Source organism: Watersipora subatra, chromosome 1 (assembly GCF_963576615.1).
Source record: "Watersipora subatra chromosome 1, tzWatSuba1.1, whole genome shotgun sequence".
In the NCBI taxonomy this organism is placed as follows: domain Eukaryota; kingdom Metazoa; phylum Bryozoa; class Gymnolaemata; order Cheilostomatida; family Watersiporidae; genus Watersipora; species Watersipora subatra.
In genome coordinates, this window is record NC_088708.1 from 12067487 (window position 1) to 12289265 (window position 221779).

General features: G+C 36.7%; 11 protein-coding genes and 1 pseudogene across 12 annotated transcripts; 9 read left to right on the forward strand and 3 right to left on the reverse strand.

Moving 5' to 3' along the window:
• The first annotated feature begins 1624 nt into the window (after positions 1 to 1624).
• On the forward strand, positions 1625 to 9560 carry LOC137400097 (dentin sialophosphoprotein-like; annotated as a pseudogene).
• A 23315-nt stretch (positions 9561 to 32875) lies between these two features.
• Positions 32876 to 51489, forward strand: LOC137400191 (dentin sialophosphoprotein-like). The gene is made up of 6 exons (XM_068086549.1): positions 32876 to 33078; positions 33388 to 35877; positions 35984 to 36147; positions 49317 to 49488; positions 49786 to 50988; positions 51095 to 51489. The coding sequence occupies exons 1-6, from the start codon at positions 32892 to 32894 to the stop codon at positions 51256 to 51258; spliced, it is 4380 nt and encodes a 1459-aa protein (XP_067942650.1). The 5' UTR covers positions 32876 to 32891; the 3' UTR covers positions 51259 to 51489.
• A 6869-nt stretch (positions 51490 to 58358) lies between these two features.
• LOC137400286 (dentin sialophosphoprotein-like) lies at positions 58359 to 66938 on the forward strand. Its single transcript, XM_068086650.1, has 6 exons — positions 58359 to 58519; positions 58774 to 59427; positions 59605 to 59764; positions 64349 to 64551; positions 64883 to 66277; positions 66393 to 66938. Exons 1-6 carry the CDS (start codon positions 58378 to 58380, stop codon positions 66557 to 66559), a joined length of 2721 nt encoding a protein of 906 aa, XP_067942751.1. The 5' UTR covers positions 58359 to 58377; the 3' UTR covers positions 66560 to 66938.
• On the reverse strand, positions 66928 to 113090 carry LOC137403393 (fanconi-associated nuclease 1-like). The gene is made up of 17 exons (XM_068092749.1): positions 113026 to 113090; positions 104825 to 105480; positions 101618 to 101762; positions 99972 to 100688; positions 99606 to 99743; positions 98581 to 98779; positions 94117 to 94260; positions 93632 to 93730; positions 91375 to 91509; positions 90424 to 90652; positions 90152 to 90319; positions 85671 to 85827; positions 80476 to 80675; positions 77020 to 77118; positions 75188 to 75316; positions 69426 to 69531; positions 66928 to 67168 (listed from the first exon to the last, which is right to left on the reverse strand). Exons 2-17 carry the CDS (start codon positions 105362 to 105364, stop codon positions 67137 to 67139), a joined length of 3237 nt encoding a protein of 1078 aa, XP_067948850.1. The 5' UTR covers positions 105365 to 105480; positions 113026 to 113090; the 3' UTR covers positions 66928 to 67136.
• Positions 106937 to 107731, forward strand: LOC137400378 (protein FAM200C-like). The gene has a single exon (XM_068086735.1). The coding sequence runs from the start codon at positions 106937 to 106939 to the stop codon at positions 107729 to 107731; it is 795 nt and encodes a 264-aa protein (XP_067942836.1).
• Positions 107887 to 108720, forward strand: LOC137400453 (protein FAM200A-like). Its single transcript, XM_068086805.1, has one exon. The coding sequence runs from the start codon at positions 107887 to 107889 to the stop codon at positions 108718 to 108720; it is 834 nt and encodes a 277-aa protein (XP_067942906.1).
• Positions 113091 to 117085: 3995 nt separating the features above from the next.
• LOC137396714 (zinc finger CCCH domain-containing protein 11A-like) lies at positions 117086 to 154088 on the forward strand. The gene is made up of 13 exons (XM_068083028.1): positions 117086 to 117750; positions 118101 to 118258; positions 124840 to 124959; positions 126012 to 126117; positions 126648 to 126728; positions 135654 to 135758; positions 140255 to 140329; positions 143595 to 143753; positions 144991 to 145146; positions 145978 to 146027; positions 148610 to 148835; positions 149791 to 149980; positions 153020 to 154088. The coding sequence occupies exons 2-13, from the start codon at positions 118205 to 118207 to the stop codon at positions 153153 to 153155; spliced, it is 1458 nt and encodes a 485-aa protein (XP_067939129.1). The 5' UTR covers positions 117086 to 117750; positions 118101 to 118204; the 3' UTR covers positions 153156 to 154088.
• Positions 154089 to 157438: 3350 nt separating this feature from the next.
• On the forward strand, positions 157439 to 161017 carry LOC137401671 (uncharacterized). 2 transcript variants are annotated; one of them, XM_068088132.1, is made up of 10 exons: positions 157439 to 157622; positions 157793 to 157920; positions 158058 to 158377; positions 158554 to 158607; positions 158899 to 159040; positions 159158 to 159252; positions 159484 to 159562; positions 159932 to 160199; positions 160308 to 160464; positions 160567 to 161017. In XM_068088132.1, the coding sequence occupies exons 1-10, from the start codon at positions 157570 to 157572 to the stop codon at positions 160585 to 160587; spliced, it is 1317 nt and encodes a 438-aa protein (XP_067944233.1). In that variant the 5' UTR covers positions 157439 to 157569; the 3' UTR covers positions 160588 to 161017. The 2 variants fall into 2 exon arrangements, with proteins under 2 accessions (XP_067944233.1, XP_067944240.1); XM_068088139.1 differs by lacking the exon at positions 160567 to 161017 and having other exon boundaries at positions 160308 to 160479.
• Positions 161018 to 174593: 13576 nt separating this feature from the next.
• LOC137408289 (uncharacterized) lies at positions 174594 to 180198 on the forward strand. The gene is made up of 10 exons (XM_068094752.1): positions 174594 to 174705; positions 175064 to 175194; positions 175626 to 176365; positions 176566 to 176619; positions 176863 to 177004; positions 177980 to 178074; positions 178636 to 178714; positions 178894 to 179125; positions 179278 to 179410; positions 180086 to 180198. Exons 1-10 carry the CDS (start codon positions 174632 to 174634, stop codon positions 180104 to 180106), a joined length of 1701 nt encoding a protein of 566 aa, XP_067950853.1. The 5' UTR covers positions 174594 to 174631; the 3' UTR covers positions 180107 to 180198.
• A 5697-nt stretch (positions 180199 to 185895) lies between these two features.
• LOC137404851 (krev interaction trapped protein 1-like) lies at positions 185896 to 198391 on the reverse strand. The gene is made up of 17 exons (XM_068091082.1): positions 198257 to 198391; positions 196688 to 196935; positions 196477 to 196578; positions 196173 to 196311; positions 195448 to 195621; positions 195020 to 195122; positions 194052 to 194146; positions 193806 to 193943; positions 193004 to 193163; positions 192807 to 192914; positions 191847 to 191957; positions 191649 to 191712; positions 190989 to 191146; positions 190277 to 190443; positions 189779 to 189995; positions 187630 to 187818; positions 185896 to 186276 (listed from the first exon to the last, which is right to left on the reverse strand). The coding sequence occupies exons 2-17, from the start codon at positions 196920 to 196922 to the stop codon at positions 186214 to 186216; spliced, it is 2223 nt and encodes a 740-aa protein (XP_067947183.1). The 5' UTR covers positions 196923 to 196935; positions 198257 to 198391; the 3' UTR covers positions 185896 to 186213.
• An 8498-nt stretch (positions 198392 to 206889) lies between these two features.
• On the forward strand, positions 206890 to 209241 carry LOC137400540 (TELO2-interacting protein 2-like). Its single transcript, XM_068086892.1, has 3 exons — positions 206890 to 207576; positions 208044 to 208249; positions 208914 to 209241. The coding sequence occupies exons 1-3, from the start codon at positions 206890 to 206892 to the stop codon at positions 209227 to 209229; spliced, it is 1209 nt and encodes a 402-aa protein (XP_067942993.1). The 3' UTR covers positions 209230 to 209241.
• Positions 209200 to 216743, reverse strand: LOC137393063 (sorting nexin-27-like). Its single transcript, XM_068079460.1, has 12 exons — positions 216485 to 216743; positions 215757 to 215839; positions 215502 to 215653; positions 213785 to 213977; positions 213461 to 213549; positions 212529 to 212727; positions 212280 to 212440; positions 211767 to 211871; positions 211348 to 211497; positions 210722 to 210850; positions 210464 to 210520; positions 209200 to 209645 (listed from the first exon to the last, which is right to left on the reverse strand). The coding sequence occupies exons 1-12, from the start codon at positions 216730 to 216732 to the stop codon at positions 209634 to 209636; spliced, it is 1578 nt and encodes a 525-aa protein (XP_067935561.1). The 5' UTR covers positions 216733 to 216743; the 3' UTR covers positions 209200 to 209633.
• Positions 216744 to 221779: the final 5036 nt, after the last annotated feature.

Consider the following 221779-nt stretch of genomic DNA (forward strand, 5'->3'; position numbering starts at 1 on the left):
TACCTTAACTTTTACTTTTTAATTACTGAAGGTCATACAGTTATAAAAACATATACAGAGTTCCGATGAGTTGAAATATTTCTATTCCATTGCACACACACTGTTCCTATGATCTAACCTGTCTCTATGAATCTCAACTACTGGAGACATGCCTGGTTGCAACAGAGCATTTTAGGATTGATGTCATTTATGCCACTACCAGTGACCCTTTTTGGGAATTGAGCCCTGATCTGCTGTTTGCAGGTCAGGTGTTCTAGGTCACGACTGCTCTAAGTATACTTACTGACCGTCACTTATTCATGACACAAATAAAATAATATTTGCAAAGTCAACCAATGCTCTCTTGGTTACTTGTTAAGCTATCGTTGTAAATTGTAATTTGTTTGGTTTTCACTTATAAATTGATTTTAAAAGCAGAAACAGATTTGACATCAGCTTTCTAAAAACTTATAATAATTTTTAGCAAGGTGGTAAGTTATAATAAATGTATCACATTTCTTTTTCTAGTTGCGATTGAGATGTCTCAATCAAGAAATTATATATATATGAAACCATGAGTTGTTGAGGCCCAGGCTATAATTTAGCCTCAGTCTTTTTTGAAAGGCACTTTTAGAGAACCAATAATGAGCATTTAAAATTTAAAAAGCTTTTTGTAAAATGTAGCCTAATTTGGAGTAAAAAATAAAACTATGCAATATATTTGGCCATATCATTAATAATTCCTGCCATAGCTGTGAGCTCACCAGTAGAGATGAAAATTAGCTTATTTGTATATAAATAGTTGATTGACAGTCTTCCACATTTCATCAGGTGCGTGCCCTTTTAGGAAGGTAACAAAGGCTTTTCAAAGCCCAGCCTACCAACCAAGTTAAAGCACCAGACCACAGTTGTCATAATACAGGAAGTCTACGGAATGTATTAGTTACCGGTATATTGGCTGGTATGGCTGATGTTTATTATCCGGACATGACATGTATAGTTAAAATTGGATAGCATGTCTCCCTATGGAGGACATGTTAAAAGTTTTGTGGAGAGTTTTAGGGAGATTTTGTGGGCAAGCACTATTAAAACTTTGTAGCGGGTATTATTAAAACTCTGTAGCGGGTATTATTAAAATTGCATTAATAAGCTAAAAAACTGTATCTGTACTGGCGGATTTGGTATTAATGTGAAGTTGTTTACAGGCAAAGAGAAGATTGCAAATCTGACAAGAGTTTGAGAGGTTGTCGGTTCATAACATTTGATGTGTTCTTACAACCTGAAAATAGACAGTTGTGTCTCTTTTCCGATTTTGTCAAACATTATGTCTTGTACAATCAGCAAATCATACAAAAATCTATGTCCAACTAGTATCTCTATCTTAATGCTGCTATTTTTAGGGAAAGTTACCTTATTTGTATCCACAAATCTTAGACAAGAGGAATTACAAGTAGACATGCGCTGGTATAGAGTAACAGGCTTTGACCTTTTATATTGTTACGTACATACATACGATGTGGAAGTGCTATCTATCATAAAGGTAATTGAAAAGCGGTCATGAATAATTATCTGTTAATTGCGTACCCTCGACCTTGTCAGAAAAGCGTCAGTCTATGACAAGAATTCGTCTTTTAGATTTCAGGAAGTGAGCAAGCGCTCGTGCATTGTGCCTTTGTCTCTCAACCGCTTTCACAACCCGATTGGTAAGGAGACGGAAAGGTGTTGATATGGAGATCTATACAGCAGCTCTGTTTGCTTCTTTTCTTTGCATGGCAATCGCTTATCCATACGGTGCACCAGAACAAGCTTGTGGCACTTTCAGACCGAGTCATATCAACCGTTCAACAGGACAGGAGTATAAAGCTCAAAATGAGAATGAACAGTTTGAAGAGGACGACTCCGAATGCCCCTACGATGTCTCATACAGCAGCAAATTTGTGCCAGGACAGACAATTACATGTAAGTGAATATGTTGTTATTATATGTCTTAGATGTCTATGGGACTGTCCTTAAACACTTGTGTGTTGTTATTATGTGTCTTAGATGTCTATGGGAATGTCTTTAAACCATTTGACAGATGCGTATATTCTATGTGTATTGTGTTTATCACATTGCAGTGACCATAACTGCTCGAGAACCAAATGACTACTTCAGAGGTTACCTCCTGACAGTTGTTCAAGATGATGTCGACAGCGTGGAGGCTCAAGGAGTGTTTGGCTCATCAATGAACACCATTTGTAGCGGTGCTGCCGTGACTCAATCAAATGGTTCCCGAGTGTCAGTTGCAGAAATTCCGTGGACAGCACCTGCTGACAGCTCAAAGAAAAAGTTTGAAGTTCGGTAAGCTCCTTTGTGTTGAATGACTCACACGTTTTATACATGAAGACGTGTAACGGACTGTTGCAGATCAATGCTTGGGCTTGAATTCCCTTATGGTGCCAGGAAGGGCACCCAACCTAAAAAGTGTTCTTTCACCAAATCAGTATTGCAAATTAGCCTATCACCTAGAATCCTAGATGGAGTCCTGTAAGACAAAAAGTAAATGTACAGCAGCGAGTTGTCTGGTTGCTAGATTGGGCACCTTAAAATCCTTAAATTCTGTTTCTTACATTGGGTCATTGTCATTACAATATAACAGATCTCTGCTCAAACCACAAATTTATAAAAAGAATATCTTGTGCAAACAGAGTTTTGTGAATGATAATACAACTGTCTAGGCTTGTTCTCATTGTCAATAAATGAAAATGTGGGCTGAGACTTCTTCAAGTGTTTATTGTCTAGATCAAGTAGTGTAACAAGTTTTACTGTTCTGATTGTAAGCAAAACTGCCTTTCATCACACCGAGTAAATGTGTCAGTCTCTCTCATTTGTAATTGGCCAACACCCTTTGTGGTTTCGGCTATTTTAGTGTGAACCAAATTGAAAAGCGAACTAACCTATGTATCATACTACATCTGTGATGTACGTCAGCATTACAATGAGCTCGTCAAGTGAAAATTAACATCAGCTATCAGCACAATACAGTGTCTAATCTATGTAGAGCAAATGATATTTTGAGCAGTGTTTACCCGCAATCTTTAGCTTAACAATAGCGAGCATTGCCTGTACCAGACCATGGTTATTGTTAACTAATACGCCGCTAGGAAAATGGTGAAATCTCCTCTACCAATTTATCTTACTTGATAGCGGAAAGTTTCTGACACAAGTATTTGCCAGTGCCTGTTTTAGTTGGTGTAACAATAGGCACTTTTAACCACAATTTTCTTATAGCAGATAGAAAAATTTTGACAATAATGAATTCAATAATAATAGTCCTCTGATTTAAGAAACTTACTAAAGTACTCAAAATTCGATGATAGGATAATCCCAAATGTTGATAGTAGTCTCATCAGTTCTGTCAGTACGCATAGTAAAACTAGAGACCAGACAAAAGAACCCTTGTTTCAGTTCTCCTGAATATATCAATTAATCCGATACTATCCAACCATATCCTGTTTTAGTCCGTCAGATTTCTTTACAGGATGACTGTCGTAAAGTCCTTCTCCAGATTCTGGGTGAGCTGCAACCCTATAGAGCTACCTGCTGCTGATGCCGATGATGACCTAGCAACCACCTCATCAATATTTGATATTCCAACCGGGAGCAAAGAGGATAAACACGACCATGATCATCACAATGACAACAGCACTAGCATATTTAAATCTGAAGAATTCAAAGACAGCCAAGACTCTGCCTGTAAGAATAATACTTTCGTGTGACTCACTTATAAGCATTCACTGCAATTAGATCTATAAGTTGTTTGCATCGCTTTATGCTTACACCCCTTTTGGTGTTTTTGGTGGATCTTAGCCTTAGACATAAGACCATGCACATTTTGATAAAGTTATGACACATGGTGTGAGGTGCTTCTCTTAGGCTGACACTGTAATAATCTTGTAGATGGAGAGGATGAGGTCTCTAGCAGCTCCATGATAATGAGTGAAGAAGACCTTGACAGTGAAGGGCAAGATGAAAGTGGAAACAGTGATGAAAATTCAATAGGTAAAACATATGACTATTTAATTTTATAAGACACTTGGAAATGACACAGGCAAGTGTGAACTATTAAAATTGCTCTGGTATGGCTATAGAATGCGGCAAAACATGACACTACAGGTTTAGTGTTTCAGGGTGTAATGACAAAATAGGAAACAACTGATTCCTCAAGTTTCTTGTTAGCCTTTAAAGTTTTTGGCGTAATTCAATGACTATAGTTTTCCACTGTAACATTTTATATGAGGAAGTTTAGATTGGCTGCAGGACTTAGAGCTGCTCAAGTAATCTTAGTCATAACTATTTGGCAAAACCCATTCATAAATGCAATAATGGACAAATACCTGTTCATAACTGCCAATGACTAACTGCCACATGTGTACAGATGTCTGAGTATAACCACTGGTGGTTAACTGCCACATGTATCAGATGTGTAACAGATGTAAACAGCATGTAAATAGATGTAAACACATGTAAATAGCATACCTAATCTGTTTCGAGATACCAAACTCACCTCTGACTCTTCAAAATGAAAAACCATGCTTAATTTTATAATTTGCTGGCTGTACATTCACTGTGGTATTATTGGTTTTATCAACAACTTTTTCCTTCTTTTATATTTGGTTTATGGTATGACTACACATGTTACGGTAATTTTTCATTAAGTTAAGAGTACAGTAAAAATCACATTTTTTCATCTTTTCCAAACAAAGTTTATGTTGCAAAGAAACAAATATTGTATACACGTAAATAAAGTTTAAAAAAAACAATATATCTTTATTGTAATAAGGGTTAGAGGTTAGGATAAAAGATTCGTTTTCTCTCTCAAGTGCGACAAAAGAAAAAGGATACGTTTAAGACTAGCTATGGGATCCTTTTTATCTAAATAAATGTGAGAACTTGCGCTGACTTCATGTTTTAGGTTTTACAAAATTTCTCATGTAGTACAATGCATAAACCTGACATAGATTATTTACTCTCAGTGGAATTTGCATAAAAGGAGTATCTACTGTACATACCTGTATGTCTGAGATATTATGCTAACAGTTGAGCCTAAAACCTAAATGGCACTAAGATAAGCAGTAGCGCGTTATTTTAATATAATAATGTGTGTATATACTATTCCATAGACAAATACAATAAGGGTGTAACTGGGATATGCTAACAATTGAGCCACAACACTCTAAGCCTATTGTACATGTACATGTTGTTGCAGATGTTTCTGACAACAGATCAGGCTCTAGTTTGAACAGTGACGAAAAGGAAGAGAAAAGGAAGCAATACTTTGCAGAAGGAATAGAGAACTTTGACAGTGACATCAAGAAGCTGCTGATAGCCGTTAACAAGGAAGGCGCTTACGAGCAGTTTAAAAGTGAAGCTCTTAGGAGTGGAGCAGATATCATCAGAGCGTTGACTGTACTGATGATAGCAGCTGTAGCTCTGCTAACCTTAGCCTAAGACAGATGCTGCTCAGATACAAAAATGGCTAACTTTCATTACTTATACAGCTTACACCATATATAATTATATAATATATGTATAATTAAAGTTTATAAGTTGGTCTTGAATATATGATTGTTGTTTTACAGAAAAATATCATCTGTTATATGTTATTACAGTTGTTTATTGTCATGCTACAAGCCTGTTCATGCTGATTGCTAGCATGACTATTGAAATACTAAAACTAGCTAGATATATCAGCATCCAACTTCGTTCTCGAAAATCTTTGCTACCTTTGACAACGCTTTAATTACATTAGTATATCAGTTAGTTCTTTGTTGTTGTTTTCTGTTTAAATACAAATTATTGCTTGCAATATAAGTGACTTGATTTTAGAAATGGTTCTTCTTTTAAAACATCTCACATTAATGACAGGAAGTCATTTATTCTCAAAAAGTGGCAAAACTTCTTTCAAATCTCTATCTTTCATCTAAACAACCCAAAATTTCAGTGTAAACAACAAAGATAATGCAACCATTACTTACATACCAACACATTTAACAGCTTGCGATGTATTAAGCTGTTAGTTTGTACAATAAAATTATGTCATATATGAGACTCATCGCCAATAAATACCTGCACGTCTTCAGGGTTGTATTAACCTATCAGCTCAAACAAAATACTTAAATAATATTTCTCTGAGTGGCAACTGCACTAGTTCTCTTTTGTAGTGAGACTTTAGTAAAACCTTCTGACTGAAGTAATGGAGATGCATTTGATATCAGTTGGGTGTTGGACCTGTGTTGACTTTTGCTCATGGCCATTTAGGCAAACCAGTAAATCTTGTGGGTGTCTTTCGGTCTTTGCTTTATTGTCAAATAAATAATTGCTTGGTAATGGTCAATTATCATACATACATAACTGGATACTATAGCAACTAAGACTGTCTAGAGCAAAGAGGTAAGAAACGTCAGTAAAAGTTGAAGAATTTGATTCTGAGACTATCATGCAAAGCCTATATGCTCATGCAATATGAACTTTTTGAGTTGTTTAAGATTATCAACATGCTCTGTCAGATTTAAAATCAAGATGTTTAAAACTATGGCATATGGTGAGCAGGAGGAGTTTGGTATGTGAGTCGCCTAAAGAGTTCAGATCCGCTGGACTCATACTCACTGATTTTAACAAGGTATGAGCTCAATGAAAAACATAGAACAGAAGAAAGTAGTTCTCATAATAAACTTGCTGACAGACAAGGAAGTTAATAAACTTGTTACTTGCTCAACCTTGCTAGAAATTTTGTCTTTTTAACCACTTTTACTTCCTAATGGTGGCACAAACATGACAAAGCTAATATCATTATGAAGACCTTCAATCAATCTTCTGAGGATGCTCTTAGACATTGAGTTACATGTGGATTCCCTTTTCTGAGGATGCTCTTAGACATCGAGTTACATGTGGATTCACTCTTCTGAGGATGCTGCTAGACATTGAGTTACATCTGGATTCACTTTTCTGAGGATGCTGCTAGACATTGAGTTACATGTGGATTCACTCTTCTGAGGATGCTGCTAGACATTGAGTTACATGTGGATTCACTTTTCTGAGGATGCTGCTAGACATTGAGTTACATGTGGATTCACATTTCTGAGGTTGCTGCTAGACATTGAGTTACATGTGGATTCACTTTTCTGAGGTTGCTGCTAGACATTGAGTTACATGTGGATTCACTCTTCTGAGGATGCTGCTAGACATTGAGTTACATGTGGGTTCACTCTTCTGAGGATGCTGCTAGACATTGAGTTACATGTGGATTCACATTTCTGAGGTTGCTGCTAGACATTGAGTTACATGTGGATTCACTTTTCTGACTTTTCTGCTGACAAACATTTATCGTTATATTATATAAAAACAGGGCTGCATATAGGCCTGAAATGGTGTATGTCTGTTATATTTCAGGCTTAAATGCCTTCCTATTTTTCATATGATATAACAACAGGGTGCATGTCTATTATAGGATGTTCTTCCATTTCACCATTCCCTAGTGATATGCTCAATATGACTGCTCTTACTCAATGTATCCATCAGCAAATCAAATAAAAAGAAAGGAAAATTAAGCATAATAATGACGCGAGGCGTACCCCAGATTTTTGTTAATGTGTGTATCTGCCAAGTAGCAATTGCCGTTAGCAACGTTATTACCATAATCGGAATAGGGAACACCCAGTTTACCGTAAGCAGTGAGCAAAATATAACCAAGCTATATATTAAGATCGCTGTGCCAGCTAACTGTGACAGTTGCCTTCTAACCATTCATTCCGACAACATGCATTCTTTCGTTTGTATTGTCGCTTGTCTCTTTACCTTAGCTATCGCTTTACCAGCCTACCACCACCACCACGACACTGATGAACACCATTCTCATGACTGGAACAACTATACAGAGGTTGAAGAAAGTGTTCTAGCTGACAATTCAACAAATCTCAATCTTGGAATTGAAGAGTTGGAAATAGAAGTACACAACTTTACACTTCCTGAGCGAATAGATGACCTGAATTCTTGGAGTCCAGAAACAATGGATGACCTCAATTCTACAACTTCGGACGCAACTGAAGCATTTAACGAAACGATCTTCAACACAACCGATACTCTTGTTTCTATCATTAGCGACATACCAGAGAGCAATGTTACTATACACACCCTGGAAGAAGAATACTGGAGCTCAAATGTCACACACCATAACCACAGTGTGCTGGCTAAGACCGGCAGCGAGCACTCTAGTAGTGAACATTCCAGCAGCAGCAGCGAAGAAAGCCAGAGTTCATCCGAGCACTCCAAAGACAAAGATAGTAAGTTTTATGTGATAATTTGGTATATAACTTTAGTTGCTCAAAAGGATATGTTGGTTAGAAATTGTCTATATAATGATGAGATAACTCATAATTGCTTGAATTTTAGGCTCTCATGATCATGGCAGTCACTCACATAGTGATGAAGATGCAAGTGATACTAAAAGCAACGACAGCAGCGACAGCAATGAAAGTAGCAAATCTAGCAGCAGTGACGAAGCAAAAGAAAAAGGTAGTGACAGTGATGAAAGTGGAGAGTACAGCAATGAGAGATCTGAAGGTGAATTTCGAAATAATAGAATATGCATTTTATGTTTTCATATCCTAAAAAGATGACCTGTTTATTTAGCTTATTATTCTATCAAATCTCATGTCTCTTCTTTCAGACATCTCTGACAACCGATCTGGTTCAAGCCTGACAAGCGCTGAAAAGGATGCCAAGAGAAAGGAATATCTAGACAATGGCATAGATAGCTTCGACTCAGACATTCATAAACTTTTGAAGTCTGTAGGCAAAAATATAAATTCAGCAGCGTGCGTTAATAGTATGTTTGCCTTAATTACAGCTGCATTATGCATATTAATTGCGTTATAACCAGCCCATGACCACTCCTAGAACAAGGCTTAATACTGCATTATGTACGTTATGTTGATACATAAAGGCTATAAGCTAGCAGGGTGGACACCTTTTACCATAATAACCTCATTAGTATTATTACCAACCCAATTCCATTATACGTTGTATTTAAATGCAGTTGTGAGCTCTTTATTGATCTGAAAGGAACAGCCCTCGTTTATGCTAATAGTAATACAGCCTTGAACGTTTTTTTTTAACTTTTTTATATTTTTATGTTGCAAGATTAAACAATTGTTTTTTGGAAAACACTATGATTGGCTGGCCAAAATATGTTTTCTGCAGTTCCAGTACATGAATTATATCTATATGTATTATAGCTATATGGACTATTGGAACATTTGTTAAAATATACTTTGTACTTGTTGATGTTATTATATAATGTCTTCATATTTTTTCTCTGTACATTGCATCATGATTTCAACGTTTCATTATTACGTTGAATAAAACAACTTTAGCCTTAATACCACAACTCAGATGACATAAAAACTCTGTTGAACTAAACTATTGCATAGAGTGCAATAACAAACTAAGCTAGCAGTTTATCAAAGCTCATATTGCTAGCAGCTTTCAGAGCTACGTTTTCTCTATCTCAACTCTACATTTGCCCATTTTATACAAACTAGTAAGTCTGGCAGTTCTGTCCACCGTGAGAGATCGTCATGAATAATCAGTATGTACATAACTGATGAAGTGGCCCAAAGTGGTGCAGTGGTTGTGAGCCAGTCTGCACATCAGAGTAGTTGAGTTATATTGCTGTGCGAGGTGTTTTTTCTCATGCTTTTAGCGTGGTTTTGGACAGACAGATAGACAAACAGACGGACAGACGTACACTGTTCTTATTATAGTAAAAATTGCTATAAATAAACCTCTCTGCCAGAAGATAACTCTGAGTACGCTGTTAACTGTGTGACTCTTTAATAATCAGCAATGATAGTAGCAAAACTTAAAACAATTTTTAGCATATAAATTAGGAAAAAGCATTCGAATGTGACAAATTTGGTTTTTGAGTGGTCTGTAACAAGCTTTGTCCTGTTTACCAACAAACAGCATAAACACTTAACAAGGCTGACATTGAGTCAAACAGTATAAGAACTTAGCAAGGCGTGACATTGAGTCATTCAATGTTAGTTTTTCACCAACCAGGATGCAAGACCTTACTGAACTGCTCTGTATAAATGATAATGAAATAATCACTGTAAAAATAGCTCCAAGTACCTTGAGCAGTTTTGTTGAATATATAAATATATAACATATGTTGCAGAAAGATGTTTACCCAAAACTGTAGACAAAAATTTGTTTATCCTAAATAATCTATTAAACTATGAGCTATGCAGCTATGTAGCTTTTCCATGAAATTAACTTGAGTAGTTTGAAAATGATTCACCAGTAGCACAATATTTCATTTGATGAAGAAAACACTTTTTTCGTCAGCATTAATATGTCAGCCTTCAATACTTCGCAGGATTCAATTTTTTGAAAAGTCGTTATCAAATAATTTATTATTTATTATTTATTCCTAGCTGTAGTGAAACTTTTGTTTTTTTGCTTTTACTTAGCTACCATTTATCCATGTGTGTATACATACCACTTGTTACCATGTGTGTGTACATACCACTTGTTACCATGTGTGTGTACATACCACTCGTTACCATGTGTGTGTACATACCACTCGTTACCATGTGTGTGTACATACCACTTGTTACCATGTGTGTGTACATACCACTTGTTACCATATGTGTGTACATACCACTCGTTACCATGTGTGTGTACATACCACTCGTTACCATGTGTGTGTACATACCACTTGTTACCATGTGTGTATACATACCACTTGTTACCATGTGTGTGTACATACCACTTGTTACCATGTGTGTATACATACCACTTGTTACCATGTGTGTGTATATACCCCTTGTTACCATGTGTGTGTGTGCGTGCGTGCGTGCATGCGTGTGTGTGTGTGTGTACATATCAGTTGTTACCATGTGTGTGTACATACAACTTATTACCATGTTTGTATTAAGTGTATAACACATTACTTTTTCTGGCTATCCGCTCATAGAGTGTTAGTTGTATTGACTTTTGTCAGTTCAATGTGTAACGTGCATAAGATTGAGTAAGTACATAAAAAATTACATATAGTTAATTGGAAGATCTATAGTGAAGTATATTTATAATATACAATTGTTCAATTAGTCTGCTGTTTAGCCCAAAACACTGCTCGTGTATTAGGGTTAACTCATACATATAGGCCAATAATAGAACTCAAGTCATTTGTTTAATGCACCCATCGTCCAGTACTGTTTACAGTCACTCTTACTTGGAACAATTTCATATAGCGAGGCTGTAATATTTAGAAGTTGTCTCCTCTATAGGCTAATAACATGTGATTGTTTAACAGCCATTTTACTATTAACAATAATAAAACACCTCACAAACTAATCTTTGTCAGTTGTTGAAAAAATTTTACTGAGCACAAGAAACTAATAAACATTAACTGATAAGATAGAACACTGGTAATAGTTCATCATGGTTGTGGATATGATAGTCATTCTACTGGTATGCCACGACCAAACAGACAAATCTCATAAAAACCTTTTAATTGATTTAAATTTTGTACGCTGTAAAATTATTTTTCATCATACATGCTTTTTTATGCAAGCAAACAAATTATGAATGTAAATTAAATTTGAGTAAAATTTCTGGCCCTTATCGTAAAGCTACACCCTATTATATATACTGCTATAAAGAAACAAGTTAATAGCAAGGAACTTGAGTCTCAAAATTAAAAATTTGCTGCTCTTTTTAAAGATACATGTATGTTCTATTGCTACAGTCAGCATTGTACTAGCTGCACTGTAAAGGTATAAACTGCAGAACGCACCACCTCAGAAAATGTAGCGAGCAAAAATATAACGTCTGAATGAACTGAGATGAACAGATCAGAATAAAATTACATACAAACAAAAGCAAAAAAACAGCTCAAGTATAAGATTTATATAATAAAGATAGCTATAAAATAGAACGCTTGTGTGGGGCTCACGCAAGAAATGGTTTTTAAGCTGTTTACATCTCAAAGAGATTATATATATCCAAGTTGAGAGTTTATATAGAATAACATGAAAACTTAAATATTATATTTGATGTTCATCTAACTTGTTTATAGAGAAGTGTTGTAGAAGTAAAATATTCTACTGGAAGTTTAATCGCATTTCGCTCGTAAAAACTTTTATTAACAAGAATATTAGTCAACGTGTAATGATAGAGCAAGCAGCTGCTTGAGTTACTGCTAGGCACTCAGTCTTGCTAAGACTATGATATATACTAGTGCCCTGGTAGCCTGGGGTGCCATGAGAAATGGTCAAGGGTGTCAATAAGGCATAGAGAATAAGTCTGGGCACATAAATTCTAGAAGATGCCAAGCCCGATGATTGGCACAGGTGGTAGCGTACTGGGTGGTGATATTGAGCGTCATGGGTTTGAACCTAGTATGGTGGGATCTTTTTCTCCTCCAATTTCCAACCATTGCTTTGGGCAGAGAGAAGAACAGACACGGCTCTTACCATAGTGAGGGGGAATTATGAAACCAGCAAACATAAATTTAAACGATTTAAAAACAGTGAGATGTGCAACAGCAAATCATGTGCTGGCTCAAAAAAAACAATATTTATCTTTTCATTCATAGTATGAATTTGTAACTCAGCTGAATTCATGGAGTTGTCTGCCACTAAAGCAGAAAGGTGGGCCAAAAGTTTCAATGTTTAATGTTATGCGGGAAAAAAATAAACAACATGGTATTTGTGATTGGTTGGAGCTAAAGCTAAACACAGTGTTCAGGGTTTATGATATATTTAAGAATCTGTTTCATTAATATAGCTATATTATTAATACTCGCTCGCATTTACACAGGGCAGGGCAGTTATCACGTTAAATATTTATTTAAAAATCAGATGTAAATGCATGAGTTTACAAGTGTCTCTAAGGATATAGTAATCAAGATTATGCTTAAAGGCTTAATAAAAGTTTCGTCTACTATTTAAATAGTTCCAATAATATGTAGCTCGTAGTACATCATATCCACAAGTTTTCCTTCGAAAATCGTAGGTAAATATATCGCATAATATACTTCAAGATAGTGGTATCTCATAATGTTAAAATATTGCATACTGTTCTCTAAGTTCTTTAAACTCAGTCTTTTTTGCATTAAGTCGTGAGAGACTTACCTTTAACCTTTAACCTTTGAATATCTAGTATGCATGAAGCAAACCTTGACTGTTCAAAATCGTTTTGCAAGAGAAATAGAAAAATGCCGTCTTCCGCAAAACTTAGAAACCAAAATCCATTAGATTTAGTCAAGCTTGAAATTAATGAAGACTCGAGTTCTTTTGTTTTAAGAATACTTCTAAACTGTTAGTAAGGGACTTCCCTAAAACACAGCAAATTGACATCTGTTTTTTTCAGAGAAATTACCAAATTAATTTTTAAGTATGGTCTTTCATGTTTATTAACAGCTATTACTCATTAGTCAATAGATATGGATTTAATTCAACGTTAAAAAAAATCAATCAAAGATTTTTGTTGCAAATTTTAGCTCAAAGAATATGAACATTTCAGCAAATATATATTCATCGGTTTACTATTTATTGATGTTGTCTGGCTAAGCATTGTTTACGAGCCTGGAAAAGGACAAACCATCTTTCACTAGCATTTGGTAATGGCCCAAAATAGTATGTTATTGTGAGATTAAGACGTTGCTTTGCTCATTTGATATTAAAGTCGCCTGTACAAGCTGTAGGATGTGCTTCATGCATTATTATTGTGAACTCACCCTCAAAAGATTGACTAAATTAATATTAAATAATAGAAGTATTTGGGAAACAAATAATCAATAATCAGACAATGGTGAAAATAGAATAATCTCATTAAGAGGATCTCCTCTCTGAAAAGGTATCTTATCATATCATTATAAATTGAGGTCAGTCTCAGAATTTCTCCTTTAGCCCAAATATATAAAAAACTTTTGATAGCTTTATAATGGTTTGTTTTACTTTATATTTGCATTTCAACAATATTTATTGTTATTTTCAGTTCTGAGAACAGTGAGTGAAGTCTGATTGATTGCTTATTTTTAAAAGATATAGCACATATAAAAAAATTTTCTAATTTCTAGACGGTTATAGATATGCTCAGTACATGTATGTCTTATGGGCACTCGTAGACATGAATATATACTCTTATACAGGTATTTTCAAAAGCATAAGTGCTCACATGGTATAAAGGAATCATTTTACAAACTAGCAGAGATATTTTGCTGTTTTGTAGCCAGTTTTCACAGCTTTTTAGTGTTCATCATAAGACTTTTGAAATTCAGATCATTTTCTACAGCTACTATTTGGTATAAAATGGGCCTGCCTGAAGTTCTAACAAGCATAATTTGCCATTATAAATCAGTTATTGCCGGACCATTAATTTAGAGGCACGTCCATAGAATCATAAATATGCATTGGGGGCAAATCATTGTATACAAGATTAACAATGACACCTGGGTGTGAATCTCGAATCAGCCGTAATATTCCTATTAGTATTTTAAATGTAACAGACACCTAGATGAAACCCTCAATTTATCGGTGAGCATTGACAAGCAGAGACAGGTTGCAACCAGCTAATAAAGTGACAATCAATTTGACAGGAGTAAAACCAAGGGTCAAAAGTATTGTCACTTTTTGCTTTAAGTTTTACAGAGTGAAATTCAAATAAGCTTTAATATAGTATATTCAATTTAATATTTTTTAGGATGTGCAGTGTAGGCATCAATTCAAAATAAAACTATTCAAATCTTTCAGTCTCCTTCTTCCTACCTCTCTTCTTCTTACTCCACTTTCTAGCCAAATTAATAGACTTAGCTTTGAAAACACATTTACTAGGTCACACCTTCAGGACCAAATCAAGTGTCAAGCAAATTTCAACTTTGCTTGTTTGTTTCTATATTAGTAATTATCAGCAGAGCTTGGCAATAAACTGTAACCTCCTTTGATGCTATCAAATCTAGGTAATACGATCATTAATAGCTTATTTGTTTAAATATAAAACAAATTTATGTCATACCAAATCAGTGTAAATGTTATTTTTATTTATGTTGAGGTGTTTATATGAGAGCGCTAGGACATCTTCACAAGCAGTAGCAGGCTTCTGCTCAGCTGACAGGCAGAGTAAGTAGAAAGTATCAACTGTTTGATACCATCAACTGGTGTGAAAAGAAGGTATCTTTACACCAGCAATAATACTCTGGTAATTCACTGGTTCGTATCTCTGAACAGACTTGTTTAGCATTACAAACCTTACATAAATATTTATAATTGCAATCATTCATGGACCTTGTGTGCAAAGCTGTGCTGCCCAGAAATTTTTGCATATTTTATCAGTCTTCATATGAGTGCTTTGAGACTAAATATTTTAGTGACCTGGCAAAAGTCACAGAGCACATGCTTGTGAGGTTGGAATGAAATCAGCCAAAAAATTTGGAAACAGATAGCATTTATGTGGACTAACAAACACACACGTACATGCACACGCGCACGCGCGCACGCACGCACACATACACACACGCACACGCGCACACGCGCACACGCGCACACGCACACATACACACACGCGCACGCACGCACGCACACGCGCACACAAATTGAGTTTTATTAATACAGATAAAGGTGAACACACTCGCTGCTAGTATATATAATAGTGTATATAATGATAGGCTCTCATGAAAATTTCTACTGCTTCAACCTGTCAGTGTTTTATCCACTTTCAGTAGCTTCAGTGCATTCCTAAAATTTCATCATTCACACTAAAAATGCATCCATTACCAGTATGGTGGAAATACATGCATTACCAGTATGGTGGAAATACATGCATTACCAGTATGGTGAAAATACATGCATTACCAGTATGGTGGAAATACATGCATTACCAGTATGGTGGAAATACATGCATTACCAGTATGGTGGAAATACATGCATTACCAGTATGGTGAAAATGCATGCATTACCAGTATGGTGGAAATACATGCATTACCAGTATGGTGGAAATACATGCGTTACCAGTATGGTGGAAATACATGCGTTACCAGTATGGTGGAAATACATGCGTTACCAGTATGGTGGAAATACATGCGTTACCAGTATGGTGGAAATACATGCGTTACCAGTATGGTGGAAATACATGCATTACCAGTATGGTGGAAATACATGCATTACCAGTATGGTGGAAATACATGCGTTACCAGTATGGTGAAAATACATGCATTACCAGTATGGTGGAAATACATGCGTTACCAGTATGGTGGAAATACATGCATTACCAGTATGGTGGAAATACATGCGTTACCAGTATGGTGGAAATACATGCATTACCAGTATGGTGAAAATACATGCATTACCAGTATGGTGGAAATACATGCATTACCAGTATGGTGGAAATACATGCATTACCAGTATGGTGGAAATACATGCATTACCAGTATGGTGAAAATGCATGCATTACCAGTATGGTGGAAATACATGCATTACCAGTATGGTGGAAATACATGCATTACCAGTATGGTGGAAATACATGCGTTACCAGTATGGTGGAAATACATGCGTTACCAGTATGGTGGAAATACATGCGTTACCAGTATGGTGGAAATACATGCGTTACCAGTATGGTGGAAATACATGCATTACCAGTATGGTGGAAATACATGCATTACCAGTATGGTGGAAATACATGCGTTACCAGTATGGTGAAAATACATGCATTACCAGTATGGTGGAAATACATGCGTTACCAGTATGGTGGAAATACATGCATTACCAGTATGGTGAAAATACATGCATTACCAGTATGGTGGAAATACATGCGTTACCAGTATGGTGGAAATACATGCGTTACCAGTATGGTGGAAATACATGCGTTACCAGTATGGTGGAAATACATGCGTTACCAGTATGGTGGAAATACATGCATTACCAGTATGGTGGAAATACATGCGTTACCAGTATGGTGAAAATACATGCATTACCAGTATGGTGGAAATACATGCGTTACCAGTATGGTGGAAATACATGCATTACCAGTATGGTGAAAATACATGCATTACCAGTATGGTGGAAATACATGCGTTACCAGTATGGTGGAAATACATGCATTACCAGTATGGTGAAAATACATGCATTACCAGTATGGTGGAAATACATGCATTACCAGTATGGTGGAAATACATGCGTTACCAGTATCGTGGAAATACATGCATTACCAGTATGGTGAAAATACATGCATTACCAGTATGGTGGAAATACATGCGTTACCAGTATGGTGGAAATACATGCGTTACCAGTATGGTGGAAATACATGCGTTACCAGTATGGTGGAAATACATGCGTTACCAGTATGGTGGAAATACATGCGTTACCAGTATGGTGGAAATACATGCGTTACCAGTATGGTGGAAATACATGCGTTACCAGTATGGTGGAAATACATGCGTTACCAGTATGGTGGAAATACATGCGTTACCAGTATGGTGGAAATACATGCGTTACCAGTATGGTGGAAATACATGCGTTACCAGTATGGTGGAAATACATGCATTACCAGTATGGTGGAAAGGGCCTTTTTTATTAAAACAACAAAATGATTTCAAGAATTAAAGCCAGGAAAACAGAAGTTACCGAAATTTCTCCCAATTTTCAAGGTAATTTTGCTGATGACATCATCATCATATATAGTTACTAGCTCTCAACCTCAGCTGTAATATTTACCATCTGCGAAGAGATAGATGTTAGAGATCAGATATCAATTTTAGGTAGATGTTTTGGTATTCCCTGTAAAGTTTATGCTACTCTTTTGCCAAAACTCGCACTACAATCCCCAATAGACGCCATTGTACTAGTTTCCTTCTCAGTGGAGCCTACCAGACTAAACTATTCATTAGACACATTTTAGCTGAGTTGTCTTCTCTTGGATAAAGCCATAAATGTTATTGTCTAGACTCTAGAAGATGTTGTAATATTAAACATTTTGGATTACTTAAAGAACTTGTTCTTAGCTTAGGAATAGGTTATGATTTTTTTCTACTGAGTAGGATAGTTTGCAGTCAACGGCTAGGGGATGGAGCAGGTGTCTTACGACTTCCTGGCCACACAGAAGACAACACGAGATAGAAGAGTGTCATCAGATGCTGTCTTTATTGGCATTAATTGAATTTTGAAATGTTAGTTGAACATTCCTTTAGCGATGAATAAAAATTCATTAGCAAAGAATTTTGAGTTATATGCATAAACATTTATTCATAATAAAATGCCAAAATGTCATGGAAAAGTTTTAAAATTGAAATTGATGAGCTGTGTAATTCTGAAAGCGATGATTCATGTGTAAGTTATAAATTATAGGTCATAAGATCTACCTGTAGATAACACTGTCAAGGCTATCGAATGTGGTTCTTATCAGACAAGCTATGCTATTTGAATGGCTTATGTAGGCTATACTGTGTAACGAATGACTATGTATATATATTTCTCTGGCTAGGCAATCATGGTTCTCTCCCCCTTCTTATAACCATGACTTTCCTTGGCAGGTTTTAACAGTGGCTTACTATAGCCTTCTACTGGGTGTTTTTACTGGGACACCATTTTTAGCTATCTGGCTGTTGGCTGGCAGAAGGCCTTCTCTACTCTTTGTCAGGTTTTTTCTAGTCTTGCAGGGTTGTTAGTCACCCTCCTCATCCACGCTGGAGCGCAGATAAAAGAGCCAGAACCTTAACCACTCTATATAACCACTCTAACCACCACCCTCTATAGCTGTTAGCTGTAGCTAACAATAGCTAGGCTGATTGTTCTATGGCCTCTAGCTGAAATAGTCACCACTGCTGGGATAATTTTTGTCTAAAACGTGTTCTTTCTCTATCTCTTTTTATTAGTCTATTTATCAGTATGTATGTATCTATGCCATATGATGTCTGTATTTAAACCATACGATGTATATATCTATGCATATGATGTATATATCTATGCCATATGATGTATGTATCTATACCATATGATGTCTGCATATTTATGCCATATGATGTATATATCTATGCCATATGATGTGCGTATCTATGTCATATGATGTACGTATCTATGCCATATGATGTATGTATCTATGTCGTATGACATACGTATTTATGCCATACGGTGTCTGTATCTATGCCATATGACATATGTATCTATGCCATATGGTGTTTGTATCTATGCCATTTGCTGCATGTATCTATGTCATATGATGTATGTACATAAATCTATGCCATATGATGTATGTATCTATGCCATATGATGTATGTACTTAAATCATACGATGAATATATCTATGCATATGATGTATATATCCATGCCATATGATGTATGTATCTATGCCATATGATGTATGTATTTATGCCATATGATGTCTGTATCTATGCCATATGATGCACGTATCTATGTCATATGATGTATACATCTATGCCATACGCTGTATGTATTTATGTCATATGATGTATATATCTATGACATATGATGTCTGTATTTAAATCATACAATGTATATATCTATGCATATGATGTATATATCTATGCCATATGGTGTATGTATCTATGCCATATGATGTCTGCATATTTATGTCATATGATGTATATATCTATGCCATATGATGTGCATATCTATGTCATATGATGTACGTATCTATGCCATATGATGTATGTATCTATGTCGTATGACGTATGTATTTATGCCATACGGTGTCTGTATCTATGCCATATGATGTACGTATCTATGCCATATGGTGTCTGTATCTATGCCATATGCTGCATGTATCTATGTCATATGATGTATGTACATAAATCTATGCCATATGATGTATGTATCTAAGCCATATGATGTATGTATTTATGCCATATAATGTCTGTATCTATGCCATATGATGCGTGTATGTATGCCATATGATGTATACATCTATGCCATATGTAGTATGTATCTATGTCATATGACGTATATATCTATGACATATGATATATATGACACTAGTGTCTTGATAGACGCATAAATGTAACTACTAAAATCAGAGTTATACAGAGATTACACAAATAAAAGTAACTATCTTTGTAGCGCATGCAAGTTTATTTGATGAGTAGATCAAACATGAAAAACTATAGAAAAATGTTGAAATACACATAGACTAGTTTGTCACTCATTCAAGTCATTTAAAAACTCATCCTTCAATTTCATTTAAATTTTTTCAAGTTTGGAAGTTTTCAAAACTGGCTGTCTAGTAAACAGTAGCTTTCTTTTTGTTCTGCACTTGTGTAAAAATTGTTTTTATAATTACATATTGTTATGTACTGTAATCCAGACCGCCAGCAGTTTCTTCCAGGCTGTTGTGCATCACCTATTGTGTTCAACACTCAATACACACACACACGCGTGCACACGCACGCACATACGCACACACACACGCATGCACACACTCACACACATACACAAACACGCACACATGCGCACACACCCTCACACACGCACTCACACACGCACACACACGCACACACACGCACGCACATACGTTAGAAACAAGATATACTTGTGCATTTAAATTTTTAAACATACCTATCAGTTCCGATTTTTTCTCTGATTGGTTTTCACACGATACAATTGAACAAGTTCAAGTCTTAATGCCAGGCTGTCAATGTTGAACTCTCACTAGCTGTCAATGTTGAACTCTTACTAGCTAGTTTCCTGACAGTAGTGTCTTCATCCTTTCAATCATTTCTTAGAAGCGTCTCAATCAGGTCAACAAATTGGGGCAATAGTACAGTGTACACAGAGTCGGATCACAATGCCGTCAACATAAAATCTTTAATTCTATAAGTATATATGTAATAGCTGCAAAACCTAAAGTATAACTATCTATACAGAAATAATATATAAATATACTTTATTTTATCTATAGTTAATAGATATATAAGTAAACAATACACAAGATGATCAGAGTTTTGCAAGTACTAGTGCATGGTAGTTTTGCACACAGTGAGAGATTGTCCGGTGTAATTACTATACGCACAAGCATTCTACAATTCTGAAGGCGATTGAATAGTGCAGTTGGTGCCTGGCTGTCTGCTCCTAACGCCCTTAGCAAGGCTTCAGACAGACAGACAGATGGACAGATGAACAGACAGACAGACAGACAGACAGATGAACCCGGATCTTATTATAGTAAAGATTTAGATATATAAACCCACAATGGCAAAAGACAACTCCCAAAGCAGTGATTGCTTTATACTGAATTTATAAAACACACATTATGGTTAACAACCATTCGGCTATGTAAGCTCAAGAGTTAAAAGTGATGTCACAGAAACCTTTCAACAAGGTTATTTAAAGCAGCAAGTTCAAAGTCGCATTATCTCACACGTTTAGTCATGACACGCTGGATGACAGCTACAGAAAGCACTCCGTCACTCTTCACTATATTCTCAATTTGGAATATTAATTGCTGGAATTTTATCCTAAAAAACCAAATGCTTTCCACATTTTGAAAAGCTTCGACAACCTGACGAACACCCAGCAAAATTAACATTTCTCAACAATTATGGCGGTCAGAGAAATGGTAAACAATACAGATACACCTCAAATAGGAATGAAGCGGCTAGTGTTTACCCAAGTTATCTTTCCTTCCCAGTTTACGGAGGTGCTTTGGATCAGAGACAATCAGTAATTCTTTGGCCCATTAGAGTACAGTGATGTGAACGCCTACATAGAAAAGGTCCCTCAGGTGTTCTGTTGGTGCAAAATTTCAATATTGACATTCCTGAGTGCTTGGATCACTGAGTTCATGCGATTAATTGTACTCATTGGACTTTGTATGGCACACAAACTAAATTAGGATTTGCATTCTAATTAATCAAACAAACGGAAAATAAGAACAAAAGGTTTACACTGTAAATGAAAATCTACTTCCTACTAGATTTTTCAATTTAATAGCAAACTGATTGAACATGTATGTAGGGCTAAACTGGCCTTTTTAGGATAAATTAAAGAAAAGTTCTAGGGCACCTGAAGAAGCTAGCTATTGTCCATCATGAATGTTTAGCAGGTTAAATGGTACAAAGGCTAATGGTACTTTTTTGTGTTTTGTTTTACACTTCATTGGCTTTTTTCTTGGATATTTCTAAGGAGTTTAATGTGTTTTGTATGACTATAATAAACCTTTTTTCACCCAAATTTCATGAAAGTTTTAATGACTTTTCAGTGGTATCAATATGGTTTGGTCTCCTAGCCAGGATAGTCTCAAACTCAAGAAAATTAAAACCCAAAAGTCATACTTAACACTAACAGTAGTTTTTTATGAGAGTTGAATGTAAGTCTGTTTATTGAATGCTAAGAGCTCTAAAAACGCGAGGTTATTATGTACAAAAGGCTCAATGTTACATTCCTTTTATTACAAAAATAATAATAATATCTGATATATCAACAAACAATTGTATTATAAAGAATATTAGTATGTGAGAAGGTTGACAGTTGTATTTGAAATAGTATAACAGAAAGTTTTTAACTCTGGGTTACATTTTTCTAACCGCGAGCACAATATTTAAAGTTTGACTCCAATAATTCTTGCTAGATGTCGTTGATACTGAATGTGTTGAAAATGTTCAATTAAGGCTTCATTAGACTAAGAACCTAAGAGCCTTGAGCCTTAAGAACTTTGGGTTACTGCCAATAATAAGAATTGTTAGTATAGCTTAAAATTAAGAGTCTAATGTGAGTCATACTAATAATAAATATTAGTCAACACTCACTTATCCTGTCTCTCAACACTCACCTATCTTGTCTCTCAACACTCACCTATCTTGTCTCTCAACACTCACCTATCTTGTCTCTCTGAGGCATAAACCAAAACTCGTGCATCTAAATTTATCAATAAAAGTTGTGTGTGGTAGCTGCTTGTGTTCACAACCGCTCATATGTAAATATAATTTGGCTAATTTAATTCTCATTGATATGATTTAATTACTTCCATGTGCAGGCTTGTATAAGATAGATTAGGTTACTCCTGTTAAATTTTAAAATTAAAATAAACTTTGTGTTAGTTATCAAAGTTTGAAAACATCAGAAGCTCCAAATACATTGAGTGTCATTAAATTCACTTCCTTAAGCTTATATCTAAATATAATGCTCTAGCTGCTGACCACTTTGTTCACTACGCATTGACTTATCCATTTACAGATGAAGGTAGCAATGAAACTAATCCACTTACTCATATCGAAGTGTTTCAGCTCTTCTTCACTACTTTCAAAGAAAATTCATTGACATCTTTTACTGACTGACATTTACTCATGTTTAATCACGCACAAATTATAACTCTTTGTGTTTTCTTATAGCCAGTAGTATTTGTCAAAATAGTTCAACTAATAAATCAATAGTTATACATTGATCCTATGCTTTCAAATATTATTAGCAAGGCTTCATCAGAAGCCCCGAACCTTGGTCATCTACAAATACATGGCTATGAAATCAGATGTTATTAATCCTGATGCTCGCCTCGAAACACTAACTTATATTTGACAGAGGATTGAGCTTCATACCGCAAAATGTATCAGATGGGAGAATAAAACATGTCTTCTCACCAACTGCTGTCACAAATGTTTCATGTGTTCTCACCAACTGCTGTCACAAATGTTTTCCACATTTTAGATTACTGTACAGATAATAGTAATGCTGTATATGATATTCAGCATTTGAAATGTGTTTATCTGTATTACAGTGTGCAGCTCTATGGCCTAGTTATATGGCCTAGTTATGACCAACCTGTCAGATGTTCATATTTAGGCTAGAGGAACCCATGGCAGACCTCTCTAACGCACATGGTGCTATATATGTAATGGTAAGTTGATTATTGATTAGCGATAAGCGCAGTGATCCGCTGAATTTTATTTCATTTTTAATCCAATAGCTTGCAAGTGGGCTTTTAAGAGGCTTTTTTCAGACAAAGTTTTGAAACTAAACATTTGGCGACTTTGCAGGAGGCACGAAGCATTAGACAATAGACTTTGTTTAAAGACAACCTTGTTGTTGTCAAGTTTGTACCAAACTAAATCAATCCAAAATTTTACAAAATGGCCACACCCACTCAAATATATATCAAAAACTTTTTATGTAAAAAATATTATTAAAAACATTTTTAACTTATTGTATTTTATGTGTTGTCAACTGCCAGATTTCATGCCTTCTAAACAAAAATATTTTCATTGATATGTTAGTACATCAAGCAGTATTTTTTTAATGTTTAAATATCTGTCAGCAACTGTGTACAACTACAAGCGTTTCAGTGACTCTTATATCTATTTAAAATAAGCAATTTATCATGAATATTATTGTTACTATTAGCGGTTATTATGGAACAGTTGTTCTTGTGTGTCTGTTGGTAATTATGTGAGTATTAATGAGGAACTCAGCCCTAATAATCAGAATTGGAATTCTTAGCATACCAGGCTAAAGACGTCACTCTGAAGGTCAGAATAAAAGTTCATAAATTGAAAAATAAGACATGCTTTTCTATAACTATTTTTAGCCGGCCAATCAGATTTTCTGAAACTACTAAGGGAGCGGTCACAGATATTATATCTATGAATTTTAAGAGCAGTGCGTTACATCATTAATGCTAAGATAATTTATTCTTTACCCAACTCTATACTGTTTATCATATAATATATACATGGATACATCCACCCTGTGTTATCCTAGCCATTTGAAGCCACCGTGTCCTTTGTCTGACACGCCTAAGGTTAAAGATTGACACTTGCTGAGAGGAAATAGTTTTTTCTTCAGCAACCTTTGAGTAAAGAGCTCATAGGTCCATTTTAGAAAGGATTATCCTGATGCCTGTGAGACAAATAGCCATTGTACTATGATCGTCTTTAGCGTGGAATTAATTAGGATGCTTGTGGCCAAAGTTCCTAGCTAAGATGTTCAGTCCATGAAGGACTTCAATTCTGACGCTCTCAATTAGTAGAACTTCGTTGCATGAAAAATAGCTTGAACACCTCTTTACCTTGTAGTAAAGTTTTTATAAATTGGTTGTGCAGTTGGCGGTTTAACAGAGCCTACAGGAAACTGCTGGCAGCATCGCTGACTCAAGTGAACTGGCAGCAGATCACATAGCACCGGGTGATTAGTTCAGCGATGAAACAAGACAAACTGAAAGTATCATTTAGGAATGCCTTGTTTTCTTTTAAAAAAACTGTTGTGGTATATTTTAGGATGCCAGTACCACTTTCTTACTCTCAATGCTAATGAACTAATCTTCACACTAATGAAAGCTAGGGGTGAAAACTGGGAAAAAAGATTGCAACGTAATTGCAATGACATTCAGCTTTCATCTACCTGGACTAATCATTTGCTTTCAAAGTTCTTCAATTGTGCAGATGTGTTTATGTGGAACATTTTATTGGCATTAGTAAATCACTAACAAAAATAATGTCTTTCGTTACATGTCAAAAACAAAATTGAGAAAACCAAAATCTGGAATTAGTAAGTGAATCAAACAAAAGTGTTTTAAAAGTTTTTATAGTATTGCAGAGGAGTCAGGATAGTGAATTGTAAGTTGCAGTAACAGAAAAATCATAAACTGAAACATATGATGGTGTATGTAGTATGTTGGTGTATGTAGTATGTTGGTGTATGTAGTATGTTGGTGTATGTAGTATGTTGGTGTATGTAGTATGTTGGTGTATGTAGTATGTTGGTGTATGTAGTATGTTGGTGTATGTAGTATGTTGCTGTATGTAGTATGATGGTGTATATAGTATGTTGGTGTATATAGTATGTTGGTGTATATAGTATGATGGTGTATGTAGTATGATGGTGTATGTAGTATGTTGGTGTATGTAGTATGTTGGTGTAAGTAGTATGTTGGTGTATGTAGTATGTTGGTGTATGTAGTATGTTGGTGTATGTAGTATGTTGCTGTATGTAGTATGTTGGTGTATGTAGTATGATGGTGTATATAGTATGTTGGTGTATGTAGTATGTTGGTGTATGTAGTATGTTGGTGTATGTAGTATGTTGGTGTATGTAGTATGATGGTGTATATAGTATGTTGGTGTATGTAGTATGTTGGTGTATGTAGTATGTTGGTGTATGTAGTATGTTGCTGTATGTAGTATGATGGTGTATGTAGTATGTTGGTGTATGTAGTATGTTGGTGTATATAGTATGTTGGTGTATATAGTATGATGGTGTATGTAGTATGATGGTGTATGTAGTATGTTGGTGTATGTAGTATGTTGGTGTATGTAGTATGTTGGTGTATGTAGTATGTTAGTGTATGTAGTATGTTGGTGTATGTAGTATGTTGCTGTATGTAGTATGTTGGTGTATGTAGTATGATGGTGTATATAGTATGTTGGTGTATGTAGTATGTTGGTGTATGTAGTATGTTGGTGTATGTAGTATGTTGGTGTATGTAGTATGATGGTGTATATAGTATGTTGGTGTATGTAGTATGTTGGTGTATGTAGTATGTTGGTGTATGTAGTATGTTGCTGTATGTAGTATGATGGTGCATGTAGTATGTTGGTGTATGTAGTATGTTGGTGTATATAGTATGTTGGTGTATGTAGTATGTTGGTGTATGTAGTATGATGGTGTATGTAATATGATGGTGCATGTAGTATGTTTGTGTATGTAGTATGTTGGTGTATATAGTATGTTGGTGTATGTAGTATGTTGGTGTATGTAGTATGATGGTGTATGTAGTATGATGGTGCATGCAGTATGTTTGTGTATGTAGTATGTTGGTGTATATAGTATGTTGGTGTATGTAGTATGATGGTGTATATAGTATGTTGGTGTAAGTAAAATGTTGGTGTATGTAGCATGATGGTGTATGTAGTATGATGGTGTATGTAGTATGTTTGTGTATGTAGTATGTTGGTGTATATAGTATGTTGGTGTATGTAGTATGTTGGTGTATGTAGTATGATGGTGTATGTAGTATGATGGTGTATGTAGTATGATTGTGTATGTAGTATGATGGTGCATGTAGTATGTTTGTGTATGTAGTATGTTGGTGTATATAGTATGTTGGTGTATGTAGTATGATGGTGTATATAGTATGTTGGTGTATGTAAAATGTTGGTGTATGTAGTATGATGGTGTATGTAGTATGATGGTGCATGTAGTATGTTTGTGTATGTAGTATGTTGGTGTATATAGTATGTTGGTGTATGTAGTATGATGGTGTATATAGTATGTTGGTGTATGTAAAATGTTGGTGTATGTAGTATGATGGTGTATGTAGTATGATGGTGCATGTAGTATGTTTGTGTATGTAGTATGATGGTGTATGTAGTATGTTTGTGTATGTAGTATGATGGTGTATGTAGTATGTTTGTGTATGTAGTATGTTGGTGTATGTAGTATGATGGTGTATGTAGTATGTTGGTGTATGTAGTATGATGGTGTATGTAGTATGTTTGTGTATGTAGTATGTTGGTGTATGTAGTATGATGGTGTATGTAGTATGTTGGTGTATGTAGTATGTTTGTGTATGTAGTATGTTGGTGTATATAGTATGTTGGTGTATGTAGTATGATGGTGTATGTAGTATGTTGCTGTATGTAGTATGATGGTGTATATAGTATGTTGGTGTATGTAAAATGTTGGTGTATGTAGTATGATGGTGTATGTAGTATGATGGTGCATGTAGTATGTTTGTGTATGTAGTATGTTGGTGTATATAGTATGTTGGTGTATGTAGTATGTTGGTGTATGTAGTATGATGGTGTATGTAGTATGATGGTGCATGTAGTATGTTTGTGTATGTAGTATGTTGGTGTATATAGTATGTTGGTGTATGTAGTATGTTGGTGTATGTAGTATGATGGTGTATGTAGTATGTTGGTGTATGTAGTATGATGGTGTATGTAGTATGATGGTGTATGTAGTATGATGGTGTATGTAATATGATGGTGCATGTAGTATGTTTGTGTATGTAGTATGTTGGTGTATATAGTATGTTGGTGTATGTAGTATGTTGGTGTATGTAGTATGATGGTGTATGTAGTATGATGGTGCATGCAGTATGTTTGTGTATGTAGTATGTTGGTGTATATAGTATGTTGGTGTATGTAGTATGATGGTGTATATAGTATGTTGGTGTAAGTAATATGTTGGTGTATGTAGCATGATGGTGTATGTAGTATGATGGTGTATGTAGTATGATGGTGTATGTAGTATGATGGTGTATGTAGTATGTTTGTGTATGTAGTATGTTGGTGTATATAGTATGTTGGTGTATGTAGTATGTTGGTGTATGTAGTATGATGGTGTATGTAGTATGATGGTGTATGTAGTATGATGGTGTATGTAGTATGATGGTGCATGTAGTATGTTTGTGTATGTAGTATGTTGGTGTATATAGTATGTTGGTGTATGTAGTATGATGGTGTATATAGTATGTTGGTGTATGTAAAATGTTGGTGTATGTAGTATGATGGTGTATGTAGTATGATGGTGCATGTAGTATGTTTGTGTATGTAGTATGTTGGTGTATGTAGTATGTTGGTGTATGTAGTATGATGGTGTATATAGTATGTTGGTGTATGTAAAATGTTGGTGTATGTAGTATGATGGTGTATGTAGTATGATGGTGCATGTAGTATGTTTGTGTATGTAGTATGATGGTGTATGTAGTATGCTTGTGTATGTAGTATGATGGTGTATGTAGTATGTTTGTGTATGTAGTATGTTGGTGTATGTAGTATGATGGTGTATGTAGTATGTTGGTGTATGTAGTATGATGGTGTATGTAGTATGTTTGTGTATGTAGTATGTTGGTGTATGTAGTATGATGGTGTATGTAGTATGTTGGTGTATGTAGTATGTTTGTGTATGTAGTATGTTGGTGTATGTAGTATGTTGCTGTATGTAGTATGATGGTGTATATAGTATGTTGGTGTATGTAAAATGTTGGTGTATGTAGTATGATGGTGTATGTAGTATGATGGTGTATGTAGTATGATGGTGTATGTAGTATGATGGTGTATGTAGTATGATGGCGTATGTAGTATGATGGTGTATGCAGTATGATGGTGTATGTAGTATGATGGTGTATGTAGTATGATGGTGTATGTAGTATGATGGTGTATGTAGTATGATGGTGTATATAGTATGATGGTGCATGTAGTATTTTGGTGTATGTAGTATGATGGTGTATGTAGTATGATGGTGTATATAGTATGTTGGTGTATGTAGTATGATGGTGTATGTAGTATGTTGGTGTATGTAGTATGTTGGTGTATGTAGTATGATGGTGTATGTAGTATGATGGTGTATATAGTATGTTGGTGTATGTAGTATGATGGTGTATGTAGTATGTTTGTGTATGTAGTATGATGGTGTATGTAGTATGATGGTGTATGTAGTATGATGGTGTATGTAGTATGTTGGTGTATGTAGTATGTTGCTGTATGTAGTATGATGGTGTATGTAGTATGATGGTGTATATAGTATGTTGGTGTATGTAGTATGTTGGTGTATGTAGTATGTTGCTGTATGTAGTATGATGGTGTATATAGTATGTTGGTGTATGTAAAATGTTGGTGTATGTAGTATGATGGTGTATGTAGTATGATGGTGTATATAGTATGTTGGTGTATGTAGTATGATGGTGTATGAAGTATGATGGTGTATGTAGTATGTTGGTGTATGAAGTATGTTGATGTATGTAGTATGTTTGTGTATGTAGTATGATGGTGTATGTAGTATGTTGGTGTATGTAGTATGATGGTGTATGTAGTATGATGGTGTATGTAGTATGATGGTGTATGTAGTATGATGGTGTATGTAGTATGTTGGTGTAAGTAGTATGTTCGTGTATGTAGTATGATGGTGCATGTAGTATGATGGTGTATGTAGTATGATGGTGTATGCAGTATGATGGTGTATGTAGTATGATGGTGTATGTAGTATGATGGTGTATGTAGTATGTTGGTGTATGTAGTATGATGGTGTATGTAGTATGATGGTGTATGTAGTATGATGGTGTATGTAGTATGATGGTGTATGTAGTATGTTGGTGTAAGTAGTATGTTGGTGTATGTAGTATGATGGTGTATGTAGTATGATGGTGTATGTAGTATGATGGTGTATGTAGTATGTTGCTGTATGTAGTATGATGGTGTATGTAGTATGTTGGTGTATGTAGTATGTTGCTGTATGTAGTATGATGGTGTATGTAGTATGATGGTGTATGTAGTATGATGGTGTATGTAGTATGATGGTGTATGTAGTATGTTGGTGTATGTAGTATGTTGGTGTATGTAGTATGTTTGTGTCACAGAATAGAAAATAATGTTAGTCACATGTGTGTAAAAGGATAAATACTTAGTACTTATTAATATACTTATACTAATATTAATATACTTATTAATATACATGTAGATTATTATTATTTGATCTTTATCAGCACATCTAATGATTCCTCACAGCACACTAAACTTCTAGAGTACTAGCATGTATTAACAACTATACTCGCTACGCTGTCTGTGGATGCCATAAAATAGAAATACTGATGGATGAGTAGGTAAGTAAAGGTAATAAAAGGATACGTATCGAGATACTTACGGCTGAGAGTACTTGCCTCGACGTGTCACAAATAAAGGAGGTGTGACTTTCTATGATAACATAAAACTGGTTAGTGTCAGCGTTCACAAAAATATATCATATACAAATAAAGATTGGTGTTAAAATATTTAATCCCAGGAAAGTGTTTAAATAAACTCATGTACCTTAGCAAGTTATTTTGAACTGATATTTTAAACCCTAGTTGAAGAGTGGTAAGGAAACAGTCTAAAGTGGCTAGCGAAAGTCTCATGACACCTTTTCCAATCCTTCCTAAGATGCACGTGTCAATAATATATGACTTAATGCAGTAGCTAGTAACTGCATCACAAAGTCACCAATACTTTTGAAACCATTTACCTGATGAAACCACTTACCTGATGAAACCACTTACCTGATAAAACCACTTACCTGATGAAACCCCTTACCCGATGAAACCACTTGCCGAATGAAACCATTTACCTTATGAAACCACTTACTTGATGAAACTACTTACATGTACCTAATAAAATCCCTTACCTGATGACACCATTGACCTGATGAAACCACTTACCTGATGAAACCACTCACCTGATGAAACCAATTACCTGATGAAACCACTTACTTGATGACACCACCTACTTAATGAAAACACTTACCTGATGAAACCAATTACCTGATGAAACCACTTACTTGATGACACCACCTACTTAATGAAAACACTTACCTGATGAAACCAATTACCTGATGAAACCTTTTACCTGATAAAACCACTCGCCGGATGAAACCATTTACCTGATGAAACCACTCACCTGATGAAACCAATTACCCGATGAAACCACTTACTTGATGACACCACCTACTTGATGAAACAACTTACCTGATAAAACCACTTACATGGTGAAACCACTTACCTGATGAAACCACTTACCGGATGAAACCACTTACCTGCGAGTACGGGTAGGTAAAGTCAAGAGGATTTGTGGAGAGTAAGGTCTGTAATGTCTACAATTGGCAGTCAAACTGTTTTATTGGCTTGTTGCTCTACTGGCTTGTTTTATTGGCTTGGCCAAAGCAGTTTTATAACAGCTGTTTACAGCTAAGACTGTAGAGAGTTTTGTGTTAACTACTATTGATTATATATCAACAAACTTAAAGGCTTAGCTAAACTTTTTGTAGCATTAAAAGTCATGAGGAACTTTGTTGCTCACAAAAGCAAAATGAGTCCTGAGATAGCTTTACCATGACTTCTTGGAAAAAAATAATGAGGTCAATGATACTACTTAATAAGAAAAGCAACTAATAAAAAAGAAAGTGGTGAAAAGACCAGACTATGACTAACTTTATTTGACTTTTATTTTATTACATTTACATGTATGTACAGTAAACTGATTTACTTTTATGTATAACTAACTGTTCATTAAGTCTTTAGAAGCTATAAAATTATAAAACCGGTTATTATATAAAACCACTTACTACTTTCATCAAGTAACTGGTTTCATCTGGTAAGTAGTTTCATCAATTTATAAATTTCTATTTGAGAACTCTAATGTTTGTTTAAATATAAATGTATAACACAAACTACTGTCGCTTGATTAAGGACTGTAAAACTAAAAGTGGATAATTTCACTAGAATTACAATAAATTGTTTTACAGTTGATAGAGAATATTGGAATATGTCTGCAGTAGGTCAACATCACACTAATCTACAGCTATAACACTTTTTGTTCATTCTACTTGTAGTGTTTTATTACTATCAATAAAAAACTATTGAGGGTTAAATTCAAGCATGTTAGCTTAGTATCTCTATTCTATAATTATCCAGGATGACTAACTAATAAAAAAACTATCATTTGAAGCCTTTTTATTTAGAAATAGGCGTTGATATTCGAAGTATATCGCTAATTACAGGATGTGTGGTCTATTTGAACTACCTTGTTTTGTTTAAAATTTCCAAGAACTTCTAAAACAATCACGAAATATGCTGAACACTTTAATGCTGAAAAAAAGGACAAAAGTGCAAAATTCATTAAGCTCAAAGAAGCTATATGGTAAATCTGAGTTACCAATTTGATGAGTTAAGATAATGAGGATGCATATATTAATGAGCATTTTGTTGCTAGCAAATCAAGGTGTGTCTCAGAAAATGAATGCTGATGACACCTACCAACCAGTCTGTCTATAGAAGGATGCCACCATGGAAACGTCAGAATGTTAGGAGGAAGTCATAGTCTAGGCCTATAGAGAAGAGTATAAGAGGACAGCAGTCTCAGAATCTGGCATACAAGCTCCACACTCTGTAGCAGCAACATGAAGCTCGCAATTGTGGTTCTCTTCTGCTTCTTGGCACTAGCATCTACTGCTCCGGCAGCTGATGATTATGGTACCAAGGGATTAGCTGCTGCAGGTTCAGCAGCGGCAGGCTCATCTGGAGGAGGAGCTGCTGGAGGAGGATCAGCAAGTGCAGGAGGAGATGATGCTTCTGTCGGGGCATCAGGTAAAAGTTACATGCTACTCTATTAGTTGGTTTAAGTAAACAGTGTTTTTGTGTATATTTTATAGACTGCGAGAACTGTAACATTAACTTGATATTTGTAATTTTAAAACAAGATTATATATACCAAATTTAGAAGGTTTTTACCAAATTTATGAACTTGACTAATAAGACAGTGATCTTGGGTTTTGCTGAATTTATTTGCAGTGTACTTTTACATGACTTAGAGTTGTGACAAACACACGAATCTGTTCAAACGATAATCCAACCTCATTCAAAACTGTAACAACAATTCTGCTTATAATTTTATAGCTGATGATGATGCCGATGATGACTCAGGAGTAAGTGCAGATGCTAGTGGAGCAGATGATAGTGGAGATGGCAATGACAGCGGCGATGGTGGTGACGACAGTGGAGATGGCGGTGATGATAGCGGAGATGGTGACGACAGTGGAGATGGTGGTGACGACGACAGCGGTGATGGTGGTGACAGCGGAGATGGTGGTGACGATAGCGGTGATGGTAACGACAGCGGTGATGGTGACGACAGCGGAGATGGTGGTGACGACAGCGGAGATGGCGATGACAGCGGAGACGGTGATGACGATAGTGGAGATGGTGACGACAGCGGAGATGGTGGTGATGACAGCGGTGATGGTGACGACAGCGGAGATGGTGGTGATGACAGCGGAGATGTTGATGGCAATGGTGGTGGTAAAAATGCAGGAGGTGATGGCTATGGAAATGGAGATGGCGGTGCCAATGGAGATGATGGATCTGATGATGGCAGCAATGATGGCAGTGATGATGGATCTGATGATGGATCTGATGATGGCAGCGATGATGGATCTGATGATGGATCTGATGATGGCAGCGATGATGGATCTGATGATGGCAGCGATGATGGCAGCGATGATGGCAGCGATGATGGATCTGATGATGGCAGTGATGATGGATCTGATGACGGTAGTGTGGACAACAGTGATTATGGCAGTTATGATGACGGTAGTGATGATGGCAGTGATGGATATGGAGATGACAATAGTGATGATGGCAGTGATAATGGCAGCGACGATGGCAGCGATGATGGCAGTGACGATGGCAGTGATGATGGCAGCGATGATGGCAGTGATGATGGAAGCGATGATGGCGGCGATGATGGAAGTGACGGCTATGGAGATGGCAGCGATGATGGCAGTGATGATGGCAGTGATGATGGCAGTGATGATAGCAGTGATGATGGCAGCGATGACAGTAGTGATGATGGCAGCGATGACAGCAGTGATGATGGCAGCGATGACGGCAGCGATGACGGCAGCGATGACGGCAGCGATGACGGCAGCGATGACGGCAGCGATGACGGCAGCGATGACGGCAGCGATGACGGCAGCGATGACGGCAGCGATGACGGCAGCGATGACGGCAGCGATGACGGCAGCGATGACGGCAGCGATGACGGCAGCGATGACGGCAGCGATGACGGCAGCGATGACGGCAGCGATGACGGCAGCGATGACGGCAGCGATGACGGCAGCGATGACGGCAGCGATGACGGCAGCGATGACGGCAGCGATGACGGCAGCGATGACGGCAGCGATGACGGCAGCGATGACGGCAGCGATGACGGCAGCGATGATGGCAGTGATGGTTATGGAGATGATAATAGCGATGATGGCAGTGATGATGGAAGCGATGATGGCAGCGATGATGGCAGCGATGACAGCAGTGATGATGGCAGCGATGATGGAAGTGATGGCTATGGAGATGGCAGCGATGATGGCAGTGATGATGGCAGTGATGATGGCAGTGATGATAGCAGTGATGATGGCAGCGATGACAGTAGTGATGATGGCAGCGATGACAGCAGTGATGATGGCAGCGATGACAGCAGTGATGATGGCAGCGATGATGGAAGCAACGGCTATGGAGATGGCAGCGATGATAGCAGTGATGATAGCAGCGATGACAGCAGCGCTGATGGCAGCGATGACAGCAGTGATGACAGCAGTGATGATGGAAGCAACGGCTATGGAGATGGTAGCGACGATGACAGCAGCGATGATGATAGTGATGACAGTGATGACAGTGATGATAGTGATGACAGCAGCGATGATGACAGCAGCGATGATGACAGCAGCAATGATGACAGCAGCGATGATGACAGCGATGATGACAACAGCGATGATGACAGCGATGGTGACAGTGGTCATGGCTATGGCAAGGGTGGCAGTGATGACGGCAGCAGCGATGATGGCAGCAGCGACGATGGCAGCAGTGATGACGGCAGCAGTGATGACGGCAGCAGTGATGACGGAAGCAGTGATGACAGTGATGATGACAGTAGCGATGACAGCAGTGATGGCAGCGATGATGACAGCAGTGATGACAGCAGTGATGACAGCAGTGCCGACAGTGACGATGGCAGCGATGATGGTAGCGATGATGGCAGCGATGATGGCAGCGATGATGGCTATGGTGACAATGGCAGCGACAGCGGTGATGATAGCAGTGATGGCAGCAGTGATGGCAGCAGTGATGGTAGCAGTGATAGTGACAGCTATGGCAGCGACGATGGCAGCGACGATGGCAGTGATGATTATAGTGCTCATGATTATAGCGACGATGGCAGTGATGACGATAGCAATGGTGGCAGTGACGATGATAGCGACAGCGCTGATTACAGTGATGGTGACAGTGATGATAGTGAAAATGGCAGCGATGACAACAGCGATGACAACAGCGATGACAACAGCGACGACAACAATGACAATGGAGCTGACAGCGGAGAAGGCAATGCAGGAGGTAACTATATTTATTTTAGTTTGTAGTTAAGACATTTCTGTTGTTTCTTCAAGTCAAACATAATTTCTATGGCATAGCAAGCTAATAATAGTGATTATAATTTCAGATGCCGCTGATGATGTGCTGCAAACATATGGTCTTTCCATGAACGATGATGAGTTAGACAAACTGCTCAAGGACGCCGGTATCGGAGGTCTTGCTGGTCTGTACGGCAACACTGCTCCACTCGCTACCGGACTTGTCTCTCTACTACTCGCAGCGGTAGCAGCTGTTCTTTTCTTGTAAATAGAGTTTTTTTACCAATATCTTTGGAAATTTATGAAGTGATTTTTTCACTGATGCTCACAAACCTGGTCAGTAGATTGAAACAGAAAAGCTGAAGGCATGACAAATCTCCTTGCAACATTCTTTAAAACAACAAAAGTGAGTTCATTTTTAATGCTTGTCTATTTGCTCATACAATGAGCCTTTAAGCAAAAGACTTTGTGATGGAGCTATTTCGATAACATTTCAAAGCATTTCTGCAGTAAATCACTTGGCTAGAGGTTTCTGTTTTAACAATTTTTAGGTGTTTATGTATTATTTTTTATATTTTCATTATTTTGTTAATCAATTTTTTGAATGAAACATCCAAAGCTTGTGTGCTCCAGTTTTGCATATTGTCAATGCACTTTAATCATTTGTGAGGCCAAGAATAATACTTCATTGTTATATAATACATTGTATATACAATACACATTTATATTTATTAACCATGCCACTATCAACATACGCATGTCCTTCTATATATATGTATATACACACGTAACATAGGTATCTCCTAAAACTTTCAAAGCAACAGATAGTTTCGATAGATCAAATAATCTTTGATACCGGGACAGGTTTTTAAAGTTTTGGTCCTGTTTGAACAATGGTAACACGCTTGACAACTTGCAATAATGAATATACAACTACATTTGTGAATATTAGTTTATCATCTCGTCATTGCTCAGTCATTTACTGTAGCTTATAGCAAAAAAGCTGTGTAATGCACTGTTTTAACAAATATTATTAAAATGAATGAATCTCTATAGAAATGCCATTTGCTAACTTGCACACTACAAACACTAGTATGGAATGTATAGAGTCAAAAAGTGAATATTAAGCATTCAGTCACACTCTGTTTGACAGGAACTGCTAAAATGAACTTCAATGCTAAAGTTTGTAAAGAGTTTTATTAAAAACATTGTGCAGCGTGTTTATTTGTTATTTTTAAACTGAGTTGTTAATTATTTAACAGTGAGAAATATAGAACAGTTCTTACCTTAGAGATTTCTATAAAATTGACATACAGTTATAAACTTGTCCAATGGTCATAGTAACCACAATTAATAAGAAATATGAAAACCTACAAAATACAAAAATACTTATAATAATAATTCAGCAGAGAGCAAAGCTACACTAATGCTTTTTATTTTATGCTGTTCTTTTTACTTTCGCTATGGCTATAAAAAATATATAAAAGTATATAAAGAAACATGGCACTTAATGTCTTCAAAGCGTTTCACTGCTGTGGTTGCAATGACAATATAATGCAATTCTGTATATTATACACCGGCATACATCTTTGCCACCCGTTGCCTCTTGACAGCACATCACAAACTACAAATAGTTGGCTAAAACCCTCGCATTGTTTGAAGTTAATTAAAGCAAGCAATGTGTAAACCCAACCAACTCAGGATTGTATCTACCTGTTTGAAAATGGTCCCGCTGGGAGAGTCTGAGCGCGGTGTCGAGCACTCTCTCGGTGGGGGGCGGGGTCCGAGGGTTCTCCCCGCAAAATTTTTTAGTATAACTAGTCAAAATGGTGTAAATCTAGCACACTTGGCTTCTGATGGGGCACACGTTCTAACAGCAAATTTGACATTATAAGCCACTGTTTTCTAAAAATAAAAATGTTTATTAAGATTGTCTTTAACCACCCTTATTAAAAATATAATGTGAATGGAAGCTGCTAAAGGGATTGGCCACAGCTAGCATGAGGTAGAATTATCACCGGGTGCATTGCTGAATGGTGTAGGAGACGAGTAGTCTCCTATAAAATAGTTTAATTAAATAATATTGTAGAAATAAAAAGTAAAATTAATAGAGCACCAAGTTAAAAATAAAGCACTTGTACTAATAATAGTCTATAATACTGAACAAGTAGAAGCATGAGTAAACTGAGTCATTTACACAAATACTTAGTTAGAATTAATTTAAAGGAGGGAAGATCTTTCACTGTGGGAGTGTTTGAAAGTGTCAATGATAGCTTGTATGTCTAGCCTATCAGTTAGATCATTATGCACATGTAGTATTAGTAAGTTGTTCAGTCTTTTTTGACCCATAGAGGCCCTTATGGTAGTCAGGACCCGGTTCATAGCGCTGAATGATCTTTCTCAATCAATAATAATAACAAATAAATAAATAATATAAATAAATAATAATAGCAATAATAATAACCAATTCTCAATAAACTTCTTTAGTGCTTTGCTCAAATAACCCACATGCAGCTTAAACACTGTAGTCCAACAGTGTGCTCCATCAATGATCTCTTTGGGTTGCAATTGAATTTGCAAAGAACGCACTTGGTGATGAGTGGGATAATTTGGACATCAATGATACCTCTCACGAAGCGCGTGACTTAGTGTTGTTACCACTGATACTGATTCAATATGGCGGCGCCCATAAGTGAAAATTTCGTGTTTCTTCAGCTTTTTAAAGATTTATTAAAATCAAGCAAAAATGATGTGAATTCCAGGATTATGAGCCTCAAAAAATGGTACTGCCAATGCAGTAGCTGCATTATAAGAAGATACGACCCTGAACCAACTAGCTGGTAAAAACTAATGTGATTGTTTGTTGGTGTTTTAAATTTATAAAACATGAAGGTTGTAACCAACACTGAGGGTTATTTTAACAAGGTAGCAATAGATAAAAGTGATTAGCGAATATGCGTATACAAATTCTTTGGGAAACAGTTTTTCTGCAAAATTAGTTGAATAAAGCATTTAGGCTCATCTGCTCAGCAATAGATAATAGTGGTACAGTAGCTGGTCACTTTATCACTGAAACAAACAAAAGTGATTATGTCGATGCATATATATCTATAATGATCATTTTCCACTTTTGGCAGCCTTTGATCAATTTATGGTAAAATACGGCCAATCTTTTAAGCTTGTTGTCCAACTTTTTACAAGAAATTTGTGAAGTATTTCCTATTGCAATTCTGTCTGCACATTCTCACCACTCCTATATTATGATGTGGTGGAGTGAATTCTGTCTGCACATTCTCACCACTCCTATATTATGAGGTGGTGGAGTGTTGGTTTGAAAACATATCCAGCGAGGGATCTGGTGTCAGAATGAAATATGTAAAACTCTTTTGTATGCCTGTTAATTAACAATCTTACGTATTTCCATAAATTGATAATCAGTGCTAATAGAAGCACAAAAGCATTCTGTTTCCCAGACAGAGCTCATAATGTAAGCCATAACATAATTTCTGTCACATAGAACCTACCAAAGTTGTTATATACCTGAAAAGACACTTTGTTGACCAGATGGGGCTCATAATGTCAGTCATAACATAATTTCTGTCACATAGAGCCTACCAAAGTTGTTATATACCTGAAAAGGCACTGTGTTGACCAGATGGGGCTCATATTGTCCGCCATAACATAATTTCTGTCACATAGAACCTACCAAAGTTGTTATATACCTGAAAAGGCACTGTGTTGACCAGATGGGGCTCATATTGTAAGTCATAACATAATTTCTGTCTCATAGAACCTACCAAAATTGTTATATAACTATAAAGACACTGTGTTGACCAGATGGGGCTCATATTGTCAGCCATAACATGATTTCTGTCTCATAGAACCTACCAAAGTTGTTATATACTTGAAAAGACACTGTGTTGACCAGATGGGGCTCATAATGTCAGTCATAACATAATTTCTGTCACATAGAACCTACCAAAGTTGTTATATACCTGAAAAGGCACTGTGTTGACCAGATGGGGCTCATATTGTCCGCCATAACATAATTTCTGTCACATAGAACCTACCAAAGTTGTTATATACCCGAAAAGGCACTATGTTGACCAGATGGGGCTCATATTGTAAGTCATAACATAATTTCTGTCTCATAGAACCTACCAAAGTTGTTATATAACTATAAAGGCACTGTGTCGACCAGATGGGGCTCGTATTGTCAGTCATAACATGATTTCTGTCACATAGAACCTACCAAAGTTGTTATATACCTGAAAAGACACTGTGTCGACCACACGGAGCTCACGTAAAACATAATCTAATAAAACTCATGTTTACAAAACGGTGAATCTGTTACTAAGCTTTTTTAATACGTATCTCCCTTGATAACATGAAGATACATTACTACAGCAGCTGAACTGAATAAACAGAAAGAAAGGGAGACAACATCTGAACACAAATGCAATTTCCGTGAAAACATAAACATATTGCTGATTTAATGACACTGGTCATGATAAAATATTAACTATCATGAAACATCTACTTACTACTACTAAAAAACCAGCCTTTTGCTGAGAATGTCAAGCTGCTCCAAGACTTACACTGAGGTAGATGGTTTATCTACCATGATTTACAGTACATTTGCCAAGATTTAGATAAACCCTGTAATTAATTCACTGCATAATTTACAAAATACTATAATCATTATAATACTGGTGTATCAAGTGTTATATTTTTAGACAGAAAAGGTACATAAAACTTATTTTCTTACATGTGGTGTTTTTTGGTCAGGTTTGAATTAAAAATCTTTGAAATTTTTTGTTTAAATTCACCCTTTAATTACACATTCCATATACTGACAAGTAATTACTGAAGGAAATTCCATGAATATGAAAGATTTACCAAATCATTAGAATAAAGTGAGGTTCAATGGAGAGCAAAGTTGTCTTGTACAAATGAGGTGTATATCATAAGCTGTTTGATATCAGAAGACCATACAATCTTTTGATGATGTTATAGCCACATGTTGGTAGAGTACTCAATAATTAACTACTATTATGTCTTAGATTGTCCTAGAGCTTTCAATAGCCACTTATTCAATTATGGGTAATAGAGGCGTGCCTTATTTGCATGTTTTGGGTGGGTCCAAAGTGTCAGCTAATTCCAGGGCTGAATCTCTTTAGCGTGGCCATTCCTATTGACAATATTTAGGTGGCTTCATAGGTACTGAAGATATTGTAATATGGTACTGAATTTTAAGCCAACTTTAATATATGTTATATATACATGTATTATAACTATATTATATATATTATTTTTAGAGAAACAAATAAACTATCTAAAATAGTTTGAGGTATTTATCATCAGAATGTTACCATTAAATGTTAGTTCCTACATCTGTAGCTAAGTTGGATTAAGTCAACAAGCATATTATGTCTCAGTTATGTCTATGAACATCACTGTATATGTTAAGTCTCTGTTACATTATGTCTATGAACATCAATGTATATGTTAGGTTTATGTACCGTTATGTCTAAGAACATCAATGTATATGTTAAGTCTACATGTATGTACCATCATGTCTATAAACATCAATGTATATGTTAAGTCTATGTTACACTATGTCTATGAACATCAATGTACATGTATAAGTTAAGTCTATGTACCGTTATATCAATAAACATCAACGTATATGTTAAGTTTATGTTACATTATGTCTATGAACATCAGTGTATAGGTTGAGTGTATGTTACATTATGTCTACAAACCTCAATGTATATATTAAGTCTATATTCAAATTTATTCATTTGTTTGTTTATTTTGTTGGCTGATATATTTTGTGTAGAAATGTTAGACACGAAGTTGTCTCATACATGTATAATGCACAGCAGAAGCATTACACAAAAAAAACAATGGGAACTGAGTACAAGGGTCATGGGTATAATATAGACTTAAATTAATTGTGACCCTTAAAGCTGCATGTCAGGAATCAGAGCTACCTGTCACCTTATTCTGTGTATTATTGCAAGTGATGTAGGCTACATGATGAGCCTGTGATCATGGTATGTCTGTGTTATCATTACTGCTATGTTGTATTTATGGCTGCATAACTTTGTATCTGTACTCATTCATTGAATTGTCATATCATGTCATTATAGCAAATCACTGCATTTCTATCAACTGGTGTGCCCCATATGTTTCTATATGGACCAAGTGTATTGGTTTTAATAACAATTGACGTAAATTTTTACAGAAAGTTCATTTCTGATTGTTTCCCTATATGTTGTTTGTGCTACCAAATGATTTGTTTTTAGTGTTCATGTAAGTTGTCTCTGCAGATCATGTGAGTTGTCTCTACAGATCATGTGAGTTGCATCTACAGATCATGTGAGTTGTCTCTACAGATCATGTGAGTTGTCTCTACAGATCATGTGAGTTGCATCTACAGATCACGTGAGTTGTTTCTATAGATCATGTGAGTTGTCTCTACAGATCTTGTAAGTAGCATCTATAGATTATGTGAGTTGTCTCTATAGATTGTGTGAGTTGTCTCTACAGATCATGTGAGTTGCATCTACAGATTGTGTGAGTTGCATCTACAGATCACGTGAGTTGTTTCTATAGATCATGTGAGTTGTCTCTACAGATCATGTAAGTTGCATCTACAGATTGTGTGAGTTGCCTCTGCAGATCATGTGAGTTGCATCTACAGATTGTGTGAGTTGCCTCTGCAGATCATGTGAGTTGCATCTACAGATTGTGTGAGTTGCCTCTGCAGATCATGTGAGTTCTTTCTGCAGATCATGCAATCGTCTTCTTGCTATTTTGTCACACAATGTTTAGTCATCAATTTTTGTGATTACGTTTTGATCAAGTTTCCATACCAAATTCATTTTAGACCAGAATTATAACTGCTTATAACTGGTCTGTATTCACATACATGTAGACTAACAGATCTTCAATAGCGATGTTAACACTAAGGAATATATTCTTACATCGGGTAAGGATTATTCTAATGCGCCTGTAACTGGCTCTTATTACCTTCTCTCAAAGATCAGAAAATACCACCATTTTATGCGAGTGCCTCTTGGTTACATTACAAAGTTGAACACTGCCACCAGAATATACTGTAATTGCTGCTATTTCTGTAACATGAAGAGATTTGTCTATCAAAAGTATATCAGTCTTACTTTTATCTCATTTATAGTTGCTCTTAGTTATGTCACGCTGATAAACTGGTATAACATATGAGTTCTTAAGCTCGCACCTGCGAGAGACTGGAAATGAGTTTTTGATGTTATCTATTGGTTGTTTTATTATGATTTATTGCTACGGCAGCACCGTTGTAAAATAAATTAAACATTGGTTTGTAAAAAAGCTGTATGTGCATTAGCATAGCATTGCTAAACTCTTGATTATGTTACAATATGTGTAGACAGCATGGCAGATGTTAATGAATGTTTGCAACAAGATAGTTAACTTCATCAATTTGGCAACTGGCAGCAATTTCTACCAACAAACAGCTCTTGTCAACTGTGCAGATTCCGTCAGCACATCGGTCACACTGACCTCTGAATATCGTTGCTGTATGTTGAGTGCTTCACCCTTGCTTAAAAAATTGTCTCGAAATTGTTTAAAGTATTTATTATGTATTATCAATATATAGTAAATATATTATATTTATTATAATTGATGATATATAATTATATATTAATATTAATTGATAATATATATTTATACTATATCGATAATATAAATATCTATTATAATATAATGTAAATATATGTTTTCAATATATATTTATTATATATAATATATAATAATTGTATATTGAAGAGGGTTGCAGACTTCATTGTGCTACTTGATACTTAGCAGGTATATATGCCCAGTTGTATGATGAGGACACAAAAGCAATTGTTTATGAAGGATTGCATACAATGTTGATGTGTTGTCCATCGCAAATTCTTTAATGAAAAATTAAAATAAAAGATGCTGTGAATTAAATCCTTTGACATTGTAAATATTATTCGCAAAAGAATCCCCATTAGTATATTTGCAGAAGCTTCGACAAAAGTGAACAAAATAATTTTCAAGTTTCCATGTACTGGGTTGACTCACCTCAACTACGGCTGACCAAGCAAATGCAAGAAGTCTAGTCTATAACTAGTATATAATGTATAAAAGAACAAAATACGGTAACATATCCCGAATTAGTATCGCACATCATCACTCACAACAAGTAGCTCTAGATCCGTTTTAAAACTGTTGTTGCAAGAATGTCATTCGTGTTATTTTTACTCATGGGTCTATGTAACGCTGTAGGTGAGAAGGTTTAATGTTGTTTTTAGTAATTTTAAGCATACAGTATGTACTCTTCTTTTCTTGAGTTATATGAATTCATCGAGCAGATCAATTCATGATGAATGTCACGCGGCTACTTCTCCACCCAAGACCTATTGTCAGAGACACTCCCAAAGCCAGAATGGGCGGTTTGCCTAAACAGGTCCAATTGATTTGTTGTGCAACTTAGCATTCACCCTTCGTTGACATTCTTCCTGTATCCATTGATATGCTTATACGCTTGATAAACTGTAGCTGGCCCTCTCACCTCGGTGTCATGTAACCACCAGTAAACTTATTAACGATGTATTTGATTATCCACATCTATGTTTTAACTAATGGTCATACTAAGGCTTTTGAATACTGTCATCTTCTCTGACCGAATGGGCTGCAACTGATGGAATCAAAGAATGTAAATGAATATTGGTAAGATGAAGGTGTGGTAAGTGGTGTCACACCCACATACCTAGCTAGAGGGCGAGCGCAATCTTTTGTCTGGTATGCATGTATTAGAATCACATCATGCTCTTCTATGATCTAGCTTAAAGCATTTGTTTATACAGCAAACAACTACCAATGAAATCTTGTTCCACATTTACACCAAATTATTTTTTTAATAAAAATTTGTTCTTCATGAAATGGCAATATTGTGTGTAATTATATTGCGTTTGTTATAAAAATACCTTCTTTGTAAAAGAAAACCAGTGGTTGTTAGTTAGTCAAAAAAGAGTATATTATATTATTTTTATCATACAAGCAAATTAAATAAAGTAAAATGTTGCACTTTCACAAATGTTAAAAATTTAAACTTTCTGATGTTCACAGTTTACGTTTTTAATTGCCAACTGGAATCCCTCAAAATGCTTGTTGTTGCTAACGAAAATTATTGGGCATTTTGGGATACAAATTTTTGAGCCTGCTAAACAAAATTTTACATATTGTATCACTATTGCTCTAATTTACATGTACCTAGAATCAAGGAACTCTAAGTCGAGTCAATTCAGACGATTGAAATTCAAATAAACTCCAGGAACCATAGCAAGTAATTACATGGTTTTTCATTCAAGTATTCTTTGCTATTCATACCAAAAACATAGACAATAGCTAGACCTCTCTTTATATTTATTAATCTAAACATAGACACTAACTAAACCTTTCTTTATATTTATTAATCTAAATATAGACACTAGCTAAACCTCTCTTTATATTTATTAATCTAATCATAGACACTAACTAAACCTTTCTTTATATTTATTAATCTAAATATAGACACTAGCTAAACCTCTCTTTATATTTATTAATCTAAATATAGACACTGGCTAAACCTCTTTTTATATTTATTAATTTAACCATAGACACTAGCTAGACCTCTCTTTATATTTATTAATGTGAACATAGATTAGCACATAGAACATTTTTAAACTCTTATAAATAGTTTGTCTGCTCATCTCGCGTCGAGCAAGCATTCTGAAAATCTAAACCTTGCTCAGCTCTCTCCAGCCACTGCTGCTGTCTGTTAGATTTGGTAAACATTCCAAGCCATGCCTGTGGTTAGTCACGGATATTCTTCACTACCTGTAAAGTAATTTGTTATGCACACGCAGGATGTTAACTTGATTAATTCTTGTCTAACTTTTCTTTAAGGAAATTTCAAGTTGGGTGGCAAATTCTCACCAAACTCATATATAAATATTTAATTGCAAATCAATTCCGAACAATAAAGTAAGCAGCTTCTTCAAGAAGAATCAAACGTTATCATAGTATGCCAGACTTCTCAATAGACTTTGTACAAGTCTTACTGGGTCATGTACTCCTTGTGTACACTGATTAGAAGTATTAAAGCATTTTCACCTTTGAAGCAGAGGCTAAGATAAATTCAAAAACTCTATACATGCATTACAAGAATGTGTATATACTTGACTTCCCATGATCAGCAAGTGGGCACTCACTCTCTTATAAAAAATATTTCCGTATACCCATAAATCCCAAAATGTAAATTTTACACGTAAAATTAGAACACTCTTTTTAATAGATGTTTCCATTATTCTGAAAAAATTCATGCACAACAATATAAAGAAAACAGCTATCAACACAGAATTCCTCAAGTTTTACTAGGAATTTAAAGTATATTTGAAATATTTCACTCGTTTCCAAAAACTCTGTTGCTGCTGACAAAGATTACCTTATAGTTTGATGTTGCAAGAGTTAAGCGTTGAGTACGTTCATCTTAGACCTATGTACATATACATTCGTACCTCATGAACTTCCTTTGACAGAGCATAATATCTTTGTATGGTTAATAAAGAGCACCTGCTCTACTTTTCATTCTAGTAAGACAAAGCAAAGATTATTATTTGCCTCAAGTTGATGAGTACAGCAGTAGCACTTAGATTGAAGGATGATATTGCATACAGATTGTATTTGCCGATGAAGAGGGTACTCAGTGTAAATGAGGAAAATAAAGGAGAAGTGAAACATCTTTTTCAACCTTTGCAGATCTTCATAATGATGTTTTTGCATATCATAACTTTTTCTAGACATGTTCATGTGAAAACGCAAAAAATTAGTTTGTTCCTAATGGTAAACAACTTAACATCTATATAAAGCTTAAACTCTATGTTGAACATTCAGGTCACTCTTATTTGCTTTGCTGGTAGATGAGTTTAAAATGAACATACGTAGGCTACTTACTACATTGTCGATTGATAAGATAGTAACTTTCAGGATTAGACAAACGTTGTATTGCTGGTTCAGGCACTAAGTCACAGAGAACAGAACTGACCATGAAGACAATAGAACCTTCACATGATATATAGTAAACAGCGGAGTATGGCAAAGCGGTTAGCTTTCAACAGCTATAAAGACATCCAGCAATGTTATATATACATATATTATAACACGTATATACATAACATATCATAACATATATGTACATTATAACAATATATGTTATATACATAGTACATAGACACGCACTCCTTGTGTACATATATGTATATTGTGTGAACACATACATTGTATAAGTGGATAATTAATGTACATAACTTAAATCATAAAGAATGATAAAACATTTGACGCTAACAACCAATAGCATTTGTATAACACGGCTACACGTCTCATTAAAAATATTAGAATTAGAAAGTCAGCGCTATACATATGCGCAAGTGTGTGAGAAAGCAATCCGTAAAAGATCGATTATGATGTCTGCTTAGCTTAATACACTGTGCATGTCTTTAAGAGCAACGTTGCACAAAAAATTGCTCTATGATCTGGGATAGACATGCTTGAGGCCAGTAGCAATGAAACTAGAGATATGTCGAGTTGCAGAGAGCAATCTAATGTTGGATGCTATTCCTGTAACCACCAGTGACCCTTTTTTGGGAATTGAACCCTCAACCTGTTGTCTGTTGTCAACCATTCTAGACCACATATGTTTCTACGAGAGCGCAGCTACGCTGTTGGGCACAAGTGTAAAGTTTTATATTGAAACATCGGTTGAGGCAAGACAAGAAAAATGATGTTATATTTATGATCGAGAGGAGACAACTGACATATTTTTCTGCAAACTTCACTTTATAGCAAACTATAGTGCGAGTCTAGTTACTTAAATCATATCTTAACTATAGAGTTATTCATAAACTGTTACTAATAGACTATTAATAAAATGAATAGTAGTTTCTCACACTTTATATTTACATGTGAGTTTAGATTTACAAACATGAATTGTTATAGAATTTAAGTATGTTGAAACAGATTTTACTTGGTGAATGACAATTTATATACCTGCGTGTACATTTATCCTGCTGTTTATAGACACATCTGTACCTTGCCAGCTTTCTCTTGTACTCATCTCTCAGTTCTAATAGTCAGCCATTAGCAAGTCATGTTTGATGAAAATGTGGTTGATTCTGGCAGCTGTAATTTAAAAATTTAGTTTGGCTTCACAGATCATCCAATCTTGCTTGTTTTTCAGACTAACTTTATATAGGTTCGCGTGAACCTACACTCATATGTGTACGTGCAGGCATGTGTGTGAAATGTAACCCAACTTTAAAAACAGAGTTTGATTTTTTCCTCCAAACCTTTTACCCCTTTTATTTCCCAGAAAATCAAAAGTTATGTAATTCAGTGACACTGCTGCTAAACCATATATTGTTTCCTGCAAATAAAGCTGTTGGGTAGGTAGATTTGGTAGGTGTGTAATTCGTTCATCAAAAGTTTATCCTCTGAAGAATACATATGGGAATGAGCTCTTCTCCATAACTTAGGCTGCCGGTTAATCATAACTGTTTGTTTTGGTCAAAAGAACACAGGCTAAAGTGATCCTGATCTGACAACTCCAACAAATAGAGTTCTTCAATAGCGTTTAGCAGACGGATTAAAATATATAAAAAAGGGAAAATTCATGTTTATTAAATTTAGCTGAATGATATTATTATTGTTTAACTATTTCTTTTTAGAGTATAAAACTTAAAGCTACTCAAGTGTTTAATTTTACATTTAAGAAAGCTACTTCTCGTGACTTGTATAGAACTTAACTAATCTTGAGCTCTGTAATCCAATTATGATTAATTTAGCTGAATCTTAACCAGTTCTAAAATTAGCTCATGGACTCAATGCCTAAAAATAGTTTTGTTTTTACCATAACGCACTTATGGTCATGCAGAGAATGCAAGCAAGAAATTGATATTCACCAAAAACTAATTAATATTTATTTTATTATGCGGTACCCACAACCGTCTATTATTGAAAGAATAGTGAGTAGAGTTCTTTCGCCCATTATTTCTCGTCAATTAGTTTAAGAAAGATAAATATCTTATGTTGTGGGTAGACTGAGTTTAATAAATGAAACCATAAATTGTTTGCAAAAAACAATGTTTTTATCGAAGACGATTACTCATTCCTTGCAATGACAAGCAGAATATTATTAATGACTATTAATGAGTAGCGGTTGCTAACAGATGGTTTGTCAAGATGAATGAGTACAAAAGAAGAACAGCCCAACAACGACACCTCGGTTACGTCAAAGGAACACACCTAGAGCTGACGGCTACAATAAAAGGAACGCTCTGAGCCGTAATCCAGCAGACAGGCTCTCAACTTCACAGCAACAACAACATGAAGATCGCAATTGTAGTTCTCTTCTGCTTCTTGGCACTAGCATCTGCTGCTCCTGCAGCTGATGATTATGGTACCAAGGGATTAGCTGCCGCAGGCTCGGCTGGCAAGGGGGGAGATAATAGCGGTGACAAATCAGGTAAGAGACTAAATCCTAGTAATTGTAACTGTAATTTTTTGTCATTGTCTACATAAAAAGATACTTTTTGGTTGATATTAAATCTAAGAAGTTTATATAGAACAACAAGGACAGAGACTCCCAAGCAGCTTTAAATAAAATTAGTTTGTATTATCTTTGGCATAGTAGAAGCTGGAAAAGGTATTTGTGTGATTTTAGCTTTAAAATAGACGTTTAATCCAGTGCTATTTGCATCCATTTGTAAATACTCACACAGTTGTAAACTATATATGTCTGAATGTGTATTATCATTTGCAGTTGCAACAGACTCTGGTGATGGTTCAGCAGGAGATGATAGTGGTGCTGATGCCAGCGCTGCCGATGGTGATGATGGCGGTGCTGATGGAGGTGATGATGCTAGCGCTGCCGGTGATGATGATGGCGGTGCTGATGGTGGTGATGATGCTAGTGCTGCCGGTGATGATGACGGTGCTGACGGTGGTGATGATGCTAGCGCTGCCGGTGATGATGGTGGTGCTGATGGTGGTGATGATGCTAGCGCTGATGCCGGAGATGATGGCGGTGCTGATGGTGGTGACGATGCTAGCGCTGCCGGTGGTGATGATGCTAGCGCCGATGGTGGTGATGATGCTAGCGCTGCCGATGGTGATGATGCCAGCGCCGATGGTGGTGATGGTTATGGTAGCAATGGAGATGATAGCAATGGAGATGATAGCAATGGAGATGATAGCAATGGAGATGATAGCAATGGAGATGATAGCAATGGAGATGATAGCAATGGAGATGATAGCAATGGAGATGATAGCAATGGAGATGACAGCAATGGTGATGGTAGCAATGGTGATGGCTATGGAAATGGCAAAGATGGTGACAGCGGTGACGACAGCGGTGACGACAGCGGTGACGACAGCGGTGATGACAGCGGTGACGACAGCGGTGACGACAGCGGTGACGACAGCGGTGATGACAGCGGTGACGACAGCGGTGATGACAGCGGTGACGACAGCGGTGATGACAGCGGTGATGACAGTGGTGATGACAGCGGTGACGACAGCGGTGATGACAGCGGTGACGACAGTGGTGATGACAGCGGAGATGATAGCCATGGCGATGACAGCAATGGAGATGGCTACGGAAACGGTGACAGTGGTGATGACAGCGATGACAGCAGCGATGACAGCAGCGATGACAGCAGCGATGACTACAGTGATGATTACAGCGATGACTACAGTGATGACTACAGCGATGATTACAGCGATGATGATAGCAGCAGCTCTAGTGATGATGATAGCGGCAGCTCTAGTGATGATGATAGCGGCAGCTCTAGCGACGATGATAGCGGCAGCTCTAGCGATGATGATAGCGGCAGCTCTAGCGATAACAGCGACGACTACAGTGACGACTACAGTGATGATGGCAGTGATGATGGCAGCAGTGATGACAGCGATGGTGATAGTGGAGATGACAGTGGTGACGACAGTGCAGGTGGAGACGGTTCAGGTGAGGTTTTCGATAATTTCCAAATCAATTGCTGTTAATCTATAGTTTGTAGTAATAAACTATATCAGTGTTTAACTTTTTATAACGAATTGTTGCAAAATTTTAGGCAAGGGCCTTGGAGGTCTGTCATTGGACGATGCCGAGCTAGAAAAGATGTTAAAGGAAGCTGGTTTGGAAGGACTACTGAGCATGTACGGTTCCTCAGCAACTACCTCCACCGGAGTGATCTCTCTGCTGCTCAGTGCAGTCGCAGCAGCACTTTTCTTATAAGGTCATAGCCTTTTGCTTGACCATTATATTTTTATGGTTTACTCATAATTGTAGTCAAACTAGATGACAAGTAACTTTTGTGGCAAGCAACAAATGTGTCTGGTGCGGATGGTAGACTTATACATCCACACCAAGTCAGTAAGCGCTTAGCCTGTGTATCCAGCTCATCCAAAGGTGCTGTTTCTACATTTTCTTTCTTTATAATACAATACATAATACATATATACTTTATTCTTCCATCTTCTCTTTCTATAGTAAATTCTTGTACATCCAATGATTAGTTTTTGAGATGCAAGATATATATATATATATATACTTTTAATTATTCTTCTTAATTTAAAAATATAAAACTTTTTAAACACATAATAGTATTTATTCTCGCATGAAGCACATTGAAGCCAAATTATTGAGCATGATCATAAAGCATTGCTGAAGTTTACAATGGTATACATGTGAGGGAGTTCTCTTCTCTCATGTTTGACTAGCTGTAGTCTAATATGTAGATAAAATGTTTTCAAATGGACAAGTATATGTTGCAAAGCTGACGAATATTAAATTAGAAAGGTCGCAATAAAAATAGTAATAAAAAAAATAATAGAAAACAACACAAATTAGTTAATAACCTCAAACAAATACTAAAGCGAGATTTTGTGTAAAATAAACAAAAGTTTTTAGTCATAATTAGACCATGTTTCACCATCATAACCTTTCTAGCTGTATGAAAGGCTTGGACAAAGGCTAAAGCTGTTAAACAAGCAATTTCAGCATACTAGTTATACACTAAGTGTATTAGGGTGTCTTTCATAACTGCCTTGATATGTGTTTCCTTCATTTCCCTTTAGGATTTATTGATCTCTGCAATCAAAAAACGTTTATTTCGTTGTGAATAGTTAAAAACCTTATATGCTGTCATGTTGATTTCCAGTGGGAGTGTAAAATCTAAGAATTACACCACATTTCTTTGTCATCGACTGCTGTTTTCTTGCTTGTTTTAAGGGAATAGTTCTAAAAACACAAGTTTCCAGGCACATCCACTTATGCTCGCAACAACTTGCATTTATGTGCACACTAAACACTTTTTCTGTTCAATTAATGCATAGAAAATCTCTTTAGCCTAGAATGTTCTGGCTAGTTTTCAGATCAGGTCATTGCTAAGACAAATGTTCCCCCATTACTAAGCTATAGAACACTGGCAATGTACCGCAGTAAGGGTATCATAGAGATGATCAGAAATGCTAAAGATGCTATGGCAGCCTTTACCAAGGTATAATCAGATATATACAATCATCAAACCCCCCTCCATGCCTTGATGATAGAATTTGGGTTACAAGTTCTAATTAATCCAATATGGCAGCGCTGACCTACACATGTTTGTATGAACTGTGCAAGATATAATTTAGGAGTGTTTCAGTACATCCAGCAGATGAGCGGTAGCTACCAGATCCTGACTGGCTCCTCAATCAGGCATGGTTTAATCGAGGTGTTATGGCATCATATTATTGTGATTGTATTTAAATGCGAAACACATTAATAGCTTGATAGATGAGTCTCATTGCTGCAAACATTTCCTGAATGCATTGAAATCAGTCAGACATGCTCATCGTAAGTAAACTACATCCGAGTGTTTTCATGCTGCGGGGAACGAGAGCAGACAGAGAGGAAGCCGTAACTTTCAATTTTGTAGCACGAAGATATTATCCAATTTCCTCCCGCATAATAAGGATTTTGTATATCAAAGAACCAAAGAATTAGTATCTTTAAACATAGTGCAGTTACAATCGATAGCGATAGGCTAATCTTGCTGCCAGGTCTGCTGTCTAACCACCCTATCAGAGTTCTGTCAATTTTCTCAAGCAGTAGGGCGGGCATTTGTATTATACAGTCTTAAAAAATTTGCATTTCTAATTGCATAAAATTAAGAAAGACGACGCCGCAGCCCCAACGTAGTCAAAGAAGTGAAAATACTTTATTCAGCTAATACGAACTCTTCAGGGCCCTGCTCTGCTGATAGCAAGCTCAAAATACAATCTGTGTGTGTGCGTGCGTGTACCAGTGTGTGTACAAGTGTATGTACCAGTGTGTGTACAAGTGTATGTACCAGTGTGTGTCCAAGTATGTGTACAAGTGTGTGTACCAGTGTGTGTGTACAAGTATGTGTACAAGTTTGTGTACAAGTGTATGTACTAGTGTGTGTACAAGTGTGCCATACGAATCGAATACGAATCGAATCGCCATACGCGCCATACGCAAATACGAATTGCCATAGCGATGAACTTTTAAAAATACCAATTGCTCTACCGATGTCTATGAAGCAGGAAAGGAAAAGAATATTTTATGTCGAACTATAAACAGATGAGCTCAGCAAAAGTCTGACGACGTATGGTGCAGTAACTGACGGCATACCAGAGTCTCAGTTCCTTATTATTATACAGGAGAGAAAATGGCGCACATGATTATACATTAAACATGAATTACTAGCATAAAGTGAACCATGAAACTATGAGTTAACCTACTTGCATCTAGTAAAATATAATACTTTGTACCATTGGTTAGTACACCTGACTAGTAAACAGCAAGCTGAGGATTCAATTCCCAAAAAGGCGTCATGAGAGACATTTAACCTTCAGTTTTTTCTCTGCCAATCATAACGAGTCTGTAAACACTTATGGATGGATGGATTCTTAATAAGGTCTCAACGCCTTTTACTGCAACTGGCTGTGTCCCCGGCCATCAAGGTTCCTATGCCACTAGACTCATATTTAGCCAAGACCCCAAAGACACTGAAATCTTATTCATATGACAATGCTCTTACCTATGCACATTTGCTGCTTGCAACCTATGCCAGCTAGCAATTGTTGTACGAGATCTTCAAAGAATTGCCAACAACAATCATAGCAAATAGTCTCACAAACAGCATTGCAGGTAAAAGGTTTTGAGTTTGATCATTTGAACAAGGACAGTGCAAGAAGTAAAAAGTCAATAGTTACTTTAATATTAAATTAATGTCTACAGAGAGAAAAGTTAAAATAGTATAATAAAATTTTCAGCATCATGTACAACAACTTGCAAGAAAAGAAAGATTTTAGTTGCTCTCTAGTAAGTAGTGGCCATCCTGTGACTGGACTGTAAGATCTCCTCCTAGTGTAAAGGTTGGATAGATTTTTTGTTGTTAAAGTGCCCTACAACCAGCTTGAAAAGAACAGACCAACTTTTTCATTTTAATGCCAACTAAATAGCTATCTACGGAACCATGAAAACTTATTGATAAATGCAACATTGACATCAGAAGGCAACAAAATGGAGTATTTGTATAAGATCTCTCTGGTTGTGTATCCTCCTAGATTTTGCACTCACTCAAGGTTATGTCATAATATGCAGCTGGAAATTTTTTTATTTAAAGTTGGCTAGTTATGGAAAGCATAAAAATTCCGTCTATCCAGATGGGTAGAGCCAACTTATAGCATGAGGTTAGAGTTGTTTCCTTTTGTTATGTTTAGAATTAAGTTGGCTAAACAATCTCAGCTTACAGAGAGGGCACAAATCTCATGCCAAGCTATTGAAGACTAGAATTGTCTATTCCATTTTAAATACATTATAGGAAACAGTGACAAAGACATCACATCTAACGTGGGATAGTGCCAAAAATATTGTTTATTATGGCCTATATAATTTTGGAACTTGTACTTCTTATATAAATGTACATACATGAGACAATTGAGAGCTGGAAAGCAGTTTGGAACGACAACTCCAAAATGCGCAATAAATTTGAAGCGAAGTGATTAGTGAGAGAAAGGAACATGTAAATAAATATTGCAGTTTTCGTTGGTTTGATTGCAGTATTGTAAATTTAAAATGGTGTGTTAACAAACAAAATATGAATAAGCATGATCTTTTTAGGCACTAATAATTTTCAATCCTTATTATTAACAAGCACCTAGTAATAGTCAATACAGTTACAAGCCTCATGGAATTACAATATGACTAGCAAAACATGATGACACTGGGGATCATGTAAGCAAACCAGCTGTGAGAAGTACAAAATAAGATAAGATATATAGATATAACTAGGTGAATGTCCGGTGTTGCACGGGTAAGAAAATGATGACCTAATGAATTTGAGCAACATACCTAGTAGTCTAAATCTTTACTAACGCAATAGCCGTGTTTGAAGCCAGCTTAATGATTGATACATTACGCGTAATGGTCAGTTGTGCTAGTTAATAACTCAAGTGCTTTAAACGTGAGTATTTTAACTGATGTAATGAATGTCATCACAATCGTTCATTGCTGCGGTCAGATGGACATCATAGTGTAGTGGACTAGATTGCTGCTCTGCAAGTCTGGAGGTTCCAAGTTGAAATCCAGTGCAAAACTAATTTTTTTTCTAGTTCATTTGCGATACTTGGACATATCATTGACAGAAAACAAAAATGCAAATCTATTGCGCTAGAACTGCTCATGAATGCAAAATGTTTAAAAATGCACCAGTCACATCATCCAACACATCATCGGTAGATGCCGCTAGCAAGAAATGCATATATTGAGCAGCATAATCATGTTGCAGATGTAGTGTACGGAAGCCTATGCGATGAGTATGGCCTCAAATAAACCACAACACTCATGGGAAGCTCCTGATGAGATCAATGAGAGCAACTATGCTGAGTCTCTTTGAGACTTTTACATCTGGACGGACAAGCACATCTTGGCAAACTAGCCAGATATCCTAGTAGTGACCAAGAAAAGCAAGAGGGCTATTACAACAGATATAGCAGTACCCGATGACTACACCATAGCTAGCGAAAAAAGAAAAAGCGGAGAAATATCTCTCACTCGGAAAGGAGATTGAAAAATACTGGTGCATAAGAACAACTGTAACTGCAATAGTCATTGGATCATCGGGTATGATAACTCCAGCACATCAGATGTAGCTTGCCCAAATGCTGTCAACCATCAACACAAGTCAGTTGCAGAAAAGCGCACTATTGGGAATGGCTAAGAACTTGAGATGAGTGTTCAAGCTCCCAAATCAATATATATTTGTTGATTCCATCATTGTCAAATCCTTTATGTGTTAGCTAAGAAACCATGCTGACCATCGTACACCAGTAAGTGTCTCAAAGAGAATGAGGCGATATGCACAACACCATAACTGGTGCAAATAAGTAATTTGAGTCATATACTGCAAAGTTGATAAACTGCCTCATTCTAGACCTCATTATTTTCTAGAGTGATTTATGCCCAGTTCTGTTTTATGAGTGTAGTTCTACATGAGCAAGAAAAGAAATTTCAAAATAAAAGTTTAGCTAGATTTGGAGTTGTCATACAAAAGAGGATAACTCCAATAAACATACGTTCAATAAATATTTTTGAGCTGCATTGATACCTGAATATTTTGAGAATTCAGAAACTGACAGTATATAATTGCAACAAACTAGTTGAAGTGTAGACAACAGCAGTAGACTATAAAAAACCTAAATCTTTATTGGCTCTTTGAGATAAAAAATCTCAAATCATTTTTTTCATTGTTAAATGCAAAAACCTAATTAGCTTCAGACTCACCTAAAACAACTTCAAAATGTTTTGCCAGCTTTTCCATATTAAACTTTACAATATCGATCATTTTATATACACTGTAGCTAGCTTATCATATACATTATCTCTGACATAAGCAGGTTTTCAAAATACGTATATAAAACAGTAACATAGCAGCAACATATATGGGTGTCAGGGTGGCCTAGTGAGCAGCGTCTTTGATTGTTAACTATGGGGTTGGTGGCTCGAGCCCTGCTTAATGCCGATATAACAAAAAGCTCTCAGCAAGCTTTCAAAGTTTTAAATTGCTGGGTCTTTTGGATTTAGACCATAACTTGGAGGCCCTGTGTGCCACACTGACAAAATGGGCTCGTTAAAGATCTATTTCTGTCCTCCACACATTGGGCAGGTAAAATGGCTACCTGTCTCTGTCACACTGGATGTGTTTGCAAAATGTATCCCTTCGGGTTAATCTGACAGTTCTAGAAGAAGCCCTTGATAAGTGTGCACCCAAGATAGCTTATAAAAGAACTAGTCCTGGTGGTGTGTTTCTCTAGAGAACAAGAGAACACTACCAAGCATTGTCACTACATGACAATACTTGGTAGTGACAATTCTTGCATGACCCTCACATACTTACTACTGCAGCGGCAACACTTTGATGGTATACAACAGCAACACTCATGATTAATTTATTGAGAACAGGTCTTATTGTACTCATGTACATGTACATGTATATTCATTGTATTAATCCATTTCCTGTTGTTATACTTGCACCCAGCTTCGCAAGTTGTTTCTCAGTGTAAATGTGCAATACCTATAGCACTATATGCAGTTATTATATGCAGCCATACTAGTAAATACAAACTCTAACGTTAAAGTGTAGACCACAAACGCTGATCATCATAAAACAATGAGGGGTTAAACTTTGTAATGATTACCAACTTTCTATATTTTTCTTGACTTCATTATTTTTATTAGCCACTTTGAGAGAATTTAAGTTGCTCTTAAAATCTCAGGAATACAAGCTACCTTTTTACGTTTAACAAAATTTAAACAAATTTTTATGCCGCTCGATTTCTGCAATAGACTGCAAAGAAAAAGTTTAAAAATATGTTTTAGCATTCCAACAATGATTGAAAATCACGCAATGTGCAAGTGCAAACATCTGCATAAATATTGTACCAGTAAAAACATGTAAACAATTTTGACAATCATAAACAATAACTATACATACAGACAACTGAAGTCATAATAAAAGATAGTGAAATAATCTTCTTGCTATCGTAAACCAAGACAAGGAAACTATACCGTAAAAAAGATTAACAAGATATCAGTGACTCAGACCATGAAACACGTGGAATTATGCACAATTAGTGCTGCTTGTTGTGGAAGAGGGCGTGTCTACATGACTCAGCATAGCAACCTGATAATACACCGCTAATTAATCATGGATTTAGTAGAATTATGTGCTCACCAAGTTTGGAATGTAGCAGATATTCTCTTTCATGGTCAAAATGAAGGATATAAAGAGGCGAGAAGAGAGCAACTGCACAAACGCACACTGATCCTTACAGCTGCAACATCATGAAGTTCACAGTCATTCTTCTATTTTGTCTTGTGGCTCTAGCATCGGCAGCTCCTGCTGGAGATAGCTATGGTACCAGCAACTCTGCCGCCGCGAGTTCAGCTGGGGAAAGTGGAAAGGATAGTTCAATGAATTTATCAGGTAAGATTGAACTGCGGGTTTTAGTGAATTATTTTCATTTCTTTAGAAAAAATTTTATGAGAAAACAAAATGAACAAATTTACCTGTTTCGGTCGATTAACCTCACATGATTTCGGTCTGTAGACAAAAAAGGTTATTAAGGGTTGATGCCATGTCCATTCTCCAGGGAAGGGCTAAACATTCAATAAACAATTATTATACATCGGTCTCTCTCTGAATTCATCTATCTTCATGATGTGGTGTTCCCTGTGCAGGTGCTGACAGTGATGCAGACAGCGCAGACAGCTCTGCAGATGTGGTAGATGACAATACACCAGATTGGACAGAGGTTGTCAGTGATGACACTACAGAAGAGTCGAACAATACTGCAGAAGATATTGATGAAAATGAAAGTGGCAATGCTGATGGGTCTAATGATGACAGCAGCACTGCTGATGAAAATTCAGGTGATGAATATAAAGCCAGTACAAGTGTAGACAGCACAGATGCTGACAACAGTGACGATACTGGCAGCAGTGATCAAAGCAATGATGACAATGAAGACTCTACAGAAGATGACAGCAATGAGGATAATGATGACAGCAATGATGATAGCGGTGATGATAACAGCGCTGACAGCAACAATGATAGCAATGATGACAGTGATGGTGACAGCAGTGTTGATAGTGACAATGACGACAGTGAGGATGATAGCTATGATGATAGCTATGATGATAGCTATGATGATAGCTACGATGATAGCAGTGATGGTAACAGCGATGACAGCAACGATGATAGCAATGATGACAGCGGGAATGATGGAAGCAGTAATGAAAGTGATGACAACAGTGATGATGATAGTAGTGATGACAATGATGACAGCGATGCCAGTAGCCAAGCTAATGATGATGACAAAAGCAGCATTGAAGGTAAGAATGCGTTCCAAAAATTTAAAAAGCGACTGTCTGAAGGTATCACTTTTTTGTGCAGCTAGATTTATCATATGATCAATTTTTAATTTAATTTTTTGATTTAATTTTTCTTAAATTATACTTGTATGTACATGTATATATATATTTAATAATCGTTTTCTCTTGTTATTACAGATGAACTTGAAGACTTGCTCCAGGAATACGGAGTGTCCATAAAAGATGGTGAGCTAGACAAGATTCTAAAGGATGCTGGTGTTGGAGGACTTTACAGTTCTGCATCTGTTACATCGGGAGTGGCGTCTCTTCTCATTGCTGCCGTGGCAGCAGTCGTTTTCTTATAAGAGAAATAAGCTTATGCCAAAAATAATGTTTGTAGCCAGTGAGCAAGTTTGACTAGCTCTTATCAAATGTAAGACAAAAGATTTTAACATGAAGAGTACTGTTTATCACCCAGACATTGTGGCAGTATTTTGAGTAGTTTTTTGTCTTATATATTATGTTTTTTATTATACTATTTATTTTAATCTATATCTGTTGTGAGTTATACTATCCCAGTGATCATTTTGTATTCTCAGGAAAATACTGTCTACAAATTTATACAATAATATATATTATTATCGAACAACAAAAGTAACTTTAATAATTGCTCCCTTCATAAATGAAATGCATAGATGACAAGGTTGAATAAAACATTTTAAAATTAATTGATGAAACATGAAATAAAACTGAAGACAAGTTTTCTTAGATGCGCTTACAAAAAACTACATTTAGCTGTATATCCAAAAATGCTTTAACAAGTTAATATTTCACAAAAAATCAGAATTTCGATTTGAAACACACCTTTCGGGCAATATAGCGACTTGGAAGGAAAGCAGCTTTACTTTGTAGTCTATTGTTTATCCTTGCATACAAAAAGCAATAAATATATAGACTCCATCATTGATATCTCTATATGTTGATCTTTTACTTCCAACAGCTTTATTTGCTAAAAAAGGCGTATGGTTTAGCAGCAATGTTACTGAGTCATAAACCTTTTTATTTTTTATTAGATAACAGCGGTAAAAGGTTTGAAGAGCGGTATCAATCTCTGTACATGTACACACATGAGTGTATGTTCACCTAGACTTATAAAATCATTCTACAAAACAGACAAGATTTAACAATCTGTGAGGCCAAACTAATTTTGAAATTCATGCTGCCAGAATCACCCACATCTTTATCAAAAATGGATTGCTAATGGCTGACTATTAGAACTGAGAGGTAAGTACAGCAGGAGGCTGGCAAGGTACAGATGTGTCTATGAATAGCAAAATAAATGTGCATGCAGATATGTAAATTGTCATTTGACAATTTGCAGTTCTGTAAGGCCACTGATGAAAAACAGCATTTGAATATACATGTATACATATATACAGCAAACATGGATAACTCGAACTTCACGGGACCGAGCGAAAGTGTTCGAATTATCAGAGTGTTCAAGTTATCCCAGCACTGTCACAAGTCCATGTATTTACTTATTTATTAGTAGATACAAGTACATATACAAACTATAATATAAATCAAAAGCACAAATGGCTTGTTTCAAATTAAATGCTTCTAATGTAAAGTTAAAAATGTTTTTATCAAAAAGTATGGAGATTTTTCTATCACTTGAGATTGGTTTGTTGTTTGAGGTGATGTTATTGCCAGGACATTTTTTAGATTGACATGGGCAAAACTTGATCGTTGTTGAAATGCTCAAAAGAAAAGACATCTTTTTCTTTTGAGCGTTTTACCCACGATCAATTTTGCCGATTTTTCTTGAAGTTTATGCAAAGATTACCTCACTTTACTTTGCTTCCGAAGGGCGATCGCTAAGCGGATGTTTGGTATAAATCAAATTTCACCAAACCTTTAGAAAAGTCGTTGACAAAAATATTTTGCCGATGGTGGTAATAACGACGCTTATGAATTACGAAAAGTTGAGGTTTACCGTTATGGCTTGAAATAAAGTGATTTTCTAAAGCGATAACAACCGTTTCGGTAGCCGTTGGGCAAAAAACAGTTCGAGTTAACAGTGTTGAGTTCGAGTTATCTATAGCAATTTATCATTACGTGGGAACGGACCAAAGAAACCGTTCGAGTTAACCATGTGTTCGAGCTTTCCATGGGCAAGTTATCCATGTTTGACTGTATATATATAGCTAGCCAATACTCCTCAAATCTATCTGCATCACTGGAAACCCATTGGATGTTCGCTTTTCATGTATTCATAAATACAGGGTTGCTGTGCCAAGTATGCTCTTTTTCTAGCTAGTAACATTTGGCGCTCTGTCAAAATACACGTATCCTTGCAGTATTACTTTTTCAGCTCTCCTCACCTTGACTGTATTTCATTATTGAATACCAACACCAGTTATCTATTAATACCTAGAATATACAGATGGTCAAATAATACATCCTAAAACTTTGTTTACTGTAAAAAAATGAAGACCATCTATCAAGGATGAGAGGCAGTTGAGTGTTTAAAGGAGGCATACATGAGTGTTTAAACCAAAAACCACATTACAGTTTAAATCCCTCGATTATTAGCACTGATGATTAATGAATACTGTATTTCCTAAGAGTACGAGCCTACAAAATCACCAACAATCACATTTTCCAAACTCTAAACTTTCAACCTCACAACTTTTATTAGGCTTTTTAGTTTTTTTAATTCAAAGCATACAAAAAGTTCAAACAGCTATTTGATTTAAAAATAACCAAGCTTGTTTTTCCCAGTTGTCAGCCGAATGCATTCAGTGAATCGTATCTAAGCCACAAATGTTAGGATTATGACCAACAAAATAACAAAAGCCAGTTTTGCCCAATGGAAAATACTTTGTATCAAATAATACTACGCAATACAGCACCAGCAGATGGTGGTAACACATGGTCAATATATTTTAATATAAAAGCAATTACAGTGAAAGCCTTGAAGTTGTGTGCTCATGGTTAATTTAACAGATTTGTTTCCCTTTCAAGCAGTGAGCAACGCAGATCTCGCTATAAATCTCGACAGCAAATACTGACAGCAAGTACCGTCAATATTTAATTATATTTAACTATATTTTTATATCGTAGTATTCTTATACAGTAGATTGTCTTAAAAATCGTCATTTACCACCAAATAATCTATATGAACTGCCACTCCACATGTTTAGCATATTATTGCATCTCCTTTGACCTTTCTAGCAGACCAAGTCATTTGTTGTCACTATTTAGCAACTGTATGATAGCTGTGTGTGTATCAGTTCATGATCATCAAGAGTTTACTCAAATTTGATTAGGCAATAAATCTACTGCACAGAAATCTGTTAAAATTTGATGGTGAATGGATTGGATGCACTTGCATAGGTTGTCTAACTCGTCTGCAGTCTTAAAAACCAGAGTGCTATGACAGTTTTATGCAGTTTTAGCGCCTCACCTAGTTGCAGTGCTGTTGAACATTTTAGGCCTTGACATTCACACAAATTTTAAGTTCTTACCATTGGTCATTGTTTTCACACTTTTCTCCTCATGGGTAATGGCTGCAAGCCATGATGAAATAACACAAACACCACGTGTTTGACAGAAAGAAAGTACCATACTTTTCAGACTATAAACTGCACCACTATATAAGCCGCATCTGCTTTATTTTCCAAAAAACGATAATAAAACAATACATAGGCCGGACCTTTGTTTTGGCCGCAGAACTCAGGACGGTGATTTTTAACAAGGCAGCAACTTTGCTGCTTAAAATTTAAAACTGAACAGTGCCTTATGGTACTGTTCCGTTTAAATTGAGGCACTGAAAGAAAAAGCCACAGAATAGCCGCGCCCTTACATAAGCCGCATGGCTCAAATCATCAGAAAAAAGTAGCGGCTAATAGTCCAAAAAGTACGGTACTCTGTCTCAAAAAACATCGAAAACTTTTACCTTACTGTTGAATGCCAATTTATTCAAGTTTTAACTGCCCAAGTCAATGGTTCCTATGCTAGTTTTTGAACTCAAAGCTTTCTTCAATATATGACTATCTATGAAGCAATCTCTCGAAGATCAACTATGATGTTTGCCGAGGCTGTGTGCTTTTAAAGTGCCACGTTGCACAAACAATGTCTCTATCATCTTGGCTGGACATGTCTGAGTTTAGTGGCAAGAGAATGTCAATGACTGAAGACATGCCAAGTTACAGAGAGTAATTCAAGGTTGGATGCCATTCTTGGCACCACCAGTGGCCTTTTTGGGAATTGAACCCCCAGCCTGTTGTTTGCAAGCCAGTTCTAGACCCCTAGGCCACGGTTGTCTCTTCGATGGACAATTGTACATTGCATGCAAGCTTGAATATTTCAATGGACAAGGGAACATGTCAATTTCGTTTACCAAAAAATAATTTGTAGTGGTTTTATGGGTGCATCTTTGATGGAAGCTACTGTAAAAGGTCATGTTTTATGTAACCCCTGCAAGCGTGAGCCGACACGTCTGCACCCCTTCGCTATTACACCATATAGCTTGTTTTAACCATCAGTTAGGGATCCTGAGATAGGGCATGTCTTAATTGAATTTACAGTTTAGCCAAATCTGGCGACTTCAGTGTCTGCCTTTGACAAATTATTAAATAAAACAAGATGATCCATTTCTATAACAATTACTCATTACCTGCTGGTCTTATATCTACCCAGTTTTAATCATAGAAAAGTTATTTAGCATAGATCATAGAATCCACCTAGTTTGACCAGCTTTTGAGCTCTAGGACTACTGACTGAAGATATTTGAATATCAGCAAAGAGGGTGGGTCCAGAATGACTAAGGCTGCAGTTAATCAATGCGCAAGCTATTGAATATGTATGCGCCGCTAGGACTTCTGTCAGTTTGACACTCGTAGAGTCTACACCCAAAGTCACCTCTAGCGATATAAAGAAAGGAGAAGACGCTTGCCGAACAGACACATTCTGGTTCTTATCGCAGCAACACCATGAAGCTCACAGTCGTAGTTCTATTCTGCCTTTTGGGGTTCGCATTTACAGCTCCAGTGGGAGATGGTTATGGAGCGGGTGGCGATGCTGCCGGTGGCGATGCTGCCGGCGGCGATGACAAAGGAGGTGATGCTGCTGACGTATCAGGTAAGAATTATGCTGCACATTACCATTAGGAACTTACAATGAGGGATGTGAGTATATTATATGAATATTTACAGTGTTTCTAGTGAGCTGCTGGGTGTAGGAAATATGCTTGTAAGGCTACACTTTTAGATGCAGCATGAAAAGATAGAATTAATTATAAATGTTAGTCATGGTTACATTAGAGTAATATTACTACTGATTGAGAAGCTCTGGATACATTGCCAGTACAACAGGAGTCCAGACTGGCTATAAAGAAATCCGCTAGTTGCTCTCAATTTAGCTCTAGATGATATGAATTTGTTTGCAATATTTTGATGATGTTGTGTTTTAGGAACTCTCGACGCCTCAGCAGCAAGTGATGTAGGTGGAGCCTCTGCTGCTGCCGATGATTCAACAGGTGCTGGAGATTATTCAGCAGATGCTGGAGAAGATTCGATGGGCGCTGGTGACGATTCCATGGGAGCTGGTGACGATTCCATGGGTGCTGGAGACGCTTCCATGGGTGCTGGAGACGCTTCCATGGGTGATGGAGACGATTCCATGGGTGCTGGCGATGATTCCATGGGTGCTGGCGATGATTCGATGGGCGCTGGAGATGACTCGATGGGCGCTGGAGATGATTCCATGGGCGCTGGAGATGATTCCATGGGTGCTGGAGATTCTGCAGGTGGCTCTGCCAACGATGATGGTGACTCCACTGAAGGAGGCGACGGACATGGAGGCTATGGAGATGGAGGTGATAGTGGAGACGCAAGTGCTGATGACTCTGACAATGGCAACAGTGCTGATGGAGATGAAAATGGCAGTGCAGAGGATTCAGGCGACGAGTATGGAGATGATGGAAGTGATGGTGGGGACGGATCACATGGTGACAGCAATGGAGATGACAGTGCGAATGGAGATAGCAATGGAGATAGCAATGATAACAGCGATAATTACAGTTATGGTGATGATGACAGTCAAGATGGCAGCGTATCTAGCACAAATGAAGACAGCGGCGATGGCAGCAATGGTGATAGCCAAGATGGCAGTGATGATGGAAGTGACAGTTATGGAGATGAAGACAGCAATGAGAGTGGTGAAGGAAGTGATGATGACAGTGGTGATGGAAGCAATGACAGTGATGACGGCAGCGACAGTGATGATGGCAGCGACAGTGATGATGGCAGCGATGATGGAAGTGATGATGGAAGCGACAGCTACGGAGATGATAGCAGCGATGATGACAGCGATGATGATAGTGATGATGACAGCGATGATGATAGCGATGATGGCAGTGATGATGACAGCGATGATGATAGCGATGATGACAGCAGTGATGACAGCAGTGATGACAGCAGCAATGGCTACGGCGATGATAACAATGATGACGACAGTGATGGAAGCAGTGATGACAGCAGCGATGACAGCAGCGATGATGACAGCGATGACGATAGCGATGACGATAGCGATGACGACAGCGATGACGATAGCGATGATGATAGCAGCGATGATGATGATAGCAGCGATGATGATAGCAGCGATGATGATAGCAGCGATGATGATAGCAGTGACAGCAATGGCAATGATAGTGATGACAACAGCAGCGATGCAAGTGATAGCAGCAACAATAGTAACAGCGATGACAAGAGTAATGATGACAGCAATGACAACAGCGATGATGACAGTGATAACAGTAATGGGGACAGCAGTGGCGATAGCAAGGGAGAGAATAGCGAAGTGCAAGGTATGTATTTTACTTCTTCGACATAGTCTTTCCATAATGCCTTGAAACATCTCTAAAGTAACCTAAATCGTTATTTATGGAACACAATAACACAAATAAGATGTTTTTATTCCAGATGATCTAGGACACTTGCTACAGGAATACGGAGTGTCGATGAACGATGATGAGTTAGATAAGATTTTAAAGGATGCCGGTATTGGAGGACTTTACAGTTCTGCATCTGTTTCATCTGGAGTTGTGTCTCTTCTATTTGCTGCCGTGGCAGCAGCCATTTTACTTTAGATAGAATTTTTTCCTTAATCAACTTTTTTAACTGTATTGTAGACATTACACATTTCACTGCAAAGTTCAATGCATGATAAATTTTTTTCCATTGTTTGATACAATTTCTTAAAGTAAATTGGAATCAAATCTATAATGAGAAAATGTTTTGATAATACTGTATACTTTGAGTGATTTTTGAAAGCAGTCTGCGACAGCTCAATGCATAGCCCTAATCATTTACCATGGGCTGTCGCGTGCACTATTATTGTTTATAAAAGGCAGATAAGTCATTATTAAGCATACTTTTTAGTGGTTGAGTAATTGTGACATATCGCATTTTCCAATGTAAGTTTTAATGATATGTACATAATTTAATAAAGCGTATAAATATTTAAAATATATTTATTAAAATATATAATTCTATAAACGATAAAAAAACTGTGGTTATATATTGCAATGATTGCTGAACAAAGCTGAGTATCAAAATACTAAAGTACAAACAAAATGCTAAAGACAGCGTGTAGAAATGAAGCGGTACATAACATCATAAAATCAATGTCAATTGAAAGTAAAGCTGCATGAAATGTCAGGATTTCTATAGCTTTTTCCTTCCCTTGTTCCCAGCAACTGTAAAGTACCACGCCTCATAACACATCAAACATTCAAAGATGAACTTACACAATATTTTGCAGATTTTATGAGAAATTAATGGTGTTTTTCTATCGTTTGTGATTGTTTTTGATGTTTGAGGTGATCTGGCTGCCAGGATGTTTCAAGATTAAAATTGACCAAACTTGATTGTGGGTAAAACCCTCAGATCAAGCGAAGGGCAATGATGGAGTTTATATTTGCAACGAGATCAACAGAATAGAGACATGAAATGCTGCAACTTAAATGCAATAGCTGATGTCAACTGTACAATGATGGCAACTAGTGATGTCATTTCTCACGTATTTCCCTTCCGAGCGTTGTAACTGTAACCAAGTTTGTCAATTTTAATTCTAAAACAGCCTGCAGTCAGCCAAACCATCTCAAACATCAAAAACAATCGCGAATGATAAAAAATATGACACTTTCTGATAAAAATCAACCACAATTTTGTGCAATTCTATGTTTAACATGAATATGCACCACATGAACAATGGTATCAGCAAAAAGTTTTGACGTTGCTCAAATTGATCTGCAACTACAGCCATAATTAGGCTAAATGGTTAAAATTATGTTTATTATAAATGCTATGACCATATGTGAAAATGAATGAGTAGTTCCCCGCCCAGACCTCCTATTTCAACAAGCTAAGTACATTAGGGTATCGGAACTCAAGAAGATAAGAGGTCTTCAACATATGTAGCCAGAGCATCCAAAACCAGCTGCACTAATTAAATGCTGCACCAGGCAAGTAGGCGCTTGAGCAAGAATGTGGATGATTTAGCAGACTAGTGGGTGCTGTACCAGACTAGTGGGTGCTGTACCAGACTAAAGGGTGCTGTACTAGACTAGTAGGTGCTGTACCAGACTAGTGGGTGCTGTACCAGACTAGTGTGTGCTGTACCAGACTAGTGGGTGCTGTACCAGTCTAGTGAGTGCTGTACCAGACTAGTGGGTGCTGTACCAGACTAGTGGGTGCAGTACCAGACTAGTGGGTGCTGTACCAGACTAGCGGGTGCTGTACCAGACTAGTGAGTGCTTGGGTGCTGTACCAGACTAGTCAGTGCTGTACCAGACTAGTGGGTGCTGTACCAGACGAGTGGGTGCTGTACCAGACTAGTGGGTGCTACACCAGACTAGTGGGTGCTGTACCAGACTAGTGGGTGCTGTACCAGACTAGTGGGTGATGTACCAGACTAGTAGGTGCTGTCCCAGACTAGTGGGTGTGTACCAGACTAGTGGGTGCTGTACCAGACTAGTGGGTGCTGTACCAGACTAGTGGGTGCTGTACCAGACTAGTGGGTGCTACACCAGACTAGTGGGTGCTGTACCAGACTAGTGGGTGCTGTACCAGACTAGTGGGTGCAGCACCAGGCACGTAGGTACTACAGTAGCCATAGGTTTGTTTCTGTCAAGCTCAAAAGTAAGTACAGTCAAACATGGATAACTCGAATGTCACGGGACCGAGCGAAAGTGTTCAAGTTATCAGAGCGTTCAAGTTGTCAGAGCACTGTCACAAGTCCATGTATTTATTTATTAGTAGATACATGCACATATACAAACTATAATATAAATCAAAAGCACAAATGGCTTGTTTCAAATTAAATGCTTCTAATGTAAAGTTAAAAATGTTTCTATCAAAAAGTATGGAGATTTTTCTATCACTTGAGATTGTTTTGTTGTTTGAGGTGATGTTATTGCCAGGACGTTTTTTAGATTAAAATTGGCAAAACTTGATCGTTGTTGAAATGCTCAGAAGAAAAGACATCTTTTTCTTTTGACTGTTTTAATCGAGATCAATTTTGCCGATTTTTCTTGAAGTTTATGCGACGGCCACCTCACTTTTCCAAGCTTCCGAAAGGCGATCGCTAAGCGGATGTTTGGTAAAAATCAAAATTCACCAAACCTTTAGAAAAGTCGTTGACAAAAATATTTTGCCGACAGTGGTAATAACGAAGCCTATGATTTACGAAAAGTTGAGGTTTACCTCTATGACTTGGAATAAAGTGATTTTCTAAAGCGATAACAACCGTCTTGGTAGCCGTTGGGCAAAAAACTGTTCGAGTTAACAGAGTTCAGGTCGAGTTATCTATAGCAATTTATCATTACGTGGGAACGGACCAAAGAAACCGTTTGAGTTAACCCTGTGTTCGAGCTATCCGTGGGCGAGTGAGTTATCCATGTTTGACTGTACTTCCTTTCTCCAACCAAATGCAGTTATATATTGCATACTAACTTTTGACATGGCAGACTTCAGCGTTTGCTCCTCTTCTCACCAGGTAGTCGAGCCAAAGCCTCTGCTTAGTAGAGAGTGTGTCCCCTGGTCCCTTCACCTCAACGATCTACAATTAGTCCCACAAAGTCTCTCATCCTCATGAGCAACAATAATTCCTAAAGAAGAGCCCCTGAAAACAACTTCTGTGTTAGTAGTCTACAAATGCTGAGCCACACCTAAAGATGAAAAAGCAATTCTTGTTCAACTCAAATAAATCAGAGAATAGAAATTGAAATGTTTATTTTTCCAGGTAAAAAGGATAGAGAGGAGGGAGAAGGCACTAACCTTGCTACGATTCCCTCTGATTTAGTGAGAACACAAACAATAGTATTAAAATAGTCATATATAGACTGTTGCACTTTCAAACTATTATGAATGCCGATGGAAGAAAACAACTGCTGGCCACTGCTGCCCAACAACAAAGGCATATGGCAAGCCTCACAGAAGAGCCGACACCAATTATGGCAGGTGTATGAAAATTGTGACAACCATGGCAGGTATGCAAAAACTGTGCTTGATGAAAATCGGGGACAACATGTAAGAATTTCTACAGCGACCGAGAGTTACCGGTATGCGTTTATCAAAGGTTTGACAATGATTGATTAACAATGTGAAGTAATGAAACTTGATGATTAATAATCTCTATTTAATACAACTCTGAAAAAATTTCCATAGATACAAAAATGCATGTAAAACTATTAGAATAGGAATAACTTGAAGAGCAAGACTACAGTCACATTTTTGTGGTAACTTCAATTTGATGTATTTATTGTAAACAATCTGATTGGCTAAAACTCATTTATTTATTTATACATGTTGCTGTAAAACCTCAACTACCTCAACTCAAAACAATTGGTAGCCATAAGGATTATTTTGCAGTTAATTTGAGTAACGACAAGTATATTGCAGTTCATTAGACCAAGGAGGCTAATGCATGGTCATTCTATAGAAAGAATAAATCATAAACTAGTCAAACTTAATAACAATATTAAAGTTCATTCAAATTAATAGGTTACCATATGAGGCCAGACTGAAAAGGGCATATGTCAAATCAGTAATATGTAAGCTAGTAAGCATTTAGATACCAGCTACTCTACAGTAATAAACATGCTGTAAGCAAATCTATGTGCAGTTAACCCTTTCACTGCCATCCATGTACAAATTTAGCTATCGGCCTAGTGCCAGCCATTTCACCGAAAATTGCTGATATTGCTTCATGATATGTATACAATTTTTTTTCAATTTCAAACTATCTAGAACATTTTTGTAACAGATTTTATTTTGCCAACATTTTAACTAACACTGCTATGCAAAAAATTCAATGTATCTATACTTTGTGCGATGATAAAGCTATGTGAAGCGATCGCTACGAAGTTAAGACGATCCTCCACAATGTTCCTTACTCTTACAAAACCATTATGTACTTTCACCACTATCAGAGTCACTGCTGCTACTTTAATTATCTGTATAATCACGAAAATCTAAATCTGAATTGGCTATAACGTCATCAACATAAGTAATTACCTGTTTTTTGACTCGCGCAGTACTTAGCAAAACTTACACAAAATTTTTCGTTTTTAGGCTAGTAGTTCTCAAACAAAAGTTTAAAATTGCTTCGTTATTTTAGGCTAATTTTATAGAGATATTTTCGGAAAACATTGGCAATATCATAAAAGTCCTAAAGACCGTGGGTTATGTTGTCAACGAATAATAAAATGAAGTTACTACGCAATTGTTGGGAAAGTCGCAATAATGCGTCTACGGCATTCGACCATAGAAAACGCATAAATGCGTCTACGACATTGAAAGGGTTAAACTTTAATTTATAATAACTTTGACATACAAATTTGAAAACATGATATAAAAGTTGAACAAATAGTTGTTTGAACATCCGAGGTTATTTCTAACATACAGCGTCCCCAGTTTTTCATAACACTGTAGTTTGTAAATTATCGCATACATACAGTTTTTCATATAAGTTGGTTCTACCAGTTAAAGAAATATTAAACAATGCTCCATACTTCCCAGTTTTAATTTTAAAATCATGGATCTCAAAAAATTCAGTGCGAATAATAGTAGTGCTGAAAGAAGGAAAAAGGCAATATTTTCTTTAAAATTGATGCAAGAAAACCAAACAAGAAAATGTGTTCGGATCAAAAATCTACAAAGTCACCAAATCGTGATATCGTGATTGTGACGAGGAAACTGCAAGTGAAAGTTATGCGAAGAAAAACACCTAAAAAGAGTGAAAGTTGAAAAGTTGGACATGATTATAACAGATAAAATATAAAAAGATACCAAAGTAAACAATAAACAAGTTATGTTAATTTAAATCTCACGAAGTTTGAGTCGGATTATCTACAGTATGTACATATCTCTATCACCTCCTCTACCTATGTACCATCCTCTCCAGTAATGCCAAGGTTAGACCTCAAATCGCCTGTCTTTAAAAAGCAGCGTCTTTAAAGGCAGCGAGACAAACATATTTTAATTAATTATTACTTTATTAATTTAGTCCCTTGGAAATAATGTAGTATTTCTACATACTTTAATAGAGCTCATGTTCTAAATCTATACGCAACGAGTCAAAGTATTCATCGTTTGGTCTTTGGCCAGTGGGATGAATTAAACAAAATATTATGTACTTTAATCAGAATAGTTGCTCCGACATACAAGGAGTGTGACATATGAAGCACATATTGAAACGAATTAAATTTGAATGTCGAGGTTTGAGCGTACACATATTTTTTGTTTTGAAAGTTTATTTTACACAAATTTTGTCGATAAAATCTGGTGAAGTGATGAGAGGAAAAGGGATCTATTCAACCTTTTTGAGAAAGGTAACTTATCTAAGATACATAAGGCATCCGTAATGATAAATTGTTAGATTATATCTAAAGTAGATAGTCCTGTAACGTATATAAAGTTCATGTAATGAGAAAATCGATTTAAATTAACATTGAAGGTGTACGCTTCCCTTAACTTAATGTAAAAATACCATGAACATAGATTGAGCCTAAATCATGTGGAAGTGATACGAAAATTTAACAATGCAAATCAATAATACCACAGTTACTGTAGTGATTAAATTAAAAAGTTAAATTTTTTACTTTTGGAAGGGCCAAAAGGGTGAGTTTGGGAAGAACATGGAACAGATTAAGAAATTTCCATGTATTTCACCACTGTATTCCGCTTCACCACTCATATAATCATATAACGTAAAATCCTTATAACATCAACGTTCTCACAACGAATTGTCTATGTTGTAGGAGCATTTACTGTATCTATAGAAAAAATATTAGTTCTTAGCTAAATAAAATTATATAAACGCTTACTTAAAAGGACCTACCATAGCCATTTTATAAAGGGCCATAATTTGATGGAAGATTCACTTCAAATTAAATGTACAAGAAGGTGAAGCATTTAAAGCTGTCTCAAGGAGATATAACGTATCTACTGTATAAAGGCTTGGTTACATATCCCGACTTGTGACACTGCTCAGCCTGACACTGAGGCTCTTTAAGAGAGCATTTTATTGGCGCTTTACCATGCTTTATGCGAAATGATGATTTTTCAATAATACCTATGCAAGCTCTATTTCAACCAAGGAAGTTTTACCTATTCTCAATGATGCTCCATTTTTGTTAAAGGTTGACTTGCAACAAAATTCACAGTACAGTTATTTGGTATCAAAAGATTCACCATGTCTTACTCTGTTGTGTTGTAAGTGCCAAATGTGATTATAAGCTCTTAAAAACTCAAAAAAACGAAAAGCGGCCGTATATTTGAATCTCTTTATTTCGATGACGTAACCACGAAATTTGGTTATCGTCTTGTCACGTATGTTCTCACATGAATTGAAAGGCCAATAAAAAGCTCAATGTAAAACTTATCGTAGTACTAGTTAATGACAAACACTTCGGGTTTTACCGAAGACCCCGTATCAAATATAGATGCTCGCTACTTTACAGTTTTGTTTCGGCATTATTCAATCGTCAAGTCGTTCTCTGATCATGTGACCCAATACTTCGCGAATAATTTTTGCAGCACTTTTCGATTATCACAGGTGACCAACAGGCTCGTCATGATTATCAGACAATGATATGTACTCCTTAGAGCTAAGGTTAAAAAGTTTAACGATTTTTTACGGTAAGTTATAAGATATCAGTGCTAAAAGTGACAGCATTACAATGACGATGAAATAGACGCGTAAGAACAATAGACATAGTTTTATTGAATGCGTGAAGTATATTTGTGAAAATATTTCGATGAATAAGGTTGCAAGAAAGTGTAAACAGAAACCATCTCTCACAACTACATCACATTTGAGCCGTTTTGGAAAGGGAATCCAAACAACGGCGGTCTCGTGTGGCTGCGATTAACTGTTCGTTTTTGAGCTTTTAAGAGCTTGTAATCATCTTTCCACATATTTTGCACCCATAACACAACAGGGTAAGACATGGTGAATCTTTTCATATCAAATAACGGTTATGTGAAATTTGTTGCAAGTCAACCTTTAACAAAGAGAATTATTGTTATGGCAAACTAACCATCTGTGCTATTTTCCCACAACGCAAGAAGCACGCTCGTCGCTGCGCTATAAGCACGCTAGAAACATTGTAAACAAACACAAAAATAGTAGACAACACTAATATGCATGGGCACACCTCAACTGTGTACTAACGGGAGGTACAGGATATTACCTTCAATCTTCTTAATGTTTAATTAAAAAGCTATTCAAATTATTTTGTTATTTATATTAAACCATTTTTGCAAAAGAATCAAACAAACCTAACGGAGGTATTTGACCTTAGTGCAGCCTATTGTTGTTACATTTGGACAGGAGCACTTAACACTGAGGTCAAAGATGAAGTACCGGCACTTCATGGCAACAATTTCAAACTTGACCCAAGCAGCCGCTACAGTCTCCTATTGGATAGCTTAAAGTGAACCTAACAGCGATCTATCCACTTCCATGTTTAACACTTTGAATCCTGAGCAAAGTATCTGCTATTTGGTAAACTCATGAATACATTAACTGTAAATATGATTATTATTTGTTCATAGAACGCAGGTGGTTGGTACCTGAATGATGGCATACATTAGGGGAGTGGCGCTGGCAGGTGGTAGATGCACTGAACTCAAACAAAGACTCCACCCAAATTAGTGAGCAATTTGACAACTTAAAAAATGTGCTCGTCAAAAATGTTTATACCGTAGTTTTTTAATGACAACTATTAAAAACCATACCATTTTTAGTTCATCACAAAATCAATTGAATTTCTACTAACAGTTTAGTCAATGTCCCGAATTTGATGACAACATAAAAGCAGTCTGCTTTGATGTTCGCAGGAATGTTACTTTTAATTAATGCATAAAATCATGACTAGAAAACATTGCTGAATACAAGTCAAAAGTCAGCAATTGTTGAAAACATTTTATAGCAAAGTTGATGTGAGGTTTCTTTAATCGGCATCATGCTCAAAAGTTATTGCACCGTTTTTTTACCTAATCTTGTTTTTCAAATCTGCGCCCTGAATGGTTAAAATGATACGATAAAAGATGGAGGGCACACCGATTTCGGGTAAACATACAAACCGAGGCATTTGAAGGCACTAATAGCTCCATCACTATATAATGTAAATAGTATTTAGTAAAACATTTCAACAACTGATCAACAGATTCCAGTTCAACAGCTTCTCCAACAGCACCATGATTCTCACCTTGTACTTGCCAGATTGGCCATTCCACATGGTAAGGTCTGGCAGTCCACTCCTACAGAATCTGTAGCCCTTAGCTAGCCTTTCACAAATATCAGCAAGCAAAGGCATCCCAAGGCATAGCATGAGATCCTATAGACACAAAATTATTCCATTAAAGTAAGAATAAATAATGTGAAAGAAATAAAAGTGATGAAAATAAAGCGTAGAAACGAAAAAAATATTTTGATTAAAAACTAAACAAACAACTAGCACCAGAATATCTTCTGCATTTCTACAAACCATTCAGAGCATAATCACCAGGAAATTCTGCTAGTGAATTCAGCCCTAGGTCTTGTCACTTTACATCTGCGCTGCTGTGAATTAAATATTGTCAACTCACAAGCCATCAGAGATGCTCAAAACGTACAATAATGAATAATTCAACAATAGCTCAGAGTCTTCACTCGCTGTCAGACAGTGTAACTGACTCAATAGCTCAGAGTCTTCACTCGCTGTCAAACAGTGTAACTGACTACCTGCAACTAAGTGATTAATGACGATCACTCAATTCTTGTTTAGCACCAAACCTTTCCATAACTCCTCAGAGCCAGGGTTAGTCAAACAAGAAGCATAAAGCAATCACCTAAACCTCTATAGGCAGCGAGTGTTACCCAAGTAAAGGTACTAGTTTGGACCTTTTTCTTTTCTGTTAACATAGATAAAACATGGTGTTATCTCAGAGACCCCAGCAATGATAGCTACGACCTGAGTCCTGCAGGTAATTATTACTAGCTACAACCTGAGTACTGCAGGTAATTATTACTAGCTACAACCTGAGACTTGCAGGTAATTATTACTAGCTACAACCTGAGTCCTGCAGGTAATTATTACTAGCTACAACCTGAGTCCTGCAGGTAATTATTACTAGCTACAACCTGAGTCCTGCAGGTAATTATTACTAGCTACAACCTGAGTCCTGCAGGTAACTATTACTAGCTACAACCTGAGTCCTGCAGGTAACTATTACCAACTACAACCTGAGTCCTGCAGGTAATTATTACTAGCTACAACCTGAGTCCTGCAGGTAACTATTACCAACTACAACCTGAGTCCTGCATATAACCATCACTAGCTACAATATGGGTCATGCAGGTAGCTATTGAGAGCTTACAGTTAAATAAACAGGTCATCATACATACATGTATATGCAATGATTTTATGTGGCATCAATCCTTCATCTTCTGCATCAATGAGAAGAATGATGGATTTAATAACAATAACTTGGTTCACTAATCCATAAAATCATTAGGCATCTAGGAGATGGAACTCGTTAAACATTGTTACCAGGTTATTAATATTCAATATCAGATAAGTTTCATGATAGTTGAAATATCTGGCGAGGTCTATAAATCAAGCTACCTACACTTCCTAATAACATATAATGCATATATTTTTAATTTATTCATCATGCATATTATGACAATGGGCCTATAAGAGGCTGCATGAGAGTCAAACTGACTTTACTAAATGATTTGTCGAACAATCACTAAAATTATGATCTATAAATATGCATGTATATCGCAGCATATGATTGACCTTTCATTATATGGAAACCTTTGACCGACACAGAGTCACAGGTTTTCTTCAAACTATCTCTGGATAATGCAATCTTTTGGGTTAAACAACTTATGATAAAGGTTATCCTTGAATGTCCTATATTCAAAACGATTCAGTGTTTTTAAGGCCTTCATTCGAAGATCATCAATGTCCAAAGAACACCAGTTTATGGGAGCCCCAGAATATGACAGCAGTGAAGAGTTTCTACAAGTACCTATGAGAAACAAATAACTTACCAACACATCGTCAGCAGATTGAAAGACATCCCAGGAGACGCAGATGGAGCACTGTTCATACTTGTCTCTCCACACCGGCTCAACTATAGCAGCCAACTCCTGTCAAATCACAGACGCTTAGCTGTTTATCTTGGAGTTGACCATTGAAAACATAGCATTTTCACTTTCAACAGTTTTGACAAAGAGAAAACCCACTAATCCCGGGTTTCTACAGTAATGTAGAAAGCTTGCGACCAAAAACTTTATTATGATATAGAGCTCAACTGCTTGTTATTTCAAAACAATGTAGACATGTAGGCCTATGCATGCGGGGCATCAGACCTACACCGCGCGTACCATTAAAGAACTAATGCAAGGGACTCAGCATTCAATGCCTAAAATATTTTTAAGCCTGGTTTTCCCAAACCTATTTCAAAATTTTACATTGAATGTCATGAACTGAGACTAACAACAGAGTAATAAAAAGTGAATACACTCTGACACAAAGATGGCTGCGTCAAAATTTCCTCCGCGTTGAGATTTCTGGTTAGTTAAGAGTAACATGCCAGAGGCAGTTCCCTCATGTCATCACCTTCTCCAATTGCTTATAGGGTACTGAGGTAGTTTCCTGTTGCCTGTAGATATTCTTGATGCTGAGTTCAATTGATATTAACACTAGGGTAAATAATGATGCAAGAGTCATAAATTTAGGATTAAATTTATTACCTTCAGTTGCAAAAGTAAGTTTTTCAACAACTTTTGGGAAATAGTGAACAGAGAAACCTCTGAACATGTGACTATGTTCCATATCAATTGTTACATATATTGAGGTCAATGAATATCTCTGCAACACAAACGAATGCTTAGGAAGAATAACAAGCAGACATGAGAGACTTTCGAGGCAGCCATCTATGCAGATGGCCCAAAACTATGCATATATCAGGCAGACAAACCTAATTTACATGTTTTGCCCATTTCGAAGGAATCTTTATGAACTTCAAATATGGGCGATGAGAAAAGAGAGAAAGAGTGAGAAGACTTGTGGAGGCCAAAATAAACACCAAATGAAATGAAACACCAAAATAAATGGTAAACCAAAGCACCTTAATACATGTCTTCAGTGAACGTATTTAAAATGTTTACGATGATAAATGACAGAGAGACCAATCAGCAACGAATATCTACTAGCAAGGATGGCCCTGACAATCGCGCGCTTGACTGAAACAAGCTGTCGAACTTGGTGAGTTTCAAGGCTGCAATTTGAGCATGAAATTTTGTTTATATTATTTTTCTGTAATCAAATATGATGTAAAAACAGTGTTGACAGTGGAAACAAGCATACATCTATGAGTAGCAAAATAATAAGATTTTCTTGGAAATTTTCATGCTCAAGTTGAAACCTTGAAACTCACCGAATTTGACAGTGAGTTTCAAGGTTCCCTTCATATTATTTTCTAGTAAGAGCTCATAGACATACGCTTATTCTCATTGTCAACACCTTTTCTACACCATATTTTAGACAGAATGACAAGAGAATAAGGGCTATCTCTAGCTAGGAATGCAGAAGGCAACTGGTAGGTCCGGCTAAAGCTAATGTATACAGATGGTGGTCAGATGTTTTCCTCGGCATGTCAAGAAACAAAGGGTCCGCCCATTGGAATGCCAACATTGGCAAGTTGTTAAAATATCGTGCTGTACGCAACGTGTTACCATGACAGGGAGCAGCAAGCCATTCAGTCAATGTGGAAGCCAAACATTACATATAATAGAATATTAATAAGAATTGCTCAAATCTTTGGTCTTGATGTTATGTTTGCACTGCGTGACATGAGAAGGCTAAATGCCAATTCTAGCAAATAGACTCAGTACACGGTATAATTGTGCCAATTCTAGCAAATAGACTCAGTACCCGGTATAATTGTGCCAATTCTAGCAAATAGACTCAGTACCCGGTATAATCGCTTTTTAAACAGGTATGTGAGAGTGGGAGGTCAGGTGGTGCAGCATGCTGACACTCTACAGCTACATGGAAGCAAAAAATGATTTTCTATTTTCATAAATCCAAAATATTCGTTAAAGCTATTGGTATAAAATATAAAGATAAAAAAACCTGGTTCATCGTGCAGAGTAAAACATGAATATTCAACTATACTCGCTATACTCAACATCTTTAATAACTTGGATGATTCTCTCACTTTGTATACCAAAGACGTAATAACAAATGAATCTAACAGACCCACTCCGATATCTGTTTTGAAGCAGGATCTTACATAGCTCAAGCTGAGTATTCACGAGACGATGCCTTTGAGACACAGCTTGTATTGTCAAATCTCTTGAGAAAATTTGGATAGGAGCTGGCAAGATATTCAAGAGTTACTAAAGTGTCATTTTTATTGTACTTAGCTTTAGTCAAACACAAGTCAATGTGGAACAACAAATGTTAATAAAGATTTATTACTTTACAGGTCTGTTTCTTTTGAAAGGAAAATTATGATTGAGACCATATTCGGAGAAGCTGAAATGGTTGTACAATAGCAATAATAAATGAAATACGTTTAATCACTAGAACGTGTTACAATCTGCAAGTAGTCAATAGCTGACACAAATCACTCCACTGAGCTCAGATGTATTATAGAAATTTTGGTGGCAGCAACATTACTATGGAACAGGAAATGCTAGTCAGCATACACACAGTTTCAATGGTAAACTGCATATTCTAGGCATACGAAATTAAAGTTTTCGCATAGCGTATAGTGACACAATGAGTTCCATTGCTAGTTAATGCTTTTGCAGTAATGCTAGGTTTGCCCATTATGCAATCAAACATATCTATAGATTTAATATTATCTGATAGAACTTTTCGATGTTTGAATAGTATGCAGTCACCACAACATTGCTTTCCAGGAAGCTCAGATGACAGGTTTATGTTTATGATGACCTCAACACCAGATATAATAGTGTTGGCCACTAGCAGCCATTTGAACAGCGCAAAATATTAGCATATATCTGCTGCCTTTGCTCTATTTAAAAGCTTTTAAAAAACTTTTTTAATAATAGCAAATTTTTTTATTAAATATCGTTGTGAGTGTATAGCAAGTGTACTAATATTCAGGGATAGGTAACTAACAAAGCAGATACCCGGTCCGCACTAAATTACACTATCAACAAAACTAAGAGAAGCTTTTACCCTCTTCAGCAAAGCGTCTCCTGCTCCTGTCTCTTGTCTTGCATATTCAATAGGCGCATGAGCATCTGTGTCTAAGGCATAACATTGACTTGGAAATTTACATTTCAATCAATGCAGTTATTTTGAAGGGTGTTACAGAATGAACATGCCAAGTGCCCTAGCAAAATGTGATGCCTTTGAAACCTTCCTATTCACATTAGCTCGGAAAGCATGATCACCAAGCCCCAGTAGCAAACCTAGATAGATCCAGACAATGACCGTTAAGAAACACAACTTTAGCGAATTAGTACCTTCCTAGAAGCTTGTCTCACTTCCCTCAGGCGTTCCTCGATACTTTTCCTTCGTCTTGGATAAAACTCATCACTCTGGAAGTCCAAAGGTTTGCACTGGTAATTATTGAAGAATGTGTCACTAATACCTGGCTGGAAGATGATGTCCCAGAAGAGCAGCCCAAACATGGTGGTATAAACCGAGCTCTCCCGATGCTCACCTGCGAGCCATAAAGAAATGGGAAGATTTCCAGAACTTGAAAAACTGTCTGAAGAATTGAGCATTCACCATTGCATGCAGCGCAACCCATGGGCAAGTGACTAAGCTATGTCAAACATAAGCAGGTGTCTATGCAATGCATGAGCCAAAAGGTTTAATGGTTGTGTGTAGTTGTGGCTTTAGGTCTACAGCTTTCTGAAATTCAATGATTGCATCAAATCTTAACAGGAAAACATTGCTGAATATGCGACAAAACTCCGAGATTGTTGTCAGGAAAGTTTGTATAAACTTTCTTTAAAGGTTGACTTGCAGCAAAATTTACATTACAGTTATTTGGTATCAAAAAATTCCCCATGTTTTACTTTGCTGTGTTGTAGGTTCAAATATGTGGAAATGTGATTACAAGCTCGCAAAAGCTCGAAAACAAACAGTTAAAAAAACTGCCGTAGTTTGGAATCCCTTCATTTTGTTTTGACACGTGATGTTATCACGCCAAATGGAAGGCCAATAAAATGCTGAATATAAAACGTCTCATAACACTACTTTATGACAAACACTTCGGGTTTTACCTGAAAGCCCTTACCAAATATAGATGCTCGCTAATTCAGTTTCGTTTCAGCTTAGTCTAATCATATAGTCGTAATCTGATCATGTGACCCATATTTCTGCCCAAATGGCGCGAACAATTTCTGCAGCATTTTTCGACAACCACAGGTGACCAACAGGCTCCTCATGGTTATCAGAGGATGATATGCACCCCCTTGAGCTATGGTTAAAAAATTAAACTAATTTTTAGGCTAGTTTTTGAGATATCAGTGCTCAAAGTGACAGCATTACAGTGATAATGAAATAGAATAAGATAACATAAGAACAATAGACATGGTTTTATTAAATGCGTGAAGTATATTTGTGAAAATATCTCGACGAATGAGATTGCATGAAAGTGTAAACAGAAGCACATCGTGTTCGACTACATCACATTTGAGAGGGATTCCAACCTACGGTGTTTTTGTGATGGCTGTGATTAACTGTTCATTTTTGAGTTTTTAGAAGCCTGTAATCACATTTCCACATATTTTGCACCTACAACACAGCAGAGTAAGACATGGTGAACCTTTTGATACCAAATAACTGTAAGTCAACCTTTAAGCAACAATACGCTCAACAGTTATTGCACCATCTGTGAAACTACTTCCAAATCTCCTATTCATGCTATTGTTTATGGAAATCTTTAAAAGAAAATATGTGCAACATTTCAGAAATCTTTTGTATTGTAATTCCGCGCTGCGTAATGTAGTAAAATCTATTTTTAGCGGCCAATAGGATTCGAGCAGTCTTTCATAGATGAAGTAAATTAGAATTCGAATAGCGGAATAACAAATGTCAGTATGGATTACTCATACTGAAGTGAGGCCAAGGGAATAAATTAGGCGTAACCAACTGACGCCCAGAGCATGCGTTGACAACAGATAGCAGGTAGAAGCCACCTCGGACCGGACACAATCTGCCTCCATATTACCATAACAAATGAGCTATATCACAAGGAGGTATAGTTCAAAACATTGCCAATTTTGTTTCCCATGATAAAGCTTAATTTATTTGTGTTTAATGTTTACCTTTGTTCTGTGAGGAAACATAGCTAAGTGAACAATCTGTCAAACACTCCAGTGCCTTTCAGTGCAAATATTTCAATTGAAACCAAAAAGACCATAAAAATTACGTAACTACACTGCATTGAAAAACTTAAATTCCATCAACGATTTGTTTGTTGATCAACGATTTCAAATTTCGGCCTACAACAAGATTAAAAAGTTTGATATCTGTTATGCCAAACATTAGTGATAATTCAGCTCAGATATTATTACATGCATATGCTGTTATTCCATGTTCACTGATATGATCAAACCTAATGGTGTAGTTGTGTAATGTGGTAGACAAAAATTAGCACACAATTTTTATTGTTGTTAGTTTTAATTAGCTAGAACATATTGAACTGCGTTTTCACTTTGAGAACAGGAATGTTCAATAGATGACCAAGAGATTGGGGAACTACACTTCGAATCATTCGCACCATTGGGCAGAAATAGCATTGCTGTTTTCCTTGACAGAGAAAATAATTATATTTATAGTGGTTTTTGTTAACAGATCAGATTCAGCACAATTTCAAAAGGTATTTTTTCTAGTATCTGCGAGTGACCAACTTTCATAATGCATACAGGATGAAACTCTAAACAATTTAATTACTGGTACCTCAAAACCTCTAATTGAACACCATCCTTCAATTAAATGCCACCTCCATTTGACCACCACTTTGACATTCTTTGATCTTTACAAGCCCATAATAGCAAGTGATCAGTAGAAAAGTGTCCACAAAATTGTACTAATAATGACTTGATTACATCAATAACAATTAATTCTTTCGTTGTTTCTGTTTGTATCGAAGTTCATTTTTCAACTTCAAAGATGTACAGTTTTTTTGTTAAAACCTTGAAAGCGACATCATAGAAATAATTAATAACCGTATCAAGCTAATAGTAGTTCCTTGTTTAACGCAGTCTTCATACTTCAACGAATGTGAAAAACAATTTACAACTACGATGGTATATGAATGACTAGTTTTGGGCTAAATGTTGTGCTTAGCGCCCATGCCGCTAACAATTTATCATTATTTGTGCGAAATGCAACGCATAAAAGTTTTGTTCAGCTAAAAAAATTGTTTGGATGCTAATATCAACTAATTAAGCAGTGCAGAAAAAGAGTTGAAGTCAGAAAACATTGTGGAAGGTATTGAACAGCCAGAAGATGACATCGTCCAAGCAAACGATGCAAATATTTTTGTTTCAAAAATGTTAATTTTTGTTTATGCATGTATTATAAGTATGGTTTGTTTATATCACATGTTTTTTAATATATATTCGTAGCAATTGATAGATCATTGTTCTACAACTTATACATTTGCAGATTTATAAAATACTGTTTGATAGCATCCTTGTGATTATCTCAACTCGGCTTACAATGGATCGACCTCATAACTCCTTTTCTATTGCACATAAAAAGCTAGTTTTGGCTGCAAACTGTAGCAAAAATATGAAAGAGTACAACGAGTTTTTATGCAACATCGTTAAATATAGATATAAAATAAAAATATCCCTTTAAATTTAGAATGAAATCAAGAATTGAAAGCCTCAACAAATTGCAATGCGGGGCCCATGCTATAATATCATCGCAGGTTTATTGCAAGCAATACATGTAGATGTCAACTGGTAGAGATATTTCTCGGCTTTCCAATATGTTTACTATTGCATATTTGTTTAGATATCTCCGACAAGTTGGAGGTAACTTAGCAGATTTCATGCATTTGAAAAAGTTAATGTCGCTCCGCCCAATGGAGCTGCAAAATATAGGCGAACTTCGGTTAAATTTATCGTCCCAAAATTCTGACGAGCTATTTGAAAAGTACAACGCCAGCCTCTATTTGAATGCCACCTCTGCTTGACCGCCACTATAGGGAAGGGTTGAAAAATAGAGCACCACGACATTCAATTGGAGGTTCCACAGTAGTCCTCGTTTAATGAGGTCGTTAAATAAATCTCATTATTGTAAAAACCTAAGTTAGGCCATTTCCTCAACATTCGGCAAAATTTTACCTTCTACTTTCTTTTCCTTTTTTTATACTTTAAAGTCTTTTTGCTGTTTTGGTAGTATAATAAAGCCTTATTTAATATTTCAGACATTAATTTCAACAGTTTAAAAATCAAGGCTAGACTAGAATATTAGAAGTGAATGGGCCAATTCATCATCATTCGACAATCCATTCGGTAGAGTATGGTAGTGTATGGTATATACATACGTATGTACATATGGTAGTGTACGGTATATACATATGTATGGTAGGTATGGTAGTGTATGGTATATACATACGTATGTACGTATGGTAGTGTATGGTATATACATATGTATGGTAGGTATGGTAGTGTATGGTATATACATACGTATGTACGTATGGTAGTGTATGGTATATACATATGTATGGTAGGTATGGTAGTGTATGGTATATACATACGTATGTACGTATGGTAGTGTATGGTATATACATACGTATGTACATATGGTAGTGTACGGTATATACATATGTATGGTAGGTATGGTAGTGTATGGTATATACATACGTATGTACATTTGGTAGTGTACGGTATATACATACGTATGGTAGGTATGGTAGTGTATGGTATATACATACGAATGTACGTATGGTAGTGTATGGTATATACATACGTATGGTAGTGTATGGTATATACATACGTATGTACGTATGGTAGTGTATGGTATATACATACGTATGGTTGTGCACTACCATTTTTACCTTCCATTATTTCTCCTTTAATTACGTAGAACATAGCACATGCATTTAGTTGTAAGTATTTATTGAATGGATGGATTATTGATTATTTTTGCTGATAATTTAAGGTTTTCGAAACCTACTGGTAGGGCACATTAGATTTTCAGGAGCAAAAATACTTTAGCTGCCAGTACAATATTATTTATAACTTAGTGTTTTCTCTCTTTTATACAGTACGGTACGTATTAAAATTACCTTTATTGTGTTATTAATATATGAGATTACTTACAGTTAAAGCCACTGCACTGTCGTAATTACAAGGGATTTGCATTAAACAAATATTAGAGCAGTTGTTCCAGTTACTGTTACTGCTACCTGCAGTAACAGTAACACTTTTAACAGTTGCTGTTAAAAGTGGACTACGGGTATTCAAGCGTTTTAACGGCTTGAAGGCATTTAGCTGCACCAACGCTCTTATTATGTAAGAATTCTCCAACGTAAAGCGGCACACGCATTTGGCTCCGTGTTTATGTATTGTGTTAAGATGCTTTCATGATAGTTACCGGAAAGTCGAAAAGAACTAGATTCAGGACCCCTCTACTAAGATCCCAGCGAAATGCAGGTTAAAAAATAGTGAAGAAATAGATGTAAGCCAACCTCTATCAAGATTCTCCTCGGCCATATAATGTTTCTTAGCCACATCTTCCACTTTGGATCCTCCAGTCACCTGGCCTCGTGTGTCGGTGTTTAGAAACACATTCACCCGGTCGGTGTCAGGGATTTGTCCCGTAATTCCATCAGCACTTATTTCTGTCTGTCGAGTATATACACTAGAACACTAGAATACACCAGAACTAGAACAATCTACCTATGGCATGCAGAGTTGCCTTCTTACAGATTCAGAGAAGATAATTTCCAAAAGGTGAGCATAATTACTATTCCATAAGTTCTTTTCAATACAATCTCACAATCTCATCATGGTCATACATCACTGGTAAGCAATAAACATCAACATCAAGGTTTTTAGTTGCAAATCGCTGTCTGTGTGTTAGATTGTCTAGTCAAAGCAAATGTTACAACAAACACAAACACTTTTTATCAGTTTGTAAGTTGATTTTAAATACATGCGCTATAAGTGAATAATGAACACGCCACAGGAGCACATCAACAAAAAAACTAACTATTATATCATGTCGATTAAGTAAAACTAAAACTAAACTATGGTTGACAAGGCAACATAAAATTGATGCTGGGTGAAGGATTAAACAGAAAAGTGGAAAGACAACTACGATTTACCTCTAGCAAATGCTTGCTAAAATTTCATTAATTATAGTGAGAAAAAATACTCATTTCGTGTTACCAACAGCAGTGTTAAGAAGTAATTTTTGTATATTTTCTATTTGTTCAAGTTGTCATCCGGTGCTGAAGTTTTGTTCAAACAAGGTGAGATTTGTCAACTTCTAGGATAGTTACATATATAAACAAATACAAGTACAGACTTGCTATACAACCTTTTACTCTACTTGAACACAAATTTCATGCGTTTTGTTGTGTGCTGACTGCTCACGGTGCACGGGACTGCCGGCATACCAGCCTTTACTATAAGATGAGCCACATATATTACTATAAAAAGGTTGTAGGAAAAAAGATTGCATCATACGGGGTTTGAACTCATGATTTCAGCAAGCTAGACCGATACTTTACCCTTATCGACTACTCACTGGCATTCCAGAATAATTGTACATATACTTATTACGCTTGACGATCTCTCAGACTGCCATTAGACTGCCATTAGACTGCCATTAGACTGCCATTAGACTGCCATTAGACTGCCATTAGACTGCCATTAGACTGCCATGGCACTAATATGAATAACTTTTGAAGTATTTCTTGAGTGCACACATATATATTAGGTAATCAAAAATAGTTAGAGTAAGACAGCCGTATTGACTATAAGACATGAAATCCAATATTTTAACCACAATCATGAATGAAAGAATTCTGATGTTTAAGTATAGGTGAAGATCGAGATACGCATCTAAGATTACCAGCAGAGCGTTCCACATTATAATGCAGACATCTCTAGCCTCACTACCTTGTCTATCACATTAACAACACAGGAAACATTTGTGCTATCATTGCAAAAGTGAAGAGCGCTTTCATTTTGTATCAACGGCTTCTCTGTGTTCAGTCAGTCTCATCTTGTGAAGATGTTGGAGACACTGAAGGACATTGCGACTATTAGTGAAAACCATCAATACTTTGTTCGCATACTACATTCATAGTGTGTGTGTGCGTGCGCGCGTGCATGTACGCTAGTGAAAACTATCAATATAAATTCACTATATCAATATAGAAAACTTTAAATATAATTTTTCAATTTTCGTCTGGTTATAAGCTTCAAAATTAGACAACAAAAAATTAATTATAAATTACTCAAATATGTGAACATTCAGATGTTACATCTATGTGTGATTTTTTTGAGTTTGAAGGATGCCAATTAATCTTGATACTCAATACAGAAAAACACATATAGACGTTAATGTTTGGTTCAAGAAAAGGTCAAAGGTCACTTCAAGTGACCATAAACTCTTGTGACAGTCAAAATAATCAAAGATTAAAAGTAAGGGTTCTTTTAAGCATCAACACCAAAATTAGTCAGAATTAGCAAATTAGCCCTCAACAAAACAGCAGTCATGAAAAGTGTTATAATATTTTATTTGAAAGTTTAGAACAACACGAATTTTCTTTTCTTTGGAAGGCGCTCAGCGGGGGAACCCTGAAATGCTGAGTTGAGTTTTAACCCCAGTTTTAACAAAGGCAGCCATATTTACTACTAGATACTTAGGAAAAATAGTATGAAAGTGAGAACTTATTGTGACTAGTTTAAAAAACTGCAAATAAAAGGCCAACAGAAAATCAGACTGATGACTTGTTTGTAATAGGTTTTGAAATGGGTTCAAGAAATCGCCAAGAAAAGGCAACTCCAATATGTTGATTGAACATATCTCTTTAGAGTTGTTCAGAGCTGTTCTTTCCATGAATGTGGCCAATCACAAGAAAATTTACTTTACAGTTGCAGCATGAGTGAGATTGGCAGTCAGGAAGTTAGACAAGAAGGTGATTAGAGAGAGTGATTGCGAGAGTCAATCATTATTATATGGTAACGATCTCGATACAAAAAGTTATTCATGATAGTATTATTTCAAATAATATATATATCTTACATATAATGATTATACACATTTGTTTTTTATTATGTACTATTATCGCTTATATATTATTATGTATTACATCATTTATTATATCTTACCTTTATAAATTATACATTACTCTTATTTACCACATACCATTATTGATTGTACATCTATACCCTAGGACACTTTTATTTCGCTAGTATTTAGTTTCGTGTGGCACACAGAGTAAAATTTCGCTGCAACTTAATTTCGCGGCTCTGATGAGTGCGAAAATATAGTGATGTGAAAATAAATACAGTGGAAAAAAAACAGATTACATTCCTGAGGTCCAGTTTGCTAATAAGGAAAAAATTCAATTTGGGACTAGTTCGTATTTGTAAACCGCAAGTTGAAATGTGTGGGTGAGATCGATAATTCAATTTGATCACTTGCTGCCATTTGTTTCTTGGACTATCAATGACGTCTAGGTCCCTCCCGCCGTGACTTTCACACTCGAATCCCAAGAAGAAGAAAATATATAGGTAACAACCAACTTCACAACTGTATAACCCTTTTGCAGCCATAAACGCATTTATGCGTTTTCTAGGGGCCACTGCCATAAACGCATTTTTGGACTTTCTTAGCAATTGCGTGGTAATCTGATTTTATTATTTGTTGATCACATAACCCACGGTCCTTAAGAGTTTTATGAAATTGACTGTGTTGTCCAAAGATTTCTCTATAAAATCAGCCTAAAACAACGACACAATTTCAAACTTTTGTTTGAGAATTTCTAATCTACAAACGAACATTTTTCTGTGAGTTCATTAACTACCGCGCGCGAGTCATAAAACAGGTAATTAGTTGTTGATGACATTATAGCCAATGAATATTTAGATTTTCGTGATTATACAGATAATTAAAGTAGCAGCACTGTCTTTAATGTGTCAACCAAAACTGTATAATGTGGTTGGACCTGGTGAGGGTTGATATTTTTTTTGGTTGGTAATAAAATTCTTCACTACAATAATTATTCTTCAATTTTATGACTTCACCTACCAGACTTTCGTCTTCATCAGTTACAAATTCGGTGACTAAACTGATATCATCTTAATTTGCTTTGCCATGCTGCTCAGACGGTGTATTAGCTATAATGAGTTTACCAGAAATTTCCCATTGAGCCCAACCACAGACGAAAATTGCTTGCATTTATGATATGAAGATTTTATTATGGATATCAATGAACAAAGCTATTTAATTTCGGCGTTTTCGCTCGTTCGTTATGATAGTTTAGTTTCGCTCATGAATTTTTCGCGAGAGGATGACACCGCAAAAATGCGAAAGTTAGATGCCGCGAATACATAAGTGTCCTAGGGTATATATATATATAAATCTCAATGTTTGCCTGTAATCTGTCTGTCTGCTTACAGCGCTAAAGTTTTAGAAATTAAAAATTTGCTGCAGACTGGTTTAAACAGAGTACACAGAAATAAACAAACATCTTAATTTAAAAGTTACAGCGGTGAATGTATATGTTGGTTAAAGAAAAATCCTTTGTGCAAAAACTTTTTTATTACTCATGCAATGCCGTACATTCACCTAGTCTATATGTAAATCTCAGTGTCATCCATATGTCCAGTTATAGCGATAAAGTTTCATGAACAAAAAATCCACTTTGCACTGAAATCGAACTTGTAACCTCCAGTTCTGCAGACAGACATACTATCGATTAGATTGCGTGTCCAACTGCCCATACTAATCCATAATTGTGGTCATACTTGTTACATCGGTTAAAATAGCGTTTGCGAAGATGAAGATCATGATTGTGTGAAAGATCATGAGAAACTTAGCAAAACAGCAACTTGATTACCTGTTTATAAGCTGTTTTTATTAACCGTACAATGCCAGGCATTAAGTAGTAATATCTATAAATAGAGAATGCGTGCAGAGGGGACAAATTACCTGTGGTATATCTACAAGCTCATCATGACGGATACCATCCAGAGGGCAACCAATTTTATTCTTAAAACGATCACTAGATTGCAGCTTCTTTCCTCTCAAATAGATGGACAGTCTGTGGCCCCCTCGAACGTAACTGTCAGCAAGAGCTTCGACGATAGCCTTCGCTGCCTGTAAGAGATATTAACGAATAGAATAGAAACAACTAGACATGACAGCAACCAGCAAGTAATCAAACCTTTATAGACATTAATTAGGATACTCTGTCTACTCACCCTCTCATAGTTCTTCATGTGACTGTGACATATTAAGGACAGCCTCTCATACCAGTAGCCTCTAGAATTCAGCCTGTACACTTTCTGTGATAACATTAAGTCATAGATATTAGCAGCCTTATCCCACTTCTTCAACTTTTGCAGAATGTCAGCGGAGATGGACATGCAGCTCAATATCTGTCCAGTGCAGGTATAACGCCTCAAATAGATTGGCAGATGCTTGTCAAACCTGCAAACAATATTACATGCTTGTGGCTGCAGCTGAACTATAAAAACATTGAAACACAACTCCCATTTCTGACTACCCGGCTAACACAGCCACAATACATAACTCTATCAATAGGTATAACTCTATTTATTGTTATTTTTTAATATTGATCCAAAATTGAAAAGATTTTTATCTTTGTGTCTCTCCAAACATTCACAGTTAATTAAGGTTTGATAATCGATCAGACGGTAACAAACAAAACTATTATTGACTTGAATGATGCAACTTGTATTTAAAAATAATTTGTTCATCGGAGTTTCCTTTGTATCATCAACTTTGCTTATACCCTATTTATAGATGAGGACATAAACGATATGAAACCTAAGGAAGGGGAATTTGAAATGCAGATGGTAGAATTTTGATTGTCTTGTTATCCATTAATAACATAATCACTAAGCAGTCTTGTGTTATTTGTACGAGTCGCCTTGCTCAATACTCGCCCAAAAATAACTTCTTTTTTCTAAATATCAAGCGATGTGAGAAGCACTGTCGTTCAAATCAGCAAAAACAGCCAATCAAATCTACCGCCTGGCTAAAAGAAAAATCATGAGCTCGCTCGCTGTAAGCACACTCTTATATTATATGAAATTTGGTATCCTAGATGACACTTTAAAGGATATTGTAAAGAGTATAACAACTGCCTCAGCTGGTGAAGGGTAGAAACAGGTGCAAGCTGAACTTACTCAAACAGCTCTGTATCTGATATCCATGAGTTAAAGCACTCTTGGCACTCTATAATACTTGGAAGGGCGGATGAGAAGTCTTTCTTTTGTAAGAAGCCATCCAGCATCTCCTCCAACTCTTGGGCACGTTGCCGCCTGTAACCAACTAACAGCCAATAGCAGGTCTCTACAGCTCAGCTTATCATAAAATCAACTACGGTAGACGCCCTTATAACGTAAACTCACAGATAACGTAAAGAATTTATGTGAAGTTTTTGCTTCAAAAAGTTCTATATAATATAAAGTGTCAAGTAGGGGCAACTTCTCAAATTCGGTTTGAAAAGTAACATATCTCGCATTTCTTGCGAGAGAAACAACGATGTACGTATAGCAATATATCTATTATATGTATGTACAACTTCCATGACATTCTAGTTCATCGTGATAGCTTGCCAGATGTGTCGACGAAACAGAGAACAGGTAGCTGCACAACTGTTAATAAATACTTAAAAGTGATCGGTCGGTGCAGGTGTTATAGCGTTAGACTACCAATATGAATGTCACAAGTTGGGGAGTATCGCCGAAAGTTATCTTTTATCCTAACCTTGACTCCTGAATACAGATAGATGACGAACAGGTAAACACCACTCTTTTTATAGTGAAAGATATTTTTGTTTTACTTTATTATAGATGTATAAAATACTTGTTATTAGTTTTAATTTCTAGAATAGACTTTGCTATCCAGAAAAAATGAACAAATCGTTGTAAATGGACGCCAAATATGTGCGTTCCCCATCAACTTATTAAAAAATTACCTCAATCATTGTTTGAAAAACCAGGGAAATTGATCAGAAAAAGGAGACAAGCGGTCAATGCAAACTAATAATATTACAGTTGCTATACAACCAACAAATTAAAAAGTTAAGTCTAGTTTTTACTTTTTGTATGGCCAAAGGGGTGAGTTTGGAAAGATTTTGGAACGGATTAGGAAATTTACATGTATTTTATAGTTCTTATGACGTAAAATCTCTAAAACATAAACGTTCCTGGAACGGATTATTTATAGCGGCGGTCAAATAGAAGTGGCGTTCAAATAGAAGTGACATTCAATTAAAGGGTGGCGCTCTATTTCTCAACCCTTCTCCCATAGTGGCACTCAAATAGAGGTGGAGTTTAAATACAGGTTTCAGGGTATGTCTGTTGTTATTATATAACATGGTAAACAAAACATGAACCAGGTGATCAAAAATCATGCTTCCATTTTTTCGATATAAAGAAAGGAGCAAGAAATACAAGGCCTTCATGCAGAGAAACTCAAGAAAAATATAGATAATACTAGGTGAATACCCGACATTGAACGGGTAATACAAAAAGCTTTCGCACGAAAAATTCATTTTTATTTAATATACAAAATCTAACATTCAAACTTTTAAATTTAACAGATTCAACAAACAATGTATTTTAGAAAAATTAACAATGTTTAATAAACTTAAATCACTATAGTCAAATTATGTTTACCAAAAACCCAACTCTAAAATAATAATAATACTAACAAGAAAAGAACTTTATAATTGTAACAATTATCTAACAAATATAGGGGAGTGAGAAATAACTCATAATTATAATCTTATACATTATTACAGTAAAGATGTTTGTTCTAAAATGTGATTAAATCACAAATTCGCGGAATTCAAAAGCAAAAATGTGTAAAATAATACACAACACAAATACTGTAATGAGCTTTCATGATGAGCGAGGGTGATGAACTTAATATTCATCTGTTGAGGAAAGGAAATTGTGCATGTTAATGTACTGTATCCATATTAAATTAAAATATGGCAATATTAATACAAACAACAAGGTTTCAAATGATTTTGATTAAAGATTGTTATAAAAACTAGTTTCAAATAAAATGAAGAAATAATGCAAAAACTGTAAATAAAGAAAAGAGGCGAAGTTTTGTTCGTATTCAATGATTGTGGCATGCAATCTCTAACTCAATCATATTCTATCATGTTCAGGCGTGCTAGTAGTAACCAATAGTATTTTAGCAAGCACTTCAAGAGTGCTGATTCTAACCGATGTAATGAGTATGACCACAATTATTCTGTTGCGTAGCAATGTAGCTGCTTGGCGTAGTGGGAAGCTCGCCTGTCTGCAGAACTCATGGTTCCGAGTCAATTTCACGGTGAAGCAGGTTTTTCGTTCCTAGAGTGTTATAGCTATAATTGGACAAACGGCAGACAAGCAAACATTCAGATCTATATATATAGATTACCGTAATACATGCTCCCTTTTCATAAATATCTTAGACATTCTATTCGTCACTACTTGCGGAAATTTGGTCTGCCCAACAGCTTGCTCCAACATCATGTATCTGTAAGAGTGAGAGATTTTAAATAGAACAGAACTACAATCTTTTGCTTAATTGGTTCTACCAGAGGTAGCGAAGTTCAATGAAGAAAATCGCACATTTCTTCACCCTGGAATGCTCGTCTCTGTACTGAAAAAGCAATGGTCAAAATAGAGCATCTGCAAGTACCATCGAAACACTGACTTCATACGAGGGACTACAAACTGACACATGGGCGCATTTTATCACGTATGCAAGTGCTGGAATAATAAAAAAATCTGCCCATTCAGACAATCTTGACTACTAGCAAAGGCCAAAGTAAAGCCATAGACTACATGAAAATGACATGCATGACAAATCACACAATCTATTCATAATGCATATTTTCCTCAAGGCTATAGGAAACTCACACGAGCTGGGAATGTGTAGATGAACCGGACATACGAGAGGCGTTTGGCATGTCAAAGACAAGCGCGTACAACATGAGTAGCCTCAAGAATACACTGCGATATTCATTAACCAGCTTGTAGCAAGGTCGCAGTTCTTTCTTCACCCTGCAAGTTTACAGACCTACACATGAGGGCAACTCTAAGTAATAGACCTTATGTTGGTTACAGACCTACACGTGAGGGCAACTCTAAGTAATAGACCTAATGTTGGTTACAGACCTACACGTGAGGGCAACTCTAAGTAATAGACCTTATGTTAGTTACAGACCTACATGTGAAGCAAACTCTAAGTAATATACCTTATGTTAGTTACAGACCTATACGTGAAGCAAACTCTAAGTAATAGACCTTATGTTGGTAAGATCACAGAGAATAATGAGAAATATTACCAGCTAATAATAAAAGTAATAATAGCTAATAATACATCATTTAAAATATTTTAGTTAGTCACCACATGAATGCGCCGACAGTAGTTTATACTAGTCGTTTAAACAAAGTCGAATTGCTGGCATTACTATGCCGTCCCATTCGTATGTTCTTTTTCCGTTCTACGCATTACATACGCCTTTTAGGATGACACAATCAACTTGATTTATTTTATTTTTGTGCAATGGTTTGTGTACTCAGTCACACTTATGCAGCTTTAGCTAGATATCTTGGTGACAACTAGTTGGTGTTTGAAAACTCTCATCTCTACCATTCACTTTACAAACTGCAGAGACAGCAGAGACAGCATAGACTGCATAGACAGAATAAACAGCATAGACTGCATAGACAGCATAGACTGTATAAACAGCATAAACTGCATAGACAGCATAGACTGTATAAACGAGGCATGGGCAACATGCGGTCTTCAAGCCATTGCGGCCTTTTTGCTGCAGGCTAAAGAGAAAGATATTAAATGTACTTTTAATCTAAATACTGCAAACATGTAAATATTTGCAGTATTTAGATATTTACTGCAAAAATCGATTGTCCATCTGGAATCATAAAGAAGTTGCTTCCCTTATTGATGAAATAATGCAGTACTAATAAGTTATTACTGTGCTTGTCCTGCAAAAACAATGAAATCCAACTTATTGCATGAGTAATGCCTTCCAACAATTCCTTTCCACAACAAAATATTCAGCAACTGTGTGGCAGTGAGTTTGCAGGTGCAGCAATGGCAAGTGCAGCAAAGAAATCAAAGTGTTCGGTAGGTGAAGAGAATCATAAATTCAACAAAAAGTGGACTGATGAATTTTTTATGGTAGAACTGCCAAACAGGAATAGCATGTCATGTTTAGAATGTTTGGACATCATAAAGACCATGAAAAAAAGCAATGCAAATTTCAACGCTAAGCACGGAACAGTATATGGACAGATGTTTAATGATGCTAAAAAGGTAAGAATTGTGACACTGCTGAGCAACAGAAGAACACAGCAAAGCATGCTGAGGACTCCTACTGAGAGCAGCCCAGAGGCCCTTTAGCAAGCATGAAGATAATTTACTGAATCAGCAGGTGCAGAAAGCCATTTATAGATGGGGTTAATCAAAAAGTGTCTAGAAGATGCAGCTGATGTTATATGCTATGACGAAAAAAACCAAGAAAACTTTTAAGGGTATACCCCTTACCCGTCGAACAGTACCTCGTCGAACTGAAGTTTTTTTTAGTCGGGATGTGCAGCGACAGCTACAAGATAAATTGCAAGGTTTTCCAGCATATTCCATTGCACTCGATGAAACGACACATGCAACAGATACAGCCGAATTAGCTGTGTTTATTCGTGGAGTAGACAAAGAGCTCACTATTACAAAAGATATGTTTGCATGGTCGTACAACAGAAAAAGATATGTTGGTCGGCTAAAATACCAAAAGCGGTAGAGCAGAAAAATCTTGATCTCGGCAAATTATGTTCCATAGCAACAGATGAAACCCCTGCTATGATTGGCCGTGTCAATGCTCTCGGCAGTTTGCTAATGGAGGAGCTCAAGAAAGATGGGATTAATCTACTCCGCTTACAATTCCATTGTATTCTACATCAGCAAAACCTGACTAAGAAGGCAATGAAACAGGATCAAGTTGTGTGTGTTATCAAGGATGTTGTCATCCATGTGCTACAGAAAGGGTTGAGACATTGTCAGTTTTGCCAGTTTTGTCAATGTTATCGAATGCGAATTTGAAGATGTTCCAAATTTTGCGCAAGTGCGGTGGTTATTAAAGAGAAATATGTTACTCCGAGCCTTCAACCTGCAAACTGAGAAAATAGAATTCTATACCTTGCAAGGAAAACAGCTGCCTGAATTTCATGATGTTCAATTTTGGGATGACTTTGCCATTCTTGTGGATATGATGATGCTGCACCTAAATGAGCTAAACACTGAACTGTAAGGTGAAAATCAGCTGATCACATGTATTATGCTGTTGGTGATTTTCACGGTCGACTTGAAATGTGGCAATCACAGTTGAGAGAGGACAACATTGATGTGCAAAGCTTTCCATAACTTTGTGAGTGATGATCAAGTAAACCACAGATAGAAAGGTATGCTGTTGTGTGTGATTTGAAGAAAGAATTTGAAGCGAGATTTCATGACTTCAAGAATATAAAAAGAGAGCTCTGTCTGTTCTCAGCGAGGCTAATTGTAGAAGACATTCCACCTCATCTCCAACTAGAATTGATTGATCTTAAAAATGATCTCATTTACTCACAACTCTTTAACCCTGGCCAAGATCTCACCCTCATCCATCGTATGCTTCCCTGTCTGAAATACCCACAACTGAAGGCCTTTGCAGCACGAAACATGAGCACGTTCGGAAACACGTTCAAGTGCGAACAACTTTTTTCTCGACTGCATTATGTACAAATAAATACGGAACAAATCTTACAGATGAGCCCATCAACGACAATCTTCACCTTTCAGCTACAGACAGCACGCCACAGTACACTCAAGTCACAAATGACATTCAATGCTAGGAATCTCATTAAAGGAGTTGTGTGTAAACATAAACTGATGTTATCATGCTAACAATATCTTATTTTGCTTTCTATGTTTACTAATTCATGTTTATTTGCACTCAACAATTAAAGGTGAGTAATACAGTCATCGCAATAACTGGGCCATGTTGAGTTTCTTCCAATTTCCATAAATTTCTAAAATTTTATTATGCTGAAGCAATATATAAAAGTTCATGCTGAGCATTAACATTGTGAGAAACGGTGATATAGGGAAATAAACATTCTTTTGCTTGCACTGGTCGTTAAAAGTTATAGGACATAAGTGATGGTGGCCTTTTATCAAATTACCATTTGAACGCGGCCTTACATGTATGTCCAAAAAGGTTGCCCAACCAGGGTATAGACTGTATAGAATGCAGGGATATAGAGCTTTTGGAAGGCTAGGTTGAGAGTACGTACTTTATCTTTCTTTTGACAATGGCTGTATTAGAAGTGTAGCCTATAGTGTAGTCTAGTGCACCATAGCATGTATTACGAGTAAAAAACTTACCATAATGAAAATAAGAAATACAAAATTTACAATGAGTTCTACTATTATTTAAGAAAGTTATTTGGAAGCTTGGCAATAGAAAAGTAGATGTTCCGCAATAAGTTTACAAAACAAAACCCAATGTATTAGATTGGACATTGGACACACTTTTTAATACGAAGCTCTTTTACAAGAAAACTTACCATTGAGATATATACATGTACATCGACTCAAATCGTAATAATTTTTTAAGTTATGTGTATTTTGTTAATCAGCCAAATGCTGAAAAGTATTTTGAAATATCAGCAACTGTTAAACATACAAGCTATTGTATAGCGCTATCTCAGCCTCGCTTGCCACCAGATACAAATAACCTATAACCTGTCTAATGAGGAGGTAATTTCAATGAACAAGCCCTTTAATAAGTAGATGTCTTCGCACGGCTCTAGCGAATAGAGTTAGAGTTAGATCCAACAATTTATGCCTTTATTCGAATGTGCCGATTAAGAAACTAGCAGAAATACTCTCACATGAGCTACATAAGCATAATTTAGCTGAGCTAACATCAACACTAACATTCATATAGAGGCCTAAGTTCTTAAGGTTATGTATGGTACGAGCTGTAGTGTCGCCATCAGAACAGAGGAGTTCAGGCTGACCTTTAGAATGTATCAAGAATAGAGTACAGTTTTTAGCACAACTTTCTTTTATAACATCTCCCTTCTTCCCAATGTCGCTAACAGTGAATTATCAAAACGTGAGATACAAAATGGCACGATTGCAAGTTATAAATGCGTAAAAAGATTCCATTAGTTTTAGAAATTGATTGTCCGGCACGTAAGAGAACTTAGAGGGGATGACAACTACCTCCATGGGTAGTCATCTGAAAAAATAAAATGTAGACGGGTGACTACAAAATTATAGCCAATTTAAAAACTAAATAATACTGCCGAACTTACCATCTAATCATAACCTGTTCAGCTGTGAGGGTATTTTTAAAAATGCTGCTGACAGTCCTCTGTCTGGTGTGTTCCAGCATGGAATTTATTAGTTGCGTTCTCTTCTGTTTAAAATCTATCTTCATCTGTTGACAAACCTTTTTCAAGCTTGGTACTGGCAGCATATTCAGCAGTTCTTCCAACGACAGGTCTTCAGTGTCTGGTCACGAAATTTAATCGAGAGGTCAGAGGTGTTGATAGAAATCATGCAGTTTAACTTACTCTAGCTTGTACAAGGTAAAGTTTAAACTAACTTAACTTATATATTTTATCCTGTGATCCGTAATGCTTAGAGAAACACCGACAAAACATGATGAAAATTACCTCAAGTGTAGAGTCAAGTATTTACATCACATGCTGGATTACTAGTATGTTGAGGTCATGACCAGCAGAGGTTTAACTCTAGTCTTACTGTAATAAGTCAGCTCACTCACTACAGAAGTTTAACTCTAGTCTCTAGTCTTACTGTAATAAGTCAGCTCACTCACTACAGAGGTTTAACTCTAGTCTTACTGTAATAAGTCAGCTCACTCACTACAGAGGTTTAACTCTAGTCTTACTGTAATAAGTCAGCACACTCACTACAGAGGTTTAACTCTAGTCTTACTGTAATAAGTCAGCTCACTCATTACAGAGGTTTAACTCTAGTCTCTAGTCTTACTGTAATAAGTCAGCTCACTCACTACAGAGGTTCAACTCTAGTCTCTAGTCTTACTGTAATAAGTCAGCACACTCACTACAGAGGTTTAACTCTAGTCTTACTGTAATAAGTCAACTAACTCACTACAGAGGTTTAACTCTAGTCTCTAGTCTTACTGTAATAAGTCAGCTCAATCACTACAGAGGTTTAACTCTAGTCTTACTGTAATAAGTCAACTAACTCACTACAGAGGTTTAACTCTAGTCTTACTGTAATAAGTCAGCTCGCTCACTACAGAGGTTTAACTCTAGTCTCTAGTTTTACTGTAATAAGTCAGCACACTCACTGCACATGATTAGATCTCTGCTCATCAGCTCCAGCAATGCACTCTCCTTGTTCTCTATCTCCTTGTACTTCAGCTTGCTTTCAGGTATCCAGCCAAACTTTCTGAACAGCATACGAGCATACAACATCTGTGCCTCCGCTGTGAAAATGCGTAGAAGCAGACTACCGAACATTGTCCACACATCAAACAAGAAACTGTTGGTAAGAACAAAATTTACTTCAAAATTCATTGAGAACTCTGCAGATTGAATAGAATGAAACAGCGTGCTAATTGGTTGACCTAATGTAAAATCTGTTAGATGAAGCTACAGGAAATTATTGTAAACACAGTTAACCACTTCACAGGCTATCATTCGTATAAACCTACCAGGGCTGCTCTGAAACACTTGAATGGTCTTCAAGTCAACAACATCAATATATTGTACATCAAATGGACAGCTCATAATTTCCTCGATGGCAGTAAGAATGCTGGCTAGGTAGTAGGGTATCTTGTTGCTAGAATTTTTGCTTACAGACAATTCATAGGAAGAGTTCAGCGATGCCCTCACTACCGCCATACCATCACCTGAAGTGATGGGTGGAGGCAGATGGGCTAATTCACCGGTTATTGTAGACTTTGATTGTTTCGTAGGAGAGAATGAGTTGGCCTCGTTCATTGAGAGCATAACTTCTTCCAGGCCATCATCTGGAGTAAATGACCTAGTAGGTGAAGCAGCTGTAGAAGGTTGACAATGTGAACTATCACCTGCAGCTTGTATGGTCGACTCCAAGCTGTCACCCAATACAGATGAAGTAAGGTTAGGACCTTTTTCTCTGTGCTTTGCACCAGAGTCACACTCCTTCTTAAACACAGGAATATGGTAGTCTTTTTTGGAGTTTAAAACGCCAGGAGAGGAATCAGGTGAAGGAGATCGTTGGTGAGAAAGTTTGAGTTTGCGGGCACTTTTAGCCCCTTTTCGTGGATGTGTTTTGCTTTTCGGTAAATGTTTTGATGAGATTACTAATTCGCTTGAGCTATAAGGGGTAGAGAGAGCAATAGGTGGAGCGTCCCTTGATGTTATAGGTGTTTTAGAAAGAGAAGCGGCTACAAATAAACAGCACTTGATGCGCAATCATGCAGAACTTAAAAATTGGTTTCACATATCACCACTTCTTAACCCGCCCCTTGTTACCTACTATAGTTCTGGATCTTTCTCTCCCTCACTTTCTTTTCATCCTTCTCTACTACATGTACACCAACTACTACATATACACCAACTACTACAAATACACCAACTACTACAAATACACCAACTACTACAAATACACCAACTACTACATATACACCAACTACTACATATACACCAACTACTACATATACACCAACTACTACAAATACACCAACTACTACAAATACACCAACTACTACATATACACCAACTACTACATATACACCAACTACTACAAATACACCAACTACTACATATACACCAACTACTACATATACACCAACTACTACATATACACCAACTAATACAAATACACCAACTACTACATATACACCAACTAATACAAATACACCAACTACTACATATACACCAACTACTACAAATACACCAACTACTACATATATACCAACTAATACAAATACACCAACTACTACATATACACCAACTACTACATATACACACACTACTACATGTACACTAACTACTACATGTACTCCGATGCCTACATGTACTTCAACGCCTACATGTCACCCACCAACTACTGAGTTTACACAACTACTCCATGTATACCAACTACAGAATGTATACCAACTATTACATATACACCAACTGCTTCATGTACACCAACTACAGTGTACCCCAACTATAGAATGTATACTAACTATTACATGTACACCGACTATTCTATGTACGCTAATTATTTCATGTACACCAACTCCTCCATGTCACACACATCCTAGACGCCCACACACGTCCTAGACACAACCGTAACACTTGTTACAAAAATAGAAGTTCATTGCTCTACCTTTATATTTGGGAGCAAAAACATCATCATCAGATAATTCTTCGCTAGAGCTTGCAGCTGTGTTAAGGTCACAGCTGGCTGTTCTTTTTAAGAGACTTATATCCATGCTCAAAACTTCATCCATTCCATCACATTCATCAGCATCCTGTGGCCGATAGAAAATTAATATTTTGTCATCAAATTTATACATGATAGCATGACTTCAAATACATAGTGTGCACTCAGAGAGGGTCAACTTTGAATTAGTATGATTGTGGGGTTACTTTGTATTGACTCTAACTGGAGCAGAAGAGTAGGAAGGAAATTGTCCGGATAAAAAATAAAAATATTGATTCAAAATTAGAAACTGGAAGACCTAAAGTAAAATAGTCAATAACTAAAAATCTGAACAGCCCACTGTAAAGAACATTGAAGTCATTAACAAAGGAAATATGTAGCAAATCTAAATACATAAATCTCGGTGTTTGTCTGTCTTCTGTCTGTCATTCAGTCTGTCCAGTTATAGCGATAAAGTTTTAGCAACAAAAAATCACATTCGTACTTTATTTGAGCTCGCAACATTCAAATCGTGAGTCTACAAACAAGGCTAAGCCGTTCTTATCACACCCATCGCTCTCAACATATACTGTATATCCTTTTCAGGATTGCACACGTCAAATCTGCACTTTTTATTACATGGTACCCCCTCAGGTCACCATGATCATGTTGTACGACTTTTTTTGCCTTGCTATGTGGAACACGATTTTTTTTGCCCTCGTCTTATGACATTTTTCGTCATACGATATCAACAAAAATTTATCTCAAAATTCAAATTTAACAGTCGATGTGCTGAGTACATCGGAATAACAAAGATGCTGATATGCTATTCACCAAAATCCTCTCACAATGCATGAAAGAGCTACAATTCTCGCTCTCTCTCTCAGTTCAGCGTTATTTGTTATTAGTTACAGTGAAAACGAAACCGGAAACGGATAGGTGATAAATCTCAGCTGATGACAAAGTTGAAGTTTAGTAAAAAAACATGCTAAAACTCAGCTTTCGGTATGTGTTTAGTAAGCTTAATTTATTTTAGTTAAACTCAACATTTATGTTATACAACTGTCTCGAAAGTAAGAACTCCCTACAGTACGTATTGCGCATAGTACATTGCAATGTTACATTTTATTGCGGATAATAATCACTAAACACACTAAAGTTATTGTAGGTAACTATAGTTACTAAGGTTAACATTATTTTGTTACTAACTTAATATGTACAGTACATATGTAAAATTTTGATGTCTTTTACCAGGGGGTGTTTGCATGAGATAATTACAACGGGTTTCTATACCAAATGTTTACCTTACGAGGCTAACACTGAAACGAATTAATGTCGTATGGCAAGAGTCCACACATGTACTAATTACTATTACCTTTTGCGTTTTTTACTTTTTTTCAAAAACTAACTTTTTTACCATTACATCTTATTTTTTAAATTTGTAATTTTTAAATATGCCATTTCAATTTCAAATGTGCCATGCATGACACTCATATTTCCGGTTTTGGTAATTCTGTAAAAGCTAAATGCTTTTCACATGGGCAATTGTTTTCTCTGGAGTAGGAATTGCCTCTATATTCTCTCTTTGTTCGGTCAGACAAAGTATCACACTAAGAAAGTCAGATATCCCGTTTTTATGTTTGTACCAGTATCAAGAGGTACCAGTATCATCCATCAAAACTTTGAATACAACGAGCTTCTGCTGCAACAGTAACCTTGTTTATACACACACTTCCATCAACTCATTGTTTATTGTTTCTCTTAAACTGCACAAAAATACTTTTGTTGTCATGATATGAAGTTTGAAAGTTAGAATGGTAAATGTTGTATATGTTACAGGTGACAGCCACAGGTGGATGTTGGAAACAAGACTATATCATACGCCATTCAAAATCACACCATTAAGCTTGGTAGATCGACACTCTAACATCTCCGACAATCAACCGCTGTACCTTATTTCATAATGATTGCGTGGATACATAAGTGTTACACCTGCCAACCTCCCACGGTGCACCGGACTGTCAGGGTAGTGCTAGTATTTATAATTCTGTGCAAGCTTTAAAAGAATCATGAAGAAACAACTCTACATGTTATGTTTTAAGTTGGTTGGATTTACGGTTGGATTAACATTTATAGTTGGTTGGATACATTGGTTTAATACAGATCAAAATATACAACAGTTTTGCAATATTTGAAATGATAAAAAATCCATTAACTTGAACACTTTATTTTACAGATCGGTGCACTAACCACTACACTACTCCACCGCCTTTTCACTTGACGGAATAATTATGCACACACTGATTACTCATGACGATCTCTCACGGTGCTAGTAACTAGTAAGTATCATGTAGTGTTATCCAATAATTTTTAACTTTTTCACTACTGCGCTGAATTCGCTATTCAGACCAAATTAATTCGAAAGAACTTTCAAAAAATCGATATACCGCTAGCATTTATGCAATATCTCAAGAATCAATGCAGATATTGTTTTAATGTGAAATGCATCTTATTCAGAACAAAATTCGCTACAAAATAAAGATAAAATTGTTTAGCGAATCCCACTCTCGCAAAATTTCTTATGCTTACTTTCCATTGAAAGAACGCGGTGAATTTCTTATTGCCATGACGATAGCGATTAGGTTCTCTCGTTTTGAAATACAATTTTTTATGAAAAAATAAATTTTTTATGTAACTGCTAAGCAAAAATTTTTTCGATTGGTTGCACATGATTGACAACAAGGTTGTTTCGTTGGAGACAAAATTTGATTGGTCTAGCTAATGTGTAGGCTTCGTAATGAAAAGAAAAGTGAAACCCTATCGATAAGCTGATGCAATGGCTTCCGAGCTGTACTTCTATTACCGAGAAAGCCGTTACATCGGCTTGCGGCAGCCAAAGAGTCAACAGATTTTAGAAAGCTTTGCTATTCTAGAACATAAATTTGATTGGGAGTAGAGTGGCCTACATGTAGAAAAAATATCTTTCCAAAATGTTCTCTTGAACAGGGCCAAGGACACAAAAAAGAGAATTTGGAATGTTGCATGTACATAAAAACCTGGCCAAGCATAAGCAAATGCAGTGAGTGCAGAACACCCAATCACACACATTTCATTAAATAGCAGATAGTATGAATGATATTTGCTACAATGCGTTAATAAAGTCAGACAAACCTTAGATTCATTGTCGCTTTCATCATACTTTTGGCTATCTAAAACCCTTAACGAAAGGGAAAGACAGGTTCTTGATGTTTCTTTGTTAGAATCATCAGGTAGTGTCTCTATCCCTGCTGACCTGCTAGTGCCAAATGAAGTGATAGCATGGTCCTTAGTGCCAACATCGTCACTCATCGCAGACTCTGTCTTTATCCTTCGTTCAGCACAATTGTTGTTTCCAAAATCCTTACTACATTTCTCTGGGGTAGCATCTCCTGCGGTTAACAGTTCTTTGTGACAAGCGCGAGGCAACTCGCTTGCACGAAGTTTGCGTAACTTGTTGTTTCTAATCGTGTCTCGTAGACGCCTAGGTTTGCAGTTGTCAATCTTATTTTTGAGAGAGGAGCGATGCGCCACTGCACTATGATGATCCGAAGAAACTTTCACCTCTTTCACGAATATCACATCATCGCATGTTTTCTCCGCCTTTACAGCTGCATTTTTAAAGTAGTAGTCCAAGGAGTGAGTTTGTTTGCTAAAACCAGCTTGTTTCTTCATTGATTATTTTATAATGCAAGCCCAATGAAGCTCCTTTGTGTTCTTCATTGTTGACGGCAGACAACTGAGGGTCCCCACATCTTCAAAAGCTCGGCAACGCTATTATTTTATCTCATCTGCAAACAGATTAAATGTGACACCTGACACTACCCGAAAACTCCTTCATATCTCACATACAATCACCATTATTTTTAACGCTGAAGGTATTGTTCCCAATGACATTTGCTGAATCTCTTATATTTCAATTAATGTTAATCTCTTTTTAACAACTTCAGCATTCAAAACTTTCAACATGAGTTTAAATTTTAAACAAATATTAGGCTCTAAATACGTACTTTTTTTCAACGTAGTATGTTCAAAGTCAAAATATGTTCAAATGTTTGAAATGTTTTAGTTTTGTAAGTGAATACCAAGAGGCTGGCAAAAGTTAAAAATAAAACGTGGTAAAAAACATAAATAAAAATACCTATGTAGGGCAAGCTACTATAAAAGCTATATTTGGGCGCCACCCTTTAATTTAATGCTACCTTCAATATACCACCACTTTGACTTTTATTATATTTGATCTTAATGAGCCCATCAGTAGAAAATTTACAAAATGGTGCAAAATGGCAGGATTTCGCCAATAACAATTAATTCTTTCGGTTAATCATTGTTTAGTGATGATGTGCCTGAGAAAATTGATTGCCACAATCATCAGAAACTACACTCCGATTCGAAGTCACAAAGGTCTAAATCTGACCCATTATGTTACTATCAGTCTAATATGTTCTACTCAAAGTCGTTTCTTGTTGTGAAACTCAGTGTAATACTTCAATGTAAATAAATAAATAATGGTTTAGTAAAAATTCTGACATTGACAGCATTAATATTGCTCTGCACAATGGAGATTTCAAAATATAAGCAGCCTTAGCATCGACTTGCCCGTAAAAAGGGATAAATTTATCCTCCCAAAATTCTGATCAGCTAGTCAAAAAATACAGTGCCAGTCTCTATCTGAACATCACCTCTAATAGAACGGCACTATGAGGAAAAAGTTGGAAAATACATCGTCACGATGATCACATAGAATTTTAAAGTAGTTTAAACTTTTTCTAGTCTAAATTAGACCAGATTAAATTGCATATCCTTGTTATCACCTCTACTGTAACTCTGAGCCTACGTATACCCAAGCCTACACTTGCATTTGCATGCCTCTAAGGCAGTGGTTTTTAACCAGGGGGAATTCCCCACAGGAGGGAATTTCGGGGTTTTAGGGGGGAATTTGACAGTTTGCCAAAGGGGATTTCCGTGGCACCTATTTTTTTAATATAAAGGGCAGCGAGGAGTGAATGAATTTCAGTAGTTTCAACAAAGCCAAGATCTAAAACTGTGGAAAAGGTAACGATTGCTACACTACATGCATATACATACCTGCAATATTAATTGTTCAGTTACCGATTTGGTTTGCATAAACGTATAACATTTCGACAATTTGCTCTGTAGCCTAACATATGTATGATGTTTTGCTCATGTAGATATTGAATGTATTCAAATATTTTGACTGCATATCCCATATTGTAGGTGTTAGAAATGTCAAAGACAAAAAGACGAACATATGGTGATTCTTACCTTAACTATGGATTCACTTGTATGATTAAAAGCAGCATTGAAGTACCACAATGTGTTTTGTGCATGAAAGTGCTCGCTAACGACTCCATGAAACCACATCAACTTAAGCAACACTTGAGAAATAAACATGCAGAACACATGGATAAATCAAAGCTGTTCCTTGAAGCTAAAGAGAGAGAACTCAAGCGAGCAAAACTGGATTCCACTGGCAGCTTTCATATCCAGGCACAGGCCATTATCGAGGCATCCTATGCTCTGTCTCACCGTATCGCCAGAGATAAGAAGCCACACACCATTGGTGAAATATTAGTTAAACCTTGTTTGCTGGAGTGTACTAAGATTAGTCTTGGAGACACAGCCGCTCACAAAATAGCTGATTTATCCCTCTCAGACAGCACAGTGAAATCGAGGATCGATGATATGTCTGCAGAAATGGAGAGGCAAGTAATTGAAAAGATCAAGTCATCTCCCATGTTCGCCATTCAACTTGATGAGTCCACTGATGTTGCTAGCATTTCACAGCTGATGGTGTTTGCACGCTATGTACACAGAGAGACAATTGAGGAAGAATTTCTGTTCTGCAGTCTTCTAACAGAGACCACTACAGCTGCTGATGTTATGAACCTGGTTTCCGACTTCTTCAGCAAAGAACATCTGGACTGGGGCAAACTAATTGGAGTTTGCACTGATGGTGCTCCAGCCATGCTTGGCTGTCGTGCTGGATTTGCACAGTTGGTAAAAGAAAATAATTTTTAGTGGTGACTACCCATTGCTTCATTCACAGACAAGCGCTGGCAGCAAAAACTCTTCTCAAAGGATTGCAGGAACACCTTTCTTCAGTGATTAAATTAGTAAACTTTACCAAAGGCTCTGCCTTGCAAACACGTCTCTTCCACAAGTTATGCGAAGATATGGATGTTGTGCACTCATCACTATTGTTCCACACCAAAGTTCGATGGTTATCAAAAGGTAACATGCTTCTGCGTTTCTTCAATCTACGAGCAGAGGTCAATGAGTTCTTGAAAACTCATAACAAACCCAAACTACTGGCTTCAATGCAGGTGGAAGGCTTCCATCAGTGTCTTGCTTACCTGGTTGACATATTTGGTTCAATCAATAAAGTGAACACAAAGATGCAAGGTAGGGACAGAAATGTGTTGAATGTAACTGATAGTATCAATGCATTCAAGGACAAGCTCAAACTCTGGGTGGAAAGACTCGCTACTGGGAATGTAAGAGTTTCATTTCCAGTTCTGCATTCATTAGTTGACAAAAAAGCTCCTTCCACTTCTTTGCTAACCGACATAAAGCATCACTTGAACAGCTTGATAGCAGAGTTTGAGAGATATTTTCCAAAGTTAGATCCTAGGACAGAGCAATTGATGAGCCTGACCCGAGACCCTTTCAGGCGCAATGTCCACGAGATTCCGGAACAGCTTCAGGAGGAGTTTTTGGAGCTGACAAACAACTCTGCATTAAAAGATGACTTCAAGGAGCTATCAATAGAGCACTTTTGGGTTCAGGCCAAAAGATTGTATCCCAACATAAGCCTGGCCGCTTTCAAGATGCTCATATCATTTGCTTCCAGATATCTTTGCGAGTCAGCATTTTTAGCAATGCTAACCATAAAGAGCAAATCTAGAAACCGTCTGGAAGTAGAAACTGACCTACAGTGTGCCCTATCTACAACAACTCCTAACATGAAAATTCTGGTCAGCTCCAAACAAACACAGAAATCGCACTAGTCTGCTGACTGTCTTACAATGATAGATATATTGAGTTTCAATATACATTCATTTTTAATATTCCATATAAACATGACTGTAATAAATGCATATATACATGTATATATATGTATATAAGTTATATACAGTGGTGTGCATAAACTTGGAATCACATTGTTTTGTTTACTCTATATCGAATGGATCTTCCATTTGCTTTCTATTTTCCCCCCCAATTATGATGCCATGCCCAATATTATATATCAATCTGATCAGCAGAAGATGTCCTTTCAAACAATGCATTGATTGATTTAAAACGGGAGCTCATAGAGAAGATTATTCATGCTTGGCATCACATCATCACTCCTGAAGAGCTCAGAAAGTTGGTAAACAGCATGCCTCGACGGTGTCAGATGGTGATCAAGAACAAGGGCTGGCCAATAAAATACTAATGCTCAGCTCAAGACACCTTACCAGTCCTTCTGAAGACCAACAATAACCCAACGGCCCTTTTCAGGGCCACCAATTTGTATAAAAGAGTTTGTTTGTATCCTATTTTATCAATTTTCACTAACAACATTCATAGCCTGCAATAAGTCTGCCTTTCAGTAGATCCACCCCCAGCGATACAAATCTGAGAATATTTTCGAATATTTGGCATCATCTTGTTCTTCAGAATTTTCCCTTTCAAATGATATATATATTGATGGGGTTGAGGCACTTAACTCCAAAGAATTTCTTAGACAACAGCATATAAACATACATATTTGAAGATTTAACTGGTGATTCCAAGTTTATGCACACCACTGTATGTAAATAAAGTTCACTATCTAGTTGCGGTGCATTATTTGAAGGAGTTGAGAGGGAGGGAATTTCTGACTTTAGGTTTGGAAAAGGGGGGAATGGGGCAAAAAAGGTTAAGAACCACTGCTCTAAGGTAAAGTAATAATACAAAAATTTTTATGACGCATTTATAATATGGTTAAGATCTTCAAAGTTCCTTAAAAATAAACACTAATGAACGAGTTCAGTTTTAATTGCCAATTGGACAAAAATGTTGTTATTTTCTGGAATTACAAAAAATGCTGTGTGTTACTAGCGTGGTAATAACTCTGTCAAAGAGATCCAATAAAATCAATAAAGAATAACTGACCACCGTAGAGATTACAATTCAATAAGGTCCTTCTAGTTTGTTTGCACAAACTTTGACATTGGAAAGCGGTTTGCTAGGTTTGAAATTGGAATATCTGAAAGCTCTTAGTGTCTGACAGCAGGATCTCAGGATCTTATGAGTGCAATATACATATATATCTATATATATATATATATGTTAATGTTCTTTCAAAGAGTGAATGCTTTTCGGTTGGTACAATCTTTAGCATGACACTTTGCTCCCAAAGCCTCTCACTGTCACAAAAAAGGCTGGTATTGTTTTGGGTTGTTTAGCAAAAAAGGCTTTACCCAAAATAGTGAAGCCAGATATAGTGAAGCCAAAAGTGAAAGTACCAGATACCTTTCTTGCTATGACTAACTCAATGAGAGTTCCCTAACTACTTCGCAATTCAGCTTTCATGACTTCATTACAGTGCACCCTCAGGATACGAATTTAATCCGTTTTAGGGTTGGCATCGTATGGTGAAAAAATCGTAAGGGGCTATGAAAACTACAGCAATTATATAATGCAAACATCCCCTGGTAAAAAACATCAAAATTTTAAATAAGTACTACTCATATTGAAAATTAGTAACAAAATAGAATGTTAACCTTAGAAACTAATTACCTACAATAACTTTAGTATATTTAGTGTATTTATTGGTTATGATCTGCATTAAAATGTAACGTTGCAATGTGCTATGTGCAGTACGTACCGTAAAGAGTTCTTACCTTCAAACAAGACGTACGTATAACATAAACTTTGAATTCACTTTAAATATGTTTAGCTTACTAAACACGCACTTAAAGCTAAGTTTTAGTATGTATTTTTAACTATGTTACTGAATTTCAACTTTTTATCACTAAAATTTTATTCCCTAGTAGTTTCTGGTTTCGTTTTTAATAGAATTTTAGCCGATCTCATTAAAACCGCATTTGCAAGAGAAAAGATATAGTGTTATAGCGTATAGCGTTATATCTATTATATATACAGCTTCAATGACATTCTAGTTCGCCGTGATAGATCGTCAGATGTGTAGCAGTAGTAGTAGCAGTAGTAGATGTAAGACAGAGAATGGGTAGCTGCGCAAATGCTCATTAATACTTGAAGGCGATCGATTGGTGCAGGTGTTACAGTTTCGGTCCACCGATTTAAATGTCACGAGTTGTAGTATCGTCGAAAGTTGTCTCTTATCCTAACCTTGATCCCTGGGTACAGATAGACGACGAACAGGTAGTACCGCGCTTTTATAGTTGAAATATTTTGTTGTTTTGCTTTATGGTAGATGTATATAATATTTATTATTAAATTTACTTTGCAGAATAGACTTTGCTGTTTAGAAAGAATAAGCAAATCGTTGAAAATAAATGTTGAATATGTGCACTCCCCATTAACTTATTGTAAAATAACCGCAATATTTAGAGAAAAATGATCACAATCGTGATCTATAAAACCAGTGAGGTTGATCGGAAAAACAAAAAAGTTGTCAACGCAAACCAATAATACTGCAGTTACAGTACAGCCCACAAATTAAAAGAGTTACGTAAAGTTTTTTCTTTTTGTATGGCCAAAGGGGTGTGTTTTAAAAGATCTTGGAACAAATTCGGCAATTTACATGTTTTTTACAGTTCTTATAACGTAAAATCCCTATAACATAAACGTTCATGGAACAGATAATTTACATTGTAGGGGAGCCTACTGTATTGCACAATACAACTCTGTACATTTTATTGTCATTACTTTATTCTATTGACTTGCACTGAATAGAATCTGCCAGTGATTCATAGTTCAGACAGTAGCTGATAGCCAGCCTCAAACAGACCTCCAGATGCTCATCATTCATGGTGTAACTGTACTTGCTCTTAATGATTTTCAATTGGGAAAGACTGACACACATAAATAAGTGAACCATATAATGCAGTCACGAGGGCAGCACATTCTTCGATGTTAGGGTACTTGTCCTATGTAAGTAAGTTCCAGAACTGTCCATGAGCTCTGGCCTTCAGTTGAATGTCAGCTTGAAGTGTCAGAATCTCATCCTCCACTCCAGAAGTTTTCAAGTAAAACAGTTTTGTAACTTTTGATGCCAGTGAAACAATTTCAACATATTCCTGGAAAGGGTAGTACTGACTCATGTAGCGACTGACTCGAGTAAAGCAGTCTTGAAAGCATCTGTCGAACTCTGACGGACAATTGTCAATTTGCTTTATGTAGCATGCTCTGTCAAGCTGCACACATGACTGCTGCTGTGTAACCAGCTCTGCCTCAAGGTTCTGGAAGTTTGTCAAATAATGTGAGTAAAGCATTAAAAAGAAATGTTGTGTTTTTCGTTTAAAAGTATTAACTGAACTGATCACATTTTTGTACTTTTCTTGCATATGTAGATTAAGGTCATTCAAAATGCTGGTCAGATCAGCCAAAAACGTTAATTACAGCAGCCTCTGATGGTTATTTTGTTGGCTATAATTTGCATGTTTACCTTCACAAAAAAAAACCTTAATATTAAGCAACAGCTCTTGAAATTTTTGCAAGAATGTCTCTCGTCTGAGTCGTCTTTCGTCGGTGTGCAACAACAACTCAGGGTGGTCACACTCAGCCTTCTCCAGATGTGCACGGAATAGCCATCTTTGAAGAGATCTAGCCCGATTAAAACAGGCAATCTTTGTTGCAACATCCATCGTATCTGTTGAGTTAAGCATTTTTGCCTATAATTGTTAGTGAATAATACAGTGGTAATTGAGGGAGTCCGAAAAATCTTGTGTTCTCTGCACTTGTCGATAAATCTATTCAAGTGGCCAACCATGGTGGGTGCGCTTTTTGTGGTGATGGACACAAATTTATAGACCGAGAGCTGGATTTTCTCAATAAAGTTTTTGAAACACCGAAATTGGTTCTCTCCTCGCTAGTGTTCTTTCATGGGCAGTACTGCTAACAGCTTCTCTTTTGCAGCCATGGCAGTAAACATCTTGGAGACTAGGCTTAACATGATAAAATATGAGAAAGCATGTCTTGCCAGCACTGCTGCCCGCATGACAAAATATAATACGTTTTAGCTATAAGCCTAACGTAAAATGGGTGTCGATACATCGAAAATATTTAATACGCAGAGAAAATTGCAATTGTATGTGTGATTTTTAAAATTATTATGAAAAAGAATAGCGTAATAGTAGGCCTACCTATATTGGTTTACTACAGCAGACTAACAGACTCAAATAAAAACATAATTCTAACAAAGAGTTTGGTTTATTCCTGTTAGGTCGGGCAAATTGTATTTCAGGTAGCGTAGGGTACGGCGTACTCTGTTGGCTTCAGCAGGGTATAAATTAGTTATAACGAGTTAGTTTTAGCTAGAGCAAAAGTTCTGTCACGCGAATCTCTAAGCAGCTTTCGTTGAATGCTTCGTCTAGAGCTAAATGACGTATTAGAACAACAAGCTAATGTATATATGAGCTGTCGATGATACACATTAAAATAGCCTAGTTTATGCCTGTGTTCCAAAACCCTAAGAACGCATTCGAATGTACTAGTCCTGGCATGCTAATGCACGTAAAAAACTCGAGCTGAATTTGCAAGAGTTGAATGTTAAGCTAGGCTAATCTTATCGTACTGAATTGAATCCGGCTGAATCGACTTGTTTCGTAGACAACTCGGCTAGATTTTTGGACGGGTGAGCCAAACCATTTGGTCAAGTCGTCCGTATGTGTTGGTGCACAACTCCTACAATCACCGGCCTCGAAGGCAGTGGAATGTATGGTTGATATTTGTTTACACAAGAACTGTGATATGCAAGTCACTTCAGATTTACGAATTAATTCACATTCTACTCATTAAATGAATTTAGCAGGTTACTGTTGAGTTTTTTGTGGTTTATAGCAATAGGTAATTTAAATCTGGCCCTGGTTTTCAAACCATAAACCATCATCACAAAACCAGGACCAGATTTAAATTACCTGGTGCCATAAACTACAACAAACTCAACAGTAAAACTCTTTCTCTGCAATCTTTTAAAATGAAACTCAAAATACACCTACTATCCTTTGACTAATAATAACATTCACCATCTGGCCCCCATCTAGCCTTACCTATTTTAACATTTCTGCATTATACTTTGTTTTCGTAACTAGGAATCTGTTGTAGTAGATGTACATCACTATTTTCAAGGAGCTTATATCTGTCCACTTTTTGTTTAAACAATTATACTCATATCAATCCTGAAGCTTGCCTTTTGACATATTCTATGCTTTTAGTTCCAACATTATTATATTAGTTAGATCACTCATTAGTTTTTTTATTTTGTACACCGCTTTTTAGTAAGTTCTCTTGCTAAAGTACCTTGTGGAAAACTATTATTAAAAAAACTGATAACAGACTTGCAAGCAATAATATTACATTGTTAATATTGCATGTTGTTTAATCATATTAATTAAATAAAAAGAGTATAAGGGTCTGAATGTAGCAGTTGTACCAACTATCTCAACTACAGTCTGGCGTTACTGTATTTTTGACAATCATGTGCTCTCTAAAGTGCTCTTGAATTTTAATTTATAAAAGAAATAGTAAAATTTAAGTAATTTACAAAAACATTCTTAGTTCTTTTAGGATAAAATACATTGCCTTGAGTAGTCATTTTAATTTCACAATGAAAACTATAGATTGCTATTTAATGCGTCTAATCATAAATACATTCAAAATATATAATTTAATGTTTATTATAATCAGAGCCATGTCTGTTGGTTTGTCAGGTGGTTTGTCTGTTGGTTTCCTGTTGGTTTGTCTGTTCGTTTTTCTGTTCGTTTGTCTGTTGGTTAGTCTGTTTGTTTATCTGTTGGTTTGTCTGTTCGTTTGTCTGTTCATTTGTCTGTTGGTTTGTCTGTTCGTTTGTCTGTTGGTTTGTCTGTTCATTTGTCTATTGGTTTTTCTGTTCGTTTGTCTGTTCGTTTGTCTATTCGTTTGTCTGTTTGTTTGTCTATTCGTTTGTCTGTTCGTTTGTCTGTTCGTTTGTCTGTTCGTTTGTCTGTTCGTTTGTCTGTTCGTTTGTCTGTTCGTTTGTCTGTTCGTTTGTCTGTTCGTTTGTCTGTTCGTTTGTCTGTTCGTTTGTCTGTTCGTTTGTCTGTTCGTTTGTCTGTTCATTTGTCTGTTCGTTTGTCTGTTTGTTTGTGCGTTCAAAATCCATGCTATGAGTGCTAAAAAAAACTTTTTGCTTTTAATCCAACCAGGGAATCTAACTAAGAGCTTTATATTTTAAGGCTAACACCCTACCACTACACCACTTCATCACCTTGCTGCCTGCGTATTAACTATGCACATACTGATTAGTCATGATGATCTCTCACAGCGCATGAGACTGCCATGTGTATTAGTATACTATAAGACTCGTACAGCTATCTATTCATGCATAACTGCAACAGTGTGTACATGCATCAGTCTCAAGGCATAAACATAACTCTTTATACATAAAACCATACATTATGAGTAATAGTTACAAATCTTGTCTATAAAGTTTGCTCAGTCATTTATTAGAGTATTTTAAGAGTCACTATTTTCTAATGGCTCACTTTATGCCTCACTTTATTCCTCACTTTATGTCTCACTTTATGCCTCACTTTATTCCTCACTTTATGTCTCACTTTATGCCTCACTTTATGCCTCACTTTATGTTTCACTTTATGTTTCACTTTATGTCTCACTTTATGTCTCACTTTATGTCTCACTTTATGTCTCACTTTATGTCTCACTTTATGTCTCACTTTATGTCTCACTTTATGTCTCACTTTATGTCTCACTTTATGTCTAACTTTATGTCTCACTTTATGTCTCACTTTATGTCTAACTTTATGTCTCACTTTATGTCTCACTTTATGTCTAACTTTATGTCTCACTTTATGATGAAAACAAACTCTTACTCTTCGCATTTATAAATCTTATACTTTGCAATAGACAGCAAAGCTGCTTTTGGTGACACAAATATTATATAAGAATATATATATATATTTATATATATATTTATATATATCATATATATTAGATTTCAGCTCAAAATTAACTAATTCAAGTTCAACTCAACAAATTCAACTCAAAATCAAAGAATTTGATTTTAAGCTTAACTAATTAGCAGTTAGCAGATTTTGCAAACTACTTATAAATCTGCAAAAGATTTGTATTCATCATCATAAAGAACAAATTGAAAAGGAAGAAAAATTTTATTTATTTTAAGAATAGGCTGGAGTTTCCAAAAGAAAAGTCCACTTGTCAGAATGTTTTTTAAATCCCAACTGCATTAGTAGAAATGACAGATTCATGTTGAAGACTAGATAAAATTGAGTAAGGATGCGACGGCATGCGTTGAATTTGCTTTCTTTATGTTCACGGTAAATTTTCTATTGCAATTGAAACACTATGGTTCAATATCTAAAAGCATGTAAAATAAGTTGCAACTCACACTTCTTCTAGAGATCTGCCAAAAGTATAAGACAGAATAAAATGAGATCAGTTAGTTCCAAAAGCTCTGTAGTTAGTAGGCAGTTATACCGGTAGTAGATGTGTGAGTTTGCTTTGACAACAAGCAGGTAGTAATTATACCCACAGCCTAAGTAACTTAGATATACTTTTTTGACTGCACTCAAATTAAGTAAGTTTGAATAACATTATTTCAAAATTTTTAAACAATTTACATTAGCTTGGCAGCACCGAGTTTACATATCGGTGCTGTGAACGTGTTTGCTGCAACAAGAAAATTGTTGTCTTTTGTTGGAAGCTGGTATTTTTAAGCAATTGAGATGATAATACTAGTCTCAGTTTACTAACTCACTAAAATTTAGGCAACTTGTATTTGAATCCAGTGCAATAAAATTATTGAAAACTCTTTGGCTTACAAACATTGCAGTCGGTTAGTCACAAAAATCCTTTGATTATAATCGCTCTTTTAGAGTTTTAATTTACATGTAACTGTTTGCATAGCTGAGTTTTGCAGTTACTTAATCTTAATAGCATTTACTTGTGTCTAGTCGACACTTGAAAAGTGTCATGTATCTGTCTCTGTATTAAGTGTCTGTGTGTAGTAAAAATACATATATCTGTATTAGTCATCCGATATACGCTAGGTGATTGTGGCGAGGTTGTGCTCTCTTTGGTGAAAAAAATCTCCTAACTGAGTTGTTTTCTCCTACTTGGGTCAAAGTCGAGTAAATGTGCGGCGAGTCGTCTTGAAAACGAATCCGTTCTTTTTACGAAGTTCTCTTGGCCGTCATTGTGTTAATTTTTTAAGGGTTGGAATTATATCGACAACATAAATCGTAAATTGTACTATTATGCTTCCCAATGAAATGAAAAACTTTAAAAAGTCGAATTTTTTAAATCAAGGACTAACATGATTATTTTAGCAGCTTTTATTCGCTCAACGGCACACAATGTAACAGAAAATTAAAATTCGCTGTCACTGCCTACCTTACAATTTACATGGAAGTTAGATTTACCGCTCCTGTTTAGTCGCTTGAATATTATCATAAGGCGACTTTAAGCTATTGTTATAATTTTTGATAGTGTCAGTAATTCATTTGTAACGAGCAGTTACTCAATTATGTTTGAACAAATGCATTTGTTCGATCTAAATTACGTTCATAGTGATTAATGTTCAGGTATCAGCATAAAGATGAAGGACGTTTTATTAAAAGTCCGCTTGTAATCTTAGACAAAAGAAAATTTATCAATCGAATGAGTTGTATTTAAGTTTTGGGAAATGACAAATTTCACAACCCTTTTGATGAAAGGCTTTAAAACCTGAATATTTGCCATGAAGATTTTAGGAAATTCACGTGAAATGCGATGTTCTTCCAAGATAAGCAAGTGTGCTTAAGCAACGTTTTAGTTCGGTGCTTAGATTATCTCATCCGGTAAAATACAAGGTAAGAACTATGACTTAATCTATTGTTGTTTTTGTTAAATGTCTAGCTCATTTAGTTGAGGGTGCTACAATAGAGATGTGTTTTGGATTGACCTACAGACATAGATGTTTTACTGAGTCAAAGAACCTTCCTAATTTAGTTAAGTTGGGTATAAAAAGGTGCTTGTATTGCTGATTTACCTGCATCATTTTTCTGTTAAAGCTCTGCCTAGGACATTGATAAAGCTAGTGTTTTTGTTGTATCAATGTAGCGTTTCTTGCTTTTAATAGCATTGCACAATGGTTTTAAAATACTGTACTTTTTGCAGTTCAGTTCTGAAGAGTTGTGATTTATTGTCTCTCTATTTGTAGGATAGCATTGAGATTTACAAACTGGCATTCATACAGATGAAGAGCTGGTTCAATTTGTGATCTTGCATATATTGTGTTGACTAACAGGCTTTACATTTGGGATTATGACTCAAGAAGGAGAGGATTGCTACTTTTACTACTACTCGACTTGCAAAAAGGTACTTGGTGCAGGCTCACAGTTTTTTCGTTAAAGGTTTTGCTTGTTAATCACCTTTTGATTATATTAAAGATGGCTAATTTGAGCATGTCGGCATTTCATGACCGTTTCTCTAAGTCTAACGATCTCTCATTTGTAAAGTTTTCAGACTATTTTGAACTAAATATTTATTGAAGTAAAATCGTAGTGTTCAATAAAAAAATTGTTTTGAAACTTTCTAACGAAAAAGTTGATACATGTACTGAGCTACATTACCAGTTATGAAATAATACCAAGTTGAAATTTTCATACTCAGATGACAAATATTGTTATTTTCGGATGAAAATGTGTTAAATCAGATTTATATAATTCTGATTTATCGTTTTTGAATTGATCACAAACATAAGATGAAGAACGAGTTGCAACATTTATAATCATTTTGGTCAAACTGAGCCTCTCACGATGTGTTGTAATAAAAAACACTGGCAAGGAGCGTTCAAGTTATCCTGCTAGCAAATTTATTCAAACACGAGTCGAAAGTGAATGGAAATACCACAAATTCCATAATTTGTTCAGAATATATATCAAGTAAACTAAGAAATGTTTAACAAAGGTTTGAGCAAAACTTACAAATTTACAGGCGCCAATCAAACATCACTCAGCAAATTCAGTTCATCACACAATTCTTATTCTGTAGGTATAGAAATAGTTGTCTAGTTTCAGATAGATTTCCCTTCAAGTGTGTTTATATATATATTATATTGTCCTGATGCTTTAAACCAGAAGATTGGTACATGTTACAAGACTCTCACCAACAGTGTTTGTGTGATTAGTTGGGCCTACAGCAATGTTCTAGCTTTTGATGTAGGCTGATTAGATTGTCGTTATGAACTGTCAGCTGTATTTAGGTAACCAGGGAAACTTGAAACTCATAAACTGCTAAACCTTGAACACTTTTAAAGTAGAGTTGAGAACAAAGTTTAACTTTAAAATGCCTGGTAGCATTTTTAGATTATTACTAAGGATTGAGATATAATTAACGAATTCGAAGTGTAGGTTTCGTTTGTTCACTGAATGTGAAAATCTAGAGATTTGCAGTTTCCTTTAGAGCAGTGTTGTTGATACGTATGGTTGGTTGTGTTGATGGTGTTTTTGAGCACCATATTTGGCACTGTGATTTCAGCAAGTCGCACCATTAGGTTTATAATTCGCTGTTGGTTGCGTCACTTGCGTGGCTAGGTGCTAAAGCTTGCAAAAACTGACGGTATTCGTAGCTCACAGACTCAGCTCCAATCAGACGTGTTCATTTACCTGCATAAGTTGTCAATTGATTACCAGGTTTAGGAATTTTGTTATCCTTGTAGTGAGATGACAATTCTCAAGTGTGGGATGTTCACATTTAGTACCGTATACAGCCAAACCTATTCACAACAAATCTATTTTATGCCTGACTTCTTTACATGCTGGAACTTTTGTATGTTGGACTAAGTATTATCATAAGAATGCACTGTAATACAGCTCACATCAAAAAACTCAGTGATAACAGTCTAATGAGAACTGCAAGTTTTTATGTAAAACTATAAAATCAATACATTATATAAGAGAGTCATATAAATTCAACTTTAAAAGTAATAACAGTAAGAGGCGTTAATCGATACTTTACTTTAGAGACAGGTGGATGGAGGTGTTCCTTGGCATTGTAAGGGATGGAAAGTTCTATAGGCAGAGGTGGTGTTAGAATTTTATTATCTGCTAGGTAAAGTTTAGCAGCACAATTTTTGAATAGATTATCTTGAAGCGATGTTCTCAGAAATGTAAAGCATCCGATCATAGTGCAATCATTTAACCTATTGTCAATGATACTGTTTAGTATTTGTGTATGCGTCACTTTCATCGCCGTTCATCAGTTAAATGTTGACTCAACTGCGAACTAGATGTGATGTGAGACAGTGATTACTAATATAAATTGAGAACACATGCTACATTGGTCAACCTTCATCTGAGGAGTATGTGCTACTTCCTAGCGCAACCCCAAAACATCGATAGTACCATAACTCTCTGCTAATGACCAGTCAGTTGAACAATTTGTTTAAATCTATTTACAATCTATTTAAATTAAAAAACTAGCCGATTACACCCATTTCAGGGAATATATTAGATAAAAATAGATGTTTGGATTTTTAACGTTGTCTGTCAGATTAGCATGTCTTTACAAACTGTTGTTTTTGCAGAGTTGTCCCCCGTCGAGCGGAGCAAGCAAAACAACAGCTTGATGCAATACGCACTGCACCTGATGCATCAGCTGCACTGAAAGGGAGGTGTTATCTTCCGTTTATGCGGTTTTGCTGCGATGTTATGTCGGTCGCTCCATTGGTAATCATAACGGATTTAGCCCAAACATTTATGTAGAAAAAAATAATATAAAATCGTTTAACCAGTGACCAGTCTCTGTAGTAAAGTTCAGTAGAATTTAGGAATAAAATAAATTAAAAATAAAATCAATAAGAACAAATAAAACTGACTGATACAAAATACAAATAAAACTGACTGAACGCACAAATAACAACATGTTTAGTTGCTGTTGTTGTTTAAGTTCTAAAGTTTACCACAGAGACTGGTCTCTGGTTAAACATTACTATCTTATTTTTTTCTACATAAATTTTGGAGTAAATCTGTTATGATTACCAATGGAGCAACCGAAATGACATCGCAGCCAAGCTGTATAGACAGAAGAGAACAACTCCCTTTCAGTGCAGCTAATGCATCAGGTGCGGTGTGTATTGTGACAAGCTGTTTTTGGTCAAATTTATCTTGCTAGCTTTGGATAATTTGATATAAAACACTTCTGCTATTAAACAAGTAGTTATTGTTTAATTAACTTTCACATTGCCAAACAGGAGTTATCACCACTCTCTTCTGTTCAATGGTAGCGTTCTATAAAACAGTCGTATGTACACACAAGCTTTCTGTAATATTTTGGAGCAGTTACTTTGAATACATGGGCAACTCAAAGATGATGTTTAGAAGGGTCTGTCATCATATCTTCAAATTTTGCTATGTCTATATTACACAAGATGGGAGGATTGTTATTTGGCTTCGTGTAAAATGTTTTACCCGAATCATGTGTTGATATCACTAGCTTCTAGATGACTAGCATAAATAGACAGATAATTATTTATCCAGTAGATAGAATTCCAAAGCTTGGTGTGTTTCGTGCTTTAGAAGATCCCTTCTACTTAACAGCTCCGAATAACCTTCTTTCTAAGTTTACACTTTACCTAACACAGTTTTGATCTCTATGTACAAATGTAGTCTTGTGTTGGAGTTATTGTAATACGGTAAAAAAAAATTGTATTGTCATGTTTTTGATTGAGATGTTGATATCATATAAGTTCAGTGCAAACACTGAGCCAGCATATTTATTCTTCATATATTCGTGGATTGAGGTTTCATTAAAAGTAGCCTTCTGCTTTATTTTTATGACATTTGTATCACTTCTGTATTGCAATTTCATCACTAATAAACTCACTTTATAAACACTTTATTAAAAGTGCCATTTGTGTTTCCTACTTCTGGTAGAGAGATTACTCGAATGTCCACAAATAGGCTCAACGCAGTGTAATAAATAACCTTCTGCTTGTTCAAGGAAGGGTCTGACGATTCACTTGAGTTTGTGTTGGTTGATGCTTTATCCAGTTGGTGACACGCGTAATTTTGCTGCAGATCACAGCTATGCATAGGATTTAGTAATGTTGTGGTGTTCCTGTAGCATGTCCTCCTAGTAATCTTAAACTTGAAGATTACATTTGCAAGTTATTCAAGCAGGAGTTATCAACTCTTGGCTTAGTCATTATTTCATTTGCACTGATTGCTGTCTATTTTACATATACTTATGTAAACAGTGAAGACCAATCTAACCTTTATAAACATGTAGGCAGAACATGTGAGCAGGACAGATCTCTATATATAAACATAACATGCACCGGAAGACTATTTATCTTAAATATTTGTAAAAAAGAAGTTTTATAGCAGCCAATTTCACTAACAAATGCAATATAATTTACGTGACAACAACTTCTATTCTTTTTGCACAGATTAAAGTTTGAATAAACTAGGTTTAATACCAGGTTAGGCGGTATGCATAGTGGGTTTGAATTCTAATTGCCTATCACCATTATTGTAGACGAAGTTTTTGTGATGCTTGTAGAGCACCGTGGTAATACAATGTTTTCTCAATAGTGGATGTGTGAATCATGCATTTTTGACACAACATTGAAAATTTACTTCGAGGTCCCTACTGATGGTTAATGGTTGTGAGCTACATTAATTGGCTGCTTGCCATATAATATCTTATTTTTTCGATAAATAGTAAAAATGTTACTGAATTCATTCAAAGCAACAACCACGCTTATTATTGAAAGCCATGTACAGAGGGTAACTCCAAGTTTATTTGTAGGTTACACCTAAGGCTCATTGCTTATGCGCAGTTAAAGACTTGAATTTTTCACTCATGCTCGGAAGCATATAATATATGCTTCCGTACTAAAGCTGGAACGAGACCAAGAAATCCAGGGTCGGGCCAGACTCAGGGTCAGCAATGAGTGCCAAGATCGAGTCGGGCCGAGTCAGCACTCGCGAACTTTTATTCATTTAAATTTAAGAGGTAGTTCTATAACAACCTAATGTTGTGACATCAATAACCTAAGATAAAAGAACCCATTATCACACCAATCATTATATTTTATGGCTTGACATTGGTGGATCAACGCTATTCAATGGGTGATAGATTAATGGCATGACTTCGGCTAGTGTTTTTATTACAGATTTTATTGTCAACTTTGCTATTATAACCAACAAGAAGATATTAGTTAAGAAATACTTTACAAATACAGAAATGGATAACCCAGCATAGTAGAAAGCAAAAATCCATCACTTCCTTAAAACTTATGGCATTGGTGAAAGAAACTCAAATTAAAAACAATTAGACGCCAGGTTCTTAGACGCGCTTTTAAGTTTCTCAGGATGCCTTTGTTGTACATGCCTCAATAGTATTGAGATGAACCCTTCTTTGTAGCTTAACTTGCTTTACCATATTGTACAAATAACTTGGTCTTTCCCTTTCGCGACTGGCTTCTTCATGAACTACCACACCCCCGACATGTTGATTATTTCTTGCTGCGAAACATCGTAAAACCTATAGTCCAAAGACTATTGTCGCAGACGTAAAAATATAGTATTGACTCACCTTGTTTTATTTCGCCTGGTCCTTCCGCGTTAGGACTAAGTGCGACTCTATTTCAATCGCACTTAAAAAGCACTATACCATCGCTTTCGTTTAGCCATAAACCTACCCGTGTCTTTGTATAGGAAGACACGAGGGTCGGGTGGCCCGACCCGGGCACCTCTGACCCGGTAGGTCAAGTCCGTACGAGCTACCCGTTTCAGCTCTATTTCTTACATGTATATTATACATGTATGGAATGTTACAGCAAACTAGAATTCATAATCTATTATATGTATATTCCGTCAGCTAGCTAAACGTCATAGATGTCACTTCAAGTAAATTTTATATGCACATACTTTTCATCAGACCAATTTCTTATCACTCTCTACAGTCTGAAGAGTTATGTTATATTCACTGTCTTTGGTTCCCCAGCACCAGTTTGTTTGTTCATCTTGTCAGCCCAACTAATTGTATTTGTTGGAATGAGTCCAATTATCTCGCAAAGCATGCTGAAAATTCAAGCTGGGTCCAAATATTGTCTAACTTTAGAAACTGAACAGGCACATAGCAGGTGTGTTGTATCCCAAAACTCATATTAACGGTACGCATCTCCTGGCACCCTTGGTGTCAGAATCTGTTGATTCCTGGAGAACTGACAGCACTAAAAAGCAGCTTGGTATTGAGGGATGACGAAGACCCATGCCAAACATTTTCATTTGTTAATGTATCATTTTATATGTTAAAAACAATAATATTTTTATTTACTACATTGTGTAAGAGCCAAATTCCGTCACTGAGATGAAATTTTTGTTATGTAAAACAGCATCTCATTATGAAATATATATAATAGCGTAAAGGCATACCTCATTGGAACCTTACCTACAGTGTTGCATGAGCCTCTCCAATCTAGGCCTTGCAGTACAAACTAGGGCGTATCAGGCTCCACCCTGTAGTCGCAATCAGTATTAGTGGTCTGTAACCAGCCTGATATCTTGAAAAGTAGATAATTGATGCAAATTTGGAATAAATAGATATTTAATGTGGTTTTTTGTTCACAATTGTTTACTGCGAGTAAGAAATATATAGATGAACAACTGAAGGCTTTGGACTGAATGCTAATTCTTTTGGCTAGCTGAGTCAGCTGGCAGTTACTGATTAATTGTCATCACCTATTTATAGCTTGCATTGTTTGTTGAAAACCACGCATATTTCTAATGCTGGGATTCTAATTTAAAAAATATCTTTACTTACATCTAATGGAACCAGCTGGCTTGTCATGAAATTTAGCGTTTCTACAATTTAAACAGGTTTTAGCCTTCTACTTGTATTCAGCTATTAGTCTAGTAAAGTTTGAGTTGTGCGGCTTCGATGTTCAACAGGGATCCATCTGCCCTTACCGACATGAGCCATCTTCAAGGGGTACTGAGGCTATCTGTGAGGATTGGGAGTTTGGGAGGTGCCTTAAAGAACACTGTCCATTACGACACATGAGAATACAGGCAGGCATATCTTATGTTCATTATCTAATCTATAATGGCTTGCCTGCTCAGTTGAGAGCTTTTTATATAATGAGGCAATTAAGAGTATAACACTAAAGAACATATTTCTTCAGACGTGATACATTGAATTAAACATGTGATTAAAATTTCTCCCAAAAGATTTGAGTATACAGTGGACTCTCGTCATACGATTTTAACTCGTTTCGGTATTGGCATTATAAGGCGAAAATTTCTTATGGAGGGGTATAGACACCTATAGTAAATATCCAATGCAAACACCACTTGGTAAAAATCAACAAAATTTTATGTACATAATGTACATATTAAAAATTAGTAACAAAATATGTTAACCTTAGTAACTATAGTAACCTACAGTAACTATAGTATATTCAGTGGTTATGATCTGCAATAAAATGTAACGTTACAATGTAGTACATGCAGTACGTACTGTAGGGAGTTCTTACCTTCAAGACAGACGTATAACATAAATGTTGAATTTAACTCAAATTAATTTAGCTTACTAAAGCATGTTTAAAGCTAAGGTTTAGTATGTATTTTACCAAACTTCAACTTTTTCACCGGCTAAAATTTTATCACCTATCTGTTTCCGGTTTCTTTTTCACTATAACTAATAACGGATAACGTTGCACTAATAGAGAGCGAGCATTGAATTTCTTTCTTGCGTTGTGGGAGGGATTTTGGTGAATAGCATATCGGCATCTTCGTTATTCCGATGTATTCATTGCACTGCCTGCCAAGTTTGGATTTCAAGAAAAAATGTTGATATCATATCACAAAAAAATCTTGTATGGTGAGGATGAAAAAATGTTGTGTTTCATATTATAAGATGAAAAATAGTATAACAGGGTCATCATAACGCGAGGGCTCACTGTATTAGCATTTATTTTTTAGCAACAAAGACATCTAAAAGGTCTAAAAGGTTGGCTTAGTTTGATAGCATCTTTTGCTGACCCAAACACATAAGTTATAACAAAAGGTCCTTTTGAATTTACTGCTATTGCAAGATGGAATGTTTATGTTATGTATTACAGGTAAACCGATCAGCCATCCCATGTTACTGGGAGTTGCAGCCAGCAGGCTGCCAAAAGCCTCACTGTGTATTTCGACATCGGCAAGTTAGGAAGACAACAATTCCTAGTAAGTGGACAATGCGAGCAATGAGCGCAGAAAAGTAATTTCAACGCCTTAGGCTAGATCCTTGTTTCCTTCATTGGCTAGTACTCGGTTTTCAGTTTTTGCAAACATCTCTCCTGGTCTCATGGCTATCTGTGTTTATAGCAACAATAGGTAAAGTGTGCCATATCATGCATGATGCATCATGTGCATGCCTGGTATCAACCTGATAAGGACACTATTTAAGAACTGTTTTGGTAGCTTAGCCAGTTTTAGCAATATAATACCAAGTCTCTCACAGCCATTCATCTTTTCTATGAACACAATATACATGACTATGCATAGCTAGTTTATCTGTGTATCAACTGGCGAATATTTCTCAAAATGTCTGAAGTATTTTTAATACACCAATGCCATTAGAAATATCATGTGCAGTGTATTTTTATTGCTTTAATAAAATTGCTTGTGCTGTTTCTGCTTTTGATTAAATACCTTATTTCACTCTTTTACTCATTTTATCATGCTAGTGTCAGCTGTGAGCTGGTGTGTTGCAGTTGATTCTATGGAACCAAAGTTGGCAAAATCAAACAGTCCAAAGGTGGAGCAGATACTTATACATATGGCTGACACAGATGGTAAGTTGTAGTTCTATGTATTGTATGTAGCATCTCTCTCAACAGCGCCTTTCAGCGTTTGCTATTAGCGCTTCTCTTGCGGAAGGTCACCAAGGCCAGCTGCTTAGCCGACCTCAAGGTTGATGTCACAACCAACCTCGGTTTGGCAGACGACATGACTGCCTGTGGGCTGAAGGTTGGTTGCCAAGCTCGACATGCTACCAATATACTAATGGGGAGGAGCCAATCAAGGGCAAAAGATTATAAAAGGAGCACTTGAAGCTACGATTAGCAGAGATTCCTGGCAGTCCCTTGCGTGCTCTTCATTATACACGCACATTCTGAATTGCTTGTATGTTTATATATATCGTCAAATATATGTTTGTTATTGCTTTGCAGTCAGTGGTTTTTATTTCTCCTGGAGCAGTAAAGGAAACGGGGCAGTTTCCTTTACACTCGTGGCAGCAGTGTTATTGTGAATCTCGACTCCACAAGAAGCAAAGAACCTCTGGATACTTTAACCAAAGGTATCCTAGTGATAGTGAGGGGAAGCTGCTTAAGCTGAGGCTATCCGAGTAATAGTAAGGGGAGAGCATCAGAGAAAAGAGTGCTCCGAGGCGAGACCGCTTCTTGATCACAAAGAGCTTTAGCTGTCCAGAGGGCAGCCTGATTCCAAGGGTCTGCGAGGTACTGTTGAAAAGGATTGATAGTAGAATGAACGCCAGACACGCTTAGAGCATGGACCGAGGTTCAGACTGTCTTGCTGAGGTACTAGAGATGATGACATTGCTGCCTTGGCTCACCAGTTCAAGTCACTTCAGTACTCTAGATCGAGATACAACCGAGTACTTCATCAGTCGATTTTAGGAGGTCGCAGAAGCAAATGGTTGGACGACACCGCCACCCTACTTTACCTCTGAGGAGCTTTGCATGAGGAGGCAGAGAACTGTGGACAAGCCGATCGAGTGGAGGCTGTCATTGACTGTTCAGCCTCTCACCAAGGCAGGCTTGGTGTGAGCTGAGCACTCTGAGCAGAGCCACAGCCTCAACCTCTAGGAGCACACTTGCCAAGTGAAGCGCCTAGTCCAAGTGGCTTACAGAAACCTCTCAGGCCCTATATGGCGGACATGGCCAAGGAGCTGTTCTGCAGCACTGTGAACAATCGGAACTACAGCGACATCTGTTGGCAGTGCCGACCTCCACGTTGACTGACGCGATTTGAGCTGGAACAGAATTCCTCCAGGTCAAGTTTGAAGGACACCATTCGACGACAGTGGAAAAGGCACAGACGGAATGGACTTATGTAGTCCAGGATCAAACCATCAGCCAGCTGGCACTGATCACTAACTACTGGTGGTTAGTGATCCTACATCGTTCAGCAGCTGATGTAGCAGGTCCAGCAGCTACAACAGAAGGACCGGCCTCAAGAGGCTACCAAGAAGAAGCTCCTGCAATTTTGTAGGTGCAGAGTCAGGGACACGTCTGTAAGGACTGCCCCAATCGGAAGCCACAGAACTGGGGAAATGGCAGAGTTCTGCAACAGTACTGCCGACTACTGGTTGCACTAAGCCCCCGAACTAATCCCATTCTGGCCAAAGGCACTCTGACCTGACTTGCCTTACACCCCTCTTTCGGAGTCAGAGAAAACTTCAGAAGGCTGCCCCAGCAGATTCAGGAGTGTCCGGTTCAAAGGATCTTGCCTCGTAGGCTAGGTTGGTACAGAGCCGATCAGGGCACAAGCTCTAGACCGGTCACCTCTACCAGCTACTTCCTCCTGGGAAGCTCGAAGGGTAGCCCATTCAGTTCCTGATTGACACTGGATGTACCATGAACTTGCTGAGAAAGCACATGTTTGACAAGCTCTCTCAGAGCATGAGAGACTTGCTCAACTATTGTGACAGTCTCGGTCTCATGGCCGATGGGACCCTACTGCTTTTCTATGGAGCCGCGCGTATGCCCATATTGCACCGGAATGTAAAGACCGAGATCTTTGGTGAGCCACATTAGCGAGGGCACTATCCTAGGTATGACTCTCTTGGTGGCACACTAGTGCGCTATGGAGTTCTAGCAGCTCATGGTTTCCGTAGATGGTCGGCTCCTAACCTGTACAAATAGATATAGGCGGCTGCTGGTCAGCAAAGTGCAGGTAGTGTGGAATATGGTGGTGCCAGCCTAAACTCTGAGATGGCCGCTCCATGCTGAGTTGCTACAAGGGACTACTGCCGGTTGGGTGGATAGAAGGCTACCCGGGCGGTCCACCACTGGCTACGAGCTTGAACCAGCCTGGTCGAAGAGAAGCATAGTCACACCGGTTCTAAACCTCACAGGCCAACTTTCAGTTCTCTGAGCAGTCGTTATGATCGGCATGTACACGGCAGTGGAGAACCACCAAGTGGATGATGAACCATCCTTTTCCGGCTTGGGTATTGCACTTCAGAGTACGAAGGCGTTGGATGCAGGGATGTCAGCCCACCTGGATGACCTGTTCGTGGCAACTCAAAGAAACTGCATGAAGCTGGGACATGTCGAGCAACTGGCAAGACTGCTGTAGCGCTACCAGAGCATGTTCAGCACCAGCGGCATGAAGTAGGACAGGCCTCTGAGGTGGAGCACTCCATTCCACTGAAGGAGGATACCCGACCTATTCGGCAATCTCTGCATCGACTTGAACCGGAGAAATAAGCCGAGGCCGAGTGACAAGTCTAAGACCTGCTCGGCAAAGGACTCATTGAGCTTGGAGCTCTCCGGTGGTGTTGGTCCGGAAGAACAGAAAGTGGCGTTTCTCCGTCGACTATCGACGGCTGAATGCTGTCAATGAGTAGGATGCCTACCCTCTTCCCAGCTAAACAGCCTCGATGCGTTCTCCGACAGTAAGTTCTTTAGCACATTAGACCTGGTCAGTGGCTATTGGCAGGTGCCCTTGGACATCGATGTGCAGGAGAAGTCAGCGTTTGCTACCCTTTCCGTCTTAGGGAAATGAAAGGTCCTGCCCTTCAGACTCACCTCTGCGCCAGCCAGCTTCCAAAAGTTGATGGAGCTTGGACTACACAGCTTGCATTGGAAAACGCAATTATTCTACCTGGATAACATCATCATCATTGTTCCTGATTTTGATTCTCACCTACACCAGTTGGAAGAAGTGTTCTAGCGACTGAAGGGAACCAGACTTGAGTTGAAACTGACCAAGTGCAAGCTACTCTAGTCACAGGTTCGTTACTTGGGTCATATGGTTAGTGCTGAAGATGTATCTACTGACCCGGAGAAAATAAGAGTAGTCCAAGAATGGCCAACTCCAGGGAGGCTCAGGGAGCTGCAAGGCTTTCTGGGCATGGTAGGCTATTACCATCAGTATATCCTGAGCTTCGATACCACAGCATGACCTCTGCACCAGCTGACAGGGAAAAGAGATAAGTGGGCAAGAGGCCAGGAGTAGCAAACAGTCTTTGAGGAGCTGAAGGAGCAAACAGCCTTTGAGGAGCTGAAGGAGCATCTTTTCTCAACACCTATGTTGGGCTATCTCAATTCAAGCCAGCTGTACATTCCGAGTACGGCCCCAGCAGCTTTGGAGTAGGTGCAATGTTGTCGCAAGTACAGGATGGGACCAAGACAGTCATTGTTTTTTTCAGCACGACCTGGCACCAGCAGAGAGAAATTACTGTTACCCGAAGGAGGCGTTGTTCGTGGTCAAGGCCGTGAAGCATTTCTGGCCCTACCTTTATGGATGGCAGTTCCTTCTTTGCACAGGTCACGCTTTTCTTCGATGGCTATGCAGAAGAAAAGAACCCTCAAATCAGGTAGTCAGGTGGCTAGAGCTCCTAGCTAAGTTTCCGTACACTTTGGAACACTTAGTCCGACTATGCTATGGGAACGTTGATGGGCTCAGCAGACAGACCTGTGAAGATTGCCAGCAATGTGAGCTCATCGAGCTGAGAGACAAAAGACCGACTTGGAAGGATCCTGCCATAGAAAGCCAGTCCTTGTTTGTCGGACAGACTCGGGGCAAGTAGAGCAGTGTCAGACATCATCAGGATCACACACGAGGCGGTCGGGTGCATGGGCCAGCCTGCTGCCGCCATGGCAGCCAGAGGGGTGACCCAGTACTGACCGAAGCCACTCTGCGACACAGCTTGGGTGATGACTCGATGTGATGCCGACAAGGAACTGGCCGGATGCAAACAACTGGCCGGAATCGGTTTTCACCATACACCAAGCCATTGCTCGAGCTGAGGAACTGACCAAGGATCAGCTGAAGCTGGAAAATCAGGAACTTCAACAGCTACACATGTTCCAGCCATTCCTCTGGCTGGGACCGAATGGAGCACTAGAGGCCTGGACATTCCTCCACGGCCAACTCTGGTAGTGTGCAGTCTGCCCACCGACTATCAGGGAGACAACTGTTTAACAAACGGTTGTCACCCCTTTGTCACTCTAGGGAGGGTAGGACGATCAACCAACTGTGATTGACCTAGTATCGACCAAGAATGACAGCCATGGTGAGAAGACTGATTGAGTTGTGAGGTTTGCCAAGCAGCAAAGCACGAAGGCAGAAAGATGGCAGACGCTATTTGCAGGACGACCCTGGCAAAAAGTGGCCGTGGGTCTGGTATTATCGGAGACAACCATGCCAAGAGGGAACGAGTGGATCCTGGTACTGACAAACCATTTTACCAGATTGCACAATGCTTAGACAATTCTGGAGGCCACGGCACTATTGGTGGCTAATGCCCCGAATGCGAGAGTATTCAGCTATATGGGCCTGCCAAAGTTTTGTGTTGTCTACCTGGTGAATGAACCCAAGTGGCCTGTGTTCTTGCAGACCAGAGAATGACCGACCAACCTCTTGATGAAACCGTGTGCCCCTACACTGACTGGCCCCCTTCCAAGGAGCCTGGAGTCAAGTTGGTCGGTGTGGACAGGCATGTGTCTGAGAGAGGCAGACTTTAGCAATCAACTGAGTCGCTAGAGCCAAAGCTGACTCGGTAATCACAGGTTGCTTCTTCACTGCCGAGCCAACCTGGGTTGACTGAGCCATGAGATACCTGCCTGCGAAGAGGAGGAAATGATCTGAGGAACAGACTGGCAGCCCACTTACTCGGCAAAAGAACTGAGCCGATGATACCGCGACACGAAGTGAGTTACATGCCGAGCGACTAGCTCGACTGCTAGGAGGGCCTACAGCCTATGAGCTCTTGTATCACGAGCAGAAGGAAAGAGCCTGCTAGAAGATTGATAACAGCTCCGCTGGCAAGAAGTAGCTTTTCGGGCTGTCAGCCTTATATGGCCCTGGAGGCTCTCAGGAGAAGACCAGGCATTTGCAGAGACCGAGGTCCAGCGCCTAGAATATGGTGCACCACAGCACCAGCTCTGGTCTCAGCTAATCTCTCCGCCCGATGCTGAGCAGACGGCCCCGGCACTTCCACTGGGGGAGAGTGTGGCGGAAGATCGCCAAGGCCAGGGTTGGCTGCCTAGCCAACCTCAGGGCTGATGTCACAACCGAGCTTTGGCTCTGCAGAAGACATCGTTGCCGGTAAGACTTCCGGTCAGCCGAAGATTGGCTGCCGAAATCGACATACTACCAATCTACCGCTGGGGCGGAGCCAATGAAGGACAAAAGAGTATAAAATAAGCGCATGAAGAGACGATGAGCAGAGATCCCTGGCAGTCTCTTGTATGCTGTACGTTGTGTGTGCACGTTTTGAATTGCTTGTATGCTTATATATTGTCAAATATATATTTCTTATTGCGGTACTCTCAGTGGTTTTGATTTTTGTGGAGCAGTAAAAAGAACAGATAAATTTCCTTCACGTTTCATAATGGTGAGATAAGGTTGTACGAAGTAATTGCACATTATCAAGTGTTACTAGTATAGAACAATTACTGTAATTTATCTTATTGCTAGCTCAAGCAGTGAACCGAAACAGCTAGTCAAAGTAGTAAGCCTAAATGGCTAGCCCAAGTAGTGAACCTAAACTATGATCTTTTTTCCAATAGATTTTAGTATCTTAATCTTGAAATCTTTCAGTACTTCTTTTACTTATCTGTCTTATATTTAGGCCATTTTCAATTTTGATATTTCGAATTAATTGTTTGCTGAAAATATACAAAGAGACCACTGAAACAGGCTACAGTAGCACAACCAGGTGTTGCTGGAAAGGAAACTGTGAGGTCACAGGTTACAGTAGCACAACCACCTGTTGCTGAAAAAGAAACCGCAAGGTCACAGGTTACAGTAGAACAACCAGTTGTTGTTTACCAAAAAACCACAAGGCCACAGGCTACCATAGCACAATCAGTTGCTTAAAAAGAAACCGCAAGGTCACAGGCTACAGTAGCACCTCTAGTTGTTGCTGAAAAGGAGATCGTGAGGCTACAGGTTACAGTAGCACAACCAGTTGTTGTTTAAAAAGAAACCACAAGGTCACAGGTTACAGTAGCATCACCAGTTGTTGTTTAAAAAAACTACAAGGTCACAGGCTACAGTAGCACAACCAGTTGTTGCTGAAAATAAAACCACAAGGTCACAGGCTACAGTAGCTCCACCAGTTGTTGCTTGAAAAGAAACATCTGTTAAAAAAGGAATTGACTACAGATATGCTGATCTGTTAGTTTGGGTTGTATCGCGCTTGCTGCTTGATCTGTTAAGTAGTTTGCACTTTATAAAAGTCTCGACCAGCAGTCTGTAAAAGTCATTGTAAGGTCGCTCTATACTTGCTTGCTCTTAAGTTCTTCAAGCATTTTAGTCAAGCAGCATCAATAATTAAGACAAAAGTCTGTTGATCTGGCAACTTCTAGTCTCATTCCAAACCTAATCGCTGTCTCTTGTCTGCGAGATTTGTTTAAGAAAGTGATGAATAATGGTTATTTCATATTTGTCTCTCATGCAAGTATAGACATGCATTATATTGTACATATATGTATATGTAGTCTGAGGGTGCTCAGCATGGTTGCGAAATCTTATTTTGGCATTAGAAAATTTTGAGTGATTTTAGCAACTTTCACCATTTGCAGTCGCTCAAATTATGTTATGTGACAAGATTTCTGTATTGTAACGGAAGGGTCGGAAGGTCTTTGGAGATTGCTATTTGCGTTAATAATAACAATATATTCATCTTGTGAAAACTTGTACGTTTATGCAAACTGTTTTAATGGTCCCCTTTATGGTTCTGCATTATTAGTCGTAGCACTAGAATATTAAATATTATAAGCGTTCAATGATTAAATACTGTATTGCTTTAAAGGTTGACTCGCAACAAAATTCACTTTACAGTTATTTGGTGTCATAAGATTCACCATGTCTTACTTTGTTGTGTTGTAGGTGCAAAATATATGGGAATGTGATTACAAGCTCTTAAAAGCTAAAAAACGAACAGTTAATTGCAGCCACACGAGACTGTCGTAGTTTGGATTCGCTTTCCAAAACGGCTCAAATGGGATGTAGTTGTTACAGGATGGTTTCTGTTTACACTTTCATTCAACCTCATTCGTCGAAATATTTTCACAAATATACTTCGCGCATTCAATAAAACCATGTCTATTGTTCTTGCGCGTCTGTTTTATCGTCATTGTAATGCTGTCACTTTTAACAGTGATATCTTATAACTTAACGTAAAAATTCATTTAATTTTTTAGCCTTACTTCGAAGGAGTACATATCATTGTCTGATAATCATGACGAGCCTGTTGGTCACCTGTGATAATCGAAAAGTGCTGCAAAAATTATTTGCGAAGTACTGGATCACATGATCAGATTACGACTCGCCGATAAGACTAGGCCGAGACAAAACTGTAAAGTAGCGAGCATCTATATTTGATACGGGGTCTTCGGTAAAACTTGAAGTGTTTGTCATAAACTAGTGCTACGATAAGTTTATATTGAGCTTCTGATTGGCCTTTCAATTCACGTGAGAACATCACGTGACAAGACAATAACCAAACTGTAATGACTACGTCAGAGAAATAAATAGATTCCAATCTACGGCGGCTTTTCGTTTTTGAGCTTTTAAGAGCTTGTAATCACTTTTCCACACATTTGGCACCTACAACACAACAGAGTAAGACATGGTGAATTTTTTGATATCAAATAACTGTAATGTGAATTTTGTTGCAAGTCAACCTTTAATAACTCCATTAAATTAGCTAGCAAATGGTACAGTGTAAAATTTAATATTTCATTGTTTTAGCATATTTATTAGCTTGTTCAAACTGGTCTCCTTGCTAGGCACAGCACTCATAGCCTAGTGCATGTGATTATTAGTTGTAGAAAACAATTTACTCCAAGATCTCTGTCAAAATGCTGTGAGATTAAATGGACGAAAAATTGTTTTGCTATAACTCACGTAGTTGTCCAAGGGTCTTCGTCTTAATTAATTGGTGAATCAATCATTCAATAAATTTTTATTACAAGTTTCTGTTAAAATTAATATTACAAGATAATGTCGTTTCATCACACGATTGTTACTCTGATCTTTAGGTAAGAGTTTTACAACCCAAAGTATTCATAAAGCTTTTAAACAGAAAACCTGAGAATATCTGTCAATATCCAATAGGCCCTTTTTCCGCATACATTCAGAGTTTGCGTTTGCAGTGTGACGGGATGACTGGGAGGGGGAGGGGGCGTGCTGAGTGTCGCACTCAATTTAATCTATGCTACGAATAAGTGAATAAGAAATAAATGACATTCCAGTTGTCAATCAATAGTCATTTCTGATATTGTGGAATAAGCTGTCACAGTATTTGTAAATGTTTATGATACAATGTTTATGATACAATATGTCTATGTCGGCAACTGTGTAGCCTCAATGTACTACTGCTGCTTACGAACACTTGTTATATCTGTTGACGGTATTTAGGCAATGACTTGCAACACAACTTGCAGACTTTTGGGAGTTCATATTGCTAATAGTATGCTTTTAAAATATTATCTCTTACAAAAATAATTGTGTTGTAGAAGAGTCACCTCAGAAAACAGTGCAGATAAAATCACAAGTCAATGAACATGATGGGACTCAAGTGTCACTGAGATATACAGATGCCACTAGAAGCAATACAACAGGTAATTTATACACAGCTTTGGAAACAGCTTTTGAGAAATATTGAATGTCTGTTACGTATACGTAACGAGTAAACTCATTGTTGTCTACAGATTATGGAGCGATGCTGCGATGTCAGAAGTTGTGTTTTACCAAATGCTTGTTTTATTTCTAACTAACTGTGCTGCCGGTGTTGCCCGGGCATTAAAAATCAGCTTATAAACAATGTGAGGTAATAAGAGTTGCCCACCACTTACTATTAGCCTGACACATTGCCAATGGATAATTTGAGTAAGCTTACTAATAAGAGCTACATTTCTCCGTGACGTTACGCTATGACTTTGTGTCATGACCGAAAGCAGTAGCCTATTTGCTCCCATATACCGACATATATCGCCTAGCGAATCTATTAAGCTCGTGTGGCATAGTTAGTAAGGCGTCGGACTGATGAATGGGAGGTTCTGAGGTCAAATCTTCTGCGATACGGAGCCTTAATTCCAAGATTTTAATAGCTATAGTTGGACATATACAACGACGACAAACTTTGAGAAATATATATATATAGATGCATTAATAATGTGATCTAGATGAGATTGCTATGGCAAAATAACATTACTTAATTGGTGATGCGACGTGACCATAGCTATAAAAAATTCCCTAAAATTCATGATAATAATTTAATTTTGTGCTTAATCTGTTCTATTGAGTTTTATTTTTGTTTCATGTAATCTCTCTATTTGATACCTTGGCAGTAAATAAAGTGATTAGTTGGGATTTGGGATGCGAAAAAAAGTTCACTTACATATTTAGCCATTATCATTTCATGCTCAGCAATGATATCCAACCAGCTTAAAGGTGAGCATGATGAGCTTGGTTGATGATCTAACAAAAGCATTAACATTTCATAGTCAGAACACTCGAGTCTAATTCCTATGTTTGAATGTTGACAAGATTTTTGCGTTTCATTTTTAACAAATCATTAAAAAAATTGAATTAGTAAATTTGCATATTTCACTTATCAGAATCGCCAGCTTACGATCAAGTATCAAAACATTCCTACAAGAAAATGCCAACACGCTAAGGAAACGATAAACAAATAAAGTTTTAACTACATGTATATGGTATAGCATTTATGTGGTATGGTTATTATTACTGTAAAGTACCAATTTGGAAATATCTTCAATAAATGCTGTAAGTGTAACGGCTGTTCTAAACAAAGATTAAAGGATCCTGTTGAGGAGGCTTGACAGCCATTGCTGTTTACTTCCTCAGCTATAGGCAGAGCAAACACGCAAGGTCAAGGCTAATGTCTGAGAATGATCTTGAGATCTATCATTCTGTTCGACAAAAATATTATGTTCATTCAGCTTTCTTCACTTTAACAGATACTGCAATTTACTAAATTGAGTTAGTTCATCTCCTCTTTTGTTGTTAGCGACTCTTATCACCAATTTAAGAAGAGCAAACATTTTCCGATCTTACCAAAAGCATCATGTGCTGGAGTCCGATATGTGTGAGCTGCGTGGTTATATGATATTACAATGTCACAAGCTTGGTTTTTGCCACGTGTTCTATCATTTACCGATGAAATTTACCAGGGTCTACAAGGGCTGACGCCGCCACGTCTGTGTCTTTTTGGATTAGGGCCAATATTGCGTCATTGTGGTTGTGCATTTGGTGCAGTCCTGCACCAGGTCATGTAGGCTCCGTTTGGGCTTGGCATGAATTTGGCTGAGCGATTACATAACTTCATCCAATAAAAAATCTTCACACATGCTGTACAATATGCAGCCACTGGAGGCAGTAAGACTCGTTACAATGCAGGAGTGCAAGAACAAGGGCCAGCAACTTCATTATTATTTGGTTTTCATGTACCAATCTGAGCTGATATTGTTTTGAAACATGAATTCAGGGTAAAAGCGAAATATCTATTTCAGTGCTGCTGTGTCAGCGCAATAACCTGGCCTGAGCTTTGTTAGATCAATTTGAGGTTTTTTCGTGTATTATTTTAGCGTTTTTGTTTTTATTGTTTTTATATTTTTACCTAAATAACACGCATAAAATCGAGCTCATTAACATTCCTTTCTTTACGAGGTTCGTATCCAAATCTTATTATTGTTTTTCTTCTTGTTTCTTCAAATATGGGAAACAGATTTTGTATTTATTTATATTATTTTGTATTTACACCAAAGTCAAATAATGCAGTAGCACATCTTTGAGCAAGGGTAAAGAAAGCCTGTCGAGTAATGCAGAGTTTCACAACTTACGATACTTGGAGAGATGATTGCACTCTAAAACAAGAGAAGACAATTCTAAGGTCATGCAATTCTTTTGTGGAACCGCATTCGCACAATGATTGAGTTGCCTGGAGCCACAGTGGAATACCTAAATGTTAGCTCTAAGAATTACCTATATTTTTATTGCATACAGTTGAAACCTGAGTTTGCATGTGATGTATCTAGACTTTTCCGACTCATACGTATTTTTTATTAAATTGCTAGCTTTTAAAATGCAATGAGTGGCACATTTTTGGCATTCGCTATGATCTAGATCTTTTTTTTTATTTTTTTGTCATACCCGGCAATTTCCGTGAACTGTCTGACCCTGGGATGGGCTCGCTATAGAATACATTATCTAAATTTAGAAAGCAATCCAGCATAGCGAAATATTTGAAGTCATGCATGGCTCAATGTGGCACATTGCAATCACATCATCTGTTAAATAATAGAGTTTATTGTGATTCATGAGACTTGCTTTTGATAAGTTATATGGAAGAGTTAATAAATTTAAACTTTTTTCAAGATTAGATCGCAATCGATTGTAATCTAGTCAATCTAATCTACAATTTATTGTAGATTAGACTTGCGAAAGTCTAGTACCTAAAACCTCATTTAGTAAGATGAAAATTAATGTTTGAATTAAAAAGCTGCCCTTACAAAAGTGCTGCTGTAAGTCATCACTGCTTCTTAATCAACTCTTGTTTTTGATATTATAACAATTCATCAACAAATGTAATAAAAGACACTTGCTGTGAATTGTACCCAACAGAGGTAACGGATTCATTCAGAAGTTGATCAGTGAGGGTGTTATCTGAAAATTTTTTTATGCTCACAAAGTTTTTCTCTTGAGAAATTTTGGTTGTATTGAGTTTTATGTTACATTCATAGTAAATTTGAATTAGTCCATGTTTTTTGCTTATGGAATTGACTGTTTTCTGCTAAGTTATTTGGTTATGGATGAAGAGCAGGTTTATCCAAAAAAGAACCATTGGGTTTGTTACGCACCTGCTTATGGTGTTAAAGGTCCGATCGGGTCGTGTTCAGCTATTAACACCATGCTGTTCCACAGTCTTTTTATATGCAGTTACAAGCTTTCAGGTCATTTGAAGCATCAGTTTTTTTTGACTAGCTAAGATATACAAGTTCGAAAAGCAATTATGGTCTCGACTAGTCATTTGGTGGCATATCAAGAAAGAATTACAGGTTTTTGTTTACTTAGCGCTAGTGCGCGTTCGTAGATGCTTTAACCTATTCAGAGTATATCTAAGCCTATTTCTAGAGTAAAGACCTTTTTCTAGCAGTTTGTGCTAACATTGCAATGGTACATTCATGTAGGCACCTATAAATTTTAGTGAAACTAGTACGATCTTTGACTTTGAATGACAAACACCGCTCACGCATCGCTAAAATATGTTACTTTTTGAATGTGAGTTTGTTTTTTAAAAGAGTGATATTGTTAGAAATTATGAAAGGAGATGCAAGTGAAAGTAGTCCTTTATCCCCTCGGCAGTGATTTAACTTAATTCAACAGGAAAACTGAGAATTTGAGCTATCAGTTTTTTATAATCATTTTTATATGTAAGGTTCAACCGTCGTAAACAATGTGCAGTTCTTTCATTCATCATCGAATGGTCACAGCTGTAGTTGTTTTTCGTTCCATAGCCAAATATGCACTCACATTTTAGCCAGCTACAAGACAAACGATGCTTCAAATTATCTGAAATTCGGTGATTCCACACAAAAGTCTGCTTAATAACAGGATTGTTTCCTTGAGCATGGCCCAATGGAACCCTTAAATAAAGTACTCACAAATTTGTAGGTGAAATGAAATTACAGGCATTGATTTACTCTCTTCACTAAAAACAGTTTGTAATTTTTTTATTTACATGTGCTCCGCAATTTATTTGGATTTTTGTGAAACCTGAGAACTTACACGTTTCACTGCAAAATGTAATGGAATTCCTAAAGGTTTTCAGTTTTTAAAGAATAATAAAGTTTATTTTATCTTATGATATAATCAATTGCGTTTCTCTTCATGTTACAGCTTTGGCTACAAGTTGTTATCCTTAGACTGGTTATTAAGTACAGATGATTTTAAACAATTTATTAATGAAGCTAGAAATACTTATTTACGATTTTTCTTTTACAGGGGCTTTCCTCAATCTTTTGGGTAGATAACCCTATCTGGTCTTTAAGGGTAGAACATGAATCTGCAGCTCATTGAGACATGTTTATTGCAGGGCGACGGGAGGAGCAAAGTGTCAAAGATGAATCAGATATTCTTGAAGATGAATTGAAAGAATTTGCCAAAAAAGGTGCTTGTATTTGATAGTAGAATTTATGTCAAGTTTCTCTAACCAAGCGATTCTCAGAAAAGCTAACAATTCTTGAAAAGCTAATATTTCTATTCCTTACATAGTTTTGATGATCGGACAAATTCTTAAAAATCTTTTTTCTATTCTGTATGGATAATGGTTTGTTGATGCTTGTGTCAGGTCTTTCAGACATATAGCATAGTTGAATGCTAGCATCAGTCAGTTCTATGTCATTCATTTGACAATGACATTTCACATGACTTGTGTATATCAGGATATGTACACGCTTGGATGTCAGGATGCAGCAAGTATTGTTGGACTCACTGCCCCACTTGCTTTTAGTTCATAGCTGCAGTTGTACATGTACCATGGCTACGGCTATACCATGGCTACAGCTATACCATGGCTACGACTATACCATGGCTACGGCTATAATAATGGCTACAGTTATACCATGGCTACAGTTATACCATGGCTACGGTTATTATCATGAGATTTTAGTTGAGGCCCAGAATTGTTTCTAGGAGCTATCAAATAATTGCCTTGTTGCTAAATATGGAAATAAATGTATTTCTTTGGTTTAACAGCGATAGTGCACTGTATCAAATCCCGTAAACCACCAATATTTGCTTTGAATGTGTACACTGGGCAATCTGTCAACAGGTGAAATTCTGCATGTTGCCTGGTTCATTCTACGAATGACCAGAATCAAGCTGATATGCACTACATAAAGCAGCCAAGATGAAGCTTTAACTAGTGGCATGCAGTTTATAAAAGGCTGTCCTCTCCAATTGTCTCGCAGCTGAAATTACTTCATACTTATAATCTGGTTGAGTGGATTGAGGGTAGTCTGATTAGTGTAGCATTCGCAAGGTCTCACGCAAGGTCGCACGTATTGTTTACTTTTAGATACCTACTACGTGTAAATATATTATTCATTGTTTTTCATATACTGGTACTATCCGGTTAAAAGCGGTCCATAGGAATGCGCTGAAGGTTGTTTGTTGATTGCTTTCATGTAATAAATTTTTAGATGACTCAGTGTAAACTTGTACAAACACTTGATATTATGTAATTATTACAGCAAATCTTGCACAATTTTGTTACCAAATTAAATCCTTATACATATACATCAAGAAAAACTATGGTTGTTTTAGTAACTGCGGTTTCTCAGTTTTGATACAAATCTCCTAAACTACAAAAATTTTAAGTAGAAGGGGGATGTGAATGTGAGGTGGATTGCCACATTTACATGTATTCATAGTGATTTACAACATCATGTTGTATATAGTGCTGACAATTGCTATTTAGCATTATAGGGGCAAGTGATAATCATTAATAACAAAAACAGCAGTTACTAAATAATTCAATAGTTAGTTTAAATCACAATATTATAACTCAGCACCAAACAACTCCATTTTTAATCTGCAATGTCCAGTGGAGATTTAATAATTCATATAAGTTCTTTCAAAGTCTTGCTTATAGGGCATGTTTTGTGCAGAAGTCGCATAGTAAACGCCCAAAGAGCATTTGACTGTCTAGCCCCTACATAGATAGTTCAAAAATAGTTTCTAAAAAAAGCTTTTTCATGTTAAAGTTGGACATCTTTAGGATTATAGCGGATACAAATAGAAAGTTGTGTGTATTAGAGATCTTTTAATAAACATGCTAAATACAACTACTCAATTTTAGCCAGTTCTAATATTTATTTTTGGTTACTTCATAATTCACCAATCGCTGTGTAATTTTAGCTCATAATAGTTTTGGGTGTATAAAATGAGGTAAAATTACATTCTTCGTTCCAAACATTGGTTGAACTTCAAAGCATTGGTAATAAGTACGGAATTGGAGAAACCTACCGGTATATAGGATTGATGAGATGTACATAACTTGTTATATTGAATTGCGAAGACCCACTCGATAGCTTCCTGCAACACGTTGTTACATGTGTTGATTGTCAATAGCAGGAGACAGTTCCTCATAAATAGCTAACAAATTGGTAGCTGTGAATTGGTAATCTTCTTATTAATTCATCAAGCCATCGTTATTTGGGCTTCATTTGGTTAGCTTACTTGAGTTTGCATCAGTCTGCTGGGTTTATGCTGGGCATACAAAGTTTTATGGACGTGTCATGAGTCAAACGAATGAGTTAGGGAAAGGATGGTAGACCGTTTTCGAACCATATTTCCTTTCACTGTTACCTGAGATTTCCATCTTCTAACCACCATATTGTCATTTCATCCTATTTTTCAATATTGCTGTTATAAACAGATAACTAGTATCTTCATTACCTGGAGACTAGTTTTGAGCTACTCTCTAAAAGGTACCTGGACTGGGGGGGATTTTTGTAATATTTCATGTCATGATTAACATAACACTTATTTTTGCATTAGATTTGTGAAGAATGCACTGATTCCCATGGGCTGGCACCCACCTTGAGGGGCAGTTTTATATTTACATAAAGATAATTGTTGATGTTCTGAACAGAATCACAGCAAAATGTCAAATGGGTACTTTTGATTTAAATCTTTAGTACAATTCTAGGCAGCTTCAAACTGGTGGTTTATCGGAAAGGCGCTGGCGTTACCATCTTCGATCTGCTAATTAATACATCTACTTGTATATGTATAGATTAATTCTGCCACTGCGACAGTAGTTCAGGCAATAGTTCACACAAGATAATTTAATTAGTCTTCTCAAGTTTAATTCCATTAGCATTATCATTCATTGCATATATTTTGCATCAAAAGAATTGTATTTGAAGGACGCAAGCTACACCAGAGGTTCCTAACCATTTTCATTCAGTCCCCCCCCTTATGCCTTTTTATAAATTTGATTCCCCACGCACTTTTAACTCACATTACCAACCACAACCGATACCAATTATAATCCCATTTTGTACATATCTGAACAAATAATAACATATTATTAATTTTTAGACAGCACACATACAACGCACAATACATGACCTTCGGCATGGTGGTGAATTGGTTTATGACTAGGCTAACTAACTATCCAATCAAAATCTGGATGGATGTGTTCATACATATCTGGGTTCTGACTAGTAGCTCATTATTAGCAACTAGTGTTATAGATAAAACCAAAATTTTAAATGATGAAACCTAAACTCACTCGACACTACAGGACATAAATTGAAAATTTAACAAATCAAACACCTCTCTGTTGTCCCCTTGTATATTCAAAATTCTTCCCTGGTTGGGAACCCCTGAGCTACACCACCATGAAACTCCCTATTCTATTGCAGGGATAAACATAGACCCGGTTTCAGTTATGGCAAAACCAGCTGGCAGCAGCGCACTTCAGGTCAAAGTCAAAACTTTGAAGGAAATCAAACGAGAAAAGGTTCTGAAGGCAAGGCTTGAGTATGAACGTAAGAAGTTGCTCGCCTCGCAGCAACAAATAGGTAATTCCTATTGATATGCTAGCTGATACTACTCTCAAATAAAGCTGAATGGTAGCTAGTTTGTGTGGTCGATGGGAAAACGACTCCATGTTTCCTTTTGACTTTCTAATCATAATCAAGGCGAGTAGCCAAAAAATCCAAACAAAGTTTTCAATCAATGACTAATTTTCTCAATTTCCAATGTCAAAGACCATAGATTGTAATAGCTAAATAATATAGCTTAAAATGCGTAATTTTAAGCATTCATTAATAGTGATAAGAAACTACATGCTAAATAAATATTAAACGCTTGTAATATACCAGTAATAGTCACATGGTTGGAGGACACAGTTCATTTTTACTACTCATCGATCGGCTACCGGTTGAAATATCCATTTTGTCTCAAGGATAGTCAAGGTCAATTGCTCGTAAGCAGTTAGTCCCATAATATTCACTATTCGATAGAAGTGTCTGGCCTGCACTTTAGCTTAATTTGAAACCTGCTCAATGATTAATCTACTTAGTTTGCTATATGATTCATTTAGCTTTAATAACTTCTTGGCTGGAAATAATTTTCAATTAGGTGTACATTGTAGCCTCGCATTGTTCTCACCGAGTTCATTATGCATTCCCAAGTAGCCACCCATTCATCTTTTATCATTGTCAACCACCCCTTTTCCATTGCCTCTTTAGTCTTTTGTTGTTTTGTGTTCTATTATACATTAAACTTGTGGTACTCGTGTTCTCAAGTTGGTGGAAAAGGATGTAATTAATTTTTTTGGCTCGAGCTCCGCTTGCTGCTGTAAACTTGCCAACTCATCATGATCTGTCACGGTAATTTTCCAATCTCCTTATGAAATATGAAAAATATTTCTTGTCGATTTATTGTAAATATCCATTTATTTGTTTAACAATACTCGCATTAATTGTTGTACTCTTTGCATCAGACAAATTATATGGTGTAGTTGTCCAGTATTTCTATCAGTAAAAGGGTCACCACACTCCCAAAGCTACATACATAATAAGACCTGATAAAAAGCGAAGCCTATTGAACAAATATTTGAACTGTCTGCTGAAATGTCTCTTATTTCTTCCACTCTGTAGTGGTAAGTGTTAGGGCAAGACCGCACTTACTACTACAGGTAAAAAGCACTTTCAAAGTCGGAAGACTGCACTTCTGAGTTATTCATTGTGTGGTTTTCATGAAGACCACCAGAAAATCCTGTAATGCATTTTTCACTAAAATTATTTTGTACAGGAAGCAGCGGTGTGCAACAGTCCAGCGATAAAGTAGAATATCCTGCATCACAAGATAATAGCAACTTAGTTGATAAAAAAGGAGCTGACAGTGAGAAGACGTCTCCGCAATGCCACACAACCAAAGAAAATGGTTCTCGCAAGTCTGCTCCAAAACGTATGGAGTTATCTTTCCTCAAACTGAGCTTTGACATTTTCAGTTAGTAACTGAAGCTGAAAATGTTTAAGATTGCATTATGCTTCTTTATTTGTTAGGAAGATTGGAAGCTCGCGCTCCATGCGATGTGCTGATTCTTTCTTATTAAGTAAACTTAGTTTGGTATTTTGACTATACCAGAGACAGAAACTGGTCGAGGCTCAAACACTTCAATTATAAAGCAATGCAGATGCATGTAGCTTAAATGCGCCTGTTTCACTACTTTAGTCACTTGGTAATGAAATATGTATAGAAAAGTCTTTCATTGTACAATCTTGTAAAAAGATTTGTATCAATTGTATCTGCAATTACACAGCCCACACCCTTAGCTTTACTGTATTTGCTAGATATAGCTTATTAATTGCTATGAACAATTATTAGACTTGTACAAGGGCCGTCTTAATGGTACAGTATTATTTCATAAAACGCTTGGTGTGAATATTTCAATGAAATTAGAAGAGTGATAGGTTGACTTAGTAAGCAAGTCCCAGTTACTGATATATACTTTACTGAAAAAAGTAGATAATGATCGCTTACAGTACATTCGTATTTATTCATGGTTTGAGCATTCAAACTTCTGCCCACATGATAGATTGTTGTTGATTTTCTGATATTACAAATCTGGTGCTAAGTAATTGTTATTTGATGTGGCATTTAGAACAATGTCTGGAATAGCGATATTATATTTGCCTGGAGTGATTCCTCGGCCATGAGTATCTCACGAGAGGCTGGTTAACTCTTTCTCTAGCTCTAGAGCAGAGACATCAATCAGCCTTGTTTCTAATATTTTAGGGAGATTGTCTCGTAGGGACCTGTCAGCTGCCGTGGAAGTGTCAAACAGTGTAAGTTATGTTAAACAGGGCATATTCATTATGTTAATTGTGTTTCAGTTTTGGATGCGTTGATTGGTATTCTATTAGAGCCATGAGTAACCTGAAATAAGCATCTCTTTTTCTCTATCTTGTGTTTGGTTTCCGAAGTCAGTATTGTCAAATTCCAGAATAATATAATGGGTTAGCGCTTATTGTTCCTTTGCTTCCTCTAGTGTGGCTTGTGATTCACACTCTGTGAAGATTTTACCATCTTCAAAATCCCAATTTTTGTACCTACTATGTCTGTGAATCCTCCTGCCCACCTGATGGCAACTTATGAATGGTCTTATTCTTGGATGGTTTAGCACTAGTTAAAGAACCCGGGCGAATATTGTGAAGAGGGAATAGTCTGCTCCGCTATTTTAGTGACTACTTCAGCAGTTTTAGGGCAGAGCTATAATCATACCTCGACATGTGAGCTTAATGCGTTCTAGGAGTGAGCCCGTACGTCAATTTACTTGTGTTTCAAGGCACTATTCCCTATATAGAAGAACTAAATACAAATTAATCAATTACCATACTATAAAAAACCATCTAAAACAAGATATTACGGTGGAAAAACGTATTTTAACTGTTGTAACCTAGTACCCACGCTAACAAAGCAAAAAGAATTTAATTTAGTTGTTATGATCTGTAATAAAATGTAACATTACTACGGTATGTACAGTACTGTATGGAGTTTTCACCTTCGAGACAGATGTAGTGGCTAACAGCGGTCTGAGAGAGACTTGACCGTAATGGGTTCGGTACACTAAACTTTTGTGACAAGAAATTTTGAATTTAACTTAAATAAATTTAGCGCGCTAAATACACACTTGAAGCTAATTTTTAATCTTTTACCTAATGTACTTTAATTTTATCGTCTTATTTTTTATTATCTGGTTCCGGTTTGGCGCTTTTACCTTGCGTTCACTATAACTTTTAGTCAACTTTACAAAAGATTTTTTCAAGTTGATTTGGTGAAGGACAGAGCAATGTTGTCCTTGAAATCCGCCTCTCGCATACTTGGTCATCAAAAACTAGCTCGTATGCCCGTATCTCAAAAGTTACTGATAATTCAAGGAATAACTTGCTTGAAATTCTGCTCATATCTCTATTTTCTCGTATGTTAGGGCACTTGTATGTCAAGGTGTGACTGTAGTTCTATTTAGGTCTGTCAACCTGACACCATGGTCGCGACTATTGTCTGCTACACATCTGTCAAAAGATAATAAGAGTGCATTATATTCTCCTGCTCTGGCGTTCGTCTGTCGGATTTGCAGTTGTTCTTTCATCATTTTATTTACGTTGAAGAATTACGTACAACGCCGGTCTGACATAAAGCAGTTTTTTTCATGTTTAAAAGTGTCGCTATCAATCTTAATATTCAATTTTCAACAGGTGTCGCTAGGTTGCAAACCTCTCACAACAGTTTTAAACTGTTCCCATATGTATAATATTTGATCATTGATAACTCATTATTTTAATGCTTTTTGTTATTGGGCTAGCACCATCTTTTTCCAGGATACTTGTTGCAGGTTCATTCCATTCTAGAATCTAATTCATTAGTTCTGATCTCTGCAAGCCTTTGTTACCTGCTCATAGCCTGTAGATATAAACATTACCCACCCTCAGACATTCCTTATCTGATTGAAAACTTTAAAATGAAAAACAGTTTCATATTTTTTTATTGCTCAAAAGTTTTACAGACACTGATATATTTAAATGTCCAGCAAGTATTTTGTGTTTATCATATGTAAGCTGTTACAATTATTTATAAGCTTCAAGTGCTCAATCCATGGCGAGTTACTCCTATAATTGTAATTGATCTCATTGTTCAAAAAGAATTACGCAATCATGACGAAGAGGAAACACTTTGACGAGGAGACCTGGTGCATGAACTGTTGTGTTCCACTTATTCATTTAGGTTTTGTATTGGCTCAGGGTGTTTGGCATGTATATGTACTTTCGTGAGCATTTCCTAAAAATAGTTGTTGGATTTTTTCTAATTGACAAACTTGGCTTCCATTCTGATATGTCAGAGATAATTATTGGCATAATTAGAAGTTTACCTCCTAACCCTAGCAATTTTCTGTTATCTGTATCCTCATGCATTTTGCATGGCGCTAAGAAAAGGCATTTCTATCGATATTACTCAACTAGTTGAATGCCCGGCGTTGCACGGGTAATAAAATAATTTCCTAATGAATTGGAGTAACTTACTTGGAAAGCTAGATCTTTACTAAAACAATACTCAAGTTTTAGGCCAGCTTAACAATCGTTGCGCGTAATGGTCAGCAGTGCTAGTTATTAATCCCAAGCGAGCGCTTCAAATGTGAGTACCTTGACCGATGTAATGACTATTTGCCCAATGAATCCATTGTATTCCGTGAAGCCTAACGGTTAAGTTCATCACCTGTATATCTGGAGGTTCCGAGATCAAATCCAGTGCCGTGCGGATTTATCATTGCTAGATTTTAATTGCTCTAACTGGACACACGGTTTAACAAAAAGACAAACACTGGGATTTGTATATATATATATAGATGTAAACATTTTAAATAATTTTGTAGAAGTCAGCTGATGCAGAAGAGGTGAGGGTAAAAAGCTTCTCAGAGATAATGGAGGAAAAAAGGCGGAGACTACACAAATCCAATGCAGCTGGGGAAGGTCACGCTAAGCTTTCACAACCTGATGTAGCCCAAAAACCAATCATCACTCCTAAAAAATTAAAAATACCATCCGGTGTTAATAAAAAGCCAATACGTTTGAAGCGAGCTCCACCTTGCTATCCTCAAGGTTGGTTGCAGTTTTCATAGCTTGTGTTCAATCTTCTAATGTGATTGTATCCTTTGTTACACCAAACATTTTTGTGCAAGAGGAAGTGTGGTTCAACAATTGTATTCAGCAATTGATGTTGGTCGATCACAATTCTTTAGTTGAAGAAGGGATTGTATATGAAATGGTCTCCTTCATGACTACGGGTAGTCATAGGAAGCATCCTTGACAAATAACCTTATGTTGTTTGGCTGCCCACTTAATTGCCAAGGCCCACGCATCATATCATTTGTAATCAGTTTCAATCAGTCATGTTACCACATCTCTGCAGTATGATGCATCTACAGTGTACTCATCAATATTATCATTCAAATTAATTTTAGTTCTGGCAGTTTTTCTCAAGCTCTTCAGGGTGTGCGCAGATAAGCAGAGATTCCTAGGAATACATCAAATTTGCCTGTTGCTGAGTTTTGAAATTTTGTGTGCTTTGCATTCATTTTCTGAGCTTAGTCTCGCAAAAAATGTAAGATATCACTTGCATATCAATCTTTATCTTTAGTCTTAGCTCCTTAGTTTTGCCAACATTTTCAGATTTGCTACGACTAGATTTCTCATGTCTATATGTGCTCCGCACATCTTCTTGCATTTTAATGGCTCCATGTAAAAGTATCATTCTCTATGAGGTGTGGGATTGTCTCTAATAATTTGAATATATATATATATGTATATGTATAGGAGGTGAGGTGTCATCTAATAGATGAAATATCATACACTCTTAAGTATTATATCACCCTTGAGTCTCCTCTAACTAATCTAGATAAATTATCAGAGGTTCTGCCATTGTTTGTTAACATCGACTAACAAGATTAGTAAAATAATAATTCTTTCATCACTTCCATGTCCACCTAAAACTCAGCGACCGTAATGGTTAGTCTCTTTGTAATTACTGATAAGTATAATGTTACCTTTCTCTTAGGTGAGTCCCAGGCAAAGATAAAATCCAATAGGGTTGAGCCAAGGTCTCTCAGTCTAGAACATTCAGAAAATCATCAACAAGAGCCCCCTGTCAGCAACAGTAGCCCTATGTCCCTACCAGCAAAAAGGCTCTCTGTTGAACCTCAGAGCACTGATGACGTCGGTTCAAAACGCTCATCAATCGATGATAGGTTTGTTCAAGTATTTTTATTGTACCCTAGGACACTTATATTTCGCTAGTATTTAGTTTCGTGAGTAGCACACAGAGTAAAATTTCGCTGCAACTTAATTTCGCAGCTCTGATGAATGCGAAAATATAGTGATGTGAAAATAAATACAGTGGAACAAACAACTTAGATTCCTCAGGTCCGGTCCTCTAGTAAAAAAAGTTGTTATATTTGCGACTAGTTTGTATTTGTAACCCGCAGGTATAAATGTATGGCAGAAATCGATAATTCAACGTGATCGCTTGCTGCCATTTGTTTCTTGGACTATCAATGACGTCTCGGTCCTTTCCGTCGTGACCGATATGGTACCAATATTAGATCTCAAGTATTTATAGCAAGCGATGGCCATGGCACGTTTTGAGTTCACAATATTTCAAATTTAAAAAAAATCAAATACAGTACATGTCTCATAAAAAAGAAAATAGATAACAACCAACATCACAACCAGAACTGTATTACATGGTTGGACCTGGTGAGGGTTGTTATCGTTTTTGGTTGGCAGTAAAATTCATCACTACAATAAGTATTATTTAATTGTATGACTTCACCTACCAGACTTTCATCCTCATCAGTTACAAATTCGGTGACTAAACTGATATCATCATCTTCTTCGTTTGTCTTGGCTTTTCCAAAAAAACTTGTTATCGTAATTTGCTTTGCCATGCTGCTCATTCGGTGTATTAACGAATTTACTAGAAATTTCCCAATGAGCTCAATCACACACAAAATTATCTGCATTTCTAATATCACGATTTTGTTGTGGATATCAATGAACTACAGGGCCGTATTCCCTTGGACAGCTGGCCGGCTAAGACGCCCCAACTTTTTAGGAAATTCATAGTCCAACGGCTATAGAAAGGTTTTTATCGCTGTAGAATATCACTTTATTCGAAGCCATAGATACAAACGTCAACTTTTAGTAGTTCTTAGGCGTCATTATTATCTTCATCAGCGGCAAAATATTCTTGTTAACGACTTTTATAAAGGTTTGCAAAATATCAAGTTTTAGCAAACATCTGCTTGCCCATATCCTACTTAATGAACTTGAAATAAAATCGGCAAAAATGATCTTTGTTAAAACGCTTAAAAAAAAGATGTCTTCTTTCTGAGCTTTTTAACTGCATACAAGTTTTGCCTGTTTTAATTTTAAAACGTTTTGTCAGTCACATCAGCTAAAACAAAGCAAATCTCAAAAAATAGAAAAATGTTGATACTTGCCAATAAAATTTTTTAAAACTTCACGTGAGAGGCCCGGCTGAGGCCCTACATAAGAGAAACCTGTTGGGAGCTTACAGCACCCCCCCCCCTTCTCCACACCCCAGATGTTCATAACTAGTCGTCTAACATTAGCCCCCCAACTTGCAACCAGTGAATAGTAACAGGCCTGCGTAGAACATAGCTATTTAATTTCGAATTTTCGCTAGTTCGTTATGATAGTTTAGTTTCGCGCATGAATTTTTCGCGTGATGATGACTCCGCGAAAACGCGAAAGTTAGATGCCGCGAATACTTAAGTGTCCTAGGGTATTGCCGATATTTGTTACAAGGTCAAATGGCAATCAAGTTTGGAGAGTCGAGTGTTTACTAGAGGTGGAACGAGACAGGTTTTTTAAGTTCGAGACGAGACTCGAGACACTGTCTTGTAAAAAGTCGAGACACGAGACAGTAAAATAATGAGCATTTGATGATGATTTCACTACACAAGTATTAGCTACTTGGTATATATAAAATTAATAAAACTATTTTTAAATTGAATTTTCACCTGGTGTAAACGATTTAAATACAACATTTTAATAGTGATATGCATGTAGTTTTTGTAAACAAAAGTGACACAAACAGCTCTAAAATACCGAAGTTATATATTCTAAGAATTTTGAGCTTGATTGATCATAATTATTATAAACATATTGCTTTGTACATGTATATTTTTACCATCTATTGAATAGTTCTTACTGTTTAATGTAATGAAACCGATAGCCGTCGCTCTACAAAGAAATACCGCAACTAAAAGAACACACGATAACACTTTCATTCTTATCGTTTCATTAATTTTAAGTGTTGTTTGTGTATTAACTGTAGTATGCAAATTATATTTAAATTGTACTCATGAAATTATATTAATTACTGTATACATGCACATGTATATTCTTATATTGAGCTAACAAATTGTTCTTTTGTTAGCTAGCTATTGTTCTTTTCTCCATGTCCGGGCAAGTTTTACCCGCGATTGGTAGTATATGAAAAGAGGCTCGAATTTTATGAAGGACAGTTGGTGTTTAGACACGATACGATAAAATATAGACATTTTAACCGCAAAAGTCTTATTTATTAAATTGGATTATCCGAAGAGTAATGACATACGACCCAGTATCTGTTTTAAGGACACAGAACCGAACTAAAATATAACAGGGCCGTTGTCCGGACTACATGATTAGACTCAGTGGCCAACATAATCAATAGCAACAGGTAGTAACGGACCGGGTATAACTTTAAAGGCAGTTGCCCGCAATCCATTACAATATATGGAGTTGTTGCTACCGCAAGAAGCCATGTTTTAACAACCGTGCGCAGGCGCTTTAGTTCTATTTCCTGTCTCGAGTTTGGCAATAGTTAAGTCGAGACGAGACCGATACGAGACGAGACAGGTCGATACTCGAGACGTCTCGTGTCTCGTTCCACCTCTAGTGTTTACTGTGTTCTAACCATTGCAGATAAAGCAGGCCTGTACTCTTATTAACTGTCCTTATTTGTCTGTTGAGTTAGCAATCATCTTCTCTTGTTAGAATACCCCAATCGGGGGTTACAGTTAGCACTCAGGTGTTATTGGTACATTGTCTTTAGTAGCAAATAAGAAGTATTTCATGCTTTGCCTGTTGCGCGCTTGCTTAATCCCTTTTTGGATTCATAAAATTGATTTCATCATCATTTGTGTTCGTTATAATAAGGATTATCTCATCTCTGTTTGCATGAGACTCGTGACTTCACTTTTCTCTTTGCTTTCTAGGTGCAATTTGGACTCTGATGACGAGCTTGATTTATTAGGAAGTTCTGGATATCTCAAAGGTGATGCGACACAAACAGCTTCGGATGATGTCAGCGATGAAGAGTTCATGAATGAAATGGAACAATTGTTAGCATAGTCAAACTTTGTATTCGGTTCATCAGTTGTGTATATGTAAATAGTTAGTCCCATCTCCCAAAACACTGTCTTACTGTGCAATACCATAGACCCTTCTTAATAGGCACATTTCGAGTGTAGGCTTTGACACTAAAACTAACATAGACACTGTATCTTCCTTCTTGTTATTAAATTCAGTTTGCATATTTAGCTGCTATTTTATCATTTTACCAGCTATGTGCTGCTTGCAATTATTTGTTGACCGTATTTCACACTTGATATGGCATCATCAGTTGTTCTCAAACTTTCAATTTAACAGACGAACATGCATGTCAAGTTAGCCTTGAGCTGGTTCTCTGCATATACAAGTTTATATATAATTATTAAACCACATTTGTACTTGTCTGCGTCATAAGATTGAACCTGTATAATCTTGGTCTGCTATCCAGCTGCGTGAACTAGTTGTCCACCCAGAAATATTTTCATTTTTCATCTTACATTCTGGTCATACGTGCCATTTAATATGGTTGAAGGCTATTTTTAGGTCATTGATCTTTCATTGAATTCTTTTAGACCCTATCCAGACGAATTCTTGAAACTGCAGCAATATTGTAACCAAATTATGACAAATGTCACTTGCATGCTTTGATAGATTTTAAAAGTTTATGCATGTATCTACTGGTTCAGGAACTTACATGGTTGAGGCTTTGGAAAAGTAAGAATTGACCAGTAGGTAGAATGAAAGGCCTGTTTCATATGAATACTATAGTTACGTTTTTTATTGATGTCTCGCTGTATAACTAACTTGCTGGTATGTATAATCAACATAATTTATGCTCCACCCTAGATAACTACGTCTCTATATTGTAGTGCTCTCAAAAGTCAGTTTTGCATCTGCTTCCTCTCTTTATAACTTGTATTCCGTCATCACTATTCACATTTTTCAGTACTCGTCCATTCTGCTTTTGATCAGCCTCTTTTAGGGAGTTGTCTGTCAAATGCCATTGTCTCACAGCATCCTTGTCACAATTGTCTTAGAAGTAGCAGCTCATGAGCTCCGGTTGGTTCCTTTTTATTTGTAATTACTAGATTGAAATATTACATACTCTTATCAAGGTGGCATTTTATATATATAGATAGATATATATTCTAATTTTAGCCATACACCAATATGCTGTATACAAAGCATCGAACCAATCTTAAAACACCTAGTTTTGATTCACCCACTTGTGACGGTAAACCTCAATTTCACATGCCTTGTGTTGACTTTATTCTCAGAAAATGAAAGCCTATCTTCTCCAACTTTAGATTGATTCGCAAAACAAGTCAAGTATCGTTACAAATTGTTTACATTCGATTTTTTTTCGCAATCGAAAATGGGGAAGGGTACACGACGTTCATCGCTATATCAAATATTTATGGCTGTGAGTTACAGCGGTGAATGTGTTTCAGTGTTATCAAGTGTATGAGGTGGGAACTCCCAGTATGCAAGTTCAACAAGGGTAGATTATCTACTCAAGTAGTTACAACAGTCAATTTTCCTATCTCCTCTCACGAATGTCACTGATGTAGCACTGACTTTTCAACAGTCTCTCGTTCTCTGACACGTTCACAATTATTTCGGTTCTGAGTGTTTATGTTTGAATTTTAAAAGTTGCCTGTATTTTTATGATTGGTATCCATTTTCAGTTTTGCAGTGAAATTCATTGCCCTCCATAAACATCCATGCGCTTAGAGATTTAACAGATTAGCTGTTTATTATTAATAAGTGAACTGTGAGAGTGGACCTCGAGTGCCGCTACAGCTAATGATATGCACACCCAGTTTGACAGAATTAAAAAATATGTTAAATTGGAGAATACAATGACATCTATCAACATTGCCGCTTTGTCCTGGCGTACCAACCAGCGCCTTACCAGGCCTTCCTTCAATCTCTGAATCATCTCTCACATCGGAAGACATCAGGGTGTTTTTCTGCTGTTAGAAGGGAACATAAAAGCATTTTGCAATATATTGAAGATCTTCTCTCATGCATATGCTGTGGTACATAAACATCAGGCTCGACATCATGCTGCTACTACAGTATGAGCAAATGTAGGTCGAGTCCAAACATAAAATGTCATCAATAAAATGAAAACCTTTTAAAAATAGCTAAATAGCTAATATTATTATGCTGCCTATCAATATTGGCAGTTTTCTCAAAATAATTGCAGTATACTAATCTAGTCATTTTAATCATTACATAAAATTTTTTGCATTATAATTTGCTTAGTCAAAATTTATGGTGAGTCAAATTATCCTTATACATGTATAATTATATAGTTAGAATATCACATTTAGTATGTTTTTGTGTAGCCAATCCTTCTATATATAGCAGCTCTCTCAGGGCTGTCATACCTTTATTCAAGCTTCTTGCCAGCTTTGTATTTATTCATTTGCTTGGCGACTGTAAAAAACAAAGGAAAATGTCTTACTTTAGTCAGAGTTTAATGTTTAGTCAGAGTTTTATGCAAGCAGATAGTTCTCTCTTGCCGAGGATTATTGGCAGAGAATACATGACTCATGATGTATAAGCCGTGGCAAAGAAAGCTACCGACTCAAACGCTTCTAGAATAGTCTGTGCAATTAGATATTGCCTCAAATGCACCTTAGCTAAGGTCAAACAACCTTAGCTAAGGTCAAACAACCTTAGCTGAATTTTTAAAGCACGCGAAGTCTCTAAAAAAAATTGTAGGATTTTAGAAGCACAGAACAATGGTCAAATAACTCAACACAACTTCTGATATATGAAAATTATTTTAAAATTAGTTTGAAACTTTTTTTATTAATTTCAACCACAACGATTTTATCAATGGCATTAAAGAGATTTTAGCAGATGGTACAATTGAAGAGGAAATTTCACGCAATCACGTATTTTGCAAGCTATTACGCAATTTTCTTTTTCCAAGTATTTTGATCAGCGTTCAAAGGCTCCAAATTTCATCAAACCCTCCACAATGTCAGGCAAGCTAGCTGTGTTTCATCATCAACTGTCTTTGGAAACCTCATGCGTCATACAGTTATATTTCCTAGATAGCATTCCTATGAGTATGGTCAAGTATTTATGAGTCTCTTACATTAGCTCAAACCACTACACATGACGGGGTACATCAATTATATTTCAATAGTTTAAAAGAATCTGTGAAACAGACTGTGAAACAGCTGACTGGGAGTATAGATATGGTCAATGCAGGTCAGAGTCAAAAACTTGTGACAGGTCATAGCAAGTGTCTTTTTCATGCTTTCAAAACAATTGGTTACACTGTAGCAGTCTGTTTCACATTAAAGACTGGAGGATCTAAACATAGGAGCTAAAATTATTACAGAGATCGCCTTTAGGGTGTGACAGAGCAGCTAATAATTAATTTGATATAATTATTAGATAGATAATTTGATTTAATTATACTGTAGCTGTTCACTTTTGGGCAGTTATACCTGTTGTATTTTATACATTAAGTTCACATTTTGAAAAATAAGTTTTCAGTTTTGAAGCTTTTGAAATCAAATTTGTTATTTGACAGTTCAACTCAAAATAAAGTCTTTCTACTAAAGGGAACATTTAACGCAATCACACATTATACTAGAGACATTATTCGAGGTGTGAACTGTACAATAACAAGTTTAATGAGCCATACTGAAAAGACTTCAAAAACTTGTTTCTGAAAATGTGAATGCACTAAAACTTAATGTATAAAATGCAAAAGTTCAGAATGCCCAGCTGTATATCAAATTAATCATCAGCTGGTTTCTCACACCTAAAGGGAAGGTGTAGGAGAGTCTCGGTGCATGAGAGAAAACGTACAAGTCCTTTATTGCATGGCTGAAAAACTTGCATAGTGAGATGGTATTTGTCCCCATTAGTGAGGCTAGGCGCACCCGCCCTCCTCCATTACCAATGACTATGCATGTAAATGAAAGGCTACCACCCTTCCTCTGTACAGTTCACCGTACTTCCAGTGTCATCACGTCTCCATTCAACTTTAACTCATTAATCTTCATTCTGCTAATTCATCAGATCACCGATCCTTGTATGTCTGTTATATATTATTATCTTTAATTTAATGCGCATATAATTATTTTTTGCTGGCCTATCAGGCATAAGCAGATTTTGTTTACCAATCACAAAGCTTATTTTTTAGCCATGAAATCCTTGTGAATAAGAGAAATCTCTAGAAGAGCCCCGTTAGATTCGTGGTTTAAGGCTACTAGATTGGCCACTTGTGAAGCTATTGCAAAGATAGCTATATAAAACATTATGTCTGCTATCACTGGAGTATTATTTGACGTGCTTGACAGGGTGATAGAGGAACAATTGCTCAGATAGCCACCACTTTGAATACCTTGGATTATTACCCTGAGTTGACTGCTTCAATTATTTCTAAAGAGTTAAACCAAGTATGACGACTCCACACGATCCATCGCAAAGAAAACCACCTGCTAAAAAGCTAAAGTGAGTAGTTGCTGCTTCTTTATATTGACTTGAAAATTTTTTTTAAATAAGTTAGTCGATTTGAGTAAGAGTTGTTTTGACCCAGTTTTATTGTTTTGGTCTATTTTATTTAGACCCAATTTTATTATTTTAGTCAGTATTGATTCGTTGTTTGGTTTTATCTCTTGTAGACTACATGAGAAATGCGCTATACTCTGTCATAACCATAAGTTCATGCTGTTTGTGCTTCTCGTCTCCGTTGGGGATGCGCTGCTCGTCGCTACAGAGCTGACTGTTGACATCTTAGCCATAAAGATCCGTAAGTTCTGACTCCTCTCCATTGAAGATTTTTGCCAAGGTTTCACTGCACATTGCATAGATCTACGCATCTAAATATTTTGTATAAACATGTTTATTTGTTTCTATAAATTTTTCTATAAAATAATTCATTTTCAGAAAAAGAAGAAGTCTGTGACACCAAGGATATCATTAAATACCTTGACAGAGAATATGACGGACAGTTGGATGAGCTTTTTACCAACTATACAATAGACCAAATTATGTACAAAATCGCAAAAAGAAATGATCATTACTACCATCACAAAAGAGATCTCTCAGCTGTCAACTCATTGGAAAATGAGAGAATAAAAAGGGCAGCCCCATCGGGTGACTCGGGTGAATACGGGACAAATCCCATGAACTCGGTGCTGCTGTTTGAAGTGGCCCATGCTTGTCGATACGGCAGCATTGGTCTTCTCAGCTGCATGTTTCTAATTGTAAGTATGGAGAAGTGCTCAACGTTTCACTCTTGAATAGGCCTTGTACACTAATGGTTTTGGACCATTTTGCTGCTTGTTGTGTTGTTACTCCTTCATCCCCATATTGTAGTCTGCTGCATATGTAGATATACTAAATGACAGCGCTTTATATATAGCACCCGTTCTTGTTTTAGAATATCTTCAGAATTTGGGCAATGAGAGGTCATTTCTTTCATTCCAAACTTATGGTAAGTATTTGAGAGCTTTTGCATATGCAGAGATAGACTGAGATCTGTTGACTTGTTCTTTATTAATTGTTCTAAGTCTATTAAGCTGTATGGCTATTTAAACACTTTCTCTAGTATTTGGTATTGTAGCTTACAAACATGGAATTATAATATTTTTGAACTTTTTAAATTTTTTTTTTTTTTACAGAGAATAATTTTTTTGGTAAGCTAAGTGCAAAATGAAAGTGATTTTAGCTGAATGCATTATTTATAAACGTAAATGAATAAAAGTACAGTGTACTCTAATTTTAGGTCCTTGATGCCATTGTGGTTGTCATCTCTCTTCTCGTTGACATCGTGTTTTTACCACAAATATGGAAATTCACTGACGCGACCCTTAATGCTATTCCTATTATCATTGGTCTCTCATGGAGGATCGTGAGAGTTGTCAACAGTAAGTGATTTTCATTTCTCTTCAGTTGCATTTAAGAAAATGAACTCTAGTAAACATTTACCAGAACATTCTACGTAGTCAGTTCTTAAAACCTATAAATGTATTTCTGTTTTATAGATTCTCTCATAAACCTGCACGAAAAAGACAAGATCCTGCTGGCTAGGGAAACAGCCCGATTGCAAGAATCGGAGAAGCGAAATAGACATAAAAAGGTATGAGAGACTTTAGTATATTTTACAAGCTTTATATTCTCAATATTCATTCTGATGGAAATATTGGTATCAGGAACTTTTTAAAATTATTAAGATATCATTATAAAGACGAGCTGTTTGATAAGGCTATACCACATAATTCAGACTCAAAAATGATCGGCTTTTATTGAAGATGTTTCATATTTTTATTGCCATATGTGAACCTAAATGACTTTTAACTTTCTTTTGCAGCATGAAATTTATAACCTTCGAGGACTGTGCCGAAAGCTGGGAGCCGAAGAGACAGACATCACAGCCTGTTCCAAACTAGGTGCGGTCTTTGAGTCTGACAGGCTGATACAGTGCTTTTGAATGTAAAATTACAAATTTGGATCATTTCTTAATGCATTTTTTCACTGTCATTGACACCCCTTACTATTAATCATTCTTGCCACTCATTGGTCAGAAAGATTAATGCTTGCTCAGACAGGCGTACCATACTTATAAATAGACAAACCTCGTCTGGTCCTTCGCTGTCATCAAATATGCATTTTGAGCAACCGTAAACACTATATGTTCTTACAAGATGGAGTATAATTGCAAATGGTATCATCTTCCTTTAACCAATGGCATTCTAGCATCGTTTGGTATCATCTTCCTTCAACCAATGGCATTCTAGCGTTTGCTAAAATATTTTCAGTGAAAACAATAAAGAAGAAAAGATTCAGCAAAAGCTCGCTAGCCAGTGGAATCATGTCTGTCAACTCGTTAGCATTTCTTGGCACCCTCTCGCGAGAGAAGCAGCCCCATGAGCCTCAACTCGACAACCTAGACAAGGTCGATGAAGTTAAAGGAGGTGATGATGGTGGTGATACGTTACAACGAACGGGAGATTACGTTCGACGCAACAGAAAGGGTTCAACGACTAACAGTAATAAAAAATGGATTCGAGGAAACAGTAACAGAGTGTAAGTAACAAAGCTTCTCAACAGTTAGCTTTACTTTGAAGTTTCCTTTTCATCAGATGTTTGCACGAATAATATGCATCATTTAGAAAGAAGATTTTTTGGTTCCAGGTCGACTGTGTCGTCCATAGGATCAATATCTATGGCATCTAGTTTCGAACGAGATTTGGATATCGAGAGTTTAGATGACAACTCCTATGAGCGAGCCACAGAGACTAGTGACACTGATAATGATGACTCAGATGAGAGAGGCAGCAAAAGTGACAAGGTATGTATCCGATGACATTTAGTGCGCTCAAATCCTTTCCTTTGCCAAATGTGGTCATCGTTTTGCTTTCAGTCGGTTTATGCGAATGTATGCCTGTTGTAGAGCCAAAGGAAGTTCTTCTAGAGTTCTATGAGAGCTGATGGTAACCTAAGAGGCTGAATATATTTCACGCTGGTTGTTTGCTCAGATGGTACAGCTTTAACCTCAAACCTTTCTTTTTATTTGTAGAGATCGTGTTGCAGTTGACATGTACTGCTTGCAATAATTTTGTTATTTTTTATTTTATACAATTGTTAATCGTTTCTATTGAACTAAACTTTGTACTATTTTTCTACAAAACTATTGTACATATACTGTTTATTTTATGTTTCCATTTGTGAATCATGTTATCTATTAGACTTGAAAGCGATTTTATGCTATATTTATGTAAATAGTAAACTATGCTAATATGTAGACTCGAGTGGTAAAATCCCACGGCAAAAAAACCTACGTAATTCAGGACATAAAATATAATCACAATTTTCTACAATAAAGTCCCGTCTGAGTTTTGTTATTCCAATCACTCCTTAGTTGCAGATTGCATCATGTCTCAGTCTAAAACTGGCATCATCGCTAGTAAATTGAAGTCTTTTTTAATTATATCAGTTACACAAACAGTCAGTATTGCATTTCTTGTTTCTGTTATCACTTCTGGGTCCACTCTGATCAATATTTGTAACCAACTTGAAACAAGACCAAGGATTAACAATTATACATGCATTTCTAGTTAATCTAATGGGATTTCGGTAGCCAAGAAATGTTTTCCGAGTGGTGAAAATTACTTCTTCAGATATGATGCGCGCCCTGGCAAATATCTTGATGCTTGATCTTGATGTACCCCGGTAGACGTGCTTTTTTTGCTCCGACAAAACATTTAGGTTCAACTGTCAGTACATTGAATCTATATATCTGCAACTTTCGCATTGAAGGGTTGAAAACTTTCATTATTGTTTTCGTTAGGTCTGTTAAAAAAAGCAGAAGACAAAAATAAAAACAGTTTAATCCAAGTATTTTAGCTCATAAAAAACAAGCAGCTGTGACAGCAAAGAGAAAAGTTTGATCATTATATATAGGTTTGTATCATAGGAATGACTTTTAAATACAGCCAGCATAACAAGTACCTGTTAGAGTATATCAGATAAACAAAGCAGAGATAGCGAGTACTTATTAAATGTAGGTCATGTTTGACAAGTAAGTAGTGTCAAAAATAAGTCTGAGATAGTATAGTTTTTTAGATTGCATCAAGCAAAGGTTGTGCCAATATGATATTATATTGACATCATGTGGCCAAGACATTATTGACATTATATTACATATACATGTATATTACATTATATTGACATCATGGAGCAGCTGTGGCCATGATTATCTGTAAAAATCGGACTGGAGTTGAATTTTCGATAAAGGCACTGTTAGTGATAGGAATGACATCCAACCTTAAATTGCTCCCTACAACTGGACATGTCACCACTCATCAAGGTCCCCTTGCCACTTGGCTCAGACATGTCTAGTCAAGATCAGAGAAACATTCTTTGTGTGCAATAATGCTCTTAAAAACTCGCGCGTCGTCTGCTTGCAGTAAGCAAAGCAGACGCCAAACTAATCTTTACTATAAAAAGAGCCGTATTTGTGTTCGAAGCCACGCTAAAAGTGATAGGAAAAAATACTTCATCACACAGGAATTAAATCCGCATACTCAAATCTCCAGTCAAGCGATCAACCATCTGCGCTATTCAACTGCTTTTTTACCTTTAGGAATCATTGTGCGCATAGTTATTACACCTGACAATCTTTCATGGCGCGCAGGACAGCCAGCATACTAATATAAAATACTATGATACAATGTAATTCAACGTAATATACCATAATATAATTCAATGTAATATGTTTAGTATAATGTATAATTATACTAAATACAATCACAATGCACAAAAACACTCACAAACAAACTGACTGTTAATTTGTTTTGTTTTATGGTTGAGGAATGTCAAGAAGCAGTAATAGATGAGTGCTAATAGGAAGTTATCTACCCTTTATATATCTATTCCAACTCTTGAGATAGTCTTTTTTTAAAACCAGCCTTTAGCTGCAGTATTAAAGTTTAATTTTATAAACTCACAAATTCAAAAAAGTGAACATAGATTGTTGCTAGATGTGACATATTCTCTGCAAATCTTTTGCAATGAACGTCCAGATTTTAAGAGCTAGTTTACAGCATTTATCATATATATATATATATATTTTTCAAAGTATGTCCGTGTGTATGTCGTGTCTGTCTGAATTTTGGCTATAGCTATTATTAGAATAGCTGCAGCTGGACAACAATGCTGACGCAATGTCATGGAGTACTGTCATTAGAAGCCTAGCAGCGCACTGCAATTTTCCATTGGCAATGTGCCAGGCTAATAGCTTGAAAGTTACAGTTGTTTGACAAAATTTTAAAACCTTTACAGCTGTTTTAATTTTTCTCTTAATTTATTTAAACTACACAAAACACTTAACTTATGATATGTAGTTTGAAAATTAGAATGGCAAATGTTGTTATATGTTAAATACAAATCAATTTTCTGTCTAGACTTTTTTATTACCCGGGCAACGCCGAGTAGCACAGCTAGTCTTATATAAACATGGTCTAACTATATCCAACAACTTGGGCATTGAATCACTTTCTCCAGACTAACAATATATTATTCAAAAATAAACAGAGTAAAGTAGTAAGACCATGATTGATATCCAGATGGTTCAAATATAACGACTTGTTTGCTTATTGATCAAGTTATTTAGGTTTTTTTCACAAGACCTGATTTGCTTTTGTCAGCATCGGCACTGAAATATAAACAAGATCAGACAAAATCCAATGCTAACATCTGGACACCCACTCTGTTATCTTAGAGCATGTTGTGACGGTGATCCTTGTTCCTTTAAAGATGAGTACGTTGCAGAATAATAAAGGACAAGATAAAAGACAGAAAACAGGAAATAGTTGGTAAGTGAGACACGTACATGACATCTTATTTATGATGACCATGCAAACGTAAGACGAGTGTCATTCCTCTCTTTCATAAGCATTTGCGCAGAGGTGACTGACAAGTTATGTGAAACACATTTAAAGAGGTTGCACTAAATGAGCAATACACGCCAGTGTCTCTGCTTGGTTGACTCAAGCGATCAGCTGATGCAAAGCATTAGTTCATTGTGAAATCAGCTCTAACCACGCTTGCCTCTATTAGACTAGAATCTCCAAGATCATTTGTCCAATCAGATAGATGCTGTTTCTTCTGGCATGCGGGACAGGATGAGAAATTGAATTACAATATGGAATACTCACGCGTATTGACCAATTGCGAACTGACAAAAAATAACTTGACACAAATAATGGCATTATCATGCCGGATTTTTGACATAATTGGCACTGTCTTTATTTGTAGGAGAACAGAGAAAATAAATTGGTTTAAAGCTTTAGTAAAGTATTGATAATGACATAAGCTAATACATAACTCAAATCAAACTGTTTCATCTTATCTTTATAATCTATCAGCCGACAAGCGTTGCCATTTCTAAAAACAATCATTATTTCTATGAAATCATTTACTCCGCGATCCTCTCTGCAACTCTACCGAGCCGCAGCAAGAAATTAAAGAACTGACATGATCCGCGGAAACATATTTGGCTAGTGAATATTTTTGGATGTCTGTGAGCCAAAACATCTTCCTCGTCAGGCTACCGACTACAGGGAAAGTGTCAGATGTGCTTGGCAACACTCTTAAAGTATTCGGTGTAAAGGTATAATCGCTGTAAACAACACTAGAGTCATGCACTTGAACAAAATCATATTACCTAAAACTAGAAAAACATTGGGAGCCTTCTGTACAGTGAGTATGTGTGGTAAATCAGGTAGTGAGTACTTCTAACTGTACAATGTTAACCAACAGCCGTGTTAATTATACAACTACAGTAGTAATGGTAACTATAGAGCTACAGTAGTAATGTTAACTATAGAGATACAGTAGTAATGTTAACTATACAGCTACAGTAGTAATGTTAACTATAGAGCTACAGTAGTAATGTTAACTATAGAGATACAGTAGTAATGTTAACTATACAGCTACAGTAGTAATGTTAACTGTACCACAACAGTAGTAGTGTTAACTGTACCACTACAGAGGTAATGTTAACTGTACAACTATAGTAGTAATGTTAGCTGTACCACAACAGTAGTAGTGTTAACTGTACCCCTACAGAGGTAATGTTAACTGTACCACTACAGTAGTAATGTCAACTATACCACTACAGTAGTAATATTAACTGTACCACTACAGAAGTAATATTAACTATACCACTACAGTGGTAATGTTAACTGTACCGCCACAGTAGTAATGTTAACTGTATTACTACAGTAGTAATTTTATCAATTTAGCGAGCAGCTGTGTATCCAGGATCAATAATCTCCTTCTATAGAGCCAAGAGTTGGTCCAGGATCCAAAAGAACATTGCCTTCTCATTAGTTTGACCGCATGACACATTTCCATGAAAATAACGATGAATGTTGGATGAGAAGAACTCAATGTTCGTCACAAACCAAGCGTAATAATGAGCCTTAATATAAATATGATGGCATGAATGAGGTAGAACTGAGCCTAAACCTAAACCCTCAATTAAATTTGCAAGTGGTAGACTAATGCGCCCCTTTATATTGCTCTTCCTGTCTTTCTCATCAATGTTCTAATATTTGACTCAGCTTAAAGATTAGCTAAACTGTATTGAATACAATGTACGAAACTTTCACAAAATTGTAGTACATTTTATCAAAAATTATTGATATTTTTGTATCGTTTGCGATATCTTTTGATGTTTGAAGTGATCTGACCGCTAAGATGTTTCATGATTAAAATTGACCAAACTTGATTGTGGTTAAATCACTCAGATTTAAGAGCGTAGGATTATGATGTCTATAGTTGCAAAGAGACCAACAGAATAGAGACGCATAACACTGCAACTTGAATGCAACAGCCGATATCAATACCGAAAGACAGGCATCTGAGCAACTAGTCATGTTATTTCGACATATATTTATCCTTCTGATCGTTTTAACTGCAATCAAGTTTCGTCGATCTTAAAACATCCTGGCAGTCAGATCACCTCAAACATCAAAAACTATTGCAAGTCACAAAAAATACCGATGCGTACCGATAAAATCTACTAAAATTTGTGTAAGTTCAAAATCTGTAAATTTGCACTGTGCTTTTGGAAAGATTTTCTCAGAAAATCTTACAGATGAACTTTTCACATTTGGATAAAAGTCATAACTATTTAAGAAAGACCTAAGATTGGCAGTTACTATGAACTATTTAAACTATTTAAACTATTTGGGTAATTAATTTAGTCCAAAATATGATTTTTACATCAAAACAATTGTTTTAGTCTCTAATAATAAAAATTTTTTTTTTAAATATATCTCAAACACCAAAACAAAATTGAAAAGGCTGTGTATCTACGGCATAAGACCTTTTTATGAATGTGGCTGGGCCCATAAATCAACATAGGATAAGAATAGAAAACATCAGCATAAAACATAATCTCACAGTTTTTACTGATAAACTATAATATATGTTGATTTGTATAATCCCATGTCTTATATATACATGCATAGAAAAAAACTTCCATAAAATTTTAGTAGATTTTATCAGGAAGTATCGATATTTTTCTATCATTTGCAATTGTTTTTTATGTGACTACCGGGATGATTATAGATTAAAAACGACAAAACTTGATCGCGGTTAAATCACACAGATCAAGCGAGTGTGATTATGATGTCTTTAGTAGCATATCTTTAGAGACATACAGAAGAGAGACGTGTAACCCTGCAACTTGAATGCAATAGATAATATCAACGATGGTAGCAATGATAGCAACTAGTGACATCATTTCACATGTACATTTCTTCTGAGCATTTTAACTTCAATTAAGTTTGTATCAAGGCATGCATTGACTTAGAGCTACTTGTTTATCTATTGGAAGTCACACGCGGTTATGCAGTAGTCTGCATGTTAGATATCGTAGGGCAATAGAGTGACATCACATTAAAGTGTTACAATAGCTTGAAATTACGTTCATATAATAATGGCATTTGACTCATATTACATGTGTATCACGTTTTTGCCTATAGGACCTGCTCTCACCTTACCGATATGCCACTCAGACTATTAGGTGTCAATTTCATCAGATGACTGGCAAGTGTGATCTAGCTGGCAATCCTAATATGGTCATGTTAAGGAACTTCATATACGCATCTTGTGACTTGTTGACACAAATTCTGCAATCATATTTTAAGAACAGCGCAGGTTCATGTGCTTGATCATGTGCTATTTATAAGAGGTATGTAGTGGGTTGAATTTTGTTGGGTAAAAATACATCTATAACTTTATTGGTAATAATTTAATTTCAAATACATGTAGAAATATTTTTCAAATTATACTATACAACAATAATAAAACAAAAAATGCAACTGTTAGCCAATCAAATCAAATAAATTGAGTGACAAATGGTGCTTAAAATACCTTTCTCTGCCAAGAGAACAGGTATTAGGTGAAAAGTTGTTAAACAGCTAGCTATGATATTTTTTTTTAAATAGTTATATGTTGTAAGAAATTTTTTATTCTCACATAAGTTGAAATGAGTTGAAAACCTGTAACTGTCCTGTAAAAAGATAATGACAATACATATATATATATATATATATATATATATATATATATACACATCAGGACCTACGCCCTGATGATGAGGAAATTGACTGGCACACGAAACCTCTTCATGGTGCTTACCACCAACAAATATCTAAGGTTGGCGATCTTCACCAGACATATATGTGGCTGAACAAAGGAAACCTAACGGCCAATACAGAGTCGCTAATCATGGCAGCCCAGGAGCAAGTGCTCCCAACAAGGCAACTCCAAACGAAAATCTATCACACTAGAGACGATCCTAGATGCAGACTGTGCAAAGATGCACCTGAGACCATCCAACACATCATCAGTGGATGCAAGCAGCTAGCAGGGAACGCATACACTGAGCGAAAATAATCATGTCGCAGGTGTTGTGTATAGAAGTCTATGTGATGAGTATGGCCTTAATAAACCACAACACTGGTGGGAAGCTCCTGGTAAGGTCAATGAAAATGACCGCGCTAAGATCCTCTGGGACTTCTACATCCGGACTGACAAGCATGTCCTAGCAAACCAACCAGATATAGTGGTGGTAGACAAGGAGAACAAGAGAGCTACTATAATAGATATAGCAGTACCCAATGACTACAATATAGCCAGCAAAGAAAAAGAAAAGGTAGAGAAATATCTCCCTCTTAGAGAAGAAATTGAAAAATGCTGGAATGTAAGAACAACTGTAATCCCAGTAGTCATTGGGGCACTAGGCGCAATAACACTGGCGCATAAAATGTGGCTTGCTCAAATACCAACAACAATCAACTCAGGTGAGTTGCAGAAAAGTGCGCTATTGGGAACAGCTAAGATCTTGAGGCGAGTGCTCAAACTCCCAGGTCTCTGGTAGGAGACCCAAGTTAGAGCAGAATTTACCACCCATACGGGGTATTATACCGGGGTGAGGAAACAATTTTATATATATATATATATATATATATATATAGCATAGTCTGCTTGAGTTTATTTCAACTTTAAGATTCCTTGAAATTAGACAAGTTGTGATCCAACACTATAAACATTGTATTGTTCAGTGCCAATCAAGTCTAAAAGTCTTTTTATGTTATTTTAATATAATTTAAGTTGCTGTCAGCGCGTAATATATATTTTATATAAATAGAAGGACTTTACAATTTCAAAAGCACAAGTAAACCTGTCATCGTCATGTATGAATAAATTTATCGTATATTTGTAGTGCACGTGTACCGACACAAGCTGGCTATAGAATGGAACTAGTGTACATGTTAGTCATGCTTAGGCCACCTGTCGCAAGAAAGGTTTGGAAAAGGTGGGAAAGAGTGCAGAATTAATAAAGTGATTCTGTTACATAAAACTTTGGGGGTATCAAAGTCACTTGATTAAGTCGTATATGTATGTTTTCTGAAATCGTTAATCCTCGAGTACTATAATTTGTTAACAGGGACTCAACTTTGTAATTTGGCGTACAGCGCACTAGTAAGGGGGTCAGCCTCACCTCTGTTTCAAACTACAGCTACAGCAGCACTCGGTGAAAACTTGTCTCTGTTTGATTTGCATAACCTCAAGCTACAAGTATAGAGGTAGGAAGTGATGGTAGAGTGATTTTAATCTAACATGCAAGTGTAACTAACATGCTCCACATGTAAATGGAAACTAGACATAATTCTGTTGGCAATGCAGTAGAAATAAAATGGAATAAAAAATAAATTGATTAATCCTCTGTCAGTCTCACTTTGTTTGCTCAGAAGAAGAGAGTATCACAAGAACTGATGAGAAAATTGATAGAGAGTAGATATATATATTGCTGAGAATGGTTTTACCGAGAATGTATGCTGCCGCCGCAGCACAAACTGGTGTCACTTCTGTAGGAAAGATTGCTAAGAAAATTTTTGTCGGCCCAAAAGTTGGAAACCCTCTTTAGTTTGCGCAGTTATTACAGCAGATTTAATGCATACTTAAAAAAAAAATTTCGCCAAAAAATGATGACTCGAGACTTCACCGTCATGTGGTAAGGATGACTGAAAGTAAAAGTCAAACTTAGGAGAAACTGAATTATGCTAAAAAACAAGTATATGATGAAAATAATTTGGATAGACTGGCACCGTTTGTCTAGAGACACCACGAGAGTGAGATAGTTTGCGAATAGTATTCTAATGCTTTGGCAGCAGTAATATTCTTCTTTTTATATTCAACTTACAAAAAATAAACTGATCATAAAAATACAAGTAATGGCAAATTACAATTGCAAGATCAAGCAGTTAATGATAATGCAATATTTTAACGTAATGAAAGGAGCTCTCCAATCATAGGAAAGATCAGATAACAGGCCTTGTCAATGTTGTCAAAGTTGTTTGATAAAGTTACCCTGACAACTGTGGGCTATAGGTCCTACACAAGTTTAGCAGTGGAATTTTTCTACCTTAAGAGTAGGTAAAATATCGGGAATTGCTCAGAAATAATTGCAAGTATACACAAAACCAAGGAGTGCTGCTCCAAATTTTAGCAACAGCTTTTATTTCATTTAACAAATTTATTTATTTGTCGGTGTTGTAGAGCTCACAATCTTATTGTCATGCTATTTTATATAACTACTGTATCAAATTACTGTACAGTAATTTGATACAGTAGTTACATGTATCAAAGGTTCGAAGTAAATTTAATTATCTTATATTTACTTTGAACCTTAAAATCCTAGAATACCTTGGAATTTTAAAACACAATGAGAGTTTTAACAACTAGGAAGTTTTTTGTTTTGTTATTTAGTTATCTAGTTTAGTGAAAAGGTTTACTATCAATAGTAAGTTTATACCTAATGATAAACTTACAACAAATGTTTTTGTAGATTTTTTTAGAAAGTTTCGGTATTTTTCTATCATTTGGGATTGTTTTTGATGCTTTAGATTATCCGATTGCCAGGATGTTTCTAAATTAAAACTGATAAAACTTGATCGCGATTAAAACGATCGTGAGGAAAATTACGCGTGAAACGACGTCACAAGCTGTTATCGTTGTGTTAGGTGATATCGGCTATTGTGGTCAAGTTGAAGAGGTATTTGTCTCAATTCTGTCAGTCTCTTTGCAAATACAGATGTCATAATTACATTTTTGATTGATCTGACTGTTCTAACCGTTATCAAGCTTTATCAATTTTAATCTTGAACCATCCTGGCAATCAAATCACCTCAAACATCAAAAACATTTGTAAATGATAAAAAAATATCTACACTTTGTGACAAAAATCTGTAAAAAAATTTGTGAAAGTTCACCTTAAACTGCCATCTCAAAAGTTCATTTCTCTAACTATCATCCTAGTGTTTCATATTCTAAACTTATATTTTATAACTGCTCGATAAAGGTGCAGGCTTGTTTTGACGACCTCAAGCAAACACCCTGAATAAATTTACATTTTATCACCATTTAAAAATATTTCTGTATAGTTAAGATATGCTGTGTTACCTAAGTGGCCTAGTTTGTCATGCTAATAAATAATAGTCTGTCCTTTGCATTCAACAAGGCACACAGGAATGTGCTCTATAGATAGTGACAAAAATCATTGGATCTGGGGGTAAACCAGATATAACAGCAACACTCAAATTGATCACCTGACAGCTGATCATGGCTTCATCTAATTACCTGTATAAACAGTTGAAAATAGTGCATTAGAACCCTTTTGTTGACATCAAACTATCAGCTCTCTTGCAGAGCAATTATAAGGCAATGTAGGGAGGATTTTTTATTAAGTCAGCTCAATGAAACTCTGACCAACAGTGAAGGGTTTCCTTGAAGGGATGGTCTAGGGGACTGAGGAGCGTTATGTTAGGCGACTGGCCATATGAGAACAAGCTAGGCTTGGTTAACTTGTTCTTAGCGTGCTGTCTAGTCTATCAATATTTGATCTGATCCACTGATTACCGTGTCGTGTGGGGACAGACTTCTGTTTGCTAGTCTCTATGATGATGGTCTTTGTAGTGCTTGCTTTTCCAACACCAGCCAAGTGTAAGGAGTTAAGAATAAATGTGACTTACTTATCTGAAACTTTAGTGGTTGTAGATTAAAAAAACAATAGATGTAAGGATAAGGTAAGAATAGAAGAGTTTATCTTCAAATCGAGAGTGTAAGGTTAGAGAGAAGGGAGTAATGCTGTCTGTATTTTCCTGAACGTAAACATGTAATGGGATTTTATCTTTATTTTACCGACCAATGCCGACAAAAGCAAATCAGGCCTCGTGAAAAAAATAAAATAAAGTACATACACGCAAAATAAAATAATAACATAGGATTTAAACGTAGTATTTATTTAAAAGAGAAATTCTTATGATATAAGGAAGTTGTAGATATAGGGCAGGCAATTTGTTGATGTCTGGTGTGTTCAGTGGTTGTAGGTTTGTGGGGTGTAGCTGTAAAGTGGTGTGTTCAGTGGTTATAGGTTTGTGGGGTGTAGCTGTGAAGTGGGTGGTTCAGTGGTTGTAGGTTTGTGGGGTGTAGCTGTGAAGTGGTGTGTTCAGTGGTTGTAGGTTTGTGGGGTGTAGCTGTGAAGTGGGTGGTTCAGTGGTTGTAGGTTTGTGGGGTGTAGCTGTGAAGTGGTGTGTTCCGTGGTTGTAGGTTTGTGGGGTGTAGCTGTGAAGTGGGTGGTTCAGTGGTTGTAGGTTTGTGGGGTGTAGCTGTGAAGTGGTGTGTTCCGTGGTTGTAGGTTTGTGGGGTGTAGCTGTGAAGTGGGTGGTTCAGTGGTTGTAGGTTTGTGGGGTGTAGCTGTGAAGTGGGTAGCTCAGTGGTTGTAGGTTTGTGGGGTGTAGCTGTGAAGTGGTGTGTTCCGTGGTTGTAGGTTTGTGGGGTGTAGCTGTGAAGTGGTGTGTTCAGTGGTTGTAGGTTTGTGGGGTGTAGCTGTGAAGTGGGTGGTTCAGTGGTTGTAGGTTTGTGGGGTGTTACAGTAGCTGTGAAGTGGGTGGTTCAGTGGTTGTAGGTTTGTGGGGTGTAGCTATGAAGTGGGTGGCTCAGTGGTTGTAGGTTTGTGGGGTGTAGCTATGAAGTGGGTGGCTCAGTGGTTGTAGGTTTGTGGGGTGTAGCTGTGAAGTGGGTGGTTCAGTGGTTGTAGGTTTGTGGGGTGCAGCTGTGAAGTTGGAGGTTCAGTGGTTGTAGGTTTGTGGGGTGTAGCTGTGAAGTGGTGTGTTCAGTGGTTGAAGGTTTGTGGGGTGTAGCTGTGAAGTGGGTGGTTGAGTGGTTGTAGGTTTGTGGGGTGTAGCTGTGAAGTGGGTGGTTCAGTGGTTGTAGGTTTGTGGGGTGTAGCTGTGAAGTGGTGTGTTCAGTGGTTGTAGGTTTGTGGGATGTAGCTGTGAAGTGGGTGGTTCGGTGGTTGTAGGCTTGTGGGGTGTAGCTGTGAAGTGGGTGGTCGGGTGTATGAGATAGTCTGCTAGAGTACATTAGATTGTAGAGATTAAGAAATACCAAAAGTTCATCTAGCCAAATGGCCTCTAATCATTGTTGGCCATAATTCTTCTTATCATTCATCACCACCCTGACAAGTCTTAGCAGTCTTTCTAGCTTCTCTATATATCTATCTGAGTAATATGGAAACCAACAAGGAATTGTATATGACAAAATGCATAAGACTCTGCTCTGTTAAAGCGATGACTGATTCTTGGTTTGATGCCAACTTTATGGAGGCTGGTTAAGGAGGGTCTAGTCATGGATATTATATAGTTAAGGTGGCCAGAAAAGCATAAATGTTTACCAAATTAAATACCGAGTAGTTTTACTAAATGATCTTTTTCTATATTTGCATTAGTTAGCATGATTGGTTTATGATTTATGGGCTTTCAGCAGATGAAAGTAATAATGTGTGACTTTTCGGTGTTAAGAGCCCTAAAGTTAACATCACAACATCACCATAGAGTTAACATCACAACATCACCATAGAGTTAACATCACAACATCACCATAGAGTTATTCTCACAACATCACCATAGAGTTAACATCCCAACATCACCATAGAGTAAACATCACAACATCACCATAGAGTTAACATCACAACATCACCATGGAGTTAACATCACAACATTGGGTTGCTTGGTTGGAGGCAAACTCAAGAGGATTGCTGTCATTGGAAAATGATATGGGTTTGTTGTTTTGGTGGATTTGGTTATGTTGACATGACAGTGTTTCGCAACATTACATAGCATGGTTCCATCACATAATTAATGAATTTGGTCAGAACAAATATATTCCATAGCGGTGGTCTCATTATGTCACCTTGGGAAACGCTAATTCTGCAGCACTGATAGGATGATTGCTTACTCCTAGACTTCACCCTCTGTACATGATCAGTGAAGAAACTGTGTACAACTTTGACTAGTGATGCTTTATGGAAGTTGATTAAGTGTCAGCAATTTTTCAATGGCCTTTTGTGGCAAAAACCTATCAAAAGCATTATTGAAGTCCAACAGCAAAAAGCTTGCATTGTCACAGTATCACCTTGTTGATCAGAGCTATATGATATATTTGGGGTATACTCGACCAGCGCATGGTTTGTATTTAAATTTTCTGTGTAGGCAACCTAATTTTGCAGTTTTACCACATATAGGATGATATGACTCGACAACATAGTTTTATCGACCTTATCAAAATGGAAGAGTAGTGAGATAGGCCGCAGTTGCTTGAAACTATTGCGTGATTTTACTTCGTTGACAGGTGATTTTGGCTCTTTCCAACAAAGTTTGGAATCTGTCATCATGGATGATTATGTTGATAATATTTGCCACTGGTTCAGCAAGTATGCGGGCATTATTCTTATAATAATCATGTCGTGTTGGAATTACCAAGACTATATAACTTTTCATAGAAATAATTGAACAGTTATGATTTTATTAAACTAATATTTAAAATTAGATCGAAAATTTCCTTTTGTACTATGGTTAAGTCAGGCAGAACTGTAAAGTGAAAACCTTAAAAATTTTGAAACCTGGCTTCAAGTGATGAATCTCTGATTAGGTTGCTGGAAGTCTGATATGACAGACACATTTTCTCAGTTTTGCGACGACTGGCTGATTATAGGCAGTGTCTTGTCTTGTCTGTCTTGCTGTGTCACAGGGCTGGTCAAGTATGCATAACCAGGCTTAGTTTATAATCTGCATTTCATTAAACAGTCCCATATTAATGCTGCTTTCACACGTAGCCTGTGTTTCTTCATTTCACTCCACTTTATGAAATTTTTACAAAAAGAAAACAAATCCCGATGCCTTGAACTAGCTATATAATTATAGAGAATAAGAAATATTAGCCGCTCGATACCTAAATAGTGCATGACACAATCTTATAGCTCACGCGTGTTCATCAAGCGTGACTCTCATCTCCATGAGTATATAAAGCGTTACGCTGAGTGATGACGTTTATTTTTTTGAAGAACGATCTCTCAATTCTCATTCATTTGAAATATAAAGATGGTTTCAGCTAAAATGACAGTGACCCGGCCAAGGGCCACTAAACTAAAAGCAACTGAAGCAGAGAAGAACAGGTAAAATATTATTACTATTATTACTATTATTATTGTTATGGTTACTAGCATCCCTTTGAAATAATTTCCGTTCTATGAAATGCTTAACATAGATTGCTGCAACTCCATATCTCAGTGTATACACATAAAACAAGTATCATGTCGTCAAAACTGCTAGTAAGTTGTCTCTTGAATATTTAGTTATTCTTTTGTGAAATGCAACTGGTTGGATGTGTTCATGTTATGTTTTTGCTTTTGATTTTAAATGTTTCTCTACCGTTGACCTTTTCTCTCCTCTCTTGTTGTATCTCTTTTCCTCTCTTCCTAATTCTCTCTCTCTTATCACTTTACTTAGCTGTACAATTTTTGCTTATTTCAGAAAGTTTCGCCAAAAGCTAGCCAAGATGTTCCGCAGCAGAAGGTTTATAATCATAGTGCTCGTCATTGCTGTCTTTGACATGCTGCTCGTAGCCTCAGAGCTCATCAATGACATTCTGGCAGTCATTAAAGGTGAGCTTCATACTTAACAACTAAGCATACTAGGCGTGAGACAGTGTCATTTCCTGTTTAGTAAATGTTCTGCTTAAATCTGAGACTCTGCTGCAAAGTCAGCTTCCAATCTCAAAATAAACGCTACAAATCTGACTCGCTAGAAAGGCAATTAGCCAATTTGAATTTATGCAGTGCACAAAAGTATCCAGCCAATGTTGATACAAATGTTTCTTATAATTTATTATATTGTCTGACGGTACTGCTACCATTTCACTTCTAGAATGACAACAGTTGAGCGTTAGTCATAAGCTTGTTCTCAATAACACTGACATTAGCCTACAGCCTACCAAAACCTGATAGAGACTTTGGGAGGTGATCAATAAGAGACACAAAGAAGTGTTAAAATTTGGGCATTCGTTTACTCATTGTCTCCATTCTCATTTTGGCAGAAGAGTCTGAGCTTTGCAACACGGAGAATATCCTCATCTACCTGAATGCCACTCACGCGAGTAAGTTAGATGAGTATTTTCAGGAGTATAATGCTGAAGAGATCATGGAGCAACTGGAAGGTAGGAATAGCTACTTATTGAGATTGCACAAAAGAGACATTGAAAGTGTCACACTACCACGTTCTTTGAGACTAGATGCCAGCATTGGGTTTTCTACCACAATCATTCCTACCAGACCTAGTAACAACACCAGAAAGTCCACAACAACCATTCCTGCCAGATCTGGTGGCAGCACAAGCTTGCCTACCACAGCCATTCCTGCCAGGCCTGGTGACAGCACAAGCTTGCCTATCACAGCCATTCCTGTCAGACCTGGTGACAGCACAAGCCTGCCTACCACAGCCATTCCTGTGAGACCTGGTGACAGTACAAGCTTGCCTACCACAACCATTCTTCCCAGAACTACAAACACTCCGGAAAAATCAACTACACCCGATCTCTCTCGACCTAGCGATGACACTATTCAAACAAAAACATCAGCTTCACCAAGGCCTACTTTAACAGATACAGAGGGAGACTCAACCACGCCTGACCATCAGAGAACGACCGGCACCACAGAACAGAGTACCACAGGCTATTCTCTGATTCATCCTTCTGACTACAGCTCAAGCAGCCTTTTCAAGTATGCCTTCATCTGTGATTCGTGGAGCACAGCTGTTATGACTTTGGTCTGCTTCATGGTAAGCAAACATTTCAGTTCAAACAGTAACCCTAGTTTGCATCATCTCATTGCATCACCTGGTGGCAACAATTAAAACATGTTTCCTGCTGCCTGATCGCAAGTCAAGAAACAATCTCCTGAAGACTGAAGAAAAAAGCAAATTTCTTTTTGTTCGTTGAAACGGGAGAGCTGTAATGCATGTTACTTTCATTATTGTAGAAAATTGCGCAAATTACGATACAAGGAAAAGGTTTCCTGGTTTCCAAATTGCAGGTATGTATTGGCATACTTGGCATGGCTTCTGATTCCCATGCAGCGATTACCTAAGTTCACATTTTATTTAAATGTGTTGTTTTTATACTTAAAGTATAAACAAAAAGAAGCTGAGAAAAAAGTTTCAATTCCACGTTCATTTAATCCAACAAACTTTTAAAGCAAAGTCTAAGTTTCAATTCGTCTAGCCAACAACAACAAATTTCAGCTTATCTCGTTCAGTTTATCGTATCAATATTTTAGGTGCTTGACGCTATCGTAGTAGCGATCTTCTTGCCAACTGACTTTGGTTTCTTGCCAGCACGAATTGCATCGAACTCCATAGTCCTCACAACATTACCCATGATACTCGACGTCGTCAGCAGAGTCATCAGAGTGGTTATCTGTAAGTAGGGCTGTGGAGAGGTTGGGGAGTGGCTGTAAAAAAAGTTGTGGAGAGGCTGTGAAGAGGTTGTGGAGAGGCCGTGAAAAGGTTGTGGAGAGGCTGTGAAAAGGTTGTGGAGAGTCTAGAAGCTAGCAACTGTACAGCATAGGGCAGACTTAGTAAAAAACTAGGAGTTCGGAAGCTACTCAATAGAAACTTGTATATGAGGTTAACCTGCTTCAGTAGCAGCATCTTGTTCCCAGTGCTTGTCTTATTCAATATGGCTGCCTTGTGAAGACCATCTAGGTAAAACTATAACTTTGTTGTTTGATTTAGCAAAAATAATGATTTCTTATGATATTAATAGCTCTAGGTCAGTTGCATGACTCTGGTCTAGCAATAGACAGAGATTCACCAACTTTTCATCTAATGTGGATATCAATAACATTGAAAAATGTAGCATTGTTTTCCTATGATGTAATGGCAGAATTGAAAACTGCTCAGTTGTCTAGATGGCTAGAGCCATAGAGACAGTCTGCGTTCTCATAGGAATGCTGTAATGCTCGTTGCTGTACCAATGTTGCTGTGCTGCCCCATTGATGCTGTACTGTACCATTGATGCTGCGCTGCGCCATTGATGCTGCGCTGCACCATTGTTGTTGTGCTATACCATTGTTGTTGTGCTATACCATTATTGTTGTGCTATACCATTGTTGTTGCGCTATACCATTTTTGCTGTGCTGTACCATTGATGCTGTACTGTACCATTGATGCTGCACTGTACCATTGATGCTGTACTGTACCATTGATGCTGTACTGTACCATTGATGCTGTACTGTACCATTGATGCTGTACTGTACCATTGATGCTGTACTGTACCATTGATGCTGTACTGTACCATTGATGCTGTACTGTACCATTGATGCTGTACTGTACCATTGTTGCTGTGATGTATCATCTTTAAAGAAACTCTTCACATTTCTTGCAAAATTGTAGGCAGCCTTGTGGTGCTCCAAGCTCAAGACAGGGAAATGCTCAAAGTCAAACGAGAAGAGCTTAAAAAATCTGTAAAGCAACATCGTTGCTTCAAGGTAGAACATCCGCTATTAATTACAGATTAGCATGCAATTCTACAATATTTATATTATATTCTACTATTATATACACGCACTTGGTAGGCTCTACAGAGCAGTTTATATTGTCTGTAGTCCCGTGGATGTTTATGTTTTGATCGTTGTTAGACATCAAAATATCTTTTGCTTCCAGCAAAAAGATGTCACTGTCTCCAAATGCACATGCTTGAGTTTAGCTCAAAGACGCCTTTGTTAAAAAGATCTATGAAGTTAAAATAGTATTAAGACAATGTATCGATATAAAATATTTCTTATGATTCAATTTTAGTTTATAAGGAATAATGGTGTATACGCTTTAAAGATTACAATGAAATCTATTATTATGATAAGCCAAACAGATACACAGACATATAAACACACTAAAAACGCACAGATGGGCAGGCACAAAAGACGGAATGGCAAACAGAATGCTGTGATTTGCAGTTTTCTAGAGTTACAAATCTTTATACTGCCTGAGCTTATTGATATGCTTTTGCTGTTCAACCCAAACATTCTTTTAATTGAAATTTTTTTTAACAGAAACATGTTAGAAATCTACAGCGGTTAGCAAGAGAGCACGGTGCAGAAGAATCACAGCTGATTGCCTGTAAAAAGCAAGGTCGGTAAACTAGAGCTCTGAATATAAGTCTACCTATAGCGATGATATATCTGTGACTAAACTTGCTTTTTGGTTTTTCATAATGTCTGCATTGTAATTTATTTTTTGACACTAGTCACAGAAAGAGATTATTTGAATGGTAATAATCTGGTCAACTTCACCCATACAACTTGTTGCAGTCTATACTAGGAAAAGAAGGGAGTCCAACGCTACAAATGGAATTTTATCATTAAATCGTCTGCTGTTTCTTGCTGCACCCTTGAGCTATCCGAACAAAAACCAGCATATAATTGATGAGGAAGAAAAAGAGGAACGAATGAACTGGGTTCATCCAACAACCAGCTTTGCAAAAATAGAAGACGCAAGTTTGAATACAATCAATGGAACAGCTGCAAACGCTGAAGAGATCTTGTAAGTAGAGCAACATGAAGTCACATTTCTTTCTGCCTTCTGCTGCTCAAACATCCAAATACATGTTAGCAGTTTCATAGAGTTAGTTTCATAGAGTTAGTGTCATGAAGTTAGTGTCATAAAGTTAGTGTAATATTGCTGATTTCGTGCAGGTCAAGGAGCTCGGGAAGCTATGAAAGCGAAGATGAGGAGGAAGACGAAGAGGAAGAAATAGTTGAAGACTTGACAGATTATAGCACACTGGACTCTGAGGAACACAGGCTCGATCTGGTCTCAGATGAAGATGTAAGTGACTAAGTATGCATTATTTCTCAGGAAGCAAAGCAGGTTAATGAAGCGTATGTTTAGAGATAACATATTTCAACTGTTTAACCGATGCAACTTGTTGCCAAATCTTTTCATATCATGCCATCAATGTTATTATTGGGAAAAAACTTGAATCAATTGCGTAACTTTGGCCAAAAACTTGATGGCTATAGGTTAAAGAATGAGTGCTAAATAGAATTCATTTACAAAGCCAAGTTAGGTGATTCGCTTAAAAAAGGTTGAATTAGTAGCAGCCGTCGCTTGACATCACATGATTGGCTGACTTGAGATTTGACTTATTTCTATTACATAAGTGATTCATATGGAGATGTCATCACTTGGAGGTGAATGTCATAGGATTAGCTGACTTATGATTTCACCCATTTTAATAACTTTTGTTTTTCTCTTAAAACGTTAAGTCATAAGATTACAGGTCATGACATCACAGACCGCATATGAGGACTTACTTTAATTGTGTCAAAATTGAGAGGGCTGCACTGAAACCATGAATATTGGAAAACACAAAGTCACTAGTCATATGTACCACATTTGTGCCCAGAGTTATATAACAGCATGAGAGCGAACAGTTTGTCTTGTGAATTTATAAGGAAGGTTTGCTACGCAAGCCTTATATTGTTATTGTAACTATTGCAGTATATCACTACCTACCTGTGACAAGTGCTACCGGATGGAAATGCTGGCTACTTCTTCATCACTGACAATATTATTAATCTTCTAAATTAATAATCCTTATTAATCTTCTTAATTAATAATCCTTATTAATCTTATTAATAGGTGCATTTGGCAATCAGTAGAGCGTTTCTAAATTTTTTGTACATACAATATATAATATATACAATATATAATGTATACATTAAATGTATACATTATATAATATAGCTATTTTTGTATTTTAGAACTTTTAAGCATAATTATTTTAGATTGTTCATTTTATTTATATACTTGCTCAATTGTTATGTTTATATTGTGTATAATATGGCTCAAAAACACCTATCAATATTTGTTTATTTATATCTGTGCAATTTTTTATTATGAATATCGCTGTCTTCCTTTTACCTCAATTACACATGACATCATCGTATCAAGAAATAAACTTTCCTACCACAGATATATACACAACATGGTGAAGCTGTAAAGGAATATGTAGCACAGTGTCAGTAATGAAACATACTTCAACCAAAATCTCAGGGTTATGTGTAGGCTAAGTTATACTGAGAAGAGATCACTACCAAGTCGATAAATTAGCAATAAAATGATGCCTAAAAACAGTTGGAGCAGATTAAATGATAGTGGCTCAAGGAGGGATCAGTGTTGGGTCGATGTACACTTTGCGCACTCATTTTGCAATTTACACTGGAGTAAGTGAAGTATGGAGCCAGGAACTGCTTAGCACAACAGTATTTGAAAGCAGCATACGAATATTAGTAGCTTTTGCGCTGACCTTAAGGTAAATGTTTGTTTGTTTCTTTATGTCATCAATAGAAAAATAGAACAAAAAATTGAAGTAATAAACACATCACATGGTTGTCAACATAAGAGTGTATAATTAATTTCTTTCTAAATGTGATCAAGGCGTTGTCGAATTTTTTGAAAAGTCAGCCATTGAAACAGATTGAACAAACTCTTCCTTCAAAGTTGAATAATAAAAAGAAATACAAAGGATGTCGATGTATGAGTTGAAATATGTACTGATTACAATTATCTGTTGTACGACCTCGCTGATAACTGTCCTACATACTGACACTTAGTTTAACCGAACATGCTTTGGTTCTATAATTACCTTTCCATATTGACACTATGACCTATGACCTACTTGCTGTTTTCTTATTCAGTGTTTCAAATGCACCTGAAGATGTTACTAGTCTTACTGTTAAACTCAAGACTTTTAAGACGATTAAATACTAAAGCTCAGCAGTATGCTGCCTAAGACCTTGTTCATATATTGGCAGACTTTAGTTGGACCAACCTACATGCAAGTCAGCACAAACTCAAACAATAAACTAGTATTTCAGTAAGTGCGCCTGTGCTTAGATTACTAGTGCCAGAATAGCTATCAGTGTCTCAGCAGTGCGTATACAATCCGTGCATACAGCACTGCGCATACAATATGCGCAGTGTTTCATCATCTTTACAAACCAGGGTTGGAAAAATCATGATTTTTAAAAAAAATCGTGATTTTGTTATTTAAATCAGATATTTTTGATTTGAATCAGATTTTTTTAAAAACACCAATTACCAGCTTTTTTTTCATAACCGCTAACATAATATTATTTTATTTTGCTGAAGTGTGCCACATAAAAACATTAGCAACATAACAAAACAAATTTGCATCACTTTAATTTATTAAAAGTTGTTTTTGCTTTAATTTTGACCAAGTTGTGCAGTTCATATTCACATATGAGTCCCATTTTTTGACATGGAAAAATCAAAAAATCAAACATGACTTTTTAAGGATGATTTAAACCATGACTTAAATCAATTGATTTTAATCGGCCAACCCTGTTACAAACTTGAGAAAACCTGCAATTTTACTTAATTTGTTGTATTGCAACTATATAAAAACCTGGATTTTTACAAAAACTTTGAAAATTTAATAAAACCATGCTTCCTTTTATATATTTATTCCGTGTGGAAAGGAATGCTACCATTGAGCGCCGGATAAAGATCAGCTCTCATGCAAGAGAACAGTGAATCAAACATCAGTGGCTTAATAGCTGAGTGTTTCTCTGGTCATCAAAACTAAATGAACCCCACAGAGCAGTAGAACTTTTTCTCCAGAGCTAGTGGAAACTTGAAAAAGTTTAGGGCTGTAAATAATGAGGGTTGACTGTTCAGTATGAAGACTCAGGCTAAGAATGAAGCGTGTGCTATAGAAGTCCTTGACACTCTGATGTAGTTAACAGTCTTCCAGGTTTAGTACAATCTACTTGTATAAGCATCTTCAGATAAACATTTTCAGATTTATCGTTTGTGAAATATTTAAAGTGGGTCCAAAGCTTACAGAGAGCTTCATGACTTCAGAGCTACGTGTGAGGTTTGAAGCCATGCTATCACAGTCACCCATATCCTTGTTTGTAAACACTGTATAGTAGAAGAATAGCTTTATCTTCATATTTCCTGTAACGCCACATAAATTAACCCTGTTGATTTTGTAACGGCAAATAACTAATATGTTTTTATGTTTCACAAACCACAAACAATACATTTCTGAGTGTTTTTCCCAACACTGAAACGGATTCTGTCTGTACTTGGATTTTTGCCAAACAGTCATTTGTTGCTGTGGATTTATATGCTAGTCACTTAAAGACATGTTAAAATCTTACTGGTCCACTTCACTCTGTTTTTGCCATAAATATCTCACTGATAAAAAATTTGAATATAACAAAGGGGTTTAAATGGGTTTAAATTAACCTGTTTACTGTTAACGTAAAATCTGTACACATGGACACCGGTGTGTAAATAGTTGCAAGTACATAGTACAAAGCGACAATAGGACTGAATAATGTGGCTATTCGCCATAAAATTATATTGCTTTACGTTATGAGAGTTCCATTTTATGTTGATGCCCTTTAAGACCTTTGTTATGGTTTATGGTAGCTATAATATCATTATATTATAGCTAAATATATATAGATAATTATTATAATATAGCTATAATATCATTATATTGTAGCTACATTATGTGAAATATAACTGTGTTATGATATGTTATACTATAACATAAAATAGTTTAGTGTAATATAATAAAACATGCACAAATTGTACATATAGATGTTTCTATGTTAATGATATTGGATGACCTTGATTTCGCCGACAGAAATTATTATCAGTTATTAACACCATGTCAGTGAATTGTTATCAATTGTTAACAACATGTCAGTGAATTGTGATTTGACAACTTGAGATATTTGTGGTTTTACACCTAACTACTGAATACTCTGGTACAGGAGAAAGCTGAGGGTAGTGTTATCTAAGCTTCTTTATAATCTCGCAGGATGGATGGAGATAGTGAGTCATTTGTAAAAAAAACTTTATTCCAAAACCAAAAGATGATGTAAAATATTGAATGATCAAATTTACAATTATTGGAATAACCACTGATTAGCCCAAATAATTTTCCTACAGACATTGACTGAGGAATGAGATGCTCTGCTTCGTCTAGCAAATTTATCACTTTACCCACAGGGTTGACTGACTTTTCATGACCTACAAGTAGCTTATTGAAAAATGGAGATTATTCCATATTTTTGCAATTAGATAGGTCATCTGTGTATGGCTCCTTATGTAAGTTACTTGGTCAGTAATAGCTAAATATCAATATACTTGTACCTTCCTGTACACATGGACAATAGGAAGAGCTTATGCCTGAGATACTAGCAGATATTTCTGTAATAAATTCTTGCAGTAATTTTCTGTGAAATGGTCCATCCTTGCTGGCGTGTAAATTTCTGGCCAGCCCAGAGTATAATAACAACAAGAACAAATTACCATAAATCTATCATAAATTTCTTTTCACGCTGGTTTTTCATTCACAGGTCAAATTATACCTACTTTTGTGATTTTAGGCCATTCATTTCTCAAGTTTGTGACATATATGTGGTAGAGCGTGTGCGAGTGACAATAAGCTTTTTGAGGCAACCTGACAGTAGTGCAATCAAATTGTAATCTTTCAAATTCATATCTCTTTCGAAACCTGCTAGGTCAAGCTTTAAAAGGTCCCTTTCACTCTTTAACAAATCGAACATAGAGATAGCCACTTAACAGGTTTTTTTCTTGTAATGTAATTTGTGGAGTAGTTAGTACACAAGCTTTTAACTTTCAATTTAAGAAACTTTAGTCGTTAGCAACTTTATTTTTACACGATTGATGGTGGTCAGAAATAAGTGACCACCAGCCAAATGTACTCCTTCATATACAACTTCAAACAGTCAACCAGCGTTTGCTTATTGATAGCAACTAAGTTAATAATTGTTTTTTCTATCTTACATTAAAAGAATGTTTTTGTTTAAGCGTGGACAGAATAGTTTTTGTCATCATATAAAGACTAAGTAAATTGCATACGTATTGTGATAACAAATAGTTGGCATGACTCTTGTCAAGTACAATCACGCATTTCCTCTCTAGCAAAAATAAAATGCATAATTAGGTTGCAACATACGAGTCCAGTCATAGCGCATCAGCGCATACTCAAATTCTATTCTCCTCAACCATTAATACATAGATTAAAAATATTAAAAAAAAATTTTAAATAAATTATTTTTAGTTTGTACTAGTAGAATGCCAGGCATTGCATAGTAATAGAATAATTATTTTATAAATGTGAGTAACTTACCTGGAATGCTAGATTTTTCCTAAAATCTTTACTAAAACAATACCAGCATTTTAGGTCAGCCTAACAATCGCTACTACGCATAATGCCAACAATCGCTACGCGTAATGGTCAGCAGTGCTAATTATTAACCCCAAGCAAGCCTTTAAGCATGAGTATCTTAACCAATGTAATGACTATTTGCGAAGTGAATCCATTGTATTTCGTGTAGCTTAATGGTTAAGTTCACCACTTCTAGATCTGGAGTTCTTGAGATCAACTCCAGGGCTGTGTGGAGTTTCATTGCTAGATTTTAATTGCTAAAACTGTACACACGGTTTACAGGTAGACAAAGACAAATAGATGAACACCGAGATGTATGTATATAGATATACAAAACCTTTGTAGATTGGAAATTTTATTGTAAGCGCTTTCACATATAATTTGTGATAAAACCCTTAAAATAATGTTGCTAGCTGTTTTTATGATTCACACTAAGCAATGACATTAAAATTTATAAATGCCAAAAATACATGAAAAAGCATGATAAAATACCCAAAAGTTGAGCAAAACAAAAGCAAGACTAAACTGGTTCAGGCTGACACATCACTCGAACATAGGTGTGAGCCAAGTGCGTGCATGACTCTAGTCGTGTCTGAGTGGTTTTAACATATTTATTGGCTGTCAATTGTAGCGATCAGACTGATTAAAATAGTCTAGGAGTAATATCAACAACTTGGCTGGATAAAAAAGCTTATTTACCTTGATTTCATGAGAACTGCTTCCTCGAGACTCTTATTCTGTACATGAAATTATGACTAGCAGTTGTTCACTAGCCGACGCCTGACCAAGGTTACTCCATCCGATCTAACTTCAAACTAGATGCGATATCCTTACAACTAGCTTTAATGTTGCAAATATTAAGAGAATAGGGCAACCAACCCAAATTGCATAATATTATCGAAAAAAATCGTCTTATTTTTTGTGAGCATAAGAAAAGGGAAGATTAGCTTCCTTACTATACCTGGTAGCTTCCATGTTAGCAAGTGCCTGTTTTATTGAGTTCAGACTAAAACTAAATTTGTATAAAAATACTATCTATAATATTTATATTTTTGATATAAATATAGCTGATAAGCATACATTAGATGCTCAGACATATTGCATATAAATTATCTAGCTAAGCAATCTTTGGCACAAATATAGAAGTTTATATAAACAGGAGGAAAGACACCAAGAAGTTGTGAGCAGAAGCCGTAGCAACATCCTAACAGGAAACGAGGTTAGTACAGTAAATATGCTTGTGGCAAAAAAGATGTCAATATCGGCGAGAGAGAGAGAGTGAAAATAACGATGAAATATAATTATAAAAGCTATGATAATATTTTGCATATAAATAACAAAATTGCATTGTCATTACAAACTTGACTATCGTATAGAAATAGATGTTGCTCTATTTAGCCCGTGCGATGTTGATGTCTGATAGACGTTTCATCAGAGAGCACACCAGAGATGCCTAAAATTTAAAAGTTTTCATATATTAATTGAAAATCGATGTGCGATACCAGCATGGAACATCTTTTAATAAACAAGGGAGACCAACTATCTTATCAAATGTATTAGCCGGGAGATTACAGATATGAATAAAATGTGTTATTTTAGTAGGAAGACGGCAGCATGTGTTCCATGACCACACATTAAGGCAAGAGCAGATAAATCATCTGAATTAAGTTTAATGCAAAATTCTCCCAAACTGATATCAATTTTGCTACAGCCTGAGAGGTAGGTTTTACAGAAACAGTAATCAATAGCGATATACTGGGCTGATATAAAGGCTAAGGCTAATATAAGGCTAATATAAATCCCAAGGCTGATATAACAAAACATCTGAGCAAAAGCATCTTGGCTTGTTCTAGTCATGCGAAGTGACTCCAGGTACCTTTGTGATGGCACCTGGCATCTAAGTCCATTTTAAACGTTGTCAAATTAAACTTTATGAGCATTAACAAATATGTGCCAAAATCCTTGTGCTAGAAGCATGCCTGTCATGCACGCTTGATTTGGTATAAAACCGCATAATTAGAACTCCATTAGTCATAATAATGTGTTTAAAAGCTCATTGGTCTACTTTCAACCAATAGAATTAGCAAACAGAATCTTATTTCGGTAGGTGCCATAAATTAGTGATAAAAGCTGGTCAAATGTCTTTCGGAATGCCAAAATGAATAGATAATCAGCAACTGTACCGGTATTGACTTATCACATACAACAGAAATCAAATAAATGCTTGTTAAATTAGCGATGCGAATCTGTGGACGTGAGGTAATGCAGTCTGCAACCTTGAGGAAGTGCATATTGTTGCAGTTAAAAATATAAAATTAAAAACCATTCCCCAGATGCTCAAACAGCAAGCAATTGAGCAAAACAAAATTAATAGAGAGCAACTTTATCTTCTCCAGAAGTGAAAGATTAATAAGAGTGATGGACTCTTTAAAAATAAACTTATTTAAAATTAACTTTTATATGTTAAAAATTAAAAGTTGTATGTTAAATTTGACCTGGTGCCGGTGATTGATTCATTTTTCTTATGAGACGAGCATCAATGACTAAAGGTCTCCTAGCATTAATTGTGTAGGCTTGCAACAGCCATTGCATAATGACATTTGGATTACCGACTGCATCATAACACTTACTGTTTTATAAATATCTGACGTTGACTTGAAATGGTTAGAGAAGTCAAAGGAAGTTCTTTTCTGCATGTTCACAAAATGGTTCAAACGCAAAAGTTGCGAATCAAAACTTAATAATGATGATAGGTTAGCTCCTTCATATCAACACAAGGCTGGTAGTTTAAAATAAGTAGAAATACCTGTTTTGTCCTAAAAATCAGAACTCTGTTATTGGAACGGATCTTGACCTCCAGCGCTGGTTCATCCTTCTTCTGCAGCCAGTCAATCTGGTCAAACTTAAAACTATGCTGCATCTGCTTTGTGTCTCTTAGTATGGCGTGTATGCCAAGGTCGTTTACTCCGATAATCATAGGTGTACTCTTGTTGTTCTACAGCATGGACTTCTTGCTAGACCTCCACTACTAATCTCAGTACGATACGCACAGTCATATGGAAATATCAACTATTAATCACAGTTATAGTGTTAATACTAGTGAATATTGCATTTTAATAAAATATTTATGACTCTTTCACCGAAGAGTTTTTAACAAATTTAGGCAGTAGGTCATCGAATAGTTCGAGAATACTTTTCAACCCTTCTATAGTGGCGGTCAAATAGAGGTGGCATTCAAATAGAGGCTGGCGTTGTATTTTTCGAATGACTCGTCAGAATTTTGGGACGATAAATTTAGACCTTTCACAGGTAAAGCAAATGTTGTCTATATTTTACCCTTTCTTTCCGGCAGAGCGAACCATTAACCCTTTGGACGCAATAAATTTCTTAAATTACCTCTAATTTGTCAAAGATCTCTTAATAAATACGCATTGAAAAGCCGAGAAATATCTCTACCGGTTGATATCTATTGCTTGCAATTAACCCGTGATGATATTATAGCCTGTGTTCCGCTTTGCTATTTGTTGGAGCTTTCAATTTCTAGTTCACTCTAAATTAGAAGACATGTATATTTTATAACTATATTTAACAATGCTGCATGAAGCTACCAGCAATCATTAATATGGTTGCAACAGTTTGCAGCCAAAACTAGCTTTTTATGTGCAATAGAAGAGGAGTTACGAGTGTCGATCCATTGTAAGGTCAAATTACCACAATGATGCTATCAAACAATATGGTATAAATCTGCAAATTTATAAATTATATAATAATAATCTATCAAATGCTACAAATATATGTATATTCATGAACAAGTGACATAAACGAATCATACTTATAATGCATGCAGAAACAAAAATCAACGTTTTTGAAACAAAAATATTTGCATCATTTGCTTGGCCAGTGGCGTTCTGATTGTTGCTTTTGATGAAACGAACATCTTCTGGTTGTTCAATACTTTCTACTGACCTCAACTTTTCTTCTGCACTGCTGAACTAGCCGATATTACTGTTGAAGCAATTTTTTTAGCAAAGCAAAACTTTTACGAGTGCATTTCGCACAAATACATGCAATGATAAACTTTCAGCCGCATGCGTGTTAAGCACAACTTTTAGCCTAAAACTATTCGTTCATATACCATCATCGCCAAATGTAAACTGTTTTTATATACTTCAAGTATCGAGACGACGTTAAACAAAGAACTTATATTAGTTTGATACAGTTATTAATTATTTTTAAGGTGTTGCTTTTGAAGTTTTAATGAAAAAAGCCTTGGAGTTGGCAACGAGAGAGTTAATTGTTATTGATATAAACGATTATTAGGAATACAATTTTGTAGACACTTTTTTTACTGATCATTGATCTTTTGCACTGATCAATTGATATTATGGGTTCATAAAGATCAAAGAATGTCAAAGTGGCGGTCAAATGGAGGTGGTGTTTAATTAGAGGTTTTACGGTACATCACAAAATGAGTAGGTAACTATAAAACACATAAAAGTTGTCTTCTTTCAATTTCATCATTGAAAAAGAGCAGATAACTCGTTATGCGGTATTTCATCACAGTTCATCTAACTTACTCTAATGCGCATCTACACCAATATTTTAATAATCTCTTGGTTTGAGTGTTTAATGATCAGACAACTTCCTACTAATTTGTAAACACCAATAACTGTTATTTCCAATAAATGCTCGAGTCTGTTTTTGAAATGAAAGGAAATACTTGTACTTCGAACCATAAATGAGCAAGCAGCAGACGCAAGGCAAGATGGCTAACAAACAGCATGCGAATGCTATTGAACCCAACTCAAGTAGCAATTCAGATTGTAGAAATGATATTGCCTCATTGATAAAATCAGTCTTTGAGAAACTCCACCTCTGTACTACATTGGACACAAAAACAAGTATGACAGCCTAAATCTAGTAGCATCTTCCTTCCCTTAAATATCTTCAAATACCTTTCCAACTTGCGTAGCGTCAAAGAATGCTGAGCCATAAACAGTCAGATTCCAGCAGATGAGTAAAAAGTTATACTGCATGCGCTCCTGCTTGACTAGCTTTCCGTCGACCTGCACGTCACTGCTGATCTTCTTGTATTGGTTAAAGATCTTCTGCACCCAACTAGTTTTGTAGCGCAGCTGGGTGAAGGGCACTATGGACTGGAGGTTGAGATCACTAAACACACATAACCAATGTCAATCGATTTTCCAGAACATTCCATATCAGAATGATCTTATTGGCTGAAACACATGCCTGCTTAACTCTAAGGTGTTGATGAACTGCGAATGCCAAGGATATTTACTGAGCTATGTACGGACTTACAATCAACATATGACACTTTTACAGTTTTTTTTATTGAGTCTGCACAAAATATAATTTTATCATGAAAAGTGATACGAGTAAATACATACATGCATGTTGTTATTAAAGCTGACATAAGACAACTCCAAACTTACTTAGAGAGATAATGTTTTGCTTTGGTTGGCTCAAACTCTCCAAGCCTCAGAACCATGAGAATGGCCGCTAGCCTGAGAGCATCAGCTTCATCACAAGGATAGAAAGCGTTGATATAGTTGTGGTAGGCTTCCTCATAAAGAAGACGAATAGCGTTTGGATTTTTAAGCTAGAAAAGCATCGAAACATCAATAACATGCCTAACCAATATATCACTAGTCGTTTATACTGGACTACTCATTCGCAAAGGTAAAGCAAGTGTAGATAAATCCAAGGAAGATACAAACAAATGTAGATAAATCCAAAAAAAAGTTGAAATAAGAACAAATAAATCCAGAAAAGGTTGAAACATGTACAGATGAATCCATAAAAAAGAGTAAACAGGTACAGATAAATCCAGAGAAGGAGTAAACAGGTACAGATGAATCCATAAAAGAAGTAAACAGGTACAGATAAATCCAGAGAAGGAGTAAACAGGTACAGATGAATCCATAAAAGAGTAAACAGGTACAGATAAATCCAGAGAAGGAGGAAACAGGTACAGATGAATCCATAAAATGAGTAAACAGGTACAGATAAATCCAGAAGGAGGAAACAGGTACAGATGAATCCATAAAAAGAGTAAACAGGTACAGATAAATCCAGAGCAGGATTAAACAGGTACAGATGAATCTAAAGAAAGCCGAAACAAGCGTATACGAGTTCAGAACTTACTGTGTGCAGTTCATGGTTGACACCTAATCGAACATCCCTCCTCCAGACAAGCCTAGGAATCTCTGCTGCTGGATTCTCACAGTCAGTCAGTGTTCTCACCTGCGTCTCCCAGTCTTTCAGCTGCTGCACTGGTAGGTGCTCCCTTTTCAACTGCAACTCTGTCAAACGTATACATATGCATTCACAATTGGATAGATGGGTACACCAATACAAGTACATACATATTGATATCTATGCATAGAGGCAAGTACATATAGATGTATGCACAGAAAGGTCCAAAGTTTACATTAAGTTGTAGAATTAAACTATTCTAAAATGTATGATGGTGTAGGACTTGGTATACAGTACAGGTAAACTTCCATCTTTGATGTCATTACAGAAGAAATAAAATCATAGGATCCCATCAGCACCGACAAGCTATTATGACCTCTCTGACATTGAATAGAATTCTATATGCCAACCGCCATGAACAATGTATGTATTTGTAGCTCAACAAATTGTAACATTATGTACCAGCTGACTAGAGGAAAGAGAGCGAGTGGTGTAACATAGCTAATTAATAATTCTCTTTTAATAATAAAAGCCTGTTAGTGCTAACTCGGAACTGAACAGAAGTTGCGTGAAATGTTGAATAAAGTAATAACACAGCGAATAACTCACGGAGACATGGACTAGATATCCAGATTGTGAAGAAATGTTCATATTGCTTGGGTAGAATGAGCTCCTAAAACGAGGCACAGCCTTACAACAATAGTTCAAAAGTATATAAATGCATATAAATTGTACAACCTCCACAAATTTAGACGATGTAATAGCACGTATAGAGAGCATACAGCAGTAATCTCAAATGTACAATACCTTCATCATCTGCTGATGTAATTGTATTACAGTGGTGTTCCCATTTGACACAAGATTCAGAGCTTTGTATGACTCATCCTTGTCCATTAAATATACATGTATTATTGGATACTGAAATTATATACAAATTACACCATTATATCGCTATAGAACTCTGTAACATGACACAACACACTTGATGTTAGATTTTATTACCCTACAGGATGATATCATTTGATGGATTTATAAATTCGTGAATTCACGGACAGACAATTCCACAAATGGTTAAAATTCGCAAATAATTAGAGTTGTTGGCTCTTTTCTTAAAAGAATAGGAAAGAGTAACTACTATATGAAATTAAAAACTTATGGCCAGGCGTAGTCAGTAAACTTAACTGAGTTCCAAATTTTATTGTAACCATTGTCGGGTGTTAAAATTGCACCCATTGCCAATGCATGGCAATTCTTTACAAAATTATTCAAGGTTATAACGATTTCTTCTGAATTCAGCATGTAGTCGTCAAAAGTCGCTCTTGCAGTTTTTCACTGTGAAGTCGCCTCCAACAACTTCTGATACTGAAGTTGATGAAATAGACAATCATGACTCTGGTTTAAACATTATGGTATGTATATGATTTGCAGATACGATCACATATCGAATAAAGAAGTCATGTAAAAAGTTAAACATGTGCTATACGCATGTGAAGGTTTTATACTCTATTGCTAGCTGGATTCACAGATTAATTTATTCGCATATGTGTTCATCCGCGAACAAAATAGTTCACGAAAATGCGTGAAAAGACAAATTTCGCGAAATATGACTTTGTGAATAATATTGTCCTGTAGGGTATATAAGTCGAAACTTTATACCCATTAGATTATTACACCATTGAATCCTAACGTGTCATACGCTACAAAGGAGTATAGTAAAGATTCTGTGGCGCAACAATAGTGATACTAGTAAAATGGCAACACACTCACAGGCTTGTCCATTGCTGATTTGAGAATTTCTGTACACTTAACAAACTTTGGTTGTTGTGAGTGCTCACATAGGTTGAGGGCGACCTGCTTTTTGCTATCCAACGCATTCTACAAAACATAAGAGAAGGCAGTGTATGCCCGGCATGAGAATATCATCATTAACATTGCAATTAGTCGTGTACCATAGCAGTACCTACCACATCGATTGTGTCCAGAGACAATAAAAATTCTATGACATATCTTTGGCCATTAAGAGCGGCGTGGTGTAACGGAGTCCAGCAGTCTACATCAGTGACAGCGTTAGGTGAGCAGCGACCAGTGGTTATAAGTGCTTTGCATGCTTCCACTCTACCAAACCTACGCAATGAGGTAAACAGGCATGTAACAGCAACCTCCAGACCTGATTTACCTAGCTCTCTATAACACACCATATCATTGTACAACTCACATCAGCTCTCTATAACACACCATATCATTGGACAACTCACACCAGCTCTCTATAACACACCATATCATTGTACAACCCACACTAGCTCTCTATAATACACTATATCACTGTGCAACTCACACCAGCTCTCTATAACACACTATATCATTGTACAACTCACACCGACTCTCTATAGCACACCATATCATTGTACAACTCACACCAGCTCTATAACACAGCATATCCCTGTACAACTCACACTAGCTCTCTATAACACACTATATCACTGTGCAACTCACACCAGCTCTCTATAACACACCATATCAGTGTACAACGCACACCAGCTCTCTATAACACACCATATCATTGTACAACTCACACCAGCTCTCTATAACACACTATATCACTGTGCAACTCACACTAGCTCTCTATAACACACCATATCATTGTACAACTCACTTGGTTCTTAGGCTCACACACCGCTTTGTTCTCAGGCTCACACCACTTCGTTCTCATGCTTACACCTGTTTCCCATAGATCAACATATCACTTTATAGCCTTTCAGAACATACCATGCTGCGTAGTGAATAGGCAGCCATGAGTATGGGTCTCTTTTGTTAGCTGAATATCCTAGCTTGAGGTGTGCTGTGATCTGTCTGGCATCACCCTCATATGCCAACTTGTGTAAGGGGTAGTCATCGGCCAAAACACTACAAAAAGATATCTGTTCAATAGATCTAATAAATAACAACTCGACACATTGAAGGCTGCATGAATACATTGACATAAATGAATATCGTCTAGTAAAAGTGACCCACCTCGGTCGACTAACCATACAGGCTGCTGCTAGCCGTATTTTAGTAATATCTGGTTTGCCACAGCCCCAATAGCTGTTTACAGAGTATGCATCTACCTACAATTCAGAGAAGAACAGGTATGACAGCTTGGACTTCTGTATGTAGATATAACATGACACATTGTGTGACTGTGAAACAATCAATTACAGGTTGGTGTAGGAATTAACGATTGAGTGATCTGCGCACACATAAAATGTAGCAATGCTAATGTTTTACCCGTGACACGCACAAAGAAGGGAGGGCAGGGCTAGAAAACTCTCGCCCCTTATATAATGGCCACCTCAGGAAATATGAGTTTTTAAATGATCTCTATAACTACCTAATGAAGCGTATATATTCACAGCTGAATGATTCAGGTGAATCACCTCAGAAGGAGAAACCTTTGATCAATCTCTCAACACTCAAACTGACTGTAGTTTAATTTTTGTACACAGATGAACAGCTGTTACAGAGAACAAATAAAAAACTACCCATGGCAGTTGTCATACCATATCCACTGGAGCTGTTGTCATACCATATCCACTGGAGCTGGTGTCATACAATATCCGCTAGAGCTGGCGTCATACCATATTCAATAAAACTGGCGTTACACCATATCCAATAAAGCTGGTGTCATACCATATCCAATAGAGCTGGTGTCATACCATATCCAATAGAGCTGGTTTCATACCATATCCACTGGAGCTGGTGTCATACAATATCCGCTAGAGCTGGCGTTACACCATATCCAATAGAGCTGGTATCATACCATATCCAATAGAGCTGGTGTCATACCATATCCAATAGAGCTGGCGTCATACCATATCTAATAAAGCTGGTGTCATACCATATCCACTGGAGCTGATGTCATATCAAATCTACTGGAGCTGGTGCTATAGTTTGATTAAAGGGTAAACTCACCCTGTGCTGGTATTAAAGGGTAAACTTACCCTGTGCTTGTATTGAAGGCCAGACCCAAACAGGGGGTTAATAACAACTTTATCACATTTTTCTATAGACATCATCTTGGTGAAGGCTTCATTGGCAGTACATCTACAGCGAGAAGAGATGATCAATCACCAATCTTTATACTATACATCTCCAGACATGCATCAGATGATACATACTAATTTACCTAAAGCAAATTGCTGTTGAAGTAAAGATCAAAAATAGCCTGGGGACCAGCGTATTTTAATATTGTGATATGAGCGGTATGTCAAACTTGCACAGGCAAAATCAATATCATTGTTGAGGTTGGTGAGTACAGGAAATGCTCAAAAAAGTTAAAAATGGATGTTAGGTAGTGTTATTACGGGAGCAATGAACTGGTCACGATGTCAGGATGAGTAATATTAATGTAAACAATCAACTTTCCTACCGCTCTGACAGAGTCTCTTGAAACGACCCTCGAATATTCCTAAACATCTTGATGAGAGGTTTATTTCTTGCGATATAGCAGGGATTGTCTACAGCCATGACTAATCTGTCCTGAGGTGATTTGCGCAGCAGGCCTTGTATGAAGTCAGGTCTATTCTGACTTTCTACCAACCAGCTAAAATTAATCATTCATAGTTTTATTGTCTCGGGTACTAGAAGTCAGCGCTCTTTACTCCCTCAAATTATGCCTTACCTCGTGTTGAAATAATCTAGTTTGCTTGTGATCAAACGCTTTATAAAATCACAAACAAACTACAGCATAAACTTTAGCCAGTGATAAGAAGATGATAAGGTTTGGCTTATAATGAAAAAGGTGAGCAATACAAACATACTGACTTGTGTAATTGAGAACACACTAGTAGTAACGTAAGACCACACTGCAGCAACCTCTTGCTATAGGCCCAACTGAAAGAAAACATTACAAAATATGAGTGTAATGTAAAAGTAACCAACTTCAATGAATATAAACCCTGGTCGTGTTATTGATATGTCAGCATTCAACACCTCAGTGAAAAGCTTGAATTTTTCTCCCCTTCAACCATGTCACACTAAAAATTACAAACTTGTTATGGAAGGCCAATTAATGATTGAACTGAAACTGCAGTCTTGGTTTATCTTTCCTGCAATGGCTTCACTAGCTAAGTAAAAGCAGACAAAAATAAGTACCATTGAAGACGGATGAGCATTATATTGGCAGGCCTTGTGAAGACATTTTGTCCGGCCTTGACTGATTCAAACATGTGGTTGAGGTCATAGAATCCTGGCAGCGTAGCGATTTGATCCACAACGTGTTGATTGAGTTTATCTACGCATACAACATAACTTTGAGCACATTGAGCCAAATGAAGTGCAGAACTAACAAAAGAAAACCAAAATAATGATGGAGACATAGCTTATAAAATGGAGCAAACAACTCCCATGTAACATTGCAGAGTGTCAGGTTAAGGGTTGTAGTTAAAAAGCTTCCTACCCGCAGAGTCAACTATAAGGCAATATAGTGCCGCTCTTGATACTTCCTTTTTGTTGGAGATGGGTTCATCGTCATTAGGAGGCACATAGACAGACCTCAACGCTACAACATGTATCAGCAAATAAACTATCTCTTTTATATACATTGAAAATAAGAAACGAAAAATCGACTTATTCAAGAACACACTGCATTGGCAGCGCTATCTTCCTACCTCGAAGGCCTCCTCTATCCGCACCCGTAAGATAATACAAAAAGTCAACAACCTTCACTCTAGGGTCTTCTTGATACGGCACAGAAACTTGTGGCAGACCCTTTAGCAATCTTGATTCATTATGAGCAATCTCCAGCAACAGTATATCATAGAAATTTGCCTGAAATTCATTCTTAGGAGGTCTGTGGAAAGGTTTCGGTCGTATGACAGCGAGATGCACATCAACTCCTTCCATCTACATGAGTGTTCTAAAAGAGAACTAAACCAGTATGAAGTCAAACATGCCAATATGACTACAGCCTTTTGACTGAATTACTTCAATCTATAGCTTTTGAACAAACATAAAATCCCTCTCACCTAAGGAATTAAATTATAGCCAAAGATTGAAATCCTAAACTCGGAATATTACGCTTAAATATTAGTGGACCATACTTTTACAACAAATGAAAGTTTAGACCGCATAGCAAATTATGTAATACTATTAACTTGTATAAAAGACTGATATGTCTGACTGATACTACATGTATATATAATATATATATCTTACTCACACACTGCTACATAAGATGATACATGACATTTTTACTTCATTTCTTGTATAGAAAAACAATGTGTTGTTGACTTTTGCTAAGACTCAATCGCACCAAAAGACCAGAAACAGACTACGTATTTTCCTCCTTACACTCTATGCTGATAGTACATTGATTACAATGAATAGCTCATTTAAATGTAATTGAAACGTTCTCCTATAATAGAGCTAGATTTCAATGAGAGTCTCCCGTTAATTTAAAATAATACGTTCATATACCTGTACACTATTGCTATTTACAATGCATTTCCAAAAACAAGCTGCCATAATATTGTAGGTTTGCGCTAAATTACCTATGTCAGTTTTTCTCAATGCTACTATACCATAATCTTCAAATCCACCGCCATGTTCAAAGATATTGTAACAACATCATTGCGACTCAAAGAACATGACTAAAGAGAATAAATTTCAGTATCAATGAGTGCCTGTCACAAATTAGTTCAAGGACGATAGACAAGCTTTCAAACAGGATATGCTGTTGTTACATGTGTTATTTTACTATACTATACATGTAACAAATTATTTCATTTCCACAAATATTATTGAGAATGACTATGAGAGTAAACGAACATGAACTATTTATAAATGCAAACATTTGTGTATCAGATATGTAAGTTGGAACCAAACATTGGCAAAGTTGGAAACGTACAGAAAACGCCATTTTTGGAGGACGAAAATGGCGTTTCCTTCACAAAATTGTCTAAATGTAAAACAACCAAACTGCTTTGTATTAGTAAAATTTCTAAAAATAGTAAAATATGCCAGAGAGATGCAGTCAATATAATCAATCCAGTATCATATTTGCTCATTGTATTGAGGAGAAAGAAGTGTTCAATGCAGAAGGATGGATCACTTTCTAGAATTATTTACATCTTATTGTAAATTGCATTACTTCTAAAATATAGTTTTATAAAGCAAGATCAGCAACGACATTGCTTTCAAGGCATTAGAGATGTAAAAGCTTCATGATCAGTACTAACCTTTGGGTCTTAGTGACACGAAATTGATATCAAGTTAAACATTAACCCAAAAAAAGTACATACAATTTTTTTAATTTACGCAGATGTAGATACAAACGAATGGCACGTTTATTTTATGATACAACACGTTTAGTATCACAAGGAAAATCTACTCTTGCCAAGCCTAGCGGAACTGCTTTGAAAGTATTGATAAATGGGCTCATTAACGCCTTTGATTAAACATTTGTAACTACTGAGTTCCTGTGCCAATGGTTTTGTTCCGAATATCAAAACCTGCGCGCAGGCTATAAAGCGATTCCTTTTCGTGTTATGTATTTGTTAAAATTTGAAGATTTTTGCGTACAACAAATGCTAACTCTTATAAATAAAAATAATTAGTTATTAAAAATAATGATATGTAGATCGGAAGTAAACATTTGAACGTTATTTTTTTAATTGGATCATTAACTCTTAGCGTTTTCGCATGCTTGACCACCTTACGTTCTGAAAGCCACGCCTCGTCCTATAGCTTTCATCATCTTTATCGGCACTCAAATGATGCTGACTAACGAAATCCTAACAAAGCTCGAATATATTATCTCAAAAAATTCAGAAGTTTAAAAATGTTTTGTATTGTCAGTTTTGTATATGTACTCTCGCTGAAGTAGGTTGATGAATATGTTCCAATTGTCATAAGTATATTAACATAACTCAAATAGAGACAAACTACAACAACGACTCACTGTAACAGGACCTTTTTATATAACCGAATTAGTACAGCTTACATAGCTTGCAGCTTACGTATAGCAATGAGCCATTAGAATGTTCGGGAACAGTATTAATATAATATCACAATTCAAACTTAGCATAGTATGTATAAGTAATCATGATACACTATGCCCGCTTTTAAACCATTTTAAAACTCAACATGTTAATAATATACGTAATCAGGGTATGTTTTATTCTTTATCGTCTGTTCATATCTTGTGGTATGTTGGTTATGTACTGGTGACCTACTTCAACAATGTATTCAACAATGTCAGATGGTTCTGGTATAGTAGTAGTAGGTTCATCAGTAGCTGGTTTGGACTCGAGATCGGGCAGTGATATAAATAGTATGACAGACGATGGTGGTGTTTACTTCTAGGCTGTTGTTTTTGGTTGTGGCGATGGTTGTCTTTCGTTGATTACTACTGGTAAGGTGGTGTGTTGTCATGCTCATTTTGTCGAACTTTTCTCTTAGTATTTTCACCGATAACACAATAGGGGTCAAGACAGGATCACACGACTATAAATCCCAGTTTCCATTGGGGGTTTCCATCTTCAGTGAACCAGATTGATTGATTTAGATTAATTTTGCTGTGGTTTCAAATGTGCAGATATGCGAGTCGCTAATTCTGCCTTTTGAAGATCTGTCATTTTGATGAACTGAGCATGAAGCTAAGGTGAGTGTTGATGCAGCTGTTATAGAACAGTTCAGCCAGGCTTGGTAGTAGACTTGTGATAGGTTTGTCAGGATATGTGTTAAGACCGCGTGTAATGTCTAGTGGGTTCTTAGCCTTCTTTAATATCTGTTTTATTGTTTGAATAACTTTCTCAACTCTTCTCTTTGCCTGATGATAGTGAGGGCTGGATGTTTGATGAGCTATTTCTAATTCCTGGTAGAAGTTGGTGAATTGTACTGAACGAAAGCATGGTCCATTGTCGGAGTATATTTCCTCAACCAGATTGAATTTCTGGAAATTCGGGCTCAGTGCTCGGATGACTGAGTTGTACAGGTTTGGCATCTGGAAATAGCTTCAGAAATGGTTTTCTCTCAAATTGTCTAACTGTGCCATCGAAGGCGTTTGGAAAGATGAGTTGCAAGTCTTCCAGTGGATTGTCAGTTTTTTTTACCAAGATTTAGATGTTTTTCCCCACTTCCTTTGTAAATCAGTATAGTCGACTTCAAATTCATTTGTGATGGGGAATGAATTGACATTATCTGAAATAGACGGTACATTCAGCACTGAGACCTTGTGTACTATACATGATGAAGCGTAGTGACAAAACAAAATCTATTACAGAATCGCATACCAATAATAAGTTCAGACCCAGCTTAAGTGATGTAAAACCTAGCCTTATCGTGTATGCCATTGCATGTCACCATGCTATCAATATATCCACAATTCTCTAGGCTTGTGCCTGATACACCTCGAAGAGCAATGTCACTCGGCTCCATATGCTGTTTACTAAGCCTGACAGAAGATAAGATTGCCAGTGGTATGCATGAAACCATTGCTCCAGTGTTGACTTTCCCTTTGATTATTGTATGTTTTGTTGGAATGAGCCAGTTGCATAAATAAAAAAATTAACAGAGGTAAGTAGTTCAAATGGCTTACATTTAGATTGACAGTTCTTATGGATCTGATATCGTATGAGTCTTTACAGTCATCACAAATATTTGCATCTATGGTATTTCGATGTTTGATGCTTTCGGGTCTCTGCACTTTTTTAAAGCATGCTTTCTCAAAATGACCTTAATAATTGCACTATTTGCATATTGCATTTTTGCTCGACATTGGTCTCTAAAATGAAGTCTTTTGTCACATCAAGGATAAGATTTGTGTTTAGTAGTAGACTTACCGGCAGTTTTATAAGTGGATTGTTTTTGATGTTGGCTTTTGTTCTCTAACATTCAGCTGCAATTTTCTAGTGGGATCTCTGGAGTATGTTGAGTTGACTTGTGGAGTAAGTTTTTCGAGTTCATCAACATGGTTCATTGCAGAATCGACAGCTTGAATCGTTGTAGAAGTTGCCTGATGTTCGGAACTTTGATGTCTTTGGCTTTAGCCATGAGCTTATGTTTACATTCTGCATTGCAACACCCGTGTATCAGTTTATCTTCAATCAAAAAATCAGTGTTGTCAGGGACTTCCGCCTGTTTATAAAAATCAATCGAGAACAGTCTGTAGTTGTGTTGTTTCTCATGTAGATGTTGTTTGATGTTGTAGAAGTTCTCCCTTGCCTCGCTGAAGGAAGGTTCATGTGTAAGACAGTCAGCCAATTGATCCAGAAGTTTCATAGCTATGTCAAGTCAAGAGTAGTGGTCTCACTAGTGCTAGCCTCAATGAGCCGTTCAGCTTCAGCCCATATGTAGGCAATGTTGATTTTAACTGCATCGGTTTTGTTATCAAGCGGTCCACCCAAAATCCTCTCCATTTTGCGCCTCAGCTGGAACTGTGGATACGCAACAAGAATTCCAGTCAACTTGATTGAGTGGTCTATAAGCCTCATCTATATGTGATCAGTCATAAATGATGATAATATCCATACATGATATAAACTGACGAAGCGTTGGAAATTGCACGTTGCATGAATAATTTAGTTCAATCAGTGTCAGAAGAGGTTTGGTGCGGTCCAGCTCACCTTGTTTTATATTTGCATATGTACGCTCACGGAAGTAAGCTGATGAATATTTTTCAATTGCCATGAGTATATTAACATAACTCAAATAGAGACAGGCTACAACCTCTACTCACTGTAACATGAGCTTTGTTATAATCAAGCTAGTACAGCTTACATATACCATACTTTTCGGACTATTAGCCGCTACTTTTTTCCCGATGTTTCGAGCTGTGTGGCTTTTTGAAAGCTGCAGCTATTTTGTGGTGTTTTCATTCATCGTTAGGGCGCATTAACCAGAATCTCCGGTTAGTGCCCCTCTAGCGGTAAAAGAAAAAACGAAACAATGCCTAACGGTACTGTTCTGTTAGGCATTGGGTTAAAATGCAATGGTTAATACGGAACAGTGCCTAACGGCACTGTTCCGTTTTAACTAGCAAAGTTGCAGCCGAGTTGAAAAGCACCGTCATGAGTTCTGCGGCCTATACAAAAGGTGCGGCCTATGTATTGTTTTACTACCATTTTTTTTAAATAAAAGTGATGCGGCTTATATAGGGGTGCGGTTAATAGTCTGAAAAGTACGGTAGTAATGAATCATTAGAATGTTCTGGCACAGTATTAATAGTATATCACATATCAAACTTAGCGTAGTGTGTATAAGTAATGATGATGCAACAGTGCTTCAGACATGTATATATATATATATGTACACTTAGACAGTTCAGCGCTTATTTTAATCGGTTTTACTTTTTATACACTTGATCTGGCTAATAAAAAAAGCCATGGTGTAACTAAAGTTTGTGTCAACAAATAGTTTTGTCTATAATTTTATCTTGTTGTGGCTAGCGAACTAGCTATTGGAAATTTAGATTAGGTAAACGAGAATTGTGACCCATAGATAGTGTGGCCCAGTTGGAAAGGCGAGATGTTTGTCAGTATACAAGTTTAATCTCTAATTAACGAGGAACATGCAATGAATATGACAATGAAGGAAAATAATCTTTGATGGTAACGGATTTCAAAACAATAACTGAGAAGCATCAATAGAGATGTTTGAAATCAGACACCAACACTGATTTACTTAAAGAGAAATCCTAACTTGGTAACAGCTATTGTCTTAAAAGTATGGCCATTTTGGCTTTCTTCTATTCTATTTTGAGTGATTGTTCTAAATTGTTCAGAAATTATTGAATGTGAAGTAGTACAGTGTAATACACTCAGCAACACATTGAGCAATAGTTATTCTCTAATTTTGTATGTATCGTATCTGGATATTCCTCTTCATCTTTGGTCCTAAGACATGTAGCTCTCATGTTGCATACTCAGGTTGGTAGTGATTACCACTCTGCTCTCGTAAGTCCTTCTGGGTATGTCCAAATAACCAATGATCTGTAGGCGCATGATTTCTTCTGTCTTTACATGCCATGTTGTACACCTCATGTTCCTGCAGCCTTTCAGATGGCTTTAGACACTCCGCGTCTGGATACATAGGTACTAACAAAATATTAAATTTTTATTATCTTTAGATAACTTATTGAATGTCACTTGGAAGTAATATGACATCTAGTAAAATTATCAGCAATAAAAATGCAATTAGCTACAAAACTTACCTTAGTAGTGTTGGTAGTTATGAAAGGTCACTCTCAATGGACCTGGTTTTATAAGGTTTGTAATCTCCTGCACTTCTTCAACACACTTGAGACCAGTCTGAAAAATAGAATGTCACATATCATGGTTTGTGCAGCAGACATTCATGTCTCTCTTTTCCGTGTATGGCAGTTTCCACACTGACACCATATAAACATCCTGTAATCAATAAAACAAATGTGATAAATATATGTCATTCATCGATATGTCGTTTTTACATGTATCTACTGAAAGCTTTCAATTTGGGAGTTAGATTGAGGGTGTAAAATTACTAAATGAACAAATGTTTGACAAAAGCATAAGTATGCCAAGCCAACAATTCAAAGCTTTGTTTCTGGGAGTTAAAGGTGAGCATTGATCAATCCATTTGTCTCACTTTCTACAAGTAAGAAGTGAACATAAATTTTAATCATAAAACTGCCAAAGAAAATTTGAAGCAAATATTATAGCTAGGTGAAGTGATAAAAAAGTTATAAAACGATGTTTGGTGATAGCACAAAGCTGTAATTTTATTGATTAGTAAATGCATTCATGAGTAGTAAAATTTTTACTTTTAGTTTAGTATATATATAGGGCACTCGAAGTATATAGTATATATATAGGGCACTCAAAGTATATAGTATATATATAGGGCACTCAAAGTATATAGTATATATATAGGGCACTCAAAGTATATAGTATATATATAGGGCACTCAAAGTATATAGTATATATATAGGGCACTCAAAGTATATAGTATATATATAGGGCACTCAAAGTATATAGTATATATATAGGGCACTCAAAGTATATAGTATATATATAGGGCACTCAAAGTTAAAGGCAGATTTACCTCCATTCCATTCTCCTATCTTTCTCTGCAGCATAGCGCTGCTGACGCCTGTCAGCTCTAACCATAGGCTGTCTGCCCCAATCTTTAACTACCTGATGCTCAGAAAACTCTGAGTAACCTTTGCTGGAACTGGAAGCATTGTTAAAATGCTGTTGTTCGTCAATAAAACGTGCCAATGCAGCGTGCACGACCTAGTGATTTAGTAAATACCTTAATGACGAAGATCTTCGAGATCACAGACAACGCATTTTGCTAGCGATAACATTTATTATGACCTATATGAAAATTTTGTGCTGATGATTGGCTAAAGTAGAGATCATATATTTATAGCTCACGACTCTTTTCATATACGCTCACTATATACGTAACGAATAAAGCATCCGCTTGAATCTTGAGCGTTTTAAAAATGATCTCATTCAAACGATTATATCTCTGGACAGGGTTAGTCTGAAAAGACAAAAATAACATCAAATTGAAGCTGATGTTTTAGCCGTATATTGGTCTTAATTTCATTTGAATAACTTCAATGGTGCAATCACATCTTTAAGACGAAATAAATTAGAAATTAAATTACCTCAACTCAATGATGAATAGTGGTTAATAATCAACGTCGCTTCATGTGTGACACACTTTTTTTGTTTAGCTGTTAGATTGAAACAGAGCTTATTAACGTTTTCCGCAAACTGAAGTTCGTGCAGATTTGGTGCGCGGATGTCTGACACTCAGATAGACACACAGCGTATTATTCTACTCTAGGTGTGATACAGTAATGGTGAGATAAAAGTATAAAAATAAACTAGACATAAACTATCATTCAGAGCTTTATCAAACTGTCAAGTTTCATGGTTCAGATATGGTTGACCTCAGTCTCAGTTTTTGCTCAGAAGAGCATTGGTTGTTGGCTTGTTCCAGCTCAAATCCTGTTCATAAAGTTGGTGCCTCTCTAGGTGATAGAATGCTTAGAAATTTTGTGATTAACGAAAAGTTATCACCCCTGCACATATTGTGACAACTGTTGTGAGTTGCCTTCAATGTAGTTGTCTTCCGCAGCACGAATTTTTACATTAGTCCAATTGACTGCATGAAATCGGCTTATGAAATGGTTTGGTGCAGACCTCAGTAGGACGGGGAAGATAGCATAATCACTAGTCATCGTTACATAGTCATTGTTACATATAGAACTGCTGCACTCAATGTGTATAGTTAGCATGTAGTAGTCAAACTTTTTACATCTGAGAGTTTCCTAGAAGCATACTTAACTGGTTACCAGTCTTGTTGCAATTGAGTTGAAGCCCTATATCACCAATAGCATATTGATTTGAATCTTGCTAACAGGATTCTTATTAAAATCATCAAATGCAAAATACAGAGGAAGGTACTAAAAATCACTTTGTCAACATGATCAAAAGCTTTTATGTTCTTCACTTCAGTAGAGCTCATTATTCTTGTTTATGACTGTAAAAAATGGTTAAACGAAACTTCATCAGCTTTTCGATGGTACACACTCAATGGCTTCTTCTTTGTTTTCCTGCAAAGACAATAAATCTCCAACAGCTTTTACTTTCGCAGGATGTGTTTGAAAACCATTCCTACTTGATATATGTCCAATGAAACTGACTGATTGTTTATGAAATTTGCACGTCTTTTCTCAGGTTATTGCCATGAGCAATCCGTAGGACTGGAGCTCAGTCTCTATCATAATCTCAAGGGTAGTGTAACCTTTGCACTGAAGGCTTGGTGGTATAGCGTATAAATATGTAAAAAAATAGTTGAATTGCTTGCGTTTTTGTCATGCTTGTGCAGTGAAGCTTAGCTGGCTGAAGAGGAAACTCACTCAGGCTCCAGTTTATTCCCTTAATGAAACACCCCAACTTGTAGACATTAGAACCAGGAAATAATTAAAATGATTGCTAGCGCAAGCCAACTGATGGCACTGATAAGCTTGTTATCACTGAGCAATAGGCTCAATATATTCTATCCAGTGCAAAGTCACAAAAAGTGGCTGCTCTAGATATTTAAATGAGTTTGTATTTACGTATGTAAACAGCCTATTACTTGACTGTGTCCTAGTATATTAGAGAGACTCCTTGTAATACCCACTCTCAAGATATCTGCCTACTGCAGCATGAATGCAGGGTGACTCGAATTTATTGTGTCTCTGACTCTATAGTGCGGATCAATGTGTTTCTGACCAAATGTCAATGTTGGCCTTACCACTTTGTGAACCTGCAGCAATACCCCATGTTTCTATTTGCAGCCTTCACATATAGCTTCAGCTTTTCCTTGTATCATCTACCAGTAGTACCTGAAGTATCACCTACCAGTAGTACCTGAAGTATCACCTACCAGTAGTACCTGAAGTATCACCTACCAGTAGTACCTGAAGTATCACCTACCAGTAGTACCTGAAGTATCACCTACCAGTAGTACCTGAAGTATCATCTACCAGTAGTACCTGAAGTATCACCTACCAGTAGTAATGCTATTGTAATGCCAAAGAGTAAGTCATAATGAGCTATCCTTTATTTCTATGTCAGATGATATTCATATTTGAAGTTCTTAAAATGTATCATATAATATAAAGTAAAAGTTTACACAGGAGTTACTAAGGCTCTCCTAACAAATGGTTAATATGCGGAAGATTTGTATGGAAAAAACCATAAAGTTAGTTCGTCGCACCACTTCCCACCATAAGGAGTTCTGAATCGGCACTCCTGATATAGATTTGACAATTGGAAATTGGGAGGGCTGCTACAATCCCAAAAGTTGTATGTTTGCTGCATATTTTAGGATGGAGGCCTTTACTGAGGACTTGTTCATAAAGAGAAAGTGTTCTTTGCCATACACATCTGACACTAAGAAGGACAAGGTCCAACTGGATGCGCATTTACTGGTAGACAGAGGTCTGCAGCACTTGGACTCAAATGCCAGCGAATTAACAGAGGATGAACTACATCACGGCATCATATTTCTCGCTACAAATTTACAGGCGCAACCCTGGAACAATAGTAAACTTGTAAAGAAAGCGTGTCATATTTATGACAAACTCATTGGAGTTGATGGCGTTAGACATTTATTAAATAGTAATTCAAAAATATGCAAGAAAGTGAATAAATGGATAATCCAGGTACTAAAACGTGACTCATGGCAGGAGTATGCTTCCGTATATGTTCTATATAGGTGGTATTGCTCCTTGCTTGCGTTTCCACAAGTCAGCGAGCATTTAGATGTACTGATACCTCCCAGTCTTCTGCTGGTTGACAGTTATGACGATGAACTGAAGGTAGCAGGGGTCGATTGTCTCTGTCACATCATACAGGAGAGCGGGAAAACAGAGCTACGGTGGCATGGCCGAGCAGAAGTTATATATGATGCCTTACAAAAGCTTACATACACCCAACATGAGCCTCTCATCTCTCTTCTCCATCCAACCATAATAAAAATTATGAAAGTGCTCGAAGATGAATCTGCATTAGCTGTGAGTCGCAGTAGCTGTTCTTTCCAACCTTTGATAATTATAATCTAGCAGATTGCCAGTTGAGTACTACAATACATGTATATGTACATGTATGTACAGGTATATAGTGACCACAAGGTTGTTTTGTGTTCGTTACACCAATGTATACTATATTTGTGTGTATTATCTTAGCTCAAGTAACGGATTTGCAAGCTAAAGTACTTCTAACGTCTGCTGACCAGATCTGAACATAGGTCTCATTGGTGCAAGATGTGATTGATTTAACGAGTTTTTTTGATGAGCTCAAGAGTGAGTCGTTTCTAGCTGAGCAGTTCTTGTGACTCGGCTTTGGTGTGTCTCTTTTGATGTGAATACGGTGGATTCTACAAGTCTGTTTGAAGTTCTTGAACTGAAAGTTATTCCACAGTATGAGCGGCTTATGACCTTTGCAGGAACTACAATCATATCTGTACAGATTTCATTTTTAGGCAGAGAGAAAGGTTGATAGCGTGTACCAGAGACTCCTGGGAGATATGTATGTCGAAGACAAATTGGTTCTGCGAAGAACTTATGCACTCTCAGCTAAGCTCTACATAGAATATCTTAAACAGGACGTAATAAAACACCTTAGCCAAACCATCAAGACTGTCATTTACTACCTGGAAGATAGTTGTGGTCCTTTGGAGATTACAAGGTATGTACCCTCTAGTGGTACAAGTGCATTTCCTACAAGATGTTGCATAGCATTTTACAAGTCAACCAATAATTGTAAAAATGTAGTTCTGGCTATGCTAGTGATAATGGCTGGTGTGCTATTGTTTTTATTTCAAGTATATTTTTGGTTTCACAAAACAACTGCTCCTCTCAACATGAACGATTACCATAAAGTCATACAAATTTGCATTCTAATGCATACCAATTAAATTTACTGCTAGCTACTCATCCCAGCCTTGCTTCAGTCTTCATAGCCATTTCTTAAATTTATGCAATGCTGCAACTCACTAACATCAGGCTCGCTACGGTACTTTATTCTATGAAGTACGATATGCCCTTCAATACTCACTAACATCAGGCTCGCTACGGTACTTTATTCTATGAAGTACGATATGCCCTTCAATACTCACTAACATCAGGCTCGCTACGGTACTTTATTCTATGAAGTACGATATGCCCTTCAATACTCACTAACATCAGGCTCGCTACGGTACTTTATTCTATGAAGTACGATATGCCCTTCAATACTCACTAACATCAGGCTCGCTACGGTACTTTATTCTATGAAGTACGATATGCCCTTCAATTTTCTTGCAGCATCATTTTACGTTGCTTTAATAAAAGTACTGATTTGACTGTTTCAGGACAGCAATGCTTGAAATTCTGCAACTTCTTCTCACCTTTGGTTCACCTCGCATTGAGACTCACTATATAGATATCACCAAAGCTCTACTCAGGCTGGTTGTGGATACAGTTATGCTCCCTATTGATGCTGATACGAGTGACAATCTTGTATTCAGGGTAGCTACTATTTTACAGCTAATGATGGCAGACGGTGGCTGCCCTTACATTTGTGAATCCATACGTATGATTATAGCAAATTCACCTTTGATGACCAATCAAAAGGGACAACAGGTTGTTGCAGCAATGAATAGAGTAATAGCATTGCTTAATACTTAAGATCAGTGGAGTCAATACAGAACTGAAAAACAAAAAATATATCGAGTTAATTTTCATATGGATATACTATAAATCGTCATAGGCAATTCTTTAGGTCCACAAATATTGGCTAGTACACATGGATAAACTCAGTGGGTAAAATGCAAAAAAAATAAATAATCATATTTCGCACAAATATGTACGCCCAAGTAGTGTATTTAAATTTAACAGCAACAGCTGGATTAAACTTACATGATGTACTGGTAACAAACAGGTTGTGCTACGAGGAATCTTAAAATATAAATATCATCAAAATAGTTTATTGGGAAGGATTACAAAACTACAAAACCGTTTATATACATAGACCGGTAACTGTGTGTTGGTTGGATTTCAACTTGATATATATCGTGCTTCATCTTTTGGTATCAAAACTCTGCCTACAATAGAGAACATGGTGCATTCATTGTTTTTATCCTTGTCTAGACAATTTATATATATATTTCTCAAAGTATGTCTGTCATTTCATTCCGGCTATAGATATAGCTATAGCGCACGCTGATTATTTTACCAATGCGGCCACGCGTTACGACGCCTCTGTTAAGAAATCTTTTTTGTAAGGTTCGATTACTATATCTGGGGTCAAGGCCAATTCTTCTCACACGGATAATTATATTCTCTTACCATTCGGTCAGACAAAGACAGTCCGATCTATCATTTTTACATTTGCACCAGTATCGTCGTATTCAAAGTTTTGACGAATAGCTTTTGGTGGAACAGTAACCTTTTTTATACACAACGCACTTCTACGCGATAATTGTTATTAATTCAACATATTCACGATTTTTATTTTGTCGTATTAATTGTATCATTACCGAATCATCTTTTATTGTAATCGTAGCAAAACCGACTTGAATTGACTATTAGTTGCTAATTATTGCACATTTACATCGAACCTTTTTATAGTCGTTTTATTTTTTAAATTTATTTGACCTGCACTAAACGTTTTCCTCATGATATGAAGTTTAAAAGTTTGACAAGGTTTAAAAAACCTTAACAGTTGTTTTTATTTTCTCTCTTTATTTATTTCAATTACACAAAATACTTTTCTCATGATATGTAATTTGAAAATTCGAATGGCATATGTTGTTATATGTTAGATACGAATAAATTTTCTGTCCAAAGACTTTTTTGTTACCCGGGCAACGCCGGGTTGTACAGCTAGTTGGCCTATAATTTAAAAATAGATGCAACTTACTGTGACTGTGTTGATTTCCTCTAAAGCTTTGTCTATACAGGACTTGAGGAACACATACTACAACAGGCATACGCAGATACTAACTGCACCAGGTAATCACAGATACTGTAATATATAATACATTGGTGCAAATCCATGCAAAAGCCGAATGTTGCTGGTTAACCAGTCAAACTACTGGCTATTATGCGGTACTACTAGTTGTACTAATGAAACTTATATAGGGCTGTAATGGATCACTTTAATACGAAACTGTCTTACATGAGGAGTAAAGACTTTGATTGTACGAGGTTTCTTCCCTTCCCTCTCGTATTGAAAATAGAAGCTAGACAAATCATGACTAATATCATGTGTCGTGATATTTGACCAGTGGAACTCTATAACATTGCCCTGCAAACAACAAAGAATCGTTCAGATTTCCATGACCCACATTATGAACAGGCAGTGCTGGCAATGGAATATAAACATGCCGTTCATGTCCTGGGATGGAAGAGCAGAGAAACTAGATTGAGAAATAAAATGTACTACAGTAAAGAATTGATTACCATTGCCTCCACTGAACACATAATTGGTGCCAATTAGCACCTAGTTTATGAGATACCAACATCCATATATGATTATCCGTTGACAGCTGTGACAGTTCTAACAGAAAATGTGATTACTCGGAGCGTTAATGAATGATCAATGATTTTTACGCACATTGCGCTCTTCAATTTTCCCGCAGTCAAACATTTTGACAATGACTGTCTTACGGTTTCAGTGATGGTTTTCAGCTGTTTTATGCCATCTTGCCATATGTTTGTGTCTAGTTCCCTCAACTTCATGTTAAGGGAACATGCTCTTACAGTCAATGTAAATGATATTTACATGTAGATATTCCTACATACCTCTAGAGCACCATTGTTATCACAGGCATGTAATTTGAGGTTGCGGAATCCCACGGAAATGACAACAAAGCCATCTTTCCTTGCATCACATTTACAGAATGGAAACACAATCTCTCCATAACCTGGTAGTTTTCTAATAACCTTCAAATACTGTAACAAATAAAAAGGATGCACTGTTATTGACTTCTCAACTAGTATTGTCACCATTGTCACCATTGTCACCAGCGCCGTCGAGTTATTTTTTAAGCTTAACAGCGCTGTTCAAGCCATGGGTAATTCAATGAAGTTCTTTTTCTAAGACATTTCAACTGATATGAAGAAGTTTGAACGAGACAGGAGGCTATGTTTGAATGGGTGCAGGGGTGATATTGTAGACCGACACTAAGTAAAATTTTCCACAAACACCGCTCTAAGCGCACCTGAATTTGTTTTTCCTTGTCAGCCTTGGCAGAGTCTCTCAGAGCTTTCAGCTCAAAATTATGCTCATCCACTTGAATGAAGCCTCTAGCAACAGCGTCAGCACCCTACATCAAATCGACAAGCAGCAAATAGCAACATAATACCTCCAATCACAGCCAATAAATGTACCAAAGCACAAAGTATCAACTGAATGGCATGAAGTTGCCTACCCATAGGTGAAATCTACATACGCAATGAGTCAATAAATAGTCACAAATGTTGACTTGGTATCTCTGAATTTGTTGCTGGATTAATTTTTGTGAAAACAATACTTCTCTAGTTTTGCTATTCCATAATAATCAAATACAAAAATAATAACTAGAACCAGCAATCAACGTGAGTGCATAGGTCTTATGGCTTATACATGTACAAATATACTGCCTTATACATAATTACTAAAACTATATAATATTTCAACTAAAGGCTTGACATCACTACTCGGATTCCTAGGCTACTACCATCAAATGCTTTACCTCCCAAAACATGTAGCTCAGTGCTGTTTCATCTCTGCACAGTCTAGATTCTAGCTTGGTGTTGAACATCCAGCGTTTCATCACTATACATGTCACCTCCCCATTTGTGTAGTTCTCTATGTATATTTCATGAACTCGCTCATCAGGTAGTAACAGACGAACTACAGATGAAAACAGGATAGCATAACCTATGCAAACTATACCTACATAGTACATTGTTGACACCATAACTTCGGTTAAGCAACTCACTAAACTTATCCTCAAGAAGTTGAAAAAGACTAAATGCCATGGCGGTTTCCTCTGAGATGTCCATCTTTTGTGTGACGAGGGAGTACACCTGCTGAGCAGTGCTGTCAGGGGACACACAAACGGTGCAGATCGATCTGTCGGGCAACTGAATACGTATCTCTGGTTTACTGTTTGGTTTAGTCAAATGTTGCACAACTCTCTGCAAAAGTGAGATACAAGGTTTGGATTATTATTCGTCACATTCAGCAAAGACCTTCGTCTCTCTGCTGCCACAGAACTTGATAAGCAACTTACAAGACAGTACGATATCATGAACCAGCAAGTTAAATAAGCTATTATAGCGCTTGGTAATTAGTCAAGCCTTATGTTAATCTTTTCCCATGTTTGTTTCACGTCTTAGCAAATATTTCAGAAACTTACATACATAAAAAACTAATATATCAAATTAAACTATGGACAAATTATAAAGATAAAAAACTAACTTATGAGTGGAACCCTAAATAAATACAGTGATATTCCATGAAAAGGTCAATATGGTTCTACCATCCCTAACTTAAAGATAGGTGAATTTGAGGCAATACAAAAGCCTTGGCAATATAAAAGACAGAAATGGAGCGTCTGTAGAGATTGCGTGAGACCGCATGAGCTTTATAATTTTAAAACTAGAACAAGGTATGAAGCATTGTTTAATATCATTGGAATACCGTGGAATCAAAATACCCAAAAGATAATTGCCTATATATGTACAAACGCCGTCCTTGAAATTTACTTCATACATTGACAATAATATTAGCTGAAGGGACACTTTGTGCGCTAAAAAACCTGTAGATAGAGTTAACAATCGACTGCTTAATAACTGCTGCTGGTTGGGTCGGTGGAGGTCAGGGGAAGTCAGACTAAGCTTAGTTTGAAACAATGAAAATTAGACTTACACCGTTCTGATTTAATGCTTCTGGTTCCTCATCAGATGCTAGAAACTCCTGCATATAGCGGTGCTCAGCTATCACCTTTATAGCTGAAACTGATAAAGGTGCAACAGTTAGTAACAACATATCAATATAAACATATATAATATTATACTTATACATATAACAATGTATTTCTATCTATAACAATGTTTTTATACATATGCATATAACATATTTATATGTGTTACCGAATTATAAATGTGATGCCATCATCAATATGCTGACCGATGATTACAGATTAGCCAGCAAGGATGATTATTCGTAACTAGGTGACAGATGATAACAAACCTTTCTCGATGTAAGTCTCAAGGCCACGCCGTCTGTTGTCCAGCTGCTGGTCAGACATTGAAAATGGCCATTTACCAGGAAGTTTTGGAAAGATAAAATCGAGGAACTGTTTCTTTAGGGAATTGTGAAGATCAACAAACTGACTGTACCTTTTGGAACAGAGAAGTTTACCCGACATATAAATGTTGTAAACCTACAAGCATAAGATGGGTAAATGCATTAGCCTTGAAAAGCATAACTAAGCGTGCTTATTCTGCATCAAACCCATCAATGTGAAATGCTCTGGTGATTAACATTGCGTAAGATTACGCAGCTCAATTTTAATCTAGCAGCGCACACTCTTCAACCCCTATTCATCCCACCTATTTAGTTAGGCAACATATTTAATCTCTATAGGAATAGGTATGACTGATCATTGAGGAGGTATTACCATTGTTTACTGACTAAGTACTCTACAGAGCAGGAAGATGCCTAGTAAACAACCTAACATTACTTTTATCAGATACTCAGATATTAAAGTGTAATTGCCTCTCTGTTGCTGTGCTTATTGCACACTGGTTATCACTGCTTGTATGCATTGCTTGTACGCATTGCTTGTACACATTGCTTGTACACATTGCTTGTATACACTGCTTGTATACACTGCTTGTATACACTGCTTGCATACAAGCAGTGCGTACAAGCAGTGTATACAAGCAGTGTATCTAAGCAGTGTATATAAGCAGTGTATACACTGCTTGTATACACTGCTTATATACACTGCTTGTATACACAAGCTTGTATACATCGCTTGTATACACTGCTTATATACACTGCTTAGATACACTGCTCGTATACATAAGCTTGAACCACAACACAATTGTAAGATGTAAATACTGCTCAAACTCGAGTATGAGTGTGCAAACAAATTGATCACAATGAGCGCGTTGTATATAGTTGAAATTATAATCTATCATGGTTTTAATATATGACTTTAATGTGAATGTAATACAAAGACCTCAATTTTATCAAATGGTGATAATGCCCCACTTCCTGTTCTGAAATAATATGGGAGATAGAGTACAAGTTTATGAACTTGGCAAACATAGCGTCTGAGAATTTTGTACAATGTAGTACAATCACTTGATAAGACAGCAGTGTCAGTTGATCCACAAAATCAACTTCATACTAATAAGCAGTTGCATACCCATATAGTTTTAAGTTTTGATGAATATGTTTTCGCGGCATGCATGAATTGGCAGGTTTCAGGAAATGCGTCATGGAAGTAAATGTGCAGTAGATCGTAATGGGTAATTTACGGTTGGGGCGTAGTTGCAGCAACAGCAAATGTCTACTGCTCATCAGAAAGTTGTAATGCACTGCAAAATTACTGCATACAGCACTGCAATGACGCAGTGCAGTTCTAATGCCTCATAACCCTGCTGTTTATCCCTGCCCATAACCATCATATACTGCCTGTATACATTCAGTATATGTATATAATCCTTCTTGTGTAACTTAGCCTTTATATAACATTATATATATATTGAGTTGTTTACAAAAGCTGATATGCTACAATTAAAGAATTAGAAATTACTCGGTGGACAACTTCAAGGATTTTAATATCAATAAGCAACTTCTATGACATCTCACTCATGTAAGATGTAAAGATAATCAGATGCTAGCAGAGAAATATGATGGGTGATACTTGGTGCATAAGAGAATAGATGTAACATACGACAAACTTATCTGTTCCGGAATCTATGGTTTGATAATCAGGGATGGATATGGGGAGAGTTCGCCTCTCTGTGTAATCATAATTAAGGTCATTTGAGTCATCGCTGTGGTATGAGTCTCGTAACACCGGCACATCCTGAGGAGCAGCTATTACTAAAAGTAATCTAGCTTATATTAGAAATGTAAAAGGTCGAAAGATATCGACAATGGGAATATATTTGTAGCATATTTTTATAAGGAAAAATTAAAAACAAACCCAACAGTTGCAACTTGTCACCACCAGATCGTATACAGTCGACAACGGTCTTATGTGTAGCACCTTCTACATCCTCTCCATTCCTATAACAAATGTTCTATAAAGATGTGAATAGGCTTTAAGGACACATTTGCTATCGTTGGTAGATAACTTTGGATGCTAACGTCGGTAGATAACTTTGATTGCTATAATTTGGATAATTGAACATTGAAATGTTAACTTGGAATACATTCACTTGTGTAGTGTTGATGTTTAACCCATTACGTTCACACGCTTTGTATTAGTGTTGTTGTTCGTTTTAATTCACGGATCTGGTATCCTTAGTTTATAACAACACATGGATGTCTATCTACTGTTGTAAAATATAATTAAGAATTAGTTTTAATTTTTGCAGACTAAGTGCAAATATACCTATGTCCAAGTAACGTTATTTTGGCTGCAAAAAATCTTAACACCGCTCAATATTATATTTGTTTTAATGTAATTAGGCCTAAAACAAATACCACAATAATATGTTAGATCTTGCTTTAGTGCTAGAAAATTCAACATAAAGTGCGTTAAGTTTCGTTCTCATTAACGTTCTACGGCGTATTTGACAATTACTCGAAGACCGGTATTCGGAATACACATTCGATATCACCTGAAGGATTAAAAGAGACGAAGTACATACTCCAAATAATGCCAAAAACCCGTGTAAATCAGATTTATAGGCTATTGCAAACACTTACACGGCCAAAATTCTGTCGCCAACTAATAATCCAGCTTGTTCCGCAGCACCGCCTCCGAGAACCGCACTGACGTGTTGCAATGGTGCATACAGCTCCCCATTAATGCTTTTCATTTGACCTCCTTCCGTAATTTGTCCTCGAACATTAAACCCAAATCCTGTGTCTATTTTTGATATTATGACCTCTCTTGGCTCACTGGTAACCTTATTGAAGTTACCTCCTTTTTCTGCATCTTCTTCCTCAGCCATACCTAGTTTCGATCATGTGACCAAAAATGACCTATATCTAATAGTTAAAATTCTTAATTAATGTCGCGTAATAACTTTACGAGAATATTTATGAAGCATTATTCTGAAGTCGCCGCAAGGAAAACGTATTGAAGTTTTAGGAATCAACAAACCAAGTTTCCACTTTTGGCGTTTTCTTACTTAATCGCGAACGACGTAGCAAGGACGACAACTCTATGTACAATACAATATTTGTGGCAAAAGTATGTAGGCCTATATGTACGTATTACATGCCCATTACATGACATACATGTACCGGTATTTGTCAGAGGCAAATGTTTACGAAAACATTTGAAATACATAAAACTTACTACAAAAATTTTAACTGTTGGAACAAATAAAATATTCTAGTAAGGCTTCTTGCATAAATTTCTTACAAAGGAATGCCAGCTATACACAGAATTGCATAGAGAAAATAGCGTAGCAAGCTGAAAGCTCCCCTTTTAATGGCATGCACAAAAATTCTCTCAAAGTTGGGTTTTAGCATGTGCTAGAAACTTGTAAGATTTATTTTTTAATGCTTGGCAAATCAGAATGTGTTAATAAAAAGCTCTCTCTCTCTCTCACAGTCTGTCGTTGCGACAATAACTGTCTCATGGTTTAGGCTCTTATTACTGACTTCCGTGCTGTAACTCTGTATTCTACCTTCTCTTGTCATCTGTTACTGTTAGCGACTAGTTTTCTTAACTTCATGTTACATTTCACTACATCTTTGTTTGAGTACACCCTGATTCCTCTTTCCTTCTTAGAGTTGTGAACATAATAGTTGTTTTGGTAATCACTCATGATCCATTCTGTGCACATGATCCAGCCCTCTCAGGTAGGGTTGCCAGATGGATGAACAAAAAATTCAGGACATATGGTGGCGGGTAGTGGGTTCTGTATTTGAAAGTGTATAGCGTATAGTGTCTTGTATATAATTAAATGGTAAATGCATGATATGATGACATGATATATATACTAATATAATGATATACATGCATATAATGCTGTACAGTAGTGTATATTAGACCCTACTTAGTATGCATTGTCTCTTCTTCTCTTCAGTCTTACAATATTTTGTTGATTGTCTACACTTCTTTAGCAATGCATCATCTTTTAGTACAGCAGCATAAAATGCTTTGCAGTCTATTTTCATATTGCATGCTACTTGCAGCTCTGATTTTATAAGTACAGTTGATGCTCTATTTTTTTCTTTTGTCCATTTGGCTGTCATGAGTGAAAATACGCACGCTCATTGCTGGTTGGTATGGAGAGTATACATGATACAGGCTTAGTTGTTTCCGGAAATAGTGGTGGGCTATTCAAGATGTAACTCGACTTCTCAGCTGGGGAGCTTAAGGACTTGACGTTATCCCAGGGAATTTTTCTGATACGCTATGCTCCTTGTACAATACATCCTCATCTACGTGGTTTGGATTGAAATCATTTTTTAAGTCAAGCATGTATCGGTAGCTAGGGATGCCTTCTATCAGTACGAACTGAGTTGCTTTGTACGAATAAGAGTCCTCTGTAAAGTCAAACCATTTCTCTAGGTAGGCAATAGCTAGGAAGCACGAACAATTTTGTAATCTGCATCATTTGTATTGTATGCTGTATGCGTGTATGTGACCCATTACGCTTTTTCTAACTTCAACTGATCCAAAATGTGTCAAATAAAATGGCTGTTATTTTTGGAAGTAATCATTTATCATAGTATGCAGAATTATACATACACACCATTGCCGAGGAATCCAAGAAGATCTGTGGCAATTATCCGGTGTTCATCGGTGCTAAATTTACTCAATATTGTTCTCATTGCGCTACCAAAAAATTTGTCTTCCATTCTGTCATTCAAGGAGTCCATTCATAATGTCGTAAAGCTCCATTATTGTACCATTGTCCTTCTTGAGTTGCAGAACAACCTTCTCAAATACAGTGGTAATAGTTGATATGAAGCTCAGATAGAGTTCTACAATGCACTCCCTTGCTTGAGGATTGTCAGTCCTGTCCATTTGGAGTTTCAGTAACTGTTTAACAGCAGTTGGGCAATCATCCCCGAGTGAGATAAAATAAATTTTCACTGCTGGTAAAACTTTCAGTAATCTCTCAACTGCAGGTTTTAATGACAGCCATCTTGTGGGCACATGTCTTAGTAGCTCACACCACTCTATATCAAGAAATTCATTAAATTCAACTCCTCAAGCTGCTGTCTTCAGCCTGCTGAAGAAGTAAAACGATTGAAGACCCATATTACTATTAACTCCACACCCAATTTGGAAGCAGCATTCTTTAAGCAATTGTGCACGAGATGAGCACAACAGTTAGCTTTTAGTAAGTTTGATTGTTCTACTGTCAGATGTTGGTAAACAAAATGGTGCACTCCATAGTTCACAGATGCATTGACAGCACTCTACGCTGTAGCCTTCGACATATCGATGATGAAATTAGCTAGCAATTCCTCAATAGCTTTAGTAGCGATGTATATAGTTTTCATAGAAATCCAATAAAACAGATTGAATGTCATCTATGTGGTGTATAGAATCTCAGCATCGCTGGAAACATTTTTTGGTTCCCTTTTATTACTAGCATCACTCGCAATACTAAATGGTAGCAACCCATCTCGTGGTTTTTGCACAGCTGTACGTACACTGTATGTTGCCAATACATTCTTGACAATAGCCTCAGCTTTTATTCGCCCACACGATATCTGCTTTGCAACAACACTCCCAGAGTATATAATCCTATCGAGTTTCATATCACAGTCCAATAAATTATAACTCAAGCTATGTTTTCTGTGTGAAATACTTTGGTAAGTTCAGCAGCAGTTATTTGACTTTGCTGAGAGCTTTTTGTAGATGCAAAAAACGTAGACAACAGCTGATTATCCTTAGTTGAACTTACACTTCTCTTATGGTACTTGGTTTCTTCATGCTGTTTAAGGTCTGCTGCTCCTCCTGATGCCATGGAGAAGTCTTTGTTGCAAAGACTGCAGCATGCTTTGTAATCATTTCTGCTCACAGGTTTTATCCACATGAATTTCTCTTCCCATGTTTTGCTATATACTGTCAAGCGCTTGGATTTCTTTGGCGGAAGATTGTGAAGATATTCAGCTGTCAAAGAACTTGCCTTAGACAAGCTGACTGATGAACTTCCAAATTTATTGTGGGCTGTGGCTGAAAAACTCATAATTTGCTGGCACTTTCCTGAATCAGTGGGGTGGGGAGAGAAATTTCTCTTCTTTCCATTGCTAACTCCACAATATATAGATAGGAAATTCTCCACTAATTACAGCTGTTGGTTTGGCTATTGTTATATGCATAGATACCTATATTATATATCTATTAATCATTGAAGGTTATTATTATATAATATTCCAGTTGATTCAATAGCCAATACAGCTGCAATGGTTGTTGTATATGTAATACATGTACATGTATTTATAGAAAATAGTAACAGATAAAGAATAATGCTCACCTGAAACTCAAATACAGGACAGTTAGGGTCAAATACAGGACAGTTAGGGTCAAATACAGGACAGTTAGGGTCAAATACAGGACAGTTAGGGTCAAATACAGGACAGTTAGGGTCAAATACAGGACAGTTAGGGTCAAATACAGGACAGTTAGGGTCAAATACAGGACAGTTAGGGTCAAATACAGGACAGTTAGGGTCAAATACAGGACAGTTAGGGTCAAATACAGGACACAGACCAAAAAAACAGGACAATCCTGTCAAATACAGGACAACTGGCAACCCTAGTTCTGCACACGCCGCCAAGAAAACTCCTACACAGGCCTGCCAACCCAAGAGTGGGGCAATGCGAGAGATTTGGTTTTGGGGCAATTGATGTATCAATGATAGTATATATAAAATTGTGGAAATTGGGGCAAAAATCTCACGCATTTTCATTTTTTCTTTGGGGTGATTGCGCGAGTCTCACGCCCAATGCGTGAGAGTTGGCAGGTATGCTCCTACACCGCAGAGAGAATGCTCCCTGTGTACACTCTGCCAATGGGAGTGCCATGGTTTCCTAATTAGTAGAGGTAAGTAGAGGTGTAAGATTTAGAGGAGCAATCTTACTCCTAATTTAGAAGAGTAAGATTTCTATTGTAAAAACTATTGGGAGAAAGATTTTAAAATAAGTTTTCATGTGTTATAGTTAACTGCAGTACACCTATGTATTGTAAAAAACAGTGACATAATCGGCTAACTGTGGAGTTGAGTTTTTTTATAGAAATTTTTGCATGTGTCAGGTTTTCTGTTTACTTGAAACCTGGTTATGGGCTCATCTACCATCCATTTATCAGCTTAATTGGGTGCGTTTATCAAATTATCCATGATATGGCATTAGAAGTGACCTAAGACTGTGGCTGAATAATAGTGTAGACCAGGGATGTCAAACTCAATTGTACAAGGGGCCAAAATCCAAACACAATGTAGGTCGCGGGCTGAACAGGGTAAACATTTATTGAACACAATAAAACTAATTGTTCATGGAACATAAATATGGATAAAAAACGATCAGGAATATCATTCTGAAACAAACTTCAGGTTAAATTGACTCCAGAAGTATGCAGCAAGGCAGCTGAAGCGTTGCATTATGGGATCTGTAGTTCTGCGCAGTATTATGTCACCAGCACTTCATATCGATGGGCCATGAATAACAATAATGTAAAATGTTCTTGCGGGCCAGATATGATTACAAGGTGGGCCGTATATGGCCCTCGGACCTTGAGTTTGACACATGTGGTGTAGACAATCCACAAGTCGCATAAATCTTTTTAGGTCATTCAAAACACAAAGTGATCAGGCACACCAGCACAAAAACATGCATATACCTGTAAGTACATGTAGATGTATGTACATTTATATATATCTCAAAGTTCATCATCATAAGGTGTCTGTCTAACTATAGCAATTAAAACCTAGCAATGAAATATCCATGCCACAGAAGATTTGATCTCGGCACCTTCCATTCATAAGGCGACAAGTTCACCCATTAAGCTACTTGGGATGCAATGGATTC

Coding starts and splice junctions, on each gene's coding strand:
- LOC137400191 (XM_068086549.1), top strand. CDS start 32,892: ATGAAGCTCGCAATTGTGGTTCTCTTCTGCTTCTTGGCACTAGCATCT. Junction 35,878..35,983: donor CGGAGAAGGCAATGCAGGAG/GTAACTATATTT, acceptor TTATAATTTCAG/ATGCCGCTGATGATGTGCTG. Junction 50,989..51,094: donor TGCAGGTGGAGACGGTTCAG/GTGAGGTTTTCG, acceptor GCAAAATTTTAG/GCAAGGGCCTTGGAGGTCTG.
- LOC137400286 (XM_068086650.1), top strand. CDS start 58,378: ATGAAGTTCACAGTCATTCTTCTATTTTGTCTTGTGGCTCTAGCATCG. Junction 58,520..58,773: donor TAGTTCAATGAATTTATCAG/GTAAGATTGAAC, acceptor TTCCCTGTGCAG/GTGCTGACAGTGATGCAGAC. Junction 59,428..59,604: donor TGACAAAAGCAGCATTGAAG/GTAAGAATGCGT, acceptor TTGTTATTACAG/ATGAACTTGAAGACTTGCTC.
- LOC137403393 (XM_068092749.1), bottom strand. CDS start 105,364: ATGAAGAAACAAGCTGGTTTTAGCAAACAAACTCACTCCTTGGACTAC. Junction 98,780..99,605: donor CAGAGATCTAATCATGTGCA/GTGAGTGTGCTG, acceptor TTTCGTGACCAG/ACACTGAAGACCTGTCGTTG. Junction 91,510..93,631: donor AAAAGGGAGCATGTATTACG/GTAATCTATATA, acceptor AGTTGGTTACAG/GCGGCAACGTGCCCAAGAGT.
- LOC137400378 (XM_068086735.1), top strand. CDS start 106,937: ATGTCAAAGACAAAAAGACGAACATATGGTGATTCTTACCTTAACTAT.
- LOC137400453 (XM_068086805.1), top strand. CDS start 107,887: ATGGATGTTGTGCACTCATCACTATTGTTCCACACCAAAGTTCGATGG.
- LOC137396714 (XM_068083028.1), top strand. CDS start 118,205: ATGACTCAAGAAGGAGAGGATTGCTACTTTTACTACTACTCGACTTGC. Junction 126,729..135,653: donor ACATATGGCTGACACAGATG/GTAAGTTGTAGT, acceptor ATTGTGTTGTAG/AAGAGTCACCTCAGAAAACA. Junction 135,759..140,254: donor CACTAGAAGCAATACAACAG/GTAATTTATACA, acceptor TGTTTATTGCAG/GGCGACGGGAGGAGCAAAGT.
- LOC137401671 (XM_068088132.1), top strand. CDS start 157,570: ATGACGACTCCACACGATCCATCGCAAAGAAAACCACCTGCTAAAAAG. Junction 159,041..159,157: donor GATCGTGAGAGTTGTCAACA/GTAAGTGATTTT, acceptor TCTGTTTTATAG/ATTCTCTCATAAACCTGCAC. Junction 159,563..159,931: donor CACAGCCTGTTCCAAACTAG/GTGCGGTCTTTG, acceptor AAATATTTTCAG/TGAAAACAATAAAGAAGAAA.
- LOC137408289 (XM_068094752.1), top strand. CDS start 174,632: ATGGTTTCAGCTAAAATGACAGTGACCCGGCCAAGGGCCACTAAACTA. Junction 176,366..176,565: donor TGACTTTGGTCTGCTTCATG/GTAAGCAAACAT, acceptor TCATTATTGTAG/AAAATTGCGCAAATTACGAT. Junction 177,005..177,979: donor AGTCATCAGAGTGGTTATCT/GTAAGTAGGGCT, acceptor GCAAAATTGTAG/GCAGCCTTGTGGTGCTCCAA.
- LOC137404851 (XM_068091082.1), bottom strand. CDS start 196,922: ATGGAAGGAGTTGATGTGCATCTCGCTGTCATACGACCGAAACCTTTC. Junction 194,147..195,019: donor GCCTTCAATACAAGCACAGG/GTAAGTTTACCC, acceptor TCTGAATTGTAG/GTAGATGCATACTCTGTAAA. Junction 192,915..193,003: donor CTCTGGACACAATCGATGTG/GTAGGTACTGCT, acceptor TATGTTTTGTAG/AATGCGTTGGATAGCAAAAA.
- LOC137400540 (XM_068086892.1), top strand. CDS start 206,890: ATGGAGGCCTTTACTGAGGACTTGTTCATAAAGAGAAAGTGTTCTTTG. Junction 207,577..208,043: donor AAGATGAATCTGCATTAGCT/GTGAGTCGCAGT, acceptor TTTCATTTTTAG/GCAGAGAGAAAGGTTGATAG. Junction 208,250..208,913: donor GGTCCTTTGGAGATTACAAG/GTATGTACCCTC, acceptor TGACTGTTTCAG/GACAGCAATGCTTGAAATTC.
- LOC137393063 (XM_068079460.1), bottom strand. CDS start 216,732: ATGGCTGAGGAAGAAGATGCAGAAAAAGGAGGTAACTTCAATAAGGTT. Junction 215,654..215,756: donor TGACAAGTTGCAACTGTTGG/GTTTGTTTTTAA, acceptor GATTACTTTTAG/TAATAGCTGCTCCTCAGGAT. Junction 210,851..211,347: donor ATAACAATGGTGCTCTAGAG/GTATGTAGGAAT, acceptor TGTTGTTTGCAG/GGCAATGTTATAGAGTTCCA.